Source organism: Falco punctatus (genome assembly GCF_963210335.1).
Source record: "Falco punctatus genome assembly, chromosome: 6".
Lineage (NCBI taxonomy): Eukaryota > Metazoa > Chordata > Aves > Falconiformes > Falconidae > Falco > Falco punctatus.
Window position 1 is genome coordinate 45,020,168 of NC_137585.1, and position 249,983 is coordinate 45,270,150.

The 249,983-nt window shown below is 40.7% G+C and overlaps 3 protein-coding genes and 3 long non-coding RNA genes across 15 annotated transcripts; 2 read left to right on the top strand and 4 right to left on the bottom strand.

The window, feature by feature from the left end:
* Window positions 1-4,639: 4,639 nt before the first annotated feature.
* Window positions 4,640-152,812, bottom strand: TMCC3 (transmembrane and coiled-coil domain family 3). 7 transcript variants are annotated; one of them, XM_080392615.1, is made up of 6 exons: window positions 83,511-83,713; window positions 83,210-83,423; window positions 82,012-82,136; window positions 15,146-16,044; window positions 13,522-13,657; window positions 4,640-10,736 (listed from the first exon to the last, which is right to left on the bottom strand). In XM_080392615.1, the coding sequence occupies exons 4-6, from the start codon at window positions 16,027-16,029 to the stop codon at window positions 10,434-10,436; spliced, it is 1,323 nt and encodes a 440-aa protein (XP_080248741.1). In that variant the 5' UTR covers window positions 16,030-16,044; window positions 82,012-82,136; window positions 83,210-83,423; window positions 83,511-83,713; the 3' UTR covers window positions 4,640-10,433. The 7 variants fall into 7 exon arrangements, with proteins under 7 accessions (XP_080248741.1, XP_080248743.1, XP_080248742.1 ...); XM_080392617.1 differs by lacking the exon at window positions 82,012-82,136 and having other exon boundaries at window positions 83,210-83,286; XM_080392616.1 differs by lacking the exon at window positions 82,012-82,136.
* Window positions 58,381-81,522, top strand: LOC308065948. The gene is made up of 2 exons (XR_013928986.1): window positions 58,381-67,720; window positions 68,418-81,522. It is a non-coding gene; the product is annotated as an uncharacterized lncRNA (long non-coding RNA).
* Window positions 85,063-101,507, top strand: LOC308065947. Of its 2 annotated transcripts, none has more exons than XR_013928984.1 (3): window positions 85,063-85,144; window positions 92,518-95,686; window positions 97,376-101,507. It is a non-coding gene; the product is annotated as an uncharacterized lncRNA (long non-coding RNA). The 2 variants fall into 2 exon arrangements; XR_013928985.1 differs by lacking the exon at window positions 97,376-101,507 and having other exon boundaries at window positions 92,518-92,729; window positions 94,783-96,573.
* Window positions 152,813-154,901: 2,089 nt separating the features above from the next.
* LOC308065945 lies at window positions 154,902-172,491 on the bottom strand. The gene is made up of 2 exons (XR_013928983.1): window positions 161,271-172,491; window positions 154,902-160,680 (listed from the first exon to the last, which is right to left on the bottom strand). It is a non-coding gene; the product is annotated as an uncharacterized lncRNA (long non-coding RNA).
* Window positions 172,492-175,781: 3,290 nt separating this feature from the next.
* Window positions 175,782-190,980, bottom strand: NDUFA12 (NADH:ubiquinone oxidoreductase subunit A12). The gene is made up of 4 exons (XM_080392620.1): window positions 190,822-190,980; window positions 186,725-186,807; window positions 185,671-185,758; window positions 175,782-176,063 (listed from the first exon to the last, which is right to left on the bottom strand). The coding sequence occupies exons 1-4, from the start codon at window positions 190,908-190,910 to the stop codon at window positions 175,883-175,885; spliced, it is 441 nt and encodes a 146-aa protein (XP_080248746.1). The 5' UTR covers window positions 190,911-190,980; the 3' UTR covers window positions 175,782-175,882.
* Window positions 190,981-202,643: 11,663 nt separating this feature from the next.
* NR2C1 (nuclear receptor subfamily 2 group C member 1) lies at window positions 202,644-247,120 on the bottom strand. 3 transcript variants are annotated; one of them, XM_080392608.1, is made up of 15 exons: window positions 247,009-247,120; window positions 237,977-238,052; window positions 232,779-232,886; window positions 227,646-227,876; window positions 224,147-224,228; window positions 221,239-221,418; window positions 219,911-220,058; window positions 219,719-219,809; window positions 218,250-218,434; window positions 214,651-214,813; window positions 213,053-213,174; window positions 209,808-209,947; window positions 207,719-207,856; window positions 203,745-203,850; window positions 202,644-203,205 (listed from the first exon to the last, which is right to left on the bottom strand). In XM_080392608.1, the coding sequence occupies exons 2-15, from the start codon at window positions 238,028-238,030 to the stop codon at window positions 203,031-203,033; spliced, it is 1,923 nt and encodes a 640-aa protein (XP_080248734.1). In that variant the 5' UTR covers window positions 238,031-238,052; window positions 247,009-247,120; the 3' UTR covers window positions 202,644-203,030. The 3 variants fall into 3 exon arrangements, with proteins under 3 accessions (XP_080248734.1, XP_080248735.1, XP_080248736.1); XM_080392609.1 differs by lacking the exon at window positions 227,646-227,876; XM_080392610.1 differs by lacking the exons at window positions 227,646-227,876; window positions 232,779-232,886; window positions 237,977-238,052; window positions 247,009-247,120 and adding an exon at window positions 225,562-227,609.
* Window positions 247,121-249,983: the final 2,863 nt, after the last annotated feature.

Here is a 249,983-nt window from a genome sequence, read left to right on the forward strand (position 1 = left end):
TGCTTTAAAAATAGAGCTGCTGCAGTGACTCAGATGGGCTTGACCTGGGAATCTTGTAGAGTAGAAGGAAAGAGAAAAATCAAGAGGCAAGATGGAGTTCAAAGGCACAAGGAGGAGCTTGCTGAAGGAAGGAGGAGTAGAAAGCAGGTGTGTGGGACTTACGGACACAGCAGAGGGAGAAGAGAGAAGAGGGTCAATCAAGAGATGAGCTGAGAGAGCAAGAGGAACAAACGGCTAGAAAATGTAGACTATAAATATTACAAGACAAATTAAAACAGTGAGAGAGAAGTAAATCTGAAAAGAAGCCCTCCTGTTGAGGAGTGAGGGGAAATACATTGGGGTTTGTTTGTTTATTTTCTCTTTGTTTATGTCAGTCTTACTCTTCTAATTCAGTCAGTACTTAAAAGAAGCAGGTATAATACCCTTATAATATGTTGGATTCTCCCAACAGTGGCAAATTCCCCTTTTTAAAACATCTCCCACAGCACAGTTTTTTTGTAGAAATAGAAATTTATGCAGCTACAGATCTCAGTGGTTTATTTTACAAAGAAGTAAAGTCTCTCTAAGTTACGCTAAATTCACTGTGGGGCTCAAGTAAAAGTAATAAAGAGATACCATTTAGAGACCTCAAGGGTTTTGGTTAACAGTATTAGGGATTACTTATGTCTCTTTAATGTCATCTTAGATTAGTTCCGGGTAGATCAGCATTTCACAGGGCAGCAAGGTTCATCCTCACACAAAGAAAGCAACATGCAAAGAGCTGAATAATACGTGGAAAAGCCCAGGAAAATATTTCTATGCTTTTTGCAGATACACTCTTTGGAAGAAGATATTGTGTAAGTATGGTCAGAAAATGTCTTGATGAGTTTGAAGGCTCGTTTAGACTTCCATGCTGCCTCAGTTGAGCAATCTGAATATAGTTGCTAGATTAGATAAATCCACAAGCTCCTGTAGCCCAGTGCCATATCTTTAGAGAAGGGTTTTGCTTTTACTCAGACATGCTGCTGGACATACCTGTAGTTTAATCCATGCTTAGTTTATGTCACCTTGACCTGAATCCAACCTAGCAGGATAGACGCCAAGTGGGAAATTAGTGTTGGGAGTACAAGCTCTGTTCAGCCTCTGAGTCAGCAGAACCTGAAAGCATCCAAATAGTTTCATCATCTCATATGGCAGAGGTGTCTGTGACTGAGTAGTGTGCTATTTGTGGTGGAGAGATAAAACCATACATTGTTGTGCGCAGCTTGCCTGAGAAAAATAGTATTTTGGGCATTGCAAAATTACTTGTAATTTTTTAATGCCTGTCATGGTTTAACCCCAGCTGGCAACTAAGCCCCATGCAGCCACTCACTCACTTCCCTGCTGGTGGGATGGGGGGAAGAATTGGAAGAGTAAAAATGAGAAAACTCGTGGATTGAGATCAAGACAGTTTAACAGGTAAAGCAAAAGCCGCACACGCAAGCAAAGCAAACGAGGAATTCATTCACCACTTCCCATGGGCAGGCAGGGGTTCAGCCATCCCCAGCGAAGCAGGGCTGCAGCATGTGCATGGAGTATCTCATGCTTGTAAGTACTGATCTTCTGCATCCTTCCCCTTTAACTGTGTTTCTGTGGCTATGAGGAAAAAGGATGTTTCCCAGGCCAGTACAAACTCATTAAAATGCTACTCAACAGCAAAATACAGGGAGAATTGTCCTGGTTTTAGCTGGGATAGTTGATTTTCTTCCTAGTAGCTAGTACAATGCTGTGTTTTGGATTTAGTATGAAAATAATGTTGATAAGACACTGATGTTTAGTTGTTGCTAAGTAGTGTTCATATTAAGTCAAGGACTTATGAGCTTCTTAAGCCATGCCAGCATGAAGGCTGGAGAGGCAGAAGAGGCTGGCAGCCAGGACAGCTGACCCAAACTGGCCAAAGGGATATTCTGTTACTATATAATGTCATGCTCAGTATATGAGGGGGCAGTTGGCTGGGGCAGCGTGGATTGCTGCACAGGAACTGGCTGGGCATCAGTCAGAGGATGGTGAGCAATTATATTGTGCTTCATTTGTGGGTTTTTTCTTGAGTTTTATTTCTCTTTCTATTTTTGTTATTTTCCTTTTCATTACAATTATTATTAGTAGTATTATGTTTTCCTTTATTTCAATGTTTTTACCTCAAACCATGGGGTTTTACCTTTTTCCAGTTCTCCCCATCCCACCAGGGCGGGGAGTGAGTGAGCAGCTGCATGGTACTTAGTTGCCAGCTGGGTTATACTGTGACAGGAATTTATTGGGCTACAAGGAGGTAGCACGTTCATGTATATTGTCCTCCTGTGTTACAGGCTTCAGTCTGGGCTGTGCTTTCATTTCCATTAAATTGACTCCATTCTAGCCACACTAACTAAAGGCTTTTTCCAAATTTACACACATGGATGGGTAGAACCACACACTCACCAACTGAAGGGATCATGACTGCATCAAATGTGAGTTCGGTTCCTAAAGCTTCTGTCAAAAGCGTGCCAGTGCTTCTTTCAGCAGCTTGCCACCAGCCAGCTTCCAGCTTGTCCTAAGGCAGGGTAGTTCAGCCTCCCTGCTTCACTTCTGTCTGGATCTGGTAGGCTGCACATAAAAGGTAACACAGCATTGATCCACTAGGTAACTTCACAAAACTAATGAGTTGCCCCCTAAGTCTGTGGTCCAAACAGGAACTGAGGAGGATACAGTGTGGAAATTTCCTCTTTTAATTACATCAACTCTCTGCTAGTTGCTATGGGAGGCAGCACCTGCCACTTGATTGCTTTACTCCACAGTAGTGCAGGCAGAGCAACAGCACACGCGTTCAGGAAGCATTTATCACCAACTCTAAACTGCACTGCTGGCAGCATCTGAACTAGCTACTTCAGAGTAGGTTTTGGTGTTGCAGAATGAGTTGCAGTGTAGTAACAGATTAAGTCTTGGGTTAACCTTCTAAACTAACCTTCAGCTAGTTCCTGGCACATTCACCCAACTTTAGTTCTCAGAGGTATTAGAGATACCTAATGGTGAGGACGATTTGTCTCATCCGGTGATGACTAATGCTGCATTGTGACTGCTACTAGGCTATGAGTGACATTTTTCTTTCTGTGCAAAGCTAAACAGCACTGTTGTATTTTCCTCTTCATCTTTCTATCTTTGGGTGCTAAACCAGTTACCAGGTACGTGATGCACTCTTCAAAGTCAGAACTATGAGCAACTCTGAGAACTGATGATGGAAGAGATGCCTTTTTTCACGCCTAGTTTGCCAGTGTGTTAGCAGGGGTCATTCAGCCCCTGGCAGAAGTGGGCAAAAGTCGTCAGCAGCTGGGAGGCGGAACCTGCTGTTTGTGAATAGAGTCAGTCTTAATATAGGCTGAGTTCCAGGCAACCACTTGAAACTCAGCATGACAAGACCTTGGAAAGTCTGCAGGTGACGTGGGAGTTGCTATATGCCATTTCCTCAGATAGGAAGAAATAGGAAGTACAGCATGATTGCAAAGTTGCATGCTGTTACCATGCTGTTTCTACTCTGGTTTTCATATAAAAATAACATAATTCCCAATGGCTACTGGAGCCAGCTGACAAGACCTCTGCTTTGTGAAAAATAAATGCAAATGTTTTGCTTTATGTCAGCTATGTTAACTATTAGGCATGTCACTATTACTTTTTTGGGAGACATGACCAAGATTTCTGACAATAAAGTAAAAACTCAGCTTAGATTTCTAATTTGGTTTTCCAAAGAAATAATCCAAAGCAAATCCAACTGCTTGGCACAATAGTATGACATTTGCATAGCATGCTCACACAAGCTCTGGAGAAGAGCAATGATGATCCCTCATGTCTGCAATTTTATCATGTCATAAGCTTGTGAATAATTAAATTACCAGTTTTGGTCAAAACTGTGGCAGAGCAGAATGCTTAGTTTCATCAGTATTTTAAGCTGGCTGTCCTGGTTTCAGCTGGAATAGAGTTAATTTTCTTCTTATTAGCTGGCGCAGTGCTGTGCTTTGGATTTGGTGTGAGATACTGATGGCACACTGATGGCTTTGGTTGCTGCTGGGTGATGTTTACACTCAGTCAAGAACTTTTCAGTTTCTCGGGCCCTGCCAGGGAGAGGGCTGGAGGGGCACGGGGAACTGGGAGGGGGCACAGCCAGGACAACTGAACAGAATTGGCCAAAGGGATATTCCATACCATATGATGTCATGCTCAGCATGTAAAGCCAGGGGAAGAAGGAGGAAGTGGGGAACATTTGCAGTGATGGCATTTGTCTTCCCAAGTAACTGTTACACATGAAGGAGCCCTGCTTCCCTGGGGATGGCTGAACCCCTGCCTGCCCATGGGAAGCGGTGAATGAATTCCTTGCTTTGCTTGTGTGCGCGGCTTTTGCTTTACCTGTTAAACTGTCTTGATCTCAATCCACGAGTTTTCTCACTTTTCCAATTCTTCCATCATCCCACCAGCAGGGGAGTGAGTGAGCGGCTGCGTGGTACTTCGTTACCAGCTGGGGTTAAACCACGACACTGGGGCTTACACTCAGTTGAATAGCTTTGTCGCTGCCAATTGAATAACTTTGTTACTGACAAAGAATTACTGCTAAGGGTTTGAATAATGAGACAGTAAGTTTAGGAAACAATGTTCATCATCAAATAATTGCAAATATTTTTATTTTAAAAAATGTTAATGGCACCTTAGAGGCAGTCATGACTACACAGCAAAATATACAAAAATTACATCTTCGTAATTTCATCTTTCCACAGTGCTGTACAAAATGAAAATGGTATGAGAAACATTGTAGATCACATAGTGAGACAATTAACTTTAGTCAATAAAACCAGACAATTGATACTACCAGACCCAGGTCCCATGGGTAAAAAGGAAAGGTGGCTTTGTGCAAAACTTTCCAACAACAACACAACTTAATATGCTAAACATACAGCAAATCAGCCGTATGAGACAGCTTGATTAGTCCTCATGCAGTCTTTATATATATATACACAGCATCATCTCAGTTTGCTTTTTCAGGGAAAATAAGCAAGTCCATAAACTAAAATTAAACTTTTCTCAGTCTTTCACTGCTGTAATACAAAATTGTCTCATTCTTTCTGGTGGATCCTACTCAGCATCAGAGACACCATTCAAACTTTATCTGAAAACAAGCCTTTCATAATCTTTTGCATTTTAAAGGGAAGCAATATAATTAATTAAAGGTCACATTCTGGCATGATGGTAAATGAAAAAAAACCCAGATAAATATTTGCTTGATTAAAAAAAAAGGGAATAAACTTGCCTGATTGCTATTCCTAGATGGACTTTCAGAAGTGATTAAATTCTGCTATCCAAATTAAAGTGTTTAATTACATTAATCTGTGTTTACCTTCTGTTGTACCATTGAATCCAGAAGTAAGTTGTCTATATCACAGTGGAAAAGGGCTTGGTTTCCATACCACCTAAATGAACCACAAGCTTCTGTGGTTTGGTTTGTTATTTTTCCGAATAATTTCCTGTGCATTGATTTTAACTCCAGAAGGCACTGCCTGTGATTATTCAGTTGACTTTGTACCAAACTTAAGCCTGAACCAATTCCTCTTCGAACAGCAGCATTCAACTTTCACTTCAAATGTTGGAGTACTTGTGTTCTTCAGCAGCTAACATTTAGCTTGCAACCCTTATGATTACAAACCTGAAGCTCATGCTTACACTGGATTTGTCTAGCTTCAACTTCTAGTCAGGGGATCACATATCCTTCCTACAGAAAATTGCCTTCATCTATTGAATTTCTATTCCCCAGATAAGCAGTCATGATTTGTTCAAAGAAAACCATCAGTATGTAAATATCTTTCATGTAGTGCAGATATTGGAACTATGCATGATGGTCCTGCATAACACAAATATTTTGATATTAAACTGAAAAGCAGTCAGAATTGATAGTGCTTCTCTAAGAATTCAGAACAAGTGGACACCTCAGGAGTGCAGTTAAATGAGAAGTTGCACCACCGCACATAACATAAAGCTGAAAGGAGAAGGAATTTAAACTGGGCCTCATTCAGTGCTGTCAATGACTAATCAGTTCAACAACAATAGAGTTATAGTTGAAGCTAGTGGAGGGATCCATTATACAAGTTTTAGAGGAAACCTAATTTAGACCTGAATGCTGAAACGGGAGAGATCAGTAGGATTGTGCTAATTTTCATAAGAAACTAAATCTCCAGAAAGCTCTGAGTGAAAAACTGCCAGAAGCCTATAGAACAGATATTAACAACTAACTGAAGGTCTTTTCGGTTGGAGAACTACTGTCAAAGTGAAGTGAAATAACTGACTCCAGGCAACACCAAGCAGAAAAGACGCTGTCTGGCAACTTTTTGTTGAGTAGGAGTGTTTTAGAGGCTCATGATGAGTAAGCATAAGGAGCATACTACAAATGTCTAGCATGTGGTATGAGAACATAAAAGCAAATGGTATCCTGACAGAATATGGTTAATCGATCAAGAAGCTGCACAAAGTTCTCATTAAGAGAAGTCTTGCAACCATTTGGGATGGCCTAGGCATGCTTTCATGGCAAGCAGAACTCTGACTGCAGGCCACATACAAACACTCATATTATTCCAGCCCAAGCAGTGGAAGTGATACTGATACCGAAGTTAGTGGCACAGGCATCAGCCCTGGCTAGCTCAGCCATCAGCTTGCTCTTGATCTAGACACAGACACAGCCGGCCACATCCTGGTGCTGTTTCTATCTTGTTCCCTGTGAACAAGTAAGGAAGAACCTCTCTATGCTGAAGCTGCCCCACCATTCTGCAGGGAGGCTGCCCAGAGTGCAGTTTCAGGGGCAGCAAGAAAGAAAAAGGCTCCTCTCTCTTTCCGTCCCCGCTTCACACTCGCAAGACCATCCCATCAGCCCTCTAAGTCTCTAGATCTGGAAAGCTTTCCACCGCTCTTGCTAGGTATTTCTTCCAGCCTAGTGAGCGAACATGGCACATGGAAGACTGCACCACACACCAGTGTCAGCACGAGGTAAGAGATGGAAGGGCAAAGGCAGGAGGCGAGACCTCCCTCCCCTTTGGGTGGCCCTCTGCTTGGGAGAGCTCCTGGCACTGCAGCCTTACTCCCTGTAAAACTATAGCAGTTGCACCTGAAAGCAGGCTTTTGCCCTTCACATTTTAATTTTTTTTTTTTTAATTTCTTGGTGCATGTCACATCCTCCAGTGATTTACATTCAGCTGGGAAAATAACCTATAGAAGTGCTATGCCCATGTACCAATTAGGGTTGTTTTAATCTGCACGACTAACATTATGCAGCCTTTACAGCTTTTACTGTGTCCTCTGCCAGATATAAAGCCAATATGGAAAGGCAAGACCTTTTTGGTCTTTCCAATTTGGACCCAGACAGAGTTTATCAAGACAGCAAGTAATCTTTCACAAGCCCACTGATTTTATGTTCTGCCCTCATTTTGCGCTGAGGTAATCTTCCAGAATTGTAACAGGATGCCCTTGGAGCAGAAGCCTTCACATCCCCAGGTCATACCATACCAGCTTCCTTTGTTATAAGAAAAGTGACTAAACTTTTTCCTGCCTGACCCCAAGACTACTTGACATTACATTTTTAACTACATACACTAGCACTGGGAGGATCTTCTCTTTAAACATATAACTACACAACAGGCAAAGTTTTTCTTACATAAAAATGATGAACACATGGTATTCCTTTCTTGCACATGTATCCTTCTGAACCCATTTAACAAAATGCTAGACAAAGTGTTTTCCTTAAGTGGCCAACCCAGAAGGTGGCTGTGCAAACCACAGAAGAATGGAGGTTGTAATAAAGATGGCAAGAAAACACCATGAAGAGTCACAGCTTTCTGAGGATCAGTACCAGGACTTTTTCTTTTTTTTAATGGATGTATTAATCTTGTGGCCTATGGAAATGGCGGGGGAGGGTCATAGAGATGATTAGTAAAATGGATGGTGGAATTCAGGAAAAGATTTCAGAAAGGAGAGGACACTGAATAGAAGCACACTCACTGACTAACAAAATGGAAAGTACAGACTATAAAAAGACATCATACGCCTTTTCAAAAATGAAGATCAGAACAAGTTATATGAAAACAGTGGAAAAGACCAAGAGGATCTCAGGACACATCAAAAGGGCATAAAAACAAACCAAAGGAAACCCTTTCTTGTGATGTAAATGCCAGGAAAAAGCTGTTTTTTTCCTTTTAACCTCATTAACGTTGTGGAAGGGACTTTCCTGTGGAGATAAGTTTATGAGCTGCATTGGTGGAAGCAATCCCTGCAGTTTATTAGCTGGCTGAGGCTAAGGACAGGCACTTGGAACGTGGGGGTGAAGGCCTGTTGCATATAAGTACCAAAATGGGTTGAGACACATGAGAAAAAAGGTCTCCCTGGACCGAACAGCAACAGGAGCACATACAGAAATCAAGACAGAAAAGTTTTATACTTAGTACTACTTCCCTTCTTCAGGGGATACCAGGAGTACAGAGGAAAACACGAAGACGAAAAAAACCCAAACCCCAAATATTAAGGAAAAGAAGAATGTATCTATATAGTAATTCTTGACACAGCCAGGGATAAACAAATCGGTAAGTCTGGGCTTTAAAAAGTCATATCCCTCTCAGCAGGACTTACGTTGTACACTCCACCTTCCTCTGAAGATGGGGCAGGGCTGGGTTAGGATAACATGCCTGATGTGATCAATTTCTGGTGCCTGCAAGCCAGCACAATCCCTCCAGATCTCTCCGTTCAAAGATGTAGCACATATAAAGAACTCTTTAACGATTATTAAATTGTTTTAATTTTATAAATGCTGAGTCATATAATTATTTATGCAGTTAATTCTGCCCTTCATTCCCTGAAGCCACAAAAAGTAACTATATTCACTGTTAATCCTATCATGGTAAAATATCAGAATTCTTCCCCTGCCTCCCCTTCCCCACTCCCTTTCTTCTGAATGAGGTCTTCTGAATTTCTACACCAACTATTGCACTTGATTAAAAAGAAATACACACACTGAGTAATTCCCCACCCCCCAATCCCATAAAACCAGCATAACAGATACAGCAACTGAAAAGAAAATCTGTCATGACAATTATTTTCTAAATAAGTAACACTGAACATCAAATAACTGGAGAAACTGTCTTTCCATTTAACGGACAGTGAAGAATAATTATGATTGTGGTGGTTTATCTTGGCTTTGGGGGTTTTTAAGATCTTGTTCATCATGGCTGAAAGACAAGTAGATTTCAGGGAATTTTTTTTTGCGATTTTTAAACCAAGCAAAATAAATTCCAGTAAGAAAAAAAACCCAACCTTGTCTCCTAGTACTGTACGCTAATATATTATTTTCAGGAATGTTTGTCAGGAAAGCCTGCACTGTGTGTGTATATTTACAGAAGTTTAACTCCCTGCTCCCCTCAGAAGCTGCTCACTCACACTCCTTCCACATTCCTTAATCTGACACAGGGAAGAAATCCACTGTACCCAGAGTCCCACCACCTGTCTGCTCTGCATTCCGAGCACCCCAACAATTCAGTGCTAACAAAGGCTAACCTAAATGTTGCTTTTCTGTGTACTTCTTTCCCCTCGCAGTTTGCAGGGCTTGAAGCAAGCGCGTGCTTTGGTCTGCATGACAACTTACCCACCAGTTACTTACTACTTTGCTCCTTTACAAAGTGGCCTGGAGATCCAGCCGTTCAATTCAGTTCCTGTTTGGAAGTCTTATGCCACATTTATGAACTTCCCAAATGTGATAAGGAACAGTGCCAGGATAGAACAACCACAAACTATGGTCAATAATTACCGGTCTAATTTACAAACAATAAACTCTCTGTGCAAAAGGTTACTAGCAGAAGCATCAAGTTTTGCTGGTCCTGAAAACTAGAAATCCCGTATACAGATACCCATTAATTTAGAATCAAGAGCTATCAATACATACGACTGTATAATTTGGCTTCTTATTCTAGTTGGATTTAGAGAGGAAACTAATTAGTCTAACAGGACTGATACACATTATGGTCCACTCCTGCCCGATTACACTCTTTGCACTCCAGTCTAGTAAAATGCACACCTGACACGGGAGTTGCTTGGATCCCTTTCAGAGCATCATACCATCTTTTGTGGGTGTGTGTTTGTAAAGTGGAAAAACCATTGTATTAAGGCAGAAGACTGACATAAGCAAGCAGTTCATCACAGACACAGACAATTACACACAATTGAATTGAACAGGCAACTGACTGCCAACAAGTATACGTGGTTGTATTTATACCTTGCAGCCCAAGAGTCTTTGTGGTCTTCTCCATCCAGTTTGCACATTTAAACTGACAAAAAATGATTTGTATACACAGAGCACTTAAAAACAAGGAGGGAAAGGAAAAAAGAAAAATAAAAAAGGGACAAAGAAAGCAGCTAGACTAGAAGCTTTATCTTGGTATAATCATCCTTTCTATGGCACAAATTATATGATCCCAGTTCTTACAAAATATTGCCAGCAGCGTCACTGCGAAAAAAGTGCAGATGATATGAAAACGGCTCTTCATCATAGGAGCAATGAACTTTGCAATAGTAGAAACGCATACTAAGATGACAGTCATGAAGGCCAGGATAACATTTATACATTTCCCCAGGAGCACTTTGGCATTAACTGTTTCAGACTGCTGTGCTTGCTGTTCTTGCTGATGAAGCTCCAGCTTTGAAACCCGGGTCTGGCATGATTCTAAGGCTTCCTGGAGACAGAAAATAAGAATTAGGGCAGCTATATTTCCATAAAGCACTCCTCCCATTCTGGCTGCAGAGCCATCCATCAGCTAGATTAGAAGTATAATTTATTATAGACTCCTAAAATTTGAATAAGCCACCAACTTTTTAAAAAATAAGTGCACATACATATCTGCGTGTGTTTTTGTATCACTGCCTGCTCAAGCATAATCTAGTCTGACAACACTGTCCAAAATGTAGTTTTTACATTTTTCATGCTTGAGAAGAAGTATCATAACTCATAGTGTTCACAACATAAAATGTTTCCTGCATATACTGATGAGATAAAGTACTGGGAAAGCTGTTGCCGTGGCAACTTGCAGTGCATTAGAACAACATCATAGTTAGTTTCTTCATATATACTATAGAAAATATCAGGGCAGTACAAGCCTGCTGTGATACTAATTAAATCTACTTTGCAACATGTAGCATTTGGTTTACACCACCCTCTCTGGTCTATGTTACTTTTTCTCTCAAAGCCACCCATGGTACAGTACAGGGCTCGGGCCTTCAGTAACAGATTGCCTTTTCCTTCTGTAGTGTGACGGCTCATCAATCCGTACTCCAAGTTGGCAGCAGAGACAGTGGTGATGCTTTTATGGGATTCTCTCTCTCACACGATATATTCCACTTCACATTTTGTTCTAAAGAAAGCAGACCTTTCTCTTCTGCTTGAGGGTGGACTAAAAATGGTCTTTTGAGTAAAACACTTCCTAAGTCACTAACCCCATGCTTAAGCCCTTTCGAAGTGAAACATGGAAAAATTTCCAACTGCTTCACTTACTTGCCAAAAATGCCACTTTTTGCTGGAGTTGGGACTTGGGGATTGCTATGTTACACAGTGCAAAGCTATAATTTAACAAGATTGATCAAGTTGACATAACCTTTTACCACTGTGTAAAAGGGAAAAATCATGCTCCAGCATCCCTACTTTTTTCCTCAATCTCAAACTCTAAACATTTTCCTTGCACTGGCAGGTGTTCACCTGATCAGACAGTAAGCCGATTCAACCCAGTCCTCCGTGAAGAACAAACAAAACCACTGCGCACAGTGTTATTAGCTTTCTTTTGCTGGTCAGTTCTCCGTTGTTCTGGCAAGTAGAACTGGCTTACCATGTGACCAGCCAGGCACCAATGTCAGTGCAAAGCATATGGCACAGCACCTTACAAAAGGCTGCTTCCTTTCACTGTTCTAGGAATTAGTAATAATATAGGAGACAGTTCTTAATGGGTGGCACAAAGTCCCTTATGATTCATACATGCTCTCCATTACACACTAAAGAACTTTCCTGGGCCTTCTTTCACTCTGACAGTATGGTATTTGCAAATTTTCTTGTGCTGCTTTAAAGAAAGTCCAGGTGCAAAAGTCCAATACCTGCAGTTCTGCTTGAGAAGCTGAGAAAGTGTTTTAAAAACTATCTGCCCATCCCTTACGGACAGAGTACTCCCAAGTTACATTGTTACCTAAACCAGCCACAATTTAAATGCTTTTACTCTGTTTTAGCCTATCTAAAACCCCACAAAGAGACAGGTTTAAACAGATCCAACTGTACAGAGATAAAAGAAACAAGGCTGTATCAACGCGGCACTTCAAAGAGTTTTAAAAGCCTCTGACATCCCTCCAGAGTTCTGCTATTGAGTTAGCAAATGTTTCACAGCCATTCTGCTCTTGCTCAGTTTTTACATCCTCAAGATGCCATCCCAGAAAGGAGTCCTGCATAAGAGACCTCTCCTTAAACCTACAAAACAACCTGTGATATGCTTCAATTCAGCAACATCCCTTTCCCACTCTGCTCCCAGGAGTTTCCCAAGTCTCACACCAATCAGGAAACAGTGTGATCATCTTGCCGCCTGCGCTCTCTACATTTAGAGATGTGGGCACAGGGGTGGACAGGACAGGACAGGGTTGGTTGGTTGTGGCGTTTTTTTCCGGTTTGGGTTTTTGTTTTGCTTTGGTTTTTTTATTTTTCCTCTTCCCCCCTCCCCCCACCACCATCTGAGCCAATATGAAGACAGTCTTTGAGCATTACTTAGTTGTTAGCGAATTTAAGCCCAAGGTAAGGCAAACTAATGTTTTCACCACCTGCTCAGATTTTGGGTAGAAATATTATGCATTATATCAATGCTTATATTGTATATAAATATTACAGTATGTAACTACATGCTGTCAGAACAAACTTGTAGATATTATTACTGGCTTTTGATTGAAGCCAGACATGACTATAACTGATCACAGAGGTGAACGTATGCTACAGCTTTGATTACATGGGCTGTTGTGACTGAGTTAAACCTCTTAAACTATAACTGGCAAATCTACAAGTCCATTTATCAATTAGAGTTCTTACTTTTTACCTTAAATTCAAATTATAATAAGTCTTGCCAGTGATATGACTACCTATTGGAGAAAGTCTGAGCCAGACGTTTGTTAGGACATTTTCAGAAGTGGCGTTTTACATAATACAAGGAGATTCAATTCCTTCCTCCTCTGGTGCAAGAAACTAAACCAGGACATTCTTCATCCACAAATCTGCATAGTCTATATCATCAATTCCAGCAGATAAAATTCTGAATTTATTAAAATAGAGACTGTCATCGATTTAAAGCATGCCGGGTTTTCACCTTAAAATAGACAAAACATGGGCTTAAATCTTTCCAGAGGTTCCTTTTACACAAAGATGCAGAAAGATGCAAGGGTTTTATAGTACAAGATTTCTACAAAACGTTACGAGATTATGACAAGGTGAAAAAGAAGTACCTGAACATCTCGTGACCGCTCATACGCCTGATACGCCACTTTCTCCTCTATGCTGGCTAGCTCTTGTTTCAAGTTTGCTGTTTCATGTTGATGAAGGTCGGTCAGGTCATTTAACTGGTCTTCCAATCTTTCGTATCTTATTAGGAAAAAAGGTCTAAATTTAGTGCCTTCTATTCAAGTAATGTTAAATCATGAAAACAATTACACATTTTAAATGGTAATTTCTCAGTGTGCTATAGATTTGACTGACTGGCATTAGAGAGCACATAGTGAAATCAGTAAAATCTTTGGAAACTCTTCATAAGCATTTATTCAGCAAACTGAAAGCCTTTTTTTTTTAGTGTTTCTTGCTGGCAGTGGGTGTTAAAAAGCAAATATTTGTACATCATAGGCAAATTATAAGAACTATAAACAGTGCCTCAGAGTATCCAACACACATTTTCCCATTCTCACTCTTCAATTAGACAAGAAGATATGGTTTCACAAGTAAGCTTGAGCCAGTTAACAGCTCGCCAGTAGTGAAAGGAAAAATATGTTCCCTGGATCCCCTCTCAAACACAACTGTGAGGTGCTGCCATTCATGTACAGCCTGTTCTGGCATGTCTCTGCATGGTAAACCAGTTCAAGTAAACCATCAGGAAAGCAGAAATATTTTTGGTGGGTTTGTAACTTGATTTAACACACAAACAATTTCTGTGCAGCTGGCACAGAAATGATGGAGGCAAAGTAGTCTAGCTGTGGAAATAGTGGCAGGAGGCTTGAGATCTTAATAGCAGTGAGCTGTCAGAAAAGGCTGCTCTGCCTTTTCTTGAAACCAAGTCCTGAGTTCAGAAGGCCGTTTGCTCTGTTCTTTCCTCCCTCATGTTACCACCTGCTATCCAGCCTCCCCATGTAATTCAAGAACAAGGGAAACATTAAATATTGCACTTCATACTGAATTTTTGCCAATTAGCATAGTAAAGACTTCAAGAATCAACACTTAATTTAACAAGCGATATGACAAATGGAAAATAGGTAGAGCAGGTGCAAGCCCTCTGTAGAGCATATCTCACTTTCCACAGTGGATGATAAAGGAATTAATTGCCAAGTAACAAATGCAAGAGGAAACGATGCTACAGTACTTAAACCAACATTTCACAGCTGTGTGTTACACCAGGTACAAAGTGACATTGTGTCCACAAAATAGCAATATGCCTGAGAAGTTATTTGGACAAGGCACTTGGGACTAAAGGGTATACTTATCAGCTGTAAGTCAGCTCTGCTACACTGTAGACTGATTAGCATTTTCAAGTTACAATAGATTAGAATCCTTCCACCAGTTATGAAACAATTGGCTTCTCCTATACGTAATATTCACATAATACAGTATGCCAGATGAGAGAATTTTCTGACAAGCCTTCGACAAAAGGCAAAGACCTACCACACCATCTGATAGAAAGTATTAATGTTCTACACATATTTTCAGTTACTGGAAGGAACATTTTTGTACCAGATATTCATTGGAATTATATTTTCCTCTTGCTTCTGAAATATCACACGCACAAGCACACACCCACATTTACACTTTCCAAATAGCTTCTATACCAATTCAAAAATAATCTCAAGAAAACAGTTTAAAAAATACCTATATCTTTCCTCTTGTAACATCTGAGAAATAAAGCCATAGTCTCTTTTAAATTGTGTTTTTAAATTCTCGATATCATCAGCTAATTGGGACTGTGTGTCCTTGATTTCCCTTAGTTCCTCCAAAATCATGGAAAGCTTTCCTTGACTGTCCAGGGTACTTGCCACAGCAGGACCAAAGGAAGTATTCCCGTTACTATCTGCTGAGCCAGAGGTTCCGCTTGAGCATTCATCATCACTAACGTATTTTGGTTTGGCAACAATGGTGGCACTTCCCCCATACGTTCTAGAACTCGTTTCTGGCCGAAATTCATCCAAGGTGTTTTTGAGATGAGCAATGTTGTCTGCACTACCAAATTTGTTTCGGATCAGGTTTGCAAACTCTCTAGACTTGCTGAAAACAAAGACAGGTGGTGTCAAAGATACACCTGGCACACCCGACTTGCTGCTCTCTGTTCCGTGTCCAGAGATACGAGGCTTTCCATGCTGAATATCTTTCAGGTTATCTTTGGATGTATCCTTAGTAGTTTTGGAAGATCCATTTTGTTCAATATCCTTGAGCTTTTTGTGATACTGTTCCAACTTCTTCTGCAGCTGGGCAATGGAGTGGGCAGATTTCTGGTTCTTTTTCTCAAAGACTTGTTTAATGCGCCCAGCCTGTTGCTTGTCTGCACTGTTTACCAGTTTCAAATACTCAGCCACATTCCCATCTCGAGCTGTTTGTTCAACTTTGATTTGTTCCGTAACCTTGAGGATTTTCTGTTTCAAGCTATCTGCACTGAGTTTGACTTTGTGAAATTCCAGGACCCCATCTGGTACATCAAAGTTCAGGTTGGTGTCGGAGCCTCCACGGCGAATGTTAAGTGGTAAACTCAGGGTATTCATGTCATGTCTTTCCACCTGAGAGGAACAAAGATAGATGGCATTTACATTTTACTTTTTTAAAATCCAACTTCTCTGTCCAGTTCCTTCTCTGCATGTAATTATAACAAGTACACCATATAAAGTAGCTTCGAGTAGCAAAACAGAATTAGCTTTTCTTTGAAATTAAGAAGCATTTTTCTCAATTTCCCTAGGTTGACAAACAGCCCAAGGAACTGCCTGTTTCTATTAAAAAAGCAGCAAGATGAATTAGAGTGGAAATTATTCAAGTACAGATTTTCAGAATCATTTACAGTTATTCATTAAATCAGAACAATGCCTAGTTAGACAAGTTAGACAATGCCTAAAATTATTGTTTATTATTAACAGTTTCAAAGACATCATGACTGATAATCACTCCATCTTTCTCTTAGAAATGGTCAAACCGATAGAGATGTAAACACATGTTCTCCTCTACAGCAGTATTAACTGTCCAGTGTATTTTACTAGGTTAAGTCCTTTTTTGATACATGTTCCTCCCATTCAAATTTGTCACACAATTCAAAGTTTTTGCACAACTAGCTGAAAATTCTTGGAAATTTACCACATGATTCAACAAGAAGAAGCTGCTAGCTTTTAATACAGAGAGCACAGAGAAATAATGGGCCCACATTTGACTTGTCGTGCTTGATGAAGATGCTTAACAACTTCAACTGCTGTGGCAAACTGTTTTAATAGCAAATGCACTGAGGGGGATTTACAGAAAGAAACTTCTGAAAGAAAACTGCATTTGCTCAAGTATAGGATCCATACACCTTAACAGTGCTCTGAGGAAGCGTAACAAAAACAATCAGGTCGCAACACAAACAACAGAAAGGCAAGATAATCTGATACAAAACATAAAAAGTATTTCCTCAGAAAGTCAAAGCCACAGGGGAGGCATGAGACAAGAATGACTCAACTAAAACAGCTTCATCTGTATTATGGTCTTGTACTAGGCTGTGTGACAAAGAAGGTGTATTTCGTTAAAGCTGCCGCATCATCATATCTGTAGAGACTGCTTAAGAAACACTCCAGCCCTAATGGGCTTTCAGAGCTTTAACACCAGAGGGTACTAATACAAATTGCTCAGGCAAGACCATTTCCGACACAAAGCAGAAGCTGTATCAAAGCTACAAAATTTAAAGACGAATTTGTGAAATGCTTTAACTACTCTTCAAAATACCTGAGATACTATGTCAAAAGTTTGATTTCCAACTACAGTATTTATCTATAATACTGAAAATCTTGCAGCAAGACCTATGTGCACATGCATGTTCAGTGATCACCATTCAATTACTTTCTTGATTAAAAAAAACATTAAAACATCATTAAGCATTGCGGTAAGGTTTGTTTTCCCACCCGTGTACAGTTTTGGTGGCCCTCCTGGAAATTCTCTCCAGCATTTCTCTATTGCCCTTAAAATACAGGCTCAGGTACCAGATATGGCGTCCTACTATTAGTGATATGCATCGTGAACAGGTTGATCAGAACTATTCTCGCTCTGTGTCTACCATGATGAGTTACAAACACATAGGAGGCAATACAGCCATAAAACTAGATCTGTACCTGACCATTTCAGAGACAAGAACATCTCTACTCCTACTTTATACTCTTATCCTTATATTACTGAGAATTACAGTGCTTTTTTTTTTTCCTTTTTCTTTTGCTAATGCACTGTTCACGGTGCAAACCAGGTGACAGAAGTTCACTTTCACCAATCTCTAAGAAAAATGGACACTTCCAAAATGCAAACTGAAGAGTTCTAGAGTTCACAATTTCTTCTGGAGTGTATCGGTTAATGGTAACCTTTACGACTGGGACTCTGTTCTGGGGATTAAACCAATGCTGCGGCCTAATAGCTCTGCACTTTACCAGGTTGTTAAAAATAACTGATATTGAACCATATGCTTAATTATTAAAAAGACATGCAAATAAATTTTATGAACATATAAAAATTGTCTATGATTTAATTCCATCAGTCATATGAGCTTCACTGAAAATCTACTTTGTTGATGAGATTTCATTTTAGTATTTGCACAGGTATGACACACATGGATGTTATTCTATATTCAGGGTGACACCTGTTAAAAGAGTGATAAAACCCACAAGTGTCAAAAGTAGCTTCCATTTTTATTGTGTGCATTTTTTTTGATTTCTGGTGTCGTTTTTTTTTAATTGAACAAGTCTTAGAAACATAACTAATAGAAAAAGAATAGCTTTTACAGATCATTTTTTAAAGCAGTAAGACTCACAATACTGTTGTGGTAGCTAAAATATACATTTAATATAAGCAAAAATAGTTCAACATAGGATACTTGTATCTTTCCAGAAGGCCCATACAGTAAAGAGAAGCAATCAAGGCAAAGAGCTGAAAAGCTTAAGTACTAGATCTGAACCCCATATTGCAAATATTCCTTTAAATGGATTTACTGGGTCTGGACAAATTCAGTAAAGAGAAAAAGCTCTGTATAAAATAAGAGTTTCCTGAAAGAACCCAAGACCTTTCTTAATAAGCTTTGGCACAAAATTATGCTGTAATAAATCACCAAATTGCATATACACACAGATCTATCACTGATGTCACTCAGGACAAGCTGTACATACTCCCAAGAATGGGTGGGTCTATCTCTAACCTTTACACAGCATTAAGTGTTTACTTCCTTAGTACAAAATAGTCTAAAAATATGTTATAATAATTGGATACAAGCCCAAACCAGATCCCTTCTCCCTTATGTCCTCTCATTCACAGGAGTCTAGCAGTCAGCAAGGTCTATCATCACCATGCACCCCACGGCTTCCTGGAACTTCCAAGGTCACAACAGCAATAGAGATAATAAGAACAATAGCATCGAAGCTGAAAACTGCCTTGCTTTTGAAGTGGAGGAAATAATTTAGCATCTGGCAAATATACTTCTGAAATTTGTAAAACCTATCATAGGGTCAGTTCAAATTCTGTGACGTTTAGAAAAGAACTATGTCTAAATTCCCAAAACACTGCTAGGAGTAGTTTTTTCGGCTTACTGAATTAAGAGCTCACTAAGAGGCTCTTGAAACCTTCTGTTGATGTAATGCACTTTGTTTGGTTTAGGTTTGGGGGAGCCGGGGGCGGGGGGGGGGAGGGGCGGGATGGTGTTGTTAGTTGTTTGGGGTTGGTTGTTTTTTTTTTTTTTCTCTGGTTTGGGTTTTTGTTGTCTGATTGCTTTTTTTTTTTTTTTTTTTTCTTTTAATGCAGAAGCAAGTAGACACTGAAGGACCCAGGTATCTCAGTAGACAAGTGGCCTATCACCTGTCTTCTACCTTGATGAGGTAGAACAGTTTGGCAAAGATTCATTTGTGATTGCTTTATAGCTCAACACTAAAGCAACCCCAAGACACCAGAGATCCAACTTCAAATCCTACCCCAAATCCACCTTGCTGCAACAGTCTAATCCTGAGACAAGGATTACCTTCTGTGTTAGTAATTAATGCTCCTTCCTGAAGCACTGTAAGTGTAGCTTGCACGTCCTGCTGTATCAAATGCCCAGTTCTTTATACTGAACAAAAGACTGTCAGTAGAGTTCAAGATGGTACCTCATCCCCATAGGGACTGCTGCACTCTCCTGTGATGTGGGCTGAAATCTTCCCACATGCGGGAGGGCTGAACACACATCCCCCTCAAACTATGTGAGTGGTCTTCCAGCTACGCTACAGGAAGAGACATGGATGAATGCCATCCATGCCATTGTTCTTTCTGTGACTCTTAGGTCACCAACACCTGACAGGGCTCCAAGCTGTTAATAATAAAGAAGTTGCTGAGAGATTGAATTATTATTTTTTTTAAAAAAAAGATTGTCATTGCAGTCTCCAATAGAAAAATAAATATATATACACAGCAGTGGCCTCAATAGCCAAAATCGGACCAGACATATTTTGGAAAAGAGAAGCACTTAAAGAAAAAAAGAACAGAATTATCATACATCTCTCCTATTATGAGAGCAGTTAATAGGGAGCTGGGGATTAGCAGCTAATGAGAGGAAGCAGTTCCAAGACAAGTGGTAACACAAGCCCAGAGTCTGAGGAAATACCAGAGATATGCCCAGGATCCGGCTTCTAGGAAAACCAGGGAAAAAAGTTTGCACATGGCTGCTGGGATAGTCATAGCTGATGTTAGCTTGAAAGAAGAAACATGGAGCTTGGAGAGACCATTTTATGGTGCAGTTCACATATGCAGTTTGCTATAACCCAGCTGAGAACTAATTGCAATGTTTGTGCTGCTTGAAAACTAGCTTTTAAGAACTGTTATTTAGGAGTGCAGCAATTCAGGCTCCCTGCCTGCATCAGAACCAGACACTACACGTGACTAGATAGGTACCTCTCATAGGTAAAGCAATTTCCTTCTGCCCCGACCCCCCTTTTTCCAAGGAGCCAAGCAGATGCCTGGCTGCATGCTCAGGCTTTTCATGCAGCCCAACCCAGGCCAAAGTGCAGAGCTTTGAAAGGGATAGTGGAATAACTGCTTGGTGCAACAACCACAGGCACACTGCTAGGAACCTTTCATTACACATGAGTTGGCAGCTATACTTTCAGTCTTAAATGGTAAGCGGAGGGCTGGGTAAAAGGCAACCTGCTGCTCATAAAGCAGCACTCAGACCAAAACAGTGCTTTGAAAACCCAATCACAAAAGCAAGGATAGGGATTTTATTGGCATCATAATGATCCACATGTTTTTTCATTTACCATCTGCAAAAGCAACCCAAGCTCAGATCTGCAGGCCATGCTAACAATAAGCCCAAAGTACAAAAGGACCCACATGCCCAAATGCCACAGGTAAGACTGCTGGAAAGGGGTTCCATATGGACAGGAACTGCTGAACAGGTGAGAACATCATGCTGACAGCCTGTGTAGATTGGCCATTATATCCCCTGGTTGCAAAATGTAAAGCAGACATAAAATGTTCTTTCTTTCCCCAAAGATCCTGGGTGAGATCCACTTTTGAGAAAGAAATCCATAGCAAATAGAGCATAGAGAGCATGCAGCCCACTGTCAAGCAAATATCTCATGGCTGTTCAGATGAATCATTTCCTTCATTCCACTGACTGTGTCAGAGGTTCGCCACCAACAAGTGAGAGCTCAGCCATCTATGTTTAGGTGTCAAACTGAACTCTACTGTTAATTTCATAATTTCTTTTATACTCTAAGAAGCATCTAAAAGAAGCATAGAGAAAAAGCATTTGCAAGACGGAGTCATTGACTGCATATATTCATCAGGCTCCAGAAAGCACACATCTTTGTGTGTCTTACTAATAGAAACAAACCATGAAGACAAAGTGATTACTTATTTGAATAGGCTTAATGTAAAGGTGGTTTTGGGTTTGGTCGTTGGTGTTTTTTTTCTTTCCCCAAACAGCCTCATTACCATTGCCAGTCATAGCTGTGCAAGCTAAACAAAAGCTTATGATGACAATTCAAGTCCATCATGCAAGACTTTTAGAGGGGTATCTGCTTAGTGCTTAGAAAAAGAATCCCTTAAGAAACATACAAGATAGGATTAAAACAGTTTTAAAGCTTTCATGGTTTATCAATAGCAATAAAAATAATGAGGAGTAATTCTCTTTTGTTAAGAAGCAGACATATACCAGAAGCACAGGGGTTCCAATGGGTAAAAGAGCACGCAGAGGAGATTTTGTTACTTTTCCAGTATATTCCAAAGCAGAAACGTGTTTGGGGAGAGAGTTTACCATCTCTTTCAAATTCACTGCACCTTCTAAAATCCACAGGAGAAGTCTCCTTATGAAAGGCTTAAAACAGTGCTTAATCATCATAAAATATTTTACATTACATAAAATCCGTACCCAAAGTGCAATACATAAGAGCAAAATACCCTCTGCTCACATTTTTTTAAAGAGCTGCTTGATAGTACTGTTTAGAAGTATGTACACTCTGAACATCATACTAATGATCATGCAGAGGTTGAGAATATAGAAATGGAGGGAGACAGCCTGTTTCTACTTTTTGCTGGGGAAATCAGAGATCCAGGATAAAGGATTTGTCTGAGCCCACCCAGCAAACACTGATGGGAGTCAAGTAAGGCAGAAGGTGGCTCTTTTACCATCAACAGTTCTTCTATCACCTATCAAAAAGACAAACATTAAATTTGTAAGGTGTCTCACTAACATAAGTGAGGGGTTTATTCCAGGTGAGAGTCAAAGATAAACCCAGATACCCTCTGGCAGGTATTGAATATAACTCAATACTCAAAGGCTGGGGAGCTTCAAGGCTGTTTCATGAGTAAGGCGTCATAGAGAGGCAGACTAGCCTGTGCAGCTTTGGATACTTTTGAAAATTTTCCCCACTGTGCCAACAAGGTCTGGTAATTAGAAAAATTCAGTTGTTATACTAAGCAACTTAGGCAAGACCTCAAATATAGAACCCACTCCTCCTCAGGGTCAGTTTGATCACCTTATCTTTCCTTCCATTTTAATTATGTTTATTACCACCACAGAGTTGAGACTGTAAGCACAAGCACCTCAAGAAAGATATAAGTGAACTTGTAATTTTAGTTTAAGCAAAAAAAAAACCCCAAAAACCCCAGAACACCCCTCGACATTCAAAATGCTTTAAAATAAACTCTGTAGAAAGCAATTGCAACGGAAGCATATACATATAAGTTCTGGTGTTACTAGAAAGACAGGTTTTCCTCTCTTGGTCTAATTTGGTCAACGCCAAATAGCCATGGTATAACCTGCAACCCAAACAACCAAGTTCACACCAGTGTTCTTTTGCCTCAAATCCTATGGACATGCTCAGTTCAAACTAGGAGTATCACAGAAATAACCTTTTATCTAATTTATAATGAAAGGATTGAACTATGGCCAATTTAGCTAGGTCACTCACTGCTTGTGTGTAAATAAGTCTTTAGATACAGTACTATTTCAGATTACACCAACAATGGGAGAAGAGAACAATGAGGGGAAGAGGCAGTTCTCTGGTCATTGCTAACACCAGCTCCTTCAAAACCCAAAAACATCCATGAAGTGCCTCCCATGTCATGACTTGCACACAGTCCTGTTCCAGGTTGTTCCACAGTATAAAATTCACACAAGCAAACCAGTTCCAACACAGACAACTTCTGTGCCTAGACTCTACAAACTTCAACAGACCTTTATAAAAGTAAGCAAGCTAATTTCCATTTACTGTCCAGCAGTCATGTTAAAAAAAATATAATTAACTGTTCTGACAAGGGAAAACAATATAGCTATAAACTAATGCTCACATTTATTATGCTTAAGTTTCTTAAGCAGGCAAGAGGTAGGCTCCACACCCCACAAACTATTTTGCTTCAGATCAGTCCCACTCTTTAGATAAGCACCGTTAATTAAGGAGTCATTCAAATACTCTCTCCTAACTTCTTAAACAAAAATTTTTTGTTTAAGAATATAAATACAAAATATAAAAAAAACTTTTATATGCATGTCCCTTCTGTCTCAGGTTTCTATAGCAATGTAAGGAAGTACTTGGGAGCCCCAGGTGCTACACAAGTGGTTCTACCAAGAAGTGCTCACAAGAAGCCTGCACTCCCACTCCACTGAAGGAAAATGCCTTTCATCTGACACAAATCCCTCAACATACAGCCACTATGAATAAGTGCGGGGGTTGCATATTTTTGAAGAGTGATGCAAGACATTCTGTATCTCCTTCTAGACTAACTGTTCAACTCTTAGTGTTTCTAATAAGTGCTTTCCCACCCCTAGCTCTTATGGATTTTCTTCCCCTCCCATTCAATAGTAAGCTTTCTTCTCCTAAAAGATGTTCACATAGGTGGCAGGAACGAAATTTTCCTGAACACTGTGAAATATTTTGTGAAAAGCCACCTGCTATACATTTGCAATTATTAAATCCTTTTCTATGAATGAGAATTTGACAAAAAGCCAGCCACAGCCCTGCTATGACTAACCACTTTCACAGTGCATATGCTTCTGATTTCCTACCACTTGTGATTTAGCGTGCTTTCCTTCGTATCACTCCATTGCCTAACTGCACATCACAAATCATCTATTCCATCTTGACAAAGCTACAAGTCACCTGCTCCCTCCACCTGGTTCTTTCTGTTTCACAGTCGACAATTAATTTCATTGCTATTCAGACTGTCTATGCATTTCCTGAAATCCCAACTCCTGGAACTGTACAATCATACAAGAGATTCCAAGGAATATTAGGAAGTTTCTTGCACTCAGTTATAGAGAAATAACCCCCATCTAGAACCTCGTAGTCAACAACCAAGCAAATCCTCCTTCCCCCAAAATACAGACAATGTTAAGGAAATTTTAAATGCGTGATTTAAAGATCTACAAAAATCAAACCCACAACACTGATTTTAGAACGTTTAATTAATGACTTTTTATTGCTTTGAGCTAGCAACGCTTACATAAAACCCATTTTGTAACAGGCACATTAAGAATTTACTGTAGCATGGAATTTTGGAAGTACTACCATTCAGAGATAAACCACTCTAAATCCAGACAGAGTAGCCATCATAGGCAGAAGACCCAAGACATGGGGTTTTTGTTTGTTTTAACCATTGTAAAACTTCCATTTATAAACAAGAGAACAATAGCTCCGTCATGCATAAGATCTTTTAATTTGTGTTAATGCTGTGGCAGCACATCCTGAGCATATAAACAATCACATCTTGTCCTGTACATGAACTGAGTCACTTACCAAAGTAGCCTGCTTGCTTCTTACTTTCCACCAACACCCCCCACCCCCACTTCTCTCCACACTGGGCCGATAAAGTAAAATCTCAACAATATGTTTCTGTTACATCAGCAGGACTTTTTAAGTTCATTTTTTGATATGAAGGCCTGATGAAAAAGTAAGTCCTGCCTCACCGCATTACATGACTAACAACCACAGGCTGCCTAATAAGCAGCTTAGATGTCATTTTTCATTTTTGTGGAAACTATTGGAAGACTTACAGCTATAGCTTTGATCCCTTTTTAAGACTACTTTACACGTACCCCATCCCTCTAACTTTTAGATATTAGGTGCCCTAAGCTTTGCTTGTCCATTAAGTTTAATACCTGGCAGCCCTCCTTACAAGTGTCAGCAGCAAACAAACCTATTTGAGCTTGGATGTGTGCCAAACAACACAAGGTCTCTTACTCCCCTCCCCTTTACTTCAAGGCTGCTCTTCAGGAAAGCGCATTTTATTTACCTCTCCATAAGAACTAGTACATTTCATGGCCAGGCTACTCCTATCTTTTAAAGCTTAGTTACACTTACATATACAAGCAGATTTCCACTGTTTGCCACATTATACATATAAGTACATTTTTTTGTTCCATGCCTATATCCAGGCTTGTATTTGTACCTAATACTGCAAATAAGCCCAAAGGCAGAAAACCACAGGGAGACTGGGCCATCAAAAAAATCAAAACCTTTGGCCATACTTCATGACCTGCATACACTGAAAGAAAGAAAAAAGATGACAAGCCTAGAAAAGAAAAAAAAAAGAGTTTTATTTTAAAGCCTATTTTATTTGAAAAAAATTATTTTTTTAGCAAAATCATAATGCAAAATAAGGTCAACTAGAACTGGAATCACACAGATGTATTATTACACAGGTCATTTGTTACTCAAAAACACTGCTGCAGTAATGGTCTAAGCTACTACACAACTGATTAACACTGCTCTGAATAAACTCTGGAGAAAACATTCTAATTACAGTGCAGCTAAGTGCCAAAATTCTCTCTGGATTTGATGGATTTAACCCTCTACCTCCTGAAGACCACAACAACAAAACTTTAAAGAATTTTCTTATTTACATTTCTTTTTAAAATAGCAAAAATCTTTTCCTTTCTTTTGACTCAAGGGGCAATATAAAGCATTAGGCAACAGAACCACAGTTCCCTGCTCAGGCAGTACCATCCTCCTGGAAGAAAATGTAACATTGTCCCCACATGTTAATATAAATAACATTGTTTTGAAAAGTAAAAATATAATGGAATAAGGTTGTCTGCTGCTAAGACTGTGCTACTAAACAGGGTCACAAGCAACACTTTCCATTTACAAATAGAACTAATTGAATCTTCTTGAAAGCAACTATAACAGTTCTTAATCTGGAGGAAATGTCTTCATATATTTGTATGCTTACTATCATCTTATTTATATAGATGTACACATAAAAATATACTTTTACGAATATTTTTAAATATACATAAAATTATTATTATTGAAAGTACTAGTCCACAGAAGATGTCATATACATAAAAAATAAATAAATCAGTGTTTCAGCTGATATTCACCTTCTGGAAAACCAGCTCTTGGCATGGTATTTTAAGTTTACACCTTAAAATCAATTCAAATAGTTACAACTAAATATTAATTAAAAAAAAGTAGCTTTTCCAGGAAAAAAAGACATAAATAGCACACATGTTGAAAAGGGCTGTGCCTCTACTACAAGCAGATTTCCCTGAATCCTCCTTTTTGAAGGGGCTCCATGTGCACATAATAGCAACGCATCAGTGACAACTACTCCAGCTAGTGACACTTTTAGTGTGTGCCCCTACTGCCTATTTGTTAGCTGCAAAGGAAGAAAATCTTTTTAGAAGGCTACAAAAATTTTTAAATAAACTCTTAGGTTGAGCATCTTGCAGGAATCATACATTAAAACACTGTCTTTACACACAATTTTAAGTAGTTTCTCACACAACCTTTTAAAATGCTTGTAAGTTTGTACTGGAGTGAATGTTTGTACTGAAGAGGCTGGGGTTGTGTTTTTTTTTTAAAAAAAAAAACAACTTTCCTATCAGACTTTTCTCTCTGAACCAAGTTCAGCTAAAACTGTTGTATCAATTTTATTGAACTAAAATAACCCACTACTTGTACTTGGTGATGGGTCATCTCAATACTCAATTTTTTCCCTTTTACTTTCAAATTTTTATATACAACATACACTGCAAATACTAATGCACATTACAGAAGATAACCCATTAAAGAAACTGTATCGTAGAGAAGTTCCACAAGTTAGTAAGATAACATCAATTAATTAAAAAAATCAAAATGCTGAAAGTTTGTCTAACTGAAAAGAAAATCTAAGTTTCACCAAATCAGAGAGTAATAAAACCCCATGGTAAAATTTTTCTCTAGTCTTAAAATATTCCTATCCTGAAAACACACTTTCCCGGTTAGTGAGATTAAACTGAATTACTTTGAGATAGCAATTCAGACAATTTTGGAAGATAAACTAGGTTAAGTTACACTTATGTCACCACATTACTTGTAAAAAACCTATTAAAGCATCATTATTTTTTTTTTAAGTTCTAGGGGTAAGGAAAGAAACTATTTTTTGAACTGCCTTTAACGGGGATTCACAAAATTTTGAGCGTATGGTACAAAACCTCGGATGTAATTTTGAACAAGCTTGAGTAGCAACCGTCATGTATTGTCAGTGTAGTACTGGCAAATGAAAGCAGACTTTTCCTCTCAAGAGATGCTTGCAAACTGAAAATACATCTGTGTCTGTTTGGCCAGAACTAAAATGTCAAGGGTAGAATTAACTGTGGAATGACCTCCTGCTGATACTAAAGGCTCATTACAAAGCTCACTGCCTTCTAGTCCAACTACTGGGCACATGTGGTGAACATGTCTTCATGTAATATAAATACACAGGAAAACATGTATTATGCACACAATTCAGGCACAAATTCAATGCTCATAAACTAAACAAACCAAACCCCAAAAAACCCCCGCTCCTCTCTCTCATCCAACACAAAAACCATTCCCAAATGCAGGACTGCAAGAGGAGAGTCACAGGCGAGAAACAATAGTGACTTTGTTTAACAGACTACTGGGAAGTGCTCAGAAACAGTGCAGTTGCACTGCACATTAAATTGCACAGAACAGATTCAGTACAAAAAAAATGTGTTCAGGTTGATCTTTCTTAATCTGCTAAAACCATGTTGCGAATCTAAAAGTAATTTAATACAGTGAAGTTAAACCCTTTATCTTACATTTCATCAACCCTTCAGTTACAATACATTACAGAGCAAATTTATGCAACTTCTTGGCTACATTAATATGTTTATGCAAAATAGTACTCAATGTGGCACAGACCTAGTCAAGAACTATCAATCATAGGAGACAGCAGGACTAAAAAGGCAACACCAATAATGCAACAGCAACAGTAAGAGTCACATAACAAAATTACAATCAATGACAGCTTTGCAGCCTGTATTCCTTTAACTGTCTTTTCTTGCCTTTTGATAAGTGTTATAGACCCTTCATATTGAAAGCCCTTCAGGTTTTTTATTTTTGTTAAAACTCTATCTAGGAGGACAGAGGCGATTAAAGCCTTTATAATGTTTTCAGAGTCACAATTTAATTTGGATCGCAGCATCGTTAAGGATATCTTGGGCATTTTGTCCTAGCCCTCCAAAGAACATGATGATGTCAGAAGTACATATTTAATTGAATAGGGCAATATGAACAATGTTTCATTATTCTGGGATAGTGTCCCTCAGGTAACGATAAAATTATTCTTCAAATAATATCTGTGGAAATATAATTAAAAATCTGAGGGGTTTACTTTACCAAGATGTTTACATGGCCAGACACTGCACTAACCATAATTCTGTCTGTTTCATCTTTAAAGTCTAACTTGTCAATTCATATCGACAAGCAGCACTGGCTAATCAAACAGATTTTTTTTGGAAGAGGAAACCTTAATATTGTCATTAGAATATTGCAGTACAGTCAACTCTGCATAAATAGGAACAAGCATAGCTTGTTCCAGAAATGTCTACACTGACAGTTATGTGCCTCTTCATGCTCTAACTTTGTACATTTTTCTTTTCAGTATATCTTTCCTTCTATTGTCTTGCTTTTACTCATCTAATATTTGCAACTTAATCTTTTTATCTGAAATTAGTTTAATCATGCTTTTTATCTGGGATACATTTTACCTGGTACAGTATTTGCCAAGATGTTAAAAAATTGCCAATCTATGCATTGATGTTTCTTAAGAGTCATATAGAAGGAGATACAGGAAATTAAGACTATCTCAGAATTATTCACCTTTTAAAAATAATAGTGAGGAGTTATATCACACCATACAAACAAGCGTTTACTCTGGATACTGCAGACTCCAAAGCCGATGATTTTATGGAATACATTCAATTCAATCTGAATGGATACTTGACACAACAACTGATAATATTGCTTAATTAATACAATACAAACTTAAAAGAGAATGAATTTTGCTACATCCTTAGTAGTGTCTATTATTAAACCCATAGTGATGGGTATAAATATGTATGATAGACACAATTTTCAAATTAGGCATTAGTACAGACCTCTGTTTTACCCAAGAATCTCTTTCAGTATTGCTGGTAAGCTTCACATGCTATGAAGAAACATAAAGCTACCTATATTGTCTAAGCAGACATGGTAATAGAAGTTATTTGTATTATATCTAACAAAAATTTCATTAAGCAAATAGGTATTTCAGATTCTTACACAGCCATAACCCATGTTAGCTAGACGAAGATAGCGCTTCTGAAACAGCAACACAGACTATTCCTTTTCAGCAACACAGACTATTCCTCTTCTGCTTGGTCGAGTTGTCACACAGACACTCGCCATCCATGACTTGCAACTTCCAGGAACTGAGTCACAGAGTTCACCAATCAACTTCTCTTCTAAGTCTATGAAAACAACAGAAGATGTTGCAGAGCATTTTAAAAAGTTATTTTTCAGCTAATTGAAAGCCACTGCCTCCCTTCCCTAACCCCAGAGAACTGGGAGAACCTCTCTCAAGCTACTGCCACACTCAAAACAGTTTCGCTCATCTCATTATAGCATTCTTGCATGAAGATATAGGCTGTCCAACTCAGGTAAACTTGTTCCCCACATTCTTTGGCTATTACAGCACAACAGAATCATTTAAAGCAGGATAATGAAGTTCAGTCATGTGTTTCCCTACCTAACTTCCATGTATCATTTTATTACGCCATAAAATACTGTGATAAACCCGATGGTCTTTTTAAGGCAGCTTGTAATCTTAATTCAGAGCATTTAAAAAAAATTACCAACAGAAAATGGTATATGTTCATCTTACATTCAAGCTAAATCCAGAGGGTTTCTCAAAAGCACAGACCTAAAAAGACATTGCCAATTTTCTTTTCATGCTAGTTCCCAATTACTAAACTCAGATGACTTTTTTTTTAGAGTTGTGGATGTTAGCAGCTTATTCACCAACATGATTTCATTAGAAATGAAGCTGCAATCAACATTCTGTTCCTAGCCTGCCTGCGTCCCTCTCCTTTGAACTTCCTAAAGAGATTAAATTTTTTTTTTCTCTCTTAAGTTTCTATTCAGACAGTCTAAAAGGATATGTTTTATCACATGGTTGGCTTTGGTGTAAAAGACTTATAACATATTACCATATTCAGTCATAGCAACAGCACAGAAAAAAGCAACAAAGCAGAGCTCAGTGGGAAAGGAAGCAGACACAAGTCATGTTGTCCTTGGAGCCCAACCACGGTTACTGGCACTGCACTGAGCCAGCGCTCTGTACCTGAGCAGGGAGCTCTGCTTTGCTACAGGCTCTGGAATCCTGTAGAAAACACCCTAACATTTGACACTGGAGACCTCTACCTCTGAAAGTGGAAAAACAAAACAAAACCCAAAACACAGTACTCATTTTAAAAGATCAAGGCATTAGAAAGATTGTCTAAATACTTTTTCCCTTTCTCATTTGGTCATTAGAGTAATTTAACCTGCATAAGCCACCATCCATAAATCAGATATTTAGTGGTCTCAGCAGGCAGACGAAGCTCTATATCCACTACCAAACCCTCAAAAACATGCCTCCTGTGAGATTAGCCAAATGATGCTAGCCTAGTTACAACTTCCACACAGTGAGTTAGTATTTTATACTGTGTTACATGTTGAAAAAACATTTTCCAGATACTCTTCCTAAAGCAGACTGACAAATACTCTCACTTTCTGTAGTGAGTTACTTGACAAGTTTGAGAAACACATAGATTGCACCATAGCTCCTTTGCAAACCAACAGTACCAACAGTTCCCCAAGCAAGTCCCGCTCCTCCTTGCAGCTACTGCCCTTTGCTCATCCATGAAGTCTGTCATGCCTTGACTTTAATTTTATTATTTCTAAGGAAAGTTTTTACCTATTACCTGACTGAAAATTCCACAACATATGTCCAGGTTTCACAGCTAGGGCCAAGGCCAAAAATTCAGGAGTCACATGGATAGTAGTTACGTCAGATTTTGGAGAGTCCCTTCCCAGAACAATTTGTATTTGCTGCTGTGCCAAGAAGCTTTTGCTGGTATCACTTTGATTTCAGAGAAATAGAGGGTTGTCCAAGAAATTATAGTGCAAACTGCAATGGCAGCTGCTTCAGCATATGCCCCCTAGTTCCTGGTATGTTTCAATCGTAGCAGACTGCCTGCAGCTAAGCAAGCAAGTGGAAGAAACGCGTTAGAGGTGTCACCTTCTGTACACAGGAGTGTAACACACATTAACCTAGCTGCAGTTCAGATTTTGGTTCCAGAGTATCAACTGTTTTCCAAAGTTGAGGAAAAGTACTTGCTCCCAGCATTGTCTGGGCAGAAATGTACCTTAAAAATTAGCTTCTGTACACTACTTATAATAAAACAAAAACAAGAATACCTAACATTTCAGCAACTTAAGGTGGCCTGAATGGCTTATATTCTATGTCAGCTAGAAAGGAAGCCTGTAGATTTGCAAACATTCATTAAGTGCTTCACACAGACCAAAAACCTTCCACGCAAACATGAAAGCAAGGATCTTCCCTGTCCCCGCAACTGCAAGAGCAAATGACAAGTCACTTCTTTAATTGATTTGCTCTCCAAATTCAGATTTAAAAATTCTCTATGTATGTACTAACCAGGCAACACTGCATCATTTTAACATTATGGAATAAACTGACATATTTAATTATTCATTCCATTTGATCTGTAGGCTTTTTATTTGCTTTCTATTATCTTTCTTGTTCATTTACTGCTTTAACAAGACTTATTAAAAAAAGGTCAGTACAGAAATAAATATGCCAGGTGTTATGTTCCTCTGTGTACTTTAACAATATTTAGACAACATTCATATAGCCTGAAAGCAAAAAAAAAAAAAGTAAAAATTCTAAAAGCCTGCTACAGCTGACTGCTAGCTGAAAGCCAAAGACTCACCAAATTAAAAGCAGCTATATATTCAAATATTTTCAGATGCTTAGCCACAGATACTGAGACCACTATAGCGTAGTATATCCATGTAACAACTCTTAACTGCACTTAAAGTAGTTTAAAATAGACTAGTAAAAACAACTATTTGTCATTTATTTAGCTTTTTATTGAAGAGCCGTTCCCTCTTAGTATGACAAAGGTGAAGTTTAGTTTCTGGATCGACTTCACAGTACAGGTTTTTAAAGATTCATGCACAATGTTGTACATGCATTCTTATTAAGTGTGCAGAGCTGTGCTTGGAGGTTAGCAGATTTTAACTAACTTAAGACACTTATGATGTGGCATAATAAAAAATTTACATTCATTTTAATACTGCTTTTCAAGTTCACTAGGTGGCTTCTGGGTTCACACGAGGCAAAAGACGTTCTTACTATGTTTAAAATATCACAATATTGTGGTATTTGATTACCTAACATATATGGGTTGAAATTTGTGTCAGAACTTACCACTGGTCACTGATCAGTTTTATTACTACCTACATGGAAAGGAAAGGAATCTTCCCAGAAATACCTCCTAGAAAGAGTACGCATTTCCAGAATGTACATGATTTCATTACACAGAGCACCAACCCTGTAGGGACTATGTAAGATTTAACCCAACCAGAGAAATTTCATTACAGCCCAGAAGGCCAAGATCCAACTACAAGCAGTTATCTTTCTGTCAGACAATATCACATAGTTCAACTAAAAGAGAATCAACTGATTCAGTAGGTGTGCCCACAGACTGGTTGTGTAAGAGACTGCTACAGATGAATGTACATAAAACCACTACCTACAGGACTTGGAAGTCTGCCGATATCCCTTAAAGTGAGCAAGTCTAGCAAGGTCAAAGTATTTTAGAGTAAAATTTTCAGAGTTAGGTTATTATGGCTTTATGATCACCTTCTGAAGGGTTCTCATTGTTAACAGTAGAATCTAAAAGTTATAGCCAGTAGTTCTAGATCCCTGCCTCTGGCACAACCTGCCAGAATGATTTGAGCTGTACTTCTGATCTGCAAAAAGGCAAATCCTAGAAAAACTCCACTAGTTACAAGAGAGGCCCCAGTGACAAACCGTATCTCAAAGCTTGTATTAAGATAGTCATGCCAGTTGTACTCAATGATCTGTTCCACAGGAATTTGCCTTTCCTCCTACCCCCAAAGCACAAAGACACACTGTTGGGTAATACAAGCCAGAGATGAAAATTAAACCTAATCACCACATTGTTTTTTCAAAACTATCATGAGTTCTAAGTGTTAAAACAGGATCTATTTATTTCCCTTTTGGTCAATGTTGCCTCCTGAACCTGCTCAGCATCTGTTCATAACATGAAGATTTTGTGATCCCCTGCCCACAGAAGATCAGGTGTCACAACTGCTTTCGTTGTTGAAACATTCAAAGACTCCTGTCTGGCCAAAAGTAAACAAAGCCTGTCTTTGACAACCACAGACACTTGATCTGTGCTTATGTTTAAATGCCATACAGCTCCTGCAGCCACCTCAGGTGAAATTTCATCCTCAGTCTGACACCACAGGCATCTGACACCTTGCACATAGTATTCCACTACCTGCAAATCAAAACCTGGGCTCTTATGTCTTCACTTTATCTCATCCATGGCATGAATGATGATACCAGCCACTTTGGTAGGTGGAAGCTGAACCAGTTGCTATTTTGGGTGAGGCAGGAAGGCCTGGAAGTTTTCTAAGCATTAAGCTCAGGGAGGACACCGCAGGGCCTGTTCTGTTCCTTCCCAGAGGATGAGAGGATGCCATATACAAGGCCTTTGCTTCAAGTCACAGCTTACTGGTTAAGTGCAAGTTCACGAGTTCTATTTGTGTGAGCAAAAACTCATGTTAGTTCAGGCTTTTCCCCTTACCTCTTTTCCACCCTTCCTTTATCTCTGTAAACTTTTTAGTGAATTCTTCGGTTCTCAGTTCCTTTTCTGTCACTGCTTTCCTCCCACTTTTCTATCTACATACTTTGTAACAGGTGAGTACCTTCTCCTCACCCAGAACTTCTGCAGTATCTACCTGCTGCCCAAAATCACCAACTCAACTTAAGATTCTGCTCATCTCTGAGCCAAGGGGTCTTGAACCAGGATCTAGCTTTATAACACTTATAACAAGCATATATTTTGTCATCAGTGGTAAAACTTCCTGTAAATCATATCAGTACCCACTCACATTAGGAAATTTGAAGAAAATAATCCCACTATGCAAGCTTAATCTTTCTAGTAGGTCATTCTCAGTCTCTCAAAAGATGCCTTAAACATACAGATGCTCTTTAGCTTACATAACTTTACAAGGAAAGCAACAGAAGCTTTAATTCTAGAAGTCTAACACTAATTTAACTGCAGCCATGTGATGCAGCTGCAGAAATAAGAACCAATGTGAATGCAGAACCAGCAGCTCCATAAAAAATGTAACAATCTCTGACACTCAGCCTTCCCCATCAGCCTGCCAGTGCCTGGAAGAAACCTTTTCTGCTCTAGTCCCCTGTGTATGCATCTTCACTTCTCAGAAGCACAAAAAAGTACGAAAGGGATCACATATAAGACCCAAAACAAACCCCAAACAAACCCAGGCCAATATGGAAAGCTTAAGTACTAAATTATTCTGATTCATAATCTACTCATGAGGCTATCCAGGCTGCCACTTGTCAAGCAAAAATAACATCTGATTTAAAACCTACCATTGCACTACACTGTAGATAATGCATGAGGGGGAGATGATTGCAATTACCCTATAAAATATACTTCCAATTTTTTTCAGCTTTTTCCCAAGCTTACAGCAATTAGCAGAATAAATTAAAGCTCTGTGGTATCTGTATAATGAAAAGAATTGACAAACATCTTCTTGTCTCTCTTTTGTGCCACACAAATAACAGATTGGAAGGATGGTAAGTAATACTTCAAAAGCAATTTTAGCTGATTGAAATAGAGCCATGATTCTAAACAACATACAAGAGAACTAATGTAGGTAGTCTGAAGACTTAGCAATGTCACTGCTTGAAGTGAGATGCATGTAGCCAGTCATTTCCTAAATTCTTTTTCCTGTTATTTCACATGCTTTGAAATCTGTTTTCCTGAAGAGTTTATTCCCTCATTCTCCAGGGATTTCTTTGCAGTGACTTCATAACAGTCCACTAATATCACAGCCTCTTGCCAGGGGAATCAGTTCAGATGCAACATGTATCACAACTTCAGGGGAGAAATCAATGAGGAAGAAATACTCCATCACGGATGAATCACACCTTTAGTCACATGTGCCTTCAGCAAGGGGCATGGGGAAAGAAAGAAACTGGCAAGCAAGCCTACAAGTAAGACTGTTCATCAAGGAACTAGCAGTCACATTGTAGGCTCTCCTCAGCTTAAGACACATCCAAACTCACAGCTTCAAGGAAGAAACCCCAACCACCAAAGTGACAGCAAAATGGCATTCCTCTGCCTCTCCTGAAGAACTCTGACCACCAGATTCTGAGCTTTATGGACAGTAGGTCAGTGAAGGCATGCCCCAGCAAAAGCAAAACTGTCCTCACACTACAGATGTGTTTTGAAGAAATGCACTATCACTACAAGAGGGCACGCTAGCATGTTCCCTCATGTTCTTGGGCTTGCTCTTGTTATTCTTCAACAGGGAACTTGTTGCTCTGAGCCCCTACAGTGCTGGGGCCAACTGCCTCAGGAGGCACAGAAATCTTTATAAGACTGCACACCTCAAACACAGGCTCCCAAGCAGCTCAGCAAACAAGATGGCAGGGAATACTCAAGGTGTCCAACAGGCTCCTTTCCTTAGTTCAGCAGCAGCTTACTCATGTTTTATGGAAATACTGCAGCATATCTGATTTTTATCCTACTCTTGTAAAACCATGTTTTGGACCATTTTTTTCAGTACATTATTCATCAGCAGGGTCAGAGCCACACATCTCTCCCATTAAAAGAGAAATTGTGCTGTAATGTCCCCTACCAGCCATGACCTGAACAAAGTCTGCCAAAAAAACCATCTATCACTTCTTAATATTGACAGGAATAACTTGGAAAATGGTACTGTGCAAGCCAGAGTGCTTAAATGGATTGCAGACAGAACCTAATTTCCATACACTCTTCTTACCTCTTCAGTAAATAATAACAGAATTAATACCATCTAGTTAGCCAGTTCACCATGATTTTAGAGCTTATACACCTAAATAATTCATCACTGAAGAGATGTGATTGCACTCTAGTTTGAAATTAAGCCACGAGTCTGTTGCTTTTGAGACTCCCCTTGTGCCCGTTTCCCCACTTAAGAACCCCAAGTTGTTGGCTACAACTTTAATTACTGTTATGCTTGAGTGCTTTACATTTTAAAAGTCTACTAATTTATTTTTTTCTCTTAAACATACTCATGAAAGAGATTTTCATGAACTAGTCAGAGGGCAGCCAAGTACCTGCACAAAATTGCTTACATCCTTTGGAATATTTTCTGAACAATCCTGCTCTGTATTGTCAGGTATTAGAAAAATCAATAGGAAAATTCTGAAGAAAAAAAAAAATTCTGTATCAAGTGAAGCTTCAGTTCTTCAGATTATTAACCTTAACACGAACATCTAAAGTTCAGCAAATAAAAACTGAACCAGAGCTAAAAAGCTACCAGCAATATCCAGCCTTGTATGCAGCAAAGCCCAATACTTCCCAAGTCAGATTTTTTTAAATGAAAGTACACAAAGTATAGACAAGCTGATGAACACTTAACACTTAGTAAGATACTACAGAGCTATCCATTGCAAAAAAAGCAACATTTTTAAATTTCTTTTTACCAAGGTCATTATTTTCTTGCTTCAGTGCTTGTGAAAATGAAATATTAATGTCATACACAGAAATTAAGCATACTTTTCCTGGTTTCGGCTGGCATAGAGTTAATTTTCTTCTTAGTAGCTGGTGCAGTGCTCTCTTTTGGGTTTGGTGTGAGAACAATGTTGATAGCACACTGATGGTTATAGTAGTTGCTAAGGTAATGTTTATACTAAGTCAAGGACTCCTTAGCTTCTCAGACCCTGCCAGCAAGAAGGCTGTAGGGGCACAAGAAATTGGGAGGGGACACAGCCAGGACAGCTGACCAGAACTAGCCAAAGGGATATTCCATACCATGGGACGTCATGCTAGGTATATAAACTGGGGGGTTGGCTGGGGCCTTCTGATCGTGGCTCAGGAACTGGCTGGGCATCAGTCAGTGGGCAGCAAGCAACTATATTGTGCATCACTTGGTTTTTTTCTCCCTTCCCTTTGGATTTTATTCTTCTCCCCTTCTGCTTCCTTTTCATTATAACTATTATAATTGGTTTTGTTTTACTTTATTTCAATTATTAAATTGTTTCTATCTCAACCCTTGAGTTCTACATTCCTTTCTGATTCTCCTCCCTACCCCTCTGTGTGAGAGTGAGTGAGTGAGCAGCTGCATGGTATTTGGTTACCAGCTGGGGTTAAACCATGACAATAGTGAAAACCCCCAGAGCTCTGTCCAGACACCTAGATCCAGAGTTTCAGAAGGTACAAACAGAGCTACTTCAGTAAAAACCATTCTTCCACACTACGTGGCAGCTAAGCAGTGCAGAAAATATTTGACTAACATTAATTGCTTTTTGTGTTTGCAAGCATGGATGAATCCAGATTCTCAAAAAAAAATATCAGGAATATCACTATAGTATGCACCTGAAGACAATGAAACCCTGTCAAACAGAATTAAGTGTGCCTACTGAAAGAAAAAAACCCCACACTTGACAGCAATGAACATGCTGTGTTGTTGGAGAGAGAATTCAAAATGTAGATGGACAATAATTTTCCGTTCATCCCCTGCCACATGAAGTGTATGCCCAAATATAGTTAACACTAGTCTTTTGCAAATCTTATATTAACTCATGGAACACGGATAAAAAAATCTAAGACCAAGAATCATTTCAAACTAAACCCAAAGATTTTAGTTTCCAATAACAAATACAACCATGGAAATGGTCAAAAAGAAAAAAAAAAAAAAAAAAAAAAAAAAAAAGGAACTAGTCCCCTTCTAAAATTTCAGTGACACTTTCTATATGTATCAACACAAATGCTTCCTGTGGCACTTACTCGCAACAAAGAGCGCAATGGTGTGATAGGAAACAGACACCTCAAAATGCAGCAGATACGAGAATAACTGTGCACATCAATCGTGATAGGAAGCACTTTGAGCAACACCAAGCACCACACCAAAGTGGTCCACAGTCACTATCTGCTTCTTCATTTGATGTGTTTTGCCTTCCCAAAGGTACACCATCTCATTTTGAAACCACCTACCTCCCTTCATAGCCTTCATAGCACTTTTTCTGGCCACCTATTTGCTGCTAAGTAGTAAGAGTTGGCTGGGGTGTTGTGTTCAAATCAAACTTGCCTTCCCAAATGGTCCTAAAGAGTGCTCTCTGGCAGGCCTGTTTTCTCTTTCTACACTGCAGCATGACATGCTGAGGATGCTAGAGCACCGTTCCCCAAGCATTTAGTGTAGATCATTTTAGAGCTTTCACTATTAACGTGCTTTTGTCAATTCATCAGTACCCTGCTGATTCAAAAACTTCATTCAAATTCGAGTATAAAGCTGCTCTTTGTGGCAGAGCTCCATGGTTCATAGACACTGTCAGAGGGGGCACATGTTACACCTGATCAGTGGCTGAATAAGCATCAGCTATCTATCAGTTGGATAACTTGATCCTACATTAACTCTATACTCCTTCTGAAGAGTGTCATTATTATTAGCAATGCAACGCAGAGGAGACCACAGATGATCAAAAATTTGTTTCCAGAGAGAAAGAATGAACTTTTGCAGGGTTGGTTACATGCAAATTGATGGTCAAGCCAAAGACAGCAGCATCAGACTACGTTCAGCACCAGCAGACGGGCTGAACCTTCTAAGGTTACTAAGGAAGCTAAACAGGAAATCTCATACCTGAGCACAGCCTGTACATTAAGCAAGTTGTCTGCAGTTCTACAGGTCAAAAGCAAATAACAGTAACTGCTTTAAAGACACTAGCAACCCAATTGTCTTGCAGTAGACAACTGACAGATGAACAATAATTACTAAGACAAACTATGAATTATCCAAGCAGCATCTCTAAATCACTGGCAGAAACCACATATGCCCACAAAGCCTAGCCAATCCATTTTTTATTAATAGATTGGATTTCTCTGGAACATTAATCTTCTGTTAGGCTGTGACTTACTGCTTGAACTGGTGAGCACTATGGGAAAAAACATAAAAACATCTACATGTTTACTTAGTGTTACTATTTTTTAGCAACAATTTCTGGTTGCCTTAAATTACCCACTCCAAACTCCAGCTGCACATTGCCCATCACATAGCTTTTTTCCAATGCACCTGGAGGGTATCAGGACCAGCAGCTAGGACAGAGGTCTAGAGTGAATATATATTCTAGTCTAATACTGTTAAGCAAAATTAAGGCTTACCCATCACTAAATGGATTGGATTGTTAGCTAAGCAGTTTAACATAATAATTGCATTTGAACTGAAATACAAGTGTGTATATATTGCTGCATGTGGAAAAGCACGTGAGACGGGACCTGACAGCTCTGTACCACAAATAAAACTTCTGAAAGTGTTCCATAATGCTTTCCACTACCTCTTGCAAAACTGAGCCTTAGCTCAGCCTGAACAGCAGTGTGGAACACTTGCTGTATTCCCCTGGACATATCTGAATTGATAGAGAAGTCGTCACAGGGACAGTCTGCTGTATAATCCCCCACAATCCAGCAGAAGCATTAGTTCAGCAAAAACAATGAAATGTGGTATCATTATGGACCTTTGACTTGTTTCCTACAGCCACAATGCCAGCAACACCTTCCCAGATCCCCTCAGTCCCACACTTCAATACCCACAGTTTCTCTTACGTCTCTAAAACGCTACAGATTTTTTTTCTGCTTCTTCCAGTGTCCATAATTGTCTTTTAAAATGGCTCCAGCTTCACTAGTGTTCCTTGTATAATCTTTCTGGCCTGGAAGGTGGGCAAGAAAGCATATTTTGTGGATAGTCTTACATCTGCCTACTGACAGACAAGCATGCCAGCCAATGGATTACAAGCCAATTGTCTCTTTCACTCCCCACAAGAATAGATAAGCACCTGGTGAGGACACAGGAAAAGTATTTTCACAAGTTATCTGGGCTCATTAACTTTGAAGCCTCTAGCCTCCTGTCAAATTTTCTAGGCAGAATATATTCATTTCAACAGAACTGAATGATGTAAAAGCCTCAGGAAATGTGTAAAATAATTTCCAGGCCAGAAACAAAGGACTTATAGGAAATTCTGGGCTCCTACCATTGAAGTTACATTCAACTTACCAGGCTTCCTTTCCAAAGGAGTAATATATTTTTCCTGCTACTCAAGTTTGGAAAGTAATTTCAGATCATCATTATTCCCATGGATACAAATTTCATCTTGATTTACTACCTTTACTTGCTGTTATGTCTTTCTCTTCTGCACCCAACTCTATTTGAACCATTTCTCCTTGTTAATGGCATGTAGGTGCAGGATGATGTATATTAAACAAAAATTAATTTCACAGCACAAACTTCCTCTCTTTGCCTAAAGGAAAACTATACCAGACACTTTGCAAGATTATTAATGATCTCTAGCCCCATCTCTCTTCTATTTCCCTATTCCCTGTGAAATCACCAACTGCACATACTGTTGTATGTGCATCACATGGCACCATAGCAAGGCTTTGACTCAGGGCCACACTCTTATTCTAAGCACAGGCAAATCAGCAGACATGGTGTTTACCTTTGCTGAGATAACAGACCATATTCATCTGGCAGAATCCACCACTGGTTAAACCAAAAGTTAATTTTTTTCATTTTCTATTTATCTTTAATTAAGTATTTCATTATTCTCTTCTTGAAAATTTGCTCAGAGATCTATTTGCTTTAAAGCCTTCCACATGACTGGGGTTACACTACTCCTTTCCCTTTTACAAAGAGGTCCTATATTTGCTACTCTTCTGGAGGAGTTTAGTCTTGCTAACTCCTTGCAGTTTTCTCTCCAGCACAAAGATTGAAGACAAAGTCCATGTTTTATTTTCACCTTGATTACAAGTACATTTCTATATATTCAGTCAGATTTGCCATTCTGCCTACACTCAAAGACCAGTGCCTTCTTGCTAAACACGCAGGACAAAGTTAACTACTTAAAATCTATGCGCACATCTAAATAGGTTAATCTCATTCCCACATTACCTTCACTGAAGAATTTACCTGTTCTCTTTTTATTTACAGTGGAACACACTGTTTCTAGTTCTAAGGGATTAAAAAAGTAAATACTTTGGAAACAAGTATCTGAATAATTTAATAAACAATTTAAAAGGTATCCAAAAGAGATGAAACCTAATGAGACAAAAGAGCTGACAATGTATTAGTCCAAAATTAAATGGATGCAGAGGGAAAAGAAGAGAAAGGTTAGTCAAGAAGGTGATGGGAAATCTGCATGCTTCAGACTGGGAAAAAGAATGCCCAAAGAATCAGAAAAATGATGCATCAGTTTTATACAAGCTCTGGACAGGGTGTAGAGCTGTAACGTGAAGAATCTTTTAGGGACATTTAGAGGGCTTCTAAGCTTTCTTTAATGTTATGAAAAAATCTATGCTGATACGATAGAACATCTTTTGTTGCCAAATTTAAGTGCTGTCAGCACTACAACCACCATAGGCAATTCAATTTATGAGACCTCTGGCTAAAATCATGGTGTCACATGCAAAAGTAGGAGCAGTTTAGCCACTAAACCACTAATGCTTTAAGAAAAAGCTAATACATGTTGCTACTGTAACTCACACTGGCCAGTAAACCCCAGAGTATATCCTGAGACAACAGCAATATAATTGTCTTATCTCGTGCAGCCCTCACCCCTATTCTCCCAACTTTGCCTTTCATAATGAAGTTGACAAACTACAATCTCTATAGACGTTTTCCCAGAGATAGAAAACTGCAGGAACTGGTATGAAATATAGCTCCCAGAGGAAAAAGAAAAATAATCACATTCCATGCATTTCACATAGTGTAATTTTACAATATTTTTTCTCCACAAACAAAACATTGGAGGAAAAGATCAACCAGATATTCATTCTTCGGTTCTGCTTGTGCTCACTTTTCTAAAAGGAAAAGAAAGGTTAAATACATAAAATACAGAAAGAGTATAATTATTTTAAATATTTTATACGTGTATGTGTATGTATGTATAAAATAAAGCAAACCACACAACGGCATATTTTATGGCAATGTAATTACATCTGTGTCCTCTTTTCCCCTCTCCCACAAAACACAGACAATCCAAGTCTAAAATCTTTACTACTGAAAACACATATTTGGTACAAGCTGGTAATTTTAAATTAACACCTAGCAATTAGGAAACTCCATTTTACACCTGCAAGAGCACACCAAGAACATAGAGTTCCGAGTCTATTTAGGAAAAAAGTTACCCTGAGAGCACCATGTCGCATGAAGAACACACCTTGACAGAAAAGAGCTTTATACAGTAGAGACAGTCCATTACTTTGGTGGAAACAGGGGGATGACTTGACACACTCCTATTTTTAATCTCCTTATTCTGAATTATGTTTTCTGGGACGTTCAAATATCAAAACACTGCAATATTAATATTTTCACACTGTCAATTTGTTCACTTCTGAAAAAAGTATACAGAAATTATGTAGAATATATAACATACCTACAATTTCAGATAATGCATGAGAATAATTTTTAGTCATTCTCCCTTTTTAAAATGACAGGGATGAATAAACAATGCAAACCCTGCTCAAGCAGGAGAAAGCTGAGCAGCTTTAGCCTGAAGAATACTTCTCAACATTCAACATTCAAAAAAGCAAGTACATCTCCTGTGATAACGCTGAGGGGTTTTTTGTGTTTGGAAATGAGCTGTTCAACTGAGGACAGTTTGTACCTTTGTTAACATGACTGTGTCCTAACTCTTATTGCTATTGCGAAGATAACGACAACACATAGACCTGCCTGCCCCAGGAGGAAAAGATATTTCAGAGAATGATGCAATTTTATCAAAAAATTCTCAGAGCAGGCAGAACAATCTTCCCAGTTATGTTAACCACAGCACTGGATGGTACCAGGCACTACCCTTCCAAAATTAAAGCTTCCCCAAGTTCAGCAAAGAATAATTACTACAGGAAATAAAGATATTTTCATGTGTTGGCTAGTAAAATATATGCCAAGTTCACTGCCCTTTATATGAAAATTTCAAAAACTCAGTTCAAATACAATACTTCCAAGCCAATTCTAACTCTGCAGCATTAAAACACACTGATATGATGATTTAGTACACTAAGAAACTGTTCAAAATCATCTCGGAATGAGAATTTCTTCTCATTTTCAATTCACTAACCCTACTGTTACTGAAGTATGTATTTATCAGTAGATCAGCCTGTTAGGCACCAAAAAAAGCAACATCATAACCAACATATTTAGCCTTACACAGAAACATACAGTGCTAAATTTTATACAAGTATTCAGGCATAGCTATTAAAACTTTGTCTCACTAAACCAGGAGGAGTTCATACCCCTAAAATTAGCAAGCTACACTGGATGTAACCAGAGATAAAAATTTCTACTTAAAAATAGAAATTAACACTTTATAGCAATGTGCAAGGGGTATTAATAAAGTGAAAATTAATTCTTGCTGACATTTTAAAGGTAGCTTACTAGGCATTCTACAAATTAATTGCAGCCCTTTATTCTCCTAAAATCAGACACGTTACAAAAAAACACCACAAAACCAAAACAGTATGAGTGTTCTGTTTTACACATAAAATTACTTTCTCTACTTTTAAAAACGCAACTTCTAAACCAAATCTTCACTTAAGATTTCAGTTTCCATTATTAACAGCTCCAGTACAAGTTAACTCAATCAGCATCTGTAATAACAGTATAAGGCTGAACAACCTTTGTTTTCTCATTGCTAGAGAAAGGCAAAGTGAGGCAAAGTGGTATCTGCAGGAACAGGGACCACTGCTACAACTCCCTTCGTACTGTCAGTCACAAGCAAGTAGGCACAAATATTAACTACACAGTTACACCTGAGGAGTGATGAACATCAGACTCAAATTTCCTTAACTCACACACACTGATGTGAGCTACAGCACTGTAGATAAAAGGGCAAAAATTTCCTCTTTCCCCCAGCTCACTCCCTTCCCCCATTCTCTTCAAAATGTCCATTCAGGAATAGCAAAAGCAATTACATGCTGAAGATTACAGGGCACATTCTGAAAAGATGTTAGAGTTTGGGGAATTCACTGACAGATCATGCTGAAAAAGCACTTACAGGGGTAATAATGCATAATTACTCTGAGGATTGGAATAGGGTAAATTAGAAGATCATCATAAAGACTAAAAGTTTCAAAGGAATTAGGACACAGTATCATCTGTCTTTGGAAGGCCAGGATTTAAGCAAGTTATGTATTTTCTCAGACAGCCTCTATTTTGGACCTCTGTTGAAGCCATTGAGTGTAAGTTCCATCCACACTTTAATACAACCACAGTGCTCGAAGATCATCTTTCCACCCCAAATTTCAGCCTTCTTCACCGTTCTACCCCTGCCACTGTGCTATACCGGTTCCTTTTTCAGCCACACTCACTTTACAAAACCAACATGACGGCACTAATATTTGCCAGCATCTGGGCATAAAGTAGTCTCATATAAACAATATGTGACACTGAAAACTTACCACACAGCACTTCTCGCCAAGATGTGAAGTCTGGCTGCATATGCTCAAACACCCTAGTCTTTGAAAACTAAATTCCTGCTCTTACAGAAGATTTGTTTTATTAGCAGAACCTGCCCAAAAAGGTTACAGTAGACTGAAGTCTGACAAACATATGAGGAATAATAAACTGTCTCATATGTCCTATCAGTACATCTTTTGCTGTAGGTTAGGCAAGGCCAAAGTGAACTCTTTAAACAACAGAAGAATATATGGAAAAAAATTATCTTACTTCAAACCCAAAGTAGTACTGTATATACACAAAGAAACAAGTTCAATCAGACTTCCTAATTTGATGTTCTAAAAATTCCTAGATAAATTTCTGCCTTAGGCTTTTTAACAATCAGGTTCTGAATTTCTGAAACTCATGATGCCTACCTTGCTGAAAGAATGGGTTTTTTAAATTCTTTTTTTTTTTTTGGTCTTCATCAGCAACACCTATAACAAGACAATACAAATACTTTACACTGTGGCTGTGTGCTTGCAGCTTCTATCACTAAAAGCATGTCTCTTTGTGACTACTTACTGCCATGCTAAAAGTTCATGAACATCTGCTTTCATTAATGAAATTATTTAAAATAGCATCTGTAGAAGATGCTATTTTATTAGATAGCATCTAATCCTGCACTGATGAAATTACCCAGTGTTGCTGCTTATTCACCCAGGAACAGGACACAGCTGACAGGAACGCCCTGGTAGTGGTCTCATCTGTTTGCAGCCTATAGTCTTCCATGAGATGACATGTGAAATCAGTACCAGTCTAATTCCAATTAAATGCACCACTAAAAGTGCAAACCTGCCAAACTTAAGATTATCAGAAGCACATTCTGCCGCCAGAAGTAGTAAGAAACCTACAGATTTACAGAAGCAATCTTTTACTTTCTTGCAGGAATAATAAACTTAAGATTACTCTCCTCCTTTCCAAGTCACACATAGGTATTTTTTTCACTTTTCTTCCTTTAGCAAAAAAACCCAAGCTTTCTGCAATTTAATTCTGGCTTAACTACACCGAGAAAAATAAGTATTTCTGTACAGTACAGCAGGAGCACTCTATAATAATCAAAATAGAGCCAAAACAGAAGAGGAGAAAGGACAGGTAACATCCTGTATTGCCAAATTTCTGAGCAACCAGAGACCAATGGTTTCTCCACATAATGGAAAAGCTGGCAAACGACAGATTTGGGAAAAAAAATAATCCTAAAACAGTACAGTTATGCATAAGTGAAATGAAGATTCAGTAATATTAAGAATTCACTGTGCAAGAGGGAGAGCCAGAAAAGCCTTTTGCTTTTCTGCATGATAAGAACTTTAAAGTCTCACTCAAGAGTAAAGTTGATTTGGCAGAGGTACCTAGATAGTCAGTACATACATCTAGTTCTATAATCTATGAAAAATGGTGAAACTTCTATCTTTTATGCAGTGCCTGCAATATCCACTGCCACACAGCTACAAACTGGATTTAGGCTCACCCAGATTCAGATGCCCACCTTTATGTGACCTAGTTTAAGCTTCTATGAAATCCACAGAGATCAGACAGACAACCTGCAAAAGCTGTACCCCTCCCGCCTACTGAAGGTGCCTTACACAACTACCTGAAGAGCAAATGCCCAATTTCAAACAGTTATTCATGACTTACACAATTCCAGGGGAAGAAGTACCTATGGCTGATAGTCTTAAGATCTGCCTGATGTGGAGAGCAGGAACATGCATCCACTGTGTATTTTTGGATCTCAAAAACAAAACAAAAAAGGTCAGAAATGTTGGGGGGGGGATTTTGTTTCTTTCTTTCTTCAAATATCCACTTGAAGATGGATAATGATTCTGCAATATGTATCTTTCACAGTACGTATCCCCTCCCCTGTGCACCCTGGGAGAAATCACATTCCCTTTAGAGGTTAAATGACTCCCATCATTATACAAAGGCTGAAAGCCACCACAGTAGCCTGAACCCCTGTCACCAGAGCCTTAGGCTAACATTGTCACCGCTGCTCTGGACTTCATTTCAAACCATAGATTCTCTTCAAGCAAATCACTGAACTTCAACCTTCCCTGACATTAACTGCCACACCACATGAGGGAACAGAGCACACAAAGATTATCCTAGTTGACTCTCTCAAGCCTGAACAAGAATAACTGAAAAAAGGGCTTGGCTATTTGTTTCATAACATTACAAGTGGGCGCATCTTCATTGCAAGAGTACTTCATCAAAATTAAAGAGCAGTTTGAATGTATGCTACAGCGTAACATACATATTCACTAGTAAATGAGAAATCCCACCTAAAGTATGCATGAAAAGTAGCAACATATGTCAAAACGTTTTGTGAAAGAACAATTTGTAAGTTACTGCACTCAAAGCCCAGCTTTCCAAACCTGAAAGAATATCATAGCTTCTGGCATCAACAAATCACACACAAAAGCTTTACACCAAGTCTTATGTCACTAGAGATCCCACTTGGTCACTTCCAGATCAGGCTTTGTCAGTTCATGCCTTATTCATCCTCCTGATCTCATATGCAACCCAAGACTTTCCAGTTCCTTGGTAAAAAGAAAGAGTTCAGGGGGCGGGAGGGGCAAAAAAACCCCAAACACACAAACAGAAAAGAAAGGTGCATCTTTTTTCTACATTAAATTTCTGGTGCAAGACACAATGATGCCCTTGGATAGAAATCCATAGGAAGCCAGTTTCATAAATATCAGAAATAGAAGATTTGCTCAACAGGAGATCTCTGTGCAGTAGAGAGAGAATATTATAGGAGTTCACACTGGGAAGACACAATGGAATCGCCTGATGATGGCACACCTCCTTTAACAGTAGCAGAAAGCATCTGGCTCTTACAGACCGTAATGCTCCTCGGTGCTTCCCAAGACCAATTACAACCACATCCACACAGTTTATGGGAATAACACATATAAGGGACAGCAAGGACGGTCTCAGAATTTCTTCATGTATCTACTGGCAAAGAGAGGAGAAACTCTCGCTGATTGTCAAAAGATCTTCTCATTGTCTTCACTCTTCTCCTTTTCTTAAATCTTCCTGAGGTCTTGTTAATAAATGCTTTCACACTCCCATCCCCTAGGTCTTCCCATATCTTTGGTACAAAGTCTACCAAATCCAATCCACTTGCACAGGACACAAAGAGCACAGTTCTTGTATAGATTGCAGGCCATCATGAGGACCAGAAGCACCTGCTTCTGATGATGCTGTATATCAGAAGGGCCTGGGTGTCACCCATTGCATGAATTCATGTGTGAAGATAGAGTTTCACTGTACAACCCATCACAAAAGCTGAGCAGGACAACTTAAGAGTATGGCAAACTTACTGTCAACATTCTGGACCCATTTCAACAAAACAGGAGCCTGGCAGCTACTGAATTAGTCTGCTGCCATCTACTACATGGCTTTAAAAGAGACTCTTAATTCTTATCTTAGGAGCAGGCTGTCATCCTTCTTTTGTTCATCAAAGTGAAATTATGTAATTTGCTCCAAAAAAGGATTGGTAACAGGTGACAAGATGTAGTCAGATTTCTTCCTTAATATATGGGAGGAGGGCGAAATGAACAAAGATAACTACTTTTTCTGAACATAGCAGGGAAGGGGAAAGAAAGAAATCAGAAACCTGATGAGGTGACGAAATACTGTGCTCATCTGGCAACAAACGTCAGCGACAACCATGACACAGAACTATGTTACTCCTGCCAAAACCTCTAGTAAAACAAAGATTCCTAGCATATTATGAGCCACACACTCCTATATTATGCACATGCATCAGTAATTGGAGCAATATCAAGTATGAAGAAGTAATTTATTTTCAAGTCATCTGTGTGGAATCAAGAAAGGAACCAAGAAAATTACACATGGCCTTTGGAATAATTTTTAGCTTGATGCTAACCAAGTCCACATTTTTCATACTTGCTTCAACACATCATAGATTCTTCTTAATGGTTTAGGTACAAACAAAAAGAAAAAACAACAACCAGATATATAATTCAAGAAGTGCAGTCAATTTTATTTTATGAGACTAAAGAGAATCCAAAGGCATGATACAGGATGCATCCTCTTCATAACTGCATGTATTAGAACATTGATTGGTAAACAGTAGAATTGAGATAGATACAAGAAAGGGTTCCAGAAGTTGAAGCTTTCCTGCACAAAATGCCTTAACAGAAAGACTTATCACAAGAGCAATGTACCTTTCTTGCTTAACTTTTTTATCGTACTAAGTCACTGTCTTGTTAATAATATTTTATTCCCTTTTCTTCCTTTGCTTTTTCTAGTGTGTGCCCTGCCCCCAACATCAAGAAGCATTTCTCCTATCCCTTTCTGGCTACTGTAATTTTCGGATTTGAACTCACATTTCTTCCAGACTTACATAAGAAGATAATAATAATCTAATATCTTATAATAATAAAATAATTACAATGTATTGACAACAGTATGACACTATTAACACTGATATTTGTGCTGTATGTGGACACTGAATTATCAAAGTGTGGATTCCAAGGTTCAAGACCAGTACATTCAAGATTTACTGCATACGGAATTCTGTGTCTCACAGCATCTACAACATTTAGACACTTTTCTCAACAACAAAAAAAAAGTTAAAGAGAAAACACAAAGTGAGAATGACTCCATTCTGGGCAGAGCATGTGAAGTCCCACCTCTATCCTTCTCTCCATCATGTCTCCCCACTATCCTCTCCATTCCTTGCTATTGCTCTGACCGTGCCCAGAAGCTGCTGAGAACTGCCCAGACACACCCACACACTTCCCCTCTCCCTCAGCCCTGGGACGGGGAGCAAGGAAGCTTAGCACTGGGAGGGCTGCAGAATCTGCAAGTACAAAATTACCACAGTGGGGGTGGAGGAGCCCCATGCTAGGTTGCTGATGATGGATTTGATACAAGATAGTTCTGAGCAACTTCAGGAAAGCTGGCAGGCTGAATGAAGATGGCAACCTGCAATACGGCAGACTGGAGGAGAAAGAAGCCATGAATGAGCACGCAGTCAAGAGTTTTCTTTAGCTCTTCTTAAGTGAGAAATGTTCCTCGCACCTGATCTAGGCAACTCTCACTCAACAAGATCTGTTTATTCAGTTTTTCTAACACTAAATATCTCTCTGAGATCAGTACTGGGTTTGATCCTACTTGGTTCCAAAGCTTCCATCTTTCCTTGCAGTTTTCTGCAGCCTTCAACCAAAGCTTCTTACCTACTGCAATCCAAAACACCTACAACAGCCACCAGACTCCAACAAACAGCCACCTCCTGTTTAATATAAATTCAGGTCCTTGGAAGCGAGACTAAGGAGTGAACCTTCAGAAGTCCTCAGCACACTTACAGTAGAGTATGTTACTAAACTGAACTGCCCTGAACCAGAAAAAATGTTAAGAGTCAGTTCTAATTGGTCTGTCAGTTTGATCTTTGGGCATCACTCACCTGCACAGACATGCTTGTATAAAGCAGCTTACCCTAACAAGGCTTCTCTTTCTGTCAGTAATTCTTGTAGCGTAGCACTGAAAGCCCACTTAGAAATCCACTCGGATTTAAAAACTAATAATCTACAGACCCTGAAGCACTGACTCCTCATATTTCCTGTAAGTTGTGTTACTTGCTTTTTTGGTGGTGCTAGGCAATAACAGGTTTTTCTTAAGAATGGAGGACTTACATTTCCACCAGCTCTGCACAATACTTTCACTCACCTTATAAATCAATACCTTCAGCGCATATAAACTCACTCCAGAGCACTGCAGTCCTCTATCTTTAAAACACCATCTTCCACCATAATGCTTCTTCAGCTGAAAAGCCTTGCTTTAAACACAGGATTAGCAAGTCAATAGAACAAAAATTAATCTTATTTAATGCTTGAGGAGCCAACAGTTTAGTATTCTGTAAATAAGAGTAGCCTTTTTGAAAGCCATCATCCTATTAACTTTAACAAAAATCATGACATAGTAATCAGAGTGTTTAATTGTTGCAATCCTTATACATATATATATACACACACATACACTGGCTGCATCACAGCCTTTGGCAGGAAACTTAAGAGGTTTCCATACATTTTTAGCAAAGTCACTGCAAAAGCATTTACTTACAAAACAAAAACAAAGAGTAAAATCCACCTACACCATCCCAGTTTAAGCTAGATGAAACTGTAATACGAAAGTAAGTAGCATCTACCACTCTAAAGAACACTTAATATGTAGAGATTTTTCCATAAGGCTGTTCATTTCAGATTGATTCCATAGGCCACTGATGCCAACCAAAAGTTTCCAATGGATTCAGCACTACTTGGATCACATTTTTTAATTCAATAGCACAGCTTTAATTCTTTGCATCCCTGTGTAACAACTTCCTCCAGAGCTACTGAAGAAACACTTACAAAGGAAGGTAACTGTTACTATACTGTACCCAAACAGGTAAATCAAGGAAGAGATGCCTACTATAGTAAAGGTTAACCGAAAAGCCTTCAGAATTGATGCCAAATATTTCATATCAAAGATTCATTAAAGTGTACCATAGTCTCAGTGTCCAATACAGAGATAACTAAAAAAAATATTATTATTTCTGTAACTTCTGCCCTCTCAAATTTTATCCATCTGCAACACCTAAACAGAGCAATAATGAAGTGGGCCAGCTCTCAATATGATTAAGCTTTTCTAGAATTTTTTAGAAAACAAAAAGCCTCATTTCAGCTTTCTACAATAACAGCATTGCAGCTCATAATTTGTAGATATTCCTTATACCTCAGCCCATAGAGGCATCCCCTCCACTCTCATCTTTGTCCCTAAATTAAAGCTTAGATTATGTACAATGATATAAAGAACTGCCTCAGAGGGGTTCTCACTTGCTGAGTGACTAAAAAAGTCTAGTTACACAGCTACAAGCCATCCCAGTTGCATACCAGATCCCATATGTCAAGGCTTTAGAACAGCAGGTTTATTTTTGTCTTTGCATATTAATCCTCCGCTCTTTCAGACTAATGGAAGAGCAGAAAACTTTCAATAGTAAAGTAACTCGCAATCCTCATTAGCAATACTGCAAATTTTCTTTAGCAAAGTTTATCTATCTGGATACATAAATGAAAAGCAAGATTTACGTTCCACTATTCCCCAACACTACACAGAAACTCATCTCCCACACAGGTCTTTCCCAAAACCGTATTTACTGGGCAGGAGTTGTAGTGTGAAGATGAAAATTGCACACTTGCTATTTGGTGCCAAAACAACTAAAACTAGACAATTGAAAGTGGCAAGCTTTTTAGCCTGGACAATGCTAGATTTCAAATCCAGCCAAAACCTTAAAGACTCAGCCTCTATGCAGGCATTGTGCCAGGTGGTGCCTAGTTAAAGCCCTACCTATAAAGGCGATGACAATAAGCAAGCTAGGAATTTAAAGCTGTTGGCATCCATCCCCCTACATCACCACTGGCAACCTGACAGAAGGACAATTACATGACCTTCAAAATGAAAGCTAACCAGACGGCTGGCAATTTTCCCCCAGTGACTTCTTTTTTTAAAATATACCTAACATTTAAAATGTGATAATAGATGTCCTAGTCCTGTAAGCAATACCATCCACTGCAATAAGGTTGAATCAGAAGCATGGCAAAGGAAAGGAGACACTGTACAATCTTCAGAAACATGAAATTTCCAGGTGGAAACCAAAAACTATGAAAGGTCTGAGTATAAAGCTTCCAAACCTAAAAATCAGTTTAAACCTTGAAAGGAACACACATCCCCACTTCTACTTACTGTTTCAAACAGTCTTCTTAGGTTGTAGGGTTAAATACAACCTTTATTGCTTATAACTCTACCAAAGAGGTTCACCTTGCAGGATCCGGGGAGCACAGCAATACTATACTAAGCCGTAGAGAAACAATTTCCCCCTTTATTTCATTTGACAACAAATTACACCTAACATTGACCTTTAGCTTTTAGATGTATTTAATCCCAAAACTCAAAGTATACTAAAGAAAGATACCAGCTTTCTAAACTTCCTAATAATCATTTCTGGAACTAACAAAAAAATAAGAATTCACACTTTTCCAAATAGCTCTACAATGACAAAATAAACAAAACTTGATTATTGTTTTAAATGATCAAACCAGGCATTTCTTCAGTTTGGATCAGCTAATCTGTCTTTTTGGGTTCACATTACAATTATGGCTTCCTTCTCTTGTTCCCAATACCCCTGTATCATGTAGCCTACTCTTCAACAGGTTTCACATATTTCTAGATACACAGTGGATTCAAAAACATTGGAGGTCGTAATAATATTCTGTCCCATTAAATTATCTTCCTCTTTTGTCAAAATATGAGGGCACTGTGGGAAAAGTATGCCTAAGTTCTTGGAGCACAAAATATCTGGGGGTTTGGTTACAAGTCAAAAAAGGCCAGAACAAGCATTTCTCCTATGCTGATTGTTGCATTTAAATTAACACCAGGAGATTAAATCTAATACTGTGGGTGAGGTGGGTTTTTTTGGTTTGGGTTTTGTTTTGGTTTTTACATTTTTAATCCTTCTAGGTCCCTTTATGTTATTTCCTCTAAATGTACTAAAATTTTAAGAAATAGAGGGAATTCAAGGACAGATGATAAAAGTGATTAGAGGCTTAGAAAGATTTCAATACGAGGAGAGATTAGTAAAAAGACTGCCTTGCTTATAGATAAGATGAATGGGAGGGATCATAAAAGAGACATGGAAAATGAGAAGAGACATTCCACAGAAGTTTTTTCATCAGTAGAAAGCAAATGGATTTCTGTATTCCTTTTTAATGTAAGCCTTTTTGTGTGTGTGATCACACGTTAGAATCAATCCACAAACACTGGTTCTATTGCTAGTCTCACTAAGGCTGAAAGCCCAGGAAGATTGAAATTAAGATTCTTTATTTGTTACTAAATAAGCCATATTTTTTCCAGGTAAGGTTTGGTGTTTGTTTTTGTGTTTGGTTTTTTTGGGTTTGTTTTTTTGGGTTTGGTTTTTTTTTAAATAAAGGAAGAATTCTTACTATTTCAAATATGTCTACCACTAATAAAGAGAAAGTTCTGAACAGGCTCCGATGTGCAAGAAATTACCTAATTAGGACTTCCTACATCTCTCTAAAGCATCTGGTACTTCTTAAAAGTAGGACGTATCACTGCATAGACTTCTGATGGGATGCAGTAAAGGAACTCACATGTTCTAGTTGTACTAGGAAAGGATTTCTCTCCTACAAAGCCACACATACACATTTATAATCCTGATGACACATGGAGGATTCTTGTTCTGTAAGGAGCAAGAGATAAGAGAGAAGAGCAATGCAAAAAAAAATATATACACAGGTTTCTGAGGTCTAAATAGGACAACCTGGTGAGCAGAAACGATAGCTTTAAGAAAGCCTTGAAAGGTGGCCCCAACACAATGCTCTACAAAAAAAAAAGTCAATACAGCAAGGTGTAAATTAGCACAGCCAAGCCAGTCTGAGCATCAGAAATCTAACTATTGCAATTACGTAGACCTCTGCATGGACTTACTGCCCAAGAAGTACAGTGTAGCCAGAATCTGAGCAGCTCTGGTCTCCCACAGTACTCACTGCAAAAACAAGTCCCTTCAGAAAGCTCCCCATGACAGTCTTCAGTTATCCTGCAAGCAACATTCCAGCAAGAACAGTACTTGGTGCCTGACAGCTAAAAATGCAGCCCTTGTTCCCAAATCTCGTCCTACTTCACAGCTTCAGTCCTGATTTTGAAAGATTTGGATTAGTTTTCGAAGTGTTGCAGGAATCAGCTTGTAATGATGCGAAGCACAGTGAAACTGTAGTGACTGGCATTAGCAGAGGTAAACTGAAACATTTTGCACAACTGTATTGTCCACATCGATTCCACCTGCGCCACCAGAGGTGCAGTAACGCAGATTACGAGAGTGACTAGATACTATTGACAAGGAGAGGCAGAAGTCTTCTAGAAGGGTACCCTTCTTTAAAGCTGGGGATGGACAATTTACCAGAACCAAGGTAACCACACAACTGCAAATCTATCCACACTAAGTAATACCAAAACTGTAAGGCACTGGTATTGTTGCAAGCAATAGTAGTTTTATGCCCCACTCTGTGCTGCCATGCACAGCATAGCTTGGCTCTCTTGTGACTCATCCAAGAAAGATAACAGGAACCCAACCCTTCCCTCAAAATACTTTGCCTCTTTAGGTGGTAATGACTCCCCCATGTTAAGTATGGCCCAGCTGTCCTTCATTATTGTTTCTCTTTCAGGCACTGGGAACTTTGCAAAAAACATGGCATATGGTTCACTGGAAAGTTGTTAACAGAGGCCAGGACATCTTATACTTCAAATGGCCTTAAAGAAGAAGGTCTTGAATAGACCTGTTGCCATATGCAGAAGGAGTCTTTTAGCTGCAGCAGGAATTTTAAAATCCTTTTCCCCTCAGATTCTAGTTTACAAACTATAGGCTATATTCACAGTAAGATGCTCTAGCACTTCTGCAAACTGAATGTGATGATGCCTTCCTACAGTATATTGGAATTTTGGAACTGTCTTCTTGCATGTCAATAGAGAAGCCTTCACTTTCTCACAAGAAAAATCCTTAGATGGGCTTGAAAAACACAGGCAGTAATCTACAGGGCTGCAGAAGCTCTTCAAAACATGCCCACCTAAAAACTGGACTCAATAGCCTATGTTATACAGACTATGAGATTCAGAAGCTGTTTTGACAGCTCTTTTCCTCAGGCTTTATTAGAACTATCTCACCCTACTTCTTATACCACTGTCCCTATCCTGCAGACAAAACCAACTACTAAGACTTTCTTCACACAAGCAAGTCTCCCTAGTTTGTTCAGGTTCTCTGAGTGTGCTGCCTCAGCTCTGTATTGCTGTGTTCGTGCTCTGCATTGCTCTCATCAATGAATGTTTGGAAATTACAGCTTTAACTACTGCTGTTCTGATGCTTTTTATTCAGTCTCTGAAAGAAAAGCAGCGTCCTGCTTTCTTGCGTCTTTCCTACGTAACACCACCAGTTGCTGCTGCTCCAGTGCCTGACCATTTCCATCCCCCTGGTTAAAGCAGTAAGAGGAATGTTGAAGTTATTCAAGCAATTTACCCAGGAAACAATCCTATTTGTCTGAAAAAAGCACAAATGGATTTAATGCAAGTTCTTGCCATCATCTAGAACATACAACCTGCTGCTACCACCTCCAGCAATTATATTACAAGTTCTGTGGTATCTGACACGACTTGTAAAGCCCAACCCCTCGAGCAAGGCAATTACAACTCTACAAACCTGTTACAGGGTTATATTTCCAGTTCTCATGGTCGCAGGAAGGGAATGAGAGGCTAATCCTGATTAAAAGAAACCCAAAATCCGACTGAAGCCCAAAGCTTTCATAAAATTCTCTTAAGCATTTTTTGTTGTTTTTCAATGCACAAGTACAATACGCAACACTGAAAATTAGGCCTGATACTTCATGCTTTTAAACAGATCAGCTAGACTATCGAGTGGACTTCAGGTTTAACTCTTAAAGACACCAAAAATCATCCTTGAAGATATGCAACTTTCTTCTGTGGCCACAGTAAGCTAGGTACTACATTATTCTTTCAGCAAGAACAATGAAGAGGAACTAATGAGTTCAACTTTCAAAGACTAAAAACAAAGGAAATATATAAAATTTTTAACCTAGTTATGACTAGGATATGCACCCAGCTTATGGTATGAAGAGCACTGTAGACCCCACTAGTAAAGCTACAGTGTACAGGGTTACCATTTTTAAAACATTTCATTATGCAACAACAATCTGAAGCACAGCATCTCCCTTCCAGCACTGTCTATTAATGAGGCTGGATGGAAAATACTACTAAGGTGCAGTACAAGAAAAGAAAAGAAAAAAAAAAAAAACCAGAAAGGAAAACACCCCAAGAACCCTCACCCATCAAAAACACCAAAATCAGTCTTCTTGCACAAGAAGCTAATCCCTACACTTCAAACTGTAAAGCTCATTTACTGACAGATGCAGGATCTCAGAATAGAAAACAGAATTTCTGCTGATATCCCAAGTCAGCTAGAGCAACCTCTCTTTCCTTCATATCTTCCTGCAGCGCATGGGAAGGAAGAGCCATTTGTTTTACACCTGTTTGAGCTGAGCATTTAGGTAAGAATTTGAGATCTGTGCATTAACTAGAGAGCCAACTGCCTTCGTCAGCAGGCCATCCACCACAAAGGCTACTAAATACATGAAAGGATCACAAGTATTGCCTATACATGTTTATCATATATTGTACGAACAAAACATCAAAACAGTAAGATAAAGATGAACTTGCTAGGAGACCGTAAGAAAAACTACCCCAACAATGCCAAACGCCATGGCTACACAGTATATTCTTACTTTATCCCTAGCACACGCAGATAGACCTTTTCTGCAAATCTCCATCGCTGCCACAGCCGTGTTGCAGGTAACTTCAGGAAGAGAACCACAATCATTCTCTTCTGCTAGATACAATCACCTGATTCACAGTTCATTAGACACACCTTGAGAAACAAGACCAAAACCATGTATTCACCAGCGTGATCTAGGCACAGAGTCACTTTATTAAATCATCAGCGCTGTTGACTTCGGTAAGTTCTCTGTTACTCTCACCTCCAGCTAGTTTCTATTGTGGATATATCTCGAACATCAGTTTCTGTTATGTCAACAACCGGGTTCATTTCATTTGCCTATATCAAAGAGTATTTAGAGTCGGAATACGAAACCACAGATAAAAAAAACTTCCCTTCGGACCGACAACCTAGCAAACGCAGAGCCCTCTTGGGAACAGGCAGCAGGTCGGTGGCTGCCCCTCACAGCTCGGCACCCAGGCCCACCGGGCAGCCCTGCCGTCCCGGCCCGTCGGCTTCCAAGGGTGGCCTCACAGCCCCCTCCGCACCCCCACACGCCTTACCCGCGTCTTGCGGCGCCGGTGCCGCTCCGGATCCGAGTACGTCCTGTCCACGGCCAGCGCCGTGTCGCTGCCCGGCATGCTGCCCCGCCGCCACTGCCGCCTCCCCTCAGCGCCGCCCGCCAAAAGCCCGCGCGCAGGCAGCCCCAGCCACCAGCCCAGCGGCCGCAGCACTGAGGGGCCCGGCGCGGCTGCCGCCGTGAGGGAGGGCACGCCCCGCCGGGAGCGCCCCGCGGGTGTGCCCTCCTCCGGCACCGGGCGGCCCCCCGCCCGCACCGGGTGTGCCCTCCTCCGGCACCGGGCCGCCGCACCCGCATTAACCCCTCGGCGCGCCCGCTGCCGCCGCGCGTGGTGGCGCCTCACGGTCGGGGGTGGGGGGGTCGGGGCTGTGGTATTTCCCTATTTCCCGCTCTCTGCGAAATAGGAAAGACGCCTGAAGGGAGGCGAGGGTGGGAGCGAGCTTCAGCCAGGGGGAGGGAGCCATAAACCGCGGGGTTTTTTGCCTTTTTTTTTTTTTTTTTTTTTTTTTTTAATTTTGAAGGCCGGCACTTGTTGGGCGGGGGGCAGCAGGAGCTGGGACAACGACGATCTTCCCAGAGGTATGGAGGGGTGACAGCCCCATTCCTCCTGCAGACAGCCACTGCTTTAGTTCAGGCTTTTCGCTAAAGCTCCAGCTCTCGGAGGACGTTACCATCGAGTGGCCATCTCCACTTCTTTTAAAAGAAAGTTAGAGCCAGCGGCTATAGCAAAACCTCACAAAACCTAGCACATCCTGAAGGTTCAGAAGTACAAAGGGGAAAGACAGGAAGAAACCATAAGTGTGTTGTCATTTTGGCACAGACTCAGCTGTAAGGTTTTGGCTGTTTGCTGTAGCATAAGGCAGCCAGGACACAGGTGAGTGGGGCTGCTGGAAAATCCTTCATACCTAGAGGTTCACCACAATAAACATGTTATAAAAACTCTGTCAAACCAACTAAATAACCAAGGGTCTGCATTTTCCAAAGTGGCCAGTGGTGTACAGCAGCCAATCCAGTCCCCATTTCTGCACATCACACAGATCAGATAAATCTTTTGGCACCCTAGCACAGGGAAGCTGCAAACCTTACTTGTGAACACCCAAAGCAAACTTGTCTTCCTAGGCATGTATATGCCAATGTAATTAAATTCCTAAATGCTGAGCAGGGTTTCTGACTGATTTTTCCATTTGTCTTCAGAATATCTATGCTGATGAATGCATTTAAATCAGCAACACTTATATTTTAAACTGCTGAAAAGTGCAAGTAGAATACTGTTTTTATAATCACTCGTTAAGTTGTACAGGAAATGTACTTCTCTTATGGAATAAACGGAACAGCTGAGTTACCACTTCTACCTCGTTACACAAAGTAAATCTGGAGTTCCTTCAGAATTACAGCCTTGCAACCGCAGCAGGACTTCACCTTTTAGGTACAGTTGTTAAGATGTTCATGCATGAGTCACACTGCTTTTCCCTAGCTGGAGACAGCAACAGTCTCAAGGCATGTGCATATAAAAACATAAATAAATCAACATAGCTAACTATCCTGGGGGGGGGCACACAGCACATAAAAAATGTTTCCCTGCCACCATTTACATTTTTTATTGTAATCTTATGCTCTGAGATAACACTACTATCACAGGTTAATGATCTGATATAAGGGCCTCCTTGGTGAAAGACCTGAAATACCAAAGTAAAAATAAATCCTAGACCGCAACTTCTTGACAGGAGTTTCTTCTTCAACTCTGACATCAGTTTTTACAAAGCTATCCCAAATGAATTAGTGAGTGGGTTTACTAAAGGAAGCATTATTTGCCCAACGCAGTATTCAAAGTAACCAAACTAACGCAGGATAACTGCACACAGGCGATGACTTGCCATCCTTCCTATACTTCTTACACAGCTGAACAAGACAGCTGAAGTTGGAAGGCTGCTGGGAAAAAGCTTTAAAATGGGAACTGGATTTCTTCAATCCTTCAGCTCAGGCATGAAAGTTAATTCATGACTCAAAATGTACCAGAGGGTGGGGAACTCTAGAGGTAAAGGTCATCAAGAAATTAAATAGGCAAATGTTGTGGGTTTGGGGTTTTGACTGAAGTCGTAATTGTGCATTTCCAAAGGGGACTGTGCAGTTTCCAGCACCTCAGATGAAACATCCCTAATTCCTCAGAAACTTTCAGGAGTTTTTTAAGCCTTGCCAGACATAGTCAATCAAAGCACAGAGGGGGTAAGTAGTTGGAAAAGGGGCACATAAAAGGCTTCAGCTGCTTGGCTTTTCAGTAAAACATGGTTTATTGTAAATCATTGTTTATTCAAAAGTTTAAGAGTTTTATTTAAATCGTACAAGCAGACTAGCTGCAAAATGATGAAACTTCTCTTCAAGATGAAAAGAGGCAGGGATGTGCAATATGTATTTAGTTACATCGTGTGTGGTTGGGCTCAGTAGTATTAACATATGTACCAATATATTTACAAAGGAAGCACTCTCTCCTAATGTAGCTTCTAAGAAGAGAGGATAATACAGTTAGTCTGACAAGACCTTGGCGTTGCATTAGTTACACCTTCCAATTAAGCCTGTGGATCCGCTTGCTCGGGTGCTGCTCTCAGTGGTGACACACGTACTGGCAACAGCATCCTGCACCCGCAGCGAAAGTCCTGGCATGGTGGTTCCCAGAGGAGCTGTAACCACAGGGCAGCAGGCTGGACAACTAGGAACAACTGCTGCACACAGCAGCAAGTTATGGTGAAGGAGAAATAGCTGCCTGGGTAGAGGCGCTGGTCCCACAGATCAGGAGAGCCCTTCCATGCAAGCTGAATTAGGAGCTGTTGCTATCTCAGCAGTCTCTGCAGGTGCTGCACTTTGCAGATATCTCAATAAATGGTTCTTTTCATATGCTGGAGCTAAATCATCTGCATCTTAAGAGTGCAAATTTAGTGTGTACCAAACTATGGTGCCATGCAATTCTCTGGCCAAAGGCTGCTCTTTTCCCCTTTAACTTTCCCCCCCTCACACATGTGCTGCTAGGTCCTTCCTGGCCTGTAGCAGGAGCAGGACTGTTATCCTATGGTGTGTTTGTGGAATACATTTCATTTTGCTTGGCTGAGCAAGGACAACTCACCCTTCTCTTGCACACACAGCTGGTTTGTACAGAGCTCCTTTCCCACTCTAAAACAGAAACATGACTCCCCAAACATTGCAGAATACTGCACAGCACTTCTGACAGCCTCACCAGGTACTTCTCTCACTGTTATTTTCAAAAGCCCACAGAGTTTAGATAAATGCTCTTCCCACACACTGCACCTGCTCTCAGCTGAACCTTCAACTCACTAAAGCAAATCCTTCCAGATACTGGCAGGCACATGAGGCAGTGCCACAGATAGAAGTGGTAGCCCATAGATGAATTGTCTTATCCTTTGTTCTTCTCACAAAGTATTTTTAAAACTCATTTATATGGTTTAAATTAATGATAAAAGCATTAAATCATCCCAGACATCCTTTGTGTCAATTTTAAAGTTCACATACCTCAAAATCCCTCACTGACTGCCCAGAGTCCTTACAGGCACATCCTTCTCCAGTGCTTTCCCTCACTTCAACATGCTGGCTCCTTCAACATACTTAACTCCTGTTATTTACATTTTTTTGCCTACCTTCTTAAAGTGACCTTTTAAAAAGTAATGCCAATTAGGAATGGAAGGTCTGGTTAGACTTTAAGATCACTGTACACCACTGCGTTCAGCTTTCAGAGGGGCAGACATCAATACTGGCTTTGCCTGCATTGCCCTGTGTTAGGAAAATCAAATTGGTGTCGGGGCAGCAGAGGCATTGCCCAAAGCAAGCCTGTCAGGGGGAGCCTGGGCTTTCTACAGACAACTCCTGTCCCACTCTTCCCCGCGAAAGCTGCATCTTTGCCATCCATTTCCTGCTGCATGACCCTGCACAGCAGGTCCCACCTGTAAGCCGTGGATTATCTATACTCACTTACGCATAGGCCATGGAGGGAGGGAGAAGAATTGGCAGTGGCAACAGTGGGATTACTTAGCAAAAACCCAACTCTCACACAATGTAATCCCAGAGATGAGGTTGTATACACATACTGGGAAGCATCACAAGAAAGGAAACCTGTATGGAGATGGAAGGCGTGGAAATTCTGTTGTTAGGAGGCTGGCCTGAGGTTTGGCCCCATTCTTTTTCCAGATTTATCATGAATCCGGATCTTGGCAATTTACTTTACTACTTTGGACTTCCACTAGCACATTTGTAAAAGGAGAAGCACAGCACACCTTTCTTCTGCGGAGAACCTTGAGCTCTCCACAATTAAAAATGCTATTATTAAATCTTGTGTTCTGATGTTTGGGAGAAATTAAACATACAGTGTCAAGAGTATATTGGCAAAGGTACAATCAGGAAGAAGGCGAAGGTCCTTTTTTCTACAATGGTAACATCTGTACTCTAAACAGGATACTGCTGCTTCTCATGAAAGACTTTTTGACATGCCCTCCAAATCTTTTTCCGAAAGCTTGTAGCAACCAGTCTCCAGGGAAAAGGTCTGCATGATTACAGACTGTCAGTGCCATTTCTAAGTCTGATGGCAAATGGAACAGTGCTGAGTGACATCGGTCTTGCAGTTATCCCTGAATGCACTGTCATGGTTCTCAGTTTATCTGCCAAAGCATGAGCCTTCCAAGCTCATAGGAAAGGAGATACTTCACTTGTCTGTACCCAGAACAAACTACCAAGGGATCACACACACAGAGACATGCAGATTGCATTGCCAAGCTGTGACGTTCATTCAGAAGATACTGATGAACATTCAAACTGAAATTTTAAATTGATTCCTCTCCTCCCCTGATTCTCTCCTCATGCAGAAATGTTTTATGTGCTTTCAGGATATAAAAGCCATGAACACTCTGTGAATACCCGTTTTCAACACAGGAAAAAACTGCAAAACTAAGACTGTCATCATGTCTTATGCATTGATAGGGGGTGAAGGATAGAAAAGCAAGTGAAAAATTACAGTTGAGGGTAACAGCAGTTCTCCCTCTTCCCTTCCCCTGCCTACTATCCTGTGTTTCTTGCTGTGTGATGACAGGCAATTTCAAGCCCCTTCCTTATTCTTGCACAGCCTAGGAAATTTCTGCTACATAATTCCTCATTGCACCTGCTGAGTGACAGCATTAGTGCAAACAGTACTTACAGGACTGTGGCGATGTTTTGCATTTTAAATGCTATGAATAAAAGCTACCTTTTTAGCAGACTTGATTGCCACCTGTTCTGTATGTCCAAGAACTTGCCTGGAGCCCAGCTATTTACATTAAAGATGACCCACGTTTCAAAGGCTGTGCAGAATTCTCCCTCAGGCAATGTTAACGGTTGCTGCTCATAAGCTTACAAATTTTCTTCTGCCCCATAATACGTGATTTGGGGCCCTTCTGGAAATAAGTGTATGCAGCCTGGCTGCCCCGAATCAGCCATTTCGATATTGCCATGAGGTATGCTGGACCAACAGCTGCAGCCTGTTGGCACATAAAGGTGTACCCCATTCCAAAACACAAATGTGAACTTGCATCTAAACTGTTCAGACTGCAGCCAGAAGGCAGCCAGCCTGAATCTCCTATTACTGCATATCCTGGTGGTTATATCAGTGTAACCTTTTATCCCAAATTATTCCAAATTAAAACAAAGAAGCCAAAACCTCAAACTAGACATAGCCCGTAAGCACAAGAATTGGTCTCAGGATGTGTGACCTCTACCCACTGCACAGAGCCTCCCTGAAGTGGCATGTAGCCAGGTAGCTGACATCTGAGCTCCTAGATGCTCTGTAAGTCAATACACCACAGCCTTCTCCCCACTGCTTTGTGGCCATAGCTTCACAGACATCTCGGCTCAGTTTGTGGCTGATGGCTGCACACGGAGATTGTAGATCGTGCTGGATAGGAACCCGTCAATTTTATCTGTCTATGAAGTGCATTGCATGGCTGTGGCTCTGCAGAAGTTATGTCATGGTAAACACGTGACATCAATTATTTCCATATTAAGAGACAATGTCAAATGCAGGGTTAGGACTTCTTTGCCAGTCAACCAGAAAGCACAGATGGGTTATGAGAGGACAGAAATATTCATGATTGCACAAGTAAGTATACACTACTTCCTGGTGAACGTTGTTACAATGCAGCTCTTTGGGTTTCAGTGTAGTGACTCTATCTACAGACATGAAAGTTACAGGGACATGAAACTCAAGTTCCCTCATCACTATCAAAACTGACCACCTATAACTCATCTAACTGTGGTTTTGCTAATTCTAATTCAATGTAATATGAATTTCCTTTAAAACCAGGTGAACAGGGAATGTGTTAAGTCAGTTACCTGGTGGGTTAACCAGGTAATAATAAAAGCCATTAGATAAATATGGTTAAGAGCCCATTTAAGATTAGCATAATAAAACCAGAAAGCTCCTTCCAGTTTACTTTTCTGTCTGCCAGACCTAAACTTATGACATTTAGCTCTGATTTGGGTGACAGGGACTCAAAAGATTAACATCAACTAAGCAGAAAAGTCCAAATGCCACTATGTGCCACTATATTTAATTAGCATAAATTTTCCAAATGCCTGATTTTTACAACAAATATTTTAAAGGCAGCAAATTGCAAACAAAAAAACCCCCACAGAATAGCATAGATATTTGCATTACACTAAGTAAATTTGTATCAACCATCATTTGTAAGTATCCAGCAATGTAATCCCTTTAATCACCTAAATATAGTAATTTATCAAGGAGCTGGTTCTGGGTTATTACTATGTATTACTATATAATGCTACAAGATAGTTTTCACTGAATAAAGCATTTGCTGTTATTTGCTTCTTGGTTGTGTTTCTAACAGGTATTACATTCATTTTATTTTCATTTTACAATGCTTTTTATGGAAAAAATCCAGGTCCCTCGATTAAAGTTTTGCCAACTGCTTCAATATGCAAGGCCTTTATTACATATTTCTGTATATTCCACAGAAATTCACTCACTACTCATGTCCCAAATATAGAAGCAGAGCTTCATAACTGCCTGCATGTAAGTATTCATTCTTCAAAATATCAAACTGCAGCACCTGTATGCATACATTCCTGCATCAGAACTATACAATTACTAATATTGGAATCATGATTTAGATTGGAATTTAGGTTTAGTGAGTTTAGATATGTGACTAGTTGCCCATGGAGGCAAGAGATAAGATATAACATGATTCCTATTTTTAACTATCCTGGTGTTGTCAGATGCTTCATTATAGTCTGTGAGAGAACACAGATTCTAAGCAGAAAAAATAAATCTAATTGTTTAACATATACTCATACTCATCCTTTTAGGACTTTTAAAATCATAATTTCATAAACTATTGTTTGTTAAAAAAATTTGGGGACAATTTTTGAAAGATTCAAGTGTTCTGCTTTGTTCTTGTACAACTAGTGTAATGTATGAGATATCTTACAGTACAGTTTTCTTATCCCCTGGGACCCGAGTTTTAGCAGGAACATATAAGCAGCAGCCTATTTTGCAATGTTTTGGAAACTGTAGCAACACAAAGTTGAGTTCTAGCATTTTGTTTCCCCCTGAACTTCCATTAATGGAAAATGTTACAGCATGCAATCACTAGAAAATGGATCAGGGGAGATAAAACATCTGCCATTAAAAATTCCTATTCTGTTATACAGGAATACAATTTTCTGGAACAAAATTAATACCTTTTCTCCCAGAATAATTGTAACTGAGCTTTTCTTACTAAAGTTACATCCATGAAGGGTAGGATTTCTTTATCTTCTTAAGCAATACAGCTATGTTGCTAAAGCATTTATGTGTAAACCAGTCTTAAGGCAACAGAAGCATAGAGAACCTCAGTGTCCACAGACACCTGACAGGAGAGCCGAAGACACCCTGCAGCAGCCAGACAGTTCTGTGGCTGAAAGAAAATGAAACCTCTCTGCCCTTCCAGTGCCCCCTCTGTACTCTGTCCTACCCATCACCAGTTAGCCTCACGTGCCACTGAAATATGAAGCTGTCCCTCTTCCTGCCTAAAACTCACCAGTTTTGGCAGCAGAGTTTGGGTTGGTCTGATCTGGGAGGTTGGCAAGTAATTGCCTCTGCTCGAGCTACGAGCAACTCCCCACTTCGTTTATGCAACCACCTCAGGCCAGCAATTTTACAGATGTCAGACAGATTTTTCAAGCCCAATATAAAGGCATGACATTACCAACAAAAATCTCACAGCACACACTTACAAACCAAAATAGAGAAAAAACCTGTAATAATTATAGGCTTGCTAGTGAAACTGTTCTTTTACAATGTTCCCTTACATTTATTTATGTTTGTGTGTGTATCTTACATACACAGCCTTATAAACAATTTTATTTAAAGTATTATAAGGGGAGAAATTGAATGTTCCAGCTTTCCTATTCTACTAATAAAGATTAATTATTACACATAGGTTTTGAAATGGTTGTAATTATGAGTCTCAGTAGAAAGCATTGAAGGAATATATAAACTCTCAAAGCAACATAAAAACTCTAATAGCAACATGGCATATCATAAGCGATTATAGTTCTGGGGCTCAGGCATATGAAAGTTAGGACAAAGTAACACAGCTGAGGAGAAGCTGTGTTACACAAATCAAGAAAAACCTTCAGAAACAGGTGGTATTGCAAAAACATAGGACATGAAAGGAAGGTGCCTGCCTTGAAACTCACTCTGACACCAATTCTAATGATTTTCAGTATCTCAAATGCACTGGTCTGGTACAATTACAAAATAATGGAGCTATTTTCCATTAACACTCACCAAAACTGAAAAGCAGGCTCAGGCGGGATGTTATTGCTCTCTATAACTACCTGAAAGGAGATTGTAATGAGGTGAAGGTAGGTCTCTTCTCCCAGATCACAAGCAATAGGACAAGAACAGCCTCAAGTTGCACCAGCAGAGATTAGATGGGATATTAATAAAAATTTCTTCACTAAAAGGGTGGGCAAGCATTGGAACAGGCTGCCCAGGGAAGTGGTTGAGTCACCTTCCCTGGAGGCATTTAAAAGACATGTAGAAGTAGCACTTTGGGACATGGTTTAGTGGTGGACTTGGCAGTGCTAGGTTAACGGTTGGACTTGATGATCTTAGAAGTCTTTTCCAACCTAAATGATTCTATTTCTTTCAATGAAAGGTTGTCTTTTTTCTAAAAGATACATTTTCTTTTAAGACAACATATCGCAAACCTTTCACTGTCTGAAAATTTAACAGGAAAAACACTCTGTTTTCACTTTCATTTTTCATTTCACTTATTTTTCATTTCTGCCACAAGTTTCCAAGAAAATAACTTACCATTTTCCAACAGCTCTGTTTTGCACGCTGAAATTCTAGGCATGGTTTGAGGATTTGCCTAAACTGAAAGGCACAGTTCTGCCTTGGCTGGTAAGCCAAACTGCTCTGGTCACATACCTGTAGCTCTGCTGTAACTGCACAGAGAGTAATAGCAAGCAGCTGCCAAAGGGCACTATTTATATGTGCCCGTTGTGCAGATGAAGAACAATTCCAGCTACAGGTGGGGCCTCCCTGACAGCACAGCCACCAGGTGACATCAGCAGCCTTGAAACTACTGGCATGGGAAGATACCAGAGGCCATAAAGAGACACGGCCAGTTACTGGTATCAGCCTGGAAGCAAGCCATGTGAGCTGCTCACAGGTAAGTAACAAAGGCAGAAGAGTATTTATACAATGTATGTAAACTGCAACAAAAAACACTGACTGCTTGGATGTCACTGCTTCCTACGTAAAACTGATGGCTGATAGCCTGTAATGCTACATCTATATATGCATTATCAGGGCAGAGAGATGTACCTTTACTGCCTGTGTTTGGTCTAGTATCTTATCCTTGAGGCTGGGTTGTAATATGGATGCAGAAGTTATGAGCTGCTCAGAGACTTGATCCAGGTGAAAACTACCTCTGTCAAAACAAAATACATTATTAGATTGCAAAAATACATAGGTATGAGTTTTATTAGCTCCCACATCCGACTGGCTGCACAGCTCCTCAAGCCTCGGTGTTGACTCTGGAAAGTGGTCGGGGAATCATGCCTCAGGACAGAAGGCAGAACCTAGCAGAAGTCAGAAGTAAGGACTAAAGTTGATCGTGTGATCACATTCTTAGTTGCCAAGGGTTTAATGGTGTCATAGCTTGTTGGGTAAGTTTGTATTCAAAGGCTCTTAACATCAATATGCTGTGGATCTTTATAAAGGCTCATTATCCTTGTAAAAGATATGGAATGAGGATGCAGTCAAATATTAAGGAATCTAACATTTATGGAAATTTGTAAAAGTATAGACACCCCAAAATGAACTATTAAGCCTTTAAAATGAACCATTTTCTCATTTTCTAACAGATCTTCAATAATAGTATGATTCAGTCAGGCCTTGGAAAAATAACATACAGCATCATCCAAGCAAAAACCCAGCAGGAAGCTTCAGAGTGAATCGCGTGCTAAAGCTGAAATCAGCAGTTATATCTGAGTGTCATAATACCAGCTGCTGAAATTATGATGAGGGAAAGATGAAACTAACAGCACTGCCTGAAGGACCAAGGATAATGCAAATGTGGCATTAGAACATCTGTGGAGATAAAGCATCTGAGGTACACAAACAATTATCTGGTTTGCTAGAAAAGTGAAAAAAAATCATTCTGTATAACTAAAATAAGTGACCCAGCAGGAATATGCTCTTGTCTTCTCTAAGAATGTGTCATCTCCAGGGGATGCTTCACTAAATCTGTATAAACTTTCCCCTTGCTACTGATAACGAAATTTCCTTTAGTTATTGGGATTTTATCTGGTCAGCCCCCAAAACCATAACGTATTTATTTTTCTAAGGCATCCAATAGTAAGAAGGGCACATCTGTACACAACTCAGCTTCACTGATGCAGAAAAGAAGTAGATAAACTCAACTAAATCAGCAGGGAAGTTTTGTATTCCTCTGTAGTGAATGGACACAGGCAGCAGAATAAACATGTAAAAGTTAAACGAAGTTCCTAAGCATTTAAACAGCTTAAAGTGAATCCTCTTCTTCAGATGAAAATAGAAACAAACAGATGTAGTAACTGCTCTCAGCAAGACATCTTCATCCCGTATATCAAAATCATACAGCAATTTTGAATGAGAAGAGATGAACAGCTCCCAGTCGGCAGGTTCTCCCCCCACAGGGTGTGTTTTCTATCTGTGGACAGTTCTTTACTTCCTCTTCGCATGCACAGAGCTAAACTCCCTGCAACTTGTTTGCATTGCAACAAACCTCTTTTTGATTCGATTCCCCTAGAAGTTCTTGACACAACCCTCTTGTTTCCTTTTGTAATTTCTAGATTTATGCACATAAAAACATGCATCATCAAACACAGGCACAGGAGCATTTCCCCCTCCCCTAGTTTTCCAGTATTCCTCAGCAGCTGTGAATGACTGTTCCAGCAAATGAATCCCTACTATTTTCAACATGTCTTCATAACGCCCTGTAATCTCAGAAATAAGAAAAACACTAGACAGAAAATTTTGAATATAAACTGCTCAAGCTACCTTCTCTTTGTTCATTAGGTGTTCTACAGACATGCGTATGTATAAAGACACATTATTAATTAAAGCCTCCCCAGTGCTTACAGCGTTTTATAGGCAGAGCGAGCAGTTTCCACGTGGCACTGCATGGCGTGTAGGGGGAACACCCACACCGTACCTTCTTGACTTCAGTCTGCCAAAAGCCTGAGCAGTTGTCAGCTGGGCACTGTGTTGGATGGACAGTAAATAGCAATACAGGGCAGTAGGAAGAGAGTTAACAGTTTCTTTTAGAAAGGATGTGACAGACCTGGTGCATTTTTACCCCAAGAAGAAGTAAGTGGACTTGTCCTGCATGTTACAGGTTGATTGGGGGAGGGGGACGGTTCTGAGCTGATTTTTAGTAATTCTTCCAACAGATTTTTAAGATGCCGTTAAATTGCAACGAACCTTTTGACTTCTGTGAAACATTACCAAAAATCTAAGGGCACTCCCAAATCACTTCTGTTACTGCCAATGGGTTTTAGTTCAATTAATTGTGGACAGCCATTAAAGCAGGAAAAAAATCAGTCCTGTAACTGGAATGAGCAAGTTATCACGTTCTGCAGAACCATTCAAATAAGGGCACAGCATCAGTGTCTGTAGTTTACTACAGCACTGCTGCAGATGCACAATAAAATCTTGGTTTCAGCAACTAGTAAATTTGAAATACTTTTCACCACAAATTCTGTGGCATTTGGATATCTTTGAGTGTTGCATATGGAGCCCTCAGTCAGACTTAATTGTGTGTGTCTAGCTATTTTAAGCTAGAATTTATATACATAAGTACACATATTTGTAGATACATATATATACACACATAAGAAAGCATGCAATATCATCATTTCTTGAATCAAAATCATGAGAAGCTGTATGAAAACTTGCAGTTTTAATACCGAGCACCTGCAGTGTTTCCATATTAATAGGTGGGCTGCAAGCTAGCAGGAGCACTTCCACCAGGACTGTGTCTCAGGAAGAGGGAAGAAATATATAATTTGTTCTAGCTGCCTTTTCCTAATTCCATTTACTAGGATTTAACTGAATGAGGGAAGAATAGCTATCTAAAAAGCCATATATGTGATGAGAGTTTGTTCCCATAAGAAATTTCAGAAATATGTCTCCAGGTATCTGTATATATGTCACCTTCCTGATTAAAATCTAATGATAGTAATTAAACTGATTTTGATCATCAAGGATTTTATCAGCATATAGTGCTGCTGCTTAGACAAATGAGGATTCCTACACATGAAATATCACCATTTAGTTAGACCTTGTAGATCATACTGTCAGTACCAGTCAGCATCAATCTCTGGAGCAGCTGTGGCAGAACTTACCACATAGCTGAGATCTGCTGCAATGGATACTCAGGACTAATTCTTTGGACCTTAAATTCCATGTAGTTTTGCGAAGACACTGATGTATTTATGCAAGTGCTTTGAAGAATATGCTGATCCTGTCAGATCACATGGCATCTGAGAGAGAACGTGGAAACTATTTTCAAGATTTTAGAAATATGCACATACAAGTTATTGACTTATGTATGGCCAACAGCTTTTCTGTGAGGTTATTTCAAAGGCACACTGATATTTTACTGAATTATCCATCACTTCAGGGCTATAGTTACAAGCATCTTTTATTAAAACTTAAATTTCCCTGGATAATCTACTTGGTCTTTTCACTTCATTTTTAATGTTTTTCCTTAAAAGAGATCTGGAGACTATCAAGCTGAGGTGCTAACAAAACAAACAAAAAAAACCAACCCCAAGTTAACTTTCAGATATGGCCACAGCACTAGCATTGCTAAACAGGGAGTCTGAAAGGCCTCCTGCTGCACCCTTTTATTAATATTCAACCTTGATCTTTCTGCATCCTTTGATTTTGTGGTTTGCTTGAAAGACTTGATACATACAGGAATCTTTCAAGTATCATTCTGAACAGTATTTTTTATTTTATTTATGTATATATACAAAATTGTTTATAGCAGTTGTGCTTTAGTGTAACACAAACAAATATATCTGATACAGTTAAGCAAATCAGAGATGACACTGTTCCCAAAACAGTTCTTGAGCTCTGCCTGTGTTGAGCTCCATCCCATAGTCAGGGGTATCATCATGCGGTTTGGCGCTGTCAGCACAGGATGAATTTCACTCCTCAGATAGTTTCCGACTAATCTCATTTCTGTCAGCCTCTCTGGAAGGTGGAAGACAGTGTTATGGATGCCTTATATGAATTTGAAATAAGCCATAAAGAAGACAGATATTAATTGGGTCTCTTCTGCTGCTGAAGGCTGATGCCTTAGCTGTGTACTGAGGGAAATTCTTGTCAGCACAGATGGTTAGTTTCAACCAGGCCACGCCAATTAAATGTTATAATAACAACAGAGATGGGGTTATTTTGTGGCAGCAGCCAGATTTCAGGGGAAGTTAAAAGCATGTGGGTACTGAGAAAGTTAAATCTGATACTGAACATGGCAACAAAACTCAGCAATCTGCTGTGCAGGTGATACTGCAAGGCACAGGAAAGCTTGCCTGAAACAGTCTACTGCATCTGTTGGCATGCTGTAATGCAGTGGTACCATGTTTTACATTTCCTCTGAGGTGAGAAAACTCAGTGTAAACACTCTGCCTGTATTTGTCAACATTTATCTCTCAATGTATATTGATCACTGGAAGCCTAAAAATAAAATAAAACCAGTGTGCAGTACACACAGTTTAGCTGCAGCTCTGGAAAGAAAAAAAAAAAAAAAAAAAAAAAAGGACAGCAAGCACACTGTCTTTCAGTCCAACATCGCTTCATTTGCCATTGAGTTACATGTCTGATCCTTCCCTCCAAATAGAGCAGAGGAGAAGGGGGCTGGGGTGGCAGATGTCACCTTCCATGTTCTCAAGGAGTTGACATGCAGATGTGTGTCCTGCTCTGTTCACTTGTGGGGTGGATGAAACCTCTGCCAGGAGGTATTGTTGTCTCCAATGAGGTGATATGGTAAATTCTTAAGCTGGGTTTGTTTGTTTGTTTTTTCTGTTAAAATCTGCCAGTGGCCTTATTTACTAATGCCGGTTACCCTGGATAAATGCCCATCAAGGACTGTTTTGCACTAATTCATCTAGAAGGGAAAAAGAGGTGCACCGTCATAGCTCCATCTTTCTGTTGCCATGTTTCTCAAATATTTTCACATTATGCTGCTTGTACAGGACCCCAGGGACAGCCATGTGAAGTTACTGGGGCATATACAAGTTTGTAACCCTCCTCCAGGTGCTTTTTTACAAATTGGGCACAGGGACGGGGGCAGTGGAACAGGCTCAGCAGCTAAGATTTACTAGAAGGCCTTTACACAAGAAGCAGAGACAAATCCTTTGTAAGAAGCTAACAGACAAAATAGGACAGCATGTGGTACTCAACATCTGCCCTTGTGCAGGATGGAACAAGCACAGAAGAAGGTACCCAAAACATTTTTGACAAAACTTCCCTGCTTCATGGGCAGCATCCCAAAACAGCTGCTACCTTTGCCTTCATCTATGCTTCCCAAGAATGAAAACAAAACACATAGCAACAGGAAAGGAAATCTGCAGTAACCTTTCAAATCCCCAAGAGCAGGAGCATGCATGAATGCTGTGTTATTCCTTAAAATTTTTATGTAACTTGAAATGTCTGTGTAGCCTGCGATGGGTCATGTACCTCAAAAAAAAATCTCAAATCCCTTTAAAGCTGAAGACATTAATAAACCTGTGAACCAGAAAACCATTTCTATTGATTTTTGTTTCCCTTGTCTGCTGCTGCTGGAAACATGCTTCTCATTCAAGAAAGTTACTTTTAACCCATGTGTTCCACCATCGTCTGGACATATGGGGAGGAGGAAGAAATAGGACATGGAATAACGCACAGGAGGGAAGCAGCAGCATGGGAAGTGCAAGAGAGAAGACAGGGAAAACTCAAGCAACGGATGTATGATTACATTTTTGCAGAGCAACAAGCATATTGGCTTTTTAATACACCGTCATCCTTGCTTCAAGTTCCCTGGTGAAAACACTACCTGCTGAGAGGAGCCAGTGAGACATGGCAACACCACCTGGCACACACGGCATGGGAAGATGCAGCAATGTGAAGCATGACTTCTCACTGACCTGCTAAGTCCCCAGCTGCACAAGTCCCACAGCAGCCAACAGAGGGCTAGGGCAGGTTACAGGGTCTGTTAGCCATGTACCACCATACTTGGAGGAGGTGTCAGGTGGGGAGATGGGAGCTAGATGGCTGGGTCAGAGGCTAGTTAGCTCTGCCACTGTAAAAGGCCCAGAGGTCTACACCATCCCCCTGTCAGATGTAACATCATCCCCTGATGCTTCCCTTTGGTAACCTGGTGCAGGGCAAGAGACAGACATTCATCATGGAGCAAGCTGCGGGCAATACCTCTAGGTGTGCTTTTCCCCAGCCCTGTGCCCACCAAAGACCATCTCTCTGAGGGCTGCTGCAAGACAGAACAACGATGAGTTGGAAAATGGCAGCACAACACAAGTCTGTGATTCACTGACAGATGTTTTATTTTCCCCTGTGAACCCTGTAGCTTATGTGTAGGGTCTGCCCATGTCATAAAACTGAGAAGGTGCAGAGTATTTTAGAACGTTACTGCCGGTCTATAAACCCTTTATCTATGTTGCCTAGCACGATTATCAAGGGTCAGGTGGCCCCCAGGTTCCTCAGTACTTAAACAACCTGTGTAATCAAGTCAAGATTTTAAATTCTTTTGTGATCTTTTTAAAATATCACATAAAACCCCCCACAAATACACAACACGGACTTGAAGCATGCACATACATGCAAAAGAGTCAGCTTCAACTTCTATGTAACCCAGTAATTCCTTGCCTAGCATTTACACAAGGACAGTAAAACCATTATTTCTAAGCCTCTCCCTTTTTTATGATCATTATGCAACAAGGTAATTAAGGTCAGCTGAGGTCATTATTCCTTAAGTTCCCAGCCCTGACAACAGAAACATGTGTCTGATCTTTGGTTCACAGAAAGGTTTTTAAACTGTTCCCACCCACCACCACTCTTAGAAAATTCCTCTTATGTGTGTTGGCTGCTCATTTTTCTTAACCTTTGGAGGCTGTAATGTTGCTCCTCCACAAGGCTGAACTCTTAAGACTGCCTAGAAAGCAGGCATATGGTCCAAGATAGTTATTGATCCTAATTTGAACTAAATACAAGACCTACACACACCAGTTGCAAGCTTAGTCTTAGCTATATTTTACTTGACAGCTGAATTCTGCTACCATAGAAGTTTTCTTAAAGGCCTGGACTATTTGAAGCTGCAGAGCAAAAAGTATTGAAAAAAAAAGAGGGATAAAATATCTTAAGGAGAACAACATGCTAACCTTCTAGGACAACAAGTCTAGTCAGGTACAGTGAATCACAGAAAGAGAAATCACAGCCATGCTTGAAATTGCCATCACAGACTTTCCTTTACAAGCACCTGGTAGCAATATCAACAGATGTGGATCTTGGGTTTGGACTACCAGGATGACAAATGCCAGTGAATCAGTGCAGCAAAGTAGGTCATGGAGTCACCACTTCATCTGTTGCTCCCACAGTCACAACAGACTTGCTTTCTTTTGCTTTGATTTCACATGTTACTGTGCATGTTTGGCACTTGCAACTATTTCATTGTTCCAAACAGCTCTCTGACATTTTACATGGAGTTTATTTCTCCAGCTTGTTCATTTTAGTCAGTGGATTCAGGTGCACATTAAGAGGTCCCTGATTTTACACTGATCAGAAGACTCTTAATTAAAACGCCAGTTAGAATGGTAGCATAATTACAGCAATAATTTTCTCTGAGCAATGGGCATTCATAGCTGAAGGTAATGATTAAATTTCTGCAAAAAATGTTCTTTATTTTGAACTATTATCACTCCCCCAAAAAATAATATTCTGGACAAATATTTATTCTTGTGGCAATTAAAATTTTGAGTGGATGTGTCACCTCCCCATTGTGTGGAATTTAATAAAAATGCCATCACAGATAGTGGGCCATAAATAGAACTTAAGATTTTTCTGTTCAGTTAGCATTGCCTCATCTAATCCAAACTATTTGTGTCAAAGTGAGATCTTACTTAATTTTCAGTAGGCATTTAAATAACTTACCAAGTAATAATGCGGCAGAAGAAATACTGATATAGACTTAAATTAAGAACTGTTCATTACTTTGTACCTGTGCAGTTGTTTGCAATACTTCTGTAATCCTAGTTGATCTTCAACCACTGCAGTGATAAATACAGTGCAATGACCAACTGAACTAGCAACTTAGGACACTTCGGCTGTGTTTCTGCTCAAGAAGCACATTGCAAAAGTATTGGGCAACGCACTGAATGGGGTGTAAACCACTGACATACTGCTCTGAGTCCAGCAGTCCTGGAGCCAGCCACACTCCCCAGAGTATCCTGTTGCAATCCCATGCTACAGCTGCCCACGTTTAAGATGCCTAAGGTCTGTCCTGAGTGTAGCTGAAACCCAGAGCACACCAGCCCCTCAGATGCGAACCCTGACAGCTCACAGCACACCTCCTCCCTCAGCTGCCCTCAAAGCTGCACGGGTACCGTTACACTGTCCAGATATTGCTGCTACCCATTGGCACCATGAGTTCATCTTGAAAGAGCAACCATGGGCTAGAACTTAAGCTTCATCCCTGGACAGTGTTGGGTTTTTTTTTTATTTTGGGTACATACAAACTTTTATCTTTCCAGTTCACTGAGAGAATTCTGTAATTTGTGACTATACTATTGTAGCTTCTTGTATTGTGTGTATTAAAATGATGATTAAAGTGTCACACTTCTCTCAATGCTGTCATTAAAAATCCATGTCAGCACTCAGTGGCTGAAAATAAACAAAGAGAGATAGACAAACATTGAAACAGAAGTTCCAAAGCCACCCATTAATTTGCCTGAGCCAGACAGTGCTGGTAGCATGGAGAATCTGGCACTTAGATTTCCAGTCAGACATTAGGGACCACACTGCCCTGGCCTTCAGCATCAGTAAAGCTGTTTATTCAATTGGAACTGCAGAAAGCTAACTTGAAAATTAACTTGATGGTAACCTACTACTTTAAAAAAAAACCAAAATAGCGTGTGGCTACAGCTTCAGTACTATTGCCACCTACAGGTATTATTCTCTTCATTACACAAAATAGTGTAGTGAAGCATATTGTCCTGACACTAAACTTTGGTAAACTCAATCATTACATGTAATTCATTGAAGATGTAACATCATCAGCTCTCTGAAGCTACAACTGAACATCTACTGTAAAATTCAGTGAACTACTACTCACTTGAATGTGGAAAAATGTCAAAAAAATCAGTGGCAGAAAGGCTAAAAATATAAATCGTAGTTAGACAAAAAAAGACTAGCTCTATATGATTAGACACTGTCTTAGCAGTTAGTTAGCTTCTGCAGACAGTAAAAACCTGCAGAGAACGTGCTCGATGGTACACCCCCAGGCAGTGGAGCAAGCCAGTGCTCAGGCTCAGGGCAGCAAAAATCCTACAGCTGAAGCTAGCTCTGGTCTCTGCTGAATGAGGAATTAGCGGGTTTGGTAACTCCAAGCTCCAGTTGAGAACACAAAGTGCACAGCAAGGATGTGGTTGTCTGTCTTTGCTGCCTTGTCTAAGAGGGGGAGGCAACAGCCTTTGTCTCTTAAGGTAACACACACTTGGGCAGAGCAGAGTGCCTTCTGAGCAACCTCTCTAAACCTGCAACTTTTTTAACTTCATTTGGAAACTGTTTTTAAGAAGGAAATTTAATCGTAATTTTTAGTGGTGACTATAATACTTGTTGCTCAGACCGATCACCGCCTACGAGTAAGTCAATCACAAAGGTTTCCAAATGAAGTACTTAAGCTTATTTGAATTCCTATTTTAGTTGTGCTGTAATTTCCAGATATGCTCAGTATCTACAAATATCACTGGAAAATGAAAGAAGCTGTGACCGCTAGCCATTTTGAGAAAAGCTGAAGAAACAAATATTAGAAAAATAGTGTAGTTGGAATAATAAAATCAATTGCTTTTGACACGTTTTGGACTTCCCAAGTGCAGTATTGAAAAGTATTGAGAGCACTGAGGCACCAGGGTATGTGAGGGTGGGTATGGGAACTGGTACACAAGACCTTGGAAAAATGAATAATATAATGGTCTTAATTTAGGGAAAAAAAAAAGTTTTCTACTGAAAACAGGGATCTGATTTTAATAGTGTTTCCCAGTTTTACACAGGTGAATGGGTGCAAGTACTGACAGAGAGATGGGTGTTGTTGGGAAAGGTGAATACTTGGTACAGCCATAGATTCATCTTCACCATTGCTGCTCCACACCACATTAATAATCTATATATTCACAACATTACCAGCAGAGCTAAATCACAGTGACTAACACTTCAGCTATAGCTAAGGCTTGTAATTATTTCAGAGTCAGAAAGCCATAATATATCCACTCTGAAAACAAAATTATTTAGCATATGCATGTATACAGAATACAAATGATCTTGATATAGTTTGGGCTTTCATATTAATGGATAATTTCAATCCAAATGCAGATATTTCTTTTTGCAGGCTTTTGCCATGTTTATGTGCATAAAAAATTATGAGCCAAGAAATAAAAAACAACTACCACTTAAATACGACATACCAGACAAACCCAATCAGATGCGAAGCTCTGTGCAATAAGTTACAAAACAGGTGTGTATTACTTGGACTTCTCCAAAATCCTATCTATGCAGGAAAAGCAGGTTCACACTATATAAAGAAAAATTACAGAAATTTCTTGCTAGAAGTACCTGTCTTTCAGTGTTCTACTTTTAAGGTAAATGGCCAAGTTTCAGCTTTACCAGACTCAGGCCCCTTTACAAGATTTCAAAGAGTGAAAAAAACATTTCCTTCTCTTCACTTTCTCACACTTTCATTCAACAACATTTTGTGCACAATTCAGCTCTAGCTGTCTTGTTGTATGGGGCCTTTCCACAGCAGAACAAAGAACAGGTTGTTTTTCAACAGTAGATTGGAGGGAGGGAACAGGGAAAAAAAATAAAATATGCAAGCATCATCCTTGAAGCAATTACCTCTGGTTTTGTAATTAACTAAATTTCAACCTGATAATATCTATTTAATCAGAAATTTCAACTGAGTGGTCGGGAAATGCGTCAGAGCACAAAACATACAGCATTTGAACAGATACAAGCAGTATGAAAAGCACCCATCTGAAATCAGAAGATGCGCACAAACCACGGCAAATCTCACAGCTGACACAGTGCTCAGCTAAAGTGGGGGCAGCACCGCAGCCAAAGCAGCTACTGGCCATTTTACCCCTAGAAAATGAGACTCATTTGAGAAATGGTGGTACATCTTTCTGAACTGTTATGAAGCAAGAAATGCACTGTGTGTAAGAAGAGACACAGCTTGCATTCTCCACACTACATGAGAGGGGCCGCGCCACTGACAGGAGTGAGGGGTGTGGAGATCAGGCCTGGGAGCCGATGGCTATGCCAACAACGCCACGGGTTCAGTAGCTCTGAGAAGACAGCACGGGGAGTCAGGCAAAAACAAATGAAAAAGACCTCTTGACATGCCCTCTTGGAGGCCAAGCAAGAAGCTGGGACTTGTATTATGTGTTGGGGAGCTCTAAAGTTCTCCCATGCAGGATCTGACAAAGATTGATTTTGGCTTTGATATTAATACATATATAAGAAACAACCAAAGTATCTTCACATGCCGAATAATGCAAACAAATAAACCCACATTGTTCAAGGAATAATGTCTCCAATGGTGTTTAGAGGCTTTTACTGGTACAGTGACTCTTGTTGCTCTTATTCTTAGCAGATTCTGGTGTTTTATTCTAAGGGAAAGAACAAGATTTTTTGCAAAGAATTAATATATTCTTAAATGTACTAGGAAAACTCTGATTTCACTAAACTTAGCAAGAGTTTTTGCATCTGACTTAAGTTACACTTTCACACATCTTCCCAGGTACTATAATAGGCATGTTTCTTCTATGCAGATAAAATCTTACCAATGTGGTCTGTGTCAACATGAAAGGAAAGTAGAAGTACTGTTAAAATTTATGCTAAAATATAACACAGTTTCACTTCCATGTTGGTCCAAAAATATAAAGCATTTAACCTTTAAAATAAAACCCTTTTAATTATAAATGTGAACAAGAAGCAGTACATTTACTCAGAGTACACATTTTTTTGATGGAGAATATGATTTACAGATAGCATCTGAGTTGTATGAATTTTCAAATGGAATTAGAGTATTTTAGATACAACACTGCAGAGTCCAAGTGATTCAGGATCTTCAGTCCTATCATCAAAATAGCTTCAGAATTTAACAGCTGGATTCTTAAAAATACACAAGCACAAAAAACTCTCAGAGCTGATCTCTTTAATTCATTGGGAATTAAAGCTCTAATTCGTCAGTAGATATAGATGAGCTTAAGAAAGCTTAGAAGAATTTTCTGTCCTAATAATCCGCCCATTTTAGATGCCTCCCTCCCTTCTTACAGGACCAGCTCAGCTTCTGGTGAAGTAGATGCTGTATCACTCTTTCATATTAATGTAAATTGGCATCAATTTTGATCTTTCCTAGTGCATCCAGCTATGATTTAAGAAGATCTGTAACTGCTTTATGATTAGCCGAGCAACCCTAGCAGCAGGAGCAGAAATCTTTGAAGAAGAATAGAGTGAAAAGCGTGAGGCCAGAATCACCACAGCAGACAGCAGAAGCTGTCCCTAATTACGAGCCAACATCTTTGAGCGCTCAAATAGGACCCTGAGTTCGATTGTGATTACAGACTCTCCCTAGTATCTATGTCTTTTTTCAAAGATGAGAGTTAAGAACAGCTGAAAAAAAAAGTTATCTGTGTCTTGTTGGCCAATGCAGACATGACCTGTACTTTTAATTCACTGTTTTTTGTTTTACAGCAGGTCATTATTCTCATTAATTGCTAAGCTGCTGGCAGATTTGTTGACATTTTGGATGAAAGATCAATCTGGATTTAATAAAGCGACCAAAAGGAAAGGGGTTATCCTTTTGCTTAAGAGTCTGCCAGATCAACAGCATTGTGCAGACTGACATCACGATAGGCAGTAGCTTATTGATACAGCAGTCATTTTTTTATCAAGATGACATAATACAACTCTTGTCTGGCATGGCATATAATTACATCATAAGTGCATGGCCAAATTGTACTGCAAATCAAACACAGTTCCCTTCCCGATTCCTCCTAACCAGAAGTTCAAGGTGGGCAAGGTAGGTAGGAAGGGGTGAGAGGATTTGCACAGTTATGTTCACAGGTACCTGGGGACACAGAAGTTCTTTTGTTGGATTTACTTGTACATCTAGCAGGCTAAGTACAATACAAGGATATTTAGGTTCAAGGCATTCTAGCTTTCCATTCAGCATCGTTCAGAACAACTAAGAAATTTGACTAGCATCAGACCTGAACATAGAAGTTTTTAACTTTTTGTTTTCCACTCATTGTGAAGTTTTCTTTCCATTCTCTCTCCTCCTCACGGACACGTGTGCACCATTCCTGCTTCCACATTAATACATACTTCACACTGCTAAATAAGTTACAAATTTAGCTTTAGGCACATCCAACTGACTCCTTTTTATTTTCCTGGCCCATCCCCAATTCAGATGGCACAGCAAGCATGTTCCTTTCTGTAGCTTGGAGCACAAGAGGTCACTTGGATGTGTCCTGTACCCTTGCTTTGCTGGCCCTGACAAAGCAGGTACCCATTTCCAGCAGTGCTCACTAGGAACAGCCTTTGACATGAGAGCAGAGCAAGGGGCTCAGGTACCTGCCTCAGCTCTGAAACGAGACACGCTAACTGGTGCACTTTAGAATAAGTGCAATTAGCTTTTTCAAGCAAAGATTTTTTTATTTTTTTTTACAGGTAATTTATCTTGGAAAAATTAAAACAAACCTTGTTTACTCTAAAACATACATCCCATGGCAGAAACATCAGACAGTAGACGCTTACACTGAACTGAAAAAAAAACCCCAAAACTGGCAGAAGGATGAAAGAAATTATGACAACCTGCTCTGTGCTGGGCTTTGGACAGGGAAAGCTCAGGAAAGGGATGTGCTGCTTCTGCAATTGACTGGAGTATGCTGTTAACTCAGCACAAAGTCTAAGAAGAGTAAATAGAAAGGCTGATTTCAAAGAGATCTGGGTCAAGCCCCTGCTCTCTTGCTTAGGAAGGCAAGTTCAGCCACAACATCTGAAAGGGTATAAATGAGAATATGCCATCCACCTGGAGTAGGAATTGAGCTTGCAGAGACAGGATTTCAGCACAGCGTAACCAATGCTGAAATGACTAAGTACATGCAAGGAGGAGGAAATGGAAAACTGCTGAAAACTTACTTCCAAGATAATGTGTTCCCACTGTGACCCTTCAAAAAGTGAACTTTTGCTGAACCAAGTAACTGGATTCCACCAGGCTGCAGAAATGTCATCAATCACATGTCGCTATAAGTAACTGAGTATTTCTAGAAAATGAAATTTAAAGTAAATACGGTAGGTCTATAGATTCTAAGAACTAATGACATTCACTCTGGAGTATATTGAATATTTTAAAATTTGGGAACTGAAAAAGATTTTTTGGAAATGTCTTCTAAAATTGTGCATTTGAAGGTAGCAGCAAGGTGCGTTAGGAAGTAGTAAGACAGGAAATTGGAAAATGTCTCATAAAGAAAATCACTTTTGTGAAACGCAGTAAGAAACATCACAGTGAAATTACAGATAGCAATTGGCATTTTTGTGCTACCTTCCACAGCCTGTCCTGAGACACTTGTTCTAAGTGAATGAATAAGGAACTTGTCTCTGGCCAGTGAAACAAAGAAGAAAGAAAATCCTGTGTTATCCTAGTTTATTGTGTCTTGGTATAGGCAAAGATGAGGCACGTGCTGTTTTGGGGTATAGCTGAACTGACAAAGCAGGTACCTTCTTTGGAGAAAGGCTCTCTGTGGCTTTGCAATACCTGCAACGGGTGAGCTACTGCCCGAGCAGTCAATCTATCATGTCCCCCTTTTCTACCGGCCTAAAAATCTTCCTGCTGAGTGCAGCACAAACTGATGTTTTTAACCTGCACCCCTCCTTATTGAGTAGGGCTCTCACCCCTCAACTGCTTCAAATGGGACAATTGCTCTGTTAAACAAAATAGGGATTTAACATGTTAACTGTGCACACAGGTTTTCAGGCTGAAGTCTAGGAACATCTGAGCTACTGAGATGAGATTGAACTCAGTTTGCTGTCAACAGCTAGTAAGTGGATCAGTTGAGAGCAAATGGCAAATTACACACAGTTATGGCTGGAAAAATTACTCTACGTACAGGTTAGGATAAAAGCCTCATTTGGGACAGTGGAGTTTTAATGGCTGGAAACACAGTTAAATAATGCTAATTAGCCATTAACAAGCACTCTACACCTGCAAAGAGCTCTTCAATAGATAAATTGAGTTATCCTTGTGTTATATGAATTAGTCTCATTTTTTGGCAATAGAAATTGAGGTCTTTAGATGAGACACCCCAAATTACAATTATTTTATTTGCAGATGGCTTACCAATAGGCACGTGATGAGTCAATGACAAAATTCAGCTGCAAGTCTTTCAGTCTTGGGCTCTTGTCTGGTAAAAAGTCCTTCCCAGGGATGAGGAAAGGCAGAAATAAATAGACCGAACATTTTAGCTGAGTTGTGGAGGGCTGGAGGCTTGCCACAAGTCTCCACAGCAGTCTTTTGCAAACAGTGCACTCTACTCACTCATATGTTAAAACTCCTACATTAAAAAAAAGGGGTTCCTTTACCTCAACTGCCCCAGAAAGGGTAAATACAGATGCATATCTGTAGGGCGCTGAAAGATTACCTCAACCGGTCCTGTCCGGTCCACCTTTCAGAAGTAGCCAAATGGCTTCCAACTCCTGTTCGGCCTCTTCTAGGTCATTTCCTCAGGGATCTCAAACCCACAGGCCCACTCCATCTCCAGCTATGTTTGTGCCATACGCCTGGGAGCTGCCTGTACAAGAGTACTTGCCACCTTAGTTGCCTAGTGCCACCTGTGAAAGAGAGCTCTGAGACACACCTAAAGCACCTGTCTGGCTTAGATCACCACGGCACACTTAGATGTAAGTTACTCTAGTCATAAGTAGAATCTGCATTGCTAAAGTGTCTCTTCTCACCAGCTTACCAATTACCTGAATTCCTTAAATTAGGTGTGGGGACAGAGAGGAACAGTGTCTTCACCTGAACGTAGTATCCCAGTTTTTCCCAGGGTCTTCATTTGGTAAAGACCATACATGAGCATTTGTCAATTCTAACAAAATAACCAGCCTCAAGGAGAGCTGGCTTGCAGTCTACATGAACAAATCAAATACATGAGGAGAAATGGCTAATTATTATTTTTTTTTCAAGAAAAAGAACACTTTCATAAATGTCATTAGCTATACCTAATTTTGAATAAAACTTAAAAAAGAAAAGTTTTGCTAACTAAAGCTCTGAAAAGTCAAAGACTTTACTTGTAACAAGTGCAGAATGCTAGTTCATTCAAGACAGTTTGACACACCTAAAAATAACCCAGTGAAGAACATTTCTGGGACCCTGAATACTTCAGCAAAAGTTAGGTCCTATTCTTCTTACCAGCCTTGGTAACCAATGACTAAGTTGAACTAAGGTATGAGAACAGAAATAACCTTGCCTGCCACTTTCCAAACAATCCATGTGGGTTGTAACATCAAAAATACACACTTACCCGTAAGCAGGTTTGGTATGAGCTTCCTGGCTTTACACCTAAAGGTACCTCATTTTTTGAGCAAAGCTGGCTTCCTTCAGCCTGATAGATCGCCTGCTGTTTTGCTCAATTCTCCCACTTCCCTGCTGAATTTCTTTAGTCTTCTGAAATCAGATTATCTTCTCCAAGGATTCGTACTGGGTTCAGTAAGAAGTACAGACAATTCACCACAAAAATTACTCTGGGCATATACTAAATATGATATCTATCGTGAACCTCAGCACAGGTCCAGATCTTCTCAGTTCATTGGTAATATTAAAGCTCTCATTGCTCCACCTCCCTAGTAGCTTTAATAGGGCAATTTCTGCACATCTGAGCAGACACACCTGACAAAACAGAAGCAGAAGACAATGACCTCTTCCTCTCAATCCCTCTTTGCATGTTGAGTGTGGTTTGTACCTCCTCTTCTTGACATCCTTCCCTCTAGCCAAGCCACTTCCAAAAGCACCACACAGCAGCTGGTTGTTAGCATGCAGAGCGCCGACGGGCGGTCATAGGAGCAGCATATACATAGTGCATAAGCGAGAGAGCTGACAAGAAGCAGAAGTGTTATCAGGGGTGGGGAAATAAAACTTTCCGTATAGTCAATACACCTTGCTCTAAATGCTCATTTCTAAAATTCTCTCAATTCCAGAACACAGCCTGGGGACTCCACATGCCTGGACGGACCAAAAAGCATACATACATCATAACCAAAATGCTTAGATTACCAGGTATTTGGCTGTTGGGGTTTTTCTTTTTAATACACACCACCAAGTTTTAGCTTAGCTGATCGAAAAGATTATATTTGAGTTCTGCATGCAAAGCTGATGTTTTTCACTTGTACACATCCAAAAAAAGGAAGTGAGACTATAATACAAATACTGAAAGGAAATGTTTTTATCTCACACATACTCTTTTTGCCACTGCCTTCACATTTCCCACAGGGTGGGAGCACGCCACGCAGCATTAGACTACAGAGAAAAGACTCAGCAGTGAGTCAGGCTAAGTAAGTCATAAGGTAATGCTGTCTGGATTCTCAAGGACTGTATCTAGACTGTTGTTTATCACCAAAGGCTGTAGCAGAGTTCTTGCACATAATTACAATGCTGGGTTTCTAACATACGCCATTCGTCATCCTTAGTCTAAGGACTTTTCAAAATGCATGGCACTCTGATGATGCACAGGTCTTCCTTGGGATAAAATAATCAGGTTTTTAAAATCAGAGAAGTACATTCACAAATTATTTAAATCATATTAGGAAATACCAATTTCAAATATGATGCAAACATGGAAATTCAGAAAGATAACAACTTTCTACTTGATTTCTGTGAAATGCAAGAGCAATTTCTCTCTTGACATTTTTTCCAATCATTCTCCTGTTTAGCCATTCTGTAAGTATTGTACAAGGTTAACAGCACCGCTTTGTTTTTAATTCCTTATTGGAGGCAGCTACAAAATCTAGAGGGGGTCAGAATGTGCAACAGCAAACCACTATTGCTTATTTTAGGACTTATTCTTGTGCCCCAGTAGCTCAAACTGCAGTCACTTTGACAAGGGGTTGAAACCAGCTCTGAATGCCACCAGGAGCTCTCTCTCGTAAACACTGTTTTCCTAATGTTGCATAGCTCTCTATGAAAAACAAATAAATCCCTATGCTCACTAACAGGGAGGACATTCAGATATTACTTTCTTCTCTTTTCTTCAAGGGCAGATAAACACTGTGCCACTGTCACAGGCGAAGGTTAGGTCAAACTATGGCCCTTCCTACACCAAGAGTAAGAGTTCTCAAGGCACATAACTCATAATAAGGATGTGAAGACCAGCTGTCACCACACTACAGCTGCACATGGGCCAAGTAGTCAATTTTTGACAGGGATTCAGTACAGTTGAGAAGTAGGTAGTTTCCTCAACTCCCCATCCACACACAGCTAGCCAATATAGAGAAGATACGGGCAAGCAGCGGCTGCAATCCCACACAACCTTTCCAAGGGAACCACGCTTGTGGTGTGCCTCCTTACTTGTCATTAACTCCTGGTTTGTGTCTTCTTGGGTCAGGAGGCCTTGATCCCTTGATATCACTGGGAGATCCGTGCAAGCCCTCCTGCAGGCTAGCATGCAGAACCAAAAGAAGGATCTATTATCCTGCCGCAGCCCTGTCAACTCATGATTTTATCCAAATTTGCTGACATTTAGAGTTTCCCAAAGCTCCTAGTCCCAGAGTGGTATAACCAAGTGAGATTCTCGCTTTCATATTTAATAGTGTAATATTTTGATTACAAAGAAAAGCTAAAGATCTGTCAAGAGTGTCACCTAATATCTCATAAAGCAGACGGCAAAGAGAAAAAAGTCACTGTTTTTAATCTCATTACTTTGGAAGGTCTGACTCATGGCTGCTAAGTACAAAAGCTGGCAGAGGGGACATAATACATCTAAATGCTGCCTCAAAGAACTTGTACACCTTGCCCCCAAGCTTTGATGTAGCTAAAAATTAATCAGTGTTGTGGAGTGTCTTGGCAGAAACAACTCACTCAAGTCACAAAGTTGAGCTAAGCCAGGAACTGGACTCTATCTGCAGCAGCCCAAAAGTACCATTGCTTTGGCTGAAAACGAGCAACAGGTTATGCTTTTCAAAAGCAAACCTACTTGATTGCTTTCATATTGTCCAGCTCTGATTCTGTAAAAAATGAATCATTGAAGCTGATGAAAACTGAGTAATTGGCAAGGCCAAGCCCTGCGAGGCAATTAGTCCCAGACATTATTGCAACTGCTTGTACGGTTCCCCAGCACTTCCTTGCCTCTGGCAACTGGGTGGTAACAACTTGCATAAAAATGTATTTAGAAAATTCATTAGTAACAGTCCAAGTTAATTGTGGCATTAGTACAGCTCAATGTTAAGCTTCTAATTAAAAGATGTCAAATCTAACTAGGTCCTTGAAATATCTTTAAATAATATGCGTTTGGGGTGTTTATTAGATTAATATTATTTTGGTTTTGTTGCTCTTCAGCCGTTATGCAAGCTGCCTCATTTAAGGCCATTTAAACGGTAATAGCTAGTTTTAGTAACACTGAAGTAGACACTAGAAAACACCTTTATTAAAGATGGAAACAGTTTCCTGCATATTTAGGAAATAAGGTTTATTTAAGACATTGTAAGCCACAGTTCTATTATCAAATAATTCTAAAGGGATTAATCCACAAAATGTACCACAAAAAGCATCCATCTCTTCCATTCAGTCTGGGAAATTCAGTCTGAGAAAGGGAAATACATAATGTGCCCTAGTTCATTTAACCTTTCAGTCAGCACTCCTGAATTCCTTACGAGCTTCCACTTCACAAATCTCCTGTTTTAACTGATGATACTCAACCTTTTTAACCAAATTGAAACTCTTGACAAATGCACATACTTCTCGTGCTTCCAGAGTAGTGCCTCCATGACAGTGAGGAGAAATGGATAACATTTATCAGGATTTTTTATCAACTGAAAAAAACCACTGGAATATGTATTTTATCAAGGCATAGCTAGTTTCATCTTGCTGTAAACAGGACACTAGACTGGCATGAAAGACTGAGTCAGTATAGTAACAAACCGTTCATTTACGGAAAAAGAGCGCGGTTTCAGTTCACCTGGCAAAAGTTGCAACTCAGCCAGAAGTCACTAAAAATTTTTGGTTGAAATTAATAAAGTCAAGTATTTGTAAAGTAATTCTACTTTAATGTATTTATGTCTGGAAGTGTTCAATCTTCCAGCTAACTTGAGAACTTACATACCCTCCACAAAACCAATGAGGGGACAGTGGTATCATGCCCCCTTATGGACAAGTAGTTAGTCCCCTAAAATGATTAAAAGAAAATCCAAAATTCAGACCCCTGAAAAAATGTGAAGGAGCCAAGGAGACACAGAGCTGCCTTAGGGACCAGCTAGCTAAACAGTCCTTGACAGAGATTTATGTATTCGTCCCTCCTTGCCTCCCAAACTAGGGAAAGGCCAAAGGCTGTTGAACCTTGAACAGTGAAGCTCTGCAGAGAATGACTGTGGTCAGAAATATGTGTGTGAGTGACAGCTCGGCATCAAAAGTCTGGAGAGATGGCTTGCATCAGAAGAAACCTCAAGCCTAGCTGTGACTGAAGCAGCTTTCAGAGCAAGCCTTGGGGAGCTACCCGCTGTCCCAAGTGTTGGGGACGTGAGCAAGGACACTGCCTTGGGTTACTGACTATCCCTAGCATTCAAGGCAGTGGGATTTTGATGCAATTCTGTTTATTTACAAGGAAGTACAAAAATACCTGATTCCATTGCATTTGAGTTTTTTCTCCTAGCTGGACTAGCTGAAGTGCACAGCCTCTACAGTGCAGCCAGGTCAACTCTTGTAGAGGTGCCTCCTGCATCAGAACATGTTTCAACACTTTGCTGACACCTCTTGACATCCGTGTAAACAGGGACCTGACGGATGGAAGAAATAAAGTTCATAGCCTTTATGTTTAGTTGTCAAATGGTCTGGATGAGATCAAGCACCTTAAAATCCTGTTAAGTCCACTTGGGTGACACGAACTGTCAACACTGTGCTGTGAACACCCAACTCACAGGTAGCTAGTAGTGCAGCAAGGAGTGGCAAACACAAGCTGGCAAGGAAATGTTTGCTAGAGGTGGCTGGATTTCACCCAGAATAATAGGCAAAGGTATTTCCACTCAGCCTGAGACACAACCAACTATTATCTGATGGAATTCTATTCCAAAAATATAAAACTCACAAAGAAGTTTCCATCCTGCCCAGTTTGATACTTGGTTTCCTTATTACGCAAGGTTAATTCCCAAATCTGTTTATTCCCAGCTTTTCTGCAGGGTTTCTTTCTATCCTAAAGAAACTTTGCTTCCCTTCACAGACATCCTCTATCTGTCATGGTTCCCTAGGGATCAGCTGCCACCTAAATTCTGCCCAGATGGTCAGGACCCAACCTGCAGGGTTAGGAAATGGCTTCAGACAGAAGGGAACAAGCAGGACTTGTGGACCCAAATCCTCTACAAGAACAACCCAGGAACAACAGCGCAGCTTACAAATAGAAAAATTGAAAGTAACGTTAGAAAGTGCATCTTCACAATTGGTGGGGGGAATGTGAGCAGACAGAAGAGGTTAAGAAGGTCATTTTCACGGAGACAAGTTACGAAGTACACTCTGTGCTGCATATTATTACACTTTCCTCTGATGCACTTAGCTGTGATCATAACTAGTTGGTGAACTACCAATGTGATCCAAATTGGTAACTCCTATGTGCCTTTAAGCAGTCTGCTTCCTTCTTTAGGTAATGAAACAGAAAAAAAAAAACCAAATAAAAAAAAAGCGCAAACCAAACCCCAGAAATATCTGCAGACAGAAACGTTGTTATTTATTGAAATACTGTGCATGCCTCAGACTGTAATTCAGTTCTTTTAAAATAGACCAACTGGCCTAAAAAAAAATCAGCATCACCTCACCTCTTATATGAGCGTTGACCTGGCAAAGTACAAAGGTAAAACTCTTCTGCTTACCAGAAAGCTCACATAACCAGAAGACAGAGCCACAACACTGCCAGTGAATTTTATTCTTTGATTCTGCCATGGTAAAGATTCAAGAAAAATTAAATCAGGGAAGAATTAAGCATTTAAAAATATTTTTTCAGCGTAAGTGAGGATATATTCATGTAAAGATGTAATTAAGAATTAATAAATACTCACAGTCCAACATATTGCAAAAGCTGTGTTCAGTGGCATGGTTCTGCTTCTGCCAAGTTAAGCTAAGAAAGAATATTAACTCTCTGTTTCTGTACAGAAAGTCCTGTTATTTCCTATTCTGTCACTGTGTCCAGTCAAAACGAACCTACTAAAAGCAACAAGTGTTAATGAGGCGCTTTTCTAATCTAGCAATCAGCATGTTACTGAAACCAGAAGATGTAAGGATGTTGAGCAGCCTCACTGATAAATACTGATACATCAGTAATTTAATAACCTGATCAAAAATCAAGAGCCTCCAGTAAGAAAGCAGAACAGTATAATATGATTGAAGTAAGATGCTCTGTTGAAGTGTTGTACATTGCTTAGTCTGTACAGGAGCAACTAAGCAGCAACTCAGAATATAATTCATTGCATACATCCCGAACGTTGAAGTAACAGCAAATGAATACAAATAAAACAAGCACCATAAGGGAGCACATGGTGATTCTTTGGTGTATCTGGGAGTCTAACTGAGGCACTCAGCAGCCTCAAGGTGCAACCACTGCCTTGGGGTAAAGGGGGCGGGCATATTCAGGGTATTCTTCCCAAGCCTTTTTCACCTGCACTGAAAATAAGCCATCTTACTCTCCTCTATTTTTCTGTCTTGACATGATACTGAAAAAATTGCTCAGCTGCATATTAGCCACAAGCAATATGAAGAAGGTACATGTGACACACCTTTTAATGAAGAAATCAAAAAGAAATGAAAATCCATTTAGACAGAACTCATATGCATATATATCACGCAGCACCATGAGGGAAGGGAAACAATTTCCCAGTTTCCTCCTCAGGATCTCTTCACAAATTAGTAGAGAGGCTGCTTGCAAGAGTCCCATCCTTTGCTCATTCTCTACGGGAACATCAATAACTCCCCAGGAGGGACTGCATGAAAGGCAGATACATGCACTGGAAACAACATATGGGTAATTGATCTCTGGGCTTCATTAGGAAAAGAGAATATGAGTCAATGCAACTGGCAATACTTTGTATCACAATACTTCCTATCACAACATCACAGCTAGCCAGATGGGCTCCTAGTGATGAAATTAGATGCAGCTGGAGTTGTACCCCTGCACCATATTAATCCCCAAGTTGTATTTTGTCATGGAACAAAGGCAGACTGATTGGCAGTGCTCAGTAATCATTTCTGGAGCCCGGAGCACCCCAATAGGGGTCAGCAGCCTTCCATTTTCTAGGGCACACTGGCAGACTCTCATTGTTCCCATATACAGAACCTTCCTGTGGGCTTCCAATAGCCAGGAAAGTCAAAAATTCAAAGTGCAAGATCTAGCACAAAATTGCTTTGACTTCTCAAGACAAAGCCACAGCAGGAATAAGGCAAGAGAAGTGTCTGCCCTATGCACCTGTTAGCTTAAGGGAAAGCAGGAAAAAAAAAAAAGAAGATAATTTAGGTGAGTCAAGTGTGTGGCAGCCTCCTAAGAGTGAAACTCAGCAAGCCCAGGAAGCCAGGAGCTGCAGCAGAGGGCAAGGCAGCGAGAGGAAGAAGGGGATGCACATGTGGTGACCGTGAAGTCTCCCAAACATGCATACACAAGGAGGTGGAGGAGAAGGAAGGCACTAACTGAAGGCCCTGACCGAAGCCAGCTGCAATTCAAGTTGGGGATGAGGTGGCCATGAGGTACAGGAATGCCCTGATGGCTGCCTGGGGTACATGACTTCCAGAAGTTTGGAAAGAAGCTGCTAGATGCAGCTCACATAAGACAAGCAGGTTGTGCAGTGGGGCAAAATAAGGAGTTATATTCACCACTGAGAAAGCTCATTGAAGCCCAGAAATTTCACATGTATGCATTTAGAAATTAAATGCTAAAAGGAGTTGATGATCTTCAGCAATGTTTGCTGGCAAGGTTAATAAAGATGTCTTTATTTCCCTAAAGAGGAGAGGTATTTCCAGAACTCAATTTTAAAAAACCTCTATCATTCAACTTAGATAGTAACCAAACTTGTTAGGAGGGTTTCTTTTCTGCTTTCCTGTGGAGGGCAGATTGATCAGTAATCAGAGAAAGGAAAACTGGGCTAAGAAATATTTCTGTTCTGTTAGCTGCAGTCGCTTATTGAAGTAAGGCAGTTTTTCCATTCTGGTGAACAACCACGTTAGAATTTCATGTCTCTGCATGAGCAACCACAGGATAGTTTTATCAGTGCAATTAATTTCTTGCATTTCCATATGGAAGAGGCTCATGTTCACACTTAGAGAAATGAGGTCGTGATCACTGTAGCTGGAGGTGCTCAGGAGTGTCCTGACTCCACTTTTGCCAGATCACTTAAAATGCCTTTGGTTTTTATGATTGAATGTCACAATGTTCAGCCACTTCAGTCATGAGGTCTTCTCTCTTCCGACAGCTGGATACAGAGCCTCTGCGAAAGGGCTGAAACATCCTCTCTTCACCCACAGAACGGACTCACATCTTCTACAGAAAAAGCTGCTGGCAACCCTCTAGACAGTGGGGTCATGGGCTTGGACCCACAGCTTGCCACATGCTGTCTGTTTACAGTATGCAGCAGTTTCAGCCCTGGTCAGCCACATCTCAGGATGTATTGTTCTCACTTGAAATGTAAGTAAGGCTTAAAATGCCACTATATATAAAAACGGATTTTATAACTATCACTAAACTTTCTTCTGAAGTGCAAGAGACTAGAAGTAGTGTACAAATTATTGAAATCTGAAACTGAAAACGTGCACATTTTCATAAATGTACATAGGGATGCATGTTTGAGAGATTAATCAACGAACAAACCCCAGAAATTATACTAAAATATAAGTGCTCATCATTATTTTTATATTGATGTCATCTTTTAGCACAGAGCATCAAAGATCTTTAAACAAATTAATGAATTAAACTTCATAACACTGCTGAGATTTAAGCAGTAATTACCCAGCCAATATGGGTAAAAAAATGACAGGTTCTATAGAAAAAATTAAATGCTCATTTGTTATTGATACCTCTGAATGTTATCAAATTACAAAGAACAATTCATATTAATTGCAACATCGTAACTGCATGCTCGTTGGGACTTTTTCAGAATTAAACCTTTCAAGCATTTCTCTTTCTATGAAAATTTCTCCCCAGATCTAGGTTTATTTTAGGGACAATATAATTTTTTTCTGATGCATTTCTATCTTTCTTTGTGATAACTTGCTTAGTACACATGGGCAGTGAACATCCATGTTGGAGGTAGCCTCCCAATATCTGTTTTTCTAGTTCCGTGCTCTGATGCCTTCCTTTCCAATGTAAGTATTTTGTAGGATTCTATAATCATAGATGGGAACTGCCTGTTTTCAGTTTAGCTTTAATTACCTCTCATTCAGCCTGCACCTTTAAGTAGACCAGCCTGTTCTCTGGACTATTAAAGACTTAAGTGTTTCTCCTGCAGAATCAAGGACCATATCAACAATAGCTGCATGGGGTTTTTCTTCACCAGGCTCAGTAAGTTTTTACGTTTAGCACCTCTTGGTCTTGGTTTAGAGGTGTAATAGAAAGGAAATCCTCTTTAAAACAGTGCTAAGAAAGGAAAAGAGAATACAGTTTTATTTGCGAATAAAACCTATGGGCATTCAAAGAAGATGGCCAAAATTTGAAGCTGCAACATACTTACAAAGGCTGTGCAGTCTATGATTAATACTAACTGAGACTCAAGGACACTACAGCCACCGGAGGGCCAATGTTTTACTGTTCAAAGAGAAGATACAAGTTGAGAGAACTCAGACATTAGCTGTAGGGTACTGACACAGCACACATCCTAGTTGCTACCCGAGTTTTCATGAAATCAAGCTTCCTGTTATTAGTCCTCTGTAAGGCATAAACTTGACTCTTTCTTGTTAAGATGTTAGAAGTATTTAGCTTCTTGACAAACAGTTCAGTTTCAGTGATGGTAGATGTTATTACCTACATGACTTGTGTGCATGCTGAGATTCTGATCAGGTGTAAATCCATTCAACTACCTGGCCCATGGGAAACACAGGTACTTAGTATTTCAAGCCACCAGAAGGGAATATTGACCACAGTCTCCCTCAGTCTGGAACTGGACCATGGTCTCCATCTAAAGAGACATCTGTGTAAATACGGAATTGCTGGTATCTACGTGAGCCTGCACTAATTGTTCTAAAAACCAGCATTACATTATACTCAGCAGCCTGCTGATTCATGATGAAAGAAATAAGCTATGCAACAAAAACCTGAACAATGTCATACCTAAAAATAGAGAACAGTTCAGACCAGTGCAGTAATTGCACCATAATATTGGTACTAATTTATGGGCCAACAATTGCAGACCTTAAGCTAAGAGCAGATTACTGAAACAAGCCAGAACAAGATGTACTTATAAAGACAAAATACTGTGGGATGCTATGATGAAGATGGCTTCATCAGATTAGCCTCATACTGAGATGCAAGGAGAACCTCTTAAGTCATTAGTAAAGCTGCAGCTTCTCATTATTTTTAATAGCTCTTGATATGAACAGTGGCGCCAAAGTACCTACAAAAAAGCCTTACTCAGTAATCTCCAGGGTTCAACACTGGGCTTCACAATGCTAGACCTTCATTTACAGCATCAGGCAGGCTAAAACAAATGCACAAATAATAACTCACAGTACACCTTCTTCCCCAGCTTCACCTGTCACATCTCCGATCAACCTCTCAAAGCTGCTCATTACCTACCCACCAGAGCTTCAGCAAGCGCAGGTCAGCATGACCCCCGTGACTTCAACAAAGCCGTATCACCATCCGCTCACAACACAGCGTGCACAGAGGAAAGGTTTAAAAGTGCCCATTAGCACTCTCTGCACAGGAGATGAGGGGAAGAGAGCCGGGAGTCTCGTGGACAGGCAGAGACCCTGCAAGGGAGGAGTGGGAACTGGAAGGCAGGCTCAAGTAGACCAAGGGCAATCAAAGGTAGGAGAGAACAGCGAAGTGCATTTGCCAGAAGACTAGGGAAAAAGGGTGCTCCTGAAATGCAAGAAAACTGTCAACCCTCTCAGAGGAGGAATAACAAAGGCTAAGTGAGAAGGAAGTGAGAAATCATGTCCTGAAACAAGGAAGCTTCTAGAGTGCTTGGCTGCTTTCCTGCCTTGTTAATTGGGAGACAGTGCAGGGCACACCAGCTAGTCACTATAACCACCTCTGCTGAAGCTGGTGCACCCTCACCATGCCAGGGGAGCATGCACACACTGACTTCCCAACAATCCCCCAGGAAGAAGCACATCTTAGCACACACTTGTTTTTTGGCTGCCCATGCTCCTCACTTCCATCCTTGCTCTCAGGAGCCGAAAGATAAAGCCCATGCTAGAAAGCCTAGGTGAGCAGGACCTGCCATGTTCTGCCATGTTTCCCAGGACTGCAGAAGATGACCTGGACTTCTTGCAGGAAACTTGGTCAGAGCATATCACAACAGCAGTGCTTTTGACAGACACTGAAGGATATGGAAAAAAGGACAATGATTAAACAAAACAATCGCATCGTTTACCTGAATGAAGAAAATGGTATTTGCTGTTGTTATCTATCTAATATTCCAAGTGAGTTTTTCTTATTTTATATTGTGACTTCCCAATGCCTGTACCCTGCATTCTGCAAGGGCATTATTGTGAGATAATCAGACTCACAGAGTTCTCAAACTTTTCTAAAGTTCTCTTAAATGCATTAGAAAATTACAGGCTACAATTTTACAGGAGGGAAAATGAGACAGAAATATCAGTGCCGTAACATCCACCAATTTTGGTTTCATTTTGCACAGAACTTCACACTTCACAGCACTTAATACATTCAAAGTGCATCTTTAATTGATACAGTTTCCAGTTGGATTGCTTAGCTCTTCTACAGAAATTTTCTAAGGAGACGACAAGCTCTCTGAGAAGCAGGAGTAAAGTATGGCTTCCTGAACTCTTGTGTCTAATAGTTGGGAAGCCTTGGTGCTTGTGAGTTCTGACTTAAGCTCTTCCAAGACTTTTCCCACTTAAGCTTTTCCCAGAACTACAACTTCTACCCATCTGCCTTTTAGGGACAAATCTGGTGGTCTAGAGCTAACTGCCTCCACAAAAAAAAGGAAATGTCCTTGTCCTCTCCCTTCCAGCCTAGGCACACCAGCACACCTACAATAACGCTAAAAGGACCCAGTGTCTGTACCAGCACCATCAGGTGAACATATCACCTGTCAGTAGAAAAAATAACAGTGCCAAAGTTCGAAGTTTTTAAGCTGTCCTAGAGAAAATGTGAAATGGGATCACAGTACCTCTGAAGACTCACGAATCATAAGATGAATGAAGAAAACAGGTTTTGTCATCTCAGTTTTAAAACACTTAAGTCCAGCAGTTCTGCTATTTGCCCCAAAATACCACTTCTACGGAATCTAACTACACTGGCACTCTCAAAAAAGAAAGAAAGATAAGAAAAGGAGTACAGTCATAAATATTAAAAGTAGATAAATAATGAGTAAATGCTAATTTTACCTCCTTTCTTGTGCCCACTCAAATTTGAAATATGCCTAGTGGTCCTTTCTGTATTATATTTAATAAGCTTTTTTTCTACTATATGAGTTTAAACCAGCATATTTGAATGCTGCTCATGGAAAATTTTTGTCCCATTGAGCACAAAGGCATATATTGAAAACAAAATCAGAAATTGCCAGTGAAAGCCATGCTTTAAAGACATTTGTAGTCACAAAGTAGGATTATTTGCACCTTGTAAATGGGGCCAGAGACATTCTCCTTTTGAGCAATGTCCTGCAAACATTCGTGCACTTATGTAACTTTATTTGAATGAATTAATTGTGGTAATTCTCATAAGTAGAAGTTACTTACAAGGTTCAGTTTACTTCATTTTTGAAATCAAAATATATTTGAAAAATATGTCCAAACCTCTTGCAAAGCAAGAGGACCACTTGATGCTGAGGACACGATATGGAGCTATTCTCTGCCTTCCAAGATCAGTAACAAAATTCATAAAAATTTCATTGCAGAGATTTGCAAACTATATGACCTTTATTCATTACACTGCTTTACACATTCACACACAGGCAACTAAGTGTTGCCTAGACTGCTTCAGGTCTGCAAACTCCCCAAAATAAAATAAGCTTGATCTGTGAAAGTTTGGCTCAACTGGAGCTCAAGGGAGAGTTTTGTGGATTATAGTAAAATGGGGTTTGGATCTCCTTGATCTTAACAATTGTCTTTTGTTTATGTCAGCATGATTTTTATTTTTTTTTTCAGTGAGGTTTGACAAGTCTCGTTGATGGCACCCGAGCACAGGAAAGCTAGTCACTACGTCACAGACATGACCTCTGCCTCACACCAACAGAAGATAGGAAATGTGCAAGAAGGTTCAGTTGCCTTCCAGCTCCCTCATCCTCAGGGTTCATGTGGGTCTCGGTATAAATTATAGAAATAATATTATAGCAGTAATTGCTTTCTGGCTGCCACTGCTCTGGCAGTCTGCTCCAGGCACACGAGCAGTTCCTTAGGCTCAGCTGACAAGCAGGGGTGACTCAGGAGAAAGCAATTCAATTGCCTCTGGATTTCTGCTCACATCCTAACACAGACCATCTCCCCATGCCTTCCTCTGCCTTCCTTCTAGGCTGAAATTAAAGCTACAAATGTAATGGTGGTGTTGCTGAAATGACAGGAGGAAAATAAATGCCACGATTTTTTTCTTGTATGCCAGAACCAGTGTTGGAAGAGAGCGTGATCTTCCCTCAGCTGGGAACAGGGCTTGGGCCATACCCTGCCTGCACATAGCATCCAGAACTGCCTGCAGAAATCACCTCCCAGGCACACGAGGGTACCCACAGCTGGAGGAGTAAGAAATGTGATTTATAGAATACAAACACCATATAGCACAATTTCCTCTTGCTCCATTCATAACGTGTAGTTGAAAAAAAAACCCCACTATCCCATGCTATCTAGTTTATTGGAGGGGAGTCAGGTTACAGTAATAGCAGAGACTAACTCATCAAATCAGCATTCACCCACTTTAATTAATTAATGTAAAGCAATATAAACTGGTGACCAGGATGGAAGATAAAAACTCAATACAGTTTGGAGAAAACATCAAACATCATGGAGAAAAGTGGCATTCCTCCGTCAGAACGGGATTTATTCATAAAGCAGGTAAACAACTTTTAAGCTGTTCAAAATCATCTGTGCAACAAAAAATTAATAGTCAGATCCACACACAAGCCCAGCAATCTAGTCAGAATCCCTGCCCCTTTTGTGCATGATGGAGACTCTTGAGAAGCACATCACTGCAGGGTTGACAGGTCTTTCACCTCCATGACAGGACATTGGTGTGGATTAGGTGTCATTTTGCAAAGGTGAAACAAACATTTTTTATCAGTAAAAGTGCAGAAATGTTCTGAATTCCCTGAAAGAACATTTGTGGGAGGAACAGGGCAAGGTGGTGGGAAATTGGTGGAAATTAGTATTTCCATTACTCTTTGGAAAGTGGGAGAGAAGCAAGTTGTCCCAGGCATCACCAGAAATATGTGGAAGAACCAGGAAGGGAATTTCCATTTTCAGACTAGTATCACACCTCTGTTTTAACTCTAAAACTAACTTGCCTCTTAGTGCTCTGGAGCGTGCCCCCTAGCACAAGCGAGGTGGTCTCAGGTGACCAAGGCAGAGGAGACCTAGAGTACAGCCCCGGTATGCCCTGGCAGGCTGCTGGGAGGGCAGCTGTGTGGCTGCAAGGGCTGGCAAGTCAAAGCCAAGCTGTGATGATCACCGTGCCACCCTCCCTTTGCCTCCTGCCTCTCCTGTCACCTAGAGACACAGGCTATGACCAGCATGGGAAATCCCTCATTATCTATTTCACTTGCCTGGAGCTGTGGAGAGAATCCTAAAACAAGCCATTAAGCATTGAATTTCAACTTATTTGTCTGATTTCTTATTTCTTTTTTTTATTTATTATCACGATTAGTGACCTCAAGTCTCTATCTCATTACAAAAGCACAGACAAGCCTGGTACAGTCTCCTTAATGGAAATGCAGAGCCGAACCACACGTCTGTCAATTAGCAAATATCCCAGTAAAGGGTCTGATTCTTAAAGTAACGAAACAATTACTGTTAGATGTTATTATTTATTATTTATAACACCATGGCACTTCCAGCCTAGAGCAAGACCTCACTGTGCCTGGCACAATACAAACATCGAACAGATTATGTAATCCAAGCGGTTTTGTTTGCAGAGCTGTGGCCTTATGCCTGATCCTACTGATGCTCTCTAAAACACGCAAGCAAAAATTATACTAAAATTAGCAGTGGCAACAGCAGCAGTTATTCTTCCTATCAGAAGGAATGCAGGTCATTTAGTTTGGGAGTGCCATCCCTCCTTCCCCCATTGGTGCTGCAAGGAGTTCACCCTGCCCAGAAGGTGGGAATACAGGAGGAGAGCATCACAGCTGGTGCACAGGCTTTCGCTTCTGGCAGATATTGCTGGAAAACCAAGGCAGAACTCACCCTCTCCTATACACAAGGTAACCACCTTTTCAAAAGCCAAGGGCAGCTAACTACTGCTAGCCTGAGAGAAGAGAGAGCATAATACTTAGAAACAAACTCCACAGGCAACCAACAGCCCCATGTCCTCAAAGGTCAGCTCAGGTTTTCCAAGTGAGATGCTAAGAGGGTGTAACCAAGACTGAGTGTTTCAACTGAGAGAGGGAGCATGAATGCTGAGCCTTGGGGAAGAAAGCTCTACTGAAGTGTGGGATACTTTCCTTAGGCAGCTGATGGAGCCTTCACTGCTGAAGCAATTCACAATTAGATGTGAAAAGAATCACATAAATACCATAAGAAAATTCACAGTGAATTCACAATGATGAAGAATATGATCCAACAGTCTTTCCCTATCTCTTAGCACGTGTCCCCTGAAAATAAACACTTACCTTTCAAAATATCACTGCGATCCAAAGTCTGTTGAAGTCTCTAGAAAGGCAAAATTCAACTGGGCTTTAAATGAGGCCATAAATTTGGGGAAAGTGCTATATGTTTTTTAATTTGCTTAAACAATGAAAAACTAACTAAAGGTTTTGCCAGTAGACCTGTTGCAACCATTTATACATTTTGCCATAAATCCCAGTGTATTCCTACAAGCCAGGTGCTAGAAAGTTTTTGCTTTTTTTGCCCTAAAGGTTTTTTGATGTATTTATATATAGGCTTGGCAGTACCAATTATTGTGTCAGCTGCATAAAGATAAGTGTCCTTATAGCAAATACATATATACCCCATAGCAAAAAAAACCCCCCACATTCAGTAACTTTGCTTCAAGATATCTAAAATCGGTTAGTTTGTAAAGGCAACAGGAACATGGAATGGAATCTCATCTAGAAAATATGTAAAAAAAAAGTAACCAAAACGTTTTAAATTCTGTTCCAGCAATAATGCAATCATACTGAAGTATCCCAATTTTGATAACCTGTGATTTTTTTTCTCAGAGCATGTATGTTATTACTTTACATCTTGAGTAAATGTGCACAACTTCCAGCTCAGGTCTGCACAAAAGTAAGGGTCTGGGGCAGAGGTCTGTTTTCCGAAGAATGAAATCCAATTCAGGCCTCTGCACAGAGTCACGCCTATCAAAGTCTCAGTCATAAAACTGAGGAAAAAAAGGAAATAAATCAGTTTATATAATTTGGTATTTTAAAGTAAAAGAACCAATCAAATTCCTTTGATGTTTTGACTACCTTCATGGGGACAAAATACCCCAAAAACTCAAAACACCCGAAACCTGAAATACTCTAGAAATAGGAGATTTACAATGAAGTATGACAGATGCTATGAAAGCGTTCAGACTGGTAAATTTTAAGTGCATACAGTTAACACTACTTTCTGGAATTGTTTCTCTAGATGACACAAAGGAGTCAAAGGACCATAAGAATGGACGGTCTGGAAGAATCAGAAGTGACCATACTTTTTGTTTCCATTCTTCCCACTAATAAAAACTGCAGAGAGAATTTTTGCCAGTGGAACGGAACGCAAAATCTCTATTATTAGCATTATCAGCTAAATCCTACCCCTCTAAAAGATGGATACCATTCTTTCATCTGTATTTCTCCTCTTACAAACTTCTCATTTTCTGCCCCCTGTGTAGTAAGTGCTGAAATTAGTTAGCTAAGTCATCTCGACTACATGAAATACTGACTGAAGCCTGTAACCAGAAAGCAAGAGGAAAGCAGTGTTTTTTACAGCTCAGGACTAGGGTAAACCTACCAGGCCTGAGCTTCTGACACTTTGTGTTATGTTTTTAATTTTACAGAATAGGGCTACACATACAAGTGAATGTCAGAGGTAGAAATGCCATCATTTCGGTCATCTCCATTATCTACCTATTTCCTGTTCTAACGGGGGGGGGGGAAGCAGACTTTGACAGTAGTCCCAGATCATCTCATTCAATTCTTTATCTCAAAAAGACAGACAGCACCAGCTAGGACACAGTCACATGGAGGCTTATCCCTACACACTCTCCAGGCAACCAGCACCGAAGGCAGCAAGAAAAATTTTTGCAGTGAAAGCCCTGCTTAAGCCTTTATGTTTGTCTGCTAGTGGAGTCCTTCCTTCTTCTCATGTATTTTCTTACAAGACTAGAAATACTTCAGTAGTGAAAGCCATTAATAATGGAGATACTTGTGTTGTGGGGTTTGGTGTCAAGTTAACTGTTTAAAGAAGTAACAGCAAAACATGGGTCGGGTTAACACCGCATCCCCTGTTGAACTCCAAATAGCACCTAATTAACATGACGGGGGCAAAATAAGAGTTCGCATTAAACACGGTGCTGATGCGGTCTGTCAGCTTTTTGACAAACAACTGCTCCACTTTTTGCCGTTTCCCAGTTCACAGCAGCAGCAACATTTTAGGCCAGAAACCACAACACACAGCTCTGATCTCCTGCACCATGTGGGACACGGAAGTCACCCAGGAATCCCTGCAGTGAAGGGATGACTTCTTCTGAGCCTCGTGGGTAAACATTGATCTTAGGAGTCTGTAGATGAAATAAATCCCAGGCCCGGTTATGATTTGCACTGAGGCTGGCCTTACATCCATTTGAGTCTTTTTTACCCTGCTAGGATAGGCTGGAGATGCAAGAACATAGTCCTATCCCTCTTAGGAAGGCATCTCACACTTTGTGTCTCAACCTCTTACTCTCTTAAATGTAACTCACTCTTCAACACAGATTCTCTGAGATGCGTAAATGGGAGGGGAAGGTAAAACTCCTGGTATGCTGCTACTCATGATTTAAATCATTACATAAATCTCACCACTGTGTAGTAGAAGGCTAGAGAATAACCCAACACACCTCTAGCCCCCAGAGGTGGTATCAATGGATGCAGTTTTAGGAACAAGGCTCCAAAGCTAGAGGGGAGCTGCTGCTTTTCAGGTGGAGCAACTGACAAAAACTGAGCTGAACTGCACATAAATGCTACAGTCTCAGTCTTCTCAAGAGGAACCACATTAGGTCAGAGGAAGCCAAGAGCAGCTGCTCATTGGTATTTGCAGTGATGATGCTATTATAATGCATTACTTTTAAGAAGTTCAAAATCCAAGCACAAGTCAAGCTACTTTCTCTCCAAGGATTTAACAGCCTCCCTTTACCTGTAAGTTTTAAACACACACACTGCACTGTCAGTTATTATGATTAATCATCCCTTTTTGTGGATTTGAGATCCTGTTTCTTAAATCTCCTCTTACTAAGAAAACTAACTGATGACATAAGAAAGAACCGAGACCTTGCAGTATTCCTTCTTGCAAGGCAGATACGGGAGATGGTAGCACACATCCACACAACTGGACAAGGACTCCCTACTACAGGTGTTGTGCACTGCCTTTACTTTTATCCTGAGAAATCCTGGGTTCCTTACACAGGCAGGGAAATACATCAGTGGATGAAACCTTCAGACACAGAGTCTAACGTGGAAGGAAAGCCCAAGTCTCACTGTGTGCCAGCCCAAAGGCATGCATGCAGAAAACCACTGACCTATCCCATACAGCCATCTCCTGGAACAACCAACTTCCCTGGTTACTGCCACCCAATACACAGAATTAGAGTGGGTTTTACCCTGCTGAACAGCAGCTGACTTAAGATACCCAAGAGCATGCATTTAATCCCTGAGAGGCTGTCTTTAAAACAGGAGTGCAATGATATATCATTTTGTGGGACCTGAGCTTTCTGCAGTTTTCCGACGAAATCACCTGGTCCTGCCAGAACACTGTTCTGTATGGCCCCATAAAAAGAGCTGCATTCAAAGAAATAAAACCATTGGAATAATGCAAAATACCACCAAAGTATGCTCAACACACACATCAGTCATTAAATACTTACACTCAGTTTTTCAAAGGGGATAGATGAACCAACAAAAATGAGTTTGTTCTAGGAGCTATCTTTGGGCCTTTGTACCTGTGGTGCTCCTAACAAAGGTGTGAATTGCTTCCGAAGACAGCATTGCACTGTACTGCAGGGACAGATCCTGCCAGATGCCAAGCTGTATGGACACTACACAGTGTCCATACCGCCCCAGATTGTCAGATATAACGTCTACTATTTTGGCAGCACATTTGCACACACTAATTACAGCAACATCTAACTAAGAAGGAAATGTTCACTGGAGCTCTCGCCACCCAGCAAAGAAGAGAGGGCACAGCCTCACCATTGTTAAAGCACTAGCCAGAGGACCCCTGAGGTGTTTGAGGTTTTCACTGACAGGCTGTAGGCTGACACTTAGATACAGATAATAAGAAAGTGTTCTCACAGTACCAGGAGAAATCCAGTCATCATTTGAATTTTCTTGTGCATGTTTATCTACACAACTTAGAGGCTGTAAACTGTCTTCTTTTAAACAGTGTAAATTGCCTTATTTACACCATTGCATTGTGGCCTTTGTATATTTAAAACCCCTTTGATTGCCATTGGCAATTAGATGGATGACCTGAACTGTCCCTGTCTAAAATTAAGCTGCCTGAAGTTAAGCAAGGAGTACCACGAGCCAGGCAGTCAGTCCCAAACTACACTGCAAGAGAGCAGGAATTCCCACTGGGCTGCCTAACTCCTGGCATTTTGCTGCCTTGCAAAGTACAATACCTTTTTAAAAATTGATTTTGCTTGTCTGTTAGTTTTCCAATTCTGTTGTTCTTTCCCGGTTCTTACATGTCAGCTGCTTTCTGTCCTCTATATGCATGTGTTGCTCACAGACTTTTCAGGTTTGGTTATAAAAAGCAGCCTTGCCCTACCCACAGAACACATTTACTGTGGATGACCACACAGTCAGGGGATAATCATCTGAAACAACTTGTTCCACTTTCAGTTAGTGTCGCCTGTCCCTCACAAGAACACCCCCAACCCTGAAATCCCAGGTTATTGCATTGTCAACTGCTATTCAGAATCTAAAAAGTCATTAAATCCAGAAATATGTTCTTATTCTGAAGAAATTTCATGTTGTCTTCTTATGGTCAATACAGTAAGAAGACAGATATGGTGTGGAGTATCTTGGCTATTATATCAGAAAGGAAAACCATATTACATTTAAAGGAAGGAAGGTGACAAGTCTCAGTGATTTTAATCCGCTTTAAAAATTAGTATTATATGAAAAACAGGCTAGGACCTTTGATAAATCTGTTGCTCATTTTTACCACTGCATTTTGTATGTGGGCACTCAAGTCAGCACCAGTGAAACTGGTCTCCTGGATAATTTTTCAAAAACATATGATAATAAATTCATAAACCGAGTCAACTGCTAACTTGAGCAGTAAATGCTCAAAACTAGCCCTTGCAAAACAAGAGATGAATGAGGAACATGACAAATAATTTTTAACATTGTAAATGCAAGTCTCTTTTTCTAAATTGAAGGAAAATTGTGAGTTATATGGAATCATATAATATCTCAAATTGGAAGGGACCCATAAGGATCAAGTCCAACTCCCCACTCCTCGCACACTACCTAACACTAAATCATATGACTACAAACTGCATTTAGTGGTAAGCGCTGCCAAACGAGGACTACAGAAATGCTGACTGACCTATTTTCTGAACTTGCACATGTCAAAAATAAAACAACTTCAGTAAACACTGATACTATCACAAACAGCTTGTGTCATCTAATTAATCACTGGTAGTTATTATGGCCAAACTCTGGATAGTCAGGATACAAACACAACCCATCCTATGTGAACAGTCACCTCTGCAGGCTAACTACTACTTGTTTAGCACATACACAATACATCTCACTGTTGTGGCGGCAAAGAATAAGGCTGCTGTAAGTCAAATTAAAAAGTGTTTAAGCATTTGGAGAACATCTTTACTCTCTGACCATATCCACAGCAGACCACCTAGTCCTGGCTGGAAATGAGATGACAGCAATATCTAAATACAGGTGAGTTGCACTCAGGAAGCCAACAGTGTTCCCTAAGCAGTCCAGAAGGCCAATGTTCTCCCAGCAAGGTAAGAAGAGTTAAGTAGGTACCATTAATTTGGAGAGGTAGATGGTTTCTGCTTTGGTGTGGCATCTGCAGGCGTTAGGCCCTGGAGAGAAACAGAAGTGTGAGCTGGGCAGCAAGGACCTGAACAGCACTGAAGCCAGACTAAAGGGTTGTTTCTGTTTCTAGAAGTGCAACCCAGCAGTTGTCTGTCTGTTAAAGATAGCCTGAGAGCCTTCCTCAAAACAAGACTCCTCCCCTTGCATGAATGCAAAGCCTCTTGCATTGCAGGAGCACATCCTGCCCAGCACTGAGCCCAGACAGCACGTCCGCAGTGATCAGCCTACTTGCCCCGGATGTCCTGGATGGACAGAATGTGCAGGAGGGCATGCAATGCCTATGGCTTTTCCAGAGGCTGCTCCTTCTGAGCAAAGATGTGTAGGCAATGTTTTCAGGCTGAATTTTGATAGCTGAATATTAATGAAAAGGCTGGAGACCCCACAGGAATACACAAGAACCAGAAACTTCAGGGAGGACCTAGGCTTGCTCTTTTTTCTTTACAGCATCATTAAAATTCTATAAAAACATGTAAAATGGTTTAAATTTTCCTTGCAAGATTACTAAGGCCAATGAGGGAAAGATAAACCCTTTGCTCCTCCTCCCCACGCAGTCACACACAATCAAGCTTAAACTTCAACATATGAGCACTTAGAGATTGTAGGTGCCCTAAGCTCTCCCAGGGAGAGACCAGCCACGTCTTGTTCTTAGGCTACTATAAATAAAAGTAAAAGAATAAACCAAATAATTTGACTAATGCACTTCTTGATCAAACAAAAGAGTAAAGCAATCTCCATTGCTTCTGCACTACAGAGCAAGCTTCTCTGAAGAAGTACAACCACCGGGTCATCTTTTTTTCTTTTTTATAATGCTTTTTTTTGCAAAACATTCTAGATCTTCTATTAATGGCCAGTTCATTCCTGCTCTCTGCATCAGCTGCGTTCAAGAGGCACACTATGCATAGCCCTGCTACACCCAATTGCAACTGTTTCAGCACCACCGGTTGCATTAACTGTACGTTGAGGACACAGGCACATGCCAGCTCCTACCTCACAACCATCTTTAGTCAGGCCTGCGTTATACCATGCTGAGACATCCCTCCACCACGATGGGCACCCATGTACTGCACACAGCTCATCGGTGTGATATATGGTCTCCTTGAGCAGGCAAACCCAACACAAGGGGTCACGGAGCCAGAGAGGGGCCACCACCCTATATTGTTGCTGAGCATATTTCAGACGGCGACACTGTTCCTTCTCCTCAGTCCCACTACACAACCCACAGATGTGGCTTAGTGCTGTGGCCATTCCTTTTTCACATGACTGACAAGCGGCCCATGGCATCATCCAACACGTGGTGCCTCTCTACTGGGGAAAAATCATACTGCACTTGAACCTGGAGCTTCTGAAAGCTGACAGTACTTCCCATGCTCCCATGTTTAGCTGTCCTTTATTCACTGGAGCCTGCATTTATTACTAGTTACAAGTTTGTCCCCATCTACCTGCCCCTTCCTTGCGCCATGATCCAAGTAGTTTCAGAGCAGTCTCCCGGGGGAGCCATGCACTGGAAGGAGACACAGGAGACAGAGTGCCTGTTCGCCTCCAGCACCACCTCCTGCTCCCACAAAAGCAGGGAAATGGGCTGGGAAGGGAGATGTCCAGGCAGTTCTCCAGAGAGCAGGGAAAAAGTCTCTTTTGTGGTCATGCTAAAGGGATTTAAAACCCTGCCCCTCCTGGGAGTTTTTGCTCTTGATTCTCAGTGTTTGGATCTTACCCTGTACAGGGAGGGTCAACTAGATGTTAGAACACTCCTTTTTCAATTCAAAATGGAAACCCTGGAACACACATAAAAAAAGGCTTTTTTTTTTTTTTCTTTTTTTAGATACTCTAACATTCAGAAGGAATTAGATAACAGCTATAATGGCCCCGCCTACTCTTGATCCTTTCTGCTGCCAGAACATTTTGTGTAATAAATCATGAGAGCACTACATTACTCGGAAACTAAAAATGGAGAAGTCAGGAGGCAGCACAGAGCTCTGCCTGCAGAATACAGAGTTGTATTTGATAACATCTGCACTTGGTCTGATTTTAAGCTGCCTCGGGTGGGATAACAAACCCAAATGAGGAAGGAAAGGTTCACAGGGTCGTTACAGCACAGGCTGGCTTTTAAAATATTTTTTTTTCAACTTCACTTTCATCACATTTTGATTTAGGTTGGGTTAGTTCCTGGAGAGGGTTCCGCTTAACAGAACACCAAGGGCACCACTTACATTTCCCCAAATCCAAGACAGTTGTTGAAGAGTAGTGAAAGGATGCAGCTGAATGGCAGGATGCAATATCATCTTTCCTCAAATCAGAAGGGTAAGATCAAATTGTTTCCTCCAGACTTGGAGAGAGTGTTTCTGAAAAACCGGTCCAACTAGCTGTACAGGGGGATAAAATGCCAGTTAAGAATTTAAAATGTGTAGCAAGCACTGATCACAGCAGCGGAATTTATAAGGCAGCTCAGTTCAGGCTAAGAGCTGACACATTGCTTCAGTTGCATCCCAAAGCCCAATCCCAGGCACCCTCACTGTAAGTGATGGCTATCTACACCGAGTAAGTAACTCGGCTCAACATGACACCCACCTGCCTTTGCTGGGCTAACCAAATGGGTCAGCTGAGCTTCTGCTAGGAAATGGTGAAATGAAACTATCTCAAAGGCTTATTTGTAACAAGAATAAGAGGTTTTAGCATCTGCTAGGGACAAGTCTGGGTAATGGTCACAAACAGATTTTTTTATGCTTTAGGCTTTAAGAACAGTTTTAGTTAAAATAGCTGAATTTTGTAGATGGCTAAAAAATAGAGCCCGAATGCTAGCACTTCAATTGCATAAAGTAGTATGTTTCAGCTGCTGGCACTGAAAAGGCTTTTGGGACAGATTCATACTGGGAACCCAAAAATAATAAATCAAATGAGATATTTTTTTTTTCAAGTAGTCCTACCATCTAGGAACTAAACATCAGTGAGCGCTGAAACTCACGGGAAGATAATGAAAGTACAGCTGCAGGCTGCTAGTCCGGGGGGGTTTGACACCCACAGCTGCTGGAAAGCACATGAACCAGCGTGCAGATTTCTGGCAGGCCTCACTGCTGTACATTTACCACGTAAATAACCCTGTATGATGCAAAAACATCTTAAGGGTTCTTTCCATATCCAGATGGTATTGTTCTTTCTAGCCCAGGCTGCTAGATGTCTGATCTTAAGGCAGCCTGGCAGGATACTTAGATTTTCCCCACAGATGTCTCCATGTTTTCTTCTGTGACTGATTTACTGGAACACGAAAAAATGAAAAGCAAAACTCAAAACTGCTACTCGCAGATGTGCACAAACTGCAATTACGCAAAGAAATCAGATGGAGCCATCTCATTAAGAACTGATCAAATATGTGAGTACCTCTTTGAAAAAAAGAAGAGGAAAAATAACAGTTAATGACTGACATGATTTGAATTAATAGCTATTAAGGCCACCAAGACTGTTACACTCATCAGCCAGTCTGATCTGCAAATACACCAGCCAAAGATACATCAGCACTTTCCTGTTTCCACTGTCTACACATAGGCGTTCCTTAAGCACATTCATTTAATCCTTTCATCATGCTGCAGTATTCCAGCTTTATTATTTATTACAGATAAACAAAGATGATTATGTTGATCACATGTAGTAATTTTTGTGCCTTTCTCTGCATGCTGTAAAACCAGCAGATTTACGAATGACCTGATCTGCTTTCTGTGGCATTGCTTGGAATTCTGGCCACAAACCAGCACCAAACCATAACACCTACTGAGCAAAAACTGAGCAAAAACAGGGACGACTAAAACATACCAGTAGCACTCAGCTCACTAGCACTTTCTGTCTGTTTCCCACTCAGATTTCCCTTTTTAGAAATCATTTTATCCGAGTTCCCTGTAAATATGCTCTCTGCACTGTTTTCTGTCAGGTATCTTAATCAGATTTTAACTCTACAGTGATATAATGAGTTAAGTAAAGCATTTACTCTCCAGCTAGGGACCATCACACTACCTGCTTTAGTGCAAAGCATATTAACTTCGCAAAGCACTCTCTCACTTAAACACTTAACTGCCGGTTAATACTAAAGTGTGGACCATTGATGATAGCATAAAGGTCTTCTTTCGTTTACTTACATAGAGATTACAACTGCACATCCATCTGTTGCCAGTAGGCATCCTCAACAAATGTAACTTAAAAAAGACCTGACCCAAACTTAGAAACTACTTTTTACTTCTAAAATGCAATAATTTTCCCATATATCTAGCAGATCAGAATCATTAGATCAGCTGTCTTCCTCCTGTCACTAATCAGGTCAGGAGTATTTCCTCAGTTCTAGTCTCCCTGGGCTTGAAGCCAGACTGGAAGTACATTTTGGACCTGGACAGGCAAAAGATTCCAGGGACAAGAAAAGTTCCAGCCATGGGCATTGCCCTGGATGCTAGAGTGGAAGTAAAAGATGCAAAACTAAAATGAGACTCCAGGGGCTGATATTCTGTTCCTACCTCAGTCCCATGCTGCTTTGTAACCAAATACAGTTTCTCATAAACACCATGGTCATGAGAACGGTGTAAAGTCCCTGAAGGTGCTGCAGTCTCCACACACAGAAGCTAGAAGGGCTCCACAGCTATCAAACCACAATAGGATGAGCTGGGAAAACAAACTCCCTAGCTGATCTCAAGTTTTGCACACAGTTTTCAAGGTAAAAAAGTCAACACAAACAGGTGACTTCTTGAGCTAGACTCCAAGGATTGTAAAAACAAACAAAAAAACCCCCACAACAACAAATCTGCATTGCTATTCCTCTACATATGGAGGGGAACAAGAGAGAAGAAAGTAAAAAAAAAAAATGAAGTTTCTAAGACTAAGGTCTTTCTAGGCATTTTTTTTTTTAAAGTTAATTGAGTTCTAATGCAGGAAGAACATGCAGAACCTATTGTAAGGATCTCTTCTAGGAGGAAAGGGTTGCTGATAATTTTTTTCTGATTGGTAATCATTGTCTTTTAATGTGTGGGGTGGGTTATTGGGGCATGTATGTTCATGATAGAACTTCTTAGCTCCTTAAAGCATTGCTTTAATTAAGAGTCAATCTCTGTAATCTAAGGACCCTATATCACAGAATGGTTTGGGTTGGAATGGACCTTAAAGATGCATTATGTGAACCATATGTCCTAGTTCCAACCCTCTACTATAAGCAGAGACACCTTCCACTAGACCAGGTTGCTCAAAGCCCCATCCAACCTGGCCTTGATTTTTTTGGCCCTGAAAAGGGCCTTTGTGTGGTGCTGGTGGGGGCTGGCCAGCCAGCTGCCTTAGCAGTCCTGTGACTCTTGCCAGCCCTGCTGGGACCTGTGCTGTTGCCACCTGCCTTCCTGGGCAGCATCATGGCCTGGATGTTAGGCAGAACGCTTCCCTCTGTGATTGGTGATGCTGCCCAGCAACTTGTTGATCTCCTCTTCACTGTGTACCACCAGCTGCAGGTGACAGGGACGATGTGCATCTTGTCACATACCACATTGCCCACCAGCCCCGGGATCTCAGCCATCATTATAACATGCATAACCGCTGGTTTAAACAGTGTTGAATCATGAACTTAATTCACATGCATAAAATCCAGAGACAACAGCAAGATCAAACACTATTTCCAAAAAAGCATGTTTTGCAAAATGTCTTCTAATGAGAATGTATTTTGATAAAATATTATTGTCTCCATGATATGGATATCTGGGCTGTTATTCTAACAATAATTGAACTACTTCTTTTAAGTTCAGGAAGTTTAATTTTATTAAGTGACTGCAAAGCAATGTACCATATTCATAAACAAGTCATGAAGACTGCAGACCAACACTGACACGGTTAACTTGCACAATAAAAGGAGAGATTAAGCTTGTCATCTTCAACGCACTTGTGTAATCAATTTCTTCTGGATACTGAAGATATGAACAAAATGGTGCTTTCATTTAATTTAAACACTAACAAAAAATTAACATTTGGACTTTAGTCAAGCAGCCAGGAATTACTTCCACTGCTCATACTGTAGTGCTTATACTCCTGCTATAAATAAGTAGCCTAATGACATTCAAACAATCCAATCTGTCAAAACAGGGACACAGAATAAAAAACTATTTTAATACTCTTGCCATTTCAGCATGCCAGAAGTCAATTAGTGGTATTAACATTTGAGTTTTGAGACCCAAACCAAGGTTGGTTTCAGCAGCTCTAGACAGTATAAGGCTGCAGAGCAAGGACAGTCAAAGTAGAATTTCAGTATTTTAAAATAGTAAGAGTCCCTGAGATTGAAGACCTTATTTTAAGGAACCAGGAGATGTCAGATGGCATACTTTTAAAGTTTTTGTCTTCTGTTTTACAGGTCTCAAAATTCTTATTTGCCCAGGTTTTCCCAGCACTTGTGAAACTAGAAACGGTATTTAAAAGGTGAGAACTTAGTGTGACTATCTCAAAAAGAAGTCACTCTAAAACCAGCAGAGAGTAGCAAGGGTCCCTGTGAGTGCATGCTGCTATTAATATAAGCAACTTGTTTAGCTAATATTATATTTTATCTTCAAACAATGCTCACGAGATTCCATTTTTCACCTCAATAAGAAAATTGTTGCATTTAATATCTCCCATAACATGATGCACATGGTTTACTGATGTATCTCCAGGAGGCTGTAAGAGGAAAAAAGCAGTCTCCACCCCTACAAGTGCCAACTGCAGCATTACTGCCAGACCTGAACAGGGGGAGCAGGCAGCAGCTGCCTGCGGCCCCACTTCAGCCAAGTGGGGTCCAGCCTCAAGAAATGAGGAGGCTAAGCCTTATGAAAGGCAAGCCCTAGAGTCTGTTGGAAGTGCCTGAGTTGGCACAAAAGAGTCACCTTTAATTCTAGGCCTAGGCCTTACTGTTCCTCTAGGGTCCTCTGGTCCCCTCAAACTGATTTTAGCAGCTCAGTGGGGATGGAGGCCAGCACTGTGGCAGACGGTGGTCCCAAGTGTTTGCTGGAAGGCTGTCAGAGCTACCATCCTCCCTCCTGCCTACCTGCAGACAGGCTTTCTACCAAAGCAATGTCAAACGCAGCCAGAAAAAGTGTCACTGCAGGTGGGTCAAGGTAAAGGACTCGGCAGCCAGCTCAGCCAGCTCCACATCCACCACAGCCTCCTGGAGATCATCTCCACTAATCCAAAGGATCATCCTAAATACCAAGCTCTGTACCAGCCAAAGAAATCCAACCAGGAAAACTTAATGGGAGATACAGTGCTCAAGATGAGATTGGGTTTTCTCCCTGTTTGAAAAACTCCAGCAAGACTACAGATTGCACACACACTAATTAAACCCCAACGGAGCCTACAAAAAAGAATTAGGATGGAGTATCTATTGCACATAGTCTTTCTGGGCCTTTCTGCAACTACAGTTGGTCCTGCACTTGGGTCACAACAACCCCACACAACGCTACAGGCCTGGGGCAGAGCGGCTGGAAAGCTGCCTGGGGAAAAGGACCTGGGGGTGCTGGTTGGCAGCCGGCTGGACATGAGCTGGCGGTGTGCCCAGGTGGCCAAGAAGGCCAACAGCATCCCGGCTTGTATCAGAAGCAGTGTGGCCAGCAGGGCCAGGGCAGTGATTGTCCCCCGGTACTGGGCACTGGTGAGGCCGCACCTCAAATCCAGTGTTCAGTTTTGGGCCCCTCACTGCAAGAAGGACACTGAGGTGCTGGAGCGTGTCCAGAGATGGGCAATGGAGCTGGGGAAGGGTCTAGAGAACGAGGCCCGTGAGGAGTGGCTGGGGGAACTGGGGCTGTTTAGGCTGGAGAAAAGGAGGCTCAGGGGGGACCTTATCGCTCTCAACAACCACCTGAAGGGAGGTTGTAGGCAGGTGGGGGTCGGTCTCTTCCCCCAAGTAAGCAGCAACGGGACAAGAGAAATTAGCCTCAAATTATGCCAGGGAAGGTTAGATGGGCTATTAGGAAAAATTCCTTCACTGAAGGGGTTGTCAAGCATTGGAGCAGGCTGCCCAGGGAGGTGGCTGCATCACCATCCCTGGAGTTGTTCAAATAACATGTAGATGTGGCACTTAGGGGCATGGTTTAGTGGTGGATGTGGCAGTCCTGGATTAATGGTTGGACTTAATGATCTTAGAGGTCTTCTCCAACTAGATGATTCTATGATTATTTTTTTTTATCTAGAGGAAAACCAGGATACTTGTCCATCCACTGAGATCATGGCAACACCTTTCACAGCTGTTTTGGATGTCATCTGCTCAATACAGCTGTTTTGTCCAGACCATGGGACAGGCTGCCCAGAAAGGCCATGGAGTCTCCTTCCTTGGAGATACTCAAAGCTCAACAGCAACACACCCAAGCCACCTGCTCTAACTGGACCTTGCTTTGAGCAGGAGATGGGAACAGAAGCATCCAGAGGTCCTGTCCAGTTTATCTGGTTCTGTGATTCATCGCTCCCCTAAAAATAGCAAGTTGAAACTGAGCAAGATGTTAATATGAAAAATAATGAACATAAAAGTCAAAGGAGGTAATATTTGGTAGGGTTAAAATATGGAAGAAATCTTCAACTGTAAATTTTGAGGAAAGACAACAGACAAAGTTTTAACTAACTCCTGTTCTGCTGTAATCCAGACCAGTCATTTGCAGTTCTCCATTGTCAGATACTACTTCAAGAAAGAGGCTTTAAAATTTTAAGCTAAATATAACTTTTAAACAGCAAGAAAAATATTCTAAAGTGTCTTACGTTTAGTGAATTTTTATCTATTAGAGCTCAATTCAGCTCTCATGAGGTCATAGTCCATCCATTATTTTTAGTGCAATTTGGATCATGACCTTACTTGGCTGATCAGCCTGTCTTTTTAGTGTCAGCATTTTGGATAGTCACAATTATGGCCAAAACTAATTACAGAGAGTCTCTCTCAGGCCATTCCACTTTTAGTAAGGTCCCCATGTTTTTTTTAGGAGGTTAAGTGACTGCATCAATTACTGCAGTAAATCATTGACTTCAAAGTAAGTTTACTTGCTCTCTGCTGCCTAAGTTCATCCACTTAACTTGTTTTCTTTAACTGTGACACCTAATTGCTATCCAAGCACTCTATATTCCGTAGAAAGACAAATGAGTTGTCATTTAAAAGCTTCAGATTTTCTGGAGTGATTTTGGGCTGATATATCTAGATGTCCCAATAGTAACAGCTACACTCAGATCAATGTTTTTGCATCAGAGATAAGACTCTGCTTTCTGACTCCCACTCTTTTGGAAAGTGGACTAACAGAGTTTCCACTGCCATAGTAATTCATTAAGAGGACACTGTATTCAGCAGTGATTGTCAAAAGTAAGCATGCCAGAAATTTTGCATCAAAATTATAGATAGAAAACCCAGTTTCTGTAAAAACACAGTGAAATTTGAAATGAAATAGATTATAGTTACCTCCACATAAGAGACAGTGTTTAAGCACCTCCATTCAGCAGAAAATTTGCTGTCTCTCTGGAAGCAACAATCATACTGACTGATAAATAACTTCCTGGCCCCGCTGAACTTCAGCTCACAGGAAACATGGAAACAGGAAAGGAAATTAGCTCTCTCTTGCAATCACCCAGAAGGTTACAGGGTATTAAGGAAGAGGTAATGTGGATTTATCAGAGACCGATCATGTCACTCTTCCTCCTACAACAGAATAAAAGGCCTTTCTGCAAGACAGAAGTAGATGATGCTCTGTATCTTCTGTTAATATACAGCTTTTTTTATGCTCTTTCACAATACAAAACCAGAAAGTGCTTCTCAGTGGTTTGCTGCCAAACAGGAAGGCTGTACTGTGTGATACTCGCTTACATCTCAACTAAGACAGTGAAATAGAAAACATGAATTTTCTATACACAGTACAAACAGCAGCTGGAAGGGCTGCAAGCACATAGGAGGGCAGAATTGGAAGTTAAAAGGATTTGAGAAACCTGTTGGAATGAACTTAAAATAATATGATAATACTGTATGAACAAATGAAGTTGTAATTATCAGCTGCACAAATACAACACGGAGAATGGATGGATGTGGACATCGGACAAGGTCACAAATATATATGTCCATGTCATGCTGTTGCAAAAACAAACAGCCAAACAATGTCCCTAAAACAAACTTCACCTTGGAATCTATAAACATTAGCTGAAGCATTAATATCTACAGCTGAAACAAGAGTATTGCACCCAGCCTGGGCACAGCACTTCTGAGAAAGCACAGACTACCGTAGGGTGACCAAAGAAGAACACAGATAATTAAATGTAATGAGAACAGTAACTGGAGCTGTTGCATTTAGTTCAGGATTCCTCTGCTCCCCTTCTCTGCTACTGCACAGGATCCCTGACCATATTACATCTTTCATGTGACTCCCATTCCCATTACTCATCCTGTATCACAGACTAGTCAGATGATGTTTTCCATAGTACAACATGGGAAATTTTGTTCTACAGAAATGCCAGTCTCTTTAACAGCCACATCACTGTTCTCACAGGGAAATGCATCTGCAAGTTACAAATGGGACAGCCAGCATCAGAACTAGAACAGAGGCCCTGGGTTCAGATCACCCCACTAAAAGCGCAGCTAATTTCCTTCTTGCCTACAGCCTTTATTTCAAATGTATAGCCAGAGCAAAAGTAGGGCTGTGACCTTCAAGGTGTTCTCTCTGTCCCTCATGATTTGACTGATACAGAAAGGACAGGGAGGCACAGCAGTGGTTCAGCGGCATTACAGTTTCTACTCTAAAGTGACAGGGAGGAAAAAAAAATTCAGATACAGAAAAGGAGAAGCCAAAGTGGTGTACTTGGAGACAGAGCAAAAAATGCAGTGGTGGGAGAGTGTTGCTGCTAATTGAAGAACTCCCTGCAGTGGCTAGTCCTAGAGATTCCAAATGCAGACATGGGAAACTAGCACCAAAAAGCTCAAAAAAATTATAAAAGCATGTCTTTTATTTTTGTGTTAATGAATATCTACCAAGCATACAAAACTCTAAAGCAACAGATGTCTTAGAATGAGCATGGGTACTCACAGGGGCCCATGCTTCTTTGTTGTACTTCACTAAAACTCAAGTAAAAAACTTAAGAGATTCAAACAGCCTCAGTGTTTTCCTACTGTGTGATGCTGCACGTACCCGTATTTTCAGCTCACTAAATGCTGGGGAAACGCTACACCTTAAGAGGAGACAAATAGGAGTTTTGACTCAGGAATCTCTGCTCCTCAGGCCGAGGGAATGTTATGAAAATGTCTGGAGAAGATAAACTTACCTCTGACTAGATAGCACAAACCTTCATTTCAGCATCAGTGCCTGCAGGAAGCTAAGGCCACCCTGCCCTGCCTCAGAAAGTGTTTTCTATTTACTGTTTTCAATAAAACATTAAGTTCTTTTGCCATGGGTAAAACCTCCACAGTGGTGTGTGCCTGCTCTCCTGTCAGAGCCCAGCGGTGGGGCTGGCTGCGCTCCCAGACTGAAGTCAGGGACGTGGCAAGCAAAAGCCCCACCACCAGCCCGAGAGAGACCTCCAGCCACTCACATCCCCTGAAGCCCGGGCACCGCTGCCACCTCAGCCTCCTGTGCGTGCCCGGTGCCAGAGCAGGAGCGTGCTGTGCCGTGGGCTGGGACGTGCCATCCCCTCCCTTACGTAAGCAAAGGTAACCCAGAGGCCACAGCCATTTCTGCTTGAATACATGTCATACAAAATATCTTCAGGCACACAAGCCCTTTTTTGTTTGCTTCAGATACAGCTGCCTGATAAGGCAAGCAGAACCACTTTAGCCTTGAGAATGGACCGTGCTTACAAAGGCATCCCCATCCCCCAGCCCCTGCTGACAGCAGGCTGGGGCTGCAGGACAAACATAAGGCACCTCTCCTTCACTTTGCCATGGGGGCCAAGAGAAAGAGTTTCAACCTTCCATCACAAAACAGCCTATGTAATATGTAGCTGTCAGCAGCAAACTACCGGTCAGCTACACAAAACGAATTTATTACTGATTTTCTATTTGGAGGATCATTCTAAAGACAAATGAGGGATGCATCAAGAAATCAAAAAGGAACACTTGTAAGTTTTATAAATCAGACAAAATCAAAACAAATCTCTTCCCAACAATCTTTTACAGGATAACGTACAACCATATGAAGTTTTAATGGATACAGGTTGAATATTTGCTCCACAGGGCACAGGAGAGAAGGGGAGACCACAAGGCTTTTTTTCCCTTTTCTCCCCAGTTCTCCTCCCCATTAATCAAAGCACGTCCTCTCCTGTGGCACGCATAGTAGCTACGTGAGCAGAGTCACCCTCCCTTTTGGATCTTTTCTCCATCTGTGAGAGCCATTTGTGACTCTCCAACAGCAAGAAACGAATCATAGACAAGTCTGCACCCGCACAGGTGATGCGGGTTTGGAAAGGACCATTTGAAAGACCACAAAACCAAAAAATAAAAGTGCAAAATCTACAGGTATCAAGAGAAACCCAGTAATAACCAGCTGGAAGTACACAGATTCACTTGAATGAGATTATGTGCTGTCATTTTCCATCAGTCCTCTCAACCGATTGCAGCATTTGATACATGCAAGCAAGATTCTCAGGCAATGGCAGATGAACAAAACTAATTTCCTCCATAATTTGAAAGTCATTAGGATGCATGTACCAGAAGCATCAAATTATGCACCCATGACAGGATCAACCTCCATCATCCCTCAGGTTTCTGCAAATTAACATTGCAAATTAAGTATTATAGTGAAAGAACTTCCAATCTGTTTCCTTGGTTAGAAATGATTTTATTATGCCTACTTTTAAAACACAAAATGATCAAAAGTTCTCTTTTTTATATAGCTAACAAAGCTGTAGCTAACAAAGCAATATTTTACTACTCCATGCTACAGCTGCAAAATTATGATGTGAATGTAGAAACTAAAATTCACACTAAAACTCATCTCTCGCTTGGTTTTTGTTAAACCTGTTAATAATACTTACATTACCAAGGATTGGTAGATACGGTAGGAAAGTACAGTTCACAAACAATCAGAGGTAGGAGGAAAGTGAGAAAAATGCAGCAGTACCAACGTTCAAACAATTTTATCTATCTGTACTGTTTGTAAATCAAGACATTCTCTAACTTAAGGCTTCCAGCCTGTCAAGCACTACACACATCGCTAGATCAAAGCATTCAGAAGCACATGGGCTAAACAAACTTTCATGATATTTTTGATTTATTGACCAAAGACAGATAACCTAGAACACTATGGCAGTACAAATACTACCAATCACAGAACAAACAGGCTCTGTATATTTGCCAGTTCACTTGGCTATCATAATCTTTAACATAAAATATAATATTCTGGCTTAGGCTTGGATTTATTTACAAAGTAAGACAATTAAGACTGGGAGAACAGATCTGGAGAATATGTCTCCTCATTCAGGATGCCTCAGAAAGATAGCAAGTCTTTTTGAAGCGTTGCTATGTACAAGAAAATATACAGAATGATAAAGAGAGGAAGCAGAAAGACACCCCACAGCGTAAGGTTTATGTAAATTGAAACTCAAGTCTGTAAATGGAAGATGAGAACAAAATGTAATATTTATTGGATTCTATTCACTTGGAACATAAAGCTGGAATTATAATAGCAAGTGTACTCAGATATATGTTTGAATGCCAGGAAATTACTCCAGTACAACTTCTGTCTACTACAAAGTATATATTAGTAATTTAGCTCAAAATGGTGTTAGTATTTCTAAGTCTCCCAAGTCCCTTTTTTTCCCCAGGCCAGTTCATCTTCTGCTACCACTCCATGTACTGTACACACAGCATCTCACAAAAAAGCTGAAAATTGCTAATAAAAACTGGTAAAAGAAAATATTTTAAAACTGTGATTTTTTTCCCCCGGATTATAGATTAACACCACACACACAAGTAGAAAAGGAGAAATGCAGATGTAAAACACACATAATGCTAGACCTATACATTTCCAAAAGGGAAGACTGCCACAAAGGATTAAGTTATTTTTCCTGTACAAAAAGTACATAAACACTTCTGAAAATAGAACTGTATGTTATTAGCCCCCTCATATTCCATTCTCTCCTGGCCACTTCAGAGCAAAGTGTTCCCCCTCTTTCATAGCTGTGTACGATCTCAAAGTATCTAGTATGCCAATAAACTCCAAACACTATTTGGGAAGTCCTTTTTGAACCATTGTCGTACTGCGGAGCAGTTGCAGCTCCATACTTCAGTCCATAGCCCCAGGAGACCATTGAAACAAGGGGGCCAGTTTACATACTTCATGTTTTAATGAGTTAAAAGCTTAGGAGAAGCCATAATTTCACACAAAAAGTCACCCTCATGGCTTCTCCACAAGCCGCGTACATCACCCTAATTACTTCAAGTACCTAAATTCAGTTGTGTAATTTTGAATCAATTATTTTTTCCTCCTTCAAGTAGGAAATCAGGACTTCAATGCAGAATGTATAGACATGCACATCCAAGTGTGTGCATTTGCTTACGTAAATGTTCATGCTTCATAAACCTTCTGCTAAGGTTTGACTCTCACTGGATCATAAATATCTGGAGATTGAACACAGAGGATTTTCACAGCGTAAACACTTTAAAGCTCAGAGCAGGATTTTATTTCCTGCTGTTACACAAGCAGTTTAAAGCAGTGAAATATATTCTGGAACTACCAAACACATGTCCCAGGACTTGTCATATAACAATTGATTTCTTCATCTTCCCAACTGTATCACAGATACTCATTTCAGCCAAGGACTGCATGTTCTTATCATCTACCACAACCAACTCCTTTTCTAGTCTATGGGCCAGATACAAATTTATTCTAACCTGAAACTAAAATTCAGGAGAAACACTTCATAGCGAATTACTATCCACCAACCAAGCATCTCTCTTGGGAAATATTAGGCAACATTTTTGCCACCTGATCTTCCCAGAGGAACAAGGACAGCTTTATTTCTGCTTCACACTCCTTCAGTAGCGTAAACTGCGGAAAAATTCAGGTTAACATGCATCCACCCTGTTGCTTCAGTCTCACCTTTCTCCCAGCCAGCATTGTCTCTCTCAGGTAGCTCTAGTAGAGGAAATTTTCACCTTTATAGCCAAATCCTGAAGTTCTATGACAGGATTTACAAACAGCAGAAGCAGCTGTTAATAATCCTGTGATGAACATGCAATGAATTCAATCCTGAATCCAATTCTGCAATCATTACCTCTGAAGCCGTAGGACCTCTTGTTAAGGAGAAAGATTGCTGCAAATATCAGAAAAAGCTGTGTGTCTGGGTCACTGGTTTAAGCTTGTTTCATTCCAAAAGTACTTTCAGGAAGTCTGTGTCTGTTCACGTGCTGTCCTGCAGGGGAGAACCCTCATGAATCAAAAAGAAGAGATGAAATACGTTCTTGTTTTGATTGAAAAAGAATAGCCAAACAGCATCAGGCTGGAAAGTAATACAAGAATGTAATTCCAGTTGAAAGTAGATACCTTGACTCTGAGAAGAAGTTTGAAGGCAAAACCACCTCAGATGAGAATCTTACTTTAACTAAGAGGGTCATTGCTGCTTTCCCACACAGCTGCAAATCAGGACCCAGTATATGCAATAAAAAGCAAAAAGTTCATTTATCAGCTGGAAAAAAACAAAAAACCAAAAGCTCTTCCAAATTAATAAGAAAAGAAAGCTGATAGTATTTGCCTTCCATTTTACGCTTCTTCAAATCATGTCTGTCTTTTTCCCCTTTTTATCTTGTTTCCAAATTATTATTTCTCCCAGTCTTCTCAAGAGCTCCATCTCTGGGCCTATGTGCAGCCAAGCATGTTCAATCACAGGGAAAAAAAAAAAAAAACAAAGACTTGCTCCTCTGAAACACACAGGTGAAGACATGTCTTCAGGTAAGGTGCAAATATTTCTGTACTTCTCACCTCTCTGGTTCTTACCCGATACCTTGGTGTCAGTCTCGGGTAGCTCTCTAGACCTTCATCTGTCATGATATGTACTGCATTGTAATACAGAACCAGCTCTAAGCTTCTTGCTTGCAGTCAACATTGTGAAGTACAACTCCGTGTGGAAGACAACGAGTAGATGCCCCAGGCACCAGACTGAAAGGAAATGAAGGAGTTTTCAGGAGCCAGGGAGGACAAGTGGGCAGCAAGGAAGATGTGCAAGAAGCACAAAGAAGCCCTTCTTGGGCTGTGACCAGTGTCCTCTTTTTTTGGGGGTCTAGGGAATATCTCACCCCAGTAATCTGTGTCCACGATGAGGCCAAAACAGCCCTTGAGGACTGTCGTGCTACATTGGTGGCTGCAGCTTGAGGCAGCAGGAGTGCCAGAGCAACATGCACATGAGACAACACATGCTGATAAGAAAGCAATGTGAGGATATCCTCCTCTCCTTCCCCATGGAGTACTGGACACTACTCACAGTCTGTATACACCCAGGTACAGACATGCTCATTCCTGCTCTGAATCTTTCCAGACGAAGGCAGAGGTCCCCATGCTCAGTGGGTCCTTGCTGGCACATGCAGGGCTGCACGTCAGCTCAGGTTACAGAAATTGCTCCTCTGTGCAAAGACATTAGCAAGTGAGAAAAGTGACCAATGGATGGAAGGAACAAATGTGACATGACATTGAGGTGCTCTGCAGATCCATGTGAGGACCTCTCAGCGACATTTAAATCAGCTCTTCCTAGCAGTCAGAGAACATGAAGCATTAGGATTCCGTAGGATTTAAGTGCAGGCAGACCTACAGCTTTAGCACCCAACAAACCCAATTTTGCCCTGCCATCCACTTTGATCTGTTGCCTGTGACAACTACACCCAGCTGCCTGTGGCTAAGAGCCACCCCTGTTGCATGGCAGAGCTTCACTGTGGTAGTTATTGGCAATGATGTTCTGGAGGACAGAAGTATAAATGGGCTAAAATGTGGAAACCTCATGGAGGTTGTGACCATCAGCAGCTAGTGAGAATGGCAGCTTGGGCATAAGCTTTAGCTCAGGACAGTCCCCTAACAACACTGATTACCAGAAGTGGGCTATTGTAGCCATGATCCCTTCCATACATACCTATAGCTGTATCTATATACACACCCTCGCAGCCTAAATTCGTGTTTTAGTATCTAATACTGATTGTCATGGGAGACCTACAGTGAGACCTGGTATGGTCATTATTCTACCAGAGACAGATAATCAATAACATCTCTTCTCATGACTCTTGCCTGCCCAGGAGTGCTGTTGCAGCAGGGGATGCAGGCTGTATGTATAGCCAGCGGTGTCCCAGACAAGGCATAGCTAATGGCCAGCCAGCTGCAGATGCAGATACATCAGCAAGTCCTGAGGTACGCTGACACCTTCTTGTAGATTAGAGAGATGACAGTGAGCACCCTTTACTCCTTCCATTTCATTCACAGCAAGGTTATTTGGCACCCAGACAAATGTTGCTGTGACTGTCATTGCAGTGGAGATGAAGGGTGATGAGGGTGCTGGTTATTTAACAGTACAGCCTGAGAGTCCTGCAGGACACACCGATTCTATACGGATGCATTGAAAAAAATACTTTCCCCCTTTCAGCCCTGATACACATGTACCATTTAAGTACACATGTACTTAAAAGTGCCTATCATTTGATGGGTTCTGGTTTGTCTACACCAATATATGCTTGTCTAAGAACAGGAACTATGTTCCATAACAAGCAGGATAATACATCTAGATTGTCAGTAGTTTTAAGTCAACCTAAGGACTCTCTGACTTTCTCAAAATCTGTAGCTGGCAGAACATCTCACCATAAATGTTGCCAGGGTCTAAAGTAAGCTTTGTCCCATCCCATTCTGACATAAAGGATTAGGGAGGGAAAGGATGAGAAAACAAGCCTTGTCCTCACTCCTAACAGGTAGCACCGGCAGTTCAAACAAAATAAATTCCACTGGTCTTAAAGCTTCTGCATCAGATCCCTCCTGCCTGAGACACCCTGGTCCTTCTAACCAACACAGCGTTTACTGCCTGCAAACAGTGGTGATGCAAGGAGAAGCAGTGGGATGGTGGGGGGTGATCTCCCTGCAGCAAAGCAAGCTCAGCTTCCTCTTTACTATCCCTCACCAAAGATACTATCGTAAGCAAGCCTGGAAACTCTGTTGGGGATTTCAGTCTGGATGGGAAAAATTACATCCCAGTCACGAATGTGTTAGCAACAACAGCCATTTCTTACAAAACAGAGGGAACCAGAGTCATTGAGAAGCTGAAAGATGAAGACAGCAAGGATCTGCTAACTAACCTTCCATGTAAATCAAGACTGGCTCCCCCAAATTCAGCCAAGTTACGCTAGAAGAAAAAGTCTAAACAGCATAAGAATCTAGCCCACAGCTCTGCATTTCATCGCATTAGTAAAATAAAAACAAAAAACAAAAACAAACCGAAGTCTGAATGTACACATTGAAAAAGAAGTGTAAACATTTTAAAAGCTAAAGGTCCAAGGTTGCAGGACTGGGGGCTTCATGGACTGTGTGTTGCTCTGGGTAAATTCAGCATGAAACTGTCACTCACTTCATACAGATGTGAAAAGAAACCTATAGGACACAAAGGAATGAGAAATTTGGTTATTTGGGTGAACTGTGGCCTCGTGACATATCTGCCTGTTCAGGACATCTGCTGCACACTTCTTGGAGCTTGCATGCACACACAAGTTTAATGGGTTCAGCTTAAAATAACCTCTTTTAAAAGCGGTATTTTTACCTACATAACCCAAGATAAAAGTGGTTTGAAAGTGTACTGTCACACAGCTTTATCTCCACTGATACAGAAACATTCCTCTAACTGGCACGGCTCTGTATCAGTCTTTCACAGTGGGACTCTCCGAGTTACAGATTGCATTTTTCTTACTATTTCCTGAGGTGCCTGTAAAGCTTTTACCAAGAATTGGGGACCAATTACAATAAGACAGCCACAGCAGGAGAGTAAGTTAATTAGTTAAAGAACATGAAATTGAAATCAAACAACCTTGTTTCTGTGCCTCAGGATAGGATTTCAGATGTTTTATAAGAAAATGGAAGAAAAGACAAGACAGTAAAGACCTCAGGAAATATGTCTTAGCACTAATGATTTGAAAGCTCTATTTTATGGAAATCAGAAAAATACAATTCATAAGTAAGGTATTTGAAAAAGGTTTAGAAAAAGAAAAAGCTACAGGTGAACTAATTTTTTTAGCTTAATTAATCTAAAATACAGAACTTAGAGAATTTGTTTAAATAGACAATACAATTTAATATCTTTTATTTTCTGGCTGTCAGCAAGAAGCAAATGTTCTCTTATGCCATACAGTCTATTGCTGTGAGAGATGACAGCAGTGTCCATCTTGTCCTTTCTTTCCTTCATCTTAATTAGGATTGAAGACCAAAAATTTGTGGCTGTCAACACCCAAGAGATACGTGAACTACAAGGGAAACACAGCTGAAGTCCTACCTGCGTGTGTTGCACACCAGATACGGCAAGGCTCTTTCCTTCCCCTCTCCTATTATAGCATTTCTAATACAGCGTGTTTGGCTGTATTAAGGTATACAGTATAGCAAAAGCTATTTCTGAACTCTCACATCTATGCACACATAGTGGTAATAACACAAGACTGTAGTAACTGGGGAAATTTCGATATGACAGTTTTCTAAAGGAAAATTATTTCCTTGAGTTCTGCATGAAGGAGAGGACCCTGCTCAAAAGTCTCAAACCTGCATTTGAAGCACTCATGGGACACCAAAGCAGGCATTCAAAACCCCACTAAGCTTTACCTTTGATGATGAAATGCCATTTTGGATGCTTATTTAAAATTATGTTTAATTGATTCAGATGTCACTTGCAAGTCAGCTTCTGGCCTAAGTGCTCACCAAAAGGAAATGAAACCATGAACACAACGTGAAGAGCTGAAAATAAACATACGGTGATGGAACTAACACACTTAATTCACGGACACTGCACATCTTGGTTTTCTTAGATGGCCTCTGCTTAAGGATGTCAGCCAAAGACTCTTCAGAAATCCAGGGACAATTCTCAAAAAATCCAGCTCTGGATGCTTGATCCTGAAGGACTCTGAGAGACTTCACCTGTCACAGAACCCCCTAAAATTTGTCTGTTGGGTCTCTGACAAGAGAAGCATGTGCCTGTGCTAGCTTTTGCTGTTGGAGGGAATTAATAAAAAGAGTTACCACTCCTATAGCATTTTATGACAGTGGTAAGTGAAAAACTGATTCATATTGCTCTTTTTTCCCCCCAGAAGGTTATTTGGTTCTGTTACAAAGTAAATACAAACATTTTCTGAATTCCTAGCAAATAAAAAATTCAAAGTATTCTCAACTTCCACGAAATCATTCAGTATTGTTTTAAACTTCTAATTTTACTTAAAATTAAAAAAATTGCGATTTTTATAAAAAAACAAAGATACTTTGTCTTTTCAGAACAAAAAAAAAATCTGACTAATGTCTCATACATATGGGATATGATACTGCCACCAAATCCGCTTTTTCTCTTAGGAAAAAATCTGTTGCACTTTATATTTTTAAAGATTTGACACACTTAGTATTTTTCTGAAGGAATTATCTAAGGTAAAGTGGCATCAGATAACTCCAGGCAGCACTGACCCTCAGCAATACTGCCTGAACTGATGTGCGCTCCTGGTCTTATGGGGAAGGATGCCAGTCCCCCACACAGTCCCCCTTCCCTTCTGTTTCCCTGAACTTATGTTTGTATTTGGCCTTGTGGTGTGGACTGATAATGTTGCATATCTTGTAAAACTAGTTCCTGCACTTGTAAATACAAATAATATTTCACCTACGATAAAAAACATGCTGAGGTACACACTGCAACTTTATTTTCTTCCTGGTCTTCTGTATTGAATACTGGGCTGTATCTTCAGGGGTTTGAGTCTTCACTTCTAGATCATTTGATATAACAAACCTAATAAACAGACATAAGATAAACACACAAATGGAAGCTAATCACTTTATTATTAAAAAAGGGCTATTTAGGCCATACATAGTAAAGAGCTTCAGCTCTTTAATAATATGCCTCAGCTACTCTCAGCCACCACTTGGGAAAGAAACATTGTGTTAAAGAAAGGCAAAGATCACATTTATGGTTTGATTTTTACTTGCCATAGTTGCAGCAACTCTTAAATTTATCAAAGTACAAGATGCTACCAAAGAATAGCGTGGTTTGAAACCTGTCTGGTTTTCAGTGTGTTTTGTGTCATTGATGGCAATTTTTATTGCCACTTTCAGAGCTTCCTTTTTCTTCTTCACCAAACCACTCCTAAAAATATTGCAACAGGAACAAGTGAGTCCTTTTAAAACCATGCTAAGCATATCGCTAGAAGATGTATTTTTAAATCAACTGCTGTCCTCCTCAAAATGAAGTATTTGCTGTGAACTATTCTAAGGTGTAAGACAGCAAATGGTATTTTGACTTGCATTTCATAGGGCTTTCCCAACTCTAATGAGTGCAGCCTCCCAGCCCTCCTTCAAGGATGGTGGCTGTGCCCTCTCCCACTGCAGAGGAAGAGGGACTGTGAAACCCTGAGTGCCTTAGGGGTCACGGAGGAAGTTTGGTGTAAGGCTCACCTCAGCTCGTGGCCCTCTCAGCTGTCAGATCAACCTCCTGAGCCAAATTGAGCAATCACTTCTCCCTGAACAGACTGGTCACGGCTGCCGCCCGTAGCAAAATCCTTCAGACAAAATGAAAAATGGAGGGAAAGGAAGGAATCTTCCACACCTTTCTAGCCCTCTTCTAGCTCTTCACCTTCTCAAGATCTTAAAATCTTTGATTATCAATGGTAAACAAGGTCATCAATCAACCCCTCCCCTCGAGCCAGCCAGTGGTTAACCAGCAGCACCCAACTGGGCACTGCACCAGCCAGTTCTACTTGTGACTTGCTGCTGCTACCATGCAACAGAAGCTCAATTCAGCAGGATCCTCCTTCCAGAGCGTGCAGAAACCTTGATAGCTATAAGAAAGAATAGGTTGAAATGAAAATAGATGCCCACCTGTGACTCAAACAAACAAACAAAAAATCAAAAGGCTCAGAACCTGAGCTGGCACTGCTGTCCTGTAGTGCAGGAAAAAAACATTTAGCAATGTACGTATTGCAGAGTTGTTTCTTCCTGAATCACATCACATCCACATGTATTCTGAGCAATCTGTTGCTAGGTGCTGATTTATTTGATAGCTTAGTAGACTTTGAACATTTTTCCAGAAAGGAATGTTGGACCTGAAGGTTTTGTTGTTATTTTGTTCAAATGAAACAACAGCAGCTGAAAAACCTTGCGTGACTCCTCAGCAGAGGTAGGATAAAAACAGTCTCTGTTTGCATTGTGGAAGACCTTGAAATCAGATCAAACAGTAACTGTGAGGCATCTTCTTTTGAACTGCAGGAGCAGGTGTAAAGTATTATTTAATCTTATGGTCTTAAGGTGAGATTAGATCCACAACTTGGAGAGTCTGGTTCAGAAACAACCCTAATCAACAGATCTTTCACAAGGTGTATACTGTTCAGCATCAAATAAAGCTTTGAACTGGGTGATCTTGGGAGATTTATTCTCTCGTACTTTTGGTCCTGTAATTTTGCATCAGCAAAGTGAAACTCAAATTATTTGTTTTAGTCTTAGCTAAATGTAAACAGATACTCTCCCATTTCTGAGATTGTTTTACATTTAAGGATATCAAAATACATTGCAGAGTCCATTAGATGGCATTCTTTCTTGCAAGGGAGGGGGAGCAAATGATGCACAGAAAACTGCAGTGACTCCCCCTGGAAGTCACAAAGCAGTAACATTTAGAAAAGACCCAGTGCAAGCCCTTGTGCCTTCCTTACCAGGCTGCTCTGCAGACTGGACACTGTCATGACTCCAGAGCACTGGCCCCTCTTTGGGGTCTAAAGACAAGACCCGGGGAATATGTTTCTTTTCACAGAGGCTTGCAGCTGGTGAGACTACGTGCAAGCTAAGGTTTAACAAATCCTCCTGAAAGCTGTTCATACTGGTGTCCTCTCACTGCCCTGGGCAGCCAGCATTCCCCTGAATGCCTCCTTCCCAGCCATGAGGGTGGTGGGGCATGGCAGTGGAGGAGCCCATTGGAAATTAATTCAGCATGTGCACCTCGGCAGGGGAGCCCCACGCTGATGGACCAAGCTGCGCGGCATGGTAGGTGCTGGAGGCATGTGGCACGCGTGCTCTGTGCATGGCCCTCTGCGCCCGGGGCTGGTGGGCATCGACAACCACCCACACAGCTTCAGCTTTCCCCACGGCTGGCTGCGATGCAGGCTCAGCAGTGGCAGATCCTAGGTATGGTCTCCAGCAAGTGAGATCTGAACATCAGAATAAAACAGGGCCCAAATTTTCACTAAACACTGGGAAAAACACTGAATGGGCTCAAACCTCAGTGCCTCTTGCTGCTGGTAAGGAGATGAATCTGCATTTCTTAGTCACACAGCCTTGGTATTGGAGCTCTCGACGTGGATCTGAACAGACAGTAACTAAAACTGCCATAAGTATACAATAAAACTCCACTGCTAAATCTAGAGGACAACACTGCATTTCCTCATAAGAACCTCTGTTTTATTCTGTGCCACTGGGCAAGTCTTTGAGCAAGAATAAACCAAATATTTACTACCTTACCAATTTCAAGGCCAAAGCTATTCAGTTACAGCTCACTTGCACTTTAGCTCTTCTGAAAAGGAGATGGTTACAGTGAATGAAGTTATTTTCTAGTCTCCCTTTATAAACATAACACACAGGTTTCTCAGTCTGTGCATCCTTGTTGTGTCAAAAAAATGTAATTTTGTTATTTTTACAAAATTTTAAAAAGTAGGAATTAACAAGTTTGTAGCATTTTTATTCACATCTCTCTGAATATTACCATCCACCCCTGAAAATGAGCTCAATAAGTGCCCATAAGCAACCTGGTGAGCCCAGGCAAGCTAGATACATGGCAAGAGCCTGAGCAAGTGAATTTTTCTGGAAGACAAAATGCAGCACCTGCCAGAATTGACTGTATCTGCTAGAGGCATAACTGCCCCCCTCCATGACTTTCCCAGTATTCCAGCTCCATTTCAAAGCCCCCACAGCCTCTGAAAACACTGTCCTGGCCAACTGAAGGCAGTGGTCTCTTCTGGCAGTCTACACACAGATCTGAACTTTATTTTTCCCTCTAAGCATGTTAAACCTTACACAGACCTATATGTCTGCTAGCTGTAGTGTTCACAGAAAAGCACATGCAGTAAGCCTGTCTCCTGAAGGTCGACGAGGAACCTGCACATAAGAACACCATGAGCTGTTGTCCCCCATAAGTGGTTAATCCAAAACCACATTAGAAATGGCAGAAAATAATTACTCCATTTGACTTCTGTGGCTCTTTGGGTAACCAAGGTCTTACTGCAATTACATCTCTGCACATAATGCATAATACATCTCTATACACCTGTAGAAACTAGAAAGTTACATTACAGTCTCACCTCACAGATTAGTTTCCATATAAAATTACATCTCTTAATCAGAGGGGAGGCAATAACTTTCAGAACAGGTGTAGCAGAAGGACTCATATGTCGTACCTTGCATGGAGATCCTGCTGATTTACCGGTTCCAAAACTGTATCTAATAATTTGGTCCTTTGAAAGGCATTGGTGAAGCTAGGACCTAGGGGTGGCCCCAGAGCCCACTGAAGTCACTGGGTACCTCATGGCTTTCTGTAAGCTTTGGATTTAGAGTGCAACATCTGTACAAAACCTAAACCTCAGAAAACTGAGTGTAAAAGAACAAATGGGACTGATCACATCAGCAGATGCAGACCTTGTGGCAGCTTAGTGTCATTTTGTATACAAGAAATTTAGGATACAGGACAAGACAGGCTCGGTTTCTGAAATGAGATGGAGTTAACCTGTCTCTTGCAGGAAGCCTAGCTCCTAGTATGATCTCTCATAAATAATTAATCCCGTTTTCGCTTGCAGTGCTGTGTTGGAAGGATGCAACAGAGCAGGAGGCTGGAAGCTCATCTACCCAAAGCTCTTCATCCTAATGCACTCCAGCTGAGCATGGCAGGGCCTTGAAGAAAGAGGAAACCAAGTGGAGAGCATTCAACCAGAAGCATTTACTGCAGAACTCAGAAAAACAAACTGGAAGACAAAGCATTATATTGCATTTTAGACCCTAAGCCTGCCACTCCCACTTCACAGGCTGAGCGTCCCACCCAGATTCACACTGACATCACACACTGACCCTTGCAGCAAGGTCCATGCAAGCACGAAGTCCTACGTAACATTAATTACCCCGTGCCCTTTAGCAGCACTACTTTCTCCGTACAACTTGTAGCATCCACAATAATTTTCTGGGGATACACCACAAGGTGTAACTCTGAAACAAAATGCCCTCACATGAGAAGCATGTATAGCGCATCATTCTCTGCTTTGCATGCTTGATCACTTTGTACACATTCTTTAAATATCTTTGAGGTAAAAATGGTGAGAAAAGCAGCCTAATTCTTTTGATACAGATAAAATTTTCCAAAACTCAATCCTCTGTTAAAAGTGTGAAAAAATGCAAAGGTTTCAAATGCATTAGAAAGTAAACAGCATAAAAATAAACCATGAGTATTTACTGGTGGTGCAATTAGAAGCTGATCACAGTGTAAGTGTCACAAATGACAATGCTCTGACAGATGTAAAAAACACTAGTAAGACATGGCATGCTTTTCAGTCTCATCTTCCACAAAGCTGAGAGATTTTCTAACACAGAGAAATAAAACGATATTCAGCTACATATACAGTGGTCAGATTTTGTACACAAGTGTAAGCAAACCTTCAAGGCTGACAATCGGAGATGCTGTAGACCTGCAGCTACTGTTGGAGGCAAGTAAATATCAGCCCATCTTTAAACCTGGCCATGAATACCAGTGAGAGGGTTGGAAAACTAGCATGTTGCCACTTCATGCCTGAAACCATAGTTAGACGCCAGGGAACATTAAAACAAACAACAGTGACAAAAGACTACTCTTTCTGAGGTAAGAAAAGTAGGGAGAGGTGGGAAAGATAGAAGAAAACCACCAGAAGACTCTTTGTAGAAGAACACTCACCAGCAACGCCTTGCTGACAACATGAGTTTCACTACAACTATGAGCCCTCCTGAACTTGGGACCTTGTACAGCCTCAGAAAGTGCATCTTCAGAAGCAAACTAAAACCCACTTTTTCTACTTATATAATCCTGAATCCTTTCTAGATGTTTTATTTCATATAGGAAAACCTGGCATTAAAGAACCTGGCAGAATCTTTGAAAAGCTTCTTTCTTTGTCTCTCATATTCAGCAATGTAGTATTGAAGGTAATAACTATTTTATAAAAGTAACCTTCTGTCTCCATAAAATGTGTTTATAAAAAGAAAAAGTCAAACCAGTAACTCCTGTCTCAAAAATACGTATAACAAAATAGATTTACACACTTAAAATGCTAACAAGTCAAAGGAGATTTTAAGACAAATCTCTTAACAATTATTCCATTAATGCCACATTTTTAATGAGAATAGACTCATTTTTTGAAAGTCAACCTTTTTCCTAAAACTTAAACCCTTTTCTTACAAAGAGCGGGAGGAGTAAAACCATTCCATTCACCTAATGCAGGGTGAGAGTGCATATAAAAGCAAACATACGTGTTGCTGAACATGATCAGAACTATACACCTGTCAGTCACAGGGTCCTGTATGGCCGAGTAAGGTTCCTGCTTATGTCAAGAGAAGCCTGTTGAGCAGGGAGGTCTGGCATCTAGCCCCCGCAATCTGGGAGCACGCAGCTCTGACATCTGGCCCTTGCAATCGGCATACCAGGTTGTCACAGCAGGCTACGCATGGTCACAGGAGTGTTTAGCTATTTCAGAATTTTGTGTGATCTACTGTATGTGTCTGAAGTCACCTGAATCTGACTGAAATGATTTACCAGAAACTGCTCCAACATGGCAGTTACTTAATTCCCCATATATATATAATTCTGATATCCAGTAGTTTGTGTGACACTAATAAATCCATCATGCATTGGAATAAGAATACATTCCATGTACAGGTGATGCTGTTGAATGTTTATATAGAGGGCACAGAGAAACATAGTAAGTTCCCTGTCGGTGAGTTCTCTCATTTAGGATAAATCTTTTTTTATAACACATACAATCACTGTTTGATATATATATAAAAAAAGCTTTATTACAATGAAAGGGAAATATTGACTATACAGAAATAATATCAAGCAAAAGAGTAAATCATAGACAGGCCTGCCAAACCAGTATCACATATTAAAGTTGCTATGGATGCCCTGAGGCAGAACAGCGCAGTTTTTTCAAAGTGATTTGGAAATACATGATTCAAAATACATTGTAAAATTGTTCCAAGATGCGCTCGCCCTCAGCTGATGGCATTGCTGCTGGCATTGAAATTGCTGTCAGAAAAGCTGTAACTGTCTATTCCCAAGAACCTGACCCAAGTCTGTGAGTCTCATAATTTTCATCTTACATTATTTTTTATTTCCATACTTTTGACTTGGTTTAGTTAGCCTGGTTCCCTATGGAAATCAGATTTCCAGAATCAGTCTGTGTATATGTCTGTAATAAATTTCTAATGTTTATTTCAGACTAATCAGGCAGATACTGGAGATCTCAAATATGATGAGCTCTCCATGTATTTTGTAGAACCGGAGTGAGGGAACGCCAAGGTTTTGATTTTGTTGGCCAGATCAGTCAAATGAGGCAGCCTGCATATAGCTGTCAAAATATTTGGCAGAAGAAAGGCTGTATGAGAAAGGATAGAAATTTTATAAGATACATGGTGAGAACAGGGAATGGTAGTATAATTTAATTTGTAAAAGTCTACGAATGAAAAGGCTCAAGACCACAGGAAACTGAGTTTCTACAGTATTCCCTGTAGCCACAGGACTTAACATATATTCCTTTGTGAAGAAGCTAAATTCATAGCAGCAGCTATATTTAAGCTAATACTAATGATGAGGTTTTCACTACTAAGCTTTACTGTCTTCCACAACACATGAGACTGCTGCTGGAATCTGAGGGAATTTCACAGTTATGCTGAGCTCACCAACTCTGCACAAAGCTCAGTAAAGCTGCTGTGTAGTGTCTATGTGCCTAAAAGGAAGAAGAAAGGGCTACTAAGTATGAATAAACTAGTCCAACAGAAGGAGTCGAAGCCTGGCTAATGGCTCCTATTTTATTTTAACCCCATGGCAACCGGTGGCAGCTCAACACTGAGAACAGCAGTGATGACAGTTGTGTAAAATGCAGAGCAGCAGTGCGGTAACAGCTGAAAACTAGTTTCAGCTGCTCCTGCCACATCCACCCCTGTGCCACTTCCTACCCCAGTTCACAAGTAATTTCCCCAAGAAATGGATTTCCTCTGCATTTGACAGGTTAGTGAAGAATCCCATTTTCCTTAATTTCACTTCTGGGATGTATGCATTGCAGTTGTTGGAAGAAACTGCTACTTTTAAACCTAGTATTTGATTAAAGTCCCCCCAGGACTTTTCTCCTGTAATTCAATGACCCTTCTTTCACAGTCTAACCGGAATTATTTGCAAACTGTTATGGCTACTGAGGACAAAAGAGGTCTCCAAGCTGCACCAGTAGCTGTAATTAACACATGAGCATACATCAATATGTAATTGACTTCTCAGGAACTTCAGTGCAGCCATACAACCAAGCAGCTCTGACAATCTTTTGGCATGCAAGCAGCAGCTAATCCTGCCAGAAACTGGAAAAAGAGCAGGAAGAGACCAAAACCAATTTCCTCTGCAAGGACTTTTCTAAGATCGTCTTCCCTGGTGCCGGGTCACATCCAGGCCCTTGAAACCCATTCTGCTTAGGGGTCAGGGATCTAGGTGAGCAACAGTGCTGCAAAACTTCAAAGCCTTTCCTCCTGCTCTTGGCCAGTCAGTGATTATTTATCATGGCATGAACGACAGCACTGCAGGGGTAGGTACGATGAGTATGCGCTGCAGCTATCAAGATTATAGATGGTGACATGGGGCTGGAGTGCAACACCTCAGGAGAAATGGGAGCCCTGGACAGTAATTGCACGTGCACCTCTGCAAGCAGTCTTGGGAGGGAAGGACTTGGGGCAGGATTTTTTGCCCATGTGAGCACTGCGATGGTTAATTGTACAGAGGGAACGGCTTTTCTTTGAGAAGCAGGCCAATAATTGCATTGTTTCTCTGCAATTAGTCCTGATAGTGATAGGTATAGGCCATCACTGATCCCTGTGATCAGAAACACAGAAGGTGACCATTTAAGAAAGTTAGAGCGCCCAGCCAGATACACGCGGTGTTTTGCATGAGCGGGAAGCCGCATATTCTATTCTGAAATGAACCATAGGGTGGCACTGCTTTGAAACATTACCTCCGAGTATTTTCCATGGCATTTTCTATACTCCACAAGAACACACAGAGTTCCCGCAGAAATCAAGTGAATAAAGTGATCCAACAGAAACCTCAGTGATATAGTGAGGATTAACATCGTTGGCATATGTACTTTCACATATTTACTCTTAAATTGCTAAGTTTTGTGCTGAAAAGTTAAATGTCTCAGATACTTTTTCTCAAGCACTGCACCGCCTATTTCAAAATGTATGATTCTGTGTGTAACACACCTCCACTTTGTACAACTGATTGTCCTCTAACATGTAATACCATAAAGATTCTGCTCTTTTTCTGTGCCACATTAACAGCCAACAAAGACACTTCTAAGAAGTCATTTTCTGTTTCGTATGTGCAGGACAAGACTGGCAGAGAGTTTGGGAAAGCAGGCTTTGCAAGCAGAGTCACAGGAAATTAATAGTGGTTATGGTAAAATGAACTACAGAGATCCCCTGTGACTTACTGATTTGCTGTTGTAAAACAACACGGTACAGCTGGCACCACTTTAAAAGAACGGCAAAAGGGACCTAAAGACAGCTATAAGAAGGCAGGAGATCATGACAGTCTGGGAGAGAATAGTGCAAGACTGATACTTAACAAATCTTCTCGAATGCAAAGACAGGGACCTGATTGAATTTCCAAATATCCTATGCATTCACAGAGAATGCAATGCTGGCTGTGTGTCAGCGTGCAGTGCCACTTATTCATAGCACAAGGAAAAGAAATGGGTCAGAAGATAAATGCTCACCGACTGAAGGACCTTCTGCAGGGTCATCATGTAAGGGGTCCAACTGATCTGAAAATAGCAAGGCCATGAGTTCAGGTGCCCCTTGATCTTCTGTCTCCTGCACTGCAAAGAACTTCTCAGCTTTCAGGCAGCCCTTTACTATGAACTGTAGAGCTCAGTACAAGGTCCTAAACCGCTGTTATTTTTGCAGTCTCTACCACAAAGTACGGCTTGCCCAGCTACCACATGCTGTGCAGAAGAACACATTAGGGACACAGCAGAACTAGCTGAGCCTGGTCTTAGATATTTTCTTTCTCACGGGTACTTTTGGTCTAGTATTACAACCCAATAGTGACCTTGCACTGGCATCCTTTCAGCCAGTGGATTAAAGTGTTCAAAAAGCCAGTGGAAGAATGGACGGGCCACAGACCCCTTTCCAAGTGCACTGCACAGCGCAATAACAAAGCAGGGTCAGCTACAGACTGAATTCAGGATGTGCAATTGCCAGTGAATTGACCCAGGCTGCATCTCAACAGACAAACAACATCCATTCATTCATGCATCTGTCTGTTTGGATTCATCTATTCATTCTGCCTGTGGAGCAGAAGACACACTCGTACACAGTCTGGCAGAATGCAAAGCAGTCAAGTAAAACAGCTGGAGAGCCACCAAAATGGTCCACCCATAACAACATGAGTATGTCCTTATTTACTATAAACTTACTGGTACTTCAAACAGGGTAATATGCTAATCCACACCAAGAATGTAAACAGATCTCTTCAGAGCATAGTGACTCAAGATGATTTTGGGCTATCTCTACCACTCTGGCAAGGTAAGGTGAAGCTTACTTTTGCCGGAGTTGTCTGAAAAACCCTGAATGCATTTAAAAACCAAAAGGCAGCAACAGTGGGAGGCAGAAAGATGGAGGAACTTGTGAACATCAGCATGCAGAGTTAATAAGATTCTATCAGTAAGACTCATATGATGAGTTTTAGTCTTTTTTTTTTCCTCTTTTGAGCATCCAAGATTGTCTTTATTTCAAATATCACCATAGGAGCAGTAATTAATTCAAATGAAGTGGGATTTACTCTAAATGAGCAAGAAAAATATTCTAAAACATTCTGAGCTCCAAACCTTAACAAAATTTTAAAAAAGGATTTATCTTTAAAATACAACTTTCAGAGAAAATTAAGTCTACTAATATTTTTTTTGAGTCAGCAAATACACTGTGTAAAAATAGCACATTGGCTCTCTTTGAGAAGCAGGCTTTCAAATTCTTCTTTTCTGTCCTGAGTAATAGGTAACTGAGGACTACCAGTGTCAGTGAGAAGCACTTGGAGCTACTTGGCTCTTACAGATCTTTTTGATCTGGATACTAATAGCAGTTACTGAAGTGAAGCCCAAACATTAAATACTATTAAGGTCTTTGAATCCAGTACAGAAGCACTTCAATTATCCAAGCCTTGTGTTATCCCAGATGAGGTCATGATTCTTAATGCTTATCATATTGAATATTCCTGCCATTTTCTGAAAGCTTGATTATCAAAATTATCCTTTGTCCCTTGTGGTGCATGGATAATTGAGGTTTACACATTTCCTGAAAAACAGGCTTTATACCTCATTAAACAGACCCATCTGTATTTCTACAGTGTAATTCCTGAACAAAATCTGTGCAGTTTACATGCCACAATTGGGCAGCATGATTATGCTAACTATAAGGCAAACTGGGCTTTAAGTCTGAAACTGCTAGAAACCCACAAATCAAGTGGCAGGGCTCCAGCTTTGGAAGCAGATTGATTTTCTGTGCTCTGAATAGGCACGCAAAATGGCACCATTTGTTACATTATTCAAGCTGTTCCGCTGAACAGCATTTTACTCATGTCTAACTTACACTGGCACCGATCATCAGTTGTTTTTAGTAGGAGTGAGAGTCCAGAAGGCAAATCATACACAGCTCAATTAGTTTAAACTAGTACTACAAAAATGTGACATGCAGATACTAATTCTTAGTCTGTTGTAGCAATGCAGGATACTTAAACAGAGCAAGCTCAGTGTATGAGTTCACATATCCCTTTTTTAATATACTGGTGATGGACTATGCAGAACTCCTCTGCATGAATTAATTCCCATGTGTTTACCTCAAATGCAGAAGTACACAACAGTACCGAGGCACCGGACTCACTCATCACCCTTAGTAGTATCTCCCTGGCATTCTCAAAAGGGGAAACAAAACCCATGAGACACACAATCAAAGTCTAGGGGGAAATCGCTTTACCAATCAATCAGCCCACCTTCTTGGGAAAAGCCCATGGAGAGCATAGGGAGGTTCGCAACTGCCAAAGCATCACCGAAGCCTAGTTCCTGGTCAGCACTATGTCCCACCAGCTAACAGAAAAATTCTTAAAATACAGCATTAGCGAAATGTGGGACATCAGCTTCTGCTCTGTTTTTAGGAAGACAGGTTTAGAGGTGATACATCAATCTAATCCAGCTCATTCAGTACATTGTGTCACTCTTTCATACCTCATTATCCAAAAAGCATCCTAGCAGTATAAGACACCTGAGAGAGACCTGTACACGAAGCCCTTGTCACAGGGCAACGCCATGCAAAGGCACTGGCGTGGGGGGGCTGGGGACGGGGGGGGGGGGGGGGGAGGGGGCTTTCAGCAAAGAAGTGTGACTCAGTGAAAGGAGAGGGTGAAGAAAACATCTGGCACCACGGATTTCTGCAGAGCAGCACTGAGAGCTGGAGAAGGGGACAACTGAGTAGCGGTGAGGGAACCAGGGAAAGCTACACAAGCATCACATAGCAGGAGACAGGGACCAAGGAGAAGGCAAGCCAGAGCTGCAGAGCATGCCAGGGAAGTCTGAAACGATGCAGCACTGGTGGATGGACCACAAAAGGACAGCAGTACAATCGAGGGCAGAAGGCAACATTTGTGGGAAGGCCTCCTTTGGAAGGAGGGCAGAAGGGAAGCGCCTGCAGAAAATAAAGAGGCTATCATGGAGCAACCCAAGGCACAGGAAAAATGGCCTTTACAGCTTTTGAAACAATGTTACTGTGAGCACATGAACCCAGCCAGCTTTTCTGTGACCAAGTCACCGTGACAGGCTGTAGAGCTCAGAGTACGCGGGTTGCAATGGGCATTAGAATCAGCAGGGATACAGCTGGTGAGCTCTATGCCACTTGAAATGCCTCAGAAGGGTTGTTTCATGGATATTTCTGTATGCAGAAACTTAATTTGATCAGAAACATAATTATCTGTGTCCTAGTTCTTCACTATACCTAAGTATTTGTCTTACAGAACATTACTCCCAATGCATCTCTAGACTTATGCTATATATATATGTATATATAAAATCTTGAATGATGTTCAGTGACCACTGATCAGAAGACAGTGCTACCTGTGAAAGAAATACATGACAAATAATACTGAACAGGCTTTCATTTTTACCTTAGCTTTTTATTCATGAAAGAAGACCCTCCCCCAGAAAAGTGCTTTTATACAGCTAGAATTAGAATTTATACAGCTAGAAAAATTCAATTCGTCATACTGATTTCTACCCTATAGTTGCTAATGTACTTCCACATGTGCTGCTTTTAACTATAAATCCACCTGAGGGAAGGCAGTCTCAGCTAAGGGTGCCTAGTTTAAGCTGAGTTTAGCTCTTTGCAGGATTAAGCCCTGTGAAGCAGAAGTAGTCTGCAATACAGAGGAGGTCAGAGTAATTCTCTAAGTGAGGCTGCAGATTATATCTCATGCGGCAGGTTGCCAAGGAGCTGCTAGGAGCAGAGAACAAATACAGATGGGAGGAGGTGGATGCAGCAAGGGTGGAATTACGCTGAAAAGGTTTTGGCTACAAAGGGTGATGATAACAGGCAACAGGAACAGACAAAGCTCAGGACCTACAGAGCCTAGTCAAGGATGCTCCAGCAGAACTAGCAGAAGGACCCCTGAAGGTCCCAGCAGTGCCTCCTTCCCTAGCTGGAGTTTCACAGCCACAACAGACCTGTCAGGCATCTTCAGCCCTGAGCCACCTCCTTCAGCTGCTCACTCTCCTCCCATCCGCTGCCCGGGGACCCAAGCACCACTCCTCATATATTCTGGAGGTGCCATCCGTTTCCCTTTCCTCCATCCTCTTTTTCAAATAGAGGTATGGGGAAGGAGAAACTGCATGAGAAAAGACTGAAATTGCTAAACAAGCTCTAATCTTAAATCCTATTAGAATGGAAAACCTTAGTATGCTCAGTAACAGATACAAAAACCTGACAGCTCTTCCCCGCAGAATCATTCAGCTATTTCAAAACTGCACTGGTTTCCCAAGCACTAGTTTAGGAACATTTCTTTATTCAGGAGAGCACTGATGCATGTAAAAGTGCATGCTTTTACAATGCAGTGTCTTAGAAAGACAAATTCTACTTGTCTTGGCCAAGACAGTCCTCTAAAACTACTGGCTTTCCCCTCCATTTCTTTGGTAAGCCTTACACAAGAAAATTTTATCTCTTGCCCTCTCATGTACCGTAGCTATAATACATTTCTACATCACTTCATAGCGGTGTCATGAGGATTCGTTAATGCTTATATATACTGTGAAGATGAGAAGTCCTACAAGCAACAAGATCCATCAAGGCAACTGGTTCTAATGCACACTTATCTCTGTGGTACCTCTCCCCTTCCAACACCCCTATTAGCATCTCTAAAGCTGTTTGCCAAAATCTGCCCTGTGGGACAGCCAAAGCTGACCTCTGGATAGGCTCAGGGGACTGAACCAAACACCAGGCCAAGTAAAGTTAACAATGCTGATCTCAAGCACAGCAAAAATTTTGAGAACACACATATACTTTCAAAACCCTGACAGCTGCAGTGCCAAGGAAGAAAAACACACTTAGGAAATCAAAATGGGCTCCAGAAGCAAAGAACAAATGAACTGATTGTTATTAGCCTGGGGTAATTATTACTTTTTCCTCATTTGATTTGATGTCATTCTTCCCTCTGATTTAGTGATTCGTTGTCTTTTGTTTCTAAATTATATTCTGTTTAAATTTAGTTACCATAGAGAACAGTAAACCCAGCCTGAACACCTGGGCACTTGTTACAGGCAGGCTATTCTGGAGGTGGTTGTTCAGCACACCAGAACCAGCAATTAAAAACTGCCTCCAGTGTGCTCGGCTTTGCTGAGACTCATGACAACAGCCCTTGGTTCATCAGGCAGTCCTCTTCCTCTCCCCTGTCCCGCTCTATACATGGAGACCCAGGCCACACACAGTCGCTTGGCCCTGAAGCCATCAATAGTAGCTATCTGGTGGACTGCCGACCTTGCTCAGGTACAGACAGTCATTTCTCCTCTATCTCCGTGGTGCTGCAGTCTGACAGTGACCCACATTCTCATTCAGATTCACTGGGGAATCACAACTGGGAAACCACAGCAAGCAGCACAGGCTCCAACAAACTTGAGCAACCAGCTCTCGAGGACATCTGAGGTGAGGCACCACCCAGACGGTCTAGATTCAGACTTCACGGTCCAGATTCAGACTTCACGTGTTTGCTCCCTGAGCATCAGGATCTACCCTGGCCCCACCAGCCACGAACAAAGGAGGAACAAGCACCCTTTGCAAGTGCTAGTCACATGTATTCTTACAGTGGCATTGTTGTGGGAGTGCTTCCTACGCCTGGCTTGCCAAAGCACCAGCTTACCCTCTCTTGACAGTAGTTTTAAAACTGTACCCTAACCTCAGAGGCTCTAGCAAAAGAGTGCTAAGATCCGTGGCCAACCAGGCCTCCCACAGGCAGCCATTCCCCCCCTAGGCAGGGGCAGGCAGCAAGCGATACAGCCTGTCTGCGCTTGTCCTTGCCTTGCTGGGTGATGGGGCCCAGAAGAAAGGGGTCTGGGGTAGCAATGAGGAATGCCAAAGCTTTAAAGAACTGGTGAAGAGAATTTGGCCACTTGTTAGTCTGAATACTGAGTGGTTTTCCATGGGAGATTTTATATTATTTCTGTGATTCTAGGTAGGTATTTGCCTTTTTTTAATAAAAACATTCTGTCACCACCTGTCAGGAATAAATTCAGGCAAAGAAAACAAGACAATATTGAACTAGAAGGCAGGATCTTGCAAAACATCAGAGCTGATTCATCCTTTCCCATCCCTTCCCCCCCACACCCTACTCCAGGCACCATGCCAAGAATACATTAACTTAACCTGCCTCGGGATTTACATTAGATCACTATCCATGACCAGCGATTCAAAATTTCTTTATTCTCCACCATTGCCGTATTTCTGTAAGAGACATACTGAATAAAAGTAACTTCGTCATTCTCTAATTATTCCAAGTATTCCAATTTCTGTAGAGTCTGGCAGCAGAGGTGCCAAGTACAAAAGTCTTGACTACTCACTCCACCTCTACAATGGGTACGTCAGGCTATTAGGATATAAACCTGTTCTTTTTCTCCCAACATGTGTGAATTACCAAAGTATTACGTATGCAGATACACATTCTTGCTTGCTAAAGCTGCACTCCTGCTTTTTAGGATCTGAAAACAGCAGTTAGAAGAAGTCATCTGTTGTAAGGCTAAGTTTAAAAATCCTCTTGATTAAAAAAAGCTTTTGGAGCAATGATAAATGACTGTCAGGAAACTATGGCTTCTCTTATCACCCAAAGCTGGGGACATTTTATTCTGCATACATACCTCAACTCATTTTACATAGTTTCTGCAATGATGGCACTCAGGGTTACAGCCCAGAAAACTCTCTGGCTACACTTTTCCTTGATAATTAAAAAACCCAAACTTTATTAATGTAACATAGCACTTACCACTCTGCAGAAGGACCTTTTTTCTGCTCCCTCCCGTCATCAAGGTAGTCTGTGCTCAGCTGCCTTCCCATGAAAGTGCTCTACAAGCCACAAAAACCCAGTTTTCCCAGAGCAGCAGCTGACCTGGCAGCAGCAAGTGGCGGTGAAAGTAGCCCTTTCTGAAAAGTTTTCTTTGTGTTGCAAAGCAGTGCAGAAAAACAACTCTGTCTACCTGAGCTTTTCCTTGGCCTGAACAAGCATCCTCAAGGACTCACTGCTCCAGTGGGAACGGAATAGCAGGGGATGCCAGGTCATTCTGGCAGCAGAAGGAGAAAAGTCTCTGAGGCCGGACACAGCTTCTCAGCTGTAAGGCTGGGCATGGTTATATCTTTGCTGAGAGTAGATGCAAACAGCAAAAAGCTTAGAAAACTTGTCCCAGTTCTACCTTACGAAAGGTCAGAAGTAATCTGTTTACTGAGAAGGCATCCCAAGTCTGTACAAACAGCCCTGCTCTCAACAACAAAAACCAAATTAGAATAGAATTTTTAAAAAATTTATTTTTTTAAAATAATGAAATAGCCCTGCAATCTAACTCTCAGGAAGACCTGAACAGACTGAATCTAAATGGTAAAAAGCAATGGAAAGGGTATCTCTTCAGGCTTCCTTTATACATTAAAAAAAAAACAAGAAAAAGGACAAAAATCCCTCTTTATTTCTTAGCAAGTCAATATGTATCATACATCCATTTGCACTCATTAACTCAAGTAGGCCAGTAACAAAGGCTTGCCACTAGGGGATATGTCCTTTTGAAATGGTTAATGGAGTTTTAATTAATTGTGTTACCTGAAAATATATCTTGACAAAAGCAAGATAATTGAAATGCATTAAAAAGTGTGTTTATTCAGCTTCCCAGAAATAAGCTGAAAAAGACAAAAAGACAAAGAGAACATGTAACAGAACAGTTTTTAGAGCATCTGAAAAGGAAGAACTACTGGGAGACTGGCAAATTCAATTACTGGTATGAATAATTATATGCTGGCAAATATCCAAGAACAACTAAAAAAAGAAAAAAAGAAAAAACAGATGTAAATACTAATTCATTTAGAAAAAAAGGGTAGAATATCTGAATAAAACTACCAAGCATTAATACTATACTGCTGTTGGGAAAAAAAAATATATTTTCCCCTTCTGGAAAAGATTTTTGACTTTCCATTGAGAATAAAGAGCTTTAAGCTGTTTTTTTCAACTAAAGGTTAGTTTTTCAGGGGAAAAAAATCAATATTTTCAGCAGAAATATCTTTTCTGTGGTGTTTTTTTCTTTTAAATCAGAACCTTATTTTCTATTAAAATCAGATTAGACGAAAATAATACAGGCCAGTGAAGCATATCCTTTTATGATGGTTTCTGGCATTCAAGGTCAGGCTCCACTACATTAAATACAATAGCTTAAGATCAATTGTTCAGAAGCAGGAAAACAGTGACCAGCGAGCCAGTGTCCTTATTTTATACGTCCTAAAGCCACATGAGATCTGTCAGGGCATGTACAGATGTTGTAGTAGGGCAGAAAAGGTGAGCCCTAGCCACTTTTCACCTTACAACTACAGACTATCAAAGATTTTTGGAAGTCTTACTTAATCTTTAATGAAACAAAAGGTTTCTCCAACAACAACACGCTCAAGACAGACAGTAGCAGAAAAAGATCAAATAAATTTGCCAAAAAAATCCCATGTCAAGTTCAACAGCCCAGTGAAAACAGCATACCTGTTTAACCAAGCCCAAAGCCCAAGCCACTGACCCACACAACCTGTTTCAGGGGAGGCATCATCGTACCAAGGACTACAGGTCGGTGCCACTGACCCTCTGAAGATGGCAATTACTCCTCAGGCAGCAAGGAGGAGGTACATTGAATGCTTTGTGCTGTTTGCAAACTATTACAGAGGCTTCACAAAACGGTGCACAGACCAGAAAAGTGCAACCATTTCCAACTGAAAAACTATTAATATAGTTTTACAGGGGTTAACAGTTCACAGTCATCGGCGGGTCTGAAACGTTTGGCCTCCAAGTCCCACCACAAAGTACTCGAGATGCTACAACAGTTAGTTAGATATTATAACTTAAAGACACCTCAGTCATTATCAAGCTACACAGTATCTAATATCAAATGAACTGGTTGGTCCAGGAAATTCCAGATTTGCTCAGTCTCAGCTCAGTTATTTGGAAAAGGGGTGTTACTGTCTGATGCGCTGGGCGGACACACCAGCTACATCCTTACCCGAGAGGACTCGCTGCTTCTCTTAGGCGAAACAGGCGGCCATGGAGACCAAAACACAAACCATTGATGCCAATTTCTAAATGTACCTCTGCTAACCTCTGCTACACAGCAAAACAGCAGACTGAAGAAATCCATTTTTGCACTAATTGCTAACTACTGCAGAAAGGGCTGACAGGAAAAAATAGTCACACGTGGCTTACTTACCAGGAATTCATATCAAGGTGAACCTATTAACTCCATTTATTTCACTGCTCTGCCATAACCCGAACAATTGAAAGGAGAAACCCTTTGGAAATTGCAGTTTTATCACTGGGCAGACCTGGAAATCATCTTTGTTAAGAGAGGCAAAATTTCCCTCCTTTCCTCAGAGCCAAAAAGGTCAGTCAGCTCATCTGCCCCCTTTTTTTCCATGTCTGTTTGGAGATTTTTTTTCATATATATTTTTTAAAGCAAAGATTTTATTGTCTTCTCACCAGGACAACGTTCCAGCAGTGGGGAACATACAGAGGAAAAGGAAAAGGTATTAACTGTCCTTTTTTGTGTCTGTTGTGCTAGAATCTGCTTCATCCTCACCTCAGAACATGAGGACAGGGAAATCTTGGTCCTGGCACAGGCAAGCTGTCAGGAAACATGCAACCAGCCACTCTGACCTATCATTGCCCTGAATGGGAGTCACAAACACAAGAAATGACTTAAAAAAGAAAATCCTTCTGGTTTTAGTTCAATGAAGCCAACCTGTTTAAGAGATTTTAATCTTCCTCCATTTGTTTTCCCACTGCTTTAATCTTAAGTATGCACACGTTCTCTGAGATGACATAAACTCATAAAACATTTCTCAGCTGACCTGCTCAATGAACAGTATGACTCCAACAGGGTCAATATCTCAGAAGCAACCTCGGGAGAAAAAAAAGCTCGGTTCTGTGGTGCTGGACTGTAAGAAGCATACTGGCTCTCATTAAATGCATGCCTGTATCTTGGCTGAAGCAGTGGCCAACACTGGATGCCTTGGGAAGACTCTCATGACCAGAATACTCGTGTAATGCTGCTCCCTGGAATACTTCCCAGCTGCTGGGGATCTGCAGGCCAAGGGCTTTCTGAGCCAGCGGTGTTAATTTTGTACTCAGGGACTTCTGAAGTATCCTTCTTGGATTTGCCCGCTTGTTTTTTGAATCCATGGAACTCATGCCCCCCACAATGCCCAATGGCAAGGAGCTGCACAGCTAAACAGGGAGCACATTGTTTTTCTCTGAACCTGGGGCCTGACAGTTTCATTTGATGGCTCCGGTTCTTCTGCTGACAGACAGTGAACGATCAGTCGCTCTAATTCTTCCTCCCCATGCCATTTTCACCTCGCTCTCCTCTCCGCTTATTGACAGAGGTGGCAGATAAAAATACCACCACTAAGAAAGACAGTTGAAAGCACATCAGCCATTTAAATCCCATTTTCAAAAGTGAACCCAGGGACTTCGATACATAAACCTCGCTGACTTTCTATTAGATTTTGGCTCCTTATTGCCCAACTTCAAATAATTTTACTCTAGAATCTTAAGAAAATAAATTTTAGGTCAGAGATTTTAAATAGATGGCAGATATATTTGAGACAGCCCATTGACATGTATTTATATCACAATGACACTTCCAACTTTAAGACCCCCAAAACTGCAGAATTACCAGCCTACCTTTTAAAAACCCTAGTCTACATTGCAGAGCAGAATGAATTGCCCTTCCACCATCTATTGCCTGCCACAGCACACACCACCATGAGCCTGAAGCCTCAGCTTCATTGCCTTGGTCCCCTTTACTCCCTCGCTACCGTTTCAAGTCTTTTCAAGCACTGGGAAATTCCAGCCCTGTATTTCAGTCTGTATTTGCATCACAGGCACCATTGGCAGAGATGGATCCTGCTGCTAATCAGTTCAGTCACGAAAAAAATACAGCAGAAGCAGTGATGGGAAAGATGAATGCTTTAGCAAACAGGAGTGCTTGAGGTAAAGCAGGAAATCCTCTTATCTTTAGTCCTTCAAAACCAATACTGATACCCCAGCGAAATCCTCACTCAAACATCATGTAATCTTTTAGGCACTTAAACGCCTCCAGACACCTAAATTAACTAAAAATCCACTAAAACCCACTTAAACCTGCCCCAGTCACAGCCTGCCCAAGCTGTAGCTGAAATCTCCGACTGCCTGTCTGTCCTGTTTCTCCTGACAGTCAGAAGCCCCTGTTCAAAGCTCCACTCTGTTGTGTTCGGAGCAAGGATTTATTCAGTGCTCCCTCATGCTAGGGTGGCCTGCGTCTTACCCAGTTAAATTGTCTGCATGTTAGCTTGGCTAAATCTAATGTTTAAGTTATCTGTTGTCATGGATTTAATTGCTGACACATTTTATATTCCCCAAGGGTAGCCAAAATAGCTGAATAAAGAAAATCTCACTATTACCTCAACCCTGAAATGTAGTTGTTGACTGACAGTGCTATGTAGTATTTGGAGACAATCTCCAGACAACTAAAAATACTAAAATGGCACTTCTTTTGCCCCAGCAGAGCTATGGTGCCACCCATTCCCATTAGCCCAAGTTATTCCAGTATGTGCAGTTTTGCCCAACAAGTTGTAAAGACCAGACAATGACAACTTGGTTAAAAATAAAGCTTTCATTCCGCTCAAACATCTGGTGAATAAAATTTATAGCAAGATGCAGCACTGCTCTGTATCTGCCAAGGTATATATGTCCCTCCTAACTATCTTACGAATTGAACCGAGAATTACCAAGCAAGGCTGTGCCTTTTCCCTCCTCATTTGTACCTACAAGAGGAGCTACTGATTACTGAGCATCAGAGCCAAAAGACACCTAAGAACATTAAATGATATATAATACAAACAGAAATAATACGCAATTTCATCTTTATTACACACTTTATTTAGCCCAGCCCGGATTTTCAGTATACACTGCCCATACTAATTTCTTCTTTTTGTTGTCCCTAAATGCTAATTTCTTGATGTTTTTGATTTCCATTCATTTCCAAGTGTGAGTACATCTTGCCTGAAGAAATAACACCAGCAGTATTTGACATGTGAATTTGTTTTCCCTAGCGAAAATGAACAAGATACACAGAGCTGCTATTCAAAATTATAATAAAAGGAGATAAGAATGAGAAGTTATATATAATATGTACTTTAGTGATCTGGTAGAAGACTGTTGAGGCTGAATAAATTAGTTCCTAATATGGTCAATTAAGACAGGTAGGTCATGTAGCAAGAGAAGCCGAGCGAAACAAGTCCAAAGAGACAAGATTGCTGAGGTTTGGAGAACTGGCTTTCCATCCGTTGCCTGGAAATGTAGTCTCTCCTCTCTTAACTCTCTTACCGCCTTCCTGCAATGTCTAATAGACAGCTTGTCTCTATGAACTAGAACATCAATCTACTTTATTCGAATGACCGGGAAGAGGGAGGTATGTAAAAACAGGAAAAAACCTCAGGGATTTTCTTCCTGCTTATATATGCATTAGTGCTTTCTTACTAATAAGAAAATGAGTAAAAAGCAAGGGGCATATGGAAGAAAATAATCAGATCACCTGGAACAAAATCAAGTGGATCAACCCCAGCTGATGTTAGCTATACATCCAGGTGCAGCACCTAGATACTACACAATTATGTTCTTAAAATATGTATTCATACAAACAAGAAAGTACTTGGAAATGCCTATGTCACCTTTAACTGTTCTGACAGCTTGAAGAGGGAGGAAAAGCAGTGGTGGCCAGGAAACTGTGCATAGAGCCATTGTCTTTCTCCAACCTGAAAAGAGTGTGTAGAGACAAGAAAGGGAGGCGTGCTCTCTGGAAGGATGAAACTCCTGTAAAGCATCTCAAATAAGGCATTAGGATAATTGGGAAACCTCAGCCTCACTAGCACTCAGAGGATTTTAGAAAGCACTCCCTTCATGAAGAACAAGTTGGACATACGTAGCTGGAGAGGCCAGAAGAAGGGCGAGGGGTGGCAGGCAGAGAGGTCTAAACTGCTCCCTGGCAGCAACATTGGGTAAGAGCTGCTGAGCTAGGCTCCAGGTTCAGTAGAGAGCCCTGAAGCAGCGGGCTAGCATCCTGCTACTGCCCATCCCTTCCCGTGGTGGTCTCTCTTCCATGCTGTACAGCTCTGATGCATACAGTGCCAACTTAGCCCCAGCCACTCTGCTTTCCTCCACAGACTACAGCGGGGACCTGAGGAACACATGGCGGGTCACCTGTCTAAGATGTGTCTCTGCACTGGTGAGCAAAAGTGCAAAGGAGGTTGCACAGAGCATCACTGTGTCACTCTTGAAGCTGCAGCACCTGCGTTCTACTGCTGGCTTCAGGTCACCACTCCCTGAAGGACTTCACCCTGTTTCAGTGACTAAAGCACAGGGAGCAGGCAGGCTCCCCACAGAGACATCTCACCTGAGGAGCCAAGGGCTCAGCTTAGGAAAACCAAAGCCCACCTCACACACACAGCTCAGCAGCAGCTCCACCAAGACACTAACATTTCACTGATTCCACCCATCCTCACAGGTCCATTTTCTCCACATTAGAGTTGAAATTCAGTACACTCCCAAAAGAAAGGGCAAGGACATTATTTCATCTAGCTCTGGCAACAAAACCTAGGTTTCTACTGTGCTTCTGAGACATCTGAAAATTCTTCTACTTACTGCTCCTTTACAAGCACAGATGGCACTGGAAAACTTGATCCAAATGGAAAGTGTGGATTTAACACTGAGCTGTTGACCCATACTAAACCCTGTGCAAGCATTTCAGCTTTCTATCTCTGTGGACAAGTCCTCTCCAGCTTAGTTTATTTTTGAAGCAATCAATGAAACATCAAGGGCATTTAGGGACAGCAAAGTCAGAGAGGTCCCCAGTGTTAGGCTTCCTTGTGTCAGCCATAAAATCACGCGACAGGCAGAACAATACAAAACTGGGCATTTCTCCCTATTTTATCTTCCCTTCCTGACAGATAAAAAAGCACAAAGGGGTTGCTAAGTCACAAATGGTAGAAAATCCTCTGGAAGAGCAGAGAATAAAGAGGAGACAATGTAATCGACACCGAGGTTTCACACGCCAGCCTAGAGAGCCACAGCATGAAATTAATTTTAACTGTTGGTTGCACACATGACTACTGTTTTTCCAAGACATGCTAAGGATCTGATCCATGAACTCAGGAGGAAGGTTGTACAATGGGATACCTAGAGTAGGATCTGGGCACTCATGATCCAAAATGAGGGCTGCAATTTTGTTTCTTTTTATTTCTTGCTCCTTTTGCCTAAAAGGAGATTCCCTTTTTCATGACGGTCCATCATGCAGCCTTCATTAACTCTAAGGTGTTGCCTAAGAACTAGGGATTACAATTTTTACCATTTTTAAGCTGAAGTTATCTTAGTTTAACTTCTCTTGGCACCACTATAGTTCTCATGCAGCAGAGAAATTTAGCACAGGTGGCCCATAATTCACAGTGAGGTCAGTCTGCAATGGACAGCTCATGCGTGTGCAACACAGAACAGGCTGCCAGCGTAGACGAACCCTCAAGCCCTGATTCAGCCCTTCGCCAGCAGCAGAAATAGTATGAAAAAGAAACAAGGCTTGAATACCTTGTATCCACAATCCCCGAGGTCATCTTGACCTTTAATAAACCCTCAATTTCAAATCTTGACCATCTCTGCACTCCCCCTCCTTGTAAGCAAAGGAGTATGACAGGCAGTGGAAGAAGGTACAATGCAAATGATACATTTGTTCCACATAATTCACAATGCAAGGATAGAATTAATCAGCTTTCTCTTACCCAGCCTGTCCAAACTGTATCATAACTACATAATAATTAACACTAACAGCATAAAATACTGCTCTGGGAATATTTGCAAAAACAGAATAGCAATGTCGGGCTTCAGGAGTCTGGCTATGCAGAGGGTTCGTCTCCAGAACAAAGGGAATTCCTAAATCACCTTGTTTGTTCTGTGTCACTCGGGCTCTGCCAAACCAAGTGCAGCCATCAGAGCCCAGATCAGTGGCTCAGAAGCGCTGGAGAGGACCATGGACTCCAACCACCCCACTCACCACATAGCGAGGTTAGAGACTTCCTACACCTTTTATCACAAATTTTGAGGGATGCCTGGCTACTCCAGTTGTCTGAGCTACTGTGCACTCAGGCTAGCAGACCTGAAGCTGTAACAACAGAATTTGGGAAGACATCACACAATGAGAGCAAGAGAAGAACAACAGCGGGACGAGAAGCCTGAGCAGTTATGTGACTCATTCTTTTTATAACACTCCTTCTCCACTGGCACTTCCCTGTTACAGCCAGTTTCAAGCAATGATAGGAAGCAGCCCAGGTGGACCTAGAAGGAAAGCTTGCCTTTTGGAAGGAGTACTGGAAATTGTGATAAGCACTGGAAGGTCTGTACGCACACCCTCTCAGGTCAGGGAAAGGACTCTACTGACTTTAACAGCCTTTGGTTGGGGATCCGAAGTGGGGTCCGGTGCCGCTGTGGGAAGGAGGACTCTCCCCTCGGCTCAGACCTTCAGGCTGTTTTTCTAACGCTATTAGGAGCGGCTTCACCAACCATCGGAGTCTTGCATTCGCCTGCGCGCAGAATAAACCGCGCCGCTGCCCAGCGCGCAAACCAAGAGCTGCTCGCTCTCCCCAGCCTCTCCCCGCCCGCGGTCCGGGCGCGCAGGGCCCGTGCGAGGCACAGCGGCGGCGGCCGGGAGCGACGCGGGCCGCCGGTCCCTCTGCGCGGCCGACGGGCAGCGCGGCGCTCCCCCGCCCCGGGCAGTCCCGGGCGGCCCCGGGCGCCCACCCTGCGCCGCCCGGCCGAGCCTCCTCCGCCGCCGCCGGGCGCGCAGCCAGCGGGGAGACCCGCAGCCCGGCCCCGCCGCGCCCCGCGCTGCCGGCCGCAGGCAGCCATGGCAGCTCCCGCCCGGCCACGGCCCGCGCGGGGCGCCGCCGGCCGGAGCGGCAAAGTTTGGCCGGCCTCGCCCGACCGGGCCCGCCGCCCCCCGCCGCCCCCCGCCGCCCCACCATGGACAGCGCCCGGCGGGCTCCCGCCGCCCGCCCCGCCGCCCCCCGGCCCCCGGCCGCCCTGGCGGGCGCACCCGGACCCGAGGGGGCCGCTCCCGGCGCCGCGGCGCCCCCTGGCGGGGCCCCGGCGGGCACACGCCGCTGCCCACCCTCCCTCCTCGCCTCGGCGCCCGGTCGCGGCGCCGGGAGCTCGGCGGCGGCCCCGCGCTACCGGCCCCCGCTCCGGTGTGCGCGGCCGGCGGGGCAGCGGCGGGGGCCCTTACCTTCCGCAGCATGCTGGGCAAGGCGGCGCCGGGGACTCCCCGCCGCGGCGCCGCGCTCTCCCGCCCCTCACGGCGCGGCCATGCCCAGAGCCCGCGGGCGCGGCCGCCCTCCCCGCGCGCCGCCCGCCTGCCCACACGGAGCGGCGGCGCGAGGGCTGCCGCCCGCCACGAGGCAGCGCGGCCGCGAGGGAGGCCCGGCCCCGCCGCCCGGCCCCTTCCCCGGCCGCGGGCAGCCCCCTCCCCCCCCGCCCGCCGGAGGGGCCGCCTGCCCCGGGAGGGCCGGGGACCGAGCTGGGCGCCTGGCTCCGGGCGGCCCCCGCTCCCGCTGCGCGGGCGCCCACAGCCGCGGAAAGCAGGCCGCGGGTGCGGGTCCGGCCCCGCTTGCAGCCGCCTGCTGCCCAGCCGGCCGGGCCGCGGCAGGGCGGAGGGTCGCTCCCCTCCCGGGGGGCAGGGAGACTCGGGCCGGAAGGCTTCATGCGCCGGCCGGCTCCGGGCACTGGGGAGCCGTTTGGTCCACGCCGGTCCGGGGCTTGAACACCGTACGCGGCCACAACGCTCCGGCTGCCCGTAGCGAAGCAAACCTCTCCCGGAGCAAATTACACCTGTTCCAGGAGCAATTCCCTGCTCCTGCAAGCTGTGGCACACCGTCAGAGCTACAAGTTGTTCTCAGGTTAAAATAGAACCTGATCTCGAAAGGTATTTAGTGCTAATTATAACGCACTTTATTAATACTAAATGCAAGAGCCCGAGGCTCCTGCTGTCCAGTGCGCTGAGGCCAACGTGGCCGGGTGCGTTGCATCTGCACACACAGCCCCGGGCCAGCCTGAGTGCCCAGCGGCCAAACCCACACCACACAGCAGCAGGTTGCTCCATGTCTCGGGAGGACAGGATCACGCATTTCAGATTCCAAAGGATGTGGCTTATCTCGGGGCAATCCATTGTTTCAAGTTTTCCCGGTGTCCCGGCATGTTCTCAAGTAACTTTTCGTGAAACTTCAGTCCTCTGAGTGTATAATGACCCACGAATGGCAAATTCATTTCCAGCAAGCCAGTTAGTAAGTACAAAGCAGACAAAGAAGTCAGAGCAAACTGTCATCGCATTTGCATTCAGAATTAGCCTGACAGGAGCGGTTTAGCTGAAGTGGCTGAATATCAGCTGGCAGGCTAACACAGAGCTCATAACCTCGTTTCATGGGGAGCCGGGAGCCACACCATAGTACCCAGCCATGAAATCTCGGCCATCACATTCACAGTGCTGTGCAGACTGGGCCAGGTGCTGCTGCCTTTGGTGTGGCGCTGTAAGGTATCGCTCAGCGCAATGTTGCGTTAAGGTGCTAAAATGGAAGGGGGTCACTTGAGCAAAACCTGCATGACAGTTGGTGACAGCTATCGGGCTCAGATTTGCTGGGCTTCTATTAGCACGTTAATTTACACCTCATGGTGCTGGTTGTTAGTTCGCACTCAGGTCTGAATATACGGGCTTCAGCTGTGCTTCTGTTCACTTGCCCAGGTTGCCTCTCCCCTTTCATTTGTCTCCTGAAAATGAAGAACCCCGCATTTTGACAAAATTTCTGTATTACAAGTACGATACGATGTTTTCATATCCACTGTAGATGACTATTCACAGAAATCAGTGGCATTTCCAAGAATATTGCCTGCTACAGCCACGAACCCTTCTTGTCCCCTGCCCAGTGTAAAACAGTACAGGTCACATCCCTCTTAATGTACCTGCTGTCACCTCTGGTCACGCCAGACTCTTAAACGGCTTTTCTTTCTTCCAGACATTTCTCACTGAAGTGCACGTGTCCTTCTTGCATGAGGACTGATTGTGTAAGCTTGATACAATTACTAGTTTACCTAAAGTGAAACAGGATAATCAAGAAGAATAAGAACATCAGCAACAATCCTGGACCATAGGCACATGGGAATGTGCTCTGGGTATTTGGTTTGTTTTCTCTGTAGTTACACTCATGAAGAGACACGTGCTCTGGAATCACTTCTTTTCTGGGGAAGATCTGAGTATGATTAAAAGAGAGTTGGAACCCTAAGATTCAGGTGTTGCAATGCTTAAATTACAGCTATGGGGTTCTTAGAGTACCCCAAAGCTCAGTGCTTGGTACCTTGGCTTTTTATGTATTAGGAGGGTTCAAGAACTTGGAATGAGTTTCATAGCAATCTTCCCCTCCTGATGAGCCACAAACTGTCTAAAGTCACCAACTGAATGTGGCTTTTCATAAGGCAACCCCCTTGGGATCTCTCATGACAGACAGTTGGAAATCTGGCTCTACACCTCAAGGCCAGAACTTTTGCTTTCTCAGAACGCAGGGCTGAGCCATTTGCCCTGAGGGTAGACCCTGATGTCCATATCTTTCAAAAGCTGTATTAGATAACTCACCTCCGTGTACATTTTTTATTTGTTTTCTCATAACAACAGGAATACTGCTGCTGCCTTCTTCCACTATTGACCTCTGCACTTTTTTCTGGACCTACAAAAGTTTGAGTCCATCCATTTATTTTGAAAACATAAGCATTTTAAGGTAGATGAAAAGTTTGAAATCCACACCTATGGAGAAATGTGGTGGGCAGGGATTTCTGATACAACTCCAGGGCCCTCTGACCAACCAGCAGTAAATAATTAACCTTGCTGACTTGTCTTGTCTTGCCTGAGATACTATCATTTCAGGGCATCAGGATTGCTTGTCTTTCCACTCTTTCCTTTCATCACAATATTCTTTCCTTTTTTTTTTGTGATCTTTGTCAGTTGTGACTCAGCATGGCTCTTGGCACCCACCCTTTCCCCTGCCCTTCTGAGCCATAAGCTGTCTCCATGTTCCTCCTCAGCATACTCACTCTTATATCACCCTTTGTGACCCTTTTCTCTTATAGTTTAAGCCCATTTATCACACTTGTGCAACACCAGGTATCTTCAGAGAAAGTCTGGTCATGAAGCAATGTATGATTTGTTGGGACTGATCCATGATTTCCAGGAACAGACCCTCAATCAGTTTCCCTGTATGCAAACTTCATTCCTCCTCCAAAAATCCTTCAATAAAAATTATGACTGACAAGTATTGTACAAATATTTTCAAGCTTGTTTTGGCAAAACCATGTTAGTTTGCTGGTCTTCAAAGAGCTTTACTCACGTGCAATAATGCCACTTAATCACAGTATGATAGGTGGGAATTCCAGCCCATGCTGGTCAGCTCAGATGAAGCTTGGTAACTGGAGAGCCACCAGCACTCAGCACAAGCACGCCTGCTTCATATTTCTTCTGACTTTCACTCATATTTTTTGTGTGAGGGTTTTTCCTTCCGCCAAACTTCTGAAATCAATCTACCTCTTCCCCAAAAAAAGCTTTAGGTAACGACATACTGCCTTCTTATATTGGGGGCATTTTACAGTTTTGTGGTGCTACGCTACAACAATGCTCTCTCAGCTTCTACCCGCTAAGGTATTTGACAGTAACACCAGCTTTTTTGTTATTCGTAATGTCATTACTTTGCTTCTGAGTGCCTAAAGTCAAACACAGAGAAAAGGTGACTTAATTTGCCATTGAAGTATCACTGTATATTAACATAATATATAATTTAACATTAACTCTATGTGTGCATTTTGTTTGCAGCCAGGTGACTTGCCATCATTTTTTCCTGGACCAAACCACTGTGCTTCTGACACGTGTGTACTGTGCTACTGAGCTGTGTACCTCCCAGAGTGAAATCCTGGATAAATATGTGGAATCTCCCAGTTCTGCCTGAACAAGATTTGTGCTCAGTGAAAGGGCATGTCTGGTGAAAGACCAATGGCAGCCAAAGTGGAAGGGCCAGTTTATATCATCTCCCTTAAAAACTATTACAAATTTCTTCTTCTCTGTCCTTCTTTCCCAGTATTTGACTAATGAACCAAAAGCACTGAAATGAAATATGTTCCTTGTCTTGTCCTCTGTCATTGTAGTCTAATTCCCTCTTCTTTAGCCACAAAAATTACCTGCTACCATGTTATAAACCTTTACAGTGTGCAAAAGTGCAAAAAACCAGAACCTAAAGTGCTTTTGTCCTCCATTCTTTCTCCAGTGGTGTCTTCCTTCAGCAGCAACTTGTATTGGGAAAGACTTTTTCTCCCTTGTCCTATGTGCCACTTTTGCAAGAATTCAACAGCTCCTCCCCTACTGCTGCTCCACATCTCTGAGATACAATCTTCATATGGGTTTTATGCTTCCTCAGCCTACTGGCCGGTTCCCTCAAACGCCATGCTCAGTGTCGTCTCCACTGAAGGCAGGAGAAGAACTATTACAAAAGTGACATCTGAGCTTTTGGACTGATTTGTACGTAAAGTTGCGGGTTTTGTTCAGACAAATGATAACAATGCGGTCAGGTTGCTTCACTGTGTGCATTTTACAAGAGCAGTTTGAGCGATGCTCTGTAGCATGCCTAGTGTCAGCAGGCTCAAGTTTCACATATGGGGATGAAGATTTTTCTTTTTGTTTCTCTGGTGTTTACTAAATAATTCTGTCAGATGCAAAAATGAAAATGCATTGTAGAGCACAGTCTGCGCTTTAAATGCAGTGTGTTTGAAATGCCTCTAGCCAGCCTCATTTCTGAAGGCTCGAATGCAAAATGTTGCTATGGGAACAAAACCTTCTCTCCACCCAATCAGCTGAAGCAAGAGGTGTTTTTTTTAAAAATAATGAGATTGTCTATATCTGCTCTTCACCTAATCAGTCAGCACAAGACAGAGAACAACAATTTTCACAATCAAACAGTGGGAAAATGTGACTCATTCACCGCCAAAAAAACCCTGTAAGCTTCTTAGGGATGGGAGATTGCCATCTTACTGTAGAACATGAACAGACAATAAGACAAATTGACAAATCAGTCCCATTTGGCAGTGGAATCAAGGAAAGAAATGGGTGTGAAACTGCTTGAATCTAACTAAATCTTGCTTTGGGAGAGAAAGCTTGAAAAGGTCCTCAAAGAATTTGGAAGAGGAATATTTGTAACAAAGGACAAGACTTAACATGATCATGTGATTGCCTCCTTTACCCTGCATGCATGTTGAGACTGGGTTTGTGCGGTGACTTTCTTTGCCATGAGCTGGTGCCATCTACTCCAAGACAGCAGCTCTGCTGCTCATCCCACCACAGGGGTGTCCAGGCTGCTCACACAAATGACAGCCTGGTAGCCTGCAAAAGCTGTGATCAACATTGGCTTCCCTCAGTGACCGGTGCGTACTGCTGCTCCACAGAAGCATGGACCAGCCCATCACCGAGCACCAGCTCCTCCAGGGAAAGGGGCTGTGGGCAGAGCTGCTCTCTGAGACAAGGCTCGTACCCTGCTCTGACAAGTCCTTCACAGTGGATTCTGCTTAGTCTCTGTCATTAATGTTTTAATTCAGTCAATGTTAAGTCAGAGACCTCTGTCCACAGCAAATTAAAAGTAACATAACCTAGCTTGATCCTCTCTTGTCTGGAATGATGCATTAGTCTTTTGGCTCCACTGAGGTTTAGCAACCTATTAAGCTACAGTAACCATATATTCAAGTCCTGCCTCTCGTCAGCCTATAAGCAAAAAAGATACTTCCCAAAATTAAAAAAAAAAAGGGAAAAGATCAGTGATTTTGGGGTATTTTTCAGACTGATTCTGCTTATTGATGGATAATTTTGTACACTGTCAGTTGAGGAGAAACTACTAAATCAAACTTTAATAATAATACCCTTTAAAAATGTTTTAGGATTTGACTAACACTTTCGTGAATTGGAATACAGTAAGTCTTTATTAATGAGTGATTGAACTGTCAGTCTTCACTCCTTCTTAGTCATTATAATGAATGAAAGCATACCCTTATCTGTCTCGGATTCTGTACACATGTCACATGCTGTCTCCTCCAGGAGCTGTCAATTTAAAGCTGTGAGATGGTCCATAGAAGACAGGAAGTAGCTGTCTGCTCATAAGGCCCATAATAAAAATAAAATAATACTATTATACAAAATAAAATGTGAGCATCATCCTCATTATTTTCTTCATATCAAATGTAGAAGAATGATCTGTGCTTTGTGGTTCTTACAGGTATGTGAAAAATTGTAGTGACATAAATTATTGAATTTCGGATCAGCCTACCTTCACGTCTAATATAAGAATTATTTAAACTTTTTTAAATTAGCTGCACATGATTCAATAGTAAAATTTAAAGCAGGAAAATTTCAATGGTCTGTGTTATGATAAGACCTCAGTGTTTCTCATGCAAGTCAGGGTGTTGTCAGACATGGTGCTAACTTCAAATGAGAAGGCAGATTCTAGGCTCAGTCCATTCTGCAGAGATATGAAGATCTTCTGTCGCTGTGGGAAGTGCAAATCCTGGGATGGGCAACACAGGACAGATACACAGCTTCGTTCATGAGTACAACATAAACAGCCAGAGAAGCGGATGAGTTTCCTTAGCAGGCTTCAGCCCAAAATGCTGGGATATCACCAAGTTTGAGCGAGTGGCTATTATTAAGAGACCTGACTTGAGGAGGGCTTTGACCACTGGAGTGCTCAGCATGCAGGGGACCAAACAGGGCTGCTGCCTCAGTTATATTCCGTGTTGACCTGAGGAGATGCCCAGTACTGCAGTGTATGAATCATAACACCTTAGAAAGGAAAAGGGTCCTGCGGCCTTTTCTATGCATCACGGTTGTATAAGCTCAGTCACTCAGTTAGGAGTATGAGCTCTTGCTATTGCAGCTATCGTAATTTTAAAAAATATGGGTACAATAAGGAAACTATTTGGTATAAGACAGTTATACCAGGATGGTGAATATTGATTTTAAGGACAAGTATTTCCAATGTAAGTAAGTACTTCCATTACCAGCATAACATGTTGTTACCATTGTGCCTATCCTTGGACTGTTCCATCAGTTCAGTTCTTACGCTGAACTTGTTCAGCTGCTGTAATACCTGCAGCATCACTGAAGGAAAGAGCATGTGGGGTACAGCAGAGCTGGAAAGGAAGCGGGAGCACAGCTTTAAAGCAGTTTTATTCTGGAGATGCTCATGTGGTGGACACGCAGCTTCGGTTCCTGCTGATGCATACCGGTTGTCTGGCCTCACCTGCAGAGGTGCTTTGATGACAATGGCAAATGGTACACCAGTAATTTGAATTTATTAGTGGTTTTTGTTTTATCATTTGCAATATTGCATCTTACTGTACTATTTTCAGCTGTCTTGCTGTTTGCACTTTTCAAGCTGCATTAAGCAACCTGAGCGGATCCTCTGTCCAGAACTGTCCTTGTCACTATTTCCTGGAAGCTGTCATTCAGAAAAGAGATACAATTAAAAAATACATATTTATTTACAGTGTCCTTTGTTCCTAGAAATCTGGAAGGTACATGTTGATTGATGATCAAGTGACTGTTCCTGTTGCTGCCTGTATGAATGCTTCCGTATGTATTTACATGAGGAATTTGATTGTAACTGTAAAAATGTAGTGTTGTTCCTCACTCGCAAAGCAAAAGAATTGTCCTTGCTAAACAGCATGCTACCATAATTGTGCTGTAACTTTGAACTCACTGCGAATTTAGCTGTTGTGTTCAGGATTATTAAAGAGCACTTCATGTTCTTGCTTTTCAGACAGCTACTCAGTTGGTCTTGCTGCTCCTACTGATTTGCCCAATAATTTTACATACACAGAGCCAAATCCTGCTATTATTTATGTACACCTGTGTTCCCATTGAAGGTAATCATAATACCAGGACAGCAGCTGATGGCATTGGCTGAGGCAGATACAAAGCTTCTCATGTTGGGTGTGAATTTAGGTTCTTGTTAGATCCTACAACACCTCAAGTCAGAATAAAATTGCCATATGTTAAACAGCAACATAATAGATTGTGCCTTTCCTCTGCCTGCAGAAGAGGGAAATAATACAATGTATTCATCCCAGCTTCTGTACTGAAGAACATGGCAACTTCTAACAGCTCCGTAACAGATGCCTCATGCATTCCTTAGTCATCATAAAGCAAATCATATATCCAAAACCATATGTCTGTGTTCACTTACCTATGAACTCAGAGCAAATGGCCATCAGCAAGCCGCAGGGAGAGCAGAGAAGTCCCAGGAGCACTAGCCAGACTGACTTAGCTAATGAAGTGTGCATAAACAGCAAACAGCCATCATCATAAATTATCCTCAAACTCCCCTTTCACATGCAGTCACCTCCTTGCATCTCATGCTTCTCAGACAACCTGTGACATCCACGGCCTGAATCCTGCAAATGACTAGACTGAGTAGGAAATGCGCTCTGTAAACATGCTGTTCATTATAGCTATTTTACCTACTGCCAGATGGATTGATTTGAAATGGTTTATTGCTTACTCATCCTTTTGCATATTGGAAGTAGATGAATTAGCAAACTGCCTAGTAGTCAGGAATCAAGTGCTTCAGGCCAGCAAATATTTTGAAACTGCCTTTTCTTTTCTGCTTCCATAAGCTGTTGCAGGGGAGTTGAAAATTTTACATGGAAAAATTTGCATCTGAGCTAATGAAAGATGAAAGAAATTGGCTTTGTTAAGTAAGCATCACTTTTAAAATTTAACTTGTACCTCAAGCCTATTCGGAGGAGAAATAAATACAAAAAAAATGTAGCTTAATAACTGGCTATGGTGTTGTTATTTTGATATATTTTGAACAACAGATAGACAGAGAGATCTAAATAGATAGATCTATCTAGATAGTAAAAAAACTCGTGGAATGTGAGAGAGTTGATACAAAAAAGATAACTTTCCCCAGAAAATAAAAGACAAGGGAGTAGTATTCATTCAGCGTCGCTATTTCAGCATTATCCTTTAGTCATGAGATCAAAATTCTTACAGTGATGGCATTAGTACCAGTTATTAGTAAAGGAAACATAGACCAAGCGAACCACATAAGCATGTATTTTCAAGCACATGAGTAAGCTCAGGGAGTAAAAGCCTACTGAAAATAACAAAATATTCCAGTCAGGTAGAACACACCAGAATTAATGGAAATACATTATCCTGTGGCTAAAGAAACAAGCTCAGCCAGCACTACACTCCAGCGTTTTAGTGGCACGATGGCAGGTAGCTACCCTGCTACTTATGAGATTACCTGAATGTAACTTTGCTGAACTCAGCACACCAAGCTGCATTCGTAGCAATTTCAGTAACTGCCATTCTGGTTCAAGCCTGTAGATTTTCTGAAAGGTATAAAAAAAGTTTGCATTTGGCTTTACCTGCTCTATAGATAAAGCAATTCTCCCCACAGCTGCTGTAAAAATAAACCTAGCCTTTCCCAGAGTTGGCTAACTCAGATACAGCACTGGTGCATCCAGGAAATATTTTGTATCCCTTAACTGCACTGACATTTGAGAGTGCCTGCCCTCTGGAAGGCTGCCTGGGCCGTACGTCTTCTATCAAACTGGGTTCTGACTTCAGTTTTGCATTCTGGCTAAGCTTACAGAATTCTTAACTTTGTTTAAATGATCAGATATTAGTCCTGGCTCAGGAAAGCGTTTAATAATAACCTTGAGTCCCTTAAGCACTTGCTTGAAGTGCTTAAAGTTTACTGTGTTGTTGAAATGATTTCTTGCGCTTACACCATACTAGATTGTCCTGAAATGACTTTCTGTCTTAGCATTGCTTTCCACCACTTCTGTAGAAGAAATGCAGTTTAGAAATGTTACTTTGCTGTATTCCTTCCCAATCCACTACCAATATCTTTACCACATGATGGGTATTCTGAGGAGCAGATCACCTCTCGTTACAAATTACCATACAGGGCACAGCTCTCAACAGTCCCAGCAGATGAGTGCATCTACACAAAACTATACATGTGGCATAACCTGGGGTATGTAAAGCACCATGGTCCACTTCAAAATCATAACAATGACATACTTTTGATAGCAGCAAGGACTTGGGAACATGGGAATTCAGAACTAATGGAGAAGAACTATTGCTCTGCTTCTCCCACTTTCTATACCTCTTAGTGGGTATTCACACGAGACAGTGCCTAGCTCAGCTGCTCGCAAGTTGTTTACCTCTACCTTGCCTATAGAAAGCTCCTTTTATGATGATGTAAATTTACTTAAAGTATGTAGCGTGAATATCCCCTCCACCCAACACCCTCCTCAAGCCAGCTGGAGCCAGTTCCCTTCCTACAGAACAGAGAAAAGACCTTTTTAAAAAATAGGAACAATAAAAGTATAAAGTAAAAATCTAGCAAAGAAAATATAACGTTTTCCAGAGCCATTTGGACATCAAATCAGCCCCTTAATTACCAAGTACAAATAAAGCTGTCAGGCCTCTACTGACAGTTTTTAAAAGTGATCTTTAGCACACAGCATGGAAAAAAATAAAACTTCAGTGTGTGGTGTCAGATCAAACAGTTTGTCTGCCATCAATTAGAAGGAAAGAATATATTAAATCCCAGGATGACATCTGGTATTTCAATCCAAAATTGGAATCTCTCAAACTTAAAAAGGCTTTCGTCAAGATAATCTCCATTTAAAGCTCAGTGATGTAAACTGTGACCAGATCAAAGACCACAAGCAGTAGCACACTCAGCAGTGAGATGCTTAAAAGGCAACTTTTATTTAGTTGGCATTTTCCTATCTTTTAACTCAAGGCAGTACGCTATGAGCGGTATATGGGCTGTGCAGAGCAAAATGGAAAGCCATGGATGGCTGCGTTGAATTAGTCAAGTACCATCATGTTAACTACCTCATAAAACACATCATGTGAAAATCAATTCCCATCACTGAGGTAGTTCTTATGTATTTTGGCTGTTGAATGGTAAATCAAATGCTAGAACTATAAGTTCAATATAAAATGTGTCTTGACATAGGATTTTTTTATTTTTTGTTTTTAGCAGTTACGCTACACAACCGACTGAGTTCTTGTCTTGAACAAATGTAAATAAATCATCTGTGGCAGCATGTATTAAACTGATTCAACTCTTGTAGTGTGGCAGGAGAAGGGAAGGGAAAGGCCATGTGCCTACTGCCATAGAAGAATGGCCATAGAAGGACATTACTTTCTGACTAGAAAAAAAAGATGGCATCTTGGACGGCATGGAGAACTGGTAATGATGAGGCAGCCTTCCGCCTCGTGGTTTGGCTTATTGTTTTCAATAGCCCAGCTGATATATGTAGATAAATACAAACACAGTTGCACAAGTGCTGGAAACAGGGAAGCCCTGTGGCCTTATGCACCCACCAAAATAGCCCTGGCTTTTTCCTCCCTACATGACCCCATCATATGCCCTGTTTCCTCTGCACACCCTAAATTCCACCCTGCTCTCAGTGCTCCCTGCCTGCCGTCACCCTGGCTCACACCCCGCGCTCACCGGCTAGCTGGGGCAGGGCAGGCAGCGCAAGTGGCTCTGACACTCACGCAAGCAGTCCAGCTCCAGGTGAACCATTAATTCTCCTTTTCTCCTTTAGCCAGGTGTCAGTATTTACAAAACTTGTCAGTACTTTGACATCCCACGTACCGGTACCTCTGGCTTTCTGCTTGGCACCATACCCTCGTTCAAAGGTTAGTGCCAGGTGTTGTATCTTCAAAGCAAAAAGCAACATTACATTGGTGCCAAATTCTTCATGGGGCTCACACGTTAGGAAGCCAATGATTTAGAGAGTACTGGTGTTGATATAAAATCCTAAAGTGTAGCAGTTATCACAGTGAGAAATAGGGGCAGTTTAAATTGGTTTCCTTCCGAAATTTCTGAATGACAGGGTGAATCAAGAGTAACAGAATCAAAATAAAGCTTGTGCCACTAAAGAAGTAAGGCCTAACACATCGGGTAAGATTTATAGAATGTGATATTTTAACACAGTTGGGGATTTTGACAAGCAACTTTAAAGTACTACATTTTCAGAGTCACCAAATGCTAAATTAGGAGCGCAGCTACAGCTGGTGTGAAGCCACCCTGTCAGTTTTGTGGTGGCACCACGTTATGGCTTGCTCAGTGGCTGCCTGGAGCAGCCTTACTGGGGTTTTCAGCCCTGGTCCAGTCTGTGATGTGAGTGCAATGCTCCCCTGTGAGTCAGCAAAGCCTTCTGCAGGGTTATTTTTCACTAAATATATAAACAAGGTGTAATTTTAGCATTAGCTGCTTCCTACATTCTGGCTTTGCTACAGCCTTGCAACACAGAAAAAATATGCCTGCAGGTGCCTGAAGTTTCTGATGCTAGTCAGAAGTAAATACACTGAAAGAATTAGCACAAAACATATGCAAGAGGAAAAAAACCTTCCTCTTCTTAAATGAAACCTAACAACACAGGAATAGTCAGAGGAAGCAGAATCTAATGAGATTCCTGGCTTTGATTTTTTTGTTTCATTTTAATTGTAATTTCCCATTTGTCTGTATGATTCTAAACTGATGGTAATCAGGGTGATGCAGGGAACATAGCCCCAGCATAGCTCTTGAGTCTGTAGAAAATAGAGAAAACTGGGAACAGTAGGAGACTAAAAGCAGAGTGAGTTTCCATCTTTCCTTAACAGCCCCCTGCTCTGACTATACCTCCCCCAATAAAAAACACCAGATAGAGCAGTGTGAGTCATCAGTCATTTTAAAACCTGAATTATCCTGTGAGGAGGTTATTATCAGCTGAAATGATCAAGAGTCATCAGAGAGAGGTGGTAAAAGAATGCTGCTGCGTGCCCTGTTTTCCCCACAGCTGTTAGCCTTGTTGTGCCTCTGAGAGAGCGGGTTCCCTGGTCCTTAGGTTCCCCTGAGTGGAGAAACGAGGTGTGCAAGCACTCGTCTTTTTGCCATTGACTCTAAAGGTCAGGCAGTTCCTGTGAAGGAGGTTTGCACACCAGCTGTGATGCTAAGGTCAATACAGAAGTACATGAAAGGCCAAATATTGCAGGAGGGCAGGTGCTTCAGAATTGCATAGTGAAAGTGCTAATAATATAAAACAGCTTAATTATTTTTTTTTTTTCAATCTGGAAAAAAATAGGATTCATATAATTTGTATCAATTAGAATTTGTTCTTTGATCATCAGGAACTGAAGATATGTAGGATGAGTGTTACTAACCTGGCATGTTTAGACGCCAGTGAAACCCTGGAGTGGCAGGAGAGTTGGCTAAGGATCCTTCTTTTTGATTGACCTTGATTTTTGAAGGTACTGGGGAAATTCCAGGGGACTGGAAGAATACTTATGCTGTGCTAGTATATAAAATGTTGAAGTGACTTAACTGAAATAAATATACCCTAGCAGTGACCAAGAGTGTGGAAAAACCATACTGGTAGAGACCACAGTGGGTAATGATATGCCAAGAATTAATGGTAGGCACAGAGTGTCAATTGTTATGAATTTTCTGAGACTTGCCAAAGAAATCTTATTTCATCATTTCAGATTACAGGTTTGTACAGGTAAATGTGGAGAAGTAACACCCCTAGATGATTTCAAGGAGTTTAATTTGTTACTGTGTAAAACCTGATGAAAAGTTAGCAATATGACATGTCAGTAAAGCACTTGCTAAGTGGTTTAAGAACGGGCTAATTCAGCAGTTCTCGTGAATGTATGTTTTTATTTAGCTCTTCCGCCTGTATCTCAAGTATATGTCCCATCCTGTTGTCCCTTTCGGTGTTTGCTAACATCTAACTCAGCAACTCCTAATCTAGAGGGATGCAGCTGAGAGTGGAGCCAGAGCTGCACCCAGCAGGACGTGGGCGAGATGGGAAGGGCAGGGTAGAGGGAAGGTCTGGAGCCCATGGCGAGCAATACTTGGGCCTGGGGGTGCTGCAAAGTGCCGAACGACAGCCAAGCTTCTCAGATGGGACCTGCTCACCTACTGCCTTTGGGACAACATAAAGTGAGCTCCCTGCACAATCCTGCAGCAAACACACACACACAAAAAAAGAGTCTAGTACATCCTTGACTCCTTGCTGCAGGCATGAGGGGAATAAAGCAAGAAGGAGGAGAAAGAAGGTTTTTTGTGTTTGTTCTTTTTACATGTTGTATACAGGATTGGTATGGTAGGTAATTCTTATTCTGAAAAGGCTGATGAAAAATCAGGGAGGGTAGAGAACCACAAAAATTGCAACGGAAAAGTGCTTTTCATGGAGAGATGGAGAGTTCAATCTGTTTAGCTAGTCAACAAGAAAAGTGAGAGCTGACTTGATTTCAGTGTAGAAGTGCTTTCCCAGGCAGAAAATACTGGGTAGTCATCACTTCTCTCAGCTTGCAGAGAAAGACAACAACAGGATCCAGTGGCTGAAAGCTGGAGCCAGACAAATTCAATTAGAAATTAGGCCCAGCTTTGTAACTGTGGAGGCAAGTGCTCATTACAACACGTAACCAAGGAGAGAGAGTTCCACAGGGCAACGCGGGATGCTTTGCAAGATGATGTGTTTTATCCAAGCCTGAGATGTTTGACTCAACTTTGAGAAACATAAATGCAAGTTAGTAATTTCTAAGAGGAGAGATTAAATGGTCAAATGCCTACTTTAAAAACAAAAAAACCTCTTCAGTTCATTTTGCTGGGATCATGAATGTCTGTCAGACTAGGAGAGCAAGGGGAGATCTTTCCAGTCTCTGTGGGCTAACAAAAGAGCCACTCATACTTGAAAGGAAAATGGCCAAGAATGATTTGCTGCCTGAACAAAATGGAAATCTCATCTCTCGCTCAGTTCCTTCATAGTGGTAAGTAAGCATATACCTTTCCTGTTAGTTAGGATGTCTGGGTGAAGAAAATGTGAGACCAACTTTGATTAGATTGGCGATTGGATTGATGCAATTTCATTAAGTACTCATCTTTGTCAGCGATGAGCACAGCATTAACACCCAGAAGGGCAACCTTGCAAGATTAGACAGGGGAGGAGAGAGGCAGACAGCTACCAGCATGAGAAGGGAGGGCAGGGTCTGATGCAGGGAGTTGGGGGGGGGGGGGAGAGGCACAACCCCACTTGGCTGTGGAGGGGGGGAGATACACAGGAGGCAGTGCGCAGACCTGCAGGGCCACCCCCTAGAGCAAGGCAGCACAGCAGGGCACCTGTCTTGGACGGGAGGGGTGTTGGTCCATAACATGCAGAAAGTGGCAGGGAAGCTGGAAAGATGTGCAGATGTGCCTCAGAGCAAAAACATACGAGCCCATCGACTGCTTCAAGAGAAGCAAAACTATTATCTGCAGAGTTTCCCCCTGCTTTCTTCTCAGAAGTGATTACAACTACAAAATCTGTTTGCGCTATCAGCCTCCCACTGCCTGCTACAATCATCGCTGTAAAAGCACTGTGTCCTGCTGTGGAGAAGCCAAGCTGCAGGGAAGCTCCTGGATCTCACCAGCTATTGCCACAGTGCTCTTGACAGCGTGGGGCTTCACAGAAAAAAATTGAACAAACAAGCAAGTGAAAAGCTTTTCTGTGCCGTTAAACGCTGCCCTAAAATGTAGAGACAAAACATGTATGCGCCCCATGGGCTTGGGCTGTCCTGACCCGCTGTGGCATGGCTTTTGGGGAATAAATGAAGAGAAGTGGGAGTTCCAGGCAATGCTGGAGGTGAGAATAGGTGCCCTATAGGCTAAATGTATAGCAAAGCTAAATAGCTACCAAAAGACAATTAAAGGCTCAAGCAACTCAAGTGACAAGCACAAATATTCCCTGTATAACATGTATGTATAAAGGTACATGTGTCTATTAACCCTATTTAGGAGGTTAGTGTCTCTCTCAGAATTATTAATTAAAATAACAAACTATTCTTATTTTAGTATTATTTTAATTCATACACAGGGGAAGGACAGGAAGGAGGACAAGACAGTCCTACAAATTCACTCACAGCTTCTTAACACTGGCAAGCTGCTCAGGAAAGATATTGTCTAGATGCCTGTGAAACATCGTCTTCTCTGAAAGATTTGTGTGCATTATAATGTACAATTGGCAACTTTTAAACACTTGATTCTAGGCAGCATATGGCGGGTGATAGAAGTTGTTTGTTTCCTTGATATCTTTCTGCATCGAGATGCAATTTTGTTAATCACAGAGCATATAGTTAATTATACTGTCAAATTATGTGTTGTGACATGAGGGCATTCATTTTGCCCAGTGTGGTGTTAGATAAATGGACAAAAGATTTGCTGCCACAATCAGGCCTGAACGGTCAGTTATGGCTTGTGTTTTCCTATTGCTGAGTAACAGGAGCAATTACAATCCCGACTAATAGGAACTACAAGTACAGTTGATAACCCACTTGGGCTTTAGAAGAAACAGAAGTTTACTCAATGTAATTTTACAAGTGTTACAGAACAGATTAATTGCTGCCCGCCACTTTTCTTTTGCAGGTATGTAATTGTGCTCACAGGTTGGGTTTGGAGCATCTGGCCTGTGCTTGGCTGTGATGGAATGTTCACTGTTTCTGCTTTTTGGAAACACGTTTGTGCTTTTCTTTAGCTGCCAGAAACAGGCTCACAGCCGTAGCACGGGTGATAGGGCTGCTGGCAGTCCTTAGTAGCTGTGGTAAGGCTGTAGCTGTAAGGTGGTTGTTATGGTGTGGGTTACACAGCAATTACTTACCGTGCTTTCTTTTGTAAGCAGCAGTGGTTAAGTAGCAAACAGCAGAGATGACTGTGTTTCAGAGAAGTTTTCCAGCTCTGAGGATGAAGGCTGTTATTAGCACAGAGTCAATAGACACTCTCATGATTGTTTGGATCCAAGCGAGTGGCTGGCACCTTGCCAGGAGGACAGATTTGTGGGGTGGAAGGGCAGCCACCTCCCAACGACGTGCACACTGCAGGGGAGTTGTTGCTGCGGATTTGTGTGAGCACAGCAGGGACAGCACGCGCAGACCCAGGTCCAATGGGTAATATGGTTCCCCAGTCACCACGCAAATCTGGATGTTAGGTTTGAGATTAATCTCTGCCACCTCGGTTTTGTTTCTTACAGATGTCAATGGCCATAGGTTACTGCAGAACAGCGGAGCACTCTGCCACGGTGCTGAGCAGAGGCCGATGCTGAGGAGCCCCTTCCTGGTGCACGCACGCAGCTGCTTGGAGCCAGCTCTGCGTCCCCAGCTCTGGGTCCCCAGCCCTGCGCTGCCAGGTACCCACCTACCTCCCTACCTACTGCAAGCTTTGCAACCCACTTTGATGAGTGCGAAAAAGAAGCCATGCTTAATTTAATTCTTCATTCTTCATGGGTTACATCAAATGCAGCCAGTTATCAGCTCTGATAATTGGTTACAGCAAGTAACAGTTGGGTGCTGAATTAATTCTTGCCCTCTCCAGCTCTGTACTTCCCAAAGTGTCAGAAGACACGTTGCTATTTACTGCACAGTTAGAAATTATCCTGCCAGGACACATTGGCTTCGGTTGCTGCTTTTCAAAAGCTAAACTTCAATGGCCAAATCAAGCTTTAAAAGCCTAAAGACTATTCGAGGTGTAAGGAATTTTTTTGAAGAAGAAAACCCATCAGAAATAATTTGAAGTCCATCATTTGAAGTCCATTAGAAATAATTTGATACTGATGGAACACAAATTAACATTTCCTGTGGAGTATTTACAGCAACAGCGCTGCAGGACAGAGAGCCTCAAACTGAAAAAGCTTATTTATAAAAATGAAACCAGATCCTGCTGGAGGGGAATGCAAATTAAATAGCATGTGTTAAAGGAAAGTGAGGTAGATTTTAATCTAATAGCTAAAAAACAATCTAAAAAAATTTTAAAAAGTATTAGTAACTTCAGATTGAGCTCTTTCAGACAGCGTAAGATTGAGTCCTGACCTGCAGCCCATGGCTTATATCTCAACCCTGCATCTGAGTCAGCGTCAGCCCTGTATGACTCTGCCATGGCCTTCAGTTCCCACAGGTGATACTGAGTTAGTGAAGAAAGCTTTTTCTAAGGCAGAAGTAAGGCCAGATATTCCTTACACTGTTCTTTTTTCAAACGAGTAAAAAGTTTGAATTTTTACACTTTAATATGAGAAATCTGAATCTTGCTTTACTCTTTGTGATTTCATATCTTGCTCGTTAAATATACAAATGTGAGTTGGCAGCTCAAAATATACGCTCCCTCTCTGTGAGGCTCATTTTAGTGGCAGGGCTTTTCTCCTCCATTTTAATAATAATTCACAGAAAATTGCAAATTCTTGAATGGAGAGACACATATTCCGACTGCCTGGCCAGCCCCCAGCTGGAGAGATCTCTGAAGCCACCATGACTTGCAGGTACAGGGCAGAGCTCCTGGTGTCACCTGCACTCCTCCCATCTGTGAGGCAGAAGAAAGAGAGCATAGCTCCCTCATCGGCTTCAGTTTCTATTTTCAGACTTGCTCTTCTGCATAGATTCACAGTATTAATGGGATCTCTGGGGCACAGACATCCAGAAATTAAGCTCTGACGTACCCAGAAGGCCAAGTGTGTTGCCAGGAGTCGGCACCTGATTTAGACCCACAGGGACAAGGCTCAGTTTGAGATGCGGAGGCGACCTCCCCTGCCACAGGCAGAGAGGTCTCTGTCTCAGGGCAGCTTTGTGCGACGTGGCCTGAGGCACCCTAGGCTGGGTCCCAGAGAGACGTGAAGGTCAGACTGGAGATGTTCAAGGTCACTGAGATGTGCCAAATAACAGAGAATGCCTCAACTGTGCCAACAATGGTCTTGCTGCTGTGTTACGGGCAAGTGAGGGGCACCCAGGGTTCATGCTGCAAAACCCTCGCACCTAGCTCTTTTCTTTGGAAAGTAAAGCCACTCCGTGCAATCCCTGACAGCCAGGGTAAATAAATCTTTCCTCTTTTTTAACACAGCTGCCTCAAATTAAAACACACTACGGTTTTCTTGTTTCCCCTGGCCATTGTTTTGCTGCAAGACATGAGGGAATCATGACAGGGACAGATATTGCTGAATTCGGTTTTGCCTCACTGAATTTTTATGGATGGTTACCCTCAAAAAACAAACTATTAATAGGCCTGTGTCTGAATGCTCAACCACATGAGACTTCATCTGTTACACTCGAGCTGTGTTTTGATGGATTGCTATTCCAACAACTAAAAATCCTTCGGGCTATGAAGGATATAAAATAGTCCTAGAACCACTTGCCTTAAAACTAGTATTTAAGATGTTCATCACAGGGGAAAACTTAGTCCATTAGAGGAGTGGGAAAGAAATTACACTGTGGGCAAAGAGAAAGAACTATATACAATATTCTACAAATATAAATCAATGTAAAACAGATGTCTCTTGAGCTGTAATTTGCTTAAGTGATCCTAACAGTAGTACAGATTGTTTAAATGGATTTTGTAAGCGCTGTTGTTATTACAGTGATGATATTACACTAAGCTATTAATGTAGTTTTTGGTGGGTAATTTACATAAAGAAAAATATAAGACTCCTTAAATTATAGTTTGTCGCATATCCTTAATGGGGACAAATTTCAAAACAATTTAGAATTTAGAAGCAATTTGTGAAGCTCTCCCATAATCATTGCTCCTCTAAACACCCACTTAAAAATTAGCCAGTAACCCTTATTTTTGTTCTTGTGCACACAGACAAAAATATTTGGTTGCAACATCAAAATCAATCTCTTCTGCCTTATCAGGTTTGCAGTGCAGGATGAACTGATCTAAATGAAGTGACTCAGGATTTTAATTAATAAAAAAGAAACATTGATGTGAACATGTTTTTAACTTGTATTACGTATCTTTATAATTTCATTAAGAAAGTTTAGCATAATTTGTTGGAAACTTTGTAAGGCAAATTGCCAACTAAATATAGTCTTTATACTAAATTTGGTATTTATTTTTCCTGCTAAAAGTGTATCCATGCACATTTGTGTGTACGCATATTGCTTAGCACACATTCTTGTTCTAATTTTTTTTTAACCCTGTTGATACTTAATAGGGGGAAAATTGTGAGTCAAAACTTCTAACTAAAATGTATAGAGAAAATGATAAATGTACATCTTAAAGTCCTTTGTCAAAAACCAAACCATCTTATAGGTGATTATTACATATATAAATTTTGAAGGCACTGTTTTTTTTCCTCAAAAGCCTTTTTTGTATTCTGCCCTTTGTGTTTGTCACATATGAACAAAGCTAAGAGTGCCTGCAAAATTCATGAGTCTGGGAAATGACATTGACATTACGTGGGTTCAAGTGACTTGAAGACATGAGTAAATGAAATGGCCAGACCTGGTTTTGGCTCTTCAGCCAAGGGAAGTCTCTAGGGGCTCGGAGATCATCTGTGGGCTGTGCTCCTGCTGGCAGCTGAGAATGGCACGCAAAGCCAAGCCCTCCCCTTCCTGGACCCTATGCTGGAATTTGGGTGGAAGCAAGAGCCACCATTAGCTCCAACACATGGGCCCTGCTCTGCTTGGGAACCGGAGAGTGCTGTTCGATGCTCAGCAGGGTACTTTCCCGCTGACATGTACGGCTCTGATCAATTCCACTGAGATAGACTTCCTCCAGCATAATCCAGTATTTACTGTGGGATTTGCATGAGGAACCTGAATGCCATTTAAAGGCCGCTGCTTCCTCCCCCCTCTCTCCCCTAACCTCGAAGTACCTGCTTGTGTGCATCCCTTGCAAACACTGCAGGAAGGATGAGGTTTAACCTCTTAGCAAAGCAAGGATCTGTTCCCTCTCTCCCCCTCGGCTGCCAGCAGAATAAGCCCCACAACTAGGAACTCAAAGGTTTCACTCTGAACGCACCACAGCTGTGGAAAATACACACCCCGGCTTTCTGGACTGATGACTTCCAACAGTATCCTATAAGATAATCCTTGTAATTCCCACTCAAGACTGCTTCCCAGCACTAACCTTAGGAGGAAACACTCCAAAAATGGAAGCCTGAGCTTTTATGACACAGAAACATAAGGTGGAGAGTGTCTGAACGTTCTCAGTGTGCCCTCAAGGAGCCAGGTGGGTGCAGCGTGCAGGAGTCCGTACAGCAGGCGCTTGGACAAGGCCTCCTCCCCTCTCCTTCCAGAGTTCAAATATGGTCTAAGATGTCCTTGCCTGTAAAAACTTCTCCTCTTGCTGTAGCTAGAAATGGTTATGGAATATTAACTTGTTTCTGCGAGCTCTTCAGTGTGGTGCTGGTGTGGCCTCTCCCCTCCACCCACCTCATCTGCTGAAGTAACGTTTTGCCAAACATCTACAGCGGATTCACTAGCTGCTCTGAACATCACCACCACCACCACCAAGTCTTGAAAGCACGTGAAAAACAGCGTTGTTTGTACTCACCTACAGCACAGGTCCTCCGTCTGCCAGGCAATCTCCACCTGCTCCACGCCTGTGCAGGCAGCATAATTTTCAGGTTGTAAGGACAAAATCTGGAGGCTTAGTGAGCGGCGTGCTGCCAACGGATCCTGCTAATGGAGCCCGCTTACTTTTACTGTGTTGTGCTCACCTGGGCTGTTGGACTGCCAGGGTCTTGATGAACTCTGCTGGCCAAGGGTCACCCCCCGTGATGGTGACAGGGCAGCCTACGTCGCTGCGCGATGCCAGCCAGCTTGGCAGGGGTGATGAACGCGGTACACGGCAGGCACGTGTGGCTGGCGGAGCAGCTGCCGTAAGGCCGTGTTGCACGCCCCTGTGTCGTCCTATTGTTTCTGGGATCTTCACGTGGGGAGATGGCCTCCCGAAGCTCCTTTCTCTGTCGTTCTCCACCCTGATGTCTCGTGGCCAGTTTTGGCTGTATCAGGCAGTGGCGCAGCCCCAGGCAGCAGCGAGGGATGATGCAGTGCCCCGTTGAGGGAAGGGCTCCACAGCAACGCACGGAGCTGAGCCGAGCATGCTGTCAGCACAGCAATGACCAGGAGGTAGCTACAGCAAAGGGCTGCCCTAGACCATGGGGATGTGGAAAACCACTGGTAAAGACACAATTTTAAAAAAGTGAATTTCAGCACTCTGTTATTGCTGGAAGAGCTACTTGTCTTCTTTTTGAGATGGTTCCCATGTCAGTAAGTTGCCTCTTCTAAAACTCACATTTAGTGAAAGGAGAATATTCCTGTCAGTGCTTCAGTTGCACTTGGCTGAAGACACCATCTGCTGTGACACTTGGCCGGCTTGGCATTTAAAATGTCATTTAGACCAGACAGCAACTGAGCCTGGATACTGAGGCAGATGTCACCAGCAAAGGTGAACTTCCGTAAGCAAATTAGGTTGCTGAAAAGACTGAATCACAGAAGCATTTACAAAGCACCCTGCAGAAGACTGCTGATTTTTCTGCATATGCTTCATTTCCTGTATGTGCCTTACACAATCTACCTTGGAGAAGCAATGTTACAAAGGATGTCAGTGAAATTCTGCATTTCAAATCAAGAATTTGTGGTTCCTGCTGATTAAAGCAAGATGAGCAGGCTTCTCCTCCCCAGGAACAGGACTGATACTTTCCAAACTGAGCTACTAAGTCCTAGGCTTGCTTCAGCCCAGCAGGGCAGGAGGACAAGCCCGTTTTCCTGCCTTTCTGTCGAGTATTGCTGCACACAAAGCTGTTCAAAACTGTTTGCTCCCTCAATGATATTTCTGTCCCAGCTGACAAAAACAAAAAAAAAAAAAAAAAAAAAAAGGACAAATGAGCTCCGAGGCATCTTTCTTCAGCACAGGAGGTGTAGGAAGAGTTACTGTATCCCTCTCTGTCCCCTGAATAGAGGCTTATTCTCAGCTGTACCTCCTGACCCATTTAGGCTGCAATCCAAAAAAATCCACAGGACAAAGAAGAAAGAGGAACGAAATAGGTAGAAAATGCATTAAAAAGTAGAGGCTAAAACTAATAGAGTTAATTGCTCTACCCAGGTTTGTGCCTGCAGGGCATGTATAGATGTGTGTTAGTAATGAAGCTCTTCAGCAGCACTAGGGCAAGCTTGGCTCTTAAGGTCAAATAATCTATCAAGACGAAAATGTACACTGCTCAGTACGGCTCAAATTGCTTTTGGGTTGTGCTCTGTACTTTTGTTGACAAAGTAAATTAAACATTACTCTTTTTTTAATTAGATAGGCTAAGAGATCTCAGTAAGCATTACTTCCTACTAATTTAAAGACTAGAACTAGTTTAAAGCAATTAAAGCTAAACCCCCCAACTTCAAATAACAAATTATTACGGATTTGGATTTAATAGGAGGCAACTGGGGGTTAAGTGACCCTGTCAGGTGGGGATGAGAAGGAAAAGAACACAGCACAGAGCCAATAGTGCGGCCACCGGGGTGGCGATTAGGGAGTTTTATATTATGCATCACACCATACTGTAAACGTGCACGAGTATGCGTGCATTACTAAGAATTTAAGAATAAAAACTACAATCCTTGATTTGCCTTATTATTCTAACTTGTCTTATAAATACTCAAAGAAATGGCTTCCTAAAATAGTATGTTATTTGCCACACACAGACAATGTTGATAATGTTATCATATCCTTTGATAATTATCAAAGGATAATGTTGAAGATGAGAATCCTGTATTTCAAATTTATATTTGTATTCTGTTGAATGGTACAAATGTGAGAAGTGACTCTGACATGAATGGTGACATGCTAAAATGAGTTTGAGAGCTGCTTATGTGAAGACAAGAGCCACTAACAATAAGACAAAAAGCCCAGTATCTTGATGAGATTAAGACTCGTCATGTATTCTGTCCTCTACCTCTTCCTGTTTTCTCACTTGTTTTCCCCCCCAATTAAATATACTAAACTACAGCTGTTACAGGAGGCTTTTATTTTGAACAAAACCAGTGAAAATACAATTTACACTTCAGTGTAAATTCAGCCAAAGCTGAGGCAAGTCACATTTTTTGTTGCTATTTGCTAGCTGTTGTAGGTGGGATCCACTCTTGTATCTTCTTGCGAGTAGTAGAATAAGGTACATACTGTTCGGGAGTGCCACTCAGATTGAATTTATGGTTCTCCCAGATAAATTTACGAGCAACTGGTGGATGAGTAGTTGGAGGGTCATCTGTCATTGAGTGAAGCCAGCGATGCCTTAAGAGGAAAAAGACACACTGTTATTAAGGAACATTACACGATCCATTACAAGCCTTCCTCCTGACTCCTGGGGTTTCTCTTAAGGGACACCAAGTATTTATTTTGAGAAGGGGGAAAAAATAATTTTAATTCAGTATGACTTTGAATAAGACTACAGGATACAGATTTAAAGTAATTACACAAACATAACTGGTAAGTAACAGTTCTGCTTGCAAGTTAATAAAAGCACACCTGAGTCTGAATCTCCTGATCTGTATGCTTAGTATTTGAGCAGAGAATATTTCATTGTAACTTGTTTGTATGGCCTTCACCAGCCAGCCAGCTCAAGGCAGGCACTATGAACGACAAAACCACAAGGTTTCATTTTGTTGTCCGGGGTGTTTTGGGTGTGTGTGTGTGTATTGGTTTTTTGTTTTGTTTTTAATTACCAGAAGACTATGCTGCACAACAATTTCAATACTATCTCCAAAGCACTCATGAGGACATGGATCACTTGAGATATGGTTTAATGATGCAGGTTCACCTAGAACAATCACCTAAGTGTTTACTGACTGTACAATAAAATGATTAATGCCAATCAGTAATGGGGTAAATACCAAGTGATTATAGTGATTATCCTTTACCCATGAACTAAATGTCAATCCTCCTCTGTGCAAACAACACTAATGATCAAGCAAAGTATTTTCCATAACAATTTACTAAAATGCTACAGCAGGGATCAACTGAATTGATTTAATCTCTTTTCTATTTCAGTGCCTAAAACAACTTTCAAACCTGAATAACATTTTAATTGTTTGCCAGTTTACATGTACTTCATACTGCATACAGTTATGACGGAAGTAAGGTTATGACTTTTTTTGCAAGCTTACGTATTTTTTACTCAGGTAGAATTAAAGAGGCTTCTGCCAAAGACTTGACCTAAAAATAAGAAATCTTCCATTCCAGTTATTAGAAAGCCTAAAAATTGCATCTTCAGCCTTCAGCAACAAATCCAACACACTTCCTTGATACAGCAAAACAAAACTACAATAAAAGCAGTGAGAAATTACTGACAAGTATATTCTAAACCTGCAGAGCTCTACAGAAGGTTGATTATCTTTTCAGTCAAATAGCTTCTAGTCATTTATTTCAGAAAGACTCACAACTTTGGATACAACTGTAGTACAAAAATCTCACTTTAAAAAAAGTCAGCCATGTGTTCATTTTCTGTAAGTAAAAAACAAATGAAAACCCCAAATGAAAGCCACACATTGTAGGACTAGGGACTGCCAGGAAACTGGCTTGAATACAAAACCAGATGGAACCATAACATCCTTTAAAATTAATAAGAAAAACCTTGTTTAGAGGTAAAGAATGGCCTCCTATAGGAAAAATCATCTACTCAGGAGTCTGAAAGTTCAGACGAAGTGACCCAATAACATGAATGCGCAAGAGATGTCTCTCTTCCTTTCCCCACCTCTCCTTTGTAAGTCTGGTGTCATTTGAAGTACACATTTCCCACTACTTCTATTAAATAAAGAAGATGTGGGTAACGATTTCTGTCTGGAAGGCAGCAGCCCCACAGCACTACTAACCGCAATGTAGTCTGAGCATACAGGATCAGGCCTTGCTGGATTTTAAACCTGGTATTACCAGCCTCTGAAATGGCCTGGCCACATTACACAAAGCTCTGACCTTAGGTGAACTCCCCCTCCCCATTCATGCCCATGACGAGAATTCTGTGTACTACCGTGCTTCACACCACCTGAGATAGCACGTGTCCTATGATGGCTAGCATCAAAGTTGGCAGAAACGCTGCAAAAAGCTACCTTGACAGAGGTGGCATCATAAGGCTCATAGCCAGCAGCTGGCTCTCCGTTGCTGACACAAACACAGTTTGTGGTATGGGAGGAAGGGGAAGAGAACAGTCCATGTACCCATACACATTCTGCCAATACTGACTTAAGTACTGCACCTCAAAACGCTTCCTTGTACACTCCAGAGGAGCCACAGTTTTTCAAAACTGCTTACCATAACATATAGAGGCACTTAGTCACACACCTTCACCTAGTGATGCTTCTGGTAATAGTGGGTAGGGACCCTGCACACAAAACCCTATTCATGCACCTGTTGCCACGCCTCACCACTCCCCCAAGGGTCATGCACACCAACAAGGCAAAAAAATTGTCTTCTCGGACAGAAATGCAGTTACAAAGGCCCTGAAAGACAGGCTGAAGCAGGTGGAGCACAAGGACTATATTAAAGCTCAGTTAAAATCAACCAGATTTCACACTTGCATGACTCCAGCACCTCTGTCATCACAATTGTACTTATGTCATAGACTTGCTCCTTGAAACGTTGGAAAAATTATCACAACATTGAGTTATTTACTCATTTAACAGAGTAGTTTTATTTTGTCATTTAAACTATTGTTTTGCAGCTTTTCTAAGACAAAATCCATAAAGTCTTTTAAGATACAGTATTTTGGAGTAAATAACGTAGTTGCTTTCAGGATTTTTTGAAGTTCTATGCTGATCTATTTAAATTGGAGCCTGATTTCATCTCATTATCAAACCTAATCCTTAAACCGCATTTTCTCACTGGAAATTAGCAATAGAATCGCTTGCTTACAAGACATGTCAGTACAGTCACAGGTATTGAAATACCTGAAGAAATTTCGGAAATTTCTTTAGTCCAACCACTATTAAGTATGATTATATTTAAGAGTTTCAGGGCTTAAGCCTGGTCACAACAGATTCACCTCAGAAGCCCAACATACGACTTACAAAAGCACTGCGGTTTGCAGTCTCCTGTTCTCTCCACTTAAGCAAAAATACATAAAATCTGAAAACTTTATTTTGGGAAGGCTTTCCCCTTGACAGCCTCCCTCAAAGAGTCCTTTGAAGCCCTGATGTCTCATAGACTCTACTCCCAGATGCTGAAGAAAAGCTGTTCATGCAATAGATTGAACAGCATGAATAAAGAGATTTTATGTCTTGCAGATGGCCAGATTTCTATACAAACTCTGCCTATAAATCCATGCATGGAAAAACAGGATTCAAAATGAATTAATGACTTAAAACCTACAAAGAAGCAGATAACTTACATGAAGCAAAGAAAATCAGGCTAGCAGAAGCTTTGAAGAGGCTGAAGCAGCTTTCTGAATCACAGAGCAGAGTCACTACCAAGGACCGAGGCTAGCAAAACCTCTGGACTTTTCCTTGGGTAAACAGATGCAAGACACCTCAAAGTATCTTCAAATGCTCTCAAGACTATGTAGAATTTTCTCCCACATCTTAGACAAATATTTAAAAGCAAGGAGATTTCAAACTGAAGCTACAAGGGACCAAAGCCAACTGTATGATGTACAAGCTGTCAAACAAGAACTGAGGCTACACAAACTCCGTAGCTACTACCATATGTGCATCTGCAAGGTTCAGGCACCATCTACGCAAGTTCAGGATATTTACCAATGTGTTAGCACCCACTTTTTTCAACTAGTTAACCATGTTGCAGTAAGACAAATGAGAAGAGAAGACGTGCGTTACGGTCAATGGGCAGAGAAGAATGGAAAGAGAAGGAAAAAGGGAGAAGAAACATGTTTTTATTGGTTTACACATGGCAGATAACTTTGGTTTCTCATGCAAGCCACTATGATACCACTGTACAGTAATGAGACAGCATCTCATTTACCTGAAAACACCACACTAGCATTTAATCTAGCTATAAACCCCACAGATTTATTGTGAAGCTACTGAAAGGATGGAAATCTTAAAACCCCTTCCTTTTCTATTCATTATTTTTTTTCCTCAGCAGACTTGAAAAGCAGCGGTTTTACAGGAGAATAGCACATTTCTTTACATTTCTTACTATGTTGGCACTTTCAAGTCTGGGATGCTACATTCCTCCCTTCTTCAGCTGTCAGATCAACTAACAAAGAGGATGTAGATTATTAAACTGAAGTTAAATTTGAAATATTTCATTGTATGAAGTTAGCACTCCTGAAGCTTCTTCCAAAGTTGTCAGACTTGCACCATAAGGAAATAAACATCAAAGTACAGGACAGATGTTACATATATATAGGATGGTGCTGGCAACATGAAGTGTCCCTGCAAAAGGAAAAAACTATTCTCAAATTACAGCTCTTCTTTCCCCACAGGACTAAATATATTGAAAGAGCAAATTCTTTTTAACTAGTTTGTACACATACACCAGTTCTTGGTTTGCTTTTGCAAAGTATTTGGCCAAAACACAAACCAAATTACATTAAACCAGATAAACGGTAAATGAGCAGTGTGAGGACAGCTACAGAAGGCTTTGAATGTAGCACACCTGGTGTCTAGACATCAGGCCTTAACTTGCTGGATTTTACATACTCTCCAAAGGAAGCCTTACTCCACAGCATAACTGTGTTGAAAGCGGAAAACTGAGTTCCGAGATGCTCCCCCTCAGCGGGCTCAAGCTGAACCTCCCAGAATCCTCCAAGTACAAACTTGTGCTCTTCCAACCTTCAGGTACTTCCTGATGACTGAATAGCAAATAGGAGCCTATGGCAGGAATAAACAGACGCATAGGGAACTTTTCCGTGAGATGTGAACAAAACCTGAAGATCAAGACTGACATAAGAAATTGGGGGGGTGGGGGGTGGGGGGGGCGGGAATTGCTATTTGCTCCTCTGATCCCAAACACATTAAGCACACTGAAATATTCAGTCCTCTCCCTTCATCTTAATTGTGAGGATCAAAGAATCAAGAAATAAAAGTCTGGAAAGGAAATGCTTTAGGCCCAAGCAAGCATCAAGTACATCCACATCACTCCCAGAAGAGACCTGCTTAAGTTGTTACACAGTTGCTGTAACGCTGGCTTGCTCATCTTCCCAAACCAAGTTACACCAGTGAAGATGAGTAGAACTTTTTAGTGGTAAGGACAGTAATGTCCAACCTGTATCACTTCTTCTGTAATTCAAACTTACTACTACTTATTCTACCCATCTATCTGTGGAAGGCAAGACTATGCCTTTCCCTTCCGCAAGAGATTAAATGGTTTAAGATTATATCCATGGTCATTTCCCCTCCTTTTTAAGCAATCCAAATTCTTTCCAACTTTCCTCAGATGTCTGACTGTTCTTGCTACTCTTCCCCAGTCTTCTTCCATTGCTCTGTGTGTATTTGTTGTTCGGGTTTTTTAAGAGCATAGTACCCAGAGTCAAAACGCTATACCCTACATAAGTCTTTCTGGTAATAAGCAGAAAGGATGAGTCACTGCAGTGTAAGTGCAGGCAGTAATTCTTTCTACTTCTCAGGATGGCATGTTTCTTCTTAGCACTACACGGACTTACTCAACCTGCCATCCCCATAACACCTAGATCATCCCGCAGCGCTGCCAGTTGCTCTCCTCCTGCATACCATAAAGAGGCTGTAGGTGCCAGAAGAGCATGGTCCTGCCCTCTGTCTCTGCACACAGCCGTACGATTTCACTCCTTTTCCTCTTGTGATCATGAAGCAAGACAATGCAACTTGCTATGTTGCCAAACTTATGAGTGCAGATAACCTGCAGCTAGTAGTAACGTTCATGAAAAAAGCTGCATAGAGTTCTTTGATTCCTCTATATTTGACACCCCTAATATTTCACTTCCCTGTGCAGCCTTTGATTAAGGTGGGAAAAAGCTAACGCTGCTTTAAGCACACTTCCTCACTAACATTTTAGGCTTCAGCTTGACAGTGATCCAAGCCTGCTTCTAGTGGGGCAGGTGGGAGGGTAGATGGAGAGAACTATAACCCCTACAGCCCTTGTCCTAGGAAGAGACCAAACTGCATTATTATCAAGTAGTACATAGCCAAGATAGCTGGTTTTTACTATGAAAATTCTGTCTGTGAAAATACTTTAGGCACCCTAACTAGTACTCACAAGCTGCTCAAGGACTCCCAAGAGGTCACATGTTCCTTTTCATCTTAACGCTTTTTCTTCCCTAAAACCTTTCAAAAGCTTTTTTAGAGCCAAAAGTATAAAATATTAAACCTGAAAGTGATTTATCTGTATCATCTTCCTGCTTGATTCTTCATTATTTTTGAGCAAACAGGAAAAAGTTTTGGTTGCAATGAGTGTATCTGTACATAAGTTGTGACTACCTGTGAACGTGAGCACATGCATGAAGCAGCATATGCCAGTCGTATAAAAGTACCCCCTGGGGCTCCTGGAGGTGATTTGCTAAACTGTAGTATTTTTTAGGTTGGGAGATGAAAGAAGGATAAACTAAAGGAAATAGTGGGCCTTCTAACGTAACAGTAAAATGGAAACAACCTCAACACACAGCCCCAAAATTAGAGCAATCCTGTAATGGAAACATCTATGAAAGCACTAAACAGAGGGCACACAGGCACTGGCATAAACAGATTTAACTTTTATTGTTTCTATGCTCGCAGAGCATGCTCAGTGTGTCCAACAATGGAAGTACTAATTTCCTGCAAACAACATGCTCTGAACAGTAGGAGATGAAACAGGTATTTTGGCTCTTCTAACTGTGTAAAAGATGTCTTTGTGTACGGGGAAAGAAAAGGTGCCGAGTATCTTGTATAGCATTACAAGAAGATTAATACTAGTAATTCCCAATGCAAGTATTGAGGGAATTGTAAAAATTTTCTAATTAACTTGTCTCCAATGAAGTACAACTAACATCTTGACTTTGAAGATAAGAAAAGAAAACCCAGAGTAGCAAAGAGGTTAAATAACACAACTAAATCAGAATAAACCACAAGCCCACATATTCTGGTACGGCAATATTTTAAAAATGCAACAGTCTCAATTCCCTATATAGTGGATGTATGTCAACTCAACTCTGTTGATTTCCTTCAGACTGTGGTTTCAGTACATCTGTTGTCAAAAGACATCACATCAATTATTTCAGAACACCGAAAATATTCAGCAGTTCCTAAAAATGATACTACAATATATGTTATTACATAAGAGATGTTTTTTCTGGCTGCTTTTTCCTTTTCTTTAGTATCTGACATAAGGTGGTAAAGGATAGCTAAATGAATTCTCATTTTATTTTTTCCACAGTTGTTTTCAGAACTTTTCAGTATATAAAAATGTTTTTTTCCAATTCATCACAAATGATGAGGTCCATCTGACTGTATTTCAACATCACCCATATTCCACAATCCTGAAGGCACACGACTGACCACAAAATTATACTCCAGGACGCACAGTGTATTCAACATCCATAAACATGGAGAAAAACCTGTAGTATGACTTGTACTGTTCTTCCTGCACATCTGCTAGTGTTCTTTATACTTCAAGAAAATGGTGTAATCAGTAGTGCAATCCTACACAGAGTAGGATTTTTCTAAGAGTACTACAAAACCATTACAAACTACTTAGCATTAATATTTAAAAAAGGAAAACCTGAACTATCTAGGTTAGCCCTGGTCTTATAACTTGATTTTGTTAAAAGGGTCATCTTTAGGCATCACAGTTGCAAAATATTTTCTGAAAGTTACTCCAGCATAAACAATGTAGTAAAACCTGCTCCTACCTGCAACATACATACATGATACAACATACCAACAGAATGCTCTACTGAGCCGAATTAACTAAAACCAGAAGTCAAAAATCAGTGTTTAGAAGTATTCAGATCACAGCCCAGCTGTTACAATGGTACTTCCCAGTTGACCCAACGATGACAAACTCATCCCATGTTTTTGTCTGTTGAAGGGAGGGCTAGTGCTTTAAGAAGTAAACATTTTTTACAACTAAGAGGACAGATACTATGGACCACATTAATCGCTTTGTGAATAGAAGTAATTTCACACAACCTAATTTATTTCCAACAAATGCCTGGGTCCAAAAAACCCTGCACAGCTGCACAACCCCAGTATCACACTGACAGCAATTTTTACAATATATTAATGGTCTCAATTCAGAAGTCTATACATGTTAAAATTTTAAAACAGTATACCATCTGATGAAAAAAACATACAGTCTCAAGACAGCATGCATTCCTAGTCACAATACTTCTATTTTTAAACATGTATCTAAACAGCATAGAATTACACATCAATTATTTACAAGTGTCACAAAGCTAGGATTCCTACATAAGAATAAACATCTAAGGTTGCCATGGAACATACAAAATTATGAGCAACAAAAAAAACCAACCCAAACCAAGAAGCTGAACAGTACTGAAGAATTAAATTTCTTGACAAAAATACCTTAGAACACAGGATTGTTTACCCTTTATTACCCCACTGCACTGACCAGTCTTGAAAATAATGCAATATTTACCATTGCTTTTAGGACAATTTTTTCTACACCGATAGGAAAACAAATTTTTCTACCTCTCTAATTTATGTGATCTAAACAAGCTACTTAATCCTAGAAACATCAGGCTGATACTCTGGAAGAAACCCTTTACTGAGGTTTGTAAGGACACAATAAACAACACATAAGCATGAGCAAAGGGAAAAAAAACCAACAAAAGAACGTGCTTCAAAATAAAGAAAATACTGAGAACTGGCACAGTCTCATAGCAAAAGGATAAAAACTAGAAACAAACAGCAGTTATTATGCAGGTAACAAGGAGTGGCCCCACACTGGCATGAATGTGCCAGTTTTGGATATATTAATGTCACTTCAAAAAAACAATGCCATTAAGCTCTTAACTGGAGAAGACAGACAAAAGCATTAACTGCACTAAACATAATTTTAAGGCTGGGAGAATCTGAAACAACACTAACTACCTAGCCAGTCTGCCCACACATTTCTCAGATGTTCTAGTGAGAGCCACAATTTAGGAGTTAGATAATCAATCTCAGCCTTGCCATGGAACATTTATCACAGGAATAATAATATTTTATATCACCTTTCACTGCTTTGTGGCTGAAATGCTATTCATATTCTTCAAGAATCGGGCAGATACTGTTTTTGCCAGCATACACTGCTACCTTATTTCGTGTGTGTTTTTCCCCCGGGTTATTTAGGAAAACAAAAAAAGTATTAGCAGCTGCGTGGCCAGACACCTTCTGGATCTCAAAGTTGCACAGAATTATTACTGAAACGCATGAACAGAAAGTAAAACCTTAGGAAAAATTATAGTCAAGTAGCAGTCAACATACAGGACATCCTGGCCCTTTGGTGTTCATCAACATACAGCAACATGTATCAGTTGAAAAAATTATGCTGTGATGGCTGTGTATTGAGGAATGTTCCATTGTTGCCTTACATTCTTTAGGTTCTTGTCTACAATGGCTAATAAAAATATTTTTTCTACCTCCGAGTGCGCAATGTTATTGTAGGCTTTGAAAAACCATTAAGATGGAATCACAACTGGTAAGGAAAACTGGAAAATCGGTTAGGCCTCCTCAACTTGGCTAGCAAAATGCTTTTCTCATTCATTCCAAGAAGCAGCGAGTGTGACTGTCAGGACAGTAAGCAATATAACATCATGAATGCGGTTCTAAATTAAAAGTAATCGGTCTGAAATCTTCTGGTCACATGTAATATAGCTGTGTGCAAGACAACTTTATTACTATAATTTTAAAAAAAATATTCTGCTTTGTAATACAAGGAAATACACAGGTAATTACACAACTGCTATCTGTCCACATTATTAAGCTAAATGATTTACCATTCAGGGGGCACCATACTTCCATCAACTTCCCAAAAGGTATTTTTGCCATTCATTTCATTAGTATAGATGACCCATCTGTGTCGACCTTAAATAAACAAACAGAAATATTGTATTAGGGGAAAAAAATATTATGTAACAATCAGAATTCATGAAAACACAAGAAAAAGTATTTTGACTAAAAGGATCTACCATTATGGGCACTTATTTCAAAACCAGTTCAGCCTTTCTTTTTCTAAGTCTTCTGTATTTCTGCTTTACTGTATTTCCTACGGCTGAATCTAATGCTCTCACAAGGAAGCAATTACTAGCTACTGTATAAGTAACAGGAAATAGGAACTTACAAAACTTTCAGGCAGAGAAACAGGCTTGGGGATCTTTTTTTCCCCCCCATTATGAGGAGTCTTTTCCAAAAGGACATCGCTATCAGTAACCTAAGATTAAACTAAGTTTCAGCCGTATAAAAGTACCAAGCGAAGCTCACCAGCACGGCTTTCCCCAGGCACCTTACAAGTCAGCCTACAGCAGGCAAAGCTTGGCCCAAGCAGCCTGTCAACTGCTTACGTGACACCTTCAGTGTTTTAGGTGCTACCTTTTCAACTACTCTAAAAATGTTATTTAAAATCCCATTACTTAAGGCAATAGGAAGTTTAAGCTACCCTGTATTGCTTTGCCCCGAAGTGACCATGTAAGCAAGTACAGCTGTGAGGCAGTTTGCTTTCTTCCCTCACTTGTTAAGCTGTCAGCTTTTAGGTCAAGGACCAAATTCAGCTCTCAATGTTATTATCATATAGGCATAACTCTACAGACAACATCTGACTGGCTTATATTTATCCCATATTTATTATTTCACATTGACTATGTCAATGAATTGAGGGAAGCAGAGGAGAGACAGAAAATGCCAAAACATTTCTATGAGCCCTGCCTCTAAGGCTCACAAAAGTCAAGTGCAAAGAAGGTGGGCAGGCAACAAGTTCTATTTCACTAGCAGAAACTACACAAGCTATACGAAGCTGGACAGTCACTCAGGAGGTATTCACATTAGCATACATACCAAAGAAGTTTCTTTTATCTTCATAGTATTTGTTCCCGTATTTGTCAATTCCTATCAGCGTACCAGTCTTCAAATCATTGACTCTGTGAATTCCCAAAACAACAGTTTCAACTGACATCATCTTAGAATGAAATTGTGGTAGTTTTCTTAGAGGTTGCTAAAAATCTGTAAAAAAACCCTTCTTAAACACATATATGTAAAGCTATTAAAAAAGCTATTTAAGCTTAAGGATTGCAAAACATAACCACCAATTCCTGCAATTAACGTCAGCATGCCTTAACTGTGCACCCCACTGACAGGATAACAGTCATATAAAAAGGCTTCTGGGTGCTCTTATTTATTTAAAAGCTCATAGTGGGAGATAAAGCAACTCTGCAATACGGCACAATTTAACACCCACAAAACCTTAAATACTGTGGAAGAGAGTCCAGAAACCTGTGTTAATTCACTTAGTTGAAGATATTACCATCCTTCTCAACTACTTGTTACTACCATTTCAGCTTGAATTGCCATGGAAAGCAGTCAGCACTGAAGCAGCTTCTGGAGCTTCACTAACGGGAGGTTAGTGCCTACACAGATGTGTGAGAAAGATCTCACACATCTGTGTGGGCACTAACCTGCAGGAGAGGAACAGCGATGTTTTAAGACAGTGTAGCTGCTTGCCAAGGAAATACATGATAAACCCTGAATTGTGAAGTTTTTAGCTTTTGTGTAACTGTGAAAGATGCAAGAACGTACTCTGCCACTCCAGGAGACTTACACTGACCCAGATAAACATACCAATTTTGATTCTTTATATAGAACATATTTTAACATTATTATAAATATCAATAATTAAACTGAACTTGTGATTTATTGATAAAACCTTAAAATTACTGAAGTGCTCTTTTCCCTGTACATCTGCACGTTTGTTTTCCTTTTTACTGACACTATATCCCTGGCAGAATTATATAAAGAAAAGTTTACTCTCAAATGTTTTAGTTATTTGTAGTATTATACACACACTCATCTCAACCCCAAGGGACAGAAGGAATGTGCACATGCATGCTTCCTTGGTTGGGAGTTTTAACTACATAGCCCACAAATAAATTTTCCTCTGGGATGCGTGAAAGTGATAATCACTCCACCAAGAAGTCATTTTAAACCTCTGTAGTCCCAGGCAGAAAGATTCTCTAACACAGCTCTCCTCTGTCAAAGATACAGTTAAAGATCTCTGGCTTAGCTACCCAAGCCCAAGCTCCCAGCTTCAGAAAAAGAGCCGTTTCAGTGCTGCTCCCCCTTCCTTCTTCCCCTTTCTTTCTTGCAAGGGTTCTTATGCCCTTGTCATGACTTCACGTCCTGAATACCGGTATCAAACACTAAGAGGTGTTTATGGCTTCCAGAGGACATTTTCCAGCCAATTTCACCGAGTCTTGAGTAAGCAGACTCTTTCTAGGAATGTAGGCTCTTAATAATTTGACTTCTACTGCATAAAACCTGTTCCAGTCACCTTAGTGGCAAGCATACAGAGAAAAGGATGAAAAATCAGAGTAACACCCTTGCAGAGAAAGAGACTCCTGATTAGGGTAAATAATTCTGCCAAGTTGCCAGTAACTGCTTCTTAAACACATCGATTGTTGCAAGAAAGATAAACCTTGATTACTCTTCCTGTGCTAAAGTCTATTCCTTGAGTGGGATGGAAGATTCAGTGGTGTGAAGTGGAGGCAGCACCTGTGTTTGTGGTTGATATGGTTATGAGCATCAGGTGTGATTCTCCACCTAACACACCTCTCTCCTAACTGCAGTCTTCTGAAAGAAAAAAAAAGAAAAAACCCACTGCCTCCCGTCTTGCCTGCTCCCTTTTTCTGCATGGCAGAACACGTCAACACAGCCTGTGATCTCTGACTCACAAAACCTCTCTGACAAGACATTCATTAAGATGTGCTTAGGAAGAGGCACTCTGGTGAAACCTAATACTCAAACTCTTCTACACTTTTATTTTCCCACAGTTCCATTTAATCGTGAGAACTGCCAATGTAATAGCTACAGCCTGAGAATGGAAACAAAGTGGAGAAAACAACCTGGGGTGGGGATGGCAGAGAGTAATAATAGTAAAAATACTAGCCAGGGAAATTGCATATTGTCTTAACTTATACTACTTAACAGCTTGAAATTTCTCTCTTAAAAGTTGTGCAAGAGGATGGTCTCTCAGAGCTGCTTTCTACAGTGGAGAGAGAAAAGCCAGAAGCTGCCTGACACCACAGTTAGTAGGAATACAAAGGCGAGACCTCCCCAAAGTCAAGCTGACTTCAGAAAAGCATTATTGTACCACAAAACAAATCAGAAAATAATTTTAAATGTATAATAATTGTAAAAGGAGCAATACATTGATTGACAGGAAGAACACAACATGCTCAGCTGAAGGAAGACATACAGAGCTGATTGAAGGTTACTAGTGAAGTTCCACAAAGAGTGCTGATGTTAGTAGCCTTATTTAACACTTTGCAGGGTTCCCAACCAGGACAAAAACAAAACAGAAACCACCCCCAAAAAGCACCGGGATCTGACAGATTATGGCATTACCATACAGACGAAGGTCACATCACTGTACAGGAGGTTCTGTACTGTCTTCAGGAGTGATACCACCAGAATGAAACTCAGTGCTATGAAGGTCATAGCACAAGGTGATGCACCTGGAGACTAGTAAGATCTGAAGCACTGTGTGCATGCGTAACCAGAAGGAAAACATCAGGATGTCACAAGGCAATACAAGCTGCCAATTAAGTAACACGTACCAGGTGAACTGAGCTGTCTTCAGTGAAGCGAAGAAGTACTAAAGCCACTGTATGAAAATACTAATGAGGCCTATCAGCAACTGTGTAAAATGTTACCTTTAACTGTTCAAAAGAGGTCAATTTAAATTGCAAGAAATAAGAGGAAAAGGGCTATTATGATGACCGGGGAGAAAAATACATAAGTAAGTCTTCAGCAATGCTCAGAAGACCTGACTTACTTATTCTAGTGCAAGAGAGCCCTTGATATATTGCAGGGAACTTTACTTTGCGAATCCTCCCTATCCCATACCTCTGACTTCCCAGTACTGATTAAAAAAAGGCTTCTGGGCTGTGTGGTCGGGCCTACAACACTCACTGTACCCTGCAGAAATGTTCCATTACCTCCTCAAGGCCAACTAGAAGGGTAACACAGCTTACTGACAGTGCTGAACTTGGATCGCGTTCCAGCCTACATCTCCCCAAGGGCCTGAATGAAAAAAAGTGCACAGCACCTCCTGCTCGGGAGGAGCTTCAAGGTGCTGCATCACAATTCAAAATACCCTTTGCAAGGAAGGGAGGAGATGCAAGTGTGGGTGGAAAAAAAGCACAGGAGCAAGTTAAACACCTGTGAGTGCAAGGTTCTGTGCTTGGGGACCAAAACGCCACTGGGGCTTGAGGGCACCCAAAGCGGGGCACAGGTCAACGGTGGACCACCTGCTGCCCAAGAGGCAGAGCAGGGCTCGATACGTTAACGAATTACAGCCGGTAAGGCGGGGGAATTGCCCCCCAGCTTCGCACCGCAGCAGGCCGGCCCGCAGCAGCCGCAATCGGCGGCGCCGCCGGGCCGGGAGGGCGGCCGCAGCGCGGTGTCACGGCTGCGGCAGCAGGACTAGGGCGGGCTGAGGCTGGACACCGGGGCAACCTGCCCGGGCAATACCGACAGCGCGGCACGGAGGAACCCGCTCAGATGTCCGGAGACGAGAAACCACCCACCGGAGCCTGCCGGGGAACGCTCCGGCACGGTAACCGCTGCCCACCGGACGCCAGCGGCCGCCGCCCCGCCCCTCGGGGGCGCGCACGGAGCGGCCTCCGCCCGGGCCTGACCCGGCACCGCACGCCGCTCAGCAGGCCGAGCCCGCCGGCCACCCCGGCGCTGCGCCGAGCGGCGGCGAGCGGCACCGCCCGTCCCCTGCCGTCCCCTGCCGTCCCCCGCCCGCGGCACCCCCGCTTCGGGCGGCGCCGGGCGCCCAGAACGCGGCCGCGACCCGCCAAGGTGACCCCGCGGGGGGCGGCGAGGCGGGAGCGGGCAGCCCCCCCCGCCGCCTGCTCCGGGGGCGCCGTTACCTCAGCAGCTGCCATAGGGCGCCGCGCACACCGCCGTGGCCGCCGAGGTGCTTCAGCGCCCGCTTTACCAGCTGCACGTACTCCGCCATCTTGGGGCGGTGCCACCCGCTCCCGGGGCCGCCCCGCCTCTCCCCGCGGCCCCGGCCCGGCCCCGCCGGCGGGACAGCGCCGTCTGGTCCCCCAGCGCCCGAGGCGGGGCAGCGAGCTGCAGGCGCGGCCCCGGCTCCGCCGATTGCGTGGTGCGCCACGGAGGCTGGCCCGGTTGGACGCGGGCGCTGGGGCTGTCCGAGCCCGCCGTGCCTGCCGCGGGAGCGGGCAAGGAGGGAGGTGCACGGCCCCCCGGGCAGCCCGGCGGCGGAGTGCGGTGCTGGCTGGCAAGCAGCTGTTCAGCCATCCCCTCCTCCGTGATCCACCCCGGTGAGGAACGTGGCTCTGTCGCCCACGTAACCTCTCCTGCAGACGGTTGTAGGCTGCGGTTAGACGCCCCTGACCATCTCTTCCCAGGCTGTAGGTGCAGAGCTGCCTCAAAAGCCATTTTCACAAATGCACATGTCCCTGGCTGTGGCCATTGCAACCTTCTACTGGAGCAGGATCTACACGTCCCACTTACATAGGACCCTGGTATCCCTGGTACCACCTCCCCAGCAAAGGGGATGCCAATTTGCCAGGACTGGCAAACCAGGCTTCTCCCAGTGCAGCCACCATGTCGTTGGATTTGTTTGTGATAACAGAGCAACTGTCCAGAAACATAACCAGCCATGAGAGGCTTGTTCTGGCCCTGGTTGGTGAAGGTTATTTTCTGATGAAGACACAGATTTGGGCTGCCAGTCTGCATAATCTAGATTCATAGAGCATTTGCCTACTGCTTACATGTGAAGATCAGCAAGAGATAAAATTTCAAGATAGGGAAAAAAAACTTTTTTAGTAGAAATGTCTACTGTCTATCCATTATTTCAGACAGGCCACAAGATCTGTGATGAGAAAAGTTACCAAGACAGGGAACGAGGAGTCCAGAATTGCCTAGATCAAGGCTTGTATCAGAAGCAGTGTGGCCAGCAGGGCCAGGGCAGTGGTTGTCCCCCGGTACTGGGCACTGGTGAGGCCGCACCTCAAATCCAGTGTTCAGTTTTGGGCCCCTCACTGCAAGAAGGACACTGAGGTGCTGGAGCGTGTCCAGAGATGGGCAACGGAGCTGGGGAAGGGTCTAGAGAACGAGGCCCGTGAGGAGCTGCTGGGGGAACTGGGGCTCTTTAGGCTGGAGAAAAGGAGGCTCAGGGGGGACCTTATCGCTCTCAACAACCACCTGAAGGGAGGTTGTAGGCAGGTGGGGGTCGGTCTCATCCTCCATTTAACAAGTAATAGGGCGAGAGGGAATGGTCTCATGTTGCGCCTGGGCAGGTTTAGATGGGCTATTAGGAAAAATTCCTTCACTGAAGGGGTTGTCAAGCATTGGAGCAGGCTGCCCAGGGAGGTGGCTGCATCACCATCCCTGGAGGTGTTCAAATAACACATAGATGTGGCACTTGGGGACATAGTTTAGTGGTGGATGTGGCAGTCCTGGATTAATGGCTGGACTTAATGATCTTAGAGGTCTTCTCCAACCTAAATGATTTTATTCTGTGACATCTCACCCCATGCAGACTGTGGGTGATGGTCAGAGAATAACTTAATAGTTTGGCCTGTCCCTGGCTTTTTCCTAACTCTGGCAGATTATTAAGGAATGTGTCTTACCTTGTCCACCTATCCAGCCTGCCATCTCTGTCTTGTCCCACTGCCTTCTGCTTCTCTGAAATACTTTTGATCGCCCTGCTGTGGACATTGGGAGTACTTTATTGCTGTTGCTGACTTTACTGCTGTCACTGCAAGGCTGGTCTGGTAAGGTGCAGAAACTACTTCACTGACCTTCACAAGGCTAAGGCTACACAGGCCAGCCAAAAATAGATCCACAGTACCTTGTCAGAGCAGGCAGGACTTGGAAAAGCACCTGGTAAACACACCAGTGTTGCAGCCATCACTGGCCGATCAGCAGAGCCAGGCTGTCAGCCAGCACAGAGAGGACAAACTGCTGGGTGCTGACACTGTTGGAACTGGGGTTTTGAGAAGGGATAAAGCAGGAGTTGAAGTGAAAAATGAAGTAGGTGGTGTTGAACCTGAAAGGAGAATGAGACTGGGAAAAAGGTCTGTCAGCCAAGTTTACAGTGTGGAAATATATACCCATTTCAATGTAAATTCTAGTGGTCTAAGTTTCCCATTCAACATTTTTAAATTTGAACACAAGTGATTTTGTGTTCAAACATAAAACACAAGCTCTGCTGGTTCAGTGGTCTGTCCTCTAATCACAGCATCTGTTTTATGTTAAGTTTCAGGGTTCAGTACACTTGTGGCAGGTTATTTGCATTTTCACAATCAAACTCTTAGAAAATATATTTGATGTATTATTAAAACATGCTCAGGTAATTGCACGTTAGCAGGCAGAAAACAAGGGGGGAATATTTACAGTCAGAATTCACTTGTTTTGTTGTCTGTAACTTCATACACAGAAACGATTATTTTGATACAAACTACTGATAATGGAGTGTAAAATACAAAAGATATGTAGTTTAAATTAGGTCAACCTACTTTTGAACCAACAAAAGTAGGTTCAAAACCTACTTTTTTGTCAACCAACATTTGAAACATCGGTAGATTCATCTCTTGAACCAATTTCTAAACCTATTCCTGATTCGTGTAACTGGGATAATTTTCATTGATCAAGAGTATAAGTCCATGAGCATTCCTCTGCTGGCAGTGAAATAAAACGTCTTTTGGTTTGTTTTTTTCCCCCAAGGGTTAAAATGATCTGGAACGCTTCACTGATCCACGTGGCACCATAGTTTAGACTGAGACCACTGTGGAGGATAGGACATTGTGACACAAAGCTGAAAGAAGAGATCAACTTATTAATGTGACTTTGGTCCTACAGAAGATGTTGTAGAAATACATTCTTAGTAGCAGGAACACTTTACATGATCTTTGAATTACATTTTGATTTTTCTTTGTACTATTTTTCTCCAGTAATCTGGTCAAGTGAGATTTGCCACTGAGAATTTTATTACCTCATAACTGTATAAAGTCCCATCACATCTATGTAAAGTGGTTAATGTGTTTGGTCACTGAGCATAAAAAAAGAATCTTACTACTGTGTTCAAAATTATCCCTGAACTTGGTGCAAATGCCACAGTCAAATGCAGTGGAGTGCAAATACAAGTATAGCATCTTCCTAAGAATTTATTGGGGCATCTTTGGGAGACATCAAGTCCTGTCTTGTCACTCAAGTAACTTACAAAACTCATGTACCCATCAGAAACTTTTAATGCCCGGTTTTAAAAACTTAGGACTCTCTTAGATGCTGCTTTTGCTCCCCAAAAGTTAGTACACTGAACCTTGCTGCCTCAACAACACTTACTAAACACATTTAATGCTGCCTTGTTTTTCTCCTGTGGTCCAAGTAAATGGCACAGAATTAATGACAGAACTCTCTTTCAGGCCTAAAACCCTCCTCTCAAATCTCAACATGAGTTAGTTGCTTCTTTTCCAATACAGATTCAAAGTGTAACAAACAAGAACATGTTTTTCAAAGACAAACAAATCCATTTCCTGAATGACTCACAAGGATCCCTCTACTTTGATAGCACACAACAGCCTCACTGAATCCCACATATTTTAGTTTTCCTTTAAAAAACTTTATTCAGTGGTACAGTTACTCTTGAAAAACCTAAGTTCATATATTCTCAGAAAGTGCAAAAATCAACCAGTCTACAGAGTAATTTAGCATTTCCATTTTACTTTAGAAGAACTATTTTCATTATGTTTGTCTATTCCATTGCCACTCCTTCTAGTCTTAGTTTGGAAAGTCATATAAATTTATTCTGCAATGGCTCGTAATTGTGGAACATACATTTGCAACATTAAATTGAATTCATTTTGCTAATTAAAATAAGAAACAAATCCAACAGAAGAGAGACTAACAAATAACACCAAACTATGTAGATTTTGAAAATGTTACCACTTCCTGCCCCATCCTGCTAAAATTGCAGAGTTCTAGAAGCAAAGTCCAATCCACAACACAAGTCTTCACGACTCAGTGTCCCATAATACTGAAGTCCAGTCTCTACCCATAGTTTCTCTCCCTTTAGTCTAAACAATGCAATGTCTTATGTTTTCACTAATGGATTTTTTACCCAGTGCTATAATCCATATTATTTCCCAAATGCACAATGAACAAGTTTTTGTCACTTGGGTTCAATTGCTTTAAAAGGTAAAAAGTTAATTTCATAGCCTGGAACTAAAGTGTAATGTTACTAAAACCCATACATATTCTATAATTTTTCAAAAACATTAAAATATGTACATACCTCTGTGACAACAGCAAAACACTCAAACCCCCCAGAATCAAAGACTTACTGGCACTTTTAGAAAACACCTGGCATTTCGTGGGAGCTGTTAAGGTTACATCTCCAGCAGCAACTCCACCTTCTTCCATTTCCCAATGGCAAAATTCCACTGGTTACAGGGTGAAAGAAAACCTCATTCTACAGTTGTTCCACGGCTAGCCTTCATTAACCAGACTATGTGGCTACTCAGTTTGCCCCCCAGTAAAACCCTTTTAAGAGGAAGCAGAATTGAAGTTGTCATAAAAGGAGCTTAGACACCTCATGAACAGCTCCTTGGAAGGGATTAGACTACAGGTCTGCAGGGCATCAGAAATCTGCAGGAGTGAAGCCACAGTGTTGGCTGCTTATAAGTCTCATGCCAACCAACTTGTTTAGGAATTTGGTATTACCAGGAGGTTCACAGCATGGTGGTTTGGTCCTCTGGATGTGCAGTGGACAGTTCTGCTGAGTGAAATGTACTGTAGCAATGCAGAAGAACCCATGATGGACCAGCTCCATCTAGTTTCTCTGCTCTCCCAGGCAACCTCACCACAGAAGTGTAGTTAAAAGCATCCTCAGAACATTGCTTCTGTGCTATCCCTCTTTTCCCCTACCCTTCCACACAAGCCACAGATACTCTTCTGTCCCTGTTAGCACCCCACCCACCTTGCCCTAATCCAAGCGCAGTTAACCTGAAAGTATATTTGAGCCAGCATTACTACAAGATCCAGTTACTAAAAATAATCAGGAAATGCATTAATTCAGCCAGTATCGACAGCCACACAAAATGTAGCAGCCAGATGCTGATACTTGAAGACAGAGATACTCTAGTGGTCCAAATGATGTGCTTTCACCTCCAACACAGTGACTCGGAGGACACGCTCAGTTCCTATACTGAAGCCAGAATGCACAACCCTGACTTCTGATAAAGATTCACGCAGGAGAAAATTGTATTCTGTTGCACACTTGGGCTTTACAGTGGAGAGCTGAGAGGGTAAGTGAAGGCTGAGGCAGCTGTGCAGGGCTGCTCACAGGCGTGTATTGATGCAAGACTTCGTACACATATGAAGAAACGCAGAGGAGCTCATGAGAGGTGGATTCATATGATGAAGTACAAATGTTCTTTGGGGTTTTTTGATAGAGGTATGAGGAGGAGAGGCAAGACTGGGCGCTAGGATGTTTGTTGAGTAGAGGGGAAAAGGGAGATGCCATGGAGAGATAAAGGTGGCGAGTTCCCGGACAAGTTCTTGCCCTTCACCCAAAGAGCACTTTTTTTCTACACAGCAATTCCTCTTCCCTTCAGAGGTGACAAAAAGGCTGTTGAAAGTTACTGATATGAGAGAGTAATTTATTAGGAATCTGATTGTGGAACAGGGCTGTGTAGGAGTTAGAGGGAGTCCAGAGAGAGCCACAAAAATGGCCAGAAGGGCTGGAACACCACTCCTATGAAGAAAGGCTGAGAGCTGGTTGGGGTTGTTCAGCCTGGAGAAGGGTCCAGAGAAACCTTATTGCAACCTTTCAACAAATAAAGGCGGCTTGTAATAAAGATGGAGAAAGACTTCTTAGCAGGGCCTGTAGTGACAGGACAAGGGCCAATGCTTTTAAATGGCAAAGAGGGTAGATTTAGGTTGGACATAAGGAATAAATTCTATACGATGAGGGTGGTGGGACACTGGCACAGGTTGCCCAGAGAAGTTGTGGATACCCCATCCCTGTGTGTTCAAGGTCAGATTGGACAGGACTGAGCGACCTGATCTACTGAAAGACGTCCCTGCTCACGGCAGGAGGCTTGGACTAGATGATCTTTGAAGGTCCCTTCCCACCCAAACCACTCTGTGAGACTATGATTCTAAGTAATGACAAAGTTAAGTTTTTAAAACAGAGGCAGGAGAAAGCCTGGAGTAAGTTGTGATGGGGAAGAGACTCTAAATACTAGTGTCCAGCTCTCATAATGAGTAAACTCATTGCATCATCCAAACTTTATCTTTTACCAGTGTACCTTACAAACATTTTCTCTGCAGTTTGACAGTGGGTAATTAATTTACTTCATGCCAGAAACATTTCAGAATTTAAACATGGAAAGAATAGTAGCTCATTTCTCATTTGGGATGCTGTTCTGGGTTATCTGCACATTCATGTAAACATAATGTTGATTTATAACAGAAGACGACAAAGACTAAAAAAACCACATTTCCAATTATCACTGAGAAATCAATTCTGGAATAGACCAAAACTTGTGATAATGTCACAATTTTAAAAATGAATAAATTCATTATTTATCCAGTAACATTTAAAACTGAGATAATTAAACCTGAATATCTGAAGTCTGTATTTCTTTCAAAAGAAAAGAAACTGTGTTCAACCATACTCTTAACTTCCAACCTAGAACTCATCTATAATGAATCAAATAGCCACCTAGAAAATGTAAGTTATTGCATTATATGACATGAAGATCTGCGATCAAGGTTCATTACAATACATACTTCTATGTAGTGTTTTAAAAAGAAAAAAATGGTAAATTAAATTTTACAATAAATTGTTACATTTTTGAATTTGTAAGCTGGAAAATAGTAAGCATGGAAACAAAGGGTTAATAGCACCAGAGAGTACCAAACAGCAAGATACTGCAGCTATCACAAATCCCAGAGACTGAATATAATTGACAATACTACACTGTGTAATGAAGGTGTGAAAGATCCACAGTCTTTGTAATCATATACACTTGTTTAGGTCTCTAAGTCAATCCATATAAAACACTAACAAAGTAACAGGTTATTGCAATTGTTTTCTATAAGAGAAAGTTACAATTTATTTTAAAAAATGCAGCCAAAATAGAATTTACCAATTTAGCCAGGTTTCAAGACATTTACAGTGATTTTTATACAACAGCAAGACAACTATGGTGACATTGTAATACTGAAACTGCTGTACTAGCAAACCGCAGGGGCTGAACAGAATGAACAAACCAACTTCAAAATGAACAGACTTTCACTGACACTGAAGATCACACAAAGAGAATAAATGTATGGACCGGTAAGTTCATAACTGCAGAAGGTATTTCAATGAATGTACTTTTGAAAAAAGTGCAAAATATAACAATTATTTGCACCAGGAAGTTTAGCAGTATGAAACAAGCAACCTAAACTCACGTATATATGTACAACATACACTTCCATGAAAAATGTTTCAACTAGTAAGCTTAATATTTGTAAAATTGCTCCCATCTTTAAATGACAGGATTCTAAAATGTACAAAATTTTTACTTTCATGTGATTTATATTAAAATGATTTTTCTTGCTATTAACATTGAAAATTTTAAAGCTGTTGAAACTAAACTTTGTCCTTTCATTAGCAAACAGACTTCTTTTTTTTTTGGCTAGTAATGCCACAGTTCTGTTGAATCCTGATTAGGTATGAAAACTGTCAGACTGCTGAAGATCAAAAAATTGAAAAATAAATGAAAGGTGAAAGGAAGAGGTCACAAAAATAATGGCAGAGTGAGCTTCAATATAGCTGATTAACAGTGTTACTGAACAGTATAAAAGAAACCAGTTAATATCAGCCAGCCTTTCATCCAGTAGTAATAAAGAACATTTATTCTCAACACTGTAAATTACAATAAATCACACAGGTGGTAATGTGAGATCATGTCATCATAAAAAATAGCTATTAGAAACATTAAGAGCCTGAATTGCAGGGAACTTAATATGCTCCATTTAAATGAGCAGCAGTTATCTAAAAATAAACCAAAACAACCAAACAAGAACTTCACTGTTTAGCCTTTCCATGAGCTGTTGCATTATTCTCAGATGACTGTAGTCATTAACTCCAGAAACAAGGAAAAACCATGTCCATCCCCGTATTAATTTCCCTGTTTTAAAGCTCCCATTCCTGAGAAAACCCAGTTATGCCTCATTCCTTATCAAGAGCATGAATTTATAGCTTAAGAATTATTAATGAAATTATTTTTAAATGAATAATGAAAAACCTCGATGAGTATGGTCAATAACACTGATGCAACAACCTGTAGTATGGGATCCAGCTACTAGATCATCACGAAGAGAAGAGAAATTACTTGCCAGGCAGCATATAGGAGCTGCACCCTACCTATAAATCAATACTTCTGATGAAAATTTATTATTATGAAAAAATATAAGAAAATTTTGTGGAGAAAAAGGTTACTTACCAGTAGCCAGAGCTCATTGCAATGTAGATGTACAATTGCAATGTACTGCAATTGTAGAACAATACACATTTGCTCTACAGAAGTCCAAATCATCAAAGGTATCCAAGATGACAAAATGGGGGGTTTTGGCCCTCACAATACACAAACACCTGAATTTAAACAACCTGATATGAAACACATGACCAGTGTTCTTGTGCTTCAGAGTTACCATATCCTAAGAAAGTAGCCTTGACCCAGCAGTCAGTGGTAATGGCAGCCCACGTTACTGAAGTAGGCTAACTTGTATTCAGACAGACTGGAGCACAAGAAGCAACAACAAAAATCCAAAGAAAGCAAGGTTCAGAGGCTATCTCCTCCAAAAGAGCGCTCTGACAAAAAAAGACCCAAAAAAAGAAAAAAGAGGACAAAAAAGCAGCATACTGGGTACGGAAAGGTGGCTAAGTACCCATCAAGAACTACAAGAACCTTGCTAGGGCATGCAGAAATATGGTCAGGAAGGTTAAGGCTGAGCTAGAACTGAAATTGGCCAAAGATGTCAAGAACAACAAGAAAGTGTTCTTCAGATACGTGAGCAGTAAGCAGAAGCACAGGGAAGACACAGACCCACTGCCTAACAGGGCAGGGAAACTACTCACGAACGATGCTGACAAGGCAGAGATTCTCGTTATCTTCTTTGCCCCTGGCTTTACCAGCGCAGCTGCACTGCAGAGCACAGGATCAAGTAGCTAAGACAATGCGTGTGTCGACCCCCCAGCAGTGGAGGAAGGGCTGGTCTGCAGCCTCTTGCAAGGGCTCAACCCACATAAATCCATGGGTAAAGAAAATCCACCCTAGGGTATTAAAGAGAAGTGGCTTACATTGGTGCTAGGCCACCATCTACAATCTTTGAAAAGTCTTGGAAATCTCAACATAAGAAAGAAGTTTTTTATGCTGAGAACAATCGATCACTGCAGCAACCTCTCCAGAGACGTGGTAGAGTCCCCATCACTGGAGATTTTCAAGATGCAATTGGACAGGGTGCTAGATCATCTCATCTAGGCTCCCCTTCCCATGGAAGGTTGGACTGGATGGTCTTTCAAGGTCACTTCAAACCAGGGCTGTTCTGTGGTAAAGATGGATGAACTGAGGGATTCAGTCGCTAAAGATTTATGTCTGTAGAAACATAGTACACTGGTATTTCCTCAGCTGTTTCTGAAGCTGGACAGCAGCACGCAGAAGGCTGCATCAGCTGAATCTTTTGGCCAGCTGTAAACAAAGAACTGCATATCACACCTGAGGCTCAAGCTACGGAGTAAAAGATTTCTGCAAGGATGTGAGAGAAATTTGTACAATGTACTGTGTTTAGAAGGAAAACAAGCTTTTATTTCCATCTTACTATAAGCTGGGTTACATGAATACGGAGAATACTGGATTTAAACTCCCAGAGGTACTGGAATGCCTGGGAAACCACCTTCAAAATACTCAGGAGTAACGTGCTGTCAGCTTTCTTAAAAAGTTTAACACAGAGGATTGTAAATTTCCCATGCCTGTTAGGGGCACAAGTGGGTTAAGGATAGCAGTGGACTAGAAAGCAGGGTCAGAATCTCTAAGGAGAGCTGAATGGAAGAATGAGACACCTCCCACCTGCAGCTTGGTCCTGCAGACAGCAAGATGGGCCTCTAACCCCTGGGAAGAGAACAAGCACAGCATATTGGCAGCAACTGCCTTTCCTATTTCCATAAACCCTGCTGATGAGATATGCATTTCCTGAGATAGAGTAGTTCTCACACTGCTATCCAAGGAACACAGATGAAAAGCTTGAATCCTGCGCCCTTCGAATGGTGGAATGTGGCAAGAGCTCGGTGCCATGGCCAGCTCCAACAATGAAGGGCTGTCCTCCAGCAAGTCAGTAAGTGCCAAGGCAGAGCAGGGGGGCTGGTTCCATCCCACTGGGGGCCCTCAGCACTGCATGCTTTGGTCTGCAGTATTGGATATGACTGATCCTGTAGTACAGCCTCTGATCACAGAGCTTGGGTAGAGGAAGATCCAAGCAGCTTAGTGGAACTGAAAAGTACACAGAAATAGTGTCAGAGGCAGTTCTCAGATTCTTTTTGAGTGGTTGAGGTCCTCAAGCGCTGATAAAAACTGCAGAACTCACCCGAGCCTCATCTATTAGTCTCTTGGTGTTAAGGTGGCCTTGGAGCTGCTACTGCAGAGTGGGCAAAGGCCCCCATTTAAGCTCATCTTCTGGCTAAGCAATTTCTGCTTCAATAATGTTTCTTGACTGGGTGAGGCTTGCTCTTCCTCACCCAACATTCCCAGAGAAAGAGATGGTTCATGATGAGTAGAACTCAGCCTTGATCTCAGATTTAATCTTAAATGCTAGTGTCAGAGGTAGACCACCACTTTTACAAGGATACTTCTCTCATTTTAGGGAACAGGTATTAAATGTGCTAGGGATGTATGACCTCCTGTTGCAAAAGGAAGCAAGAAGCAACCACATGTCCATATTACTTGTCAGTGAGGCATATGCCTCAAGATAGTAAAACATTTAACCCATCCTTAGATGGAGCTATGGGGTATGATTCAGGTAACATATATGAAGTATCTAGACCCATTTCTAATAAGGAAAGGAAAAGCAGTAGAGACCATGCTCCCATAGGGAGGGGCACTGGATTTGACAAACTCAAATTTAAAAAATAATCGTACGAGACTGGTTGGAAAAGAGAACTACATAGCCCCAAAAGCTAACAATAATTAAAAAAATTAGACATGAACACAAGAGGCATCTAGAATGCCTCCACTGCTGTGTACTGAGTATGAAAGAGAGAGGGTAGTGTGAAAAAGCTTTAACTTCTGAGACCAGAAAAAACAGGACAATGCTGTCTTTGAATGCCTGCAGTATACACATCTCTGTTAGTATTCTGTTGTATCCACAAAGCAGTCAGTACTGACCCTTTGCTGGGTTTGATCAACTGCATCAACATATCAGAATATTTTAAAATGTGAGCTTCCTCTACTTTCCCTGCACTTGTAATGGTGTCCAGTGTTTAATCCAACAAGAAACAACTCGTAATGGTGTCCAGTGTTTAATCCAACAAGAAACAACTCTCTCTTCAAAACAACAGGAAGAACCAAGTTTGATTAGAACGGTCTTGTTTCCATGGAAACACTGGCCTTTTCAGGAGGTTTGATCATGTATTTTCTATTTGATCAGTGAGAAAGAACTAGCAGCAAAACACAACTCAGAGAGGAAGGTTAATTTATTTGTCTAAAACATCAAACTAAGTTGAGATACCTTAGTTCAGTCAAAGCTTCTTCAGTTTCTTCACAAGCCTGGACTTCATAAGCAAATATTCCAAGTTCATCTATCTACAAAAATAGGATGGGCAATTCTTGACTTTCTTCAGACACCAAGTTAATTTACAAGTCCTTGAAGATCAGATGGAAAATAGGAAGCGATCCTATATTCCTTAATACACACTCCACCATGTTTCCCAAGTGCACTGGAAAGGAGGAATATTAGCCTTCTTTGGAAAGCTGCACGGGAAGGCTTATTGCCATCTCTTGGAGACAGGGTATGCATTTACATCACCATGACTGCCATGGTACAGAATCCTTGGCTGCTACTTTTATACGCCATGACCAATTATCTGAGAGTTGTAGTCCGCTGTCTCCATTCGCAAAATATATGGGATGATGCTATCAATCTGAACATTTCCAATTAGTCCGGCAAAGAATAGCTCTTCAGTGATGGCAGCACTCATCAGCCTAAGAGCAGGCAATCGAAGAAGAAGTCTAGACAGTCTGGAAAGTAAGTTTGGTAAAAGGTGTTACTTGTGGTCACAGATTTTTGTGTTATTCACAATCACATTATCAGTAAGAGAAGAGACAAAATTAATAAGGGACAACAGTGGTCAAAATTCGCTATACCTAGTTCATGAAAGGCTTAAGTATTTAAATCAGCAGAGTATTAAATTTATGTTCAGTCATGTCTTCAACAGTACCAAAAATGTGAACATGCCTGTCAATTTCATGGACTTTATAATGTTTGGACTTAGACTAAAAAAGGAAATACTTCAAGCAGGTGCAATTCAAAATGAAAACATGTAAAAGTATTTATTTCCACTATTTCACTTCGGAAATTAACAATGAATAAGTGGATAAATAATACTCATAATATGTACGAGTACATGCATAACATTTCAAGTGCTCTAAAGGTAATTTCTTACCTTTAAGGAGGTAAAAACAAAATGTACATATTTATTACAAGAAATACTGTACAAATCAGTATCACTGATGCTCTGAAAAAAGAATCAATCAAGTAAGCATGGAAGTTTACAGACCTGTAAGTATCATCTGGATATACTTTTGTTACATAGTCTTGGAACTCCATGTAAGCCTTTTCTTGAAATTTCTCAATCTGTACAACATTTTCCAGACCTGGGTGATCTGAAAAAAAAACCAAAACCCCCAAACCCCCCACTCTACATTGTTATACCTGTTCTATATAAGATGCACTAAAATCCATACAGAATATCTAAGCATACAGAAATCATTATTTAGTAGCTGCAGGAACTTCACAGTTTTAGTGGAGGACACTGCTTTACCTCCTCATATTTATTTTCTTCTGTGTTTATGTTTTACTTAGTTTTTTATAAGTACAACCAAACATTTTGAAGAGTTGAAATAAATGCAGTGCTTGCAATGCTTACAGCATTTTGATGATACAGCTCTGTTCTCTGTGTAGCTGTAGAACAGCATTGTTTCAATATACTGACATTTATTGGACTATTGTATACACAAATAGCATTTGGGTGGAAAGGACAAAATGAAGACCAGTGGAAAAAGCAGACTAAAAGCCTACAAACCATTTGTTTCCAAAACCTGCAGAAGATACGTAGCAGATCATTATTTTTTAACTGTTTAGTACAATGTTTTCAAATGTGCTAAACATAATTTTTAGCAGTGATTTAAGCAAGTTGAAATCTAAACATTGCTAAAATGAAAGGATGTTAATCTAACTGTCAAGTCACATTTAGAAATTACTACTTAATAATTCTGAACACTTTACATAATCTGTAATTTTTATTATCCATCTATCTTAATGTAAATATTTTCCTGTCACAGGTAGCATGAAAAATCATGTAGACTTTACTTTTCAGAAATGGGATCATAAATATCATAAATAAGCTGCCAAGTTATGTCAGATAAAAGATTATTTCCAACAGTCACTCCTCCTCTCCAAATATATGGCCTTCTGTCAACAAAACCAGGAGGTTTTGGTCTAGCTTTGCAGATACAGAAGCTTTCAGAGCAATTTAGCAGTTATGTGATACAATGGACTCTCCTTAACGTGTCATTTCAGAGACAAATGTTTTGTCCTATGTATTAATTCAGTAATTCTGAAAGCATTTCAAATTCATGCAGAGGACAAGACGATAGTAAGTTTCTCAAGAAGCAACACATTTTCAACAGCTGTTGATATGCAATATGTATGGCTTCATGACGCTTCTTTTACAGCAATGTCAGAAACACAGCTAGAAGTCAACTTCTGAAAACAGTAGTTTGAAGACCACTGCTAGTAACAAGCGCCATTTATAAAGATGCAAAGTCTTCTAGGCACTCCCCTTACACTCAACTCTTTGCCCAAGGCTGTCTTGTGACAAGCAGCTGCCCTGGCAGACATTTTCAGTAACTGTCAAGTCTCCAGCTATGGAAGACAGCCTACTAAAGCACATGTTCTTACCTTAGGACTCTGCTGCATGTGCAGCCCAGCCCCATCCTATAGTACAGCAGTAAAATCCTTGAAGTTGGAATTTCTGGCCTGTGAATCATCGCCAGAAAATCCCTTCTGTTCAAGGTACTGAACGTGATTTTCAGGTATATGGCTCATAGGATCAAGAATATTGACAACACACTGCCATTAAAGCAGCTACACCTCATTAGGAATGTGATCCTGAAAGCATGTGAGATAAAAGAAAATTCATCTCAATCATGTGACTAGATATAGTCTTTTCCAAAGGTATTTTTCCTTCTACCTTTTGTGTTGTCAAATCTAATCAGAAGGGGGGAAATACTAAACAAATACATAAAGATCACTTTGCAAGTGTAAGGTTCCTAGAGAAGTATTTTCTGATGTCTGCCAGGACTGACTTCGTCAGAATGGCCAACAGATTCTGTCATAAATGCTAGCAGACACTGTGCCAGAAAAATGGGCTTGAGGTGTTCTTCCATCATTTTGTTTCTTTCCTGCAGCAACTTGTACCAGTTCCGAGTACAGGTCTGCCATGAAAGGACTATTTTGGGGTAAGGAACTATTTTGGGGTAAAGGAGTACCTAAACGAGAGTATCTCCTGCAAGCATTATCTACTAAAATTAAACAAGCGGACACCATCCCACCCTCCACTTACAGAAAGTCTCTGCCTGTTCTGAAATAACAGTGAAAAGTCTGGGCAACAATTCAGTCCTCAGCAGAAAATAAAAATTGCAAACATTTTCAAGTGCTCTTAAATATTGCAATTAAACTTATGCTTGGTACTTCTTACCAGAACACCGAAATCATTCCTGTCTTTCAGTGGACTGTAGAAACATTCAACACATAAAACCATGAAAGATTCTATTAGTCATGAGGACTGACAGCAAGATTATGTCTATAGTGAAAATACTCAGGATCCAATTTTCCTTGGTAATCCACAAAAAAAAGAGTATCACTAGAATATCCTCTGGAATTTACCATCTTTCCTGAAGGGTTCTGACACTACTTATACTGCCTTTTATGCAAGAACGTCTTTCTTCTCAGAAGTCTTCCATTAATGCAGTATTAAAAAAGAAAACGGGAGAGGAGAGCAAAAGAACCATGGAAGGTATGCAGGGTTTTGTTGTACGCTTAAGATTAACACCAGGTATTCCTGCTGATGCTGGCACTTCTACTGGGAGACAGAGATACTCCTTGTAGATACTACATACGGAAAAGATCATGTAAATACGAGGGAAACTGCAAAGCAAGAACCTCACAATTCTTTTACATCTCAATCTCTGTATTTCTCTATCTCTCTACCTAAGAAAACCCACTTAAGATTTACATTTTGGAAGTGTCCAAGTTCCAGATTTTTTCACCTCAACTAATTTTTCAGTGAAAGGGTGAACTGCAACTGAATGGAAAAAGAAACAACATCTCAGATCTAATAAATGTACAGAACCAAATACCCAGTTCTCCATATCCTACGCTACTGATGGGGGGCAGGTCACCAAGATTCAGACAGCTTTTTAAAATTTGCTCTTATCTTTTTTTATGGAACACTGGCGTCTAAAAAGGACAGAGCAACGATGATTAAGGAAGCTACTGATGCTTTTAAAACTTTCTAATGTAAAATGGAGTGACTGAAGATTTACTTTCTGAATGTGACAGTGAAAAATTCCTGAAGATACAGAAAGTACTTGAGGTTTATACAATTTTCTTTTATCAAAAGATTTGGTTTTGGTTTTGTATTAAATCCCTAAATTCTCAATGATGAATCTAAGAACTGAAGTAGAGTGATATAATATCTAAATGCCTTTAGTGAAGAGTTAATTGCCAAATTAATTTTCAAAAGAAGAAAATTATTTTTTTATTTTTCTACCATCCAGATGTGTGTTACATAATCTAACTATTCGGTCACTACCTACCATGACTACAGGACTCTTCTTCCTCCATATTAATGTACCAGAAGGAAAAAAATTAATCGTTTTATTTTATCTTCACTGTCTAATGCAAGTCCATTAATGTTACTTGGAGTAAATTAGGCATATACTGTTCAGAAGACAGAAATATAAGGGAATGTTTGTGGTGTTCATTCACCAGAAATGCAATGTGTAATATTTATTTTCAAAATACATATGTGAAGTGACGTGATAAGTTTCTGTAATTTTGCATGTGAGAATCAATGCCCAGAGATAAGTCTCTCGTATATTAAACACCTAATTTCAATTTATCTCAGCTGGAAGTCAAAGAGTAACACTTCTGAAAATTAAACTGCAGGTCCTCAGAAAAAGCACCCCAGAAAGGAGGCACAGAATTAAAAGCAATAAATAAGCAAAATTTTAAAAACCATCAATGGCAGACAAAAGTAAAGCTTATGTCTCCAAAGCAGTATTCAACCATTTACATTAAAGATTAACCCTCCTCTTCCTCCAGTCCTCATTTCACACCTTCCAAGATTCCCCAATAAGTGACACTGTAATTCTATATACGATAGTAACTGCATAAAGTAAAACAGACAGAAGTTATATTACAAAATATACCATAGATTAATGTTTTACATTTGGAATAATTACATACCAGGACTGAAGAGGACAATTGCTTTCAAATATGCATATTCATATCCATCTAGGCAAAGCTTAACCATGCTGTTACAGAACTCTTGCAGTTTGAAGATATGCTCCATTACTAGTTTTCCTCTGTCTGTTGGCAGCTTATCTAAGTCAACACACACATAAATATAAAAACCCCAAGTCAATACACATGCAAAAAATGTGGTCGTGCCACACTGTTAAAAATAATGATCATAGTAGATTCAAACAGTGGGAAATTCACATCATCTACAAACTCACACACTAGGTATGAATACTCTTGACACCAACAATTACGGACTATAACAATCTTTTTTTCCCCCTCACATTGTACAATTAGGTCTCTTCCTGCCACTACAGCTCCCAGTAATCAAGGGTGCACTAGAGCTTGATCAAGGAAGGGAAAGACTACTCACACGTAAAAAATACACTACTGCTACTGCAGATCTGCGCTCTGCACCTCAGGGTCAGGTGCCATGAGGCACGTTAGTATGCAGTTTCATGGCTTATTTTAGTCAAAGACCGTGCCACTGCTGAAAAAGAAGGTGTTCTGTATATCCTTCCCAATGTGCATCTAGGGGACTGTGGCTGGTACAGAGCTGTTCCCCTTGGCTCAGCAATAGCTAAGCAGCCTGAAAATGCCATTCCCTCCACAAACCATCAAGCTACGGTCCGCAGGTTCCACAAACTTGTCATCTCTTGGAGATGCTGCAGCTGGCATACCATACAAATGCAAGGCAGTGGTTATAAATTTTTTATTTTTGCATGCAGACTGAATTCCTAAATTAAATGGCAAAAATATATATATATTTGTAGCAACGATAAACCCATGATTAATTATTACCATCATACCCTTTTTGGTGAAGATGCCTAAAAATTAAGAGAGACCAAAGTAAAGTTTCCAAATTCCATCTGTATCCCTAAAGACATTCACAGGTTTGTTAGTATCTTTAGCTGTTTTTACCTTTTTTTATCTTTAACTACTGTTATTTACAGGAGGATGTTGTGGATTTTTAACTCATGAAATCCTTCAGAAATAATTCTTTAATTCCCTCATCATAAAAGGAGAGGAAAAATGTATAGTCTGGTGGGCTGCTTTTCCACAGCTTACCAATCTGTTTTTGCATAACATTAACAACAGTGAATTTTCATACACGTAACAGTAAATAACCCAAAAATCTAGTTAAGCCTGAAAATGCTAAGATTTTTGTATGTGCATCTAGCTTATTAAAAATGCGTTAAGACTACAAACAGATGGAGACTATACTGTTTTTGATTGGTTAGCTTTTAGTGCTGACAACCTTGTGAGTGTTCACAAGCACACAAAGAGAATTAGCTAGAAGACTCCCCTACCACTCAGAAGAACATTTCCTTCACTGTTAAGTAAATGAAAGAAAAGGCCAACTGACATCTCTTTCATCTGAATGAAAAATACGCAGAAGATGCAGGGCATAGGATTAGTAAGGTACATAAGGAACAAAGTATGCTTAGTGAAGGTCTGTTGAAGACTTACGTGTAGTCTAAATCTAGTATAAAGAAGTAAAAAGCCAAGTTACGTGAAGGAAATATATCACCAAGTTGGCATCTGGCTGCTTTGTTTCACAGCTATGAACATCAAGGACAAGTGGGTCATTCTTTAATTTATACCCTCAATACAGAGGAATCATATTCACAGTACACTTGTGTTCTTCATGTTGATGCTGTCTGAAATATTCCTGATTTGAGTTTATGATATTAACGGAACAGCAGAACACTATTGGACACTACACAGGCCCACAATAAAAACAACCCCAGTAAATGTTAACCTGTATTAGATAATGGGTAGTTTTATTTTTTTCTTTTTTTAATTTGGGGGTAAGTACTAGCATAGCTGACTTCTACAAAATTGCTAAAAAATTCCATTCTGTGAACGGTATTTTCTAGTATGATTTTAGTATTCAATACTAACCATGGAATTCTATAAATAATAAATTTTTATTAACAACCGAAGGATAAGTAGGAAGCTCCTGCACAGTGCAAAACATAAAATCCATGAAGTAATTCCCCAAGTCTGGCAATATGCACAGTATATACCTTACCTTGCTGTAAACTGCCATGAAGGTGATTAACAAATGCACTTAATATAGTTGCCACATTCATAACTTGTGAACATTGTGCAAGACCAAGTGTAAAAAGTTCATTCCAGCAGGCTTTCACTAATGATATGCTGTTATCCTGTCTATTAAAAAAATAAAACAATTTCACTTAATAAAACCAGCCATTTGCATTCACATGTTTTCTTTAATTTGAAGAACACTTCATAAAACATTATTCTAATTCAACCATTCCAATCAGTGCCAAAACCAAGCCCTGAATCAAAAATATTTTTATTTGCATGCTAGGATTAAAATACCTGGTTTAGAGTGACATTTCTAAAGAATTAATTTTTGTTTTAATGGTGATAGACTTCTATCACAAAAGCAAGCTGAAGTTACAGTAAATGACAACTGTTTAGGCATATTCCATCAAGCTAGTTTTCTTAGGATTTACACTGGTTTTTGAATAACATTTACATGCAAGGACAAAAAAAATTTGCATTGTTCCTCTGTTGTGGAGGGAGGACAGACTCAAAGGTGTTTTTATTTACTTAGTTTGGCAGGTTGGTATTTTTTAATTAAAAATACAAGCAAAACTGAACAGGTGAGATCAAGTTCCTGAGCTTCCTGAATGCTGTTTTCTGTATCCCCTTCATGTTTGGAATAAGGTTTGAAATACAGACTTCGAAGTATAAATAGAAGTCATGAGGATTTCTTTGTTGTAAGAATTAGTCCTTAAATTAAGTTGCATGTGTAGTCAGTATTTTTTTTTTCAAATGCTGAAGCTTAAAATTAGGTACACCAATGCATATTCAGACACTCCCATATTAGTAACCTAACTTACAGTACTGCCAAGCATCTCTAACTCGTAGAGCTTAACAAGAGCTCAGTACCTTAAAAAACAGAAATCCTACCAGTGAGGAGTCAAAATTCAGGTACCATGTTTCACAGTTTTAGCCAGTAAATATAAATAATGGAAATTTAAAAGAAGCACAAGACCTATCAGAGAAGAAAAGCATATTAAAGCTAGGATTTCAAATACAAAAATACAATGGAATGGATTTTTACAAGGTGTAATCTTCAAGAACGTTTCTGATGATTTACTGCAATGCTAATATGCCAAATAAAAGATTAATGTAGACTTGTCCTTGGATTGTAGAGAGTTTACCCAGGGCACTGTTTTTTACTATGATCAAGTGCTCGTTATGGTAGACATGATACTGTACATTCAGCTTCTACACATATTTGTCACATCCACTTTCATCTCCTGTCAAAAGGACTATGTTAAGGAACAGTGAAAATAGGGTGCGCTGGCTACTCAGCTGGTATGGGTGTACATAAATGTATCATCTAGGGTGGTACCCTCATGGCTGATCAAACTTGGACCAGAACTGGCAGCCTCAAAAAACTAAGAGGCTGTAACCAACCTGATGAACGTTTGTTCATCTCTCTTGCCTGCAAAGGTCCTCATGCAGGAAAATGAACTAAGCAATAATCTGGTATCACTAACTACATCAGCATGCCAAAGCCAACTATCTTGCTGCAACTAAGGAAAATATTGCCTGAGGAGGGAACCACCTGGATACAATTATCTCTCTTCCTTACAAACCCATTACTATGGTTTTGTTTTGGCTTGTCAACTCATCTCAATTACTAGTACCATGAATTTATCTTCCTTTCAAAAGTGCGTTGAGTCACCCTTCTAAAAGTGAAAATCACAGTACATAATGTGCTCAAACTAAAAAAGCTGCATTAATTTCAAATAAACCTCCACTTGAAAAAAAGTTAGTATTTTAAGCTCTTCAAAAGGAAAACTGTATATTTATGTTAAATGGTGTTTAAATATACTGTTGCCCATGATCTTGACTGCGACTGTAAATGCTAAGACAGGTGAATATTAACACTTAAGACAGCCTTCTGCTCCATTTTATTTATTCAAAAAGAAAAATATATTGGGAAGTAACATATTTAAAAATATGACGATTTTCTATAAGCATATCTTGTTAATCTTTTTGGAGATACTGCTCTTCTTTACATTTTGTTTTTAAAAAAACATTCCCATTTGTTGTTCTAACACTAACTTGCAGTGTCTCTGTCACATAAACCTTCAAAAAATGTATGATACAATGTACTATGATACTTTACGAAATATTTTGTTGAAGTTCTGCAGTACAACAGTTTCTACAAAAATAAAACATCATATTTATTTGATATTTTTTACCCTTGCTACTGTTCACAGAATTCTACTTTTTCCTTCTCCAAAACACAGCCTTCAATTACACACAATATAGTGTCTTTCCTTAAACAATGTAGAATCATTTGGCTTAAACATCTAAGTAAACACAAATGGTAATCACAGATCATCCTGCTTTCGACAGTCTTCTTGGAAAAGGGGACAGTTCTTTTTCTTCAAAAAAGGAACTCCCTTTTCTGCTGCAGTCATACACTATTTTGATACTGAATTGAGGAAAAACACTGTAGATGAGAACAGACAATTATAATTTATACTCTATTTGTGTCACAGCTGATACAGTATCTTTATGTTTGATGTGCCTTCATAGAATTACTTCTGAAAATAACAAAAATCACTTTTCCTTGTGCTGCTTTGAGATGTTTTCTCATGATGATCGGCAACGGACTACTACATTTAGCTTACGAATTTTAAGTGATACACTGAATTCTGCTGGAAAAGCAGGATGTTATACCAGCTGCAGAAAGAGGAGTAAGAATTACTTTCTGGTTACAGCAACCCCTTGTTTTTGGAAAATCCTTTGAAATTAAACTACTTCACCCTGAATGCTTGCTGAACCTAGCTAACCATTTTCTTCAAGTAGGTTATTAAAGGCAAAATTATTACTACTAATTCACCTATAAAGATAACAGTATTGGGGGATCCAGAGAGGAGTGTATTTTTGGTGACTGCCTGATAAGCAACCTAGTTTGGGATGTAGCTATTAAACAAAAATGATAGGAAGTCCTATTTACTAAAAATTTATTAAAGGAGTACCAGTGTGCAGGCATTTGATGTTTATAAATCTACTCCTTTTTCCGTCAAAAACAAAGGTACCTGAATTGGACTGAAGTTGGGAGTAGTTTTGATTCAGAAAATTTACATTCATGATGAAGGCCTATAAAACAGTTTTATTAAGTAGATTTATATTTTAAAATGTCCCTGAAGAAGACAGTGAAAATAAAAAAGATAAAGTGTGTATTCGCAACATGAGCGAATAGAGTAGCTGAACACTTACCCTAAAGCTTGGAAAGATGGAATGGAACGTGCCCAGTGCATGGACAAGAAAAGCAACCTGGAGGCAGACTCGCAGATATAGTGAACATTAAGATATTCAGGCATAGGAGAAGGCATGGTGAGCTGGCAACCGAAAACACAAGGAAAAAAAAACCCTGCAAGTCAGTTATTTTACTTTCTTCATAGAAAACATGGTAAGCAAAAAAATCAGTCTTACAGTTTCTTTTAAGTGAAGAAGAAAAATTGTTTTTTCTAAATAACCATGACATAATCCTGAAATAAAATTGAATTACTGCCTTTTCTATTATTAGCCATACTGTTATACCCTATAGTAACTATAAAGCAACAAAAAAGGCAAAAAAACCTGAATCTTGGATAAATATTAATGTCTGAGACACCTGGAGATGGAAAATCCCAAATATAACTCAACTTTTTTGACATTCTCTAAGAATAAAAGTTTTAGAAGAATCATTACAATTAGAATGAAGTTGCTTACATTTCTATATATAAAAATATATAAAATACACAAATGCAGAGGCATCATTACTTTCTAAAACTTCCCCAAGAGGAGTGGAATAAACAGCCTGAAAAATTAGAGTTACCACAGTTCCTGGGGGAGTGTGCATACGTGAATTCTGTTTCACAAAACATCTTTATTTGTACTTTCAATTAATGTTTTACCAATAAACACATAAAAAAATCTTTTGATATGTTAGTAAAATGCCTAACATACAGCTGCTCCCAAGTCCTAAAAATATAATCAATATACATCAGAAAGGACCAGCTCTACCTTTCTCAATGTACATGAGTAAAACCAGTGGTGTTACCTGCATATGTGAAGAAAGTGCTAATTATAGTATTGTAATTTTATGTTCAGAAATTAATACTTCTTAATATAATGGTTTGGCTTACACATTCTTAAAAAACCCCCTGACATCTGCATTAGAGAGATGTTTATTTGAATGATCAAAACACATGCTGATGAGAGGGGCAATGTTTCATAAAATGCCTGGTACTGAAGAAATTTTCAGATAAGCACACTTTTTGATTTATCCATGAATAGTAATAAGATGAAAAAAGTGGACAGAAGAGTATCTGCAGATTCACGAAATGTTAAATAAAGCCAGAAAATATCCAACTCACTAACAAAGAAACTGTATTTTCCCTTAACGATGAAAGTCAATTAATACCATACTAAAATAGGGTATATACACAAAGGAGAAACCGAGAAATACACTTAAGAGCCTCAAAAACCAGTTGCAGATTTTATCAGATACATCTGTTAACAAGCAAGAATGTGGATGCTGACTCTGCTTCATGTGACACTTGTCTATGTAAATCCTTTTGCATGGACTACCTAGTATTTTTAAGGTAAAAAGCTATAAAATAAATAGTGCAGCTAAACCATAAAGAGCTGTACATTTTCCCAAACAAACAGTTAACCAGTGAACAAAACAGTGCATTCATCAGAAATTAATGCCAATACCTGAACAAACAGCTGCTGTTCTAAGAAATTCACACCAAGATTTAATCAGATCATGATTTTATATTACAATGTTAAAATGGTTATAAAGTCAACGGTAAAAAAATATTAAGTACCCTGAATGCTACATGTGCATCACTGAGTAGTGGCCCCTCTATTTCAACGATATTCATCCTTGTTTCTCCACCGATCAGCTGTACACTGGCTTCAATACTTTCAGAGTTCTGGCATGCTGCACTCTCTCCTGGATTTAATGCTTTTGCAAGAGTATCAAATGCCCTGTAAGATCACAACAAGCAAGCAAACAAACAAAAAAGAAAAGAAAATTTCATTTTAGAGACTGTTTCAGTTTTGGGGGAACCTGTGCATGTCTAAAACCTGTATTTAGATGTCTGTTTCAAAGAACTAGATTTGGAAAATAAGTCAGTAGCATGCTTCTCCTGGCACTCCAAACAAAATCCCTGAAAACTCCAACTTACAGCGGCTCTGAAACCAAAATTAGCAGCGGATCCTGTTCACACTAGTTGCCAACAAATTCACAGTTTTGACATACTGATTGTGCTGCTGAATCACAGTTTGCCTTTGAAGATCTCTTTAGTGATGTTTACTGAGAGCGCTGGCATGAGCGTTTTGAGGACATGATCATCAGACTGCTGTTAAAGCAACTTAATGCATGTATAAATTTTAAGAATTTTTGCTGCTATGAAGCACAGAGTAAGTTTATATGTTATATGTTATAGTAGTAAGTAGTGGTTAGGTTATTCAACTTAACTTGAAAAGATTGTTTCAAAATATCTAAGAGAAAGCACTCATGCTTTCAGTACTATCCTTAGTAACCTTTGATGTAGGGCAGTGACTCCTGTCACATGCACAAACATTACCATGGACAAGCACAGATATATTACTCATTTTGCCGCTTGATAACAGATCTGTTGTTTTTCTGTTCACAAATACACCTGAGAATCACAACTGATACATCTTCAATCAAAAATATACAGACTTCATCACTGCCTACAGACAGATGACATATCCTGAGAGCAGTATCACTTGTATATAGCGTTGCATGAAAAACTTACGCACTGAGGTCTGAAAACTTTACAAAAGCTGATTACCGGCTTGTATATATAGCCGATTCTCAATTTAGAGACATACGCTTATTACCACAGAATCTAAAATCACAGATTTAACACCAAAGACTGGAGTAGGACTTTGCTTCCTTCTCTTCCCACACACTCTCTAGCTATCTAAATTCATTAACATGCTAAAAAAAAATCTAAATGTTTGCTATTGACATAAGTATTTACAACCAAAGGAAATAGCACTGTAAAAGAGCTGTTGACGCTGCCTCAGTTTGAGATGGTAAATGAACTGGTTTCTGGTCCTGTAATAGCCTATATGCTTTGATGTGTACACGTGAGGGTGACTGGGGCATGCACAAGTGGACTACATGGATATGCCTGAGATGTCTTCTGTCTCTGGTATACGGAACGTAGGCATAAAGGGTAAAGTCTAGAAGGACTTATTTGACTCCTACTAGGAGATTTGAGTTTCAGGTCCTGCGTGGCTCACTCTTGGCAGCCTTAAGTAGAATAGGCAAAGCCAGTGCTCAGCGGCAGCTGCTTCTTAGGAAAACAGGATCTCTGCAGGGCTCTCCATGTAGCAGGGACAGGAATATAAGAGAGGAATGACCTCGCTCCTTTCCCCAGAAGGTAAATGTCATATGCATCTGTCACAATCCTGGATCTAGTATAGGCTGAAAAGTCCTTTTTAAATAGGGCGGGCAGGTACCCTGGCTAACCATGTCTGCCCATGATACGTAAGTTTCCAACTTACTCTTGGATGTTTGCTTTCAAAGAAACCTTCTCCCTCCCATCTCACAAAACGGCAGCAGTAAGCCAGCAGAAGTCAATGGAAGCTTTGCTTCCTCATGGCTCAGCACTGTGGGCCCTTTTCACACATGAAGCCCCAACATGAGCAATGATTTCAAAGTAAAACACCAAGGAAAAGAGACTCAAGAACAAAAGCTTGCCTGGAAGCTATGAAAACCTAGCCCACAAAGTGAGGAAAAAAAGGTATAATCAACATTAAAATACATGGTATCGATATCCTTCGCTAGAAACAACTTTAGTTCTCTTTTTGTCAGGCTTAGTCACTAACAGATATATAGGACTGCTGATAAACCAAAAAATGGAAATAGATCATGAAGCCATTGGAGAACAAGGCATACAACATTATAATATAAAAGCAGCGGAATGCTCACAGCAAAGTTGTATAGTAAATTTGTGTCAGCAAAAGTGAAAGCTTAACTACTGTAGCTGCAAGAAATGGAATATACTAAAATACACGAAAGACATGGATGCATATAACTTGCTTCCTGAAATCCCTTAAACTCTTTTTTCTTCAGTAAACATCTGTGTCTGCTAGATCAAGCTGGCATAGGGCCTGGCAAGGAAATGGAAGATTTAGATAAAAATTTTAGTTTCAGTAACAACTTCCCTTTCACAAGAACACTTAACTTGAACCTCTCCACTGGAGATCTGTTAGGTAAGCTACTGGCCAAGAGTATGCATTAAGCATAGTCAGAGCTCTTCCAGGCTCTCTGGCTGAGAGAACTTGATGCCTTTTCATAGGCAGATTTTTAAAACTGAGTGGAAACACTGAATTTTGCAAAAGCAAGCATCTGAAAGTGCCAAGAAATAAAGAAATTAAACATTACTGCATCTTTTTGAACAGCCCTAGTATTGAATGAAGTTTATCAGCATGTACAATGATACTTTTTACCAGTATATTCTTGTATTCTTTACCTGAAAGGACACAGCAAAGGCCCAAATCAGCACCTATATAAAGTCACACTGACTTTCTAAGCAGCATATAAAGAAATGAGCAGAAAAAATGCATTCTGCTTGCAATTACACAAAGCAGTAAACACCATAAGGGAAATCCTGTATTTCAGTCAGTACAGACTACTTCACTATATACTAATCGTCTTCCTTGATGGATTTACTCCATATATGCATTTTCAAAACAGCGTGTACAAGGTAGATGGCATATAAAGCAATACTGCTGTGTATTGACAGAAGCTTGTGCAAGATGACAACCGAGGAAGAACACAATTGTGATTGACAGAATAACTGAACACGTGCTACACAGAATATCTTACACATATGCTCACCAAAATGGCTCAGTTAAAACCAGTGCAAGACACAAGTCTGTAAGATAATCAATGAATGTACTTGTATTGTATTGTATTATTTGTATTGATGGTGAGAATTCTATGACTTCTCCTGTGTAGAAGGCAAATGCTTTTCAAGCTTTTAAGGAGATTAATAGTTACAGGCATTAAACTACTTGCACAAATGAGAACTCTAAGAAAGAGTTTTCCAGGATGACACAAAGTACTAAGACTATAGTTAGTACAAGATCTCACTCACGTTATGAAGTCCAACCAAAAATAAGAAAATCAGCTGTAATATTGACATTGAAATTTTTTTAAAGTACAAACAACTACAAGTATTTATTTCTCAAATGGAACTTCCTTATGATTTCACTTGAAAAATCTTGCAAGATTTATGTTCTACATGAGCTTTGGCTGCTATTACCATTATTTTTAATACAAATAAGTCTCCTACACTGTGATAATTTAATTAATGGTCTGAATTGACAGAGACCTTCCCTTCTTGAAAAGGATACTACTTTCAAGTGTAACACGCCTTACCTTGTAACATCACTACTAGCTTGTTCTTCTTGCTGCAGTTCAGACAATGATGCATCTCCATTACTTAAACTCTCAATCATAGATAGCTCTGTACTGCTTTGTGACATGTCTTTGCATTTGCTGAGATTTGCTAATGAAGTCACCACGTTTGCCAGTGTACTTAAATCTCCCTGACATGCTTCAACCTAAAGGAGAAGTACAACTTTTAATGCTCTCATATTGGCAGCAGTTAACTTGCAACAGAAGAATCTAACTTCTATACAAATGAAGAATTGAGCATGTGAATAGACCTGTAAGAAAATTATTGTTTTCAGTAAATGAGTAATCATAATGCAGTAATTAGACACTGCACTGCTCCTAAAATAGGAAATATTTAGACATTTACTTTTACAAGTAATAGCTATCTATTTCTCTCAGAAAGAATACTACAGAAGGTAAGCAAGCACAGAAAGAAATTATCATCTCCGCTCACTAGTCAAGTCACCAGGACTGTAAGACTGCACTAGATTACATTTTTAGCATCTTCCTTCTTTCCTCATGTTAATGAGTCAGGAGCGTAGGAGAATGTTTGAAAAGAAGGAATGGATAAAAAGTCGCCTTTAAAAGCAAGCAGAAAAAGAATTCTGCTGCAGCCTTTCTGGTTTTTATGTTTTTATCTAACTGCAAGGGAACAAGGTGATTCAGTACTGACCAGCAACTCAGGGAGGCAGTAAGACATGTTTCCCACCCTGCCCCATAAAATTAAGAAGGGAAGTGCATGATCACAGACAAGTATGCTGCCGCTAACACCAGCATGCTACATGTCATTTAGCTTGCACAGAAAATGGGAAAAGTGAAATGGAATAAACAGCTTTTGATGGGGCCCTTTGCAGACAGAGCAAGCAAGGCAAAATGCATGAAAACAGTATGAGGTAATTTAATATCAGCTAGAAAAATACAAAAGCTTCCTACTGTGCATGTGTAGGGAAGTTACCACATGGCTCTAGTGGATCACTAAATGTAACAAAATGGAAACAAAGAAAAAACAGCTCAGAAATAAGACTACTGCTGAGATAGCTCTTATTAGCTTTGCAAAAAACCATTAGTGAATCAGGGGAAAAAACCTTAACAGTATTTATGAAATCCACTGATACTGCCATGCGAGGTTTTGCAAGCACCTCATTTTATTGGTACAAAAGGAATATCCAGGTGTCAGGATTGCCCAATACAAAGAAAAATAATGCAGCCCTTAAAGTTCTCTAAAAATGTGGAGGAAGGCATTTACTTTGTAGAGTTCTTAGCACTTTTACTATGCGAGACTAAAAACATTCTTGTGGAAAGAAGGCATTTGCAACACTGGCTAATGTTGTAAAGGAGCGTTTTAAACATTAAATTAACAAAACAGAAGTACAACAGAACACTCTTCCCTCCCTACATACATAATTACAGCAATCAATTCTACTTAATATATCAGTTACATCATCATATACCTTATCTGGAGTCATCAGAACAGTAGGCTCATTTTTTATTGCAGACGGATGAATGTTAACAAACATTCCCGATTCTAGCAGACCTGTTGATCTGACACAAAACAGCACACATTTTAATTTTCATTAATTTTAAAATTGATTTTTCCCGTTTCAGGAAACAGAGATAGCTGCTTCTGAGTAGAATTTACATACCTTGCTGTTTCATTGTCTGTTACAAAAGTTGGAGTTGCAGCTAATGGACTACGGAGATCTTTCCGAATGTAGATCTTTTCTGTAGAAGCTGCACAGTTTGAAGATTTTTCTCTTGACACTTCAATAGGCTTCCTCTCACACTGCACAGCTAACAAAACAATATGCAACTATTAAGTCACATCTCAAATTACTCACTAAGAAATAATCCTTTCCCCCCCCTCTATTTAATCTGCAATTTTAATAGTGATTTTGAAAATCACTAAAAAAAATAATCCCTTAAGCAATAAGCTAACAACCTGGGCAAAAACCCAACACATCAGCTTGACTTGTTCTTAATGAAATGATGTAGTAGTCAAAGGCCAAACATATAGACACTAAATTTTTCAAGTTACAATTGAGAAAGAAATCCCCTTACTATATTATATATACACTAAATTACATTATTTTTAATTTGGATCTTTAAGTGGAGGCTTACAGCTTCTCCTTCTCTCAATTTCACTATCCCACACACTCTGTAAAGGACTCATGGTACCCTTTACCATGGACTGTGTGTCTGGATTGAACCCACACAACTTAATGCACTTAAAGAAGTTTCTCAAGTTAGGACCTTAGACAATACAAAGAGAAAGAGACATTCACAAAGTTCAGATCAGACCATTTAAGATCTTGCTAACACCCTGACCTACACTCACTGACTTCAGAGGAGCAGATTCTTAATTTTAATAGCTCGGTGAAAATACAAGGAACGAATCTGGGCTTTAGCCTACAAATACATCATCTTGCTTTGAATCGAGCAGAAAACATTCAAATGAAACTTACAGTATTATATCCTATGGAAAAATCTCTAGCTCTACAGAATAAAGCCAGAAGAAACCAGTTTACACTTTGATTTTAACTGTCTGCAGAGCTTTGCCAAAAGTGAACAGCAATTGCTGGTATGCTGTTGTGGGAAAAGTGGCAAGAAGGTAAACGATTCAAAATGTTCAGTACCTTAACTTACACATAGAAAAACTGAACTGCATATATAAAAAACAAAGATGAAGACATGCTTGACATTTGCCACCTAGGAGCAACAGTTTATTCACTTTTACCACATGCAATGCACTTACTAAGCCTGTCAAGCAATATGCATGCTTGTAAACATTTCAGACTTCTATACACCAAACTTGTACAATACTTTAAAAGAGAAAGATACAGTGATTTTAAAATATACAATCAAGATAACAATTTGTAATAATACAATACCTTTTGCATAAAAAGCATACCTTTTGTAGCATAAACTTTAACATAGCTGCCAACTAAAATAATTTACACTTATTCAGACTTACAATCTTGTTTCATCCCAAACGCGATGCATCTCTGCAGCCTACAGTACTGACATCGGTTCCGGTGGTGTTTGTTAATGACACAGTCTTTTGTTCCTCGACATGAATAAACTAAATTTTTCCGTATACTCCTTTTAAAGAATCCTTTGCATCCCTCACAAGTTACTGCTCCATAGTGACGCCCTAGTTACAGAACAACAAACCCCACTACATTAATTTTACACTGTAGTATTACATTTTCAGAGGTTTTATTTATTAAAAATGAAGGATTTACCCAAAATAAGAACACCTTTTATCCCCATGGGTTACAGATCTTAAAATATATTCTGGCTGTAAAACAACATACAAAGGCAAGTGAACCATTTTTCTAGTTCACTTAAATAGGACAGATTTTACAAATAGGCAAGTTGCCTATTAAATTCTTGCTGTTGACAGCAGTGTTAAAAAAAGCTAAGAAAACAGGTTAGCAGGAACACAGAAGTAACTCTTTAATTTACACACTCTGGCATTTTTTTTAAAATGTTGCTACAGTCAAGCCCTATTATTGCTCATTAGAAATTTGGCTGTCAAAATTGTATGCATTAAATCTAATGAAACCACAGTAAGTGCAAACAGGGCATTTGACAGCAGTAGGTAATCACTTCAAAGATCTACTTTCACCTTTCATTTTCCTAACAGGGTAATGATACATCCTTAGTTCTTTCCTTAAAACTTCAATGAAAGAATAACCTAAAATAGCTAAATGATGTTTTTAAAAAATCAGTTCTTCTGTTAATTTTCTAACACACATATATATGTTTTATATACATATAACAAATACAAAAATCTCTAGGATATACTACAGAAAAAAGTCAAGTTGAAAAATTATTTTTCAGAAGTAAATTGATTCTGCTATAGCACAAAATTCAAATATACTAAAAAGTACTGGTTTTGATTAAGGCATGCTTGGCAATTCCAACAATTTTAATTCTATTATCCTGAAGAAAAAAATAATCCTAAACCCAAAGATCACTGACAAACACTCAAAATACCCACTGCAGAGGCAGTAAGGCTGCTCTTTGACCTAAGTAGGGCACATTGCAGAAATAAATCTCAAACAGAAACTAATTTAAGGGAAAAAGTATTTTTAGATTCTTTCCTCACTCCTCACAAACTTTTTTTAGATACATCAATCTTGTCTGCCTGAAGTTTCTAGAAATTCTGACAGGTTTTCTAGGTGCCTTTATCACAACCACACTACTAAAATGTGGAATTTATAAAACATCATCTATATTAAAAGAGTATTACTAAGTGAAACACTTTAACAGCAGTTGGATTGTGAATACTTCATATGCACCCTGCAAAGCACTGGGGCTGCTTCTTCACCGGCTCTTTGATGTAGCTTCTTGGACTCCAGCTTGGAGGTGTCTGCAAAGCAGTTTGCACGACACTGCTTGTCACTCAGGAGGCTCCCCAGAACCTGCAGCTGCTCAGGGAAACATGGCACTCTCCCCAAATTTAGTACCACTGCTTGATATCCCTGGGCCAGGACAGGAGGAATAGCTCCTGGGATCTCCAGCCTCTCAAGGAGTACTCCAGCCCTCCGCTGTGGAGCCAGGAGTCCTGCCAGTTGGAGCAGACCAACCCAATCTTTGCCTTATGTTTGGCAGTAATTCCCTTTGAGATGGCTGAAGTCTGACTGGGGTTCTAGGAACTGTATTTTTTAATGGTAAACTTTGCCACAGACAAAAAATTTAACTGCTTTTATTTTCTAGGAAGTTTGTTCCCCATCCTACTTATTCTCATTATGACATTTTAACATTAACTACTTCTTCTGCTTGGCCCCCATTTTTATACACTTTATTCTCATCGCTTCCCAAAAGGAGCATTTAACTGCAGCTGTCATATTTTGGTGTTACTGGAGGTCCACCATACAGACTTCACTGACAAACCATATGAATCTTCTAATGGAGCAACCATTTCCCTCCTTAACACTAATTTTAGCTAAATAAGTAAAGAGCAAAGTTAAATGTCTCATCTCTCTTACACCCCATTATCTTTAACAAAGAAAGTGCAAAGAAAAAGGAGCTGTCAGCTAAACTATACTGAAGAGCAAGCCCTTGTAGTTCTCTCTCTCATTTTTTTAAAAATAAAAGACAAGACTCCCTCTCACCAGTTCCAACTCTGACAGACCTAGCACACTGAGTGGCAGGCACATATGCAAAGGGAATGTGGGAGACAAGAGTTCTCCAGTGCACTGCTCCCACTGTGTTTCTTTCCACTGTCTTAATACACAAAATTCATTGCATGAAACGTTTTTCTTTTCTTACCTTAGCACTCTCCTTTGGTAAAATATGAATATACCATTATTAAGCTTATTTCTTACTGGAATTCTAATACATTTTCACAATTTTAATAATGGTTCTTCAAATAACCAGCTGTCCTGCATGAATCTCGTATTAGCATTTTTTTTCATATACTTGCAAAATATTCCTTGCCTACTGGTTTCATATTTAAAATAACGAACAGGTTTCTCATATATTTTAAGAGAACCTGTCAATAATAACAAAGTTCACTGCATGAACTTATTTTAAGGAAGGAAAAACTCTCAACATTGTTGCCCAAGTAATTTTATCACCAAAGCTTTTCTAGTAGAAAATAAAATATTCACCTTAAGAAAGAAACAAAAATTAACTGGTAGAGAGCATTAAATTTACAATGTAAAACAAGAATAAATCTCACCCATGGACACCACAGTATCATTTAGTGTAATTCTTCGCTGAAAGGCTAGCATATCCTTTCTGTTTGTGCATGTATGGTTGTATATATATGTATATGCATGCAAACTGTTATATAGCTTCAGAATAATTTTAAAATGCTTTTATAAAATTGCACAGCTTTAAAAAAAAAAGAAAAAGAAGACAGTAAATACCTGATGCCTTGTCTCCACATACAACACACAGATCAAAGACTTTATTTAGGCCCTGTTCACTGGGGGAGTTGTCTGTAAATATCTGGAAAAAAGTGTGAAAATTTAATTTCTCTTACCATCAAGAAAGATTAAAATATATCTCATGCTTGTGGTTTTTCTCTAAGATAGGACCAAATCTACAAAATATAAGGTTTTCTTGACTACATTTTACAGTCTTCATCGACACAAAGGAGCCACCTGCTGTGCCACTGTGCTCCTTTTCAAGATGGAACAAAAGTTTTCCTTGTAATACTTCTGAACAGAACTCAAGATTTCATTTATCTAAATACTACTTCTGAAAAATGGAGACATTTTTAAAAACATTTAGCGTTTGCATACTCTTACCTTTTGTTCAATTTTGTATTTATATCCTAAAGACTTGTTCATAGCACAAGAGACTGAAGCATTAAACAGACGGACCAAAAAAATCCCTTGTAAAGGCTACTGTATCTACATTCTGGTTTATTCACTCATTTTTTTATAATACACATAAATAGTGGAGCAACAGAAAACATACTCTGGACACTACCATTAACTATCAAGTGGTATATAGTTTGGCTTTCAGTAACAGTTTGACATTAATACAGTATTCTTATCTTGTCTCATTCATTTATCGCTGGTACCTGTAAAGCTTCATTAAGCACACATTAAAACCCCTGCAGTGCAGGGTAGGTGCTACTGCCTTCCATTTGATCTATAAAAACTCTATCCCACTGCGACATAAATAAAGCACAGCAAAAATTCCACGTAAAAAAGGAACACACATATCACAAGTAACAACCAAATATCATCTTGACAATTATGTAAAACAGAAAAAAAAAATTATTATTCCCGTTAAAGAGATTACAGTTTAGAAGTTTTAAGAGTTTCTAACTTGTACTGTGCCTTAATGGGAAATCAGACTCATTCTTGCCTTGCATATTCAAAACAGGACCTCTGATAAAAAGAAAGACAACTTACTGAAAGAAAGTACAGTACCTGCTATGGAAAAAATTAAGAAATTGCTTTTTTAGAAAGTCTGGAAGATAACATAGACAACATATATGGGAAAGTTTAACAAGTATACTTCTTTCTAGTTAGCCTTTGCTAACAATACTGTCTCAGAGATCCACCTGTTAAGTTTTCTTTTAATAAAACATCTTTTTAAGAAAAATAATATTGATGAGTTAAAAAAATATTAACCTTTCCTTCCTAATTTTCATTATTAACATCATATATTTTCATGGTATTATACTACATATATATATATCAAAAAATTCTAAGTCCTTCCATAAATGAAACCTGCACTAAAATGGGAAGTTCCACATAAGGAAGGACTACAGAATTGGGCCCATGAGGAGATAAAAATCCAAGACTTAGAGAGCTCATCAACTGACCTTGAACATGAGGAATAAAAATTGATTATTCAGACGAAGAAGAGCCACTGAAAGTACAATTGATGAGGGGACAGAGGGCCTTGCCAAATAAGTCAATGTAAAGATAAGCTGCAATAAAAGAGATGTTTTTTACATAGCAAATGAATGGGCATTTCTAGTGAAGGCTACAGAAGAACAACAAAAAAGGTGAAACTGCAGATGAAAAGATCATTTAGGGAGAAAATATGAAAGATCCCAAGGAGGATGCAGTTGAACAGCAAATGAACAGTACTCTCTATTTTATGAACTTTAAGCGAAAAAAAGAAATCGCTACCCATACATATATACTGACAATCAAACAATCTAACTAAAGTGACAAAATAATCTGTTGCCTCTCAAACTAACCTATTTTGCCCAAATCGTATAATCAGAGTTTCAATTTTTTTGTCCAGACTTCCTCTATTCCAGAATTTTGCCTTTTAAACCAGTGTGGCACATTTCTCATCTCTTAAGTTGTCTTTGAAAATAATTTTTTATATGGAATACTTCAAATCATATCCCACTAGCGTATACTTTTGTTGAGGTTTACCTAAAATACAAAGTGTATGATACCACTAAACATGCTTAAATGCCTCTCAATAGGATTGGCTTTTGCTACTGCTCCCCTATTAATAGCAAGCAAATTTTTTTGAGCAAAAAACGTATGTCCATTTGCAAAGATTTCTAAGTTTCAAAAAAAAAAAAAACGTAATACATAATACAGAGATGTGTTTCAAGCTTACACAATATGTGAGTAGCGAATCAAGAGTAGTGGACAAGGTCTCAGAAGAGCACAAACTAAAAAGATCAGGGGTCTTCAGTTGAAAAGAGATTACTTGAAAGAGGACATAATAGTGACTTATAAAAACAAGAGAACCTTTTTAGCTGTTTCTTGTAGTGCAATAGACACCTAATTTAATACTTATTTCAGAAGATCAACTAAAGTGTTCTTTGCACAACACACAATTACACTACACGATATTATACAGACCAAAGTATATATGTTCTATATAAATAACAAAAGTTTTTTACACTTTAGTGTCAGCTATCAAATATGATGGTCTCACTGCAGTCTCCAAGTCAGGAGGTTGCTCTATATCAGCAGCAAATGGAAGTGAAAGGATATGCTTAGAAGGATCATTATTCACTTGTCCAGTTTTTGGTATTTTTCCTTAAGCAACTGTTTCTGGCCATTGTTTAAGTGTAAGATACTGGACTAAATGGACTGTAGCTATCCTAATGTTTTTTGCTCACCTACCACACTGATGTGTTTTGACAGCAGCCTAAATGTACATGGGTAAACAACACGCAATAACTATGCTTTAGCTGGAGTGCAGTAATCTCCTGCTTCATGCTGAAGGAGCTCACATCTCCCAAGTCTTGGTGCATGTTATTCACATCAGTGCCATCCCATTCTTTCCAGGTGATGATACGGGGCTGAAAGCTTGGCAGTTGGAGGGTGACGACTAAGGAAGCGGCACATGGGAGTAATGTGCACTGGGGACCAGTTTAGGGAGTTACAACCCTGGCTAGTTACAATCTCACCTTAGCAAACCCAAAATCTTTAGTGGTGTTTTTCCATCCCCACATAGTCACGTACTTCCCTACTCAACAATCTCTCTGTGAAACTACTTTGGAGTACAGTTCACACAGCTGAACATAGTTAGAACAGTGTACAAAAAGGAAAACAAGCAGCAGGGGACGTTAAATGATAAAGACAATGGAGAAAAGAATATGCTTTTTAACAATACACAAAAACACACAGAGAGTCAATGAAGCAGAAATAAAGGAGTGTTGTATGGCAGCAGCTGGAAATGGCAATAAAAATAGCAGTATTCTTTCTAATGTCATGAGCCAGGATATAAATTCTAAAAGCAAGAAATTTAGAAAAAAAAGTTTTCTTCATAATTTCTAAGTTTCCATGCTGAGTCCTAGTGCAAGGAAAAGGATACCGTTACAAAAAAAAAAACTCAAAAAAGGAGAACCCAGACAGACATATTTGGAAACAAAACCATCTCTTCTTATCCCATTTGAACGAAAATTATGAAATAAAGTGGATTATCTACCTGGATGTGTTGTGCAGATATATCAGGGGATGCAAAAAACAGTTGGTTGACACCTGCAGCATCTGGAGTTGCTAGGATAACTTTTCCTGGAGTGGAATCTTGTCTGGCAAGGATCACCTTGCTTGGGGTAGAGCCATCATGATTTGTTAAGATGAACTGCTTGCCTGCTGAGCTCTGATCAAGTGCTGTAACAATCTGAATCTTCTGGCCCGTCTGCTGATCTGTGACAATCTAATAATACATTTATCTCAAATTGTTACGGTAATTTAAGTTGACCTTTGTGGCCCAATCTGGGCACTTGAAGAAAAAGGGAATTTTGCCTTTGGCATTTGTGAAGCAGGATTGTCTTCCCCTTTGTCACACAAGAGTAAAGTAAACTCAGGCGAAACCTTGGACTTTCACTGTATTTGAAACACATTTCAATCGAGGGTATTTGAAATCAAAATCTGAGTTCATACTCAAGTTTTACAATTAGCCCATGCTTTTACAACACTACTGAAACCCTTGACAATTGTGGCATCCAGAATTCAAGGTATGTCTGTAGCTCAGCCCTAGGACCTGTCAGGTTATGAGAAATTTTAACTCTTGAATTCACTGCATACCACATGAAGTGCTTGGCACCTCCCAGGTTTGGCTGCTTAACAAAAAACTTCTTAGAAACACAAATGTAGACTTCCAAGTGAAAAAAGCAAGCATCAAACAGCAAGAAAAGCAATAATCTTGTTGCCCCTGTATAGACATTTTAGGCTTCATTTTGTGGGGGGCTTTTTTTGTTACATATATATTCCTAAATAAAATAAGTAAACCAGAATTTCTCTCCCTGCCACTTTTTTCCTTTTTTTAAAGTAAAAAGTTATTTTCATGTTTCATTTCATGATCAACAGACCCACAGACTGGTTTTTTCCATTTTATCCTATTGTCAAGCACAAATACAGTAGAATTTTATTGAATAATCCTCCACTAACCACTTTTTTTTGCCAAATTCGTCAGAAGATCATAATCCTCAGACAAAATAATCAGGATTCTGTGTATCTTCCATTATAAATCTCACTTTTAGTCACCTCCTGCCTTTCTCCATCAAAATGCCTATAGGGAAAACTGGTTTATTCTGGAGACTAAGGAAACTCATCCCACAAAGACTGTCTCCTGCAAACTATTTTTGAATCACAGATCAAAAACACAGGTCCTTTTTTTTCTTCTTAACCTATAACCAAACATTTATGTCCATCTATCCATTCCTAACATTTATATGGCTATAATTACTGATTAAATTATTTATGTCATGGTCTAACACTTATAACTAGTTTCATGCAATTAAAGCAGCAAGATTCATTGTATTTTCTAGGTGGAGAACAGGGGCACTGAGACACTGAACTTCACACAAGTGTTTATCAACTTTGCTATTGCACCTTCACAACTAGCTTGTTATTTTCTCTAAACATTCAATACACCTAAGTTTGTTTCAAACACCTATGTATATAGCTTACATTTTAAAAATATAAGCAGCGAGAGATATGAATTATTGAGTATCTAATTTCAGCAATTATAAATCAATATTGGCACTTCAAAATATTCAGAAGCTGTGAGTTTCAAAATAGATAAAAGGAATACGTTTCCTTCAGGAGTGGCCTTTTGCTATCAACATGTTAATGGATCAAATTTCAGGTTTTTTCTCTGCAAAACACAATTAAAAGCTTGTTTAAGAGAGAAGTCCAGGTAAGACAATAAAATTCCAGACACTAAAGATATAAGAAAAGAATGTAAATTATTATGACATTTGAGGTGTCGGGTGGGAAGACAATACAAAAACCCCAATAGTTACCAAAACGATTAATACAGGGTTCTCCATTCAGTCTTCTCAAACATCCACATGCCTGGTACCACAAATGACTACAGAAGTCCCTTTTTTCTCCTTTCATTTCCTTTATGTTGGTTCCATATTCTTAAGGCGGCAAACCTTCTTGCCCTTTTAATTCCCTTACTTGCTTAACTTTCTCCTTCCATTCCATTTTTCTTCATTCACAGCCTTTATTTCTCCTGTGTCATTTCTGACTATTTTCAAAGTAGCTGATGCTCCCTTCCCCTTCTCTGCAAACACACGCCATTTATTGGGATTAGAAATCCACTGCATGTTACCCTCAACAGGGTGCATACGCATACAGAAGCCAAACACGGAATATTGTGGTTTCTTGAATTTCCAGACCTGCTGTTCGAAAGACACTCTGAGTTAAAATTTGTCTCCCTATCAAACCCTGTAAGTGCAACTAGGTTACATCAAAAAAGGTATATATATACTTGATCTAGTTAGGTTTATACAAAGTATAGTATAAAACTAACTCAAAACCCAGCACGTCCCAAACAGTGAAGATACGAACTCGCATTAAAGTTGAAATTATTTTTTGGATGTATATGCTAAATTACCTTTTTTCCTATTGTAGTCCAGCCCCATAATTTAAAAAAGGTATGTATTTGTAGATAAATATGGCAGGACAGCAGGCAAAAGAATCATTGCTACTTCCCATAAATTCCCCTCCCATTTAACACATAGTGTTCTGATTCTTCAAATGGCTTCCTGCAATTCTAGGAGGATACCTAAATATGCAGTTTTCACTACATGATATAGTAGGTATAGCGTTAATGTTAATATCCATACAAAGCTATTCAATCTGCAGAAATGGTTTCTGCACCTGTCAAGGATTTGACAACTGACAGAGGCATCAGAGAAAGCGTTTTAAATAATTAAGCACAGTCTGTCTGCAGCTGACCTCTTACGGCAATATACCTGCAAAAATTTCACCTAAATTACAACAGGACTCTGAAAAGTGGTGCAGTTCACCAAAGTATAACAACTGGCAGTACCTAAACACTGAGATAAGAGAAAAAAATAAATCGGAGAGAAAAAGAAAACCACTTCTCAATGGAATCCATCAGGGCTCAGTGACAACACATTGTGTTTCTTAATATACCTGAAACTCAGCATCGCTGAAGGGATAATGTTATAAAATATATGAATATATATAACATTAAGATATTAGTTCATGATTGTCTGCTTAAAAACACTTCTCCCATGTATTTTATTTAAGCACCCTGACAATAATGGAGGATAGCATTTCCCTTTATTGCTTTTAAGCCTTGTCTGTTAACAAGTTTTTAATTTCATTTGAATAACATTTCAGTAAATTAAATACCTCAATAATTCTGTGTTCCTGTTTTAGAAAAAAAAATTAAAAAGTGGCTGAACACAGAGGACTCATCCACTTGTTTATAATAAAGCCGCTTTTGAACAGAAATGTCTGTAACAACAAATGTGACATTCAACTTTTATCCTAGAGAAATGTGAGCCTTCCCTAAAAAGGTTGACTACTGAAGCATGTTTTAAAGAACATTTTACTGAGGATTTTGTATTTAAAGATTTCAGATAATTATTTACGTGCATTTAACAATAATAAAGGAAAAAATATTGATTGAAAATATAAACTCAAAACTAATCAATTTAACATATATTTTGAACATTGCACTGAGATGTATGAACATTGCTCCTACAAACTACTTTATTCTTCACATAAATTCTGCTTTGAGGAAAGTTTTCATTACTAAGTTCTACCTCATATCTAATTTATTATTACTGATATTGGTGAGATGTTTGTAGATGTCTGTTGCAGGAGGGACACCATTTGAATGTGTGTTGTTCCACACATATCAAGAGACAACCATTGCCCCAGAGCGCTTACCATCCATTTTGAAGCAAGAATCTATGAGCATGGTGAAAAGGACAAGGAACAAAGTAGCTGGGTTAGAAACAAGTGATCTCCCAGCTACACGAGACAATTAAAATCTATGTAAAGGTCCCTGCCCCTCGAAATACAATTCTTCTATGTTCATCATATTTGCAGCAATTACAGTGCCTAACCAAAAGTAGTTCTCCCCCCACAAAAAAGCTGGCACAGAAGGGTTAGAAGTCTGCCGCTGGCTTTGAGCCAACAGAACTGTCCCGCTGTTCATCATACAGGCTCATGGGTTTATATGCCATCATCCCACATTCAGACCCTGATGCTGAAATTACCTTAAATGGCTTCACACTACAGAGACATTATAGCACACAGGTATTGACAATGAAAACAGAGAATGAAGAGATGGCGGTTAGTTGATTAACATAAATTAGTTAATAAAAGGAACAGCTGTACACAAAGTGTAGAAAAGGAGTGGAGGTACCTGAAAGAATAAAGATCTACTGGGTTGACAACACTGGTACCATGACTAAAGCACAGGTAGGGGATGATAAAAAAACCCAGAAGATCGTATATGGGGGGCAGCTGTGAAGAGTCTTGGAAGGCGGAAGAAAAAACTGCGCAGAAAATGTTGAAGACTGAAGCCAGCAAAAGAAAAATCAGCCAAGTTTACACTATCGGCTGGCTTGCTTAAATTAGTGCTTTTGTATGCAACAACATATACCTGAGATTATTTAAAAATGTATTCTGCTGTTGATATTTTTCTCTAGGATGAAACTGAAAAATGAAACGTTTGCAAGGACTTGCATTGACTTTCAAGGGATAAAATATAAAATTCCATTCCCAAATCCTTCTAATCTCCATCTATGTTGATTTAACTACCTACATTGCTAAAAGCTTCATACCTTCACTTAATTGGAGATTATTACCTGGCCAGGCTATGAATTAGTTTAGCAGGACATGTCACGTTGGTTGGGAAAACCAAAAATCAGTATCCTTCTCAGACATTGTTGCCTTGCACTTTTTCACGACTTGTATCAGGGACACAATGCGGTATCTCCTCCCTCCCTGCTTCCAAATGTAGAAATATTCCAACAACTCAGCTGAATTACAAAATCTTAAAATTATCTAGCTTTTAAAAAGCAGTATCATTACAGTACTGGGGAAAAGTCTTTTTCTGTTCAGTGGTTGTAATTTTTTGTTATCTTAAAATTTTTAAGAGGAAAAAAAAAAAGGCAGGGGGGGAATGATGTTTTACCCCTGTTTATATAGAAATGGTCTCTGCCACCCAGGGCTGAATATTTACATTCAATCAAATAATATGACACAAAAAAAGAATTGTATGTGAAAACTGGCAAAAATAAATAGTTCATCTCTGCTTTAAAATATATCAGATGAAGCATACCTGTATACGTTGTGGTAAAGAGAGGCCTGAATCTGCAGGGAAAATCTGTATTCGTTGTGCTGTCCCATCCATTAGTGTTTGTGTACCACCTCCCTGGGAATGGGTAATCTAGAAAGAAAAAACAAACATAATGGATTGACAATGGATAATACTACCTTAAGGATGGATACACTACCTTAATGGATGAAACCTTAAGTTTTCACCAGCTTCTGTTTTCCCTGCACAAGTCTATGTAAAGTCTGATACCCTTACTCTAGTTAGAAAACTGTTTGTTTCACTGTTTTAAACCCATTTTGAAAACCTTCCAATCCGAAATTTAGAAACATGTTAAGTAAAACAATTCAGTGTTGACAAGTCCATGTAAGTTAACCAGACCGAGTATTTATTACTGTCGATGTTCATCAGACACAGTACCTTTAATCATAGCTGTGCTACATTTACACTAAAATAACTTTTACCTCAATGGCTTACTTAAAATGACGAAAGAATTTTTGGTGTGGAAACACAGCAATTTGCCTTTTCTCTTCTGTTTTTCTGTTAAAACAGCAAAACCAGAACAACAGAATTCTATAGTGGGGAACTATCAAGAAAGTTAAGAGAAAATTAGTGAAATGCATGAGGTTGGCAAGCAGTGTATCTTAAAACAAATTTAAATCTCTGTGTGAATGCTCTCAGGCACAATTTGTAGTAGTGTTTTAACAATTATCTAAAAATTCATCACATGCTATAGCCAAAAGGTATATGGGGGAAGGTATTATTCATTACATTACTTGTCAATAAAATTTAAGAAGTACAGCTACTATTTACAGAGGCTTGATCAAAAAGGCTGGACTTTGTGTAGTACAAAAGTCATCTGTCTTCACAGAGTTTACAAATACCTTCAAAGTGAAATTTTTGTCTTAAATTCCCAAGTAACTCCCCAAACATTTTGCAGTTCAAAAACTCTGGAACATCCTGCAATTCTGTATTAACAGTTCCCAGTATTTACATCATTATAAAAATGATTATCTTAAGCTGCCACCCCACCCCCCTTAGGAATTAATATAGAGAATATGTATCTGTATTGCAGGAAAGGTCTGTTTCTTAACAGGTTGAGAGCTTTTTCATTCCTTCTGGATCAGCTTCCTGATTTTGCAACCATACCACCAGGTAAATACTAGTACCAGCAGAAGGAAGCAGGCATGAACACAGCTGGAGATGAGTATGAGAAGGGGAAGAAGCAGTGGGTAAGACTTCACCTTACAGCAGAAATACAAGCTCCCTCCAGCCTAAGCTGATTTTGAAATTTGACCTGAAAAGGCATAACTTTTGGTACCAGTCTCAGCTTGGTAGGTAAAACTGGTTGGTTAGTCATTCAGTGATTTGGAATAGGACAGCGATGCAGGTTAAAAAGCAGACAAATATTCTTTCCATAATTCAAACCTTCAATCTAGATCTCCAGAATGCTCAAAAGCAGAGCATCAGAGCAAATTAAAGAGTAGGATTAAGCTGCTGGGAGGGATGCTTAAACTGCCAGCACCATCAAAAGAAGAGCTTGTCAAACTACTGTCCAAGCCATTTTCAAACACTGCTTTCTAAAAATATCCGATTTTTCATGAGAATGAATACTTTCAATATTCAAACAATTCATCCACTTCTTTGCTTAAGTAAAGGACAAAGAAATGTTCATTATATAGCAATATTTACTGTTTGGAAGAGGTACTTTCAAGCACTAAAATCCTCCATCAGCCTCTCAAATGTGGTGGTGGTAACAATTTATAGGGGATTGTAGTTTTATGTGGTTTTATCTTTGCTTTACAAAATAGGCTACATATTCCAGGACTGTTCTATGTATGCTCCCTTAAAATGTCATAATCTACATGCTGTCCAAGGTAAAACCGCTCTTCATCCCCACAAAATGTCAGCTTGACAGTTTTACTTCTATACAGAATACAGGGGTTTTATTGCAGTTTAAAAAAATAAAACTGGTAAGAATAAGTGCAATATTTGTTAAAATTTTATTTTGTATGCATATAACAGACTCTGTTTCAACAAATACAAAACTTTCTTCTGTTACTGTTACCTGGCAGGGCTACTGAAACAAACCACCATATACTTGGTGTACCCAACCACAGATTAAAGAAAGAAAATTGCTCCAGGCTCTTTAAAGACAGCTTCCCTACATGAATCAAGAAATGTGATTGTGATGTAGAAATATGAATTATTTCCCACTTGGCAAAAGATGATTAGCAGTTGGCAGAATTTGAGAACAGATAAATACTGCACTATGCTCCACATAGGCAAAGTTATAAATTCTTTTTTTTTTTAGTTCTGATCTTATGCAAAAAAGCCCTAAATTAACAAAAACACATTTGTGATAATCATAAAATCATCTGCCATAACTTTGTTTTGAAATGCTTCATGAACAAGAAATTATAAAGAAATCAAAACCTATGACACAGAACACTTTTGATGATTATTTCAATGAGACACAGAAGCAGTATCCGTTCTGCTCAGAAAAGGAACATCTGCCTTTTTCCTTTCACATTCTACTGTCCTGGTTTCACAGCTGGGATACTGTTAATCTTCTTCTTAGTAACTGGTCCAATGCTGTGTTTTGGATTTAGTATGACGATCATGTTGATAACACACTGATTTTTCAGATGTTGCTAAGTAGTGTATATACCAAGTCAAGGACTTTTCAGCTTCTCAGGCCTGCCAGTGACAAAGCTGGAGGGGCACAAGAAGTTGGGAGGGGACACAGCCAGGACAGCTCACCTGGACTGACCAAAGTGCTTGTCCATTCCATATGACATCATGCTCAGCATATAAACTGGAAGGAGGTGGCCGGGGAGGATCACTGCTTGGGGACTGGCTGGGCATCAGTCAGTGGGTGGTGAGCAACTGTACTGTGTATCATTTGGATGGGTTTACTTCCCCCCTTGAGTTTTATTTCTCTTTCTGTTATCTCCTTTTTCATTACTGTTATTAGTAGTACTGTATTTTTCTTTATTTCAATTATTAAACTGTTCTTATCTCAACCCACAGGTTTTACCTTTTTTTCCAGTTCTCCTCCCCATCCCACTGGGAGTGGTGGGGTGAGCAAGCAGCTGTGTGGTACTTAGTTGTTGGCTGGGGTTAAACCATGACATCTACTCATGTATTTTTCTTGTAAATTCAATTAAAACTATTTCAACATTCCAAAGAATTACAAATGCTAGCAAAAATACTGCTTGAAGTTCCACAGACCTTAAACTATGGATTTTAATGCTTACATCAAACAAGAACACCACCAATTACAGCTGGCAGGTGACAGGTAGGTAGGAAGGAACGTAAAATGTTACACAAATGCCCCTGTAAGACCACTTTCCTTGCTGGCTCTACCTTTCAGGCAGTGCACTCGTGCATGGCATGACTTTTAACAGTAATTCTGGCTTCCAGAGTCCCATGTTGCACTGCCCTGGGTGATGCTTTTCAATCCTTCTAACTAAGTGCCAGGTTCGGTTGCACCTTGTACCAGATAAGGGAACTAACCCCAGATGGGGGAGAGAAGACCCTCCTCCACTATCCATAATTTTTTCCAGTTTTGTCCACCACACAATGACATAAAGAGCTTACATGAGCCAGGCTAGCGTAGCATGAGACCAAGTGGCTAAGTGAGGACTGGAGAATGCTTAAGTCACACTGCTGCCAAATAAGATGTGACAGTCTTAGGCTCAGTAAAACCTTGCTGAAGGACAAATTCTAGTCTACACTGCTGACAGAATGATATTCATGAAAACTGTACGGCTGTAGTTTCACCATGAACAGAAACAGCCAACAGTTCTCTGCAGTGTCGCACCTCCACTCCCTCCATCTTCTCCTCTGCTTTCTTTCGGGTCCCAGCCATCTCCTTTATGCTGGGTCCGGTACTCATTAGAGCCTTCTCAAACCCTAGTCAATGCCACTAACCCGGCAGAAAACCTTTACTTGTTTTCGCTGGGTTGGCTTGCTGTTAGCATGGAAAGTAAATAAGGTGAGAAACAGAAAAAGGACCTTCCTTCTCCCATGGCACTGAGATACTAAGTCAACTCAGTGTCTCATGGAATCACATTATGAAACAATCCCCAGAGAGGCTAAACATCATCACCCCACCATCTTGTTTTCTGAGTGGAACATACACTTCAGCTAGCTTTGACTTAATTAAATTTGTAATTTAAAAAACAAACAAGAAAAAACAAAAAACCACCCCACTCCAGGAATTACATTAACAAAACTACACTAGTAGTACACTAGACACGTCATTCTCACCTACAAAGAGGACAAGTGAGAGAAAACCACCATACATTGCACAAATTAAAGTCCTTTGAGACAACCTTAGCAACACTCAGATGCTACAATAAAACCTGTAAGAATTTATACAGAAGAGAATTAACTATCTTGCCCCCCACTCCAAATTTTCTATTTGAAATAAAGACTGAAAAGAACTAAAATTACTTGCAAAGTCAGTCCGTGTGTAGATGAGAAACCAAGGGTGGATATTTCAAGCTAAAACATACTATTTAAGATAATTAAGTTACTTCATCTAATTTAAAATGCTGATTTTAAATTGACTATACTATGATGAAACTTTATAGGTAAGTATGTATATGCTCTTATCCACACTCCCAAACAATCTGTGCATCTCTGGGAAGTTCTCTGGCTGCAGCACACAGATTCTGCACACAAGTTATCGAAAATGAAAACCAGAAGTTAGCAGAAACAAGGGATCAATCTTCCTTTTGACTTACACCAAACACCAGCAAACATTTTACAGTAAAGAGCATGGCAAACCTTTAGCAGCAAAACAAAAAATGACAACTGAAACAATTGCTTAACGGGAAAGTAAAAGCTATGTCCCAATGACTCAATTATAAATTTTGTAACTGGAAGTGAGCAAAGCAATTCTACAACCAGATGGCTCTCTGAAGCCCAAAAACCAGAGCTGAACAGCTAGTCACATACTGGAAACACTGCCAGATTTTCCTTAGCTTCATTTCTGTGGGGCAAACTTTGGCAAAAAAGACTTTGCAGCATAACTTCAAAATGTACATAGTAGGTTCTTCCAGTCTTCCACAGGAGAGTTTCCAGAAGCTTTGGGTGTACTAAAAATTACTTTCTCTTGTGATTTTGGTTTTTACATATCAGTCTGTACATTTCACTACTCAATGTCTCTTAAATAGGACTCAAAATTTATGTACCTCTCCCATTTGCTGTTCAATAATTTGATGGGCCAGTTCCTCTATGGTTGCCATGATCTTTAATCACCAGAATTTCCTGTCAAAGAAAGGAAAGAAGATGCTTAACTTCTATAGCCTCAAAAGTAAAAATATCTTGGGGAAAATATAGTTCACGTAAGTATGTTCACAGTTGTCTGAAGGTGACAACCCTGCAGAATTTAAATTTGATTATACTACAAAAATAATGATTTATTTTCTATTTGTAAACTTCTGTATCTTTTTACTAAAGTAACTCGCTTCCTATTTTTCCTCCTCTGCTTTCCCAAAGAGCAACAATACAATAAAATCCCTGTGCGAATGTAAGTGTATTACTGAATGACATCAGTAGGGACATAATTAATATCTTAAAAAATTTAGCTGTTTTTTCTTCTATTATGTAAACTTAAAAATTTAGCACATTTTACATGTTTTCTAGAAAACATTCCAAAAGGCTGAACTGTTTCACATGAAATGATGAATATATTCTAAGCTGGGATCTACTTGAAATTAGGAAATATTCCTTTAACAATTTAAAACAAGTCTTCATTTCTCAGTAAAGAAAAAGATATAAATTAACTATCCCCACACTCTGAGTTTTGATCTTCAATAGCTGGAAGTAATCTTCAAGGTCTTCTCATCTAATGTGAAACTTCCTAATTTAAGACATGCTTCTTATTTCCCCACACTTGTCTAAACCACGCCACACACCTTCACAGCATCCATCAGGCAATGTAAGAGAAACACTTTTTATTGCTAGTATAGGAAAGAAGTAGATTGAGTCAAATAATTGATGGTTTCTTGCTTAAGAATGCTTTACTCTCAAATGGAATAAGACAGATCAAGATAAACCAAACTATCCAGATGCTAGTTGAAGACTGCTAATTACATTTATATTTCCTTTCTGAAGGTATCTAAACCAATGAAAGGTAAGAGCTGGAATTCTAAAGACAGACAAAAGAATAGCACATGAAAAAACTGCACTTTTAGAATCTTCTTTATAATGCACTACAATTAAAAGAACTGTAATATTACAGTTACATTATTACTCCAAGAAGAAGGAGAGCCAAAGCTCCTGTCAATTCTTCAAGCACAGAGTTGTTTGCAAACACTGGCCAACTACATCTTACCTCATTTATATCTCACTTTGCATACGCCTGCAGAACTATTTTCTTCACTCACAGTGTCAACCAGTGAGTCTATAATTCCTTAGAGGAATTACTGCTTAACTGCTCTACTGGTTTCCCTTTTTCACACCAGACTTAAGATCCTTGCCTTTTACCATGAAGGTTTTGAAAACTGAAGGGCTAAGAAATGCTTTGTCACAGGACCACTTTGCTAGTAATACTGTTCACAGCTTATGCTTTCTCCCTTCTAAAATTTTCTGCAGAACCACCATTAATATTGGAAACACTCTTTCTAAACCTCTACAAAACAAATACATAACCTTTCTTCAATTTGTCTTAAAGGAGACGTGTTGCTGACAACTATGTCAAAACTGACAACATTTAGACAGTCAACATTAGATCACCACCTCTCACACTGTTCAACATTCTGCTTTTGTAGCCTTGTATTCCCTTAATCTGTGATGATCCATTTGTGTACTTTTTCATTAATGGCAGATTTCTGGCACCAGGAGAAAAAAAACCCACTTTCTCAGAACATATCCAACACAGTTCGGCTCCTTTTCTGTTGCTCTAGGTATTAAGTAAATATTAGCATCTGCATTATATATAATGCATATATATTAAATATATATGTATATAATTATACATAAATACTAGCATCTGCATTTATACTGATTAGACTTGCTTTACAAGTCTAGTCACTGCATTTGTTCTCAAAGTTGTTTCTTGGATGCTTGACAGTATTACTTCCCAAACAACTGAAAAAAAAAGTCTTTCAAAAGCCTTTGAAAAAGAAACTCACAGAGACACAGATTTATATATCCATCTCTTTTCAAAACCTCAATCCCCCAATGCAAATTATTAGAAGCAGCATCTAAAAGCAGGCATTTTAACAAGAGACAGGCATTAGACTTCCTCCCTGTTACTTACAATGCATTTACTGCACCTCTCTTCAGTCTTCAGACTCAAACCGAAATGTAACCAGAATCTCTTTCTGTATGTAAATCCTATGCAAATATTGTTGGTTTATGCCCCTAGTAAATGAGTCAGTGAGCCTTCTCGGCAGAAGAGGTCAGAATTATTTTTAAACACATCATTATCACCAGTTTTAGCCCAAATGTGTTGGTATTGAACCTGCCATCCTTGCCAATGGTTTTCCATCACTCTAGATAAGCACTCCATGAGCTACCATGTCAGTGGAAAACTTCCATTAGCTTGCATTAATTCAACCACACTACTTTTTGCTCAGTTTTTCTGTGCCAGAGTTTTCCCCAATGTTTTACTCTAAGTAACTTAGGTAAGACTTATTTTAAATTGTTTTTTCCTTACTTCAACTGCAATGGGTTAGAAAACATTCCCACAAGAAAGGCCAGCAGATGTGAGGGCTGGCAATCAGAAGCACTAACCTCTCCACTAGTACAATTATACCCAGAAGGCATTGATGTTTTTAACTCAAGCCCTTCTCCAGGGACCACAGTTACACAACTTTAATTGTCCTAGTAGGAAGTTCCTACCAATAAAATTTCAAAATATTATACCAGTGTAGACTAAGGACTTTAAAAGCAGTAGCAGGAAGAATATTTCTTTATGTTTGGACTCTCCATTTGATATAAATGGTAATGTCTCTTGTTCTGTTGGTATAGTTGCCCCACTATTAAGTACCTTGATTCCGATTTAAAACCCCTTAAATGAGTTAAGAACAAACCATGTCAGTACAAAGACACAACACAAGAAAATTCTGTCCACACCAGAGATCTTCAGTTTACTTTTTTTAAAAAGTCATAACCCTGACCAGCATAGTTTTACTGGTGCAAAAACAATGCCTGTAAAATTTGAGAAGTTTAACTTACCCTGCTGGCACTGTCAAACCAGTTTGACACTGTCTATGGAATGCATAATGATTCTGGTAACGACTATGTATATGTATGGAATGTGTGTAAATACAAGGGTCTTTCCTAGATTAAATCCACCTGTAGAAGATCAGATGCACATTTAAACTAAGGCGCATAAGAACTTTCTAGATACTTTTGAGGTACAGGCACGTTAACTAGTTATGACTGTGTAAGTTACTGTGAACTTTCTGTTCTTTTACAGCAGTAAAGACAAATACAGAAAGATCAACATGACTTCCTAGGAAAGCTACTGCCTCTTAGAGGCAACTGTCTTAATCTCTCTATCTAGTCATACTGCTTCAGTGGTAAATTATTTCAACAGATCTCAGAAAATGAACTAAGGATACACTACTTTAGCTCAGGTCATCAAACTGGGCTCACAGCTGCTCTATACCTTCAAATGGAAGCTAGTCCTCATGCCCATTCTCAAACTCATCATGTACTATTAAGAATTCAGCATAACCTGTGCCAAACATGTTTAGTAAATATCTACATGTAAAATAGAAAGCACTTAATCCCTCTGATTAGAGGCGTCTGTCAGGGGGTTGTGTTACTTGTTTTAAGCACAAAGATTTCTTTATATTTAGAACAGCATTATGCAATGCTTTATAGATAATAAATTAAGCCAAGGAATCTAAACACATTAGTGAAACAAGTGACACTACTCTTCTCAATGCTCCATACAAGAAAAGCCCAATGAACACAGCAAGCTAAATGTGCTATTCTTGTATTATTGTTCTATAAGCCATATTGCTCAAGATGGTAGGACAGCTGGCAGACTTAAATATTCTGTAGTTCATTGATAAAGAGAATGTTACTCCTTTATGTGACTCTTGACACCCAGTTAGATACTGCTTATTAAATTTACATTACATCAAGATTTAGAGAGTACATATGTAAGAGACAGATAACAGGAAAATGAAGCAGCTAAACCTGCAGGCAAGCAAGGAATGAGATGCTTATAAAAGCATAAGGGAATAATTAAAAAGCACACAGCAATATAGGAAGAGATGCATTTGCAGGCATGCCTGCACAATTAATTTAGAATCAATGCTCTCATTGCTTTTTTTTGTGTAAGTGAGTGCTACAATGGGAGTAGAGATGAGAAAACAGAATTGCTAGGATAAGTTTTCAGGAGACTTAAATCATTCTTACAGCTTGGGCCACCAAAGGGACAGTCTTACTTTTAGCCCTGGGCTCCTGCTGCTTTTAGCATGCCATCTCTAGAACATGCCTGAACAGTTACAGAGCTGATTGAATTCATCAGCCCCACAACAGCTGGGGAAAGGAAGGAGGAGGCAAGGTAAGGGGGGCTGTCTGCAAGCTGAGCCCACTCACATGAATGCTGGCTACACGTCAGAGCTAGGTAAGGAGACAGCCATTCAATGAGGTCAAGCTGCCCTGTGTAATGTCAGTCATGGCCTGCATCTCCACATGTGGCTTGCCAAATCCTGCACTGGTATAGGAAGAAAAAACTCCAAACTGGTTCCCTGCACCAGAGCTGAAGCTGCACAATGAAGCAGACCAGGAAGCTCATCTGACCAGAGGCTTCCCCCTTCACTGGACCAGGTTCAACCACGTCTGTTCTCCTACCTGGCACACAAAGATTATGCTAACACAGCATAGTGAGTGCAAACCCCTCTTTCCAAATACACCAAGGCATTATAACCACTATGGGTGCAAGTACAGCATTTCATGAAGAGGTAGCCTACCTGAGGCTACCCCTAACTCCTGGCTCAGAGCTTTGTCCCCTTCTGCTCCCCAACCTTGTGGTTGTATAGCTGCAAGGTAAACTCACCTAAATTTATTCACTCTGCAGCTAACAACTGCTATTTGTAACAAGAAAAGCAGGTAGAAGCAGAAATAAGACCATTACTTTTGGAAAAAAGTCCATAGTGTTACATCAGCTTATGTGTAACACCAAATCGCCCATGCAGGTGCAGTGTCAGGTGACTGCTCAGAGTATTCACTGAACTACAGCCACAGACAAGGTAGCAGATACATGAATATACAATATGGAAAGGACTTGCAAACCTATTCAACAGTGCTATTAATAACTCTCCCCTTACAACTCAGATGTACTCGTATCCACAGAAACTTCCTTCAGAAAAAAAATCCTGTTTCACACACATCCTTCCAGTAGATCACTGTTGACATTGTTTCAGATAAAAATATCCCTTTATAAATATCATCACCCACATGTTCCTCGATTTTTTTCCTTTACCAACACCACAGGATTAGATTTTGTTAGAAGGTGTGTGGGTTTGGTTTGTGTTTTTTTTTTTAAATTCCTATAAACATGTATGTAAAACACTAGTGAAGAAATACTCAGATTAAGTCAGTCAAGAGTGAAAGCATTAGTCATGTTGACACACTGTCCTGCTAACACTTCAAAGGAAACATACTACCAAAATAAATGGAGCAGTTTTCACACCACAAAGTTACTGCTAAGCTATAAACAGCAACCTCAACCTATCTGGAATGAAATAACCATTAATTATCGGTAATATGACAATAGCAGAGGGTTTGGCTTCAGTATTTTGGTGGTTTATGCTTTTCAAGTTTCTAGTTTAACTTCCTACAAAAGCAGTCAAATACTTAGCTTAGCCCAGCCTGTCCTACTATCAAGTTGAGCAAAAGTAATTTAAGTTAAACAAATTTGAACAGCCTTTCAGAGAAGGCCAAACCAACAAAATCTAAATATTGATAAAGGCAGTTCTCAGACCATGATTTTCAGGAAGGAACACTCTTCATTACAAAGTCTGCACCACTGCATCCTAAGATACATAGGACTCACCCAGAAAGCACAAGCAACCTTCTGGTCTCAGAGAATTGGAAATTAACGAGTTTGATTCTTCAGAAGAAAAATCCTTTGCTGCTTTAAGAGCTTGGTGAGTGCTATCTAACACAGCAATCTCCAGAATCAAAAGCTGCTGACTGAAGGCTAAGAATACAGACAGATCTGCATACAGAAGCATAAGAATTTGATTAACTGCACCTTTGCAGTTTTATCCATTATTCTCACAATGATGAAATTCTGTTTTGCAGCAGCTTACCTTATGCAAATAACATACAGGCGCAAGTTTTAAGTGCTAAAAGCAGCTTGAAATGGCACTGAGGTAAAAATATGAGGAGTTTACCAGAAAGTCACTTAGGTATTGTTTAATTCTCTCTGATGGTCACTATTCGGTTGCACGCTGCAGCCTGGTGTAACAAAAAAAATATATGCAGACAGCTGTGCCAGCCAGAGTCTGCAGTCCCCCCACCCACCGCAGCTGCTTGCCACCTCCTCACAGTGGATGTTAATACCCCATGGGTCTGGGAGAGCAGACACTCACATGAGAGCTCCCTGACCTGTATCAACCAAAATAACTCAGGTTAGCAAAGCTTACCATTAAAACTGCTTAAGCTAGTATGGCTGCTGAAGTAGGAAAGGCACACATACCCTCTGCCAGCTGAGATCCACGCTTTGTCCACCAGCAGAACAAGCATACAAGTTGAAGATTTGACACTGCTCTATTCCTTCTACACAGTTAAGGTCCCTACTTTAAGCAAGGGGTGCTGTTTTTTTCCAGGGTTTTTTTGACCCAGACATTAGACACAGGTTACTTCATTCAGGGGGACTACTTTCCTTCACAAACTGCAAGGGAACTCCAGCAATTTATGGCTGCATAAACTTTAATTGCATCATATGAGCATGCAATAGATCAAAATGGAAATTGAGTATCAGCATAGGGAACAAGCAAACTAACCTACCAGTATAAATATTTAGATTTCACATTACAGATGAAAGCCAGCTTTCACTGGATGAGCACATCAGCTTTAAGCATTCTGTAGTTATATTTCACATGTGATTTATTCAACTGCATGCTACATATCAGTGAAGGGTTTTGTTTGGTTTTGGCTCCCTGTACCCCACCACCACCACCACCACCACCCCCCCAACTTTAATAACATAATACAATCATTAAATAATTCATGTAGAAATGTACTTCTGGATGTTGTCTGGTCCAACCCCTTTTCCCCCAAAACAGTCAGCTTCAGAGTTACACACATTGTTTAGGGCTTTGTCTTCAGAGGCTAAGAAGCTTGATCAGAAAAATCAAGACAGGCTTTATTTAAACAACCAACCAACCACCACAAAGCCTGGGCCATGGCTATTCTTAAAGATATCAGAATTTCCACCAACAATTCACAAGAAAAATACAACCAGCAAGAAAAAACAGAAATAAGAATTAAGGGAGAAAGTTTAAGCTAGTTAATCTACTGCAAGCTCTTTTCTGTAATAAGCCTCTTGATCTGCTGTTGCAGAATGCAACAGACTTCACAACGGTGTGGTCAATCATCCAGCTAGAACAGTCTGCGTGAACTGCAGAAGCAGCCGAGACCAGTACTGATGTCAGTTGTGTTCATTATATTACCATGCACGTGCACATATACAGCTGACCACCACCACATGAAAATACTTGGTACTGTGATAAGAGAGGATCTGCAATGTCTCTGGAGAAAGAGCTACAGACAGAAGCACTCAAATATTTCACAGAGCATAAGACTTCCCTCAAACAAGCGTCCCTGAGGAAAGTTAAACAGCAAGGTGTAAGCTGTTGGACACCTCGTTGCACAACTGCTACCATAGACTAACAGGGCGGGGAAACATCTATAGAATTATTTTCAGGTAGAAATGCTGTTATAGTCACCTGAAATTACAAAGCATAGAAGTAAATCACCAGGTGAACACTGCCTCATCCAACACAGTATCATGATGTCTTGCCTCCCCCCTTCCCCAATACTTATATTTCTACTTATACAATGCTGATTACAAAACCAGGAGACTGTCCTACAGAAAACTGGTTTTTTTTTTTGCTCTTCTTTTTCTGTGATAGGTGTGGACACAGCTCTTCCTACACCACTTTCCCCAAGTCCACCTTGCTCATACTCTTATCAGCAGCTTCAGATCAGAGATTTCAAATATGAAGAACGCCAACTCGGTTTTTCAAGAATCACATCCACACACTCATTTTGCCGGAAAAACCAGTATCAAAAAACTTTTCTTCCTGCTGCGTTAAGTTTATTTGCACAACACATGCCATCTCCTCTCTTGCCTCCACAACGTGCAAATGCAAGTTCATCCCGTGGTACAGGGCTGTGCTTTTTATGCTTAAAGGCAATATACTGCAGCACTGAATAGAGAAAGGACCCACAAACACCGCAGCTGAGCAGAAAAACCCCACCCAGAGAGACAAAATAAGGAACAGCGACAGGGTCATCTGCCCCAGCAAGGCTAATACCGGGTGCTCCGCAGGACATACCACCTTATCCCAAACACACCCGGGCAGCCGCCAGAGATGCCAGGGAAAAGCAAACCGGCGGGCTAAGGGAGTCAGCAGGCAAAGTGGCTGGGGGGGGGGGGGGGCAGGGTCACCCCCCACCCCGGAGCACTGAGGCTGCGCACGGCAGCCGCGGGGAGAGGCGCGCGGCGGCCACGCTTCAGCCCAGCGCGCGGGCCCGCCCTCCCCCCAGCCCCCCGGCGAGCGCCCTCCCCTCCCGGGGGGGTCGCGGGGCTGCGGCGAGACGGCGCAAGGGCTCAACCCCTGCCGCGGCCAGGGTGGCGGCCCAGCGGCGCCCCGCACAAAATGGCTGCGCGGGGCCGGAGGGGGGGGCGCCGCCTCCCAACACGAGGGTGACATCGCCCGTCGCGGCCGCCGCCGCCCCGCCGCGACTCCCTCTCCCCGGCAGGAGGGGCCGGGGCCCGCTGCGGCGGCGGGAGCGGCGGCCGGCGCCGCCCGGATGCGGGGCGGCGGGAGGCGCAAGCGGTTCCTGTAGGTGAAAGGTCGGGGGGCGCGCGGCCTCCCGCGGGACGCGCCGAGGCCTGAGGCGGGACGGGCGGAGCCCTGCGCCACGCTCCGCGGAGGCGGCGGGCCGGCAGCCGCGCGGGCCCGCACCGTTAGTGCGCGGCCGCCCCCGCCAGGCCGCGGCCGCTGCCGGGGGAGTCGCTCACCTGGCGGGCTGGGCGCCCGGCGGCCACTCCGGCAGGCTTATTTGTCGGCGACGGCTCCTGCTCCCGGAGGTCAGAGTTCGCGACCCCGCCCCTCAGCTCGGCTCCGCTCGGCACCGCCCCGCCCCGCCCCGCCCCTCCCGCCGCCGCCGCGGCTGCGCCTGCGCCTGCGCTCGCGGCCGGCCGCCTTGCGGGGAGGGCGGGGGCCCTGCGGGGAGGGGGCCGCGCGGGGCGGGGCGGGGCTGGGCGCCGCTACCGCGCCCGCCTCCCCTTCCCCACCCTTCCGGCGGCCGCTAACGGAGCCCGGGGCGGGGCGGGGCGCGGTGGCTCTTTGTCCGCGCTGGCGGGCGGTGCCGCCGCCGGGCCCAGGCTGCGGGTGGGGGGTGGTGCTGTGGGGGGCACCGATTGCCGAGGTGCCGCGGACAGGCGGCAGCGGGCCTGGCCTGAGGCGGAGCTCCCTCGCAAATGGGGAACGTGGCTCTGCCCCGAGTCGTTGTGCCCGCCCTGCGGGGCTGTCGTGCCCGCCGGCAGGAGAGCTCGAGTCTCAGGTCCCCCCCGCAGCGCTCTGCGAGGAAACGGGGACGTGTCAGCTTCGAAGATGACAGGCGCAAAGCGTCTGCTTTCGGCTTTGGGTGGCTTGGTGGGGTCTTGTCACTGAGGCAGAGAGATGAGGCTCGCACCGCGCAACATGATGGAGGCACCAACGCGGCGTCATCCTGCCGGGGCTGCTCACGGGCGGCTGTGGCGGCCCAGCCCGCGGTAGCTGGCAGAGCTGGCCTCCGCCAGCGTGGCAGCAGCAAATTACTTCATTAACCGCTGCTCAGAGCAGGTTTGGGGAAGGTGATGGGGAGCCTGGCCGCTAGCCACACACCCTGCAGCGGTAGGGCGGCCGGAAAGCTGCCAGATGGACAACGCACTGCTCTCCTGGCTGAGTCTCGACATTCGTTTGGACCAAAGTTGTGTTAGCTAATTACGTAGCTTGTGCTAATGATTTTAGTGAGCTTGATTTTAAGTAGGAGTTTTATACTTCATGTTCCTTTTTTCCTTTCCTGTCTGTTCAATGAAGATTGTGTAGCGGTGGTTAAGAGACCAGCAGGAACTTGTAGCTCATGTAGGTCACCAGGGCTGTATGCACAGTTTCACTGTCTGAAATTCATTTAGACCAGTTTATGCAATTTCTACTGAATCGGGTGACATAAGCATCAGCATCTGAGAAGCAGAGATACAGGAAAAACGCCAAAGAATACAAGCAATTTATGTGTTAGTAACACTACTCATGCACTTACATTGTCAAGTCCTTCACTGCTTCCCACCCCATCCCACTGCTGCGCTTGCATCTAGCAGCCCTAGCTCAAGATCACTAGTTTAGTCAGTACTTGTAAGCATCATGTTTTGCTTCTTGATCAAACACATTCCCAAAAGCCAAATGCAAATGAACCTTATTAAGAATTTTTAAATTGGAACAATTATCTTACTAAGCCTTTCATGAAAGTGTCAAATGTAACAGCACTCTCGAATTTGCAGTAGTTATCACCTCTAGCCTTCTAAATGAAGGAGCTTACTTAAGTTAACAAATACCAAGGAATTTGCACCAAAGCTTATTTCAGGCAAGTAGTCTGATACCCTCAATAGAGTAGAAATGTCCCTGTAACCAATAAAATGTGTTTTGATTCTTTTCTCAGCAAGTGACCCAATTCATATTAGATTTTATATTTTATATTACTAAGGCATGTCTGTGTAGCTGTGTCAGCCAGGATTACAAGAGACACATCCCTATCAAAAACATGCAGAGAAGCAAAACCCTTTTATGCTGTTACCGCGAGTTACCAAAAAACTGCTTTCAAACATCTGTCACAGAAGTACAGGGAGGCAGCATAACTAACCTGACAGGAAAATCTCTCCTTTACAAGCCCCACTTAAAATACTTACAGAACCATTGAATCGTTTAGGTTGGAAAAGGCCTTTAATATCAAGTCCAACTATTAACCTGGCACTGCCATATCCACCACTAAACTATGTCCTTAAGTGCCACATCTACACCTATTTTAAAGCTCTCCAGGGATGGTGACGCAGCCACTTCCCTGGGCTGCCTGCTCCAATGCTTGACAACCCCTTCAGTGAAGGAATTTTTCCTAATAGCCCATCTAAACCTGCCCAGGCGCAACATGAGACCATTCCCTCTCGCCCTATTACTTGTTAAATGGAGGATGAGACCGACCCCCACCTGCCTACAACCTCCCTTCAGGTGGTTGTTGAGAGCGATAAGGTCCCCCCTGAGCCTCCTTTTCTCCAGCCTAAACAGCCCCAGTTCCCTCAGCCGCTCCTCACGGGCCTCGTTCTCTAGACCCTTCCCCAGCTCCGTTGCCCGTCTCTGGACACGCTCCAGCACCTCAGTGTCCTTCTTGCAGTGAGGGGCCCAAAACTGAACACTGGATTTGAGGTGCGGCCTCACCAGTGCCCAGTACAGGGGGACAGTCACTTCCCTGGTCCTGCTGGCCACACTGCGTCTGATACAAGCCGGGATGCTGTTGGCCTTCTTGGCCACCTGGGCACACCGCCAGCTCATGTCCAGCCAGCTGCCAACCAGCACCCCCAGGTCCTTTTCCCCAGGCAGCTTTCCAGCCGCTCTGCCCCAGGCCTGTAGCGTTGTGTGGGGTTGTTGTGACCCAAGTGCAGGACCTGATGCCAACAAAAACTGAGCTTCAGACATGCTTTAAGGTGCAGCAGCATTGGATTTTGCAAAAGGATTTATTAATGTAACACCCTTCATTTGACCTTCACGTAGACGTAACTCCCTTAATTCTTTAGAACGATGGATTCTTAGGATGCTTTCTTTGCTATGGGTATGTCTATTCATCAGGAGACAGAGAATAACCCTCTCATCCTGTATCCTATGTTCCAGAACTGTCTTATCTTCACTGGTAAATGCCCAAGATTATTACATTAATGAAGTGCTTTCTCTATGGGTTAACGTATCC

Bases quoted from the DNA above. Each gene is read 5' to 3' on its own strand.
- TMCC3 (XM_080392618.1), bottom strand. From the start codon at position 58,071: ATGCCGGGCAGCGACACGGCGCTGGCCGTGGACAGGACGTACTCGGAT. The intron at 16,045-57,993 runs GTAAGGCGTGTG...TGTTCCTCTCAG, and splicing joins ACCGGCGCCGCAAGACGCGG to GTGGAAAGACATGACATGAA. The intron at 13,658-15,145 runs GTATTTTTTAAA...TTTCCTAATAAG, and splicing joins TTACAAGAGGAAAGATATAG to ATACGAAAGATTGGAAGACC.
- NDUFA12 (XM_080392620.1), bottom strand. From the start codon at position 190,910: ATGGCGGAGTACGTGCAGCTGGTAAAGCGGGCGCTGAAGCACCTCGGC. The intron at 186,808-190,821 runs GTAACGGCGCCC...GGGAATTCACAG, and splicing joins GCCCTATGGCAGCTGCTGAG to AGTCAATGATTTGAAGACTG. The intron at 185,759-186,724 runs GTATGTATGCTA...TGTTTATTTAAG, and splicing joins AGATAAAAGAAACTTCTTTG to GTCGACACAGATGGGTCATC.
- NR2C1 (XM_080392608.1), bottom strand. From the start codon at position 238,030: ATGGCAACCATAGAGGAACTGGCCCATCAAATTATTGAACAGCAAATG. The intron at 218,435-219,718 runs GTATATGATGAT...CTTCTCCTTTAG, and splicing joins TTCTGATGACTCCAGATAAG to GTTGAAGCATGTCAGGGAGA. The intron at 213,175-214,650 runs GTACTTAATATT...TTCGGTTGCCAG, and splicing joins ATGCACATGTAGCATTCAGG to CTCACCATGCCTTCTCCTAT.